Source organism: Lepidochelys kempii, chromosome 2, assembly GCF_965140265.1.
Source record: "Lepidochelys kempii isolate rLepKem1 chromosome 2, rLepKem1.hap2, whole genome shotgun sequence".
Taxonomy (NCBI): domain Eukaryota; kingdom Metazoa; phylum Chordata; order Testudines; family Cheloniidae; genus Lepidochelys; species Lepidochelys kempii.
Genome location: NC_133257.1, coordinates 27,068,456 through 27,356,813, shown reverse-complemented (window position 1 = coordinate 27,356,813; position 288,358 = coordinate 27,068,456). Strand labels below are relative to the sequence as shown.

Here is a 288,358-nt window from a genome sequence, read left to right as displayed (position 1 = left end):
TTGCCCCAGCCCTGGGTGCCTCCCCCACCCCCACCCATCCCAGTTCTGGGTTCTCCCCCTTCCCCCCCACCAGTGCCCTCCCCTCGACAGCACCCCTCTGCCACCCCAGCCCTGGGCTCTCACCCCCCCACACACCGCACCCCCCTGCTGCCCCAGCTCTGGGTCACTGGTAACTCACTCCCAGGGTGGGTCATCAGCATCCCACTCATGACACTAGCGAGGCGGAGGCTGCATCCACCTGACTCCTTCCTGGTGCCCAGGGAGGCCCTGACTCCGCCCGCTCCTCCCTCGCCTCCAGCCAGTCCAGCGCTGGCAGGGTCAGTGTAAGCAGCAGGGCTCCCAGGCCACGCCTCAGCCCAGGGTCCCTCCAGCCGGGGCTCTCGCCTCCAGGACCAGCTGGGAATCAGGAGGGCAGAGCCAGGGGGACCACCCTGGCAGGGCGCTGAGGAGACGGGGGAAAGCAGCCCCAGAGGGAGCGGCTGGCAGGGAGCAGAGCTCCAGAGAGGGGGACGCGGGCCCTGCACGGCAGCACCCCAGGCACCGGTCCCCTCTATGGCCCCGCAACTGCTGCTGCTCCTGGCCGCCCTGCCACAGCCCCTGGGAGGCTCGGGCCACTTCGCCCAGCCCCGGCTGCAGCACTGGGGGGTGGCTGCCCTGAGGCACTTGCAGGCGGCTCCTCCGTGTGCCCCACGGGGTGGCCCCCAGCCTGAGTGTCCCACGCTCCACGTGTCGGAGCCCGCCGGCAGCACGAACCACAGCGGCCCCAGGGCCTCCCCACTCCCCTCCCATGCTGTTGCTGGACCCCAGTCCCAGGGCCAGCTTTGGCCACGCACTGCAGCTCTTCCACCTGGACTTAGGCGGCAGCTTGGGGGCAGGGATAGCATCTACCTGGGTGAGCGCCCGCAGGGCCGGTCCCAAAGCGGGGGGGAAAAAAAAAAGATGGCCCGAATGCCGCCCCTACAAATGTGCCGCCCCAGGCACCTGCTTGCTGTCTCTCATAATGAGCTCTTAACGAGACAGGATGTGAATTCCTCCTGACCGCTTCTGATAGGAAGTTCTAAAGCCAGTGCACTGTATCCCCTGCACCCATGAGTTTCATTCTGGATAATGTCCCTGTTGAACGTAGTATGCTTGGAGTGGTACACAGGGCAATGTCCTAGGATTGTTCAGCGTGAAAGGACCAGGAACAGACTAGGGTCACATGGAATGGCGAGACCAGACCAGAAGTGTGCTAAGAGTAGGTACGTCAGTTTATCCCAGGAAAAGAGCCAGATTTTGAACAGCTCTAAAAGGATAAAGACCAGACAAGTGCTCACCTGAGAGGAACCAGAGAATTGTGCTCAGCCAAGGAATATGAAGCTGGACTACAGCTGAAGCAATCCTGAGTAAAGGGACACTCAAGGTTTCATTAGCAAGCAGAAGGCAGATCAGACCATCGCTCTCCTGGAAGGAGCCCACAAAGATTGGAGTGTTAGTGACTTTAAAGGGAAAATTATCAGGGCCTCACAACACCAAAGAACTGACCAAGTAGAGGCTCTGTTAATATTTAGAGTCTGCTGTTCCTATGTTGTTTTAAAATATGTTGATCTGTTATTAACCATACAGAATGGTGTCAGGACTTTGCTCTGTGACAGGGGTGGGTAGGTACAATAGGCCACTAGTATAAAATCGTCCTTTTCATATGCACTGTACTGAATGTTACAGCCTTAGTAGTATATGCTGAAAGTGAGAGCTCTATGTACAGTGCACATCCAGAAGAGAAGCACTTCTAACAGCTCCACTAAGCCTTTCAGAAATGTTTACTGACAGATTCCATCACAACTTCCATCTCCTACAGGTACTGTGACTGGTCTGTTTGTGTTTGAATTAGATTGTAAACTCCTTGAGACAGAGATTGAGGGTGACATTTTCAGAAGCATCTACATGACTTAGGAGCCTAACTGTTATTTTCAGAAGTGATTTAGGCACTTAGGGGGCCTAAGATCTTGCCTACACAGGGAAATAGCCCAGAACAGCTATTGCAGAATTCAGCTCTAGCTCTTTGTAACAGGGTTGCACTCACCTCTCATGAGCGCCCCCTGCCCAAGCACATGTGCCTGCACTCTCCCTCTCTCTGCGTGGTGGGTCTTCAGTGATTCAGCCATCCGGCCAAGTCATAAGCAATCTGTCTGTGAGATAAAAGCAACGCAAACCCTTCTGGGGTACAAGTCCAACAGGAGCCTCTCTCCGTGCCTTCTGTGATGTCTCTCTCAGTTTGCCCCTGCTCCTCAGTGCTCCAGGGCTCCTTCTCTGGAGGCATTGTCTTTGCTCTCTCAGGGCCTTTCTGGCCCCAGCTCTTCAGCTGGGCCACTACAGTTCAGTTCCCCTTCTGGGGTGCCTCAAAGCCCAAGCCACTTTCCCAGAAGCCGGGGGGAAGGAGACCTGGGCCCACCCTATACTCCGGGTCCCAGCCCAGGGACCCTATTGATAGCAGCCATCCAACATGTCCCTTTAAATAAACTGTTGCTATAATTCCCTGGGCCCCTTCTCCATGGCTCCACCACATTCTTCACCCTGACCTCAGGGCCTGTCCTTGTGGCGTCCCAGCAGCCAGCGTGAAGCACCATCCACTGTCCTCCAGCTCTAGCAAGGAACTGAACTCGCTCTGGCCCTGCAGCTCTTCTTATACTGACGTGCTGGGCCCTGACTGTCTGCTTCCCACACAGCCACTCTAGGCAGCTTGGAGGACCTCTCTACTGCCCTTTGCTGGGGCAGGGTGTGGCAGGTCCACAAGGCCTCCAGTTGGGGGGCCTCAGGGTCTAGCCCAGCCCATCACACTCCCCTTGTGGAGTTTCCAAATTTGATCTAATCCACTTTGAAAGTGGATTAAGCTAAATTTCACGACAGCACCCTTAGTGCAGAGTAAGTGTGTCCACATAGGAAATCAGTGAGCTATAGCTATTGCACTTTAAATTCACACCCTGGTTTATTTTGCAACAGCTTTCCTTTCTAGACAAGACAAGACTTTAGTCCATTGATTTTCATTCCTAAGTGTCTAATTCATTTTTGAAAATAGGACTCAGTGTACTAAGTTACTTAGGTGCTTTTTGAAAACTTTACCCGGTCTCTTCTCATTTCTGTGTGTTCCATTCAGTAACCAGTAGATGAAATATTATGAGAACAGGCTGGGTTCCAACCAGGTAAGTCATGTTGTGAATGGATATTCACTGTTTGACAGATCTTAAAAAAACCCTACTGTTTGGCAAAAACTCATCTTAATCACCTTTATCGACTTTTAGGTACAATCTTGACCACAGAGAGACCACGTGGAATATTGCTAGAAACTTTGGGATACCAGATAAGCTGACCAACATAATAAGGAGTTTATGTGATGGAAGTAGATGCACAGTAAGATTGTAATACAGGATTGTGTGAATGGTTCAATATTGTGACTGGAGTTACACAAGGGTGTGTGTTATCACTGATCCTCTTTGCATTAGCAATAGACTGGATGATGAAACAGGCAACAAAGGCATCCTGGACATTGTAAAATGAATCAGTGCAGAGGAGTTACATGACCTTGATTTTGCCAATGACATTGCTTTACTAAGTATGACATGGAGTGGAATCAGGGGTAGAACAGGAAGCAGCAAAAACTGGATCAAAAGTACTTCAGAGAAAGCCTGGTTACGAAGGTAGGAAACTGGACAACAGATGCAAAGGTGTACGTGGTTGGAAAAGAAGTCAAACAGATAGAAGAGTTCTGCTATCTGGGGCATGTGATGACATTTAAAGGTGGCTGAGATAAAGATATTCATATGAGATTAGGAAAAGCAAACACCACTTTTGGAAGGATGAACACCATCTGCTCAAACTGAGGTTTCCACTTCAAACTAAAGCTCAGATAATATCATGTGACGGTACTGAGCATGTTACTGTGTGAAGCAGAGACTTGGCTTATGACAGTGGCTAACAAAGAGAGACAGATGGCTTAGGGGGATACTACACATTTCATGGAAAAACAAAACAATAAGGGTAAGGAAGCTGACAGAGCAGGACATGTTAGAAAAATATAAAAGAAAGACGGCTCAGGTGGTTGGGACATGTGCACCATATGGAAAATGAAAAACACGTTAAGCAAGCATTGAATTGGGTACCAGAGGGAGGAAAGAGAAAGCAAAGAAATCCAAGGAAGAACTGGCAGAAGACAGTGAGAGAGGACATTGAATGCACTGGCATTACCTGGGAAGAAGTACCACAACTAGTGAGTGACCATAGTCAATGGTGGAACTGGACTGCCCGACTTGTCAGTGGCAAAGGAGGCACTAGGGTCTAACGTAAGCTTTTCTCCTTTGTTTTAAAATTATCAAGAATCCTCCTGGGTTTTGACAAATAAAATAATGAAGAATGATTAATTATTATTGTTCTAATTAACTTTCTATTTTTATTATCGCAGTGCACTGGAGTCCCAACCAAGATTGGGGCTCCATTGTGATAGGCACTTGACATAAATAGTAAGAGACTCTCTGCCCTCCAAAAGTTTACAACATAAATAGATAAGCCAGACAAAGTATTCTCTCCATTTCATAGAGACCAACCTGAGGCACAAAGAGGTAAGAAACTTACCCAAGGTGACACAAGAAGATTGTAGTAGAGTAAAAACTGAACACAGAACTGTCCATCTGCAATATATAATACTCAGACAAAACCTGTGTTAAGATGCAGTTAAGGGTGAGAGTACAGGTCAGTAATTTAGGCGTGTTACAATTATCCCCAAACCAAGCATTATAAACCCAGGAAATTCTGAGTTAAGGTTACACTTAAAAGAAACTGGAGCATGTTAAGGTATAGAAATGCACAGTTCAGGGACCCAAACAACCTTAACTTGCCTCCTAGTGACACCATGCAATGACCATATGATTATGCTTAAGGCATTTTAAGGTTTGTGGTCCCAAATTAGTTTAAACTTATTTTTAAAGACAATTTTTTTCTGTTTCTCCCCCACACCCATATTGTGTCTCTACATAGCAGACTAAACTGAAATTAAACTTTGAACTCTTAGCTACTTAACCCAAAACCATCTAACTGGCTTCTTCATAAAGCTCTGATATACCTCAGTTTCTATCAGTGAGGAAATTCCTTGAACTCAGCTTTTTTGATAAAAGAATTAAAAATAGCTCTCCAGCTTTGTGTCACTTGCAAAGAATGGGTTCATTCCTTCCCAGCTGCTGCAGATCTGGAAATTCTTGCATATGCTTTTGTTGTCCCATCTGTCCCTCATGGATTTCCAAAGTTTAGGGGTTTGTAGGTTATTTGGTTTTGTTTGGGCTTTTTTGCCCCTGAGCCAGGCTCACCTTCTCTCACAAAATTGCTCCTGAATGCAGCAACAATGCTGATTTTTGGCACCCTTAAGAACGATCATATCTCACCCACCACATCTCTGCATTTACATCCTGCTTATTATGGTTCAAAGTGATTTTACTATCAGTCTTTTGACTTACAAGGCTCTCAAGGCTTCTTATTCTTGATGACTTTGACATTCACACTGATTCTGCTGATCAGCCATTTAAGAGCTGTTTGAGTCTCTTGGTAGGAGATACATTCTGAAAATTCTGTCCACTCACAGCACAAACATTCTGTTCACAGCACGTATTCAAAGGCCCCTCATCTCCCTTGCATTTTTTCTGTTTGTTTTGACATAGCCTGTTTAATTGTGTTATGGGAAAATGCTTTCTCTGATCAATACTTCACTTTTTCTTCTTTCCTGATTTCTCCATCCTCTTCTGGCATCTCCATTATTTAATGTTCATGTCTAGAAATGGGCCAGCCAGTTTAGGAAACATCTTCTAATATATGTGAATCAGAAAAAACAGGGGCATATTTTGACAACCATTATTTCTCTGACCTTGAGCTTTCAGTGCGTTGATTGATTGTTCTTTCTGGTGTGCATAAAACACTATTTGGATGGTTTAAATAGTCTTATCACATACAAAGTTTATTGCCTTCAGCCGCTGTCATTATCCATATTGTTTCTGGGATAGGGCCAAGGGGGTCTCCAAAAAAATCTGTACTAGGATTTACTGTGTTTTTCATTACTTTGTCCAATATAACTTGTGCTCACAGCCTTCACATATACAAATCAGACCTTGGGATAGTTCACTGTGTGGCACAGGATTGATTTTTTTGATACCAATGTTGGGATATTAGCTAATTTTCTGAACCTCATTGCTAACAAAACAGAGCAGGCACTTGCCTGCTACATCACAACCGACGTCCCATCTCTCATCCCTGGCTGTTTCCTTTGATAATAGTCTCAGCCTTCTAGCTTCCACAGGTTCCAATCATAGTCATTCCAGGCCCTTAGATTCATATTGTCATATCATCTTGCTCAGCCCACGTTCTTCAATTGTTCCCTTCTCTCTAGCTTCTAAGTCATTGCTGAATGTTCCTCAGGTTCTATCTATCTACCGTGTGCTTGATTGGTTGTTTGAAAAGTGTGAATTGGGAGTGCTTTGTTCCAGGTGAGCCTTGAGTAGGCCTGACTGTTATAAAAAGCCAGTCAGCTGCGAACCAGCTTAGCAGCAAACAGCAGAGAGGCTAACAGAGGGAGTTTGCCTGAGATCTGTCTGAGAGGAGGTACACTAAGGGCTGCATTAGGGAGACTGTGTTGGTGCATATCTGAGTGTCTGTTGTGGGGACAGTTTGACCATGTGCTTGATTGGTTGTTTGAAAAGTGTGAATTGGGAGTGCTTTGTTCCCAGTAAGCCTTGAGTGGGCCTGACTGTTACAAAGAGCCAGTCAGCTGAGAACAGCAGAGAGGCTAACAGAGGGAGTTTGCCTGGGAGTTCGCCCAGGGAGAGCCCACTGAGGCTTACATCTTGCCGGCTTCTTTAAGTAGTTACTACAACTCCTGAGGAAGCTCATAGAAGGAAGGTAATATGGATGGGGAGCGTTCAGCTGTTGTGACCTGCACTGTATGTGCCATGTTTGTCTTTCTTCCACAGGACAGAAGAGACTTTGTCTGTACAAAATGCAAGCTGGTCTCTATATTGGAAGAGAAGGTTCAAGGTCTGGAGAAACAAGTATCGACCCTGCGTTGCATAAGAGAAACTGAAGATGTCCTGGACAGACGTCAGGATATGCTTCGACGGACACAATGTTCTGAAGATTCAGAGCAGGCTGCGCAGCGGGGACAGGAGGATGGTGAAGAAATTTGGCAGCATGTGACCTCCAGAAGAAGAAAGGGGGGCGTCCATGTACCAGCAGCGCAGATACAGGTGAGCAACTGTTTCCATGTTCTCTCCACAGGTACTAATGCAGAGAGTGGACTAGATGATACATCTGAGGGAAGGGAACAGAAGGAGACTCCGCCGATTGGAAGGCATGAGATGCACTGTCCTAGGGATGTGGGTTCCACGACCACCACTCCCAAGAGAAAGAGGTAGGTGGTGGTGGTCGGGGACTCTCTCCTCAGGGGGACTGAGTCACCTATCTGCCGGCCTGACCGGGAAAACCGAGAAGTCTGCTGCTTGCCAGGAGCTAGGATTCACAATGTGACGGAGAGACTGCCGAGACTCATCAAGCCCTCGGATCACTACCCCTTCCTGCTTCTCCACGTGGGCACCAATGATACGGCCAAGAATGACTTTGAGCAGATCACTGTGTACTACATGTCTCTGGGAAGAAGGATAAAGGAGTTTGAGGCGCAAGTGTTGTTCTCGTCCATCCTCCCCGTAGAAGGAAAAAGCGTGGGTAGAGACCATCGAATCGTGGAAGTCAACGAATGGCTACGCAGGTGGTGTCAGAGAGAAGGCTTTGGATTCTTTGACCATGGGATGGTGCTCCAAGAAGGAGGAGTGCTAGGCAGAGACGGGCTCCACCTCACGAAGAGAGGGAAGAGCATCTTCGCAAGCAGGCTGGCTAACCTAGTGAGGAGGACTTTAAACTAGGTTCACCGGGGGAAGGAGACCAAAGCTCTGAGGTAAGTGGGGAAGTGGGATATCGGGAGGAAGCACGAGCGGGAAAGAAATTTAAGAAAACAGGACAAACAGCAAGTTATCTCAAGTGCCTATACACAAATGCAAGAAGCCTGGGAAACAAGCAGGGAGAACTGAAGTCCTGGCACAGTCAAGGAATTATGATGTGATTGGAATAACAGAGACTTTGTGGGATAACTCACATGACTGGATTCAGAGTAACAGCCGTGTTAGTCTGTATTCACAAAAAGAAAAGGAGTACTTCTAAGGAGAGTGATCACTTTAGATAAGCTATTACCAGCAGGAGAGTGTGGTGGGAGGAGGTATTGTTTCATGGTCTCTGTGTATATAATGTCTTCTGCAGTTTCCACAGTATGCATCCGATGAAGTGAGCTGTAGCTCACGAAAGCTTATGCTCAAATAAATTGGTTAGTCTCTAAGGTGCCACAAGTACTCCTTTTCTTTTTTCACATGACTGGAGTGTCTCTGTATTAAGTTTAGAAGTGTGAGCAACAAGGGTGATGTCGTGGTGGGAGTCTGCTATAGACCACCAGACCAGGGGGATGAGGTGGACGAGGCTTTCTTCTGGCAACTAACGGAAGTTACTAGATCGCAGGCCCTAGTTCTTATGGGAGACTTCAATCACCCTGATATCTGCTGGGAGAGCAATACAGCGGTGCACAGACAATCTAGGAAATTTTTGGAAAATGTAGGGGACAATTTCCTGGTGCAAGTGCTGGAGGAACCAACTAGGGGCAGAGCTCTTCTTGACCTGCTGCTCACAAAGTGGGAAGAATTAGTAGGGTAAGCAAAAGTGGATGGGAACCTGGGAGGCAGAGACCATGAGATGGTCAAGTTCAGGATCCTGACTCAAGGAAGAAAGGAAAGCAGCAGAATATGGACCCTGGACTTCAGAAAAGCAGACTTTGACTCCCTCAGAGAACTGATGGGCAGGATCCCCTGGGAGAATAACATGAGGAGGAAAGGAGTCCAGGAGAGCTGGCTGTATTTTAAAGAATCCTTATTGAAGTTACGGGAACAAACCATCCTGATGTGTAGAAAGAATAGTAAATATGGCCGGCGACCAACTTGGTTTCACAGTGAAATCCTTGCTGATCTTAAACACAAAAAAGAAGCTTACAAGAAGTGGAAGATTGAACAAATGACCAGGGAAGAGTATAAAGACGTTGCTCGGGCATGCAGGAGTGAAATCAGAAGGGCCAAATCACACCTGGAGTTGCAGCTAGCAAGAGATGTTAAGAGTAACAAGAAGGGTTTCTTCAGATATGTTAGCAACAAGAAGAAAGTCAAGGAAAGTGTGGGCCCCTTACTGAATGAGGGAGGCAACCTAGTGACAGAGGATGTGGAAAAAGCTAATGTACTCAATGCTTTTTTTGCCTCTGTCTTCACAAACAAGGTCAGCTCCCAGACTGCTGCACTGGGCAGCACAGCATGGGGAGGAGGTGACCAGCCCTCTGTGGAGAAAGAAGTGGCTCGGGACTATTTAGAAAAGCTGGACGAGCACAAGTCCATGGGGCCGGATGCGCTGCATCCGAGAGTGCTAAAGGAGTTGGTGGATGTGATTGCAGAGCCATTGGCCATTATCTTTGAAAACTCATGGCGATCGGGGGACGTCCCGGATGACTGGACAAAGGCGAATGTAGTGCCCATCTTTAAAAAAGGGAAGGAGGAGGATCCGGGGAACTACAGGCCAGCCAGCCTCACCTCACTCCCTGGAAAAATCATGGAGCAGGTCCTCAAGGAATCAATTCTGAAGCACTTAGAGGAGAGGAAAGTGATCAGGAACAGTCAGCATGGATTCACCACAGGCAAGTCATGCCTGACTAATCTAATTGCCTTCTATGATGAGTTAACTGGCTCTGTGGATGAAGGGAAAGCAGTGGACGTGTTGTTCCTTGACTTTAGCAAAGCTTTTGACACGGTCTCCCACAATATTCTTGCCAGTAAGTTAAAGAAGTATGGGCTGGATGAATGGATTATAAGGTGGATAGAAAGTTGGCTAGATTGTCGGGCTCAATGGGTAGTGATCAATGGCTCCATGTCTAGTTGGCAGCCGGTATCAAGTGGAGTGCCCCAAGGGTCGGTCCTGGGGCCGGTTTTGTTCAATGTCTTCATTAATGATCTGGAGGATGGTGTGGATTGTACCCCCAGCAAGTTTGCAGATGACACTAAACTGGGAGGAGAGGTAGATACACTGGAGGGTAGGGATAGGATACAGAGGACCCTAGACAATTGGGCCAAAAGAAATCTGATGAGCTTCAACTAGGACAAGTGCAGAGTCCTGCACTTAGGATGGAAGAATCCCATGCACCACTACAGACTAGGGACTGAATGGCTAGGCAGCAGTTCTGCAGAAAAGGACCTAGAGGTTAGAGTGGACGAGAAGCTGGATATGAGTCAACAGTGTGCCCTTGTTGCCAAGAAGGCCAATGGCATTTTGGGATGTAAAAGTAGATTACATTACATTGCCAGCAGATTGAGGGATGTGATCGTTCCCCTCTATTCGACTTTGGTGAATCCTCAACTGGAGTATTGTGTCCAGTTTTAGGCCCCACACTACAAGAAGGATGTGGAAAAATTCAAAAACGTCCAGTGGAGGGCAACAAAAATGATTAGAGGACTGGAACACATGACTTATGAGGAGAGGCTGAGGGAACTGGGATTGTTTAGTCTGCAGAAGAGAAGAATGAGGGGGGATTTGATAGCTGCTTTCAACTACCTGAAAGGGGGTTCCAAAGAGGATGGATCTAGACTGTTCTCAATGGTAGCAGATGACAGAACGAGGAGTAATGGTCTCAAGTTGCAGTCGGGGAGGTTTAGGTTGGATATTAGGAAAAACTTTTGCACTAGGAGGGTAGTGAAACACTGGAATGCGTTACCTAGGGAGGTGGTGGAATCTCCTTCCTTTGAAGTTTTTAAGGTCAGGCTTGACAAAGCCCTGACTGGGATGATTTAGTTGGGGCTTTGAGCAGGGGGTTGGACAAGATGACCTCCTGAGGTCCCTTCCAACCCTGATATTCTATGATTCTATGATACCTCAGCTACTTAAATGACCCCCCCATTACCATCATAGCAGTAAGTATCCACCTAGTGCAGCTTGATAGTCGCATTTCTGAGAAGAAGACCAAGTCCTGGTGTGGGGTCTTATGGTCAAGAAGTGACCATGTGACCGGCCTTATAGTCAAGAGGTGAGCATGTGACCACAAATACCTTGGAGACAATATGTAGAATTTTTTAAGTCTAGTACTTATTTGGCTCCCATTACTGCTAGCACCTCACATTCTTTTAAATGTACTTCCCTTTGAAGTAAGGAAGTACTATTATCCCCATTTTACAGATAGGGTATCAAAGCAATGAGATGCTAAGCCCCAGATTTTTAAAGGTATTTAGGTGCTGTTCCATTCAGCGTTGCAAAGCCTTAGGCCCGGATTTTTAAAGATATTTAGGCGTTATTGCATTCAGCAGTACACCTAACTGATTTAGGAGCGTAAGTCACTGTGACGGGGTGTACCAACCCTACAGTGGCCAACAGCGGTGGACCAATCACTGTGGGCCCAGGAGGCCATACACTCCTTCACCAGAACCCACTTGGTCGCAATCGCCCGCTTAACAGGGAGTTCCAATGACTGGGTGACAGCGTGTACCAACTCCGTACGGGGCCAACGGGGACGGTCCAGCTCGACACACAGGGCCACTGTCACAATCACATTTTCAAAACCTGCCACTAGGATTTTGGCTCCAAGTGCCTATGTCACTTTTGAAAAGGAGACTTTGGCTCCTAAATAAGTTAGGTGTTCTAATGCTGAGCACAGCAATGCCTAAATACCTTTAAAATCTAACTTAAAGTGATTTAGATGACTTAGTGACTTTCAAAGGTCAGTGGAAGTAAAGCCCCTTAATACCTTTTAAAGCGTGGCTAATAGGAGGCTAAGTCTCATTAAACATCAAACTGGGATTTAGTCAGCTAAATCACTTACGCTTAACACTGCTTTAAAAATCTGAGCCTAAGTGACTTGCCCAAGGTCAAACATGAAGTCTGTGGCAGAGCAGGCTTTTGAACTGGGTCTCCAAAGTCCTAGACTAGTGTCCTAACCACTGGAGTATCTTTCTACTTCGATGCATATAAGAAAATCACTTTTAAATAATGTTTATCCATCTAAACCTATCCAAAAAGAAATCTTTCCAACGCTTGCAGAGACTATGAGCACAGTGGGTGTCTTTTTGGGCTTTGGAAGACTTTCCAGAGCCTCCTCTTTATTCTCTTAAACAGATTAAGTTCAGCTCAGGACTCCAGCTTGTGGACCAGATTCTGGGAGATGAGCATCTGCATCTGAACAGCCCTTTATCAACCTACTCAGATTATCCCAGTTTAACCCTACCTGTCCTTCCAGCAATTCAGTGAGTCAGACTGGCATCTGAACTGAAAGCTGGAGTGCAGTTAGTTCCCAGACACTTGATGCATGGAATGTGTATCTGTGTGTTGCTGTGGAGATGCTGCAGACATTGCTTAAAGTTCTGCAGCGGTTGGCAAGAACTTCCTTTTTTTTTTTTTTTTTTTTTTGCTTCCAGCCCAGAGACCTTTAACAGGTAATATTACTAACCTTCAGTTTTATTACATGAAGTCCCATTGAAATGAACAGTACAAGCATCCCCATTCATTTCAATGCAACTCTGCAGAGTTAAATGAGAGAGAGAGAAAAACAATCCTGCTCACAGAACACAGTAGGATTTCCACACACGCTAAGAGGAAGTTTTAGGGGTTTTTGCTACCTCAATGTAGTTTCATTTTGAATAGAACCATGTAATCGAAAGCATCACAGAACACTTAACTCGTTGATTACAGTCAACTGTATATGGGGCCTGATTCTGCACCTTGTGTAGTCGCCTGAACCCATGTAAAGCGAATGTCAAACACTATTAATTTAATTTGGCAGTGCTTGATACCCCACTTCGCCCAAGTACAAAAGACAGCACAACGGGCAAAGCTGTATAGCTTCAGGCCCAGAGGGCTTTATCCCAAGTCCACTGAAGTCAATGCAAAGGCTCCTACAGATTTCAATTGGCTTTGAATCAGGCCCATACAGCAAAAGTAAACTTGCTTCTACAACAGGGAACATTTAAAAGTTCAATTATTCATGGCCTTGATAGAGCCAGTCTAATTATTTGTTAAGAATAAATTATCGAATTAACTTATCCTTTTCTTCTGCTCAGAAATTGTTTATGAACCCATCCTGTTTTCCACTAATCTATTGGTTAATGGGGATTATTTGCTGAAGAGTTTATGCAACAAATTTCTACCTCTAGCGTGCTTGCAAACTATTCCCTGTGAACATGTTGGGATTCACAATCGTTTTCTGGTTGTGCGTTATCCCTGTGCTGAGGATTAGAACATGTGCCACTTCAAAATAGGGGATTTATATTCTGCTGGAGTCTTGCACTGTCCTTCTGCATCAGGGTGAATTTCACCTCTCCATTAATAAAAGGGTAAATCCAAATACTGGTAAGCAATGATCCTGTGAATAACCACAGAGTGACTTCACCATGTTATTTTCCAATACACTTGGGAATCACTCTTTCTATGGTTCTTCACATTATTTAATTCTAATCCTTGGCTATGATTTGGAAACAGATTTTTCATTGGGGTACAGTGAGTGCACCTAAAAAAATCCCAACCGCTTCTGCCCCAAATAACCACTTGCACCTACTGCATCTGCAGAGATGTGTGAGATTGTGTGGGAACGCTAGGTACCCACCCTTTTTGCCACTCGGAATTAGTGAGTTCAATACAATTAATAATATAGAAATGATCCAACTAAGTAACTAATAGTGTGTTCACATTCACATAGATATTAACACAGGGCTTTACAAAAATCCAAGCCAAACTTCTGTTAACATTGGGATGACAATGCAAGAAATTCAGGCCAGTGTCAGGCGGCAGCTAGATCTAGCTCACAGAAAGGATGCCAATAAAAGGTGCCTCTGGCAATGTCATAGTTGGCATATACAAAAGAGTTAATGAGTTTATTAGAATTAAACATTGGAGCAAGATTAGATATAGCTGTGGGTTTGTTAATGATAATGGTTCAGCTGGAGCTACTACATGGGCCTCTAATGAAGATGCATCACCTTCTTGTTTTACCCAATTTTATTTAGTGAGGTGAAGACATCATTACTTCAAATGAGTTCAGATAAAAGCGCATGGCAAGCAACCTTGACTCCACACTATTTAAAATAATTGCTTCATCCATAGCAAAATCAAAGTAACTGATTTATGTCACTTGTCATTCTCACCGGGTGAACTACCATGACTTCACTGTAAAGTGTGACATTTTGCACAGAGGTGGAAAAAAATAAAATCCTCTCTGTTCTTTCACTGTCATCAAAAAGGTTGGCACACACTCAGCTTTCTGATTATTTTGGTTACAGTATTTTGGTCTTTTCATATAAAGATACTTTAAAGCTGCTCATTCTACCACTACTTCAAGATTACAAGTAATAACAGAAGTGTCTGATATTTATTTTGACCTGGTACCTCAAAAACTTAAGACAAATTGGGTTGACTTGGACTGTCAGTGGCAGATCTGAAGACCTGCAGAAGAGCTCTGTGTGGCTTACAAATTTATTAGAGCATAAGCTTTTGTGAGCTTTTGTTAGTCTCTAAGGTGCCACAAGTACTCCTTTTCTTTTTACGGATACAGACTAACACAACTGCTACTCTGAAATCTGTGTGGCTTGACAGCTTGTCTCTTGCTTACCAACAGAAGTTGGTCCAATAAAAGATATTACCTCACCTACCTTGTCTCTCTAATATCCTAGGACCGACATGGCTACAACTACACTGTATAGTGTCAGATCAGTTATGTAGGATATTTAAATATTAGCAATAATTAAATCTGTCTGGATATTTATGCCACCATCAGCATCACAATATCTGAGCGTATGAAATGAGAGAATCTCAAAGATCTGCTTTATTTAGTTAATTTATTTCCTCTTTATGTTTAATGACACATCCAAGTAATAGCACTTGTCCAAAGTAGAGTATAATATACAGCTAAATATTATGAGATATGAGGCCATAAGCTATGTCATAAACATACAGCTAAGGGTAGCATAAAATCCCTCCTTTACCTGGAAGGGGTTAAGAAGCTCAGATAACCTGGCTGGCACCTGACCAAAAGGACCAATAAGGGAAGAAGATCCTTTCAAATCTGTGGGGGGAGGTTTTTTGTTTGTTGTTCTCTCTGGGAGAGAGAGAGACCAGGGCAGAAAAAAAAGACCTCTCCTAAAACCCTACCTGAAATAAGCATCTAAAGATTACAAAAATTGTAAGTAAAGCAAGGAAATGCATTAGATTATCTTTTGTTTTAGCTTGTGTATTTCCCCTATGCTAACAGGGAGGTTTATTCATGTTTTTTGTAACTTTAAAGTTTTGCCTAGAGGGGAATCCTCTGTGTTTTAAATCTTATTACCCTGTAAAATTATCTTCCATCCTGATTTTACAGAGGTGCTTCTTTTACTTTTTCTTTATAATAAAGTTCTGTTTTTTAAAACCTGATTGGTTTTTAGTGTCCTAAAAACCCACGGGTTTGGTCTGTGCTCAGCTTGTTTACCTATTTGGTTGGTAGATAATTCTCGTCTCCCCAAGAAAGGGGGGGGTGAAATGGCTTGGGGGGATATTTTGGGGGAAACAGGAACTCCAAGTGGTCCTTTTCCTGAACCTTTGTCTAGCTCATTTGGTGGTGGCAGCAATCCCGTCCAAGGACAAGGAAGAAGTTGTGCCTCGGGAAAGTTTTTAACCTAAGCTGGTAGAAATAAGCTTAGGGGGTCTCTCATCTGGATTCCCACATCTGTACCCCAGAGTTCAGAGTGGGGAGGGAACTCTGACATGGTGGCAGAACGGTGGGATAATTTTGAATCAGAAGCACAGACCTTGGGATTTTAAAAAGGACATATTTTTTCTTTTGGCTGCTTGAAAGCCAAAGAGGTGTTTTTTGTTTTTTTTTTAAAGGACACTTTTTTTTTCACTGAGAGCAGCTGGAGGTTTGTTTTTTTTTTTTCCTTTGTCTGGAGGCAGAGTAGTTAAGTCCTGCAGGCGAATTCACAAGCTGATTTTTTTTTTCTTTCTAGCTCTCAGATTAGGCTAGGCTAAGTGCAGGGACGCTAGGATGATGGAAAGTGAGGTCCAAAAGAAACTAGAATTAGCCAGATAGGAAGCTGAAGAGAGACAAAAAGAACATGAAAGACAAATGGCCTTTAAGCGCTTGGAGTTGGAGGCAGAAACAGCCAAGGAGGAGGCTGCCCATAAAAGAGCCCTGGAGTTAAAAGACAGAGAAATACAGGCCCAGACTGATGCACAAGAGGCCAGAGAAAAAGCTGCTAGGGAAGAAAGGCAGCATGAACTGGAGGGGAAGGGAAGAGAGAGGAAGCATGAACTGGCTGTTATGGAGTTGAAAAGACAGAACCCTTCAGCAGCTGACTCCACTTCCCCAAAAATCCAAAAATGGGAGTGACTATGTCCACAGGATGATGAATCCAGTGATATTGCTGAATATTTCATCACCATTGAGAGACTGTGCACCCTCCAAGCAATTCCTGAAGATCACAAGATGACCACATTGGTAGCAAAATTGACTGGCAGAGCTGTGGACATATTCAACAAGATGCCTATTAAGGATGCTTCTGACTATGGTAAATTTAAGGATTTGGTTTTGACACAATTTCAAATTACACCTGAAACTTACAGAGTAAAATTTACAGAGAGGGCCTGGACTAAGTAATGTGGCTTATGTGAACCAGATGGATCTGTTAGATAAATGGGTCACAGGAAGGGGTGTAACTAGCTTTGAAGGGATGTGTGATTTAGTTGTACAGGAACAGTTCCTGACTATGACCAATGATGATGTAAAACAGTGTTTATGGGATAAGAAAATGGACTCAGCAAAAAGTCTTGCTGCTTATGCTGATCAATATGAGCAGTCCCAGACCATCAGAGAGGTGGGGCAAATCAGAAAAAACGGGTGGAGGGAAGAGAGAGGAACAATCCTGGTCGCTCTTTAGGCAGATACCAGAAGGGACACCCCAAGACCACAACCTACCACTGAGGGCAGACCAAGGCCCCAACTACACCCCAAGGAAAACCCCAGACACCTTATCATCATCACACCATTCTCCAGCAACCCACCTCGCTCTAGTGACCATTCAGCTGGACGATGTTTTAAATGTAACAAGCTGGGGCACGTAAAGGCCAACTGCCCCAAGAACCCCAACAGATTACAATTCATTGCACTGGGTTCACACCAAAGGTCCTCAAGCCCAGATGCCTCCCAGATACCCTCGGAGCGAAGGGAAACTGTGAGTGTGGGCGGGAAGAAGGTTATCATGTGGAGGGACACTGGAGCACAGGTGTCAGCTATCCACCAATCCTTAGTGGACCCCAAATTCATCAACCCAGAGGCCCAAGTGACAATTCAACCCTTCAAGTCAAACTCTTTTGACTTACATACAGTCAAGTTTCCTGACCAGTACAAGGACTGGTCAGGAATGTGGACTTTTGCAGTCTATGATGATTATCCCATTCCCATGCTGCTGGGAGAAGACTTGGCCAACCATGTGAAGCTAGCCAAGAGGGTGGGAATGGTCACCCACAGCTAGGCTAAGCAAGCCTTCATACCTAGCTCTGTTTCTGAGCCTTCTACAAGGGCACAGCCTGTGTTACCAAAGACCCAGACCGAGGTGGTAGAACCGGACCCCATGCCAACGTCTGCGGCAGCAGTAGTGGGTCCAGTCGCAGAGACCCAGCCAGAGCCAGTCCCAGAACCGGAACTGGCAGAGCAATCAGCACCAGAACCATTGCCAGCACTGAATCCAGTGCTTGCAATCCCGTCGGCAACTCCAACACCAGAGGGCACCACTGAGCCTGCACTGGCAACAGCAGCTAAACCTGTGCAAGAGGCTCAACCGGAGCCTGAAACACAGCATAGTGCATGAGCAGAGAGCAGTTCAGAGTCAACGGAAACAGCCCCATCATCGCATCGCTTCCAGAGGGACCAAGCCCAAATCCACAATCCAGTGAGGAACTGATGTCCCCAACATCAAGGGAACAGTTCCAGGCTGAGAAGAAAGCAGATGAGAGCCTCCAGAGAGCTTGGACGGCGGCCTGGAGCAACCCAGCACCTCTCAGCTTTTCTAACCGATCCCAGTTTGTTGTAGGAGGAGGATTTTTACACAAGGAAACTCTTTCTGGTGGGCACCAGGAAGACTGGCATCCTCAGAGACAGTTGGTCGTTCCAACTAAGTACTGGGTAAAGCTCTTGAGCTTAGCCCTCAATCATCCTAGTGACCATGCTGGGGTAAACAGGACCAAAGACCATTTGGGAAAGTCCTTTCACTTGGAGGGACTGGGCAAGGACGTTTTTACTTATGTCCGATCTTGTGAGGTGTGCCAAAGAGTGGGAAAACCCCAAAACCAGGTCAAAGCCCCTCTCCAGCCACTCCCTATCATTGAAGTTCCATTTCAGCGAGTAGCTGTGGATATTCTGGGTCCTTTTCCAAAAAAGGCACCCAGAGAAAGCGGTACGTACTGACTTTCATGGATTTTGCCACCCGATGGCTGGAAGTAGTAGCTCTAAGCATCACCAGGGCTAAAAGTTTGTGCCAGGCATTAACAGACATTTTTGCCAGGGTACGTTGGCCCTCCGACATCCTTACAGATTTGGGAACTAATTTCCTGGCAGGGACGATGAAAAGCCTTTGGGAAGCTCATGGGGTGAACCACTTGGTTGCCACCCTTTACCACCATCAAACAAATGGCCTGGTGGAGAAGTTTAATGGAACTTTGGGGGCCAGGATACATAAATTTGTAAATGAGCACTCCAGTGATTGGGACCTAGTGTTGCAGCAGTTGATCTTTGCCTACAAGGGCGTACCACATCCCAGTTTAGGGTTTTCACCATTTGAACTTGTATATGGCTGCGAGGTTAAAAGGCCATTACAGTTGGTGAAGCAGCAAAGGGAGGGGTTTACGCCTTCTCCAGGAACTAACATTCTGGACTTTGTAAACAACCTACAAAACACAAACAAAAAACCTCCCCCCACAGATTTGAAAGGATCTTCTTCCCTTATTGGTTCTTTTGGTCAGGTGCCAACCAGGTTATTTGAGCTTCTTAACCCCTTTGAGGTAAAGGAGGGATTTTATGCTATTTTATGCTATTTTATGTTTATGACAAGCTATATCAAGGGATTCTCTTATAACTTTGAGATCAAAGTTCAATGACTTTGCGGTATCTATAACACTGGTAGTTGTGTAATGGTCTGCTGGCCGGAAGTGGGTAATGCATTAAGTCAACTGAATAAAGGCTGCTACTGAATCTGCACTCTGTCTGCCTCATGGAGACTTGTATTTGTTCTTTGTTTCTTTGCTCTGAAAGAAAAGTCATCCAGACTGACAGTGCCTGTTTTGCACTTTGCATGTGGCTCACTGCACCTTTCCTGTAGTTTTCTCATGTTATCTCATTTATATTTAAAGGATAAGTTTAAACTATTGATCATTGTATTATTATTATCTATATTACAATTACACTTAAAGGTCCCTCTGAGATTAGGGCTCCATTATGCAAGGTGCTGTACAGATACATAACAAGGCCGCTACCCCATGGCACTCTGGTGCAGATCTCAGGGTTGCCCAAGCTCATTGCAGGACCTGGGAAGGAGAGAATGGTGTCCCTAGAACATCCTTTATGCTTTCTCAATCCTGTAACTGCTGGGGACCACTTCATTCCCCCACATAACTTAGAGCAGCCTCAGGGCTGTTCTAAATTAACCCATCAGGAATGGCTCCCTAGTCTCTGTTCCACCAACAGGGGATTGCTGGAGTTCCGGGCATTCAAGCCCTCTAAATCTAGGGAAGTGGGAGCAAGTGACAGAGAGTCAGCTATGTTGGCTTTACACTACTTGGGGATTCCCAGGTGTGAAATCCTGACCCCATTAGAATCTATGGGAGTTTTGCTATTGATTTCAGTGGGCCAAGATTTCAGCTCCTTGGTCAGGGGAACTTTTAGCTGTTTCATGAGGACAATTGTCTACTCCTCTTGTACCACCAGACTGGGGTAAAGGGGATTGAGCCAGGATCTGGCCCCTCTATTCTTTATGGCAACCAAAATATGACAGCTAGAAAAATTCCAATAGCTACGTAAATGCCTTTAAAATTCTGGTTCTTAAATCCCATTTTTAAATGTGATTTAGGAGCCTTGCCACAGGTGTTGCTTGTCCTATAGTGCCCCCTCCTGAACTACTGTGGTACTCCAGACCCTTCCTGCTTCCGTTTTCCTTCTCTCTGGGCCCTTAAGAACTCCACACCATCAAAAGGGTGTAAGAAAAAATTCCCCTGCTGGGCTTCTACTTTATTACATATAAAGAAACTTGAAGTAAAGTCTCTCCCCTTGGTCTCAGGGGGTTGGCAGCCCTCCTCTTTGGGACCTGTGTTCTCCGTCCTAGCCATTCTGGCCTATAGTCTCTCTCCTAAGACTAAGGGATAGCACAGACCTCTTCCCTAGGCCTGAGAGTCTCAGTCCCTGCATCTCTGGCCTGTGTGCTTGATAGTACTTTGTAGCTCGCACTCGGAAGCACCTATCCCTGTCTATTCATTGTATAGGGAGCTGGGCACTTAACTCAGGCTTTGCAGATCTCAGTGTGGTTCCTATGATTTTTCTAGGCACCAAAAGTTAAGTGACCCAATGCTGAGCATTTCAATTCCTAAGTCCTTTTGTGCATCTGGGGTCTAGGTCACTTCTGAAAATGAGACGTAGAAGCCTTAGTCACTTAGATGCTACTGAAAACTTGACCCATAATCTTACTTGTTTGGCCCTCATAAGAACAGCCATACTGGGTCAGACCAAAGGTCCATCTAGCCCAGTATCCTGTCTTCCGACAATGGCCAAGGCCAGGTGCTCCAGAGGGAATGAACAGAACAGGTAATCATCAAGTGATCCATCCCCTGTTGTCCATTCCCAGCTTCTGGCAAACAGAGGCTAGGGACACCATCCCTGCCCAACAGATGAGAAAAAATTCCCTACTCAATAGATGAGAAAAAATTACCAGATTCTTGTAAATAAATGTCGGCAGGGAATAGTTTCAGAAAGCTATTGTTTAGTCACTTGAAGGAGCCCTACCAAGATGTTTGAATTGTAGGGAGTATTCACAGTGAATGAGTTTTAGACAGTTGGCATATTAATCATTTATTGTGTTATTTGTGGATCATATTGTGCTGTGTTGTTATGATGTTATGTTTAATATTGCAGCTTAATGTGTGCTCCCCAGACTCTAGGGGTCCCATAAATGAGATTTAGGTTCTTCTAAAGCTCTCTCAGTGAGATAAGTTGCAGATAAAGAACCATTTCATATTGTTCTATGCGATCATATGCAAAATAACACCAGTTGACTGTGTATTATCTTGACTTCACAAAACCTTATGGGAATCACTTCTGCAAGAATCCCATTCCATTTAATGGCACTTTGAACAGTAAAAGTAATCTGCATTAATAGAAAGAAAAATGGATTTTCTGGTGCCATTTCAATGCATTTCTTCCCAAAAGAAAAAGAAGTCTTAAGCCAGAGCAAAAATTAACTTTCCCCCACCTAGTGTGAGATTTGGGAAGAGGCATCAACATGACATACAGCCAGCAGGGCAGTGTTATAAGCCTGTAACTTATTACTGATGGGTCTGGTCCTTCTCTGGTGAAACATTAGAGGGGGTGTCATCAGCCTATAGAATGCCAGAAGGCGTGCTCAGAAAGTAGGTGCACTTCAATTAGTACACAAAAGGGGGAGACCTAAATCCTGCCACCATTTCTCCTGGGAGTAAAATTTTGGTGCGTATTAGCTATGTGCTTTAAAAAATAGTTACTTCACCACGTTGGCAGCAGGAAGTGCAAATGCACAAATGAGGCAGCTGATGGTAAGTGGGAGAAAGAACAGGCCTGTAACTTGCTGAGGCACATCTCTGTCCCTCTGCCTCCTCCTTCCATTAGGGTTATCAGACGTCTAGGTTTTCCCGGACATTGCCTCTTCTTTAATCCTCTGCCCTTTGTCTGTGCGGATTTTTCAGATAAGAGGCATGTCTGGGATTTTCACGAAGCAGACGTTGCAGCTCAGAAAGAGCCTCAGTTGGTCCCTCCCCTGCATCCGCAACTGATTTGTCCCTCTCCTTCAGCTGCAGTTGATTGGTCCTGCCTGCCCAAGGCCCGGCTCCCAGCCCTGGGGAGGGGGAGAGACCCGCAGCCGCAGCGAGGTGCTGACTGATGGGCAGGTGCTGAGTCCCGGGCCTGCACCAGCAGCCACACCGCCATGACAAGGAGTGACACTGTCCCCCACCTTGAGAGTGAGGACACAGGTACCCTCTCCAGTACCCCCAATACCCCTCCCAATATACACACCACTCTTGCACCACCCCCAAATACCCCCTCCCAGTATACACACTCACCCCTCCAGCACCCCCAAATGCCCCTCCCAGTACATATACCCCTCCTCTAGCACAACCCCAAATGCCCTCTCCTAGTACACACACGCACCCCTTCAGCACCCCACAAATGACCCCTCCAACACTTCCCAACTGTACCCCTCTTTGCCCCCCCCTTCCCATCCAGCAGTGTCCTCTTTTTGGGAACCTGAAATATGGTAACCCTACCTTACACAGATTATAAGGCCAGAAGGGCCCATTGTGATCATCTAATCAGTCCTGCTGCATAACACAGGCCAAAGGACTTCCCTGAATTAATTCCTGTTTGAACTAGAGCATAGTTGTTAGGAAAATGTCCAGTCTTGATTTAAAACTTTACATCATCCCTGCCTTTTAATTTTTGCCCATGACAAGGTCAAGCCCCAGGGTATTAAGGAATTCAAATTGTGGGTGCTGAACACCTCTCACCTTTCATGGTAGGAAACACCCCTGGAATATGTACAATGCCTCATACTTACCAGACCTTGGATGCAACTGGTAATGTTGGAACCTGCAAAATGCTAAATGAAAATCAGCTTCTATACTTAAAAAAATACCCATTAACTTTCCATATTGAGTCTAAAGTTTGGGGGGGGGGAGTGTATGGAACTCTATAAAATATGTAGGATTTGCAGCCCTATAAATCAGAAGGGATTGAAGGATTATAATATTTTTCTTTAAAAACCTAAAATAAAATCCAGCCTTGCAGTTCTGATGCCAAGTTTCCACCCAACATGATCTCAAGAAATCAGGGTTGCAAAGTGCACAATGAACTGTAATTTGATGTAGCAAAATGATATTAAAAATATTATCAGAAATGGCTATTATATACAATAATATCATCATAATGGGCCAAATCCTTGAGCCTTTACTCGGGTAAACTGCCCACTGATTTACTATTGACTTCAGGGGGAGTGTTGCATGAATACAGGATTTTACCCAATGCTTGTAGTTACACAGAATGACAATGACACTGGCTAATTGAAGACTATGGACTGCAAAAGGAGCAGGCCTTATATGGCAGACCAGTAAGTCCATTACACCCATGCAATCTGCCTTTTGGGAAATTCAGCAGGGTTGCATGGCTGTCTTTTAGGACAGAATTTGGCCAGTATACTCTATAGGGCTAGGCTGTCAGTTACCCAAGGTTTTCTAGCTCGTCATAAACATTTTGGCTGAGGCCACAAGGCCATGCCATATGGTCATTCAGAACTGAAGGACAATGCTTTTTGAGATCTCATTGGAAACAAACTCTACACAGCAAACTGCATCATCACACAACAGAGTATACAGTAAAGAAGAGCGCATACAAACACGGCCTGACTCAGTGAGGTCTTGATCCTGACTGTGGCCTTTTGGGACACTAATGCAACAGCGATATTATGCTACATACAAAACGCTACACTGAAAGAATGTTATGTAGGTTGCAAAGTCAAGCAGCCATAAATTAGGAAATGACAGAATTAAGGTTGCCTGTGCATCTGGCCCCTTGTGCATATTCAGTATAATACAGACCCAGAAGAAAGGAAGGGCTGTCAGGGAGCTGGCTATGTCCCCTTGATTCTTAGCTGCCGACGTGGCCTGAGCACAGGCTGCAGCAGCCTGAGGCTGCTCTAACACATGCCAGCCGGCAACTGTCCCTAAGTATCCTCCAACTGCTGAACACAGAGAGCTACGCATTCCAGTCACTCTTCCTTCTGGCCTAGGGTTGCCAACTTTCTACTCACACAATACCAAACACCCTTGCCCTGCCCCCTGCTCTGCCCCTCCCCCGAGGCCCTGCCCCGCCCCACACCTTCTCTGAGGCCCCAACCCCTGCTCACTCCATCTCCCCCCCCTTCTGCCCACCCTCACTCACTCATCTTCACCGGGCTGGCTCAGGGGGTTGGGATGCGGGAGGGGTGAGGGCTCTGGTGTGGGACCAGTGATGAGGGATTGGGGTGCAGGAGGGGGTTTGGAGTGCAAGAGGGCACTCCGGGCTGGGGCAGGGGGTTGGGGCATGGGGGGGGAGAAGCGAGGGCTCTGGCTGGGGGTGCGGGTTCTGGGGTGGAGCTGGAGATGAAGGGTTTGGGGTGTAGGAGGAGGCTCAGTCCTGGGATCGAGGGGTTTGAAGGGTGGGAGGGGGATCAGGGCTGGGGCAGGGAGTTGGAGAGTGGGAGGGGGTCAGGGTTACAGGCTCTGGGTGGTGCTTACCTCAAGCAGCTCCTGGAAGCAGCGGCATGTCACTCTTCCGGCTCCTACGCGGAGGCGCGGCCAAGTGGCTCTGCACGCTGTCCCATCCATAGGCACCGCCCCCGTAGCTCCCATTTGCCATGGTTCCCAGCCAATGGGAGCTGCGGAGACAGTGCTTTGGGCGGGGGCAGAGCGTGGAACCCCCTGGCTGCCCCTACCCAGAGGAGCCAGAGTGGGGACATGCCACTGCTTCCGGGAGCCACGCGGAGCCAGGGAGCCTGCCTTAGCCCAGCTGCACTGCCAACTGGACTTTTAATAGCCCGGTCAGCAGTGCTGACCGGAGCCGCCAGGGTCCCTTTTCGACCAGGTGTTCCAGTAAAAAAACGGACTCCTGGCAACCCTATTCTGGCCCTACACCAGAGGCTGAGTGAGATGTGACACAGAAGCTGGTTGTGCTGGAACTACATCTGCTGGATACTCCCCATGGCAGAGAAGGGAGGGTTGTATTGCATTGCTTTTACACAGCAAAGGTAATGGACCAGGCCAGCGAATCCAGCTCAGAGTCTTTAGTTACATGATCACTTACTATTATTCCTATAGAACCCTTGCCTTGTTGAGTGCACTGGATGGTGATCAAGGAGTGAGGCAGCTATCCAGAAGTTCTTTTTATCCTCATTATTCAGTATATACCCCCAGGCTTTATTTACTGCACACCAGCAAAACCCTGTACTTATTAATTTCCTCATGGGCTTTTCTGTGGAACATATAGTGTCCAAGTGCCTCACAAACATTGATGAGATTATCTGCACAACACCCCTCTAAGGTAAAGGGCAATTATTTTACAGAGGCGAAACTGAGGCATGGAGATTTAAGTGACTTCTTCAAGTTCACACTGGAAATCTGTGACAGAACTGGGACCTGAATCAGATCTCCCAATTCTCAAACTATCACATTAACTACATCCTTCCTCACCTCAGTGACTGGGTGTGTGCCCCTTGAGACATCTAGGACCTGAGTTTTCAGAGCAGCCATGAATCCACAGCTCCCACCGACTTCGACTGAAGTTGTGAATGCTCAGATTTTCTGAAACACAAGCCCTAGAGTCTCAAGTTGGGGACCTAGAAAATACACCAAGTTAGCCACCATCTATAAAAATCTTGGTGTTAGTGATACAAGCCCCAGCTTCAAGTTTCCTTGGGGGTGCTCAACTCCCACTCAGCCCCATGTCCTGCCCCCACTCCACCCCTTCCCCAAGCCCCTACCCCTGCCCCAACTCTTCCCACCTCCACTCTGCCTCTGCCCCACCCCCACCCTGCCTCTTCCTGCACAGGTCCACCCCCTCCCCTAAGTGCACCCCGGCCCTGCTCCTCCCCCTCTCTCCCAGCACCTCCTGCACAACGCTGAACTGATCGTAGTGGGCGGGAGGCGCTGGGAGGGTCAGGGAGGAGTTGATAGGCAGGGCGTCTGGACGGGAGGCACAGGGTAGGAACGGGGGAGCTGGCTGCTGGTGGGTGCTGAGCACCCACTAATTTTTCCATGGGTGTTCCAGCCCTGGCAGAGCCTTGTTTTGCGAAGTGTGTCCCTTACTCATTTAAACACAAACTATAGATCTGTCGCATTAGATACGGTATTATTACTGCCACACCTGTGCATGCTCAGCTGCTTTCTAACAATGCTTGCGTTGATGCCCCTGTGGCTGGAAATGGATATGTCACCGTTACAGTCAATATAAAAGGAAAATCAGTTGCAAAGTAAAGTGACCAGAATTATTGACTTAATTCTGTCCTCAGTTACACTCAGTTCCACTCCTGTGGAAATCCGTAGTAATGCTATGGAAGTTGACTGAACTACAGTGATGGAAAACTGGTGTTAATGACATCAAAATCAGGCCTTATATACCTACAAAGACCATATCTGACCTATTAAGAGATGATTCCATGTCAGAGACAGTCACAATGCACCTGAAATAAAATCTGAGTTGAGGAATTCTATGGTTGAAATTCTATGTCCCATTTATTTCTATATACGATGTTATGTAGATGACCATTACAGTCCCTTCGGGCCTTAAACACTAATCTCAGTAGCATACTCCTGAGCAATAGTACCCCACAGTCTACTATAAACATAGTAGGCCAAATCTTCCGCTGTTGTAAATAAGTTTTGTTGCCTTCCGTGGAGTTATGCTGATTTACACCAACTGTGGATCTGGCTCACTGTTAGGGTGACATCCATATGACAAGCAAGTCTGATACTGCATTAATCTACCAGTATTTTCTGTGGATTCCAATATCTGCCATTCCAATAGCTGAACTGTTACTCTCTGAGTGAATTGGCAAAGGTTAAAATATCCTTGAACAGCTTTACTTTCCTCCCTTGTTTATTCTGCTTTTGGAGAGGATTGAACGCTGGTCATACCCATATTTTCTAAAGCAATGGTTCTCAGCCAGGGGTACACATACCCCTGTGGTTACAAAGAGGTCTTCTGGGGGTACATCAACTCATCTAGATATTTGCCTAGTTTTACAACAGGCTACATAAAAAGCACTAGCGAAGTCAGTACAAACTAAAATTTCATATAGACACAATGACTTGTTTATTCTGCTCTATATACTATACACTGAAATGTAAGTACAATATTTATATTCCAACTGATTTATTTTATAGTTACATGGAAAAAATGAGAAAGGAAGCAATTTTTCAGTAATAGTGTGCTGTGATACTTTTTTTTGTCATGTATGATTTTGTAATCAGGTAGTTTTTAAGTGAGGTGAAACTTGGGAGTACACAGGACAAATCAGACTCCAGAAAGAGGTACAGTAGTCTGGAAAGGTTGAGAGCCACTATTCTAAGTACACATGTTGTGTGCTTCCTTGCTGTCCTAGGATAACATAGCACCTTCCTCTGCTACCTTAATTTCCTTGTTTTCCTTTCTTTGTCAAATGCACTCCATGAACTAGATGGAATAACAATTGGACCCCAGAAGCTCTACACAAAAATGTATGTGACTGCACATCTAATTTTGCATGAGCTACATGAGGAAATGGCCAGCAAGGCCTTGGATACACAGTAGACATCCCCAACCTCAAAATCTCTACACACTGGTATTCTATTTAACCTTGTTCCAACTAATCGCTGCAGAACAACAAAATTTTCCTGTGTTACACTTTTTGTGGCACTACACCTTTGGTTAAGTGTCCCACAAAGCTAGGCCTTTCAGCAAATTTCATGGCCTAAGTACAAAGAACAGCATTTGCTTTTAAGGGCATATTTAGTTTGCTATCATATTTTACATAAACTATTGGAAGAATTTGGAAGACAAGCTGTTTCGGACTGATTTGTCAACCATGCGAAGTTCAAAGCTATAGTTATCTCTTGTATTAAAATGTTCTGTTGTTCCTTAAGGAAGAATTTTTCATTTCTGATAGGGCTCTTGTCGAATAAAAATTGCCTGAGAGAGGAAGCCTTTGAAAAATTATGTTTTATTCATTAATTATTTCTTCTCGTAACATCTCAAAAGAAAATCAAAGGGAGAAAGATCTATGTTGTGAAATTGTGACTATGTTCATTTTAGCAAAAGTAAGACTTTAGTAATACAGTACGTTTTCCTTACTGCACCAAAATAATCCTTATCTTGGAGGAAACTGAACCAGTAGTAGTAGATACTGTCTAAAAAAATTTTTTTTCAAAAGAATTCCCTTTATTTATCTGGTTAAAGGATCATCTGTCCAGTAATATTTTCCCCAAGAATCACATTAAAGCTAGTTTAAAAATAATTTGCCATTTACATATGGTTTCACTAGACTGAAAATTAAGGAAAAAAATCTCATGCAATGCCAGCAATAAACAATAGACAGAGTTACATATATCGCCTGGGTTTAGTTCACCATGCCTGCCCTATATAGCTGTGCCTCAGAAAGTGATATGTTTTCCATGGTGAAGGGTTAAAAGAGGATATCAAACTATCTTCTGGAAATCATTAAGTTACAAAGCCCCAAGAAGATAAAAGTTTCCATTTTCTAAAATGTAAATCTAAAACATATTCATTAGTATTGCAAAACAAACATGCAAATCTTCACCACTTGAAAAGCTCAGCTAAATATGTACAAGGGCAAAACCCAAAAATACATCTGGTACTCGGTTAGAAAACTTGCCTTTTTGGTTTTATCTAAAGAGCTTGTCTGTCTTCCATGGTCGGCCTCTTGGAATATTGCAATTCATAATAAGCCTTTTAGCTAAGGATGAAATAAACAAAGATAATGTCTATGTCCCAATTTAAATGGTCCAGATGGAATGATTTTTCCATATGTTTAGCACACCAAATGTTTATTAATCATTACTAGCAGAGTTTAGAAGATTATAACAGTTTATTGGACAGGGCAGGGGATAAAATTTACAGTTTGTATAATCACTGCCCACCTTTTTAATACTCCATTATTCTAGTATTTCACTTTGTACTCGGGGGGGGAGGGGGGGTTGTGTGTGTGTGTGTGTGTGTGTACAGTTGTTACAGGGCAGGGAATTTCAGCCAACTGATCAAGAGAAGGTTTTGTGCCCAAATTTGGATACAATATCAGTCGTGAGGAATGTGTTACATCATAACAATGACAATGTGGGTAAAGCTGGCAGTACTTAACTCGCTCTCTTTTATAGTGATTTACTTAGTCTCTGGCAATCTGTTTCTCACTTGATGTTTGTTTCCCATAAACAGTTTAAACATGGGAGAGTATGGTGTCAAGATAACAGTCATATCATCAGTCATTGCAGAACATCTATGTGGGCTGCCAAGAAAACGAGACTCTTTTATCTCTGGCTTCTATAAGTGCTTATGTTTTTGGTGATTGTTTCTCATCAACGTGCTTCATTGTTTTCTGAAACCTGACCATCAGCAGCTCTATTATGTTGTCATTTCAACTTAAGTGAATTGAAGGCTGTGGATGTAGCTGTGGGGACAGGAGGGAGGAAGACAAGGAGGTAGTGGAATGGGCTAAGTGAAAAGGCAATAGGAAAATGGTACTTAGAAAGCAGCATGACAATAGAGAGCCTGGAAAATTAAACTGCAAGCGCACATTGAAGAATCTGTGAAAAGTGCTTTGCATCATGTTTCTTTCCTGTGACCTTTTGAATCAAAAGGTTTTCAGTATTAGTCAGATAAAATATGTGATTTTCCATTGCATTAAGTGTTCCTGGCACTTAAAAAATATATTACATTTGTAAAAAGCAGGAAAAAAAATCACCAAAAAAATTCCAGGCTGCATGTATTTTTAAATAGCAAGTAGACAGCTAACAAATGAATCTGAGGCCAGGCTACAATGATTTTATTTTAATGGAATAACTCAATTTTCTGATAGATTATTTACATGAGTTTTGAGATATTTATCTTATCCAGACAGAAGAACTAACTATAGATACCTATAGAAATGTAGCAATACGTGGCTCCAGTTTTGAAGGAAAGCATCCTTACTCCCAAACACAACTGTGAAAATACATGGGCCTGGTCCACACTAGAAAATGAAGTTGGTTTAACTACGTGAAAAATCCATGCTCCCTGAGCGGCGTAGTTAAGGCAACCTAACCACCAGTGTAGACAGCATTAGGCAGGTGTAAAAATTCTTCGGTTAACCTAGCTACTGGCTCTCAGGGCGGTGGATTACCTATGTCAACAGGAGAACTGCCCCTATCGGCATAGGTACTTTATATGCTGAAGCACTCAGTGGTGCAGCTGTGCCACTGTAGCATTTCAAGTGTAGGCAAGCCCACAGAGATGCAAATTCAACACCGAATGCACTGATAACCCGAGTCACTGGATAGTTATGGCTCTGTTCTAGATGAATAACCTGCACTGGTATATTTTACAAGGCACCTCAGTGATTTTGGAGCCTAAGTCCCATTTTCAAAAGTGACAAGCACTTAGGACCCTAAGTCCCAATAATTTCCAATGAGATTTTGGCCCCTACGTGTCACTTTTGAAAATAGGATTTTTTAAAAATTTTACCCTTCACGAATAACTCCTGTATTTCCTGTAAGCCTCTACAGAGCAGGATCGGAGTACACCCTGCAGTCATTTACGAGAAAGAAGGACCCTACAGCCATGTGCTGGCCCCGAAAGAGGACTAACTGAGCAAAAATTTCAGCGTGCATCTTAATCTTGGCAAAGGAAAAAATCTAAAACCTTTGACAATCAGTGCAACTCATACATGGAATCTGGACTCTGCATGTCATAGGAGATGGGAGACGTTCTCGAAATAGCCTATACAAAAGAGTCTGCTAATGCTGCAGGAAACAGCAGCTGTAATTGCCCAAAAGAGAAGCTTTTGGCTTGGTTTCTGACTTGTTCCTGCAGTCTCCGTATCTGGGGCTTGGAAATTTCTTGGCATCCTCTGTCCCCTCAAAGTCCAAGAAGAATAAGACCTAATTTCTTATCCCAAAACATAGAACTACTGGAGCAAAAAGTCAAGAAAAATTACTATCATCTCTGGCTCTGAAGGATGAAAAGTGGATCCTACCAATAAACTAAAGCATGGACCAGACATGACCAAGGACTTCCCTATTTTCTTATATAATTACTTACAAAACACTACCTTAAAAGAATGTTAAGGTTGCAAAGTCAAAACTCAGAAGCACTCACACCGTCATTCATTCCCTGAGCTATATATATCCTGTGGATGGATATCATTAGGGAATTATTAGGAAAGGGATAGATAATAAGACAGAAAATATCATATTGCTTCTATATAAATCCATGGTACACCCACATCTTTACTATGTGCAGATCTGGTCACCACATCTCAAAAAAGATATATTGGAAATGGAAAAGGTACAGAAAAGGGCAACAAAAAATATTAGGGGTATGGAACAGCTTCCATATCAGAAGAGATTAATAAGTCTGGGACTTTTCAGCTTGGAAAAGAGACTAAGGTAGAATATGATAGACTTCTATAAAATCGTGAATGGTGTGGAAAAAGTAAATAAGGAAGCGTTATTTACTCCTTCTCTTAACCCAAGAACTAGGGGTCACTTGATGCATGCAATGAAGTGAGCTGCAGCTCACGAAAGCTTCTGCTCAAATAAATTTGTTAGTCTCTAAGGTGCCACAAGTCCTCCTTTTCTTTTTGCAAATGAAATTAATAGACAGCAGGTTTAAAACAAACAAAATAAAGTATTTTGTCACACAACACACAGTCAAGCTGTGGAACTCCTTGCCAGAGGATGTTGTGAAGGCCAAGACTATAACAGGGTTCAAAAAATCACTAGATAATTTCATGGAAGATAGGTCCATCAATGGTTATTAGCCAGAATGGGCAGGGACGCAAAACCATGCTCTGAAGTATCCCTAGCCTGTTTGCCAGATGCTGTGAATGGGTAACGGGATGGATCACTTGATGATTACCTGTTCTGTTCATTCCCTCTGAAACACTTGGCATTGCCCACTGTCAGAAGACAGGACACTGGGCTAGATGGGCCATTGGTCTGACCCAGTATGGCCGTTCTTATGTTCTATGTATGTATGTATGCATTGAATGAGACTGGGGACCAGTGTAGAAAGGCATGTGATCATGTAATTAAAAACTACATCATAATGTACATGCAATGGGAGCCCAACGAAGGTTGCACAGACATCCTTGATTCTGAAATTTCCAAACTTTTGAGTGCATAACTTTGCAACTTTAAAATTCTTTTAATGTAGGGACTTGGGGAAGGTTGTGTCATTTCCTAGGTTTTCAAAAAAGCAACCTGAAAAAAGAAATTCCATCATGTGGAACTATATTACCAGCCCCATGGATCATAATCAGGGTTGGAACCTTTAGATCCACCGCACAGACCTTTGCCACTTGAGCTAACAGAGGAATTATAGCAGAGGTGGGATGCCATCTTGTGTGTGGGCCAGCCACTAGAGGGAAATAAGCCCCACATTTTGCCAGTGGGATTCAGAGTGATTTGCTCAGAGCAGAGGAATGGTGAGACTCGGGAATCCTGGGCTGTATTCTAGGTTCTGAGAGTAGTGTATCTAGTGGTTACAGACGCCTCTGCCACTGCTTCCCCCACCCCTGCTTTGATGGGTTCATTTGAAGCTGAAACAGTAGGCAAAACTCAGGATGTGAACAAACCCTATCAGCTGAAATTGATGAATGGTTTGCATAATCCTCCCCAGATCCAGCATAGTTCAATGCCCTTGCCCACTTCCTGAAGGAATTCTTGCATTTGAAGGCATAGAAGGTGAAGGCAGAGGAATGGATTCATTTAGATGTATGTTACAATAGGCTCAAACACTGAATGTGGAAGACTGGCCACTGAATAACATATGTGCACACAATTTTCATTAATAAAATCAAAATGTTACAAAGGCACAGAATCCCCAGTCATTTGGGCATTTTGTCATTTCTTCCTGTGAGTCTCTGCAGCAGCATGTCACAATTCTTCGTCAAGACCTCCTAATTGTTCCCAGAGACTAAACATCTGAGCCTCAGGCAGCTCTTGGAGCGCCAGTATATACTGTGATCCACAAGGCCTCAGGAAAAGTCACCTCCCCCATACTCTCACCTGCAGGCCAACTGACAGTCAAATGTTGCTCTTTAGCTATCTAGAGCAAGCAGGCGCATTCAGAGAGCAGTAGGCTCGTCTTCACCCAGCACTGCTGCATCTCAAACTGAAATAGCAATTTTTAGCAAAAGACTGAGCAAAGAGAAAGCAGGGCCCGACTGTTCAGGGCCCAGTCCTGCCCACTGTTTCGCAGGCATCATAGTATGGCCAACCTCAAGTGTTCAAACCCCGTGAGTCATGTGACTGACTTAAAGTCCTGTCAAAATCATGTGACTGACTTAAAAATCATGAGATTAAAAAAAACAAACATTTTGGGTTCTTTTGATTTTGATTTCTAATACTTAAGGTTTGTTACACTCTGGTCACATTTTCAAGCTTTTCTCCATAATCACGAGGGCCAGAAACTTACTTAAAAAAACAAATTGAAGTTGAGATTATCCCCTTATGACAACGTTCCAGAAGAGGAAGGATGACCCAGCAGTTAAAGCACTAGCTTGGGAGTCCTCAATTCAATTCTCTGCACTGCCACAGATTCCTATGTGATCCTGGGCAAGTCAGTTAGGCCTGGTCTATTCCTAAATCTAAGACTGACCTAGCTACATCACTCAAGGGAGAGGAAAAAGTCACACCCCTGAGAGATGCAGTTAAGCCAACCTAAGCCCTGGTATAGACACTGCTAGGTCGAAAGGAGAATTCATGCATCAACCTAGCTACTGCCTCTTGAGGGGGGTGGATTTACTACAGGGCTGGAAAACCCCTTCCATCAGTGCCAAAAGCATAGTAGCCACTTGTAGTGCAGACATACCATTGGTCTCTCAGTTCCCTGTCTGTAAGATGGGGATAAGAACGTCCCCACCTCGGAGGGTTCTGAGGAAAAATACATTAAAGATTGGGAGGTACTCGGATACTATGTAAGTGAGGGCTATATACGTGACTTAGGGCTTGTCTACACTGGCAATTTACAGAGCTGCAACCTGTTCGCTCATGGGGGTGAAAAAACACCCCCCTGAGCGCAGCAAGTTTCAGTGCTGTAAAGCGCCAGTGTAAACAGTGCACCAGCGCTGGGAGCCATGCTTCCAGCACTGGCAGCTACACCCCTCGTGGAGGTGGGTTTTTTAGAGCGCCGGGAGAGCTCTCTCCCACCGCTCCACCGTGACTACGCACGCCACGTTAAAGCGCTGCCACAGCAGCCCTTTAGCATTGCCCGTGTAGGCTAGCCCTTAGATACATCAGAGCTAGGATGCTGAGAACAGCACAAAATGTCGTGAGACTGACAATAAACCAGAGAGCTGGCAACACTAGACTAACTCTCTTGGAATGGAATTGAGAGCAGAATTGGAGCCTCAGAGTCAAATTCTGCACTGACAAACTCTCTGCAATTTGACCTTGAATTACCGCTTACATAGCACGCTGCAACGCACTGTAGAAACTTTAATTAATCTCTTACCACCATTACCATGTATTTGTACAGCACCTAGCACAAGGGGGGCCCAGTGCGGCTGGCCTCCAAGCACCACCATGATTTAAACATCAAATAGTAATTAATCTTTGCAGAAGGCTGCAGGCCACAGGAAGGGAGACAAAAACACTCCACTTACATTTCCACTTCATTTTGTATTTTGAAAGCTTCTCACAGATAATGAGACGTGACTTTTTCAGAGAAGCATAAATACCTCAACTCAGGCTGAATAGACTCTTTTCTGACGTGCTTTGGGGTGATATCTTCTATCAAACATTAACACACATGCCCGCACTAACTATGATTTTGCATAGCCAAATCATACCGCATTTCTGCCACAAATTCAGAATGCATACAAAAAATGTGTCATTAAAATGGAAGAATGACTAATACGGGGCTGTAAGTAATTTGTGTGCAATAGCATGCAACAGAACATGACCGCGGCTGCCATCCTAAGCCAAATGTTTGATCGGTCAGGTCATTCAGGCTAGAACATGATAAACCTGTAACCCATGAGATGGAAGCCCACATTCATTAGCTTGATCTCCTGATGAGTGATACGATGAAGACTTGACATTGAAAAGGTAACTAAAATATCTGTATTTCAAGAGTTGGTATTGTGTGGAGTGTTGCTTGATTGTTCCCCTAAATGCCCTTTTTAAATATTCAAAATATATTTTTAAAAAATACAACCTTTTATTTTAGATCAAATTTGGAAATTAACAGCTCTGGTCTCCTATTCCTGGTGTAAGTCTTCTAGTGATATTTGACACAGATCTCTTCAAAGCCACACCACAAGTGCTAACATTCCCTGGCATTATGACTGACTAAACAGACAACAGTAAACAGATTTTAAGCCAAAGGGACCGTTATGGTCACTTAGTCTGACCACCTGCATAAGGCAGGCTGTTATACCCAATGATACCTGCATCAAGCCCAGAACTTCCGGTTGGACTAGACCACCCTTTTTAGAAAGACATCCAATCTTGATTTAGAGAATCTATCACATCCTTCAGTAACTGTTCCAGCAGTTAATCAATGGAGTTGGGGGTGTCTCTAAGAGTGCCACAAGTCCTCCTTTTCTTTTTGCGGATACAGACTAACATGGCTGCTACTCTGAAACCGGATAGAAGTCAGTACTACTTGCTTCACTTCCAGTGGCCTGAAGAAAAGGCTCAAAGTGGGGGGAGCGGCCTGGAGAGCAATACGATATCATTATAAATTGGTGCAACAACCCTGTGACATACATATTGCAACACAACATCAGGGCATTCTGAATTTCTTTTTTTGTAGCTCTTTGTGACTCATATCAAACAACAAAGTGACTCTTTAGTTAAAGGCTGGGTACTGCTATTCTGTAGGATACAAGCAGCTTGTTCCATTCCCAGCAATGGGGAATTGCAGGAAAAAAACTGCAATCCATATCACCATCTGAAACAAGCTAGAGATCATGCAGGTTCCTTCCCTGCTTATATCACCCTGGACCACACACTAACAATTTCATTTTGATCTGCAGATAGTCTTTAGGACATGTGTCTCATATGTCATCTGGTAGGCTCTGTCTACACTAGACTTCTGCCCTAAGATGTTCCGCCATTGCTAGCACCAGTGATCTGCAGATAGTCTTTAGAGCATATGTTTCCTATTGCAAAATCATCTGTAATATGGGGATAACACTCACCTATGCTACAGGGATATTATGAGGCTTAATTGATTGCTAATATTTATCAAGCACTCTGGAATCCATGCATGGAAAGTGCTACGGAAGTGCAAAGTATTATCAGCTAATGGACGGCATTTGCTGACATATGTGTTCTGTTTTGTACAAATCATTGTAACAGCTCACACCATGCATGGGAAACAGGCTTTTTAAACATTATCCTGATATGAAGAATTTAAGATCTATTTCCATGACTTATCTATATTATTTTAATTGTCAGCAGTAATTAGGCATTATACAATAGACACTGATATAACAGACGAATACAGCTCAGTATGTTAAGGGTGAACTGAAATATTTTATATGTTAAAAAAAGAAACACAAAAGGTTGTTTGGCATCCCAGGTCATTAGAAGAATATATGTGTACTCTTTTTAAAAAGAAAAGGAGGACTTGTGGCACCTTAGAGACTAACCAATTTATTTGAGCATAAGCTTTCGTGAGCTACAGCTCAATGCGTCCGATGAAGTAAGCTGTAGCTCACGAAAGCTTATGCTCAAATAAATTGGTTAGTCTCTAAGGTGCCACAAGTCCTCCTTTTCTTTTTGCGAATACAGACTAACACGGCTGTTACTCTGAAACCACTCTTTTTAAAGTTACAAGTACATCCACAATTGCTAAATCCTGATTTCAGCCTTCTGTGTTCCTTTGGCTACAGTTCTGTCAGCACTGGGAGATGTTGGGTAGTCAGAATGTAACCCTTCTGCTTCTCGGCAGCACCAAGGCTGGGTTCAATAGCTAGGGGTTCCTTTTCAACAATACAACACAAAACCGGCTTGAGCCCCCACCCAGTAACCTGGGAAAATTACACACCACCCCTGGGCGCCTCTGAGAGGCAATACTTCCCAACTCACAATCACAGAGTCTGAGTGTAGAAAAGAAACTTTTAACGAAAGGAGGGAAGTCACCCGACATTAATTAGGGAAAATGCCACAAGCAGGGTTTATAAACCTAAAACTGTGAGCAGGATACTCACCCCAGAGTGCGTGGAGCAGAGTCTTCTGCCTCATGTTCCTGAGTTCTACAATCAAAAGTTCCTTTTCTGTGCCCCTCTCTGCTCTCTCTCCATACCCCACTGACAGTGGTTGTCCTTGTCAGTGAGAAGCCAGGGTTCAGATGTCCATCTGTATGAGTTCACCTCCCATCCCGGGAAGAAGGCACCTTACTTGCTCCATCATGTGAGCACTTGCTCTGGCTGGCTGCCCCACTTCTGGCCGCCCCGCCAGCCACTGTTCCTTGCTGCCTGGCCACCCTGCCAGCCATTGTTCCTCACTGCCTTCCACCAGCTGACTGCTCGCCACTTTCGCTGGCCATTCATCAGTCACCCCTGGCTGCCACCTGCTATGACCTCTGTCAGTCAGTCTCTTAGTGATTTTTGGGTCTCAACAGGCTGAGCAGAAACACTGCCCTCACCACAAGTGATTTCAGCTCTCATAACAAAACAAAAGGCTCCTAATGGAGCCCATTTAGATCTATTTTTAAACAGTGAAGAGGAACAGGTTAAACCGGACCAGGTACCCTTACAGAGAGTCCACACCTCCTGGCTAGGACACCTCTTACTTTCACAGGGGTCTAGCATTCAAGCCCCTGGCTTAACAAGGTCCTTTCAGCTGAGGGTGACCCCCTCATTTGGGACAGGTTAAGCACAGTTCTCTCCCCTTTATTCATACAATAAAGACAACAATGTTGATAACAGCATTTCACTACCCCTGCATTCAGTACTAAAGTGATTTGTAACCCAACACCAGCCAAAGTTGATTACTTTCAGCAACACCACTCTATCTACTGGATATCTAAGCAGAATAGGTGTGTTCATGTAAATACAGTTTGCTCCTGAAGTCTCTCCCACTCCCTGCTAGCTGTCAAGGGAGAGTTCATTCAGATCCTGTATACACGAATATTTTAAAATCAGGGCATTTATTTAGGTATCTAAATATAGACTTTTAGGAGCCTAACTTTAGGGACATATTTTTGAAAATCTTGGCCTAAGTACCAAACAAAATTATCATAATCACGGAACAAAGGGCCACATTTATCCATTTCCTTTCCTACCTATCTTCATACTCTCTCCTTCTCCTCAGGCAACCAAGGAATTATTTTTTACTCCTCGTTTATTTTCTACACTCTTCTCTCTTGTTTTGTTGGTGTTGGGGCTGTTGGAAAGCTAAGAAGTAGACTACAAAGTTTTAGAAACACTCACATACACAATATTCTGTAATCTTCAATCTAGTGCCAGTCTCATGATGCTTTGTACGAATTCCTCTGGGTTTCCTCTATATGCTTATCTTGTCTGTCCTCTATTTCTGCTGGCAAAATCTCTTTTGGTGTGAGCCTGATAGAGGTGGGTTTCAAATTGCTATCTGGGGTTATTGTCGGCTGGAGCACTCAGAGAACAAATACCCTATCAGAATCATGAGGTGGGTGGCCAGTGTAAGATGCTGCTCTCCGTTCAGAGATGGAAGCATCTCCCGCTTCACTATCAGTTAGCTAATGCTACATTAGATGTTACAAGGCTGCTATGGCCTCACCTTCCTGTAATCCACATTCAGACTAACAAGAATAATAATAATGGGAGGAGTGGTAGATACGCTGGAGGGGAGGGATAGGATACAGAAGGACCTAGACAAATTGGAGGATTGGGCCAAAAGAAATCTGATGAGGTTCAATAAGGATAAGTGCAGGGTCCTGCACTTAGGACGGAAGAATCCAATGCACCGCTACAGACTAGGGGCCGAATGGGTAGGCAGCAGTTCTGCGGAAAAGGACCTAGGGGTGACAGTGGATGAGAAGCTGGATATGAGTCAGCAGTGTGCCCTTGTTGCCAAGATGGCCAATGGCATTTTGGGATGTTTAAGTAGGGGCATAGCCAGCAGATCGAGGGTCGTGATCGTTCCCCTCTATTCGACATTGGTGAGGCCTCATCTGGAGTACTGTGTCCAGTTTGGGGGCCCACACTACAAGAAGGATGTGGATAAATTGGAGAGAGTCCAGCGAAGGGCAACAAAAATGATTAGGGGTCTAGAACACATGACTTATGAGGAGAGGCTGAGGGAGCTGGGATTGTTTAGTCTGCAGAAGAGAAGAATGAGGGGGGATTTGATATCTGCTTTCAACTACCTGAAAGGGGGTTCCAAAGAGGATGGCTCTAGACTGTTCTCAATGGTAGCAGATGACAGAACGAGGAGTAATGGTCTCAAGTTGCAGTGGGGGAGGTTTAGATTGGATATTAGGAAAAACTTTTTCACTATGAGGGTGGTGAAACACTGGAATGCGTTACCTAGGGAGGTGGTAGAATCTCCTTCCTTAGAGGTTTTTAAGGTCAGGCTTGACAAAGCCCTGGCTGGGATGATTTAGTTGGGGATTGGTCCTGCTTCGAGCAGGGGGTTGGACTAGATGACCTTCTGGGGTCCCTTCCAACCCTGATATTCTATGATTCTATGATTCTGTGAATAGCTTCCTAATGCAAGGAAGATTCTTCTCCAGCTGATGTGTCTTAAAGGGACAGCAGCCCCCGGCAAGATATTCCTAGCTAAGGGCTCCATTCCAGAGCTCAGAGAAGATGTAAAGAGCGACCAAGTGGTTCTACAGAGAATTGCAGAGCATGGGACCACGCAGCTCATTTACCTCAGTTCCCCTCTTCTCGCCTTGAGCATCTCTGCCACTTCCCCTTCCCACTAAGGAAGTGAAAGTCTTGGGGATTTATTCCAAGGCAGGTTGGTGTTTCTCCTAGACAAGGTAGGCCTGTCAAGGTGCCAGCATCTGCAGTCTTCCAGAATTTATAAGGGCCAGATGTCCAGGAACAATTTCTGCTTAATACTCAGTGAAATGGTGAAGAAGGATTTTAATGCATAGTAAAGCATTCACTGAATTCCTTTTAGGCGTATGGTGCATTTTAATGAATAAAATATTGGATTACCTCATATAAACAAAGGTTAACAGGATCAAGAATCGAGGCCTGCAAGCTTTCTCCTCGTGCATGGAAATTGCCTTTGAGAAGCTGGCAATGTCTGGCATTTCCTGACGGTATATTTTATGGAGTATATTATTCACAAACATAAAATGAACATTTGAAAAAAACTGTAAAATTGATTCTGAACCACTGTGGTCATTAAAAACCCTATGGCACTTTACACTTATTATGGGTGTTAGCTATGGTCTCCTGGCCAAAATCAATTTGGCAATTACATGCTGCTTGCCTAAATTCCCTGGCCATTTCGGTTACATGCGGTGTTCTTCGCTTCCTCTCTAGACTATTAACTTGTAATGGTGTGTGCTGCGTAACAGTTACTGCTCTGTTTCATCTTTTGGGTGCCTCCAAGTGAGCATCAGTGACCTTCCTAGCAAAGAGAAAAGGAGTACTTGTGGCACCTTAGAGACTAACCAATTTATTTGAGCATAAGCTTTCTGTAGCTCATGAAAGCTTATGCTCAAATAAATTGGTTAGTCTCTAAGGTGCCACAAGTACTCCTTTTCTTTTTGCGAATACAGACTAACACGGCTGTTACTCTGAAACCTTCCTAGCAAAGGGTGCTTATTTCAGCTATGGTACACTGCAATCCAAGATATGATTGCAGCTTGGGTAGACATACCCACGCTAGCTTTACCATCCTAGCATTGCTAAAAATAGCAGCTTAGAAGCAGCAGCACAGACTTCAACACTGACTGCACAAACCCGCCAGGGACCTGGGGACCCACTTGCATTGCTTATGCCTGTATTGCCACATTTATGCTGCTATTTTTAGCTATGCCAGCATGAGTATACACATATCTGAGCTACAGTCACAGTACAGTTATTTCAGTACAGTTATACCCTCTGCCATATAGGTTAAAGGACTACTTTAAATGCTTGCTTAAATAACACATTTCAAAAATAAAAGCAAAGGGAATGCAGAACTCACCAAAATAAGGGTCCAGCAGATAAATAATAAATATATGGAAGGTTACAAGATGGTTTTGTATCCATGACACAGTTACAAATCAGCTTCAATTTGTCACCTAGATTATCCATAACTGTAGTATATTTTTAGGGCATGTTATTAGGTTTTCTGTGACAGATGTAGTGGGCCTTGATCAGGATGATATAGCTGCATAATTTCTCTCTCACCCTCATTATGGCTGCTGTCACATTTCAGGGGGGTTGCGTGTTATATTGAGGTACATGCTTTTAAAGAAAGAGTTTATTGTGCACTTTGGTAGAGTTTGGCGGTGAAACACAGAAGCCATACATCAATGGCTAGCTGCTTTTACACAGAACTTTTTCATAGTTACAGCTGTAGGTTATTATTATTTAAAATAATGACTAACATTTGTATAGCAACTTTCATCCAAGAATCCCAAATAACTCAGTAAACCTTACATACCAGTTGCAAACTCTGGGCCAAATTCTGTCCTTATTTACAAATGAGCAACCCCAAGGACTTCACTGAGTTGACAATATATACATACATATGTATGCCCACAAACACATGAACAAAAAGATCACTTTACCCATTGTCTCCAGTTTCTATCCTAAAACCTGGAAGACTTGAAAGATCCAGCAATACTACAAAACAGTTCTAGATTACAGTTTGTTGAAAAAAATTCGACATGACAATTTTCCATTGGAAAATCCAGTTTCATAAAAATCTAAATGTTTCACAGGAATCTGTCAAGTTTGATTAAATTTTAGATGGAAAAAGTACTGAAATAAATCATTTTAATGTCTCATTTGATTTAGAAACTAAACCTTTTTACCTTATCAAAACTAAATGTTTCAACATTAGTCAAACAAAATCATTCAATGGTTCTGAATCATTTTTTTAAAATTTCTGTTCCACATGAAATTGTGACTTTTCTTTCTGGTTTATCAAAAACCTGAAAAAATTATGAGCCAAATCAGCCGGGAGGAAGAATTTCTTCAGAAAAGTGTAAATGATAACTGGGAATCATTTAAGAACACCTTACTAGCTACCCAAAAAGCCACAATCCCACAATTGAGGAAGAAGAGTGTGCTGGTTAAAAAAAACAACAACCTTGTTTAGTGGGGAAGTGAAGACAGCTATAAAAAAATAAACATATTCTATAATTGAATAAAGGAGGAGTTGATGTTAACAAATATAAATCAGAAGTTAGGAATTGCAGAAAATTGATACAGGAAGCAAAAGAACAGAAGGAGACAATCAATGGCCAGCAGAGTTAAGGACAATAAGACAAAGTTTTTTAAATATATTAGGGGGGGAAATCCTGACAATGGTATTAGTCCAGTACTAGATGGAAATAAGAGAATTATCAATAATAATTCAGAAAAAGCAGGCATGTTCAATAAAGATTTCTGTTTTGTATTTGAGAAAAACACAAATGATGAAGTCTCATGATATGGTGATAACACTCTTTCCATTCTACTAGTATGTCTGGAGAATGTTAAACTGAAACCACTAAAATTAGTCATTTTTAAAATCAGCAGGTCCAGATAATTTGCACTGAAGAGTTTTAAAAGAGCTGGCTCAGGAACTTGCTGGACCATTGATGTTGCTTTTCAATAAGACTTGGTGCACTTGGGAAGTTCCAGAAGACTCTAAGAAAGCTAACATTGTACCAATTTTTATAAAGAGTAAATGGGATGACTGAGGTAATTATAGGCCTGTCAGCCTGACATCCATCTTGGACAAAATAGTGGAGCAGCTGACAGAAGGCTTGATTAAGAATTAAAGGAGGGTAATGTAATTAATGGAAATCAACATGGAAATTAGATCCTGTCAAACTAACTTGATTTCTTTTTTTATGAGATTACAAGTTACACTGATAAATGTAATAGTATTGATGTTATATACTTACACTTCTGTAAGGTGTTTGACTTGGTATCACATGACATTTTCATTTAAAAAACTAGCACAATACAAAATTAACATACATTAAACATAGATTAAAAACTAGCTAATTGATAGGTCTCAAAATATAAAAAAGGAATTGTCATTGAGCTGTTGTTTCCAGTGGGGTTCTGCAGGGATCAGTTCTTGGCCTTATGCTATTTAACATTTTTATCAATGACTTAGAAGGAAACATAAAATCAGTCATGACTGATAAAGTTTGCAGATGAGACAAAAATTCGGGGATTTGTAAATAATGAAGAGGAGAAGTCACTGATTCAGAGAGATCTGAATTGCTTGGTAAATTAGGTGCACGCTTACAAAATGTGTTTTAATATGGTCAAATGTAAACATATATATCTAGGAAAAAAGAATGTAGGCCATGTCTACAGAATGGAGGACTCTATCTTGGAAAGCAGTGACTCTGAAAAAGATTGGGGGTCATGGTGGATAATCAGTTGAACATGAGCTCCCAATGTGAGTCTGTGGCCAAAAGAGCTAATATGATCCTGGGATGCATAAACAGGGAATCTTGAGTAGGAATAGAGATGTTATTTTACCTCTACATTTGGCACTGGTGTGACCTCTGTTGAAATACTGTGTCCAGTTCTGGAGCCCACAATTGGACCGAGTTCATGGAAAAGCCAGGAGAATGAGTAAAGAATTAGGAGAACATGCTTTATATTAATAGATTCAAAGAGCTCACTCTATTTATCTTAACAAAGAGAAGGTTAAGGGGTGATTTAATCAAAATCTATAAGTATCTATATGGGGAACAAATGGGGCTCTTTCGTCTAGCAGAGACACGTATAACACGATCTAATGGCTGGAAGCTGAAGCTAGACAAATTCAGACAGGAAATAAGGTCTATATTTTTAAGAGTGAGGGCAATTAGCTATTGGAATAATTTACCAAGGGTCATGGTGGATTCTCCATCATAGACAATTTTTAAATCAAGATAGGATGTTTTTTTAAAGATCTTTCTAGGAATTATTTTGGGACGTTCTATAGCCTGTATTGGTCAGATGAGATGATCACAGTGATCCCTTCTGGCCTTGGAATCTATGAATTGAAACAAAACCAAATTTTGAAATGTCAGCATTTCCCACGAGATTAAAATTACATTTCCCGACCAGCTCTTTTCAGGATAGGTCATAAAAAAACAATGTCACCCAAGTTATGTTTGGTTCAGGATCTGAAAAAGGGTTACAGAGGAGACATCATACCACCATTGAGCTTCCCCAATCCAGGGAGTACCAGGAGCTGGTTTGCCCCAGCACAAGTTAGAGCAGTCTCCAAATTGTTCTAAATTCTACTGGCCAATAACCCACGATCAATAGGCATCCAGGGATCACCAGAGCACAAGGCTCTTCAGCCAAGCCCACTCCAGCCCTGACACTTCTCATGTGTTAAAGCAAGCTTTCCAGCCCCTGTGCACTGCCAGAGTGCCACAAATGGGCCAGAGCGGGAAACCAACAGTATCCAAATTAAACTACCATACAGGGGAATTTTAGGTAGCAGAATAATTACAACTTAGGCAAGAAACTGAAGCGAACAATCCTACTTGTCACAGCAGTACAATGTGAGAGGGAGCCCAAGCTGGTGGGTCAGGGGGCTCAGTGGTACCCCAGTTCCAGTTCCAGGTGGCACCCCAGGGGGAACCCATCACACCCAGTTGAAATCCCTTCTCCCCTTGGGGGTATATGAACCTTTCTTCTATAATTCCCCCCCGCAAACTATTTTGTGTGAGCTCATCTATGGGAGCCCAATCTGAGAGGCAAGCTCTGAGCATGCTTACTTGATTGGGCCATGCAGGCATATAAGGTGTTGGAGGAATGCCTATTTTCCCCCAGTTTGTGCATCACTCTTGGGGCTTAACACACATTCAAACACCTACAGGGAGGCAGAAGCACACATGCACTGAGGCAGAAACATAGGCCCATGCCACCAACATTTAGGGGCCTACCGGGTTCAGGGCAGCTGGGAAACGGTTTTATGAACCCCATGTGGGCCTGATTCTGGCAGTTACGCACCTAAATCCTTTTATGAATCTAATCCAGAGTGTCTCCGAATGCTGTGATGGACCATTGGCTCCATGCTGACTCAGAGGGAAGAGAGCGATTTCTTGAATATCTCCTACATCATCTCCTGCAGTACGTGTTTTTGGAGGTCTCCTGTCCAATTACCCAACAGGCCTGCCTCTGCTTAGAAAATGTAAAGGAAAAGGTCACTGCTTGAGGCAACATGGGCAGTATGTAAACATGGCCCCTTTCGAGATTCCAGACAGCTACAGCCACTAAAACAAACATAGCCAAGCCAATCCTGGGGAGAAAAAGTGCAAAGTGTTTCATTTGAAACAACGATAAGAGCATTTGGAGTCTAAAACCATGGTCACATTTTGCAATATCTATTAAAATGAATGGGGCTAAATTATTTATTTTTGAAATTAAAAATACCCTAGTAAATTATTAATCTCGTTCTGTGAGATGTGCTGGTACAGCACAGCTTGCAGTAATACCCAGAACATTTTGATTTGCGGATTTAAAGAATTTCAGATGTCTTAGAGATATGCGAGGCTCCGTGGTGGTGTGTAACAGAATTTCTCACACAATCTACCCCTTGAAACAACTGTTCCCTTAGAGGAGGTAAAGCGGTAATGCAAAACATGTTGTTTCCTATTGTGAAGTTTTAAAGAAATGCTTTAACCACAAAATACTTAGATTTTTCCCCTCATTAATATTCTAGTTAAATATATGCCAGTGACAGGCAACTCTGGGACAGCTAAAAAAAACCCAACGGACACATATTAAAAACAAGGGCTCTTGGCTGTTCTTCCACACCAGTTTTACGCCACAGATTTCAGTGGAGTTACTCCAGTGGTGCACGTGAAAAAAGAATCAGGCTCCAAGCAATTGTGTTGACAGTGCAAAATATCTCCACAGAGAAACATTAAATGGCAGAGCTTTCCATTTAAACCGTATCTGTTTTGATCAAATACAAAAGAATATGTTTAACAAGCTGCTCCAACATTTTACATCAGCACAAAAGCTCAGATCGCATTTGAGAGAGGTATTGTGAAATATTTTTAATGAAACTTGCACTCGATTCCTCCTGCTGATAAAACCCAATTTACCAGACTAATACATCAACAGAAAAGGAAAATGAGACATGAAAACAAGTGCTGGTTAAACAACAACGGGAACTGTTCGTTAGGCTAGAGGAAAGGAAAGACTTGGAATTTCGGACAGAATTTAACTTTTCTACCTAGACATGTGTATTACTTCAGGGATTAGCCACTGAGCCAGCAGGGCCCGTGCCCAGGAGCCTTGACCAACTGGGGGGGCCCCAGAAAAATGGGAACCCCCATGCCTCAACCCCACTCCCCGACAGCAGTGCTGGGCGAGCGGGCAGAGTCAGACGAGGGAAGCCCCCATGCTCCTACCCTGCTCCCTAGCAGAAGCGCCGGGCGCCGCAATGTGGGGGCAGAAAGAATGGGGGGTGGGGCCACAGGTGGAAGGGGCAGAGCGGGGGTGTGACTGCAGGCCCCCCACTTACTCTCACCCACCACCCTACAAAACCTTAATCAGCCTCTGCTTCAGGGGGAGCTCCTGGGTGCTCAGCAGTTCTGCAAATCAAGGCACGCATTTGAGAGCCTAACTATGGATTCAGGAGCCCAAGTTCTGCCATTCATTTTTTAAACGCTTGCCCCAAAATTTTCTAAGTAAAAATGTTTTTAATCTTATAGGGTCTCAGTGTCCTATTCTGTTCCAGTTGCATAAACCAAAAGCAAAGCGCTTCTCCTGCTTAAGGCTAGATCATGAGCCGTCCATGCAGAGGGAAAGAGTACCAAAGCAGCAGCATCCCCTCTTGCACTGGTCACTCACAATAGCAGTCTCTGTAAGTGGGGCTGGCAGATCAGGGGAGCTATATGTGGTGCTATGGGTTTGGCTACACTTCGAGCTGCGGGGGTGAGTCCCAGCTTGAGGGGACACACCCATGCTAGTCCTCATCAAGCTACTAGCCGTGTGAGTGGGAAGCTGCCCCAGGTACGTGCCCGCCACAGATACTGGGTATGTACTCAGGGTGGCTAGCATAGGCACACCCCTGGGAAAAAAATGGTGGGTGCTGAGCACCCACTGGCAGCCCCCCATCAGCTCTTCCCCCAACCCCCAGCACCTCCCGCCCACCAGCAGGCCCCATGGATTAGCGCCTCTCTCCCCGTGCCTCCCGCCCACCATGATCAGCTGTTTTGCGGCCTGCAGGAGGTTCGGGGGGAGAGGGGAGGAGGAGGAGGATGCGGCATGCTTGGGGGCGGGGGTGGAGCAGGGGCAGGAAGAGGTGGGGCAGGGTGGGACCTTGGGGAAAGGGATGGAGTGGGGGCGGGGCCTGGGGCAGAGCCAGGGCTAGTCGCTTGTGCTGCTGCTAGACTCTGGTTTTAGTGCACTAGCTCAATGAGAGCAAGCACAAGTAGGTCTCCTCGAGCTGGGACCACAGGTGCTGGAACTAGGGATGCTGGGGGTGCTACCGCACCCCCAGGCTTGCGGTGGTTTAATTTGGTTCAATGGCTCTCAGCACCCCCACTATACAAATTGTTCCAGCATCCCTGGCCGGGATGCTCACGCCCAGCTTGAAGCTTAGTCACGCCCTATGATGGATGGTGCATAGCGCTCACACATACCCTGTGCTCTTTGAGCTGCCCCAGGGGACCGCATGTGAGGAACGACTGATGTGTGGTTGAGGCTGTGGACTGGGAATCAGTCTGGAGCTGGGTTTAAATCCTGGGCTTCTCACTACCTCGTGTGACCTTGAGCGAGTCTCTTAAACTCAGTTCCCCAGCTATATAGTGGGGATAAATAACCTTGGCTTCCCACCCACCTTCTTCATCTCTTTTGCCTGTTTAGATTATAAATGCTTTGGAGTAGGGATTATTTCCTGCTCTGTGTCTGCAGTGCTTAGCACAACTAGGCCCCAGTGGAGACTGGGGCCTTACAACACCACTGCAATACAAATAATTAATAATGAGAATATGCCTCCTGGGAAGGAACTTTCCTGGGGCGCTGTGGCTCTGCACTGTCCCCTACAGGTTTTTCTGCAAATTCTACAGCGTAGTCAATTTTCAGAGTAGCAGCCGCGTTAGTCTGTATCCGCAAAAAGAAAAGGAGGACTTGTGGTACCTTAGAGACTAACAAATTTATTTGAGCATGAGCTTTCGTGAGCTACAGCTCACTTCATCAGGTGAAGTCAATGTTCACTGTTAAAAACACATTTTCTAAGCAGGTTTCTATGTTTGTAGTGTTTAACCTTTGGCTAATACTTTCTGTAGGTTGCTTTTTTTTTTTTTTGGAGAGGGGAATCTTTCAGCACCCAGGAAATTGCACATACTAAGAAATTCAGAGGACGGTTAGCTGGAGTCACGAGCCTGGAGAACAGGGATACTAGCAGCTTGCGTGCTGGACAAGTTGAGCCTCTTTCTTTCGATTTTCTCCAGCATCTATCCAGAGAAAGTTCGATGTAGCTGACCTTGCTGCTTGAGCATCTATCTCGGAAAGCTTCCTGATACTAAATACATAATTTTTAAAATATAGCACACCTCATTTAATTATTGGACGGTCTCATAATAAAAGCAACAAACTCATCAAGGCTCTCAGCTCTCAGTCCACTAACCCACCTCTGGCACACAGATGCCCACGCAAAAGGTTGGGCTTCAGTCCTATTGTAACACTCACTGAGTAGTGGATATCTCCATACACATCCCTCTCCAGTGGGTGATCCACAGAGGATGGGAGTCTCCTATAGCTGCCAACTCTGGGAGTAACTGCTTTATCTCATCGGGTAGAGGATTGTGTTGCTGTCACTGGTGGGCTCTGTTTCAATCCCCCACAAGAGCTCGTGCTGGGGGTCATTACAATACTCCACTGCTAAGACCTTCTCTTCCCAGCCGTACCCTTCAATCTAGTCAGACAGCCAGCTGGTTATTTCCTCTCTACATGTCTGTGATGTGGTGGTCTCTTCCAGGAGAAACACAACAGATGGAACTTGGGTCCTAGAAGGTAAGTAAAGGAAGAAATTATCCTGAAATATTAGTTTGGTTTGAAATATTACCTTATATCTTTCCATGTATTCGGCTCCTGATTTAGGAGCATAAACATTTTTGTGTGTTTGTTCATTTAAAGGTTATTTATTCGCCTTTCAGGAATAGATATAGCTATTCTAGGGAATTATTCAGTTTGATCTCTATAGGCTTTGGATCACAGGCTTTGGCTTCCCTCCCCTCAGTCAGTCCTTCCTTTTCTCTCATCTAAACTTTCAATCCTCTCACTCCTTCCTCGTCTCATCTTCCACTCACACTCACTGCTCCGTACACATATATTGCCTCCACCAGCCAACGTCCATTCAGGGTTCTCCACATACACACACACACACAAACACCCACCCTCACAGTCAAGCCCACCCTTGGTGCCCTCCATACATATGCAAAGCCCCATTCCTAGAGTGACCCTTTATCTCCTACTAATTATGCAATGAGCATCTGAACATGAACCACTTTGCCTTCCCATCCCAACCTCCACCGAAACTGGGGCAGGGATACAGCCAGGTTTCTAGGGGCAGAAAACTACAGTAGAGAGACTTCACTCAAATGCCACCATGATCTTCACGTCTGAGTAACATTAGTGGGCAGGCTGGCATAACAGGTTTGGAAACATAAGAATTCCCCACACGTTTCATCCATTTATGGGTTTAAAACCACACTGATCAATTTTTTGAAGATGTTTGGGTCATTTGTTTTCATTGTTTTTTGTTTTCACTCACCTTTGAATTTCCAGGTTCTGGATGAACCAGCAGCAGAGTTGCTGAAATACCATGAAAAAGGCCTTGATTTTTCCAGAGTAATCTGAAGTACCAGCAAATTCACACGGCCTGACTGTGAAATGTGCATTCTCACTTGTAACCCAGAGAAACCCCTTTGACTTGAATGGAGTTACTCTGCCTTTGCATCAGTATAGGTCAGAGATTAATTTGGCCCGTAGATTTCAGGGGATAAGCTTGCCACAAGCATTCAGACTTTCACGTGCTTCTCCAAATTGAACCCAAATTCCAGCTCTTTGGAGGATCACAAACAGGTACTTTTATTTTGAATATCATTGTTGCACATACATCTCAGCAACCTGAAAGCGACTGAACTAGTGTTTCAGCTAATCCCCTCCACTCAGACAGTACCTCTTGCTCAAGCAGCAGGCTCAGCTATAGTTTTGATTGCAAATAAATATCTGACTTTGCCTTAAACTCATTCATGCTGACTGTTTCCAGTAGCCATCTGCAGCACAATGCGATGTGAAATTGTCCACAGGAATCGAAAATCTCAACTCTTAGTCTTGTCAGACTCAGAAAGCACCATAGGACCTTCACTCACTGGAAAATGACACCTGTAATGTACAATAAAATGAACCATTGCTGTAGTTCTAACACACTGATAGAGCAAAAAGCCCCAGAATGCTCTTTTTAATGCGTCTACCCAGATGAAAATAAACAGGAATTATTTGGATGATTCAGCTTAAGTGCTGCAGAGAACCTGGAGATTATTTACATTGTGAAGAAAAGCTTTCACTCATACACTGCCTTCCAGCCATTTTCCTCATTCCTCACACGCAATTGTCACAAGCTGCAAAAGACCAATAATTATTCTGATCTTTAATACAAACTTTTAGCACCCCCCTTTCTCCCCCCCAGAGAAAAAAATAAATTATAGGTAGCAATTTTCCCTCATTGGCCATGGCTGTATATGAAGAATGCTATGAATATCCAGCACGACGTAGCCTTTGATGGATGGAAATAAAAGATCATTCTCTGCAAGCTGGAACTGAAATGTTAGCCTTTGGGAGCAAAGGTTATTTTATCAGGAAATCAATCTGAGCCCTCTTTCATTACCGTTTTTTTCCAAGCGCATGTCGGTGATGACTAGGGTGTGTGTTCATACCACAGGAATCTAAAGAACCACCCAGTCTCTTCATCAGTCCTAGAGGGCTCATGATTGAAGCAGCACCATCCTGGAATTTTTTTTTTAATTTGGTCTCATTTTTGTTTGTTTGTTTGTTTGGATGTTCTCATTTATAGACTGTTGCTTACAGTTCACTTTGTGAACTCAGAGCCAAGAATTTACTCCCAGCACTCCCTGCTGCCGCAGAGCCAAGAGATGAGTGCCTAAATCTCCTTCTAGCCAGTCTCAAGGGACTAGGGTGCATGAAAGTGGCAGTGTTTTGGCAGGTAATGTAGCAGCCAAGGTCCTGTCTGCTTTATGGGAACATTAAAGAACCCATTGCACCATTCTTCAGCTAAGGAGTTTTTGCCCCAGGGCCTGACCAAACTTCTCTTCTTCCTCTCCACCTCCCAATGGTGGGATAGAGTATTATGCATGGCTTGTCTGCCTGGTGGCAGCCCATCACCTCAGAAGTGGCTGCATGCAAGTGAAGCTCTTTGTATATCATTTGTAATTTTATATATATAATTTAATTTAATAATTTACTATAATTTAGGATCCTTCAAAAGGAAAGGGAAGATAGCCTATTACTAGTTAGTATTACTAATGGACATGGGAGAGAATACAGGGGTGGAGGGAGGGAGAGGGAAAGTGACCTTGGAAGAATTGGAGGGAATATCTTTTTCTGTCTGAGTAGCAGCATTTCTAAAGCCGGGGTAAAGGGAGGGGGAGGAGAGCAATGGAAGAAATAAGTGGGGAGAAAAGAGGAGCCAGAGAAGAGGTGAGAGAGAGTTGAAAGTAAACAGTAGTGGTGGAATAGTCAGGGGCACATTAACAGGAAGGAACACACGCATAGAGGAAGGGCTGTGTGGACAAAAATACTGAAAACAAAGGGGGACAAAAGAGAGGACCAGGGAGGAAGCAGGATTTGGGGACACAACTAGGAAATGGAAAAGGAAATCCACATGTTCAGTGGAGAGGTCTGAGAGGCAGCCAGGCCCATGCAGCTTCCACAGTGCTGTGGCCTGGAGCGTTGTCCTACCTCAAAACCTGAAATAAACTTGGACACCACACCTTCAAGAAAAGATACAGCTATTTATAAACATTCCAGCTTTCCCTTTGATGCTATTTCAAAACCCTAAGATATAATTTAGCTTTAAAAAAAAATGAAAGAGAGAGAGAAGTGAATAAAAAAGTTTAAAGACAGAAATAAAGTCCTACTATTAAACTTCACAGCTGAACTATAGGTCTGCTCCAGTCACTGCAAACAGGCAAATCAATGGGAGTTCGGTTTCTAGATACCTTTGAGGATCTGGGCCATTGTCAGTATGTTATTTTTGAATTGTGTATTTTCATCATTAAGATTTGAAAGAATATTTTAAAATAAAAAACTTAAAATTTACCATGCATTAAAATTCATCCTTCCAATAGCCCTATGAGACAGGGAAGAATTATCACCATTTTACACATGGGGAAACTGAGGCACAGAAAGGTTAAGTGACTTGCACATGGTTATCAAGGCAAATCAATGTCAGAGATAGGACAGGAGCCCAAGAGTCCCTCACTCCTAATCCTGGCCCTAGATATCAATTCTGTCTAAAAGACTTTGAAAACAAAAAAAATCTACTTTACCTGGCACATCCTTAGATTATTTTAGGAGGTTGCATGTCTGGAAGAACGGTATCTTGAAATCATCAAGCCCTCGGGTGGCTTTTCCCTTGTCTGCGTTGCATGCATTAATTTTATGTCTCTCTATAGTCTGCTAGAGCTAAGGCTTTGTCAGTGCCTGCAAAGAATGTGGCATAGATAATCACGTAATTACCATGGATAATCAGACCTTCATCTTAGGGGAATTCCCCTGTCATTGCATAGAAATCGTGCACTGGATGTGGAATGCCAGTATCTGTGCCAACCTTGTCTTCCATGGATACAGTTTGTAGGGCTATGATTTGCCTTAGACTAGGGGCCACTCAGACTAGCACCCGGATGTGCTTCTATTTCATCCTAAGCCTCTTGGGAACCTTGGTGGTGAACAAGGCTCCTTGATACCGTGTCAGCCACCACTGGAGGCATCCCTGGTTACATTGTGCAACAGGGTTTAAATCTCATCAATTGCATGAGCAATCTCTGGAGTCGAAGGGACATCTTGTCTGTATCTCTTCTGTTTATTAATAGTCTGAATGTCTTGTGGTCTGCCACTAGCTTGCTGTTAGCAAGGCCCTGCAAATATCTTGTCAATCTTTCACATGCACAAGTGCTCAAACAGTCTCTCTCACTGTTTGATGAGACTTGGTTCAGCATCTAAAAACTATCTGAACCAATAGGAGCAGCACCCCACTGAGACCAGAGTGGCTTGGAAAGATCCCAATATGGTAGCATGTGGATGCGGTCCATAGATTTCTTCAGTCCTTAAAAGTGTGCTCTTGTGTTTTATCCCAGATTGTGAAATGCTTAAAGCAGACTCTTAGCCAATGAGCTTGGTCTTCTGGGGGTGGGTTAGAATTTGCTTCACTATTCATCAGACTGAGGAAGTGCATCAGTTCTGATCTGGTTTAGGAGGTGGTATTTTAACCTAAGGCTTTGACTTTTTCTGGCTCTGGCCTCACACTCTCTTTATCAGGCAGATCCCCTAAGAACAGAGCTGTGTTTGTCACATCAGACTTTTTTCTCTGTTTCATTATGGCCCTGCAGCCTAAATTATCTCCAGAACTTGTTTTACGCTTATATTTTTCTTTGGACTTCCCACAAACTCACTTTACTTTGGGAGATTTCTGGATCACCTAGGATGCTGAACTGGAGGCAAAGAAAACATTCTCTTCCAAACAGCAATATAGGGTGGAGTGAGACTTGCCAGAATCTACTAGCTGCATCCAAGTGAGTTATATTTGCACCAGGTCACTGGAAATGTATGGTCTCAATTCCCCTTTTGAGCCAAGACCCCTTTACACTGCTCAAAAGACACAAAGGGGTTTTAAATGCAGCAGAACTCCTGCAGGGAACTGTCTTGTTGCTGGTGGAATGGCTTTATACTGGCCCTCTCAGACTTTCCAGCACAGCACATGTTCCAGGGGAGTGGGCTAGGTGTGGAGAGGGTAGGGCCAGAGTGCCACTGCATTATAGCTCAGTTGCCCACAATACCCCGAGGCCATGAGCAGCCCTGAGACTGCTCTAACTTACACCAAGAACTGGTATGGCCTCAGCCATGCCAGGATAACAAGAGGCACAAAAGCAGCTTCCTATCAGAGATGATCTCCTCCAGTCTATGCTTAATGCAGCTTAACACTCACAATAGCCTCTAAGCCTGACATGATACATCTCCAAAGAAGCCATGAGAGTCAACTGGGAGAAGATTAAAGATACTAAAATATACAATGAATAGATTTTTTAAAAATACCATTTTAAAAATGCCTAAAGAACTATTTTGCTCATCCTTAAATACATACTGTATTTTAGACCTGCTTAAATATATGTTTATACCTCAGATTGGATATGTTCCAATGGAGTCATCCATGTAGTTCAGGTAAATGATAGGCAATTTATAACCAGATGTGATTTTATTTTTAAAAAACCCACCATTGCCAAAGGAAAAAGCAAGTCTCTTTCCAGAAGAAAACACAGATTTACTTAATATTGTGGCTGTGATGCAAACTAAGAAAAGCCAGGAGAGGAGAGTCAAAGTCAAAGGCATTTTTAATGCCTTTCTCCTGTCAGCTGTATGAGTTAAGAACTGAGTGCCAGCCTTCACTTGAATTTCTTGTCCAGTGCTGGTTTATACACCAATTTGTATGATATGAAAACATTGGTGTTCTCTGTTCGTTCAAATCCCTCATTACTTTTGCAATGCCCACAAAAGGGGCCCCCACTGGTATCCACTTTCTTATTCCTTTATCTTTCTTCTAGCTCATGTTTAAGAGAAGAAAATAGAAGAAAGAAAGAAGAAGAAGGCTAACAAGCCCTGAGACCCGCAGTGAACCTAGCCCTGTGCTTTCTGTGACACAGCTAGTACAGCTCAGTGTTATAAAATAACAATTCCCATTTATGTACATTATCAGGACATGAAGTGCATTTCTTCTTGCAGCCTCAGCCAATTCTGGACTCTGACTCCCAACAATAACACCCCTGACTTCAATTGAGTTACACCAGGGATGAGTTTGGCCCATTCCTTGCACTCATTCCTGGTCTTTTGCTTGCCTCCTGACTTGTGACAGACAAGTCACACTACTAATACCCTGCATTTATTGAGTGCCTTTCATCTAAGGATCTTACAGCACTAGACACATTTTAATCCATTTAATTCCCCAACACCCCTGCTAGGTAGATAAGCAAGTAGTTATGCACCTGTGACATTATGCTTGTAATATAATATCTCATTGAAAGGTGACAGGGCCAGAAAGAGTTAATTAACACACAGACTGACCTGACCCCTGGCCAAACTTTAAGGACTGGTTAGGAAGATATGTAAATGAATAGAGCTTTGAAATGCAAGCCTGCATTGTTAGAGATAGAAGGGTAGATGTTTGCTCAGGTCTTGTGATGTAAGCAAACAAGTCTTGTCTATTGCTATAGTTTTGATTCAAAGATCAAAAAAGAAATATTAACATTTAGGAGAGACGCTTGAATGAAATAGTATCATTGTCTATGTGTCTCTTTGAAGGTTGTGGTAACCTGTGTCTGAACTGTTTAATGGATAAGTTTCCCTGTACTAATTGCCATGATGTTTAGGAGAAGGAAAGTTAAGCCTATTGTTTTCTCAGGCCAAAAGGCTGCTGGAAATGTATAAAAACCTTGGGACATGATCCTTCTTCATCTCAGATCTGCTTTGGTTTTCAAGAGGGGGAAACCTTAAGCCATAAGGATTGAGATGCCCAGTCACTGACTGGAGTCACCCTGAATATGGACATTGGACTATAACCTATGGACTATTTCTAAAAGGACTTTTGGCAACTACAAACTCATCTCTGCTATGTATCTGAACCTCAAGAATTTAACTCAAGTCTATCTGTATATTGATCTTTTAACCAACTCTCTCTCTTTTCTTTTTTAATAAATTTTAGTTTAGTTAATAAGAATTGACTGTAAGCGTGTATTTGGGGTAAGATCTAAGTTATTATTTGACCTGGGTCTGGGGCTTGGTCCTTTGTGGTCAGGAGCACCTTTTCTTCCATATGATGAAATAAGATTTTCAGAATTTATCATCGTATGTTTGACATGGGTACCTGGATGGAGGCCTCAGGCTGGGTACTTTAAGGGAACTGCATTATTTGGACTTCTGAGGGAAGGTGCTATAGAAGCTGTTTTGTGCTGGCTTGGTAAATCTAAGTATTGGAATATCCACCAGCCTTTGGGGTTTGTTTGCCCCGCTCTGTTTGCAATTCACCCTGATTGAGTGACCTCAGCTGGCTCCCACGGGCAGCATCGTCACAGCACCACACTGCAGACGAGTAGTAGCACAGAGAGGTAACTTGCCCAAGGTCAGAGGGAGTCGGTGGTAAAGCCAGAGTGTAGTAAAATCTTGACTCTCAGTCCCCTTTTCCATTACCCTCGTTACTCATGGACTATGTGACTCACTATATTTGTTTCTCAGTAGCTTTGCCACTGACTTGCTGGAACATTATTGACTATGATTTTTATTTTCTAATCATTACGCTCTGACTGAGGGTTCACTGCTGTACCAGATGCAAATATAAAGACTGTCCCTGCCACAAAGAAAATACAATCTGATTGGCTTGGCCTTTAATGTTAATTTTTATTTAGGGCTTCCTACTGAAATCAGTGATAAAAACGCCCATCGGTGCCTACCAAGATAATATTATTTCTCGTCTGAGTGTTTCTATAGGGCACAGATTTATCTTCTCCCCATCTAATCTAACAGGACTCAGTCCAGATCAATGGAAAGACTCCTACTGACTCCAATGAAAAATGAATCGGGAAGGTCCAAGGTGGAGGGTCATGATGGAAGGGGTGGCTAGGCCGAACTTGACTAGCGCTATGGCCCTGTGCACCAGATTGCAATGCCACTCACTCAGATTTGTCCCAGTCACCCTTATGTCTTGGGCTGGGACTGTGCTTAGTGCCAGCACAAAGTGAGTTGACAGAAGGCAGGAAGGAGGAGGAAGCTGCTGCAGAAGAGGAGGAGGATGCTGGCCTATGATTTTGGGGCCCCCATGAATTTGGATCCTGGATGGGTCACAAAACAGGACAAAATCCAGTTGGTGGGTATTCCTACTAAAAAGCTTGGGAACCACCAGTGTAGGTCATCTCCCCACATTGAGGCAGGACCAAGTGGAAGGTGCAAGCGTGCTCAGCACTTTTCAACAGCAGGTCCACAAATCATAGTTTTATCATCCCTAACATTGTGGTACCACTTAGAAGCCCCAGTCAAGGACCAAGACCCCATTGCGTTAGGTGCTGTACAAACACAGAACAAAAAGCCAGTCCCTGCCCCTAAAGAGTTTACATAAAAGAACAGCTGATTGCACTATGACAAATGATTGTTGCTCCCTTGCTGTGAACCAATATTCACATCTCCCTAGTAAATACTAATTTGCTGATGTATTTTCCAAGGCCCCACCTATAGAATTTAGTCTCACAGCATCACGAGAGAAGGTATATGCGTGTGTCCAGAATTATTGATATGTGGTATGGACGCTCTGTGCTAGAGCTTAATGCATGCTGGCTCGAGAGCAAGAGGATTAAAATGCTACATACTGTGTGGAATTAAGAAGTGCTGGTTTTCCTAGCTCCTATAATTTGTAAAGAATGGGGAGTGGGAAAGAGGGAAAAATCCTAGTGGAATTAATCTATTTCTTATGCTTGTTCCAGCTGGGTTTAATTTACCCTTCACTATTTCTCCTCTCTGATCGAGGAATGCTGTATCCTTCCTTATATTCATATTTCCCCTCAAAATCCCTCAGTTGAGCAAAGCTTTTCTTAATTGCTTTAATATGCTGCGTTCCGAGATGTGAGGAACTGATCCATAGTGACAGCTACGTTTAGCTTCCCCCTTTTCCTGGCGGCTTGGAGGCCCAGTTGGCACCATGGTGTCAGCACTTCCCAAGTCATCTGCAATGAGCAGGAGCTTTTCACCCACACAGCGCTCCTCCTGTCACTCTCACTCCACTAGTCCAAGGCAAGTGAGGAAGCTAGGAGGTTAAAGCCAAAGGTTTAAGCAGGCTCTGGCTGAGGTCCATACTAGGCCATTGGAACTGACTATACATGTGTGAAAGAGATTGTACTTGTGTGAAAGACCACCAGGTAATAATGACAGAATAGTCTCACTGCTCTGGCTCATTTTCACTAATGGATTAAAAGGCGAGCGAGCGGTCTAAAGCAATCAGTTCCAGGGAAGTTCCCTGGCAGGCATGCCCGTCAGTGATACAGCAACCTACGAGTCTGATGGGCCAAGGATGGACCCACAGTACCAGGCATTATTTTGACCACAGTTAGTCAAAAGTCTGGGGTGCTAGAGAGAGAGGTAGGGGAGAGAGGGGAGACACCAAGGATTTTTAATTCCATTTCTCCATGTACATTTGCTGGTTTGCTTTGATACAGCTGTGAGCATCTCTCTCTGGGCCACTGGAGTCCCTCTGATCGCTCGGGCTCTGTATCCAGCGCATTCTTGCATGCATTTGACATGCTGCACTGTTTACCAGATTCAATGCCCTTGCTCGAGGCAGCCTGCAATAGCATTAGCAGATACCATTATTATTACAGGGAGTTTGTGTTTATTCATTATTATTATCATTATTTTACTTCCTGCCCTTGGTTAGAGTGAGCTAGGGAAGCAGCATTTTAATCTCACCTAGGACAAGGGAAAGGGTTAATCAGTCCTTACTGCCCACCTCTAATCATCCCCCACTGATACCTACTGCAACCTCTTCCCTTAGAGAGAGAGATGTGTGTGCCGCACGTCAGAGACAGAACCCGGACCTCCCCGGCACAAACCACCAGCCTCTACCCTCTGTGTTAAAGGCACACCTCCAGTAGTTGTCACCAACGTTTTAATTTTCTTGCGGGCTGAACACAAAAGCGTGGCAGGATCACACACATCAGCAAATCTGACATCCCACACAGCAGAGGACAGTGGGCCATCCGGGAGCAGTGTAAGCAGTCCTGCACTTCGAGCCTCTCCATCTTTACTATGCTAATCATAAAGCTGACCTCTACCAGAATAAACATTGCCCTTTTACCCAAGGCACCATGCAGTTTATTACACCTAAATTAAGTAGCAGAACGTCACTGAAGTATGTGGCAAAAATGGAAATTATATAACAATTTATGGGAGCATGGCTGGGAAACTCTGTATTGCAACTGTGTGTTCCTGTAAGCCTCCCCACAGATATTTTGCCCCCTCCTGCCAATTGCTACCCCAGCTCTCTCACTCCAGTCAGCTGCAGTCTTGCCCTCATCTAGGGTGATCAGATGTCCCGTTTTTTGGGACTTTTTCTTATATAGGAGTCTATTACCCCCTACCCCCTGTCCCTTTTTTTCCACAGTTACTATCTGGTTACTCTACCCTCATCTCCCTTCCTATCTAGCACTCCATTGTAGGGGAGTGGTTTAGAAGTTTCTGTGCCCTTCCTTCACCCTGGCATGAAGAGTAAAACTCAGCAGTTACTCCCCACACACACACACCCCAAAAGCTGAGAGATGGGGCAGGGAGTGCTTGGGGCCACTTTTGTCCTTGGTCTGGCAGGTTTCTCCTTTTAAGGGTTGTGGGACAAAGCTACTGAACTCCCTCTAGAGAAGAGACAGATAAGCAGGAGAAAGGCAGGAGTGTAGGACAATAAGGCATTATACAGCATAGCTGGGAAGTTGAGAAAAGTAAATTATGCAGCCATTTGCATAGCTGGTTGACTGCACTATACACAGGGCCCTGCCTTCAGCTTTGCCTGACCAACAAGGAGGCCCCCATGTAATGAGCCAGAATGATTCTTCTACATCCCTGGGCACACTGACACCACCAACATAGTTTCTCCGTGAGCCACAGGTATGTTTTTCCACCGCCTGACTGGCTGCTGCTATTTATTCGAAGAATTTCTAAAAAGGTTCCTGAACCTAGGGGCCAAAATCATTGCCAGCATCATTCTTTATTAAAAGTAACAACAGAAAGGTATTGAAAATCATGAGCGTTTGGAAACATACTGAATCCTTTATGGGAGAAATAATCTAATAGACAAGCTGTTGTTAATTTACAGCCTTAATTTTCAGACACACTTCTTGAGTCAAAAGTACTTCCTGTTTTATAATTCCTATAGGGACACAGGTGGCCCAGATCACAGTATACCTATACTGTACATTAAAATCTATGTCGGACTTTGCTTAAACATTTCTGAAATCTCAAGTTTATGTCTAGACTATTTTAATCAGCTAAATGTCATAATAAGCCATATGCTGGTCTTGATAGGTTACATACACCAGCCCTGCTCATAAAGCATCAAAAGGTGTTTTTAAAAAGGAGTCTGTGTTTGCTTTACCAGGAAAATGGTGCTTTTAGTCTGTCATATCAAACATGTTGGCAAAGTGAAAAGGACCTGACGTAACTACTGGGAAAATGACTGTTGTGAAGCTGGGAGATTGTTCGCTCTGAGCCACTGTTAAATGTCAGGTGTACGGAGCAAGTAGCTGGTTTCTGCCTGTGACTCCTCCTGCTGACTGAACTATGGAGGTAGAAGCTTGCCCTATTGCAGAACGATTTTCAGGGGAGGTTTCCTGCCCTCTCTGTTACTTATTTTCACTATTGCAGAATGCCAGTCTTAAGCAGATGGTTCTTTTCCCCTGGAAGCCAATGTATAAGGCCCAAGGGTCTGATCTTTTGGAATAAGGCACACGTGTCTTTGGATGCTTCTCACCTCTAAGGCTTCTTAAGTTACTGAGGGTTTTCCTACACAGTGAGTTGGTGCGCGGCAAGCCAGGGTGTAAATCTACAGTGCCCTAGCTTACTGCGCACAAATATACCACGTAGAACCTGCTACAGCACAATAAAAGTTCTGGATTACCATATGTTCTGTGGCCTCTCTGATCACTGGCAGCAAAGCTTGTTCCCTTGCCATGCTGCCATTGGCTTCTCAATGACAGACCCTCATGTGTGGGACTGTGTGTTTAGAGACCAAGTAGCTCTGATTGTGGTGGTAACGCAGAGGGATTGAACCTCAAGGGCCAGAATATGCTCCCTTCCCGGGTACCCCAGAGTACCCATCCTTGCTCCTAACAAATCTCCAAGTCAGAGGACAAAAAAAACCCTTGTTGATGAAGGCATCCGATGAAGTGAGCTGTAGCTCACAAAAGCTTACGCTCAAATAAATTTGTTAGTCTCTAAGGTGCCACAAGTACTCCTTTCCTTGTTGTATCCTCATTCTGCAGAGAATCTACTGCACACTGCAAAATGTGGCATGCAGTGCAGAGACAAAACCTATCTCTGACTTCAGGGAAGAAAACAGGTTTTTTAATATATAGCGTTGTCAATGTCTTCGCTACAGAACACAAATCACTGGTGATACTTGTGAAATCGTTACCTGATCTCCTTCCAGGAGCCCCTTTTTGCCAGCAGTAAATACATCAGAGTTGTTTTTATTTCCACAGGAGTCTACTGCAGAGCAAGTATAGTAATTGTCAAGCCATGCAAACACACAGAGCCATCAAAAAAACCCCAAACCCACCCCTTTAATATCCTTGCTGAGTAGAGAGAGGAAGTAAAAGTCACGACTCTCTTTGGATGCTCAGAATGAAACTCCAGATTTTAACGGTTTCCCTAGCTGTGCATAGTAATGTAATTGTGTCTGTGTTCTGCCTAAACCCTCCAGCTCATCTGAACATAGAAATCTAGTTTGAAATGCCAGCTAGTTTTTTCCCCTTTTTCCCTGATCATCTGCGGTCAGATACTTTAGAGAAGAACAGTCATTTTCAATTACTGTGAGCCAGATACACAGCTGATGTAAATCAATGTAGCTTCATTGAAGCTGCTGTGCTGATTTACACCACCTGAGGATATGACCCCCTGTATTTTCAGCTTTGGTCCCAAAATATAATTAATAATTCTCCTGGCTCACATTCATGTTTCCTCAAATAGCCACAAATGGTCACTTGTCTGTTAAGAAACCTCTCTCCCCTCTAGTTTCCTTTTCACATCCCTGGAGCTTCAAATTCACACAGACCAATGGGCCATATATCACTGCAGCATCCGTTAATCCAATGTCTTCCATTCCAGCTGCATTACGTGTTATTGCCTGAATCAGCCATCACAGCTCTCCCTGCTACCAACCAATTCTTGCCCTCAGATTTGCTACTGAGAGAAAGCAGGAAGGATTGGTCCCTTGACAGGTTCATGGAAGATAGGTTCGTCAATGGCTATCAGCCAGGATGGACAGGGATGGTGTCCCTAGCCTCTGTTTGCCAGAAGCTGGGAATGGGCGACAGGGGATGGATCACTTGGTGATTACCTGTTCTGTTCTTTCCCTCTGGGGCACCTGACGTTGGCCATTGTTGGTAGACAGGATACTGGGCTAGATGGACCTTTGGTCTGACCCAGTACTGCCGTTCTTATGTTAAGCAACTGGGTAGTAGCGTCGGCTGGAAAGGGCTTGCTCCAGCACAGCCACCCCTTTCAGCTGACTCCTACAGGGTGAGATGCAGAGAGGATTAGTGGGTGGCAAATCTTGGGGTCCAACTCGTTAGACGCGTGAGAGTAAGGGGCAAAGGACTGTAACTTGCACCATGCAGTAGAGGCCAAATGTAGCTGTTACACCAATGCAAATGTAGATTCTCACACCATTGGAGTTGGCAGAATTACTGGCTATTTATACTGAAATGAGGGAAGAAAAAAATTGATTCAGTAACTCCTGAGTTTTAATCCCAGCTCTAACACTGATGTCCCTTCTGGCCCTAGACCTCATCTTTGCCATTGGTGAAGCAGGGATTGTACTACTTGCATAGTGGCATTGTTGTGAAGATTAGTAAATTAACATGAGGAAAAGCCACTTTGAAAACGAAAGGCTACCATCTTCCATGAGAGGAGAGACTAAAAAGATGAGGGTTGTTCGGCTTAGAAAAGAGACCACTAAGGGGGGATGTGAGAGATATGATAGGATAGAGGTCTATAAAATCATGAATGCTGTGGAAAAAGTGAATAGACTAGGGTTATTTAATCTTTCCCACAATACAAAAACCAGAGGTCACCCAATGAAATTAACAGGCAGCAGGTTTAATACAAAGGGAGGTATTTTTTCCACACAATGCACAGTTGACTTGTGGAACTCATTGCCATGGGATGTTGTGATGGTGAAAAGTATAATGGGTTCAGAAAAGAACTAGATAAGTTCATGGTGATAGGTCCATCAATGGCTATTAGCCATTGCTCAGGGCACATTAAACCTCTTACTGCCAGAAGCCAGGAGGGGAAAATGGGGGGTGTATCACTCCAACTGTCCTGTTCTGTACAATTTCCCTGAAGCTGTGATACTGGCCACTGCCTGAGACAGGATACTGGGCTAGATGGATGATTGCTCTGAGCCACTATGGCCATTCTTATTTCCTCTGTCATCTAGGCTCACTACACTGGTCTGATCTCAGGTCAGCGGGAGTTGAGCATGCACAGGATTTTTGAGGCTCAAACCCCAATTTTTGCCATTCACATCAATGAGAGAAGGATCAAGCCCAAAGGCCATAACTTGGTAGGTACTCAGCACCTCTCAGCACTCAATCTAAAGGTTATGAACAGAGCAGGTCAGAATTTTCATCAACACTATTTTTAACCCCCCCAAAATTGTAAATATTGTCATTTTTGATTACAAAAATTGGTTATGCTTTTTGAAATCTGAATTATTACTTTTAAACATCTGAGTTTCCTTAATGAAAATGTTTAACACTTTTTTTCCTGTTTCAGGTTTGAACTGAACAAAAATTCATTGGATTTTTTTAAATTTTCCAGAAAATAATTGCCATTTTTGACCAGCTCTAGTTATAAAAATATGGTACCTTCCAGCAAAGATGGACAGCAGGTGGTGTGCAGGTAATAGTACCCCTATGATTCATAGATACAGCTATAGGGAGAAGATTTCTGATACTAGCAGGCTCTTAAATTTAGCAGACAGGGCTCTGACAAGATCCAATGGGTGGAAGTTGAGTCAGCAAAGTTCAAACTGGAATAAGGTGCATATTTTTTAGCAGTGAGGAAAATCAACCCTTGGAACAGCCTGCCAATGGATGTGGTGGATTGTACATCATCTGGAGCCTGGATCTCTTTCGAAAAGCCGTGCTCACGTTCAAACATCAGTTGTTGCATTGGGTGCACTTTTTACTGGGTAAAACTTCAGTGAACACTCCCAAGGCCTCGCTTGCTTTTGAAAATAAGATTCTGGTTCCTGAGTAATTTAGCAGTTTTTGAAAATGTTACCGTAGATGATCAGAGTGGTCTTTCTTCTCTGGCCTTAACATCTACGAGTTTATGAATTATTATTTGCTCACTTCAGAAGTGAGTTGCTACTTATCAGCAAAATCTGAGTTTCAGTGTCCATTACTCCAAGCTAAGTACTGGCAAAACTCTGAAATAAAACAGTGTGTGTGTGTGTGTGTGTGGGGAGGGGGGGTGCTGATGTCCATTGATATGAGGATGCTAGGAAGAGTAAACAAACATTAATAGATGGGTTAGAGGTACCAAATCCTTGCAAGTACAGCCACAATGTTTCCAATTCCCAACACAGTATGGAGTTCTCTTATAAGTGAAGAGTTAAAGATGAGATGTGAAATGAGGGAGCAAAGCCAAGAAGGCAGCAGAGAAGCCATGCTGGGAGGTCTGAGGGCCATCAGCTTTGATAGTGGTGGAGGACAATAAGATCACTGTAAGAAACATTTGTAAAGTGTCCTGACCAACTAGAGTAGCTTGTTAGTATCTGGCACATTTCCACGTATCTAACAACCAATGACCCAGAACAGAAACTATCAGGAATGCATGCAGTACAGCCTCTACCCAATACAGCAATTTCATAGAAATGTATAAAAAACAACCTGGTCTTACCTGGATCAGAAGACTCCCTGCACCAACAGCAAACATTTTAAATAACCAACTAATTTACAAAAAATATCATTTACAAAGTCTGAAGACAAAAGAGGGGGGAAATACATTGATGAACTGGGCATAAGAGACATATTTCAGAGTAACAGCCGTGTTAGTCTGTATTCGCAAAAAGAAAAGGAGTACTTGTGGCACCTTAGAGACTAACCAATTTATTAGATGCTCTAATAAATTGGTTAGTCTCTAAGGTGCCACAAGTACTCCTTTTCTTTTTATAAGAGACATAGATATTAGAGCTTCGTGAAAACTTTTGCACAGCTGGTTCACCCAAAAATGCCAGTTGGGCCAATCCAGAACTATTCACGAATTTCACGTGAATTCACCAAATAGTTTTGGCCAAATAATGTTTTTTCCAGGAGTTAGATGCCCCTCACAAAAGAGGAGGAGGATGTTGCAGGGGAGTGGTGGTGGTGGTTCTTCGTATAGTTAATTTTAAAATGCGCCAAGGAGCAGCTAGAGCAGATGTGCGACTCCTTTGCCATTGAAGTGTGGCTTGCAAGGTCCCCCTCCCCATTTTCCACCTACCAGACTGAGGGGGGGAGCTGAGGACTTCTGCCTTGCAGTGGGATGGTGGGGTAGGGGCTTCTGTCCAGCGGGGAGGGGGGTCTCGGGGCTTCAGCAGGAGTGGGGCTGAAACCCCAAGCTCCGGTTCCCGGGGGTGTGTGTCCCAACTCTCAAACTTCTGAAGATTGCCATATGCGGCTCAGAGGGCCAGTAAATTTGGCCACCCCGATCTAGAGCAAAGGGAATGCATGTATAAACTGAAAGTAAACCAACCCACCAACCATGAAATTCAAAAAATGCAGATTAAAAAAGAGCAGTAAGGAATGCTACATATTCTCAAAAAATCACTTTAAGGTTTGTAACACACAAAACGCAACCAGTGATCACAGTACAATCATCTTGCCTCGTCTCTTTCCATCTTTTGAAACAGCAGCAGCAATGTTTAAAATGCACTACACGCCCTGAACGTTTTCACAGGTAGGGTTGTGCTCAGTGGCAGGGTAGCCAGTTTATCACGTTAGTCAATTACTAACAAAACAAAACATATTTACTCAAAAGATCAGGTATTACAGACTATTGACCATCTTTGAAAATTGCCTTGATTGAGCAGAATGAGCCTAAAGGCCCAATTCTGCATTCCTTGCACCGCTAGATTTCTCTTTGAAGTCAATGGGAGTTTGCATATCAGGCCTTAAATCAGTCAAACTTATTTTTATACCTAACAAGAGGTGGTGGATGGGTGGGAGGGAGTGTGCTTTAATTACTCCATGGTGAGTTTATTTATTTATTTATCAAACAGAAATGCACTGTAAACTCTTTAAAGCAGAGAATGGTTTTTACTCTATATTTGTACATTGCCTAGCACACCTGTTGGCCCCAATCTGATTGTAGTGATATAATTAACAACAACAGTGCTGCAAAGTCAAGAGGAGAATGAACAATGGAGATTGAGCTACCTTACTTTATAGCTTTCCTGGGGATGCTCCTGTCATACACATACAACTAAGGGTAGCATAAAATCCCTCCTTTACCTGTAAGGGGTAAAGAACCTCAAATAACCTGGTTGGCACCTGACCAAAAGGACCAATAAGGGAAGATGATCCTTTCAAATCTGTGGGGAGAGGTTTTTGTTTATGCTCTCTGTGTGTTCCCTCTTCAGACAAAGAGAGAGACAAAGCAGGTGATCCAGCTCCTACTGAAATGATACATCTGCAATTATAGAAATTGTACGTAATAGCAAGGAAATGCATTAGATTATCTTTTGTTTTAGCTTGTGAATTTTCCCTATGCTAAGAGGGAGGTTTATTCCTGGGTTTTTGTTTTTTTTTTGTAACTTTGAAGTTTTGCCTAGAGGGGAATCCTCTGTGTTTTAAATCTTATTACCCTATAAAATTACCTTCCATCCTGATTTTACAGAGGTGCTTCTTTTACTTTTTTCTTTATAATAAAGTTCTGCTTTTAAGAACCTGATTTGTCCTAAAAACCCAATGTTCTGGTCTGTGCTCACCTTGTTTACCTATTTGGTTGGTAGATTATTCTCAAGTCTCCCCAGGAAAGGGGGTGAAGGGGCTTGGGGGGATATTTTGGGGGAAACAGGAACTCCAAGTGGTCCTTTTCCTGAATCTTTGTCTAGCTTACTTGGTGGTGGCAGCAATACAGTCCAAGGACAAGGAAGGATTTATGCCTTGCGGAAGTTTTTAACCTAAATTGGTAGAAATAAGCTTAGGAGGTCTTTCGTGGGGGTCCCCATATCTGTACCCCAGAGTTCGGAGTGGGGAGGGAACCTTGACAGCTCCCCAGTGAGGACTGCTGTGTATTGGAGGGACAGCATGCAGGAAACTTACTGGTGCTGTATCTGTCTGATAGCAAACTAGACAATTTCAGCATCCAGTGATGTCAATCTGGTACCTTTCACTTTAAAAAACACATTTTAAAAAGAAAATAATATTGGAACAAATCTTTAGTGATTTAGCAACATCCTGGGTGTCACTATGCTGCATGATATGGCCACAGAGAACTTCAAGGAGAGAGAAGGGATAGAACTGAGACCAACCTGCTCCAGAAAAGCACAAATCCCTACTGCTTGAAATAAAGGAGGATCTCCATTAATTCTTAAAAAGAAAAGGAGTACTAGTGGCACCTTAGAGACTAACCAAATAAATTGGTTAGTCTCTAAGGTGCCACTAGTACTCCTTTTCTTTTTGCGAATACAGACTAACACAGCTGCTCCTCTGAAACCTGTCATTAATTCTTAGTAGCAGGAGGATATAAAGAAGAGTAGTTCTGATGCTATCCATTAGAGGGCAATAATACATACATACATTTGTCAGTTCATTGCAATATTTAAATCATTCCACACTAAAGGCCTGCAGCTTATGTCCAAAGCTCAATAAATCAAGGTTAAGGGTGTTACCTTGTCCTTTAACTCAAGATGCTGTGCAGTTTTATTTCTGCAATCTGATTAAGAAGGGAGTGTCACACTTGTAATTTCCTGGTTTCAGTTACTTTAAACCAGATTCATCATTATTTAAATGTATTTTTTTAATCTAAATTAAAAACTTAGTTTAATGCAGAGCAACTGTAAGTAACGGGTGCTGGAAAGCTTCAAATTTTTCACACAAAATGGTAAATGCACACAGATTAAAACCTTGGGTACAATGTCTGAACTCATTTAGGGCACTACAAATAAATTTAAACCTATATAGAGGTTTAAATTTATCATCCATATAGATATATGTGGCTGGAGACTATTTAATAATAAACTTGGGTAACTGCAAAATAAATCATATAGGACTGTATAGAAAGAATTTCCACTTTGGTTGCCTATCTTAATCAAAATGCTTGGAACAGATTGTATGGTTTAAGGGACTGGTTATGGCACATGGGTCCTTCAGCTTCTATAGTTCAAAGCAGTTGAGGTCTATAAGTAACAAATCATCGAGTTTGTGTGAAATGGGTCACTGGTATCTCTCCAGCTCCCACTGAAGTCAATGATAAGATCCCCAATAATCTCAAAAGAGCAGGATCTGTAGGAGAAGTATATCTACTTTACAAAAACTAGTAGCATAATTTGTCACTGCTTAGCAGCAGACATGGGCAGAATTTGGGTCCTAATCCAAATTTCTCCAAAAAGTCTGAAGAGGTTTGGATCTGATAGTCTGCTTCAGCCCCATCTAGTCAGCAATCTTAGCAAGGAAGCCAGAGACTAAACACTACTCTTCCAAGCACCTGCTAGGCATGGGTTGTGACACATTGGCAGGGATGTCTGAGGAAGCTTGCACTGATACAGATTCTATTCTGTGAGCAGAGAAAAGGTTCCACTTTCTAGTCTCGTCAATCCAATGCCTTTTACAAGCACCAAACCATTCACACACAGAGAGAAATGTCTCTGTGCAATGCTGGGGAATGCTGGAGCATTTCCAGTAGAATAGAATGTTGTTTAATAATAGCTAAAAAACTGGAACCAGAGACTACTAATTACTAATCTAGTAATAAAATAAAAGGTGAAAGGACCACATTATTTATATCTTCTGCATCCTAACACTGCCTAAAAAAAAGTATTACAAAAAACAATTTTTCACACGAACAGTTATTTTTGCAGAAACATCTAATTCACTACAAGCGTTTAGAAATATTGCCATTCACTGCTGTAAATTATTAGGCATGCACATTTGGTTGATTGATATGCTTTATTTGTAAATCAGTCTTCTCTCTTTTAAAGGTAGTGCCAATCTGTGATTAGGAAGGTAACAACGTTGCTTTTCATAAAGGAAGAAGCCAGCATAGCACCATCATTCAGATGGAGAAACTTGGAATCCAGAGTTTTTAATACCCCCTTTGTATAAAGAAAATCTATGCTCACTTTTTGGACATCAAATTACTAGTGGGCTACCCGTTCCTCCCTATTTGGAGGTACCATCCAGAAGCGTCAGACAAGTTTTCTCAGAACCAAGAAAGTCAGCTAGTAATGATGTGGGGTTATGGGGAGAAAGGTATATAAACTTGCTTCAGCCTGGGACCTACAGTAGATCATATTGCACTGGGAGGAATGAAATAAAAATCCCAGCAGCCGAGTTTATTTGGAAATGTACCAAACTGTCTCACTATACCAACCAGGCACATCATATGGAACAATATGACTGTTTCCTACTGCAGTATATGGGGTGTTTTATAGATGCTAGAAAATCAGAGTGCTCTTAGTTTGACATTGTAAACACAATATACTGTAATATCATTGGAAGACTACCTGTTAACTTACTTGTCCTGAAATTAAGTGCAGAAATTAAAGTGTACAGAACTACCCCCAGTTTCCCCTGAACACAGACGCTTAGGAAAATATCACTTGCATACAATTTAGAAAGAAACAAAAATGGTTTTGTAATGGCAGAAGCGTGTTTTGACTAATTTATTGGTACTGTTTACATCTTTCCAGAAACCTTATAGTGCTGAAAAGAGAATATAGAAAAATGGCACCTTCTTACTCTGCAGATCTGCTCCCTGCATGTAAATCTAGAGTGGCTTCTGCCTACTTCAGAGATTAAAGTACATTTTTAACTGCATTTTACTCTTCTTGGTTCTGCAAAGCCAGAAGAACTAATGCTGAATAACCTGGATGCTAGACCATCTTGTGTAGAACTGTTTACCAACTTCAGATGAGTTAAACCTGAATAAACTCATTGACAGCGATGGAGATGCACCAGGGGGTGGGTGTCTAGAATCCAAAAAGTATGTGTTAAAAGCTGTCTATGCGAGGCAATACTGTAGCCGAAATCGGGTTAACACTGCCCACAATGTCAACAATGACCTTTTGTCCTTGTGAAGACAAGGCTAGTAAGGGCAAGTTTCCAGATAAGAGGCTTGCACAGATATAAGTAGTGCCCTGAGCGTGTCATCAGGCAGATTCTTAAAATGTATGGTCTTGAGTTACAGTCCGCACACACAGCTACCACCACCAGACACTTGAATGGCACCTAAAGCAAGGTTGACCTGAGTGGCTGCCAGATTATGCCCTTATTTGGCCTACACAAGATTTATTACTGGTAATTATGCACAAAATGGAAATAATCGACTTTGGCCAGGGTGAATACAGAAGCTTGGCAAAATCGGGGTGGGGGCAGGAGGGGAGGAATCTTTCCCCTTGTAAACTGAGTACACTTGCTATAGAATCACTGAAAAATAATTAACATAGAGGCCCCAACTTGCAGTTCTTAGGGAATCAAAGGAGAACTGCACTTTAATATATTTCCCTTGCTTAGATCACACATGGATGTTGCCATGCCTGTCTATTATGAATTGTATCTGCTGAGTCATTCCTGCCATTGATATTTTACCATGTAGCACATCTGATAGCCAGGAGGCAGGGATTATTTCAATCCAGTGATAATGAAGGGCAATCATTAAAAGGTGTTGAAAACAAATTAATGAGATTTTACATAAAACACTTCCTGCTTACATTTCCTTAGCTCAGTTTCTTTTATTTTGGAGCATGAACCCCCTGGGTCACCACAGAGGAGGCTGAACCAAAACCAAATGAAGGAGAAGGTTGCTAAAATGTTCAATACAATTTACAATGCTTTAAAAAATGGGTACACAGTAGAAGCAATGATGTGTCCCTTTAAATCCACAGTATTATTGTAATCTGAGAATCCCAGATACTGGGTCCAGAGTGCTGGAGGAATGTAATGGAGCATCCCTTTAAGGCAGGGTTTCCTAAACGTTTGGAGCGGAAAAGCTAAGGAGTGACGGAGCAGCCAGAACTGGATAAGATTGCAATAGCATCACATACCTTATTGCCCAGAAAATGGGGAAAGGGATGGGCTGGCATAGTGACAAAAATGCATTTCAGAGGACAGTTCTAATGAAACACTGATAAAGTGTGATCTTGGACAAGTCACTTCACCTCTCTTTGCCTCAGTTTCTCCATCTGTAAAACAGAGGTGATAACACTGACCATCTCCCAGGGGTGCCATGACGTTCAATTGTTTGTGAAGCACTTTGCAGTTATATTGCACTCGTGTCTTCCTGTTATCAACTATGTAGCTAATATGAACAAGAACTGACCTTTCAATGGCTTCTCAGTCCATCGTGGTCTGAGTGCACAGATGCTTGCTTTCCTAAGTTATCAGCTTCTATATTCTGCTTTGATCTCTGTCTTTTTGATTATAAACGCCTCAGACTGGAAAGCATGGGTAACATTTTCACGTTTCAGAGATTTTAGAGCCAGAACAGCCCTTTATGATCATCTAGTCTGACTCCTGCATAACACAGACCATAAAACCTCAACCAATGGTCTCTGCATGAGTCCTTAATTTCTGTTTAAGCAATAGCATCTCTTTTAGAAAGACATCAAGTCCTGATTGAAAGGTTCCAAGACCCTATCTAAATTACCCCGATGGTTCATGGTTAAAATTGCCTAAGTGACTTAGAAGCCTAAGTCCCATTTTCAATAGCGTCTTAGGCACTTAGGAGCAAGTCTCATTGAAACATTGTAGGCCCTAATTGCCCAAGACACTTCCGAAAATGGCAGTTAGGTACTTATGAGGCTTTTCCTTTTGGTCTTTCTTTTCTGGTACAGGTGAGTACACCGTTAGCATGTAATAAATAATAAACAATCAGGACAAACTCTCATTGGCTTAGATCATTCAGTGAGGCACTGTTTTTAACAACTTCTGAAACCTGCTTTTTCCAGATTGATCCTTTCAGGTGTGCTGCACGAACTGCAGCTATACACTTCAAAGCTTGAGTGACTGCTGGACTGCAGACACGAGCAGTGGCAGGTAATGTGTGTAGCGAAGGGTCAATCTCCCAAAGTTTGCATTTGTACCTGTTTATCCATCCCCAGAATGTACCACTCGTCAGCTGCTGTTTTACTTCAGATGAGTTGAAAGCTGATGCTGTTAGAGACAACGTCCATAGCACAATTGTTATTACTTCCCTTTAATTTCATCATCCCCATTTGGGGATTTTTTTCTGCTACATGCTATGGTAGAAGGGCATAGTATTGATGAGAAGATTGGTGGTCTAAATCCAGGCATTCATTTTTCCAGTTACCAGATTATACAGGTTAGCCACTTCCCACTATGTATTTAGAGGCACCCATGATTAACACTGCATTTTAAAATTCCAGCTTCCCTCTCTTCTACAAGCAGGTGTTTTGCAAAATTCCCATGGTGCTTTAATGGGAGTCAGATTGCCAGCTTCAAAAACAAATTTCTGTATTCGCCATCTGCACTGCAGCCTGTTTGTGAAGTGTTACTGAGCAGAGCTGGGGTAAGTAGATACACATCAAATAGTAGTAAACTAGAGGAACTGACCACATGGTCACAGCTGGAAGAGGTATGTGGTCTCACTTAATAAAAACAGAGAAAATACTTGTAGCTATATTGGCCTTAAGAATATGGACAAGGTAGGTAGTGTGATATCATTTATGTGACCAACTAGGGTTTCTTTACTAGGATGGGTATATGCTATACTTGGAGCCTTATTTTCCAAAGGTCTGACACACACATGCATGTGGACTGTCTAGCAGATGTAGATAATAAGCATTTTCATATGCAAAGCTGATCTGTCCACATTTGCAGGTGTAAATTGTATCATTGGCAGACGTATGTGATGAAGTGATGAGACTCTCACCCACACATGTAGACGATGAGACAAAGAGCAGACAGGGTTCAGGGCCTCATTTAAAACAATGCTTTGCTGTCTTCTTTGAGAAACTGGGTGTTCTCATTGGGATAAGCAACGTATTGTAAATGTGCTTGCATATTTCTGTGCATGGGCAAGTTTATTGGAAATCCATGAGTATGGGCATCACTGCACTGTCTAGGGTTACAGGCAGGCAAGAAGGTATTTATGCAATATAAAATCAGAGAATCGTGGGCCTGGAAGGGACCTCGAGAGGTCTTCTAGTCCAGTCCTTGCACCAACGGCAGGATTAAGTATTGTCTAGACCATCCGTGACAGGTTTGTCTAACCTGCCCTTTAAAATCTCCAGTGATGGTGATTCCACAACCTCCCTAGACAATTTATTCCAGTACTTAACCACCCTGACAGTTAGGAAGTTTTTCCTAATGTCCAGCCTAAACCTCCCTTGTTGCAATTTAAGCCCATTGCTTCTTGTCCTATCCTCAGAAGTTGAAAACAATTTTTCTCCCTCCTCCCTGCAACAACATTTAATGTACTTGAAAACTCTCATTGCCCCCCTCAGTCTTCTCTTCTCCAGACAAAACAAACCCATTTTTTTCAAATCTTCTCTCATAGGTCAGGTTTTCTAAGCCTTAAATAATTTTTTGTTGCTCGTCATGGAATCATAGAATATCAGGGTTGGAAGAGACCTCAGGAGGCCATCCAGTCCAACCCCTGCTCAAAGCAGGACCAATCCCCAACTAAATCATCCCAGCCAGGGCTTTGTCAAGCCTGACCTTAAAAACCTCCAAGGAAGGAGATTCCACCACCTCCCTAGGTAATGTATTCCAGTGTTTCACCACTCTCCTAGTGAAAACGTTTTTCCTAATATCCAACCTAAACCTCCCCCACTGCAACTTGAGACCATTACTCCTTGTTCTGTCATCTGCTACCACTGAAAACAGTCTAGATCCATCCTCTTTGGAACCCCCTTTCAGGTAGTTGAAGCAGCTATCAAATTCCCCCTCATTCTTCTCTTCCGCAGACTAAACAATCCCAGTTCCCTCAGCCTCTCCTCATAAGTCATGTTTTCCAGTCCCCTAATCATTTTTGTTGCCCTCTGTTGGACTTTTTCCAATTTTTTCATGTCCTTCTTGTAGCGTGGGGCCCAAAACTGGACACAGATGACTCCAGTTGAGGCCTCATCAATGTCGAATAGAGGGGAAGGATCACATCCCTCAATCTGCTGGTGATGCCCCTACTTATACATCCCAAAATGCCATTGGCCTTCTTGATAACAAGGGCACACTGTTGACTCATATCCAGCTTCTCGTCCATTGTAACCCCTAGGTCCTTTTCTGCAGAACTGCTGCCGAGCCATTCGGTCCCTAGTCTGTAGCGGTGCAAGGGATTCTTCCATCCTAAGTGCAGGACTCTGCACTTATCCTTGTTGAACCTCATCAGATTTCTTTTGGCCCAATCCTCCAATTTGTCTAGGTCCTCTGTATCCTATCCCTACCCTCAAGCATATCTACCTCTCCTCCCAGTTTAGTGTCATCTGAAAACTTGCTGAGGGTGCAATCCATGCCATCTTCCAGATCATTAATGAAGATATTGAACAAAACTGGTCCCAGGACTGACCCTTGGGGCACTCCACTTGATACCAGCTGCCAACTAGACATGGAGCCATTGATCACTATCCGTTGAGCCTGACAATCTAGCCAGCTTTCTATCCACCTTATAGTCCATTCATCCAGCCCATAGTTCTTTAAATTGCTGGCAAGAATACTGTGGGAGACCATGTCAAAAGTTTTGCTAAAGCAAGGAATAACACATCCACTGCTTTCCCCTCATCCACAGAGACAGTTATCTCATCATAGAAGGCAATTAGATTAGTCAGGCATGACTTTCCCTTGGTGAATCCATGCTGACTGTTCCTGATCACTTTCCTCTCCTCTAAGTGCTTCAGAATTGATTCCTTGAGGACCTGCTCCATGATTTTTCTAGGGACTGAGGTGTGGCTGACTGGCCTGTAGTTCCCCGGATCCTCCTCCTTCCCTTTTTTAAAGATGGTCACTACATTAGCCTTTTTCCAGTCGTGCGGGACTTCCCCTGATTGCCATGAGTTTTCAAAGATAATGGCCAATGGCTCTGCAATCACATCCGCCAACTCCTTTAGCACTCTCGGTTGCAGTGCATCCGGCCCTATGGACTTGTGCATGTCCAGCTTTTCTAAATAGTCCCGAACCACTTCTTTTTCCACAGAGGGCTGGTCACCTCCTCCCCATGCTGTGCTGCCCAGTGCAGCAGTCTGGGAGCTGACCTTGTTCGTGAAGACAGAGGCAAAAAAAGCATTGAGTACGTTAGCTTTTTCCACATCCTCTGTCACTAGGTTGCCTCCCTCATTCAGTAAGGGGCCCACACTTTCCTTGACTTTTTTCTTGTTGCTAACATACCTGAAGAAACCCTTCTTGTTACTCTTAACATCTCTTGCTAGCTGCACCTCCAGGTATGATTTGGCCTTCCTGATTTCACTCTCGCATACCAGAGGAATATTTTTATAGTCTTCCCTGGTCATTTGTCCAATCTTCCACTTCTTGTAAGCTTCTTTTTTTTGTTTAAGATCAGCAAGGATTTCATTGTGAAGCCAAGCTGGTCGCCTGCCATATTTACTATTCTTTCTACACATCAGGATGGTTTGTCCCTGTAACCTCAACAAGGATTCTTTAAAATACAGCCAGCTCTCTTGGACTCCTTTCCCCCTCATGTCATTCTCCCAGGGGATCCTGCTCATCAGTTCCCTGAGGGAGTCAAAGTCTGCTTTTCTGAAGTCCAGGGTCCGTATTCTGCTGCTCTCCTTTCTTCCGTGTCAGGATCCTGAACTCGACCATCTCATGGTCATGCCTCCCAGGTTCCCATCCACTTTTGCTTCCCCTACTAATTCTTCCCGGTTTGTGAGCAGCAGTCAAGAAGAACTCTGCCCCTAGTTGGTTCCTCCAGCACTTGCACCAGGAAATTGTCCCCGACACTTTCCAAAAACTTCCTGGATTGTCTGTGCACCGCTGTATTGTTCTCCCTGCAGATATCAGAGTGATTGAAGTCTCCCATGAGAACCAGGGCCTGGGAACTAGTAACTTCCATGAGTTGCCGGAAGAAAGCCTCATCCACCTCATCCCCCTGGTCCGGTGGTCTATAGCAGACTCCCACCACGACATCACCCTTTTTGATTACACTTCTAAACTTAATCCAGAGACTCTCAGGTTTTTCTGCAGTTTCATACTTGAGCTCTGAGCAGTCATACTGCACCCTTGCATACAATGCAACTTCCCCATCTTTTCTGCCCTGCCTGTCCTTCTTGAACAGTTTACATCCATCCATGACAGTACTCCAGTCATGTGAGTTATCCCACCAAGTCTCTGTTATTCCAATCACATCACAATTCCTTGACTGTGCCAGGACTTCCAGTTCTCCCTGCTTGTTTTCCAGGCTTCTTGCATTTTTGTTTACAGGCACTTAAGTTAACTCGCTGATCATCCCTCTTTCTCAGTGTGAGGCAGGAGCCCTCCCCTCTTGTGCGCTCCTGCTTGTGCTTTCCTCCCAGTATCCCACTTCCCCACTTACCTCAGGGTTTTGGTCTCCTTCCCCAGTGAACCTAGTTTAAAGCCCTCCTCACTAGGTTAGCCAGCCTGCTTGCGAAGATGCTCTTCCCTCTCTTCGTTAGGTGGAGCCTGTCTCTGCCTAGCACTCCTCCTTCTTGGAACAACATCCCATGGTCAAAGAATCCAAAGCCTTCTCTCCGACACCTCCTGCATAGCCATTCGTTGACTTCCATGATTCGACGGTCTCTACCCAGGCCTTTTCCTTCCACGGGGAGGATGGACGAGAACACCACTTGCACCTCAAATTCCTTTATCCTTCTTCCCAGAGCCACGTAGTCTACAGTGATGCACTGAAGGTCATTCTTGGCAGTATCATCGGTGCCCACATGGAGAAGCAGGAAGGGGTAGCGATCCAAGGGCTTGATGAGTCTTGGCAATCTCTCCGTCACATTGTGAATCCTAGCTCCTGGCAAGCAGCAGACTTCTTGGTTTTCCCGGTCGGGGCAGCAGACAGATGACTCAGTCCCCCCAGGTGGGAGTCCTCGACCACCACCACCTGCCTCCTCCTCTTGGGAGTGGTGGTCGTGGAACCCCCAACCCTAGGACAGGGCATCTCGTGCCTTCCAATCGGCGGAGTCTCTTTCTGTTCCCTTCCCTCAGATGTATCATCTAGTTCACTCTCCGAATTAGTACCTGTGGAGAGAACATGAAAACAGTTGCTTACCTGTATCTTCCCTGCTGGTACATGGATGCTCCCCTTTCTTCTTCTGGAGGTCACATGCTGCCAAATTTCTTCATCGTCCTCCTGTCCCCGCTGTGCAGCCTGCTCTGAATCTTCAGAACGTTGTGTCCATAGAAGCATATCCTGACGTCTGTCCAGAAAATCTTCAGTTTCTCTTATGCAACGCAGGGTCGATACCTGTTGCTCCAGACCTTGAACCTTCTCTTCCAATATAGAGACCAGCTTGCACTTTGTACAGACAAAGTCGCTTCTGTCCTGTGGAAGAAAGGCAAACATGGCACATCCAGTGCAGGTCACAACAGCTGAATGCTCCCCATCCATATTACCTTCCTTCTACGAACTTCCTCAGGAGTTGTAGTAACTACTTAGAAGAAGCCGGTGAGATGTAAGCCTCAGTGGGCTCTCCCTGGGCGAACTCCCAGGCAAACTCCCTCTGTTAGCCTCTCTGCTGTTCGTGGCTCAGCTGGTTTGCAGCTGCACTCCCAATTCACACTTTTCAAACCACCAATCAAGCACATGGTCAAACTGTCCCCACAACAGACACTCAGATAGTCACCCACACAGCCTCCTTCATGCAGCCCTTAACGTACCTCCTCTCAGGAAGATCCCAGGCAAACTCCCTCTGTTAGCCTCTCTGCTGTTCGCTGCTTAGCTGGTTCTTCTCTGGACTTTCTTCAGTTTGTCCAAATCTTTCCTGAAATGTGGCACCCAGAACTAGACACAATACTCCAGTTGAGGCCTAATCAGCACAGAGTAGAACGAAAGAATTACTTCTTGTGTCTTGCTTACAAAACACTCCTGCTAATACATCCCAGAAAGTTTGCTTTTTTTGAAATATTACACTGTTCACTCACATTTAGCTTGTGATCCATTAGGATCCCTAGCTCCCTTTCTGCAGTACTCCTTTGTAGGCAGTCATTTCCCTTTCTTGTATGCGTGCAGCTGATAGTTCTTCCTTAAGTGGAGTACTTTGCATTTGTCCTTATTGAATTTCATCCTTTTTACTTCACACCATTTCTCCAGTTTGTCCAGATCATTTTGAATTTAATCCTCCAAAGCACTTGCAACTCCTCCCAGCTTGGTATCGTCCGCAAACTTTATAAATGTAGTGGCACATGACACATCTATGTATCCAATAATTACTGGTTCTATAGGGAAGCAAAAAAGACTGCCCTATTTACTCCTCTGCTACGTCCAACATCACACAGAGTAGGACTCTCTCAGTCACTGAAGTTAGGCATCTAAATCAAAAGTCACCTGATTTTCACTTCTACTGTCCACTGATTTTAAAGCAACCCCCATTGGTTTGCAGAAACAACGCTGGGTCTAATAATTGACCAGTATGCAAGCACTGACCATGGTTATGAAATACACCTAAAGCCACATCTGTATATTGTCAAACATTTGTTTCCTTTAAGATAAAGACAGCAACTACAACAGGGGCAGCTGAAAACCAACTGAAGGACTGGAGCTAACAGTCCTCTGGATAAATTTTTAATGATTATTATGAAAGGGATGGAGCCATCATTTTCATTGAGAGGTTCCCTTGCCTGTATAATTTGATTTCTCACTGGTTTGCCAGAATTTTGACTCTCAAGTCATTCTGCAAGGCCCACCTGTTACTCCCCCACCCCCCTGGCCCTGCTTTTCCTGAGGGCTGTTGGAATGTAAATGGGAAAGCATGGTCTGCAGAGAGGGTAGGTTTGGGAATGAATTGGGAGCATTTTATGCTTTGGACACTGGCTGCCTCTGTTATTCTGTAGCTTGTCCATGTGCCCAAAGCACAAGATGGACATGTGTCTATTAAGCTGAAATAAACAAAACATTTTGCATGATGTTTGAAGGCTGCGAGTTTCCTTAAGTGGGTGAATCCTTAAATTCAGTCTCTATTTAAGATGCAGTGAATGCCTCATGTTAGTTGCCTATGGTACTGAGTGCCCTCAATTCCCATTAATTAAAAACAGCAGTAGAGGGTGTTCAGCACCTTAATGGTCCATTTTAATGCATAATGCGTAAAAATAAGGGTGGTTATGGCTATGTAAATGACAAGGGCACAAGTTAAAGATGCCCTGGATAGGTCATTATTTCAATCCCAACTCTTAGCTGCAACAGTGAGAATTCACAACTGCTATAGTCTCATTAGGAGCGCTCTCTGAATGCATTAATAGTCCTTAATAGCAGTTCATACACATTAGCTCAGATAATTACATATTAATACTCAACCACACATGCTAACAAAATAGAGTGAATTTTAAATATTTCTGCTGATCTAGTGCAGTGTTCATTTACCATGAGGCCTAAACACTGCCCTCATCCAAAGTGGGACTGTTGTAAGGTGGTGTTAAGATATAGCAAACCTTCAGACTCTCATACAGGACACGGTAAGTGGGCTTATTTGTTTTTGTCAACAGTCTGACCAGCAAGGGCATTCTGAAATCTCTGTTTACAGCTCTCCAGCAGGGGAGAACGTGGGTGATCATTAATGGGGCTGCTTTAACCCTGGATCAAGTCTTGTCTTCCTTCAACCTTATGTTCAGTAAACACTGCTCCTTCTCTACTCTGTTTCCACACCCCCTCTTTCTGAGCACCACCACATCTCCCGCAACATTATCCAGCTAACCTTCATCATCAAACCGTTCCGTGACTTCGAATCCATTGATGTCCATGATGTTTCTGCCCACTCTCAGCTCACTCCATGCCGCTGTCTACTCTGCTGATTGATATAAAATCCACATCCATTCTGGCCAAACCCAAGGGCCTTGACTCCATCTCCATCCTCTTTCAACACTCTGTTGACCCCATCCCCACTTCTTTGAATCTAGTTTGCACAGAGCTTTCACCACTCCATCCTCTCCTGCTACTTTTCCCACAACTTATTCAGTCCCTCATTTGGTGGGCTCTGCTCCTCTCATTTTCTGTTCTGTCTCTTCTCCCTTTCCACACTCTCTCTAAGAATCTCTGCCCACAGTTTCAAATATCAGCTTCATGCCGAGGATTCAGATCTCCCCTCTTTCCACTTCTGACTGGTGGTCTTCCCTTTAATCCTTTATCTCAGCATGTCTCTCTAACATCTCCTCAGCTTAAACATGGTCAAAATGGAACTGTCTCACTCTCCTTCAAATGCTCCTTATGCCCTCTGTTCCTGTCATTGTTGACAACATAATCTTCCTTGCCATGAAAAATCATACCTAGGAGTAGCCTTCGACTCCTCCCCTTTCTTGTCCCACACATGAAGGCCAAGATTTTCAAGTGACGACGCTTTTGGGTGTCTTCATTTTGTGGAGGGTGCTCAGCATTTTTTGAAAACCGGGTATCTTTAAGGTATCTTGAGTTGGGTCCTGTGACGCTCGCAGTGTCTGTGCTGTGCAGCTTTGGTTCAGAGCCCTGACACCAGCAGTAAGCTCACAGCACAACAGCCTCACCTCCAGCAGGCTGGTGACTCCTTGCAGCAGGACATCAACCCCTCATATTCTCCCCTCAAAAAATCTCTCTCTGCAGTGCTCAGCCCCTCTAACTGTAGTACTCCCCAGACCGTATCAAGTTCCCTGCTCCTTGAAAGAGAGTACACAGCAACTTATTTAACTGGGGTTGACAAATTCTCCACTTCAATCAAAGCACTGAGTGGATTTATGGCAAAAGTAAAACAGGCTTATTAACAAAACAATGTATTAACAAAAGGATGTATTAACAACAAGCAATACCAACTGCTAGGAATAAGGATAGAAATGGTTACAAACAAAAGTAAAAACATGCTTCTGAGGCTAAAATTCATCTTAAACTAGAGTCTTTTGTTCAAAGAAGTTTTTCCCCACCACAATCATTCTTCCAGCATGGCTGGGACATTCTTCACCCACGATCCGACACAAGGAGCAAAAATCCTTGGTATTTCTGTGTAAGGGAAAGGTTGCAGAAGATTGGCGAGGAGCTAAGTGGTGGACTGAGTACGTGACTGGATGTAAGCGGAGGATGCAGACAGTTTCAATGAACTTTGTCCAACAGACCCTGCCAAAAGATATTGTAGCATAGCTCAGCATATTTTTGCCTGTAAACAAGTTAGTTTATGTAATGAGCATAAATCATACATATAAGAATGTAACCAGCTGTTGACCCCATGTAACTCCGAGATAAGCGCGGAGAATATAGCACCGCAGAGGACTCCCCCCCAGCGGAGTCCTGCCTGGTCATCTGTCCCGAGCGGCCAGAGTCCCCTGCAGCCCCTCCGTGCATCCTAGGGGCTCCCCGCGCAGATTGGAGTGTAAATTCTTCCTTCCTTCCTTCAATAAAGCGTAGTTTACTATTCTTAGGCCTGAGTGTCCTCCTTTCGCTGGTATCTTCCCCCCGGCCCTTGTGGGCACACTTTGACTCCTCAGGTAAAGGATAAATATAGGGTTCTCTCTCCTTTTTATAGTCCAATAAACCTTTGAAATGTAGTCTTTGAAAAGTAAGCTCAGATAAAGTCTCTCTCCCCTGTTGGGATGTAGACACCATACTGCCTCTTCCCAGCTTATTAGGTTGATAGCTTTGTTTGCCTTCTAAGTACATGTACCTTCATTGTCACTATCTGAGGACCAGGTTGGTCAGACAACCAAATATACATTTCTTTGTCTAGGGCAGACATGGCATATGCCAGAGGTAGTCAATTTTTTTTTTGTCAAGGTCCAAATTTCTTGGTCAAGGTATAGTCCCAGACCCCAGAGAAAATAATAAAAAATTAATAATAATGATAAGAAATAAATAAAAAGATGTCAAGGTCCATTCAGAAGCATCTGGTGGTCCAGATTTGGCCTGCGCCCCCTGCCCATCATTTCTCCTTTTCACATTGGCCCCTCTCTTGTCCTCTCTTGATTTAGAGGTTCTCTCTCCTTTCCAAACACATCTGCCAGTCCTCCTGCCTAAGTCCATTTACAACTCACTCTCTCTAGCACAGGCCTGATTCCTTTGAACACTCCACTTCTCTAGGCTTCTACATTCAGCAATGAAATGTTGACTATTACTGGATTTTCCAAAGTGATGGCTAACTGAACAGAAGAAAGGGGTGACCTAGCAGCAGTTTCAAGCATTTGTAATAGTAAACAAGAAATCAGCTGGTGAGGCCAAAAAATCTTCCTGCAAACGCCCCTGAAAATTCCCTGCTGACCTGACCTTAGCTAGCCAATGCACACCTTGTGGAGCTCGGATGGGGAAAGGTGAGAGCAGTCACCTTATAGACATGTGTAAGAGGTATTTATTATCTGGAGACCCGCAGAATTCTTTCAAAGGGACAAATAAGGCCATCAATTATCATATCATGGCGGCAAAAGGACCATTACACATGAAATAAGCAACTCTGTCTTTAATGAGTTTGTAACCCTAGATTTATTGTCTCATCACCGCACACAGGACTTCAGGTGTGTAGCTCCCATTAGTACTAATAGGATGTGCACAGTTAAAGCCCCACACACTGAGATGAGAACGGAGTCACTAGAATCAGTGATGGGCAAGCTTCAAAAAAGTTCAGATGTTCAGCTCAGCTTCCTAAAATGGGGATGCTCATTTGAAGCTAAGCTGAACCTACTCCATCCTGCAGCTTCATCCTCTCTCCCTCTTCTCCCAACTTGCAAACGAATTCTCATGAGGATTGGTATGTGTGTGTGTGGCCTCTCATGTAGTGTCTTTTCAGTTCAGATGCCACCCACCCTGCCGTCCCAACCCTTCCTGGGGTGTCAGGTATATTCTTCAGAGGGTAGGCATGTCTCTGAAGATGGATTCAGAAAATTCCTTCATTTGACCCACTGCTTTCAAACTTAACGGTAGTCAGACTTCCCCACAACAACCCCAGAGTGCACTGCCAGAAGATGCAATAATATCCCACCTTTCTTCTGGCATGTTGCGTGGATGGAAAGCATAGAGGCAGAGGACCAACCTCTGCTCTCAGCTACACCATCAAAAGTCCACAGTGAGTTACTCTGGAATGACACCAGTATGACAAAGTAGAATGAGACTGTTGTTCTTATCACCTGTAAAACTCCACAGAGCTGATGAAAAAGGTAAAGCAGCACTGAGTTATTCTGAATCACCAAGAGGTGAAAATGTGGCCTGATGCATACAAAAAGCAGAACAAGCAACATCAGCCTTTCGAATTGGAGATGTGTCACTGGCAGACAAGAGCACAGAACACTGGATGAGTAAGTGATACACTGTATGCTTCTTGTTTAGCTCCTATTCAAACAGCAGCACCCAGGTTATCATCACTTTTAAAGGGCAGCAGTTTGTATGATGCTGTCCTGTTTTTCGGCAAACAGCTGCAAGTCAATATTTTTTGAAAAGCTTTTCTGTCAGCCAATGACATCTACTCAGACCTCAATAATGCAACAGCAAATGTAGGGGGCAAAGAAATAAATTGCAGAGTTTGCAAGTGGGAGTACAATGATAAAACATTAACTATTAATATAACTTAACATAATATCGAATGCTCTCCCAAGAATTATAATTTTTCAGATATATGTCACATTCAGAAACATGAAATTGAGCTCTCCATCACACAAAATTTCTTTCCATAGTATTAGAAATATAATTCTCATGAAACAGGAAGCCATGGGGACTTGTGTATTCTTAATATATTTAAAGGTTTTTAAAAGTTACAGTGAGATTAACTGGAACCAGCAAATGTGTGGTGTTTCAGAGTTAAGACTAACACTCCATCCTTCAAGCTGATCACTTTGCCTAGTCCTTTGGCATTGCCATGCTGGTGTTAACGTAGATCACGTAGATTTCAGTTGTGTAAAGTCCAATAACATAGGTGTGAAATCATGTTCAGTTGGAATTCGGTAGAAGTTTTGCCTAGGACTTCAATGGCAGCAGTTTTAGATCCTAGAACCTGAATTTTCATAGAAATGAAAGAGGAGGAAGACCTATTAGGAAATCTAATCAATCTAATCCAACCTCTGACAGCACAGGAATATTTTCTACAAGATCAAGGTTATTAAAGGCAGAGCAGGTAGCACTACTTATTTTTATGGTTGCCTTTTGCAAGATTCTTACAGCTGCTTGTCACTTCACTGCTCTAACCATTCAGGCTGAAATTTCCCATGCCAGGCGCCCGCCTAAGGCTGATATTTATTTATGGGAAGTTTCAACTCATATGATTCAGCCATTTCCAAGTGTGAGATTAAAGATAAATACATTGCTTTGCCTATGATACAAATTCTTTCAGTGGTTTCACTGGGAAACTTTAGCGCTTCCATGTTTTGGAGCGAAGGCTTGAAATTTGGCAGGGAGATCACCCAGGTCTCAGGAATGTTCCTTTTGCTGTCACTGTGAAAAGCTGCCTGCCTTTGACTAATTTATGAGCCTCTGAATAATCTCAAGAAGAAAGAGGAGTACTTGTGGCACCTTAGATTGAGCATAAGCTTTTGTGGGCTAAAACCCACTTCATCGTATGCATATAGTGTAAAATACAGTAGGAAGATAGATACACACACACACAACACATGAAAAAATGGGTGTTGCCCTACTCACCTTAATTGATCACTCTCGTTAGTGTGAGTAGGGCAACACCCATTTTTTCATGTTCTCTGTGTATTTTCCACTGCATGCATCCGATGAAGTGGGTTTTAGCCCACGAAAGCTTATGCTCAAATAAATTTGTTCGTCTCTAAGGTGCCACAAGTCCTCCTCGTTCTTTTTGCTTTTACAGACTAACACGGCTACCACTCTGAAACCTGAATAATCTCAGTTTGCGCATGTCAGCAGAGTATTGTTAGAGTTTGGCAGCTAAATTCTCTGAAGATTCTGGCTGTGCTGATTGGACAGATCAGTGAACAAGTGATGGTTTTTCACTTCTAGGTCACTGTTCTATTCCAGTCTGTTATTTTTTCAATTGTCTTAATATATGCAGATATACAAACTTCTGTGATGTGGGCCTTGAGTCTTTCAAAAAGCCTTCAAAGTACTAACTTGATTTACAGCTTGCTGGAAATGAAATTCTCTCCATCACTTTTATTGAGGTATTGAAGATGAAATCACTCCCACAGAATGTTGAAAGTAATGTGCACTGTGGTAGAACACTAAATCACATTGCTCAAATATAGAAGAAATATTTAGTCAAAGGCCTAGTGTGTCACACTGTATTTAAGGGATACCACTGTAGATGAGTTTGGGATGGATTAGTAAATTGAAGAACTTGGTGCAAGGGACATAATTTAAAACAGTGAAAATTCTTATTGCAGACATTCTTTTCAAGTTATGAATTATGGGCTTTTGTACTCTTCAACTGTATTTTTGAGGGATAAATACCATTCAGATCGTCAGTGTTTATTTTACTGATGCCCTGATGCTATTTAGTATCACTGTAAAAATGATTCGATCATTTTTCCAGGTTTAAATATTTTCTTTAATAGGCTTTACTAGATATAAGGCATTAACTTTTCTATCACTAAGGAGCCCAATGCCAAATCTGTGTTTTTAGAAGACATCCTTTCAAGCTCTGTAGAATTTGCCACTGCTTAGTATATGATGAGTTGTCTCAACAGCAATCTATGCAGTCAATTAAAAGATCAAAAAATAAAACAGACCCAGCTTTGTGTAAACCTCCTTCCAATTGTAAAGTTGGTATGAAATGCTATCGAATCACATGCTTTGGACTGGTACCAACCCTCTACTGACTTCTAGGCAATTGCAGAACACTCAGTCTCCTAACAAGGGAGGATTAGAGATGTGAAAGAGCCAACCCTAGTTGCATATCTAACTCCTGAATTATGGAGACTTTCATCACATTAAATGCCCTATTTACAAAATGTAAGCCTACTGCCCAGATACAGACTTGGTGTAGTCTACACTTTGAGCTGGAGGTGTAATTTCCATCTTGAGGAGACATAGCCACACTAGCTCTGAATAGGCTAGCATGCTAAAAATAGAAGAGTAGTTGTAGCATTGCAAGCAGCAGGAGGGTCTAGCCACCCTGAGTACATACCTAGGGTCTCGGACAAGATCGTACCTGGGACAGCTAGGCCTTCATGTCACCATGGCTAGACATCTATTTTTAGTGTGTTAGCTTTGGTATGTCTCTTCAAGCTGGAAATGACACCTCCAGGCCCAGCGTAAACATACCCCGACTGTCCAAAAGAATTCAGGGTAAAGTAAGGCATACAATCTTTAAGAGAAATAATTGTTTTGAAGTAAAAGGGAAAAATTGACATGGGCAAAATCTGAAACCAAATTAAAAGTGAACATGGAAGTTTGGAGAAGAAGGTGAACAAGGCGTGAAAGACTGTGGGGGAACATATCTTCCTCCCCATTGGTAGTACCCTTGAAAGAAGAACAGCTATACAGACTACGTCCATTTCTCTAACTGCATACATTCAGGCTGGAGATGTGATTTGCATCATCAACTTCTAATGACTTTTCGGCAAAGCCTCAAGAATTCAGTAGCAAATCATAACTATTAAATAGAAAGATAGTCATCTGTGATTTGTCACATCAGGGGTTCATCAAAATGCAAAATGAACAGACATAGGCCAGTAAGATGAATGAATAAATTTCTGTGCACTCAAACTCACAAAGCACAAACAGGAATGCTTTGAATAGCACAAGTGCAAATCCACAGATTCCAAGCCCAGAAGGGACTATTTTGATCATCTAGTTAGTTTGACCTCCTGTACAACACAGGCCATAGAACTTCCCCCAAATAATTCTTAGAGCATATCTTTTAGAAAAAATCCAGTCAAATAGATCAGTTGTTCTTTACCGATTGCTTTAGCTGCCTCTACCTGCATAATCTGATTAATTTGTCTTCAGAAACAAAGCAGGACCATCTACAACAGGGGTGGGCAAACTTTTTAGCCTGAGGGCCACATCTGGGTGGGGGAATTGTATGCAGGGCTGGGGCAGGGGTGCTGGAGAGAGTGGCAGTGTGGGAGGGGGTGCGGCATGCAGGAAGCGGCTCAGGGCAAGGGATTGGGGCAGAGGAGGGGTGCAGGGTGTATGATGGGGCTCAGGGAAGGGGATTGGGGTGCAGGAAGGGTGTGGATGCAGGAAGGGGCTCAGGACAGGGGTACAGGAGGGGTGCAGACTGCAGGAGGGGGCTCAGGGCAGGTGGTTGGGGTGCAGGAGGGGTGCGAGGTACAGGCAAGGATTTGGGGGGCGGGGTGCAGGAGGGGTTTGTGCTCTGGCCTGGCACCGCTTACCTAAAGTGGCTCCGGGGTGGCAGCGGCGTGCACCGGGGCCAGGGCAGGCTCCCTGCATGCCTGCCCTGGCCCCACGCCGTGCCAATCCGGGAAGTGGCCAGCAACACGTCCCTGTTCAGCCCCGGTGTCGCTTGCCACGCCTCCAGGTACCACCCCCGAAGCTCTCACTGGCCTGTTTCCCATTCCCAGCCAATGGGAGCTGCAGGGGGCTGTGCCTGGAGGCAAGGGCAACGCATGGAGCCCTCTGTTCTCTCCCCTACCCCCACCCCAGGGCTCCAGGGACATGGTGCCAGCCGCTTCTGAGAGCGACGTGGGGCCTGCGGCGCCTAGGGGGCTAATCCTGCGGGCCGGATCCAAAGCCCTGAGGGGCTGGATCTGGCCCGTAGTTTGCCCACCCCAATCTACAACTTAGATGGCCTAATTTTCCACTACTATGCATTTTATGTGATCATTTGCATCTAGGAAATGCCAGCACACTTATTTGGCAGCATTTTGCACCCACTCTGCATTCAACTTTGCTCAGGGGTGCAGAGGACTACACAGGTTGCAGGGCAGTGGAGAGTCAAGCTCTGAGAGTGAGAAAGAGACGGGTGATGTACAATGATAATTATGAAGCACCCCAACAAGCACCTAATCCTCTCCTGGATTTCCATCTGATGAGTGGGCTGCACAATGAACATTTGCACAAAATTTCATCTGGAGTGTAGCTCTGAAAATGCCAAGAACTGCATCAAGTACTGGTTTATACCTTGGATGAGACACGGACATGTCAAATGAGAGCTTATTTGATTGTAGAAAAAATTTCCCATTTGGTCTTGTTTCTTTTAAATGTTCCTTTTAATTATAGAGACTGACGACAACCAAGCCAAGTTCAACCATGATTGGCAATTGCAAAGCCATTCTTTTGCCAAGCTCATGCAATTAGCAGGCCTAACACTCAGCATGACACCATCTTCTATTGCTTCTTTCAAGGAGCTTTGCTGTGTCAACCCCAGGGAATAGAAAGGCAGTTCCATGCCAAGGACAAAGGTGAGGAGAATACAACTAGTGTGTTTGTGTGGAGACGGAGTTGGTGGAAGAGGAGATGGAAGTTTCCTCTTAAACAGAAGGTCATGGGGGAAGGAACTGGTGATGTGAGCAAGTTAAGGCTGTAATTAAGGGGAGGGAAGACATTCTGATTCCTGAGGGATCTCAAATTAATCAGCACAAAGTAGCTTTTATACTACACCACCTGGCAGTGGAGCAAGAGTAGTGAACATCACACTAGAATTGAAACTGTACTTCGTGACGTCAGGCACATCAGTGAAGGTGGTTGCAACTCTAGCTGTACGGTCTGAACCAAACAGCGGAAATTTAATTTATGATTTACCAGAACCTATTTACAACAGTTCTTTCCTCAGCAACCAATCCTTTGCCCCCCTCCCACAAACCAAACTTCACAAGATCTGCTCTGAATAACTTCACAATAGGAGTTGAGTGCACGAAGCAGGGCTGAGTTCCAAAGAAGTATTTTCTTTGCTGCAGTGCTTCTAAATAAAGGGGTCTCCTGCAGTGAAACTATACACTAGCACCATTTGTTTTTAAATACACACAAACATGCAGATGCGGAACACACTTTGTAAGTCTCAACATTTAGTTATGAGACCTTCTGTTAACATAGTTTCCAGTTTTGTGTAATGCATAGCAAACAATTCTTTTTCCCTGGACCGTTGTACAACTCATTTCAGTCATACTACAGTTTGCAGTCTGGAAGTCAAAATTGTCAGTTGCAATCGCTCTGTTTCTCATTAGGAGCCTGTTCTTCCTGTGATGCACACACACAGAACTCATTAAAAATGATGGGAGCTGCACAATTCAAAGGGGGAAAAAAACCCAGATCTCAAGCTCACTAGTGATGCTAGTAGGATATATCATCTTCGCACTGCCAGACTGGAGAATTCTGGAACACTGAGAAGCATGATTAGTTACTTCAGCAAGTCGATGTAATCTTCAAAGTCTTAGCCCAAACCCTGACCACTGCTTACATGATAATTCACAAGCCAATTGAAACACATTCGGACTTCTTTCCAGGTAGAATTTAAAGACTCCTCTAACGTCCCAAGCATGCTGGAAGGGCTTTGTCATTTGAGAAATGACAAAAAAATAAGTAAATATTAAATCTTCTGATTAAAGAGTGACTGAGATCATCATCTTATGGAGAATGAGATGCCAGCTCACTGACCTGAGTAGCCTGACTTACGGCAACAAGGAACAGAACACCAAACAAAGGCAGCCATGGGAACATGGAGCACAAGTGGAGGCTGGGCGCAAGCTCTAAGTGGGCATGGTGTGCAGACACTGCCTGATTTCTCCGGGGGTGGAAATAAACTACCATGCATATGCTGCTACTCATTTGTAGATCAATGGCGTTAGTGACTCCTCCCTGACCATTCACTCTCTCATGCTTCAATAAATTTCCTGACTTAGAAGACCAGAGAGCTTTCCTTTTGACTGAGGCAGAACTCTCAGCTTTTATCTTGCCTCTCAGCTCAGCTCAGGACTCATTTATCTCCGTTGTCTAACCTTGGCCCTCAGCTATCTTCTCTTCTGAAATTTCCCAAGCATGCCTTATCCAGGGCTGGTGTTATGCCACCTCTGTTGAAATCTTCCATCTATCTTCATATTATCACCTTGCTGCAAATCCCTTTTATCCACATAAAATTCATTAAACTCAAACTTTAAGTCCATAGGAGTATGTTACTGCCCATCTCTCACATTTACATCCCCCGTCCACGAAGAACTCAGCTGCTTCATTTTAGATTCATGTTCAAAATTGACGTCTTGTTCTTAAAACCCTCCAATGTAGCTTTTGATACGACCTACCTTGTAGGCCTTCTTTATTCATTCCCTTCTATGCTACATCTGCTTGTTCAGCATTAGCATGCCAGTCAGTCACACAGTTGAGTCACTGTAAGGTATAAGCCGCCTTCTCTATTTCCAGGCATCTAGAAGATACTACTTTCCACCTCAAGTCTCCATCTTATTCCAGTTCTTTATTCCCTTCACTCTTGCTCCTTAGTTTTTCCTCCCATGCTGTTTTCGGTCCTTTTAAAAAAGTGTGTAACTATTTACCTCGAGGTCTTTGTATATGAAAAGGTACTCAGAATAATGTGGTACTGTAACAGGACACTTCATTAGATCTTTGAATTTAGATTAGTTTATACAACAAACAGTTAATGCAAAGGTGCCCAAACTTTGCAACAAGGCAGGCTGCATAGGCAGTTTGCCAGGTGCCTGAGAACTGTACATAATTTGCATATAAATCTATATATTATATCAATTACTACAGTTAAGGCTAAAAAAAGATTTCCATTCTAAAAACTGAATTTTCACATGCTCTTAACTTTCCAAAACATTCTCCTTTTGTGCTGAAATTTTTCATGTTTGATCTCTATCTGAAGGTGAATTGTTCTGAAAAGTTTCAGCTAAATCTGTTCAGCCTTTTAAGTTTTCTGAGTATAAGCCCCACCTACTGTTCCTGTTGTATGAACAAGTACTGAGCACACATTGTGTTCTTGTAAGGATAACAGATGAACTCAAACTTCAGACTTGCTTGTTAAAGCACAGACATCCCAAATACATGCTTAGCTAAATCTGAAGAAAAAATGGTTTAAGAGTAACCATGTTTGAAAATGTAGGGCTGATTAAATAGAAGCTTCTGCTAAGCTGCTGGCTGTGAACACTCGTGCTCACAGGTAGTTATTTCGTTCCAGGATTTTAAAAGATCAGCTGCTGAAGCAGGATAATGTCAGGTTGATTAACTGAAATGATTTGGACCACAGGATGGAGGAGCTTTTAAGAGCAGCCAGTTTGCTTAGGTCTGGAATAAGTTGCTTACTTACAGCACCTCCGAAAGCACGTGAGCTCCAGTAACACTGCATCAGACAAGGAGCCATTGTAAGTTGTTATCTGGACAACCCAGTGAGTTCAATGAGCAGGTGTTCACTGTGTAGTGAGTCAGGATAGGGTATAAAACGTGCCAGATGATTAGCTCTGCTCTGAAGTTGTGTATTTGTTCAATGCATACACCATCAAAAACTTCCCCACGGCACATGGCACTGTTACAGGACTAGTTGCATTTGTCCCTTTTGTGGTCCTGTTTGAATGCACCCCCTCAGATGTCAGGACTTGTGCTTGTATCTATCCTGGGGTGGAATTCCACAGTTCTCCCACTCTTAGACTGAGCCCTGAGCTACAGCATTGAGAAAATGGATTTTAAAACAGTCTATACACATCTGTCTTAACAAAAGGCTGATGGTAAACTAAGCATGTCTAACTTCTTCAGACACCGTTAGAGGAGCATTCTGTATCTCAGCCTAGTTCTTTCAAACAACTCCTGCCTTTGCTGAGAAAGAGAGCATGCCTTTTTTAAACTCTCATGGCTTTTTTTAGTCTTCTGCATTCCGGGCCTTTAGCCATTCTAGACAAAATTAGTTTTGCAGTTTGGCTGGGGAGAAGATTTTCAAAGCTAACAGTTTGGGTATTATCCCTTAACAAGTGTGAAGTGTTTGCTATGGGGTGGTTTATCTTGAGCCATTTCTTCCTTTCCTGCTTGTCTTTCTAGACAGCTCAATATTAAACTAAAACAATACAGTCATAATGCAAACATCCCAATAACCAGGTCAACATGCAGCATTTTTGAATTATTACCAACCAGCTCCAAATCCATCAACATGTATGACGAACTCCACAGAACTGAAATCCTCTATGGTTCTTTTTCTGCACAGTTTAAATCCAGCCAAACTGCAGGGAGTGCATCAGACCTCTGTGTAACAATTTGAATTAATCAGGGTTCAAATAATTGAGGTTTAACTATGATGCATTACAAGATATTTGTATATTCTGCTGGTGAAGCCTATGACATTTTTGTGTTATGCAAGCTAAATGTGGTACTAGAAAGTCCAGAGAAGGTAAATGCAAAGAAACTATTACCAATGCAACATTATGATTGTAAACTCAAGCACTCAAATCAGGAAACTCAAAAGGCTAAGATTTCTCTTGCAAAGTTAACTCAGCCATGTTGCTCATAGGAGGTATTTTTTATTCCTAGTTTCCAAGTTAAATACATGTATTATTGTTTGGTACAAATGAATGTAGTAGGACATGCAACATGAGTTAATTAACACTGAGTGTTAAGCAAACCTTGAGGGAACACCATGGAAAATTCCAGTCTAATCTGGCCAACAAATAAGGAAATGCCAAACAAAAGTGTTAAAATTTGCTTTTATTTTTCTTTAGACGAGAATTCTAGGCAAACCGGTGTGCCTTGGTTTCACAAAATATTTTTCCAATACACAAACAATGGTTTTAAAAGTGTTGTCAGAAGTATAAACTGAGAGTCAGGCCATCTCCTTTTGATGGAGATTATATCAAATACCAGATTTTTCTCTTTAGTTATTGTACTCTTGAAGAGCCTGCGCCATGAAGAGTTTGCCCAGGTTCTGTGCAGTAAACTCCTTGATATTCTGGCAATAGTTATTAATTTGACCTGTCAACAGGAAAAAACAAAAAACTCTGATTATAATTTAAAATTTAAACAGCATTTGTTATTAAAACATACCATTTCTAGAAGGTAGAACAGCATCCTGCACAATTTGACTGCTCCTATGCTTAGAGATTTGAAGGAGTCTTTAAATACGCAAATAGAGTTTGAAAGAACAGGAAATAAATAAGCAGAATGGATAAGTTAGTATGCATTAAAATGAATCATCACTTCTGTAAGCAGAATCCAATTTTAATTCCAAAAAAGTTGCATCACATGCAACTTCTGAAAAGGCAGCTGAACGATATAAAGGATAAACAATTCATGGTGCTGTGTGGGATGCTTAACCACATCAATTAACTGTTTGAATTTAGAAGCCCCAAAAACACCGCAAGGCTAAACTTCAGTTTAATTCTTACTCATTCGCTGTCCCAGTTAAAAAAGAATCATCATACGTATTCCACTATTAGTTTGAAAACTTTCCCATCTGACGTTTAATTGGCCACGTTTTCACCAAATATTTCACTTGATTAGCAATTTCAAAAATCCTTAGGCTACGAAGACTTGTCAGTGCTATACAGATCAAACATCTCCATAAAACCATTTTTATACAAGTGCTTCTACAAGTTATTTATCCCGTTTGTCAGGAATAGCAAACCAAAGCCAGTTTAATCAAAATTAAGACTGTTTAGCAGACCAATAAACTTTCAATTTAATGCTCTATTTAGAAGTTTTTAAATGACTCAGACGCAAAACAGTTACGTTTTATTCTTTATCTCCAAACTTAACTCCATATGAATTGAAGAAGTGGATGCTTTCAGTTCTTCCCCAACTATGCTAAAGAGAACAAATGGAGAAAGTGTTTTGGCTGAAGGCTATTTTTGCTTTGGAGTATAATTGTTTTCACTTTCCCTTCTCGTAGAAGACTGAGCCATAACCCACCATCATAAAAGCAAGCACACTCACTTTCTCTATCACATTGCATAAAACGTTAGCATGGATTTTTCAAGTAGCATTGTGCTGCTAAGATTCATTATCCAAGACAAATTGTACCAAAACAACACTCAGAATTCTGAGACCTCAGAAGGATTAATAAACCAGGACACTTATTGTTTTAAAGCTATACTATAAAAGTGACTCACCAAAGCTTGTTTTTTCCCTCATTTGAATTGTTTCAAGCAACAAGGCTAAGGCCAATTCTTTTAATTTTGTATTTGTGTGATTGGTTAGTTGCTCATTCCTTCCACTGCACCAGACTACACAGGGCTTTATTTTAATTCTCTCTCTCGCTCTCTGTATATGGTGTGTGTAAAAATCTTCCAAATTACTTCAAATGGCATGAGAATTCAAAATATTAGGGAGCTAATATATCTGAGTGCCTTTCAAGTGAATGTTATCCAATTAGTGGCAACAGTCAACTGGCTCAACAAGCAGAAGAAACTCAAATATAATCCTCATCCTAATATTAAGCAATTCTCTTTCTTGTCACGTCTCCCATCCTAGGATTCTTTGGGGGTTGGGGCACCGGGGGGAGGGGGGGGCCTTGGGTTCTATGTTTCTGCTCCTGGCTGCATCTCTGGTATCTGTCTTGTACGTCCTACCAAGGACAGGAAACGGGAGACGAGCTGGAGTCAGGTGCGGCAATCAGTGGCTGCACAAGAGGAGAGGCTGAACATGTAGGAGAAGCCCATGCTCTGTTTCCACTCACCACTTCTTTCACTGGGAGAGAAAATGAAACTGTTCTTCACCTAGAGCTCCACTGGCCAGATTTAATTCTCCCAGCCGTGAGAGAACTAGATCTGAAGAGGAGATGAAACTGCACGATCCCCACATCCACAAAAATTTAAAGCTCTCCCCTACAAACTAGCTTTAGATCTCTATTTCAGTTTAATACTGTGGTTACCTTTAAACTTAGGCTACACAATTTTTCATCAGCATTTGTTATATTCCTTAGGTATTTCCCTAGAGAGACTAAGCAAAGGGAAACAGAGCAAACATGGAGATATCACATGACATCATATGTAAAGTAAAAGCAGGATATTAAAGGTTTCCGAGTAGCAGTCGTGTTAGTCTGTATCCGCAAAAAGAACAGGAGGACTTGTGGCACCTTAGAGACTAACCAATTTATTAGAGCATAAGCTTTCGTGAGCTACAGCCCACTTCATTGGATGCACAGAATGGAACATATAGTAAGATATATATATATTATCTAGTATCAGCAGGAGAAAAAAACTTTTGTAGTGATAATCAAGATGGCCCACTTAGACAGTTGACAAGAAGGCGTGAGGATACTTAACTTAAGGAAATAGATTAAATATGCGTAATGACTCAGCCACCACCCAATCTCTATTCAAACCCAAGTTAATGGTATCTAGTTTGCATATTAATTCAAACTCAGCAGTTTCTCATTGGAGTCTGTTTTTGAAACTTTTCTGTTGCAAAATTGCCACCCTTAGATCTTTTACTGAGTGGCCAGAGAGGTTGAAGTGTTCTCCTACCAGTTTTTGAATGTTATGATTCCTCATGTCAGATTTGTGTCCATTTATTCTTTGCGTAGAGACTGTCCGGTTTGGCCAATGTACAAAGCAGAGGGGCATTGCTGGCACATATCACATTGGTAGATGTGCAGGTGAACGAGCCTCTGATATTGTGGCTGATGTGATTAGGCCCTATGATGGTGTCCCCTGAATGGATATGTGGACAGAGTTGGCACTGGGCTTTGTTGCAAAGGATAGGTTCCTGGGTTAGTGTTTTTGTTGTGTGGTTGCTAGTAAGTATTTGCTTTCGGTTGGCGGGCTCTCTATAAGCGAGGACTGGTCTGTCTCCCAAGATCTGAGAGAGGATATTTTTCAGGATATTAAAGGGTAACAACTGTATTTTCCTGTGGCTATGAAGTGAGAAAGATCTCCAGAACCATTACCTGCAATAAGCAGTGAATCCATTCTGGCAGGGGGTTGTGGAGGTTTGAACAGTTTGCTCATGTCCTCTTCAGGAAGCGGAGGCTCTCCTCGACTCTGTCGCTGTAAGTTTTCTTGCTGACGTCTCTGCTGGTACTGGAAACAATGCAACAAACAAAGATTGTGGTAGGATTCTTAACACAAGTATAGCTGACTAAAGGGAAGCTTCTCAAGTGAAGCCAAAAAAGGAATTAAAGGAGTTACTTCACCCATATGTGGATTTTATTTAATAAAACCTACCCAATCCCCCAAAAGTACAAACCAAAATTAACTACACTCAGAATGCCTCTATATATAAATAGGGGTTTTATTAAAAAATATGTTTAACTTTACTTTTGAGTTGGGACTTTTGTAAGCAGAAAGATGTACTGTAACATTCTGTATTGGAAGGAGGTTAAAATCCATTTTTACTGAAGCTAAGTCAGCAGTATATTTGATAGAAAGATCAGCAGGGTGCAAAAGACCCAATTTTCTCAAACAGTCAAATGAGTGGCTAGAATTTAAGTGTGTACAAGAAGCCAATTACCTTAAGTAATTTTGCAGCAGATAAAAATAAATACATACAAATTTAGAAATTCCTAAGTCCTACATCAACACAATGTTGTTGCTGTATGGCAGGAGGAAAAAGACCCCTTAATAACATTCTCTTCAGCTGAAGAGTGAAAACCACAAATTAATGATACAGAGTTGGTTAAAACAAGTTATTGTCCATCAGTACATCTCAAGCTTTATTAGTTCTTTTATGCATTACAAGTGCTTGGGTATGTTGCCACTTAGAAGTCATTACTGTATGGGCCACTAGAAGGAAGAATTAAAGTAATTTGACTGGTTTATCAAAGAAGGTGTTTACAGTTTGTTCTTATAGTTCTTCCCTTTTCAATTCTATTTTTACAATATTTTTAAATTAAGTGAAGCAAGACCACTTTTCAGCCATTAGCTGAATATTTATGTTTTTACAAAATGTTACATTTATGTTTAAAGAGATATAAATATTTTAGAAGCCATTTAACATATTTTGTGTGGTACCATACATATAAAAATGAATGTTGGGATTAGCTAGATATATGCAGATAGTAAAGGCATAAACTTTAATCTGCATCTTGCTCACTTAAACTCATAGCAAATGTATTTAAATATGAAGGCCAAAAGTCACACATGATATCTTAATCATCAGTTTGATACATCAGCGCAGAGGTAGCTGAATGCATTTCAGTATGCTATCAGGTACGAAATGTTGTCAATCAACAATTTTTCAGCAGCAATGACAAATGTGGTCTTCAGGCCACAGTAATAAAGAAAAGGTTAAACATTCATATATCTGCATGTGAGGGAGTTACATTACATTGCACCATCCACTTCTCAGCAGCTGGGTTCTTGTTTCTTATCAAAATTGCTTTCTCTTAATCACAATTGCTCCGTTTTATAAATGAAGTACAGACTGCTAACTACACTGCAGTGATCCACTACTAAAGCAATTAAAGTCAGTAAAGAAATGAGGTGCAACACCCTGGAACCTACTTCACTTGGATTTTCCAAATAAATGCTTCTTTGCATTATTCACATAACCTTGGCAATACAAAGTGAAAACAGAGTTTGTCATCTGATGTTACCATCTCTCTGTTCTAAGTAGGCAGATGTTTGTGGCAAAGCGTTTCAAATAATGCACAGAAAGTTAGCTTTCTGAACAAACCTCTATATGTAGCAGCTGACATGCAGTGAGCTTCTAATCTGTAGTTTGAATGGTATTAAATGTAGCCTTATACGATGCTTCACCCTCATTTTGTGGGGAAAAAAGCTTTGATTCAGCTTCTCTCAGCTACCAACCTGGTGTTTCTGCTGCTGCTGCTTGCTTGTGTTCCTCAGGTAAGTGTTGTATTTAACTATATCCTGGCTCATTTCATCCACTCTGTCCATCAGTAATTGCAGGCTCTTTCCCAAGTGATTACTGAAATACAAGCATAATTTCTTACTGGTAAACCATAAAAATATTTTGAAATTCAAATGCATTACAAAAGTCACTTGACCACTGTTCTTGCCCAATAGTACAGCTAGTTAGTTTCCTTCTATAACTTCAAAGTAACATGGTACGCAATTATTGAAAACCATTTATTGTTTAAGGACAATTCTACTAGAATGTCTGCCACTTACCACCCAATGTATTTCAATGTTTTTCTTTAAAAAAAGAAAACTGGAGAGAGGAAGTTACTGCTAGTGAAAGTCCAGGCCCAGTATTACCACGTATCTATCTAGGTATTTATTTGGCTTCCATCATCATAATATCTAAGCATCCATGGTCATAGCTTTCTGTACATCTATACTTAGCAGCTAACAGGGAGCTTCAGGGGTAGTAGTGGTTTCAGTCAGGTAGAGTGTGCAACCAGAAAGAAGATGTGGGAAGACTCCCTCACTTAGCTCCGTAAAGCCACTTCCTAACCTCAATCACCTGCAATCCAGGCCAAATGTATCCAAAAACAGAGTGACAGATTTGTGATGTGCACCCCTAAACAGTTTCAATACAAGGGCTATGTTCCAAATGTTTAGTTTAAAGTCACTGTTAGCCCTATGCAATCTTCTTGGGTCTCTTGATGGATCAGTTAAATATTCTTCAAGGCTTCATAAAATTAACTAGGCTACCACGCCACACTTGGAAGTTTTGAAGACATCACTTGCCCTTTAGTCATTGACAGACGGAGTTGCTTCCAGTCAGGCCAATTCAACATTCCCATCCTGCAGGCCATATAGAAGCAGCAAGGCTGGGTGGGTCCAATTTACGTTGTATGATCAGCAAGCTTGTCCAGACAAATGCAGTCTGTTTAACAATTTTTATTACCACTTTTTTTTTTTTTTTTTAGCAATTTATGTTCAGTATTTTACAGGACAAGATGGTTTTCACCCAAGAGCTCAGAAGGAACTCAAATATGAAATTGCAGAACTGTAATTTGAAACCTATTGCTGAAACAAAACTCTGTACCAGATAACTGGAAGGCAGCTCATGTAACAATAGTTTTTAAAAAGGGCTCCAGAGGTGATCCTGGCAATTACAGGACAGTATGCCTAACTTCATTGCTGGGCAAACTGGTAGAAACTATGGTAAAGAACAGAATGATCAGACGCATAGATGAATATAACATATTGGGGGAAGAGTCAACATGGCTTTTGTAAAGGGAAATCATGCCTCACCCATGTATTAGAATTCTTTGAAGGTGTCAACAAGCATGTGGATAAGCATGACCCAGTTGACAGAGTACTTGGATTTCCAGAAAGCCTAGACACAGGTCTCTCACCAACTCTTAAGGAAACTAAGTAGTCATGGGATAACAGGGAAGATTCTCTCATGGATCAGTAACTAGCTAAAAAGACAGAAAAACCAAAGCATAAGTGGTCAGTTTTTCACAATGGAGAGAGGTAAACAGCAGGATCCCCCAAGGATATGTACTTGGACCTGTGCTGTTCAACATACTCAAATGATCTGGATAATTTCAAGATAGTTAAGTCCAAAGCAGACTACAAAGATTTACAGGAAGATCTCACAAAACTGGGTCACTGGGCAACAAAGTGACAGATGAAATTCAACCTTGACAGGTCAAAGTAATGCACATTGGAAAAAATAAGCTCAATTACACATATATTATGCGTAGTTCTCAATTAGGTGTTACTATTCAAGAAAGACTGAGGAGTCATTGTGGACAGTTCTCTGAAAAGTTCAACTCAATGTACAGCAGTGGTCAACAAGGTTAATAGAATGTTAGGAACTATTAGGAAAGGGATAAAAAAATGTAGAAAATATAATACCACTGTGTAAATACATGGTGCATCCACACCATGTATTTAATATCGTGTCCATTTCTGTTCACCCCATCTCAAAAAGCAGAATTGGAAAGGTTCAGAAAAGGGCAATGAAGGTGATCAAGGGTATGCAACGGCTTCCATATGAGGAGATACTAAAAATATTAAGGCTGTTCAGATGAGGAAAAGGGCGATATGACAGATGTCTTTAAAATCATGAATGTTGTGGAAAAAGTGAATACAGAAGTGATATTTAATTTTCCCCACAATACAAAAAACAGAGGTCACCGGATTAAATTAATAGGCAGCAGGTTTAATACCAACAAGAGGAAGCACTTTTTCACACAACACAAAGTTAACTTATAGAACTCATTGCCATGGGATGTTGTGATGGCCAAACATATACCTGGATTCAAAGGACTAGATAAGTTCATGGAGGATAGGTCCATCAATGGCTATTAGCCAAGATGGTCAGCGATGCAACCCCATGCTCTGGGTGTCCCTGAACCTCTGACTGCCAGAAGCCAGGAGGGGAAGACTAGGGTAGATCTCTCCAAAACTGCTGTGTTCTGTGTACTCCCTGTGAAGCTCTGGCACTGGCCATTGTTGGAGACAAGATACTAGCTAGATGGACCAGTATAGTTATACTTATGTTCTTGAGCAAATTAACTTTTTTCACAATACTATACCAGTATAGTATTTATGGTAACAGAATTCATACCAAATAGGAGTGTGGGGGAAGCGATATTGTTGCTCTGTATTTTACCTCTTTGACTGATTGGAAGCAGGGCTTGCTGGCTTCAGAGTTCAGAGTAACAGCCGTGTTAGTCTGTATTCGCAAAAAGAAAAGGAGTACTTGTGGCACCTTAGAGACTAACCAATTTATCTGAGCATAAGCTTTTGTGAGCTACAGCTCACTTCATCAGATGCATACTGTGGAAACTGCAGAAGACATTATATACACAGAGACCATGAAACAATACCTCTTCCCACCCCACTCTCCTGCTGGTAATAGCTTATCTAAGGTAATCACTCTCCTTACAATGTGTATGATAATCAAGTTGGGCCATTTCCAGCACAAATCCAGGTTTTCTCACCCTCCACGCCCCCAGGCACAAACTCACTCTCCTGCTGGTAATAGCCCATCCAAAGTGACCACTCTCTTTACAATGTGTATGATAATCAAGGTGGGCCATTTCCAGCACAAATCCAGGTTTTCTCACCCCCCCCCCAAAAAAAACACACACAAACTCACTCTCCTGCTGGTAATAGCTTATCCAAAGTGACCACTCTCCCTATAATGTGCATGATAATCACGATGGGCCATTTCCAGCACAAATCCAGGTTTTCCCACCCCCCCACCCCCATACACACACAAACTCACTCTCCTGCTGGTAATAGCTCATCCAAAGTGACCACTCTCCCTACAATGTGCATGATAATCAAGGTGGGCCATTTCCAGCACAAATCCAGGTTTTCTCACCACCCCACCCCACCACACACACACAAACTCACTCTCCTGCTGGTAATAGCTCATCCAAAGTGACCACTCTCCCTACAATGTGCATGATAATCAAGGTGGGCCATTTCCAGCACAAATCCAGGTTTTCTCACCACCCCACCCCACCCCGCCACACACACACAAACTCACTCTCCTGCTGGTAATAGCTCATCCAAACTGACCACTCTCCTTACAATGTGTATGATAATCAAGGTGGGCCATTTCCGCATAAATCCAAGTTTAACCAGAACGTCTGAAGGGGGGAAGGGGGGGCGGAGGAAAAAACAAGGGGAAATAGGCTACCTTGCAAAATGACTTAGTCACTCCCAGTCTCTATTTAAGCCTAAATTAATTATGTTTATGTGACCATTGTTTATTAGCACTGTAGTGTCCAGGAAGTGGATCTCTTGTGTGGACTGGACCAGGCTGAGGTGGATGGTGGGATGGAAATTATTGAAATCATGGTGGAATTCCTCAAGGGCTTCTTTTCCATGGGTCCAGATGATAAAGATGTCATCAATATAGCGCAAGTAGAGTAGGGGCGTTAGGGGACGAGAGCTGAGGAAGCGTTGTTCTAAATCAGCCATAAAAATGTTGGCATACTGTGGGGCCATGCGGGTACCCATAGCAGTGCCGCTGATCTGAAGGTATACATTGTCCCCAAATGGTCACATAAACACCACCCTATACCGGAAACCTACTGACCGCTATTCCTACCTACATGCCTCCAGCTTTCACCCTGACCACACCACACGATCCATCGTCTACAGCCAAGCTCTGCGATACTACCGCATTTGCTCCAACCCCTCAGACAGAGACAAACACCTACAAGATCTCTATCAAGCATTCTTACAACAACACCACCACCACCCACCTGCGGAAGTGAAGAAAACAGATTGATAGAGCCAGAAGAGTTCCCAGAAGTCACCTACTACAGGACAGGCCTAACAAAGGCCACTAGCAGTCACCTTCAGCCCCCAACTAAAACCACTCCAACGCATTATTAAGGATCTACAACCTATCTTAAAGGATGACCCAACACTCTCACAAATCTTGGGAGACAGGCCAGTCCTTGCCTACAGACAGCCCCCCAACCTGAAGCAAATGCTCACCAGCAACCACATATCAGACAACAGAACCACTAACCCAGGAACCTATCCTTGCAACAAAGCCCGTTGCCAACTGTGCCCACATATCTATTCAGGGGACACCATCACAGGGCCTAATCACATCAGCCACACTATCAGAGGCTCGTTCACCTGCACATCCACCAATGTGATATATGCCATCATGTGCCAGCAATGCCCCTCTGCCATGTACATTGGTCAAACTGGACAGTCTCTACGCAAAAGAATAAATGGACACAAATCAGATGTCAAGAATTATAACATTCATAAACCAGTCGGAGAACACTTCAATCTCTCTGGTCACGCAATCACAGACATGAAGGTCGCTATCTTACAACAAAAAAACTTCAAATCCAGACTCCAGCGAGAAACTGCTGAATTGGAATTCATTTGCAAATTGGATACTATTAATTTAGGCTTAAATAGAGACTGGGAGAGGCTAAGTCATTATGCAAGGTAGCCTATTTCCCCTTGTTTTTTCCTACCCCCCCCTCCCCCCTTCAGACGTTCTGGTTAAACTTGGATTTATGCTGGAAATGGCCCACCTTGATTATCATACACATTGTAAGGAGAGCGGTCAGTTTGGATGAGCTATTACCAGCAGGAGAGTGAGTTTTTGTGTGTATGGGGGTGGGGGGGTGGGAAAACCTGGATTTGTGCTGGAAATGGCCCACCGTGATTATCATGCACATTGTAGGGAGAGTGGTCACTTTGGATAAGCTATTACCAGCAGGAGAGTGAGTTTGTGTGTGTGGTTTTTGGAAAAAAAAAAAGGGGGGGGGTGAGAAAACCTGGATTTGTGCTGGAAATGGCCCAACGTGATTATCATACACATTGTAAAGAGAGTGGTCACTTTGGATGGGCTATTACCAGCAGGAGAGTGGGGTGGGAGGAGGTATTGTTTCATGCTCTCTGTGTATATAATGTCTTCTGCAGTTTCCACAGTATGCATCCGATGAAGTGAGCTGTAGCTCACAAAAGCTTATGCTCAGATAAATTGGTTAGTCTCTAAGGTGCCACAAGTACTCCTTTTCTTTTGGCTTCAGAGTGAGCAGCGCTCATCCATACTTGGCTTCAGGCCAGTTAGTCACACAGACTCAGTTCTTCTTTTCTCTACTGAAACACATTACCAGCAGTTTTTAGTTAGCCACCCTGTTTTGTGTACTTATACATTAGAATCATATAACCACTACTCCTCTAGACTGTCCATATGATTATTTCCCTCCATCTTTTACAATGCATTCTCTCCATACCCTTCACCTGTCTAAAGGTTCTTTATGTGCTGTATTCCAACTGGAAACAACTAGCAGATACGATAGTGGCATAAATCTAAGGGAATAGTATATAGTTTAACCCCGCACCCCTCCCCACATACAAACGTAGCCTTCAAAAGTGAAAATTGCTCCTGCAAAAGCTAGGAAATAGAGTTACAGCTTAAAGCAGCTTGTGCACCAAGCACAGCATGGTATATGCTGAGAAAGTAGCTAAGGGAGCTCATCATTGTCTTTAAGTATTGGACCTGCTATTTGACAATTCACTCTAAGCAGAGTCTCCTGTTCATTCAGCTGAGAACCTCATCATTAGTTTTACCCCACTATTTATTTTCTACTCAAGTTTTAAAACCTCTTGGGGGGAGGGGGAGGAGGGGGAAGAGGGAATAAAAGCTTCAACTACACAGCAGCAAGAAAGGTGTCCCTATAATTATTTTTGAACTTCCTGCTTTGTTTTTTGTTTTGGGGCTTGTTTTTTTAGCATTTTAACTGTATGATATTAGAACTGTGGAATACTGCCATGACCATGGGTGTGTGTATTTTCCGTTTTTTACAGAGTTTATATTACCCAGAGTGTTTGCACTGGGTATTATCAGAAGCAAGTGCCTATGTGTACATGCACACTAATGGCCTTGTAGGGCATGTGGGTATCACAAATACATAATTATTTTACAGATAGTGTCCACATGAAATATAGCTAGTTACAGAGAATGATTTTATGTGAATCTCTCTGGGGCCAGTTCAGTTTAGCAGAATACTGAAACAGGGAGTTATTGTTAGAAGTTGTAGTAATATGGTGTTTGCTTTCACTGCCGGGGAAACTAAAAGCTGAAAACCGATAACTTAAACAGATGTGAACGGAGACATGAAGTGATAAGTATGCTCCAACTACAGGACCAACTTTTCCAGTTCTCTCACACATCTTATGCCAATTCTTGCTCCTACCGCCTTTAAAAAAATAAAGGGCCAACAGAAACTATTTCGGAGAGTGTAAATGGACACAGACCTGCTTCATAGATGTGTGTGTATGAAACAAATGAAATAAAAGCTTGTTGTACAAAGCCTGACAGGAATCCATATTTAATAAAATACGAACATAATACTTGGTAAAACAAAATTAGTGAAATTGTTTTAGTCACCCTCTACAACAAAAGAATGTATGGCCCCATGTCACTCAGCTGGTATGGTGCAGTAAATCCATACAGGTAAAGGGGAGTTTATTAAACACCTAAAACTTATTTGTCAGGTCCAAATGCCAGGCAAAGGAGACATATCATCTAAGGAAAGACATCTGTGGAAGAGGCTCACTTTTGCATAAAAATTTAGGCTTCTGCAGAGTTTCAATCTCTGCAGAGAAAATTTAGTAATAAAGACACTTATTTAGAAGATGCTATTCCCTTCCATAGGAGCTATAACAATACATTGCATTCAGGTCTACATATAAGATGATATCTCACTGAATGGATTGCCCAATTCATTTTTTCCCCTTCAAATAAAGATCAGGGACAAAGTAGCAAGAGTGTGTATAAGAAAAATTGTGTGGCAGCTGCACTGTTTGGGAAGGGCCAACCAGCCTCTCTGCAGCCACTCTTCCTCCTTCTCCCCGTAAGAAACTATGTCCCCTTCTGCCACAACGTGCCCCTCTTCCTGTGGTGGGATAGCTCTGTGTGACCAAGATGGTGATAGAAAACCCTGTTACTTTGATTTAGGAGTTGGAGGTGCTGAGAGAGCACTTTTACATGCCGATGTGGGAACAGGCTTTAAAAAGGGCATAGGACTAGGAGTCAGGAGACTTGAGTTGTATATTCTCAGTTCTGTGCCTCTCAACAACAAACTTACACACTCTCTGCCTTAGTTTCCCCATCTGTAAAATGGGGATTGTCATAATTACCTTGATCTATACAGCACACTGAGATCTATTAATGAGAAATACTACATGGAAAGGCTAATATTGTTTTTGAGAACCAAGTAACTCATGTCATTTATACAAAAATATTGAGACTGATACTTGAAAACTATGTCTGCCAAGTAGATGTTACTACAGTAAGTATTCAGCGCATTATGAAAAAATTAGTTTAAGACAAACTGAAAAAAAATGATCCACTGTGAGTTTAGACCTCAAAATGGCTTTTTGAATTTATACTTGGTCATCAAGTGACTGTACAAGAGATGGTAAGAAGAAAGGGAAAACTGCTTGTAATTATTTCTCTCAAGATGTGAAATACCACTGACAGGATTTTAACCCCAAGTCTCAGCCCTCTATCACAAGCCTGGAAGAACTCCCCATGCTTGTGTCTCTCACCAACAGAAGTTGGTCCAATAAAAGATATTACCTCACCCACCTTGTCTCTCTACACTCTTTAAGGCATTTTGGCTCTTAGGATATCAGGAGACTGACAGAGTGCGAGCCAAATCTCCCTACTTGCTGTTGTGTGCCATCCTGAGCTTAACTGCTGCTCCTATAATGTTCTAGCCGGTTCATATTTCACGCCAGGCAAAGCTTTCAAGAAATAATCCAGTCAATATGTGCCTCAAAAGTAAAGGCGGTATCAAGATGTGAAGTCAAAACCACCTCAAAAAGATATACCTCCGAACTCAGAGACAGTGGGTGGATGAGCAAGACATAATCCTGATGAAATAAGGTCTCCAAAGAAGCAGAATGACAAGTAAGCAAGTTTTCCTGATCTGAAGATGCCAACTACCAAGATCATCAATCCAGAAGAGTAAGCAAGCTTGAGGGATCCCTCAAAAAGTGAGTAAAGCTGTAACAGGCAGCAACTTTAAGGTTAATACCATAACGGCAGCAACGTGAACAGGGATGGCTTTTAGATATACATATAAAATTAGAAGAAGATATATATATATTTTTTATAAAGGATGTCAATGTGTTTTGCATTTGTCAGGAACAGGAGTTACAGCGAGCCAGTAAGTAATCCTAACAGGCACACAGTGAGACACAATCATGCCAAATGCCTGCCTGCCATTGTCATGTGTTTTCTGCCTCAAACTAAAGTCATTACAGATGACAAAAATATTCGGCAGGTAACAGCAAAAGCCTCTAAAAGCCTCGAGGGTGACTCGGCCACTGAGGCCTTCAGGGGTACGAGGGACTGGTGGCTTGGCCCGGCACTGGAGCCTGCCCAGCTTGGCCAGGGCAGCAGAGGAGAGAGGATTTCAGGGGCCAGTGGCTCAGCCTGGCGCTGGCCCGGCTCAGCCAGGGAGGCCTACAGGGGTGGGGGGGCCAGCCCAGCACTGGGGCCAGGCTGGCGGCTCAGCCCAGTGTTGGTGCTTGAGTGACCAGCGGTTCGGCCGGATTCTTGGCTCAGCCTGGACCAGCAACCCGTTGCTCAGAGAGGCCGGTGGCTTGGCCCACTCATGTGAAGGGGGGTGGGGTTTCGGCCCAGTGCTGGGGCCAGGCCACCAGCTTGGCCCAGTGCGACTCCGGTGGGCAGGCCAGGGCTCCTCTGGTCAGGGTGTGGGGGTGGAGAGAAGGCCTTCAGGGCTCCTCCTGTTAAAGGGGGTGGGTCGGGGCTCCGGCACGTGGGGCCTCAGGCAAAAGGGGTGGGGCTGGCAGGCTAGCCTCCCCAAAACAGGGGTTCACCTGCTGCCCATTACTGAGGGGGGACATGATAAACAAACAGTCTTCAACTATGTAAAAGGTGGTTATAAAGAGGAGAGTGATAAATTGTTCTCCTGAACCATTGAGGACAGGACAAGAAGTAATGGGAAGTAATTGCAGCAAGGGAGATTTAGGTTGGACATTAGGAAAAACTTCCTAACTGTCAGGGTAGTTATGGACTGGAACAAATTACATAGGGAGGTTCTGGACTCTCCATCATTGGGGGTTTTTAAGAACAGGTTGGACAAACACCTGCCAGGAAAGGTCTAGATAATACTTAGGACTATCTCAGGGCAGGGGATTGGACTAGATGACCTACTGAGGTCTCTTCCAGTCCTATATTTCTGTGATTCTGTAAGGAAGATCTGATCCACCACTTACCTAATAGACACTATTTGTGAATATCAGTCACAGACTGATTGTGTGTCCAACTGTGTTTTTACCCTACTAAGTACACGGAAACCAGAAGCATATTGTGGGACACACCCCCAACCCCTACAGCTGCAAGGCATCCTGACATTGGAGGTAATGCCTAGCACTTCCCTGTGTGTTTATACCAAATATGGTGGCCTGATTGTCTGTTACAATTTGGGTCACCTTTGGAAAATGCCTCTTAAGATCCTTAATGTTTTCAGAACCACACTCCTCCAGAATACAAATATGCGAGGAAAGGTTTTGCGAGGAAAGGTTTTACGAGGAAAGACCAAGTTGCAAAGGAACGGCAACCTTATTGGATGAGGTTACTTGGCTCAGGTATCTATCATGCAACCTGTAGATTCCTGGACATGTTTCAACACAAAACCTGCTGCGTGGACAGTTTCTGGAGAAATGTTAGATCCTCCCATGAGAAGTCATAATCTCGTTCCGCTGCAGTGAACGTATCTTATCTGAAAAGTAGTTTTCCAGCTCCTCCAAATCCAAACAACTCTTCATCCCCTTTACCTTCAGCTTGACCCTCCCGCAAATTATCTAGGCAATGGCATCTACCCTGGACTGAAAGTATCTCTCAAAAAATCCCTCCATTCCAAATGTGCTGAGAGTGCCAATTACTCCCACCAGAGAGTGAGAGGATGGCCTGTGTCAGGGCAACCTTGAATGAAATTGGAAAAATGAGTGCCATGACAGGCAGAAGCACAGCTCCTACAGGCCTTTGCTGATCATGGTCAAGAGGGAACTCACTGGAAGGTTCCAGAGGCACTGCTTCAGCTCAGATGGCAACTAAACAACTAATAGTGGGTCTGGCTTGCACACTGCCCTTATAGGTCAAAAGAAACCTTTAAGAACTTGGAGCCAATTTGGTACTGGTAAGCCTAGACCAAGGAGTGAGAATTCTGGCATCTCATTGTGATGGAATGCAATTCTGTCACGCTGGTCTCTTCAGAAAAAGAAGGATTACATATTGAAACCATCACACAATAGTCAACACATCCCATCTTCTACACCACAAAATAATTCATCTTCTTCATCAGCCCAGTAATTGAAACCTGTGATAAAATTATAATCAACATTTCTTATACTATTGTCCAGGGGTATTTTGCCAAAAAATAATATTTACGATAGCTAAATGCTAGAAATCGTTCTCATTTCTAATCTACAACAAAAATTACTAAAATAAAAAAAAATTATTTTTAGACTCTATTGTATACTCTGTTAAAAAGCCATAGAGACTTTATTATAAGAACTTACACATTCATTTTTAAATTTTAAACCAAATAAAATCAGAATTTTAAGACTTTTTAAAAAAGAAAAGGAGTACTTGTGGCACCTTAGAGACTAACCGATTTATTTGAGCATGAGCTTTCGTGAGCTACAGCTCACTTCATCGGATGCATACCGTGGAAACTGCAGTAGACATTATATACACACAGAGACCATGAAACAATACCCCTCCCACCCAGCAGGACAGTGGGGTGGGAGGGGGTATTGTTTCATGGTCTCTGTGTGTATATAATGTCTACTGCAGTTTCCACGGTATGCATCCGATGAAGTGAGCTGTAGCTCACGAAAGCTCATGCTCAAATAAATCGGTTAGTCTCTAAGGTGCCACAAGTACTCCTTTTCTTTTTGCAAAGACAGACTAACACGGCTGTTACTCTAAAGACTTTTTAAACAATTATACTGGAATCAGAAGGCAATTATAATGGAAGATGAAAACAAATACGTAACAGAGATCAAGAGAGAAGTGAAGTTGTATAAGGTCACACTTTATTCAACATTTATAGTGACTAATGAAATTAATCAAAAAAACACAAGAAGGTATTAAGAGAAATGGAAAATGAATGACTAACACTCACTATGAAGATGACAAAGCTGTTGGATGATTCAGAAGGAGGTCTGAAAAAGTTGGTGGAGATTATATATGAATACAGCAAAGAAGATGGTCTAGAATAGAATGTGGACGAGACAAAAACTACAGTGGTTTGCAAGGATCACAGGAAAACAGGCAAGGTTTCAGTAAATGACAGTCATATAGTGAGAAAGACATTATTGCTACTTAGGAAGCATCATTACAGAAAATAGAAGACTGGACATTGAAATAAGCACCTGAATAGCAGAACAAAAGATATTCTGGAAGATTAAACATCTGATGAGAAGGGACATAAATCTGAAAACTAAATTCCAACTCTGAAAAACCGACTTACAGGTGTGAAACACAGACATTCAAACAAATAGATAAGAAACTGCAATTCTTTGAATTATGGGGTTATAAAAGAATTCAGAAAAAATATGAACAGATTGTATAACCAACAAAAAAAAGTGTTGGAGAGTATGGGAACTCAGTAAACACTCAGAGACCTTCTGAAAGAAAGATTCAATTTGCAGGGCACATTAGAGGTTCAGCAGGCAATGCATGTTTACAGACACTGTAATGGACAGTTGATGGCAGAAGATGACGAAGCAGAAAAAGATCATGGATGGACAATATGGTAACTTGGGTGGATGAAAAGGACTATTCATTCACAAGGAGATTAGCAGAGGATCATATGGAATGGGCTGCCATGGTTGCAAACTTTCAGTAATAGAGATGCCATGTAAGAGGAGACAACCCGACTCTGGGCTCTCAAACTCTCAGCAAACCTAATGTGACTTTTTAGCAAAATGGATACCATCAACACACCAGGCTTAGTAAAGTCAATCATTATTGAAATCTCTTTTCAAGTACTATATTCTTGTTTAGGAGGGTTGATCATTTTTAACTGCGTATTATTGGCTCAGGAGAACAGATGTGATTTTTTTTAATAAAATCATTCATATATTGTATTTGACAAAAACAATCGAACTAAAGATATTGTTCTATTTTGAGATCTGTTTGGCAATTTTTGTAGGTGCTGAGCATTAGCTGGACCTACAAAATGATTTCTTTAAAGTGAAGAAACACACACTAACTATTAAGGTTACTGGGTACACGTTGAGTATGTAAATTATGTATTCTCTGAATTTAAACACTCTGTTTTTACCATGTAGTTTTTGCTTCCCTCAAAGCAGGACAGGAGGGATGACATCTTGGCTCCATTAAAGTCAATGGCAAAACTCCCACTGATTGCAACAAGGCTGGGATTTCACCATGGCGTTAAAGTATAGCTTGGGAACATGAATAAAGGTACGACCATTATTTTAACAAGTACTTACCTTCCAGCCAGACTGAGCAATTCGTGTTTATCTGCTACTGCCGATTTCTTTTCCAGCTCCCAAAGCATAACATTGATCAGGTACGAATTCTTAATTATAATGGGCACCTCTTCAAACATGTGCTCAAATGAAACATTTGCTTTTTTCAATCTGTGAAGCAAGTTTAAATAGTTTTTATACAACCTGCAATTTTGCTCCTTGGGGTCTCTATTCTTGTTCTAGCAACAGCCAGCTTGTGATTCCGTAGAGCCCTAGATTTCCAGACCTCCACTGCCAAGCAACACTCAAGCCTCTTTGGTACGAGGCATTTGCATGGAAAAACTTTACATTTATAAAGCCTTGTAAAAACTACCCAAGTGAAAAAGCCCTCAAAAGTAAAGCAGATACTTTAATCGCTAATGTGTTATTTACAAGAATAAACCTCCAGCAAAAGACTACAATGGCAAGGTTAACTCTGCCCCACCAGAATATTTTACTGTTTTCCTTACCATCAGTTTTTCTTAATTGGAAGTGACTAGTCACCACACAGCTCTGGAATAAGTTCTAAGTTCACAACCACTATGTTACAATGAAACACACTAATGTTTCTATGGAAAGCTGCAGTCTCGAGTAAGTGAACATATAACTTTAAATGATTTACACAATTAAAAAGAGGATGATGAAATATATTTAAATTCTAGTCAGAACAACAGAATAGAATTTTCTTATTTTTATAACAACATTTTACCTTACATTTATTACCCCTTACTTTTTTAATTTTTAAACAGAAAAAATAGACACGGATACCTTTCATCAGACCAACAAATAAAGGTACAATACACAAGTTTGGGGGCACATGTATTATGTGTACTGAGGCTGGAAACTAAAACATTCACTTCCATTTTTTAGACTAAGCAGCAAACTAGTGGAAATGTTATCTTTAGACACTGAGCAATGAAATGGTTCAGGTTTTCTGAATGAAAGCTTTGCGTGGGTTTATTTTTTGCTGCTGAGCACTGAGATGATTAGGGGGAAAGATATCATGTTAGCAGCTGCTTCCATTATAAGTGGTTACTCAATGGCAGGGTAAAACAAGCAACATTGTTGTAACCAATCAATCAAACAACACAATTCACAACATTTTCTCGCCACAAAAATAGTAAAACTTGTTATTTGATTAGCCAGTCTCAAGAACAGCTGTATTTTTAGAGGTCTCTATTTTTGGCCAAGAGATCATTTATTATTATTGATAATGTGATAGTGCTAATAGGCCTCATTGTGCTAGGCACCCTAGACTGACAGGTCTGCTTTGGAAGCACAGCAAATATTCTGAAATAAAAGTAATTTTATTCCAGAAGACAGTGCCCAAGGAATAGCTATAGCAAATAGTTATTCCAGAATCCCTATGCTCGTCAATTTCCCCCAAGTAGACAAGGCCTTAAGAGATTGATCTGTTCCCTTTCTCTATCTCCTTGTGTATTTCTGCCCTTTTGCCATCACCTCAATGTATCTCTGCCTCTGTTCCCAGTTGCAGCTGTCTTCACAACACTTAACAACCCCATAGCTGGAGTGATAGAATGCAGCACATCCTTTCAAAACATATGTTAATGTTGCTCCCCCAAGCCAACAGTAGGAGTGCTTGGAGCAACATCATCATGTCTTAGTCATTGCATTTGAGTACACATGCATCACTGGCATTACATACCTGGTTTCCACAGAAATTGACATATCACAAGAATTTTTTGTTAAAAATCTCCTTTTACCCTCCTCCTCCTCCTCCTCCCATCTCTTCACCCCCCCACCTCCACCCCTCAAAAAAAGAAGGATCAATGCATAAAGAGAGCGTCTTTTAAAATACTGACAGGTTTCAGAGGAACAGCCGTGTTAGTCTGTATTCGCAAAAAGAAAAGGAGTACTTGTGGCACCTTAGAGACTAACCAATTTATTTGAGCATGAGCTTTCGTGAGATACAGCTCACTTCATCAGATGTTTACCGTGGAAACTGCAGCAGACTTTATATACACACAGAAATCATGAAACAATACCTCCTCCCACCCCACTGTCCTGCTGGTAATAGCTTATCTAAAGTGATCAACAGGTGGCCTGCTGCAGTTTCCACGGTAAACATCTGATGAAGTGAGCTGTAGCTCACGAAAGCTCATGCTCAAATAAATTGGTTAGTCTCTAAGGTGCCACAAGTACTCCTTTTCTTTTTAAAATACTTACGCTTCTGGAGAGAAATCTTTCTCTTTGCAAACTTCCATCAGTTTGGGAGTCAGTCTGTAAGCCTTTAGCGACAGAGACCCTTGGGCAGTCTTAATGGGATCTAAGACAAAGTATGGAGGAAGGACACAATCACAAAGATGATTTAAAAATAGTTTTCCTCTACTTGAATATTTCTTTGGATGGTTTACATTTTAGGAAAAATATTATATTGCATATTTATATTTAAAAACCTAAAAAAAAAATCAGCACAACAGGGACTGTGGTCCCTTGACTAGAAGTGTAGTGATGAGATATAAAATAGAACTGAACTACATGTAATGCATCTATTTACTCATCTAATACAAATGAGGGACTTAAAGTTATTTGTACTTAAAAGTATTTAAGAAAAGTGAAAAGTACTAATTCCTGATTTCTTTTCCTTAGCACAAACTACCCGAACAACTCACATATGATGGCTACCTCACTGAAATACAAAGGTTTCCCCCTCACAAAAAGGCAGCTCTACCTACTATGTAGTAAAATAAAAATATTTACTAAACCATATTCACTTAATACCAACGTGAGATTTAGGATTAGTGATTGCCTAATATGAATTAGCTTAACTGTCTAATTGCTTGGGACAAAAATATATTGATGCATAAAAAGATTAGCTTCCTCTTGACATACTGTTTTGAGTTCAGTGGAATGTTTTCTAAACAAACCGTTAAATTCCTAGGACAGGGACGCTTAACACTTGCAGCACAATAGTGGCTAAGGTATGCCAATATTAGAATAAAAACTGTTAACATTCATGATGTCTGAAATTTAACACAGTCAAACTTTTAGCAATCAGTGATAAAATGAAAACCAAAATAGACTTGAACAAGTGGAAAATTCATCAAGGTCTGATGATGCAATGTTTCCAGCCAATATAAGTATACTTTAACAACTTGTTCTTTACTGTAATCCAATTGTTAACATACTGAAACAATTTTGGGGCAGCTCATAAGATTGATCGTATTCATTAGTATTTTTTCTGACAGATACTCAGGACGTTACATTTACTTCTCAGCTGGAAACTATACGCAAGTCTGCCAGATATGGCAAACTGTGAGTGTTCGGGGAGGGGGAGGCTATAAAGCTGTTAAATTGCCTACGGTTCTGATACAGCACAGAACATCTGGTCTGGAGAGCTTGAGGAAACACCATTAAATAGGCAGAAAATAAAAAAATCTTTGTGCTAAGAAACAGTCCAGGTTTTGTATGCTTCTGTCAGAGGTATAAAAAAATTTGGCAATTTGTATTATGATTGGTCAGTCACGTACAGAGCCAGACACTCTAGCAATCGGGGGTTTTAGACATCTGGTCTAGTTCCACCAGTCCCTTCAACGAGGGAGGGGAGATGGAGGAATAAAAATGAAGCAGCTACTCCAGCATTCCAAAACGTACACATCAGGGCTCTGATAGCAAGAAAAATAAACAGAAAGAAGGAAACCCTGTCTAGACTTAGCTGCTGCTGAGGCTGCTGTAGACACAGGGTTGGTATTTACTTGAAAAGGCCTGCCAGGCTACTCTTACAGGCAAAAGACAGAATACAAAAATAGTAGTAATAATATTAAGAGGGGAAAAGAATAATAAAGGAAACCTCATACTAACCGTAAATGAGAACTACAGACTCCTCAATTGCATGTTGGTAACTGAACTGGGAGTCCAGGAGGGCACGAGTGACAAAAGAGCCATAGTAAGTAGACTGGTACCAGCCAACATGAAGATGATCAATATTTACGTGGCGAAGGCTTCGCATCATTTCCATCTGGTATTGAACTAGATGAAATAAAGAGAATGCTAAAGCATAAACTTCTAAAAATTATTTCTCGAGAACACCTACAATTAAACCTGAGCAAGTTACATTTTTTACAACTATAAAATCAGATTGGTTTATTTCAGTCACTACTCAACACAGATAATATTAAAAATTGGAACTTGTCGTATAAAGTCAGAATAAAACTATTTTGGTTAATCAGAATACTTCTCATTTGGAGTTCACTGCTAAGCTTATCAATGAACTGTTACACAGTTTATTGCATTCACTATCTCGTTCATTTATGTAAAACAATTCTGATATTATGTGTCTCACAGCAAAAATAAATTTCTGTTCAACAGGAACATTCTGTTCAAGAGTAAAATTAGTGTAACTGAGTTCTTTAATAGTATCAAACATCATAAGTTTGAAGATAATTTTGAAAACTATGACATGAGAAAGCAGATTTATGGGAACCAAAAGTAAAAACAGTTTATTTTGAATGTAAATACGAGATAATACTGAAACTGTTGTACATTTTCAGGAATACACACAGTAATTGTGTCCCTCCCATTTGGAGCCACCTATTGCAACTGTCAGGCAGTTGTATGCATTAATCTTTAATATTTACACTTCTTTTTTAATATGTGGTACATTACTTTAGAAGGTAGAGAAAAAACAGCCATTTTGTCAGGATTATTATACTAAGAATTGCGTTGTATTGTAGCCAACGAGTAAATTATTTCCACTAAGTGTCTCATTTAAGCAGACTGCCTTTATGTAATACAATCTTATTAAGCAATGTTTAATGTGGTGCAATCTATCTTTCTAATTACAAAAAAATGTATAATGGATTATCATTTTATCACAGTTCAGGCATTTTGAATAGATAACTGAGGGCTTGTCTACATTTAAACTGTTACAGCTGCACCACTATATCCCTTCAGTGTAAACTCTACCTACACTGACAGAAGGGGTTTCTCCCATTGGTAGAGATAAGCCACTTCCCCGAGAAATGAAAGCATTCTCCTGTCAACCTACCATTGTCTACACTGGGAGTTAGGTTGTCATACATCTCTCAGGCGGTGTGGATTTTTCACACCACTGAGACACATAGCTATACCAATGTAAGCTCCCAATGCAGACCAGCCCTGAGGCACAGCAGCCATTTAAAAAATCAACAATTTTAGATTTCAGTGAGATAATCAAATGAATTGACACTAATAGTCAATCAATAGGCAAATTCTTAAAAATTACGTTTGCAGCTGTAAAACTTGCAAAGTTCAGTTTACACCAGTTTCTTTTTTTTTTTTTAACCAAACTCTCATGCACATACAGAAATATAACAGCCATAACATAAGGTAGCTACATAATTAGCAAGAGTAGAGGATAACTTTCAAAATGTACCCCCTACATCTTCAGACATAAATTTGTGTTCTTTACAGGAGGGAAATAAACCCATCCATATTTGCTGAAGATATTAGCGCACATTTCTCAGGAGTGAACAAATATTCTTCCAACTTACTAGACAGCAAGCAAACTGTAAATTCCAAAGCCTGCTTATAGTTGCCCTGTGGCCAAAAGATCTGCCACACTTCCCACTCTTTGTAATTATTTAAAATATATGTTAACATCTCAGTATTCTCTCTCTCACATCCCAAAAAGATGCAAGTATTGTATCTGTGATTACATGGGCACCTTACTTCTAGAGCATCAAGAGCATGTTTGGCACTTTACCTTCCACTCTGTAATGTCTATCCTCCAAACAGCTCACAATTTAAGGCTATGTCTAGACTGCAAAAGAACAACCCCGTGGCACTGAATCTCAGAGCTTGGGTCAACTGACTCAGGCTTGCAGGACTAAAAATGTAAGTATAGATGCCCGAGCCCAGGCTCTGAATCCTGACAGCGGGGTTGAGTCTCAGACCTTGGGCTTCAATCTGAGCCTGAACATCTACACTGCTATTTTTAACCCTGTAGCATGAGCCCAAGTCAGTTCACCCAGGCCGAGACTCGCTGCTGCAGGTTTGCACAATACACATACCCCATGCGTCACCTGTACACACCCCCAGAGGATGTCAACTTTCTCAATATCATTTGTGAATCCCCAGAACTGGTCAGGAGTGCATGTAAAGGTTTGTATCAATGCAAAACAGAGTCTACAATGCCACCATAGATGACATGATGACTGCTGAGCAGCAAGCACACATTCACCGAAACGACAGAGTAAATTAAGAGCCAGTAACTGCTCAAAAAATATAGGCTGAACAAATAGTTGATTATTTTTAAAGGAATGCTGAAAATGCCACCTCTTTCCAGGTCATGGTACACAACTCAATTTAGACCTACTGCTTTGGAGATAAACCGTTAGTAGTTTTTCCTGCAAACTTACAGGCATGGGCTAATCAGATAACCAGTTTTAAAGTACAACCCACTAGCTAAGACATTCAGAAACACCAATCAAATTCTAGGAAGTTGCTGTTCCTGTCACCTCATCCTTTAAGAGGTATCTCCATAGGAAGCACTCCATATATTAGGAAAAGGAGATGCAAGCAAAAATCCATCCATCCCTTGATTCAGGCTGGTCAGAGAAGCTTTGCATCCTTCTTTATGTCTCCAAAACAGTATGAAGAGGTTGTTCAAGAGTCTAAATTCTACTGGTAGACTAGTATAAAAACGCACAGACTTCTGACATAAAAATCTTTTTGTTTAAAGCAGGACTTAGACGGAACACACACATAATAAATGTATGCATATGGAAACAAAAGGCTGCTTTGGTTAAAGGAAGGGAACTGTTATCAGATCTGAATGGAAAGTGAGAAAGTTTTGAATGAAAGTATTATTTGTTCCCCCACTTTCTGGGCAAATGAAATCAACATGAGAAAAAAATGACTTTTCACAAAAGTAACTTAAGGACTTAAAGGGAGAGGGAACAATTTTCTTTGAACAAAGAGGTCAAATCTGGGATTTTAAAAAGCACACCTTTTTGAAGAGCTGTGTATAATGAGGCTCTTTCGGGGTACTCAGAAAATGATGGTGCATGCATGACCTAGTCTGAAAATCTAACTTTTGATAGGTCCAGCATTAAAGAGAGACAAGACAATAGGAAAGCATTTCAGGCCCTTCACAAGCATGAGTAAAGATGTCTCATACTCTTCAGTGCAAACCTGGAAGGTAATTGGTGAATATGTGGCGAGAACAATACTTCCAAGAGAAGTTCTCAAACTCTGCCTTTCTAGAAACAGAGTCAGCAATGTGTACTTTGTAAATAATGGCTTCTAGCAGAAGGTAGATGTGACAGATATCGCAATTTCCTGCAATATCCTTGTGAGACTTTATTGAATTAAGTTTAGGTATCTTTGGGGTCCACTATATTGAATACAAAGTATATTAATTATTGTGTGCCAGGATTCTGTGTAACCTCTCTAGGGGAGCGATGGGATGTGAGCTAGGGAGTTCAAAAGACTATAATGAAAATGTGCCAGACAAGAATGGACTTTTGGGACAATAAAAGTCTGAAATGGTTTTCCTGGGGAGTACCTAGGAAGAGATCATGCAAATTCCCCATCTCCTGTTATGCAAAAGCCCCATCTTTTGAAGCTATGTCCTGAGGAATAGGTAATTTTCTGTTGATTATCTGGTCCCAAAGACTGAAGATCAAAGGCCTGAGCTATATAAAGAAACAGCTGAACTGCCCAATCAGGGTTCTGGTTCTGAGACAGTTATGAATTTGTAAACACAGGGAAAATCCAGTTCTGGGTTTTGAAAGACTGACACCTACCACAGAACCCAAATTAGGAGTTGGGGGTGACCTCTGGTAGGCTTTTTAGCATGCATGCAGCTTCTTTTATTGTGTTTAATATGTTTTCTCTAATGTTTTCACCATAAGAATAAATGTGCTTTCTCAGAAAGAGTTGTGTGGTAACTTATAACTGCGGGTAATACACTGGTCATAGCCTCCAATGAGAAAGCAAAGTGCCGATGCTGGCCTTTTAGTCTATCACAATGCAGGCAGGGAACAGTGCAGCTTTAGAGAACCCCCAATCAGAAGGGAATGATATGCGAGTCTTCGCCCAAGAGTGGTGACAGCTAAGAGCTGGAAGCCTGTAGTGGGTGCCCTTGGTGGATCAGGGAGGGGAAAAACAGGTGCAGTTATCCTAAAACTGTGACAGTAGGAAAAGTAAAAGCATCCACATCTGCAAATCACCACTTCCTGATTTCACTATTTTTAGCAGATAAATAATAACGGAGGAAACATGTATGCTGAGTAGAAAAGTCTCAAAGGATCGATAAAGTATCCATAGCTAGCAACTCTGTCTCTGAAAAATGACTACAAAAGAATCAATTATGATGAAAATCCCTATCAGAAAGAAAAAGTAACTTTTTACCAAGCACAGATAAAAGCATGTTTGAATCTTTAGCAACAGCTATGGTTCCAACAAAACTGTGCGTTTGCACAACTTCATAATAAATAACCCCCAAATTGTCTGTGCTGATATAATCAGCATTATTTCTTCACATTGTTTCCATCGTTCTGTAAAGCATCACTTCCTTAACTGAAAGAACAAGGAGTACTTGTGGCAACTTAGACTAACAAATTTATTTGAGCATAAGCTTTCGTGGGCTAAAATCCACTTCATCTGATGCACGCAGTGATTTTCAGTTCTTTCAGTTAAGGAAGTGATGCTTTACAGAATGATGGAAACAATGTGAAGAAATAGTGCTGATTATATCAGCACAAACAATTTGGGGGTTATTTATTATGAAGTTGTGGATCAGGGAGGGGATCCATATACACACACACAGAAGTTGTGGATACATATATACAAACACACACACACACACACAGAGAACATGAAAAAATAGGTGTTGCCATACACACTATAATGAGAGTGATCAAATCAGGTGACAAGTATCAGAGGGGTAGCTGTGTTAGTTTGGGTCTGTAAAAGTGGCAGAGTGTCCTTTGGCACCTTATAGACTAACTGATATATTGGAGCATCAGCTTTTGTGGGTGAATACCCACTTCGTTGGATGCATGTAGTGGAAATTTCCAGAGGCAGCTATAAATATGCAAGCAAGGATCAGGCTTGGGATTAAGAGGTTAGTTCAGTCGGGAGGATGAGGCCCTCTTCTAGCAGTTGATGTGTGAACACCAAGGGAGGAGAAACTGCTTTTGTAGTTGGCTAGCCATTCACAGTCTCAGATATAAGGAATGGCAATATACAAAAACAAACACCTGCAGGAGAACACTTCAACCTCCCTGGACACACAAAAGCAGATTTAAAGGTAGCCATCCTACAGCAAAAATACTTCAGGACCAGACTTCAAAGAGAAACTGCTGAGCTTCAGTTCATTTGCAAATTTGATACCATCAGCTCAGGATTAAACAAAGCCTGTCTATGGCTAGCCGATTACAAAAGCAGTTTCTCCTCCCTTGATGTTCACACCTCAACTGCTAGAAGAGGGCCTCATCCTCCCTGATTGCACTAACCTTGTTATCCCTAGCCTGATTCTTGTTTGCATAGTTATACCTACCTCTGGAAATTTCACTACATGCATTTGACGAAGTGGGTATTAACTCACGAAAGCTCATACAGTGACTCAATGGTAAATCTGAGAATAGAATCCTGATCTCCTGACTCCCAGTCTCATGCTGTAACAGTTAAACCACATTCCCTCCTACATATCACAAAATATCTTCAAGTCATTTATGACTCAACTTAAAAATAGGGTACAAATGGGTCTGGTAGTCTTTCCTCTCCCCGCCCCCCTCTTTCTTTCTTCTTCCTCATTTTAAAAGAGTCCAAATGGCTATTTTAAAATACAAAGATCTTTATCCTGACCGATCTACAGCACTCCATCAGGGTTGGCATATTCTTGTTCAATTCACATTTTTTTTTTTTTTTTTTTTGGAAAAGCAGCATATTATCACCACCGTAATATCTGAGCACCCAGAAAACAAGATGAACAATTCATCTGATAGCAACTAAAATTACAGGCCTCAATTTTCAGAAGTGACTAGCAAGTCTGGATGTGTCTGCTTCTGAGTGTTCATTCTGACAGGTTTTACAAACCTGAGGACTTCTCCACAAAAAAATCAGACTCTTAAAATGTCTCAAGTTGGGCACACAGAATCTTTGGACATTTTTGAAAATGTAGGTCTACTTTTATTTACAATCATGTTCATTCAAATCACCAGTGAAAGGGTATGTTAAAAACACCCACACTACACCTGGAGAAAACTTAAATTAAAGACTTATTTTGCACTAAACCCATTAATGCCTTTATAACCTTTATTCCAAATTTTACAATTATTCCATCCTTAAAAAGGCAAACAATTGTTCAATTTAAATTAACTCTTGCTTTTAAAAAATAATAATTTTATTACCCATCTTGAGAGAGAGAAAGAGAGATCGCTAAGGAATGGTTTTTACACTACAGAGTTAGGTCAACGCAAGGCAGCTTATGTTGACCTGACTATGTAAGTTATATAACTACACTAAAATTTCGCTCCTGCCCATGCATCTGCCCCGCTACGTTGACTTAACTACACCTCAATGAGAGGCAGAGCATCAATGTTGATGTAGTTAGGTCAACGCAGTGTCAGTATAGACACTGCACTGCTTACATCGACTGCTACTGGCTTTCAGAAGCAATCCCACAATTACCCACACTGACAGTACACTTGATACAAGCCCTGTGCTGGTGAGGACACACACTGCTGACAGTAGCAGAGAGATGCACTGAAAAGGGAAGTTAGCTACCCTTTGTTCTTCAAGATATGTGATCCCTATCTGTGTTCCATTGTGGGTACGCATGGACTCCATACAACTAAGACCAGAGAATTCTTGCAAGTAGTGTCCATGCCTGCACCCCAGAGGGGATAAGGGGTGGTTAGACCAACTGCCTCTCCAGTTCCTTCTCTTCCAGTGAATCAGAAAGATCCAAAGCACAAGAAAAGAAGGGCAGGTAGTGGAATACAGATAAGGACCACACATCTCGAAGAATGTTGTAATTTCTTGTGAATTGTGTGGATGGAACTCCACATTGCTGCCTTGCAAATATCAAGCAACAGTACCTGTTGAAATAATGCTACTGACACTGCTAGCTTTCACACAAGAGTGAGCCCTTAACCCTTGAGAAGAAGGAAGGTGTGACAACTAAAAGCAGGGTACAGAGAGCCACTTACAGAGTCCCTGGGAAGAAACAGTTTGTCCTCTACCTCGTTCAGCTATGGCAACAAACAGTCTAGGTGACTTTCTGATCTGTTTTGTTCTCTGCAGTTAAAACACCAATGCTTGCATTGAGGGAATAAAGTCTCCTCTCTTTGCTGAAAGCATCATGCTTCAGGAATAATATAGGTAAGTGGATAGTCTGATTGAAGTGAAATTCCAAAACTATCTTAGAATCTGGGTGCAGTTACAGAGAGACTGTCTTTATGGAATATTGTCTATGGCGGGTCTGCCGTTAGGGCTTCAGGTTCACCCACTCATCTAGATTAAATGACGACGATGAAGAAGGTGACTTTTATTGACAGGTGAAAAAATGAACATATAGCTAGGTTGAGAAGAGTGACTAAGTGAATGCCCAAAGTACTAACTTATGGTCCAAAGGACAGACTGGCTTCATTACCAGTGGAAAGGTTTTTAGTAAACTTCTAAAGAACCTAGCTAGACATGGCTAGGTAAGTAGAGAGAGTAGCTGTCCATTGGTGCATGACACACACTGGACTGCTGCCAGGTGAAGCCACAGCAAACTACAGGAAAGACCCACCATCTTAAGGTACGGAGATAATTCAATATAGTAGGAATATCTATGGTCTCTGGAGACATGCAAGGCTAGGCAAAAACACTTTGACTTGGCTAGATAACATTTTTTGGTGGAGACCTTCCTTCTATTATTGAGAACAGCTTGCACAATTTTGGAGTAGGAATATTCTAGGTCAAACACCCATCCAAATACCAAACTGTGAAGTGAAGGGCATCTGGGTTGGGATGCCTGACCCTGCCAGTCTCTTAAGTAAAGAGATCTGGGAAGGGTTGAATGCTGAGAATTGAATAGGTTGACATTTGTAGAAGATTTGGGAAGCAGAACTATCATGATGAAGATGACCTGTGCTCTGTCCTGTTGAATTTTATGTAGATTCGTGGGTAGCAAGGGACAGGAAGAAAAGTGTTCTGTCCAAGACCGTAGGAGAGCATCACTTCTGGAGTACTGACCTTGTGCTCCCATGGAGCATCAGATCTTGTACTTCCTGTTCACCTTCGAGGTGAACAGGCCCAGATGAGGGTCCCCCAGAGCAAAGGTGCTATTCACCACTAAATTGTATAACTCTGACTCATGATACACCATGAAGTGCCTGCTGATGTTGTCCATCACACCTCTCACACCTAACATAAGGAGCGACAGATACTGCACTCAGCAGAGATACGAAAGTTCTCCAAGGCAGTACAGATAGCACTGGTGGTCATCACTGAAGAAGCAGCAGGGACAAGGGACAGTGCTGGATCATATTAAAGAAGTTCTGTATTAAAAATCACAAATGAGTTTGATTCCCCATAGTTTAAATTCCAGGGTATTACTAATTAAGAGGTCTCTTGGTTTTTGGTACTGTTTCTCTCCCTCTATGTGTGAAACTTGCAAGCTGCTAATTGTGTTAGCACATTCTAAGACAGAGTCTGTTCTCAAAGCAATTCTTTGTAACAACAACTACTCACACAGAGAGAGACTCAAAGCAATACTCTGTAAAAACAGAAACAGCACCCAGAGACTCCCCGCCCTTTTGTTGTATTCATCTCGCTTTGTTAACAATTGTGATTAAAATAAAGATAGAGGATGTATGTGGATGGATGCTTGGTGTGGATAATAACTGAATGATCAGGGAGGTGCCAGCCTAAGAATCCAGTGTCCATCCGCTGAAGAAGGCGTCAAGTGGAAATAACCAAAGGGCCCCTGGAGGGCAGACTGGAATCCACCCAACAGCCTCAAGATTGGGAGAACCAAAGAACAAGATAACATCAGGCAGCACGGAGCCGTCAGGAATGTGCTATCTGCTGATTGATTCAGCAACAGCATGATGAAGCAATTCCCAGAGACTGGCATAGGAAGAAATTCCTATAAAAATGGACTCTAGAAAGTGAGTTCTTTGGTGTCTGATTCTGCAAACCAATTTCCAGGAGCATCAGATGTGCATCTGACAAGGCCCTGCTCCCTCCTCATGTCCAGGCCACCTGGCCAGCGGCTTGGCATGAGCAACTCTAAGGCTGGTAACTATGATGATAACCTTGCAGAACCTGTGTGTGTGTGTGTATATGAATGAATGTGTGAATAAATATGAAATTGAATGGAATGTTATAGCTATAACTAACTGCTTACTATGATTTTTTCTGTATTCACAATAAATGTGGCATTTTGCCTTTTTCCCCTTTAATAAGATCCTGCTGGTTTTTATTGTATTGGTATAACAACAGTTTTTAAAGCCCCATACATCTGCATAATCAAAGTCCCGTACTGGAGACGCTAAGGGGCATGTGGGGGGTGGGGATCCTACCTATTACTAAGTATACACAATGCCATCCAGAACCGCCTAGTGAAAGCCATCGCACCGCGCCTGGTGGAGGTCGCCGTGAACTGCGCCATCCCCGGTACTGACAGTCAGTTGCGACCTGACGTGGTAGTCACTGACGGTGCCCAGAAAAAGATCATCCTCGTCGACATCACGGTCTCCTTTGAGAACAGGACCCCGGCCTTCCAAGAAGCCTGAGCTTGGAACCTGGAAAAATACGCCCCTCTGGCCGACACCCTGAGAGCAAAGGGCTACGAGGTGCAGATGGATGCCCTGATCGTTGTAGCCCTGGGCGCTTGGGACCCCTGTAACAAGCGTGTGCTGCGGACCTGTGGGATCGGTCGACGCTACGCACGGCTCCTGTGGCGCCTCATGGTCTCGGACACCATCTGATGGTCCAGGGACATCTATATCGAACACATCACCGGCCACCGACAGTACCAGGAGGTGTGAGCCGGTACGACATCATGCATACACTATGGGAAAGAGACTGAGAGGCTTTTTCCATTGGACCATATGAACTGGAACCATAAACTCACTGAGCATTAAATCCCACCAAATGAAGGTAGATCCATCCCCATCATCGTATCCACTCATACTCCACACCTGAACATAGCCATTATATGGACAACATACTCCCATATCTCAATGTCTGTACTTTGATCGGTTAAACTTTTACCCCCAATCGGGGAGATTGCAGATTATGTATCCCTTATGCCACCCGTTCCTAAACCGAATTTCACACCCCTTGATAATCTGTACCTTATTTCCTGATAACCAGAAACTTCTATGCCTAAACTCTGTACCGTTTTCTTTTTACTTCAACATTATCTTAATAAAATTATTAAATCTGTTAAAATTGCTAACACTGACTACACTGAAGAAAGAATAGCTGTATAAAACTTAGAAATATTTACAGATTTGAAGACAAAGAGGGTAGAAGGAAAGGTTGACACTGGAGATTCCAACTCAGGCCATGCAGTGGTAAGAACAAACTGGAGAGGCAGCAGGTCCACACTGCCCCATATACCCTCAGCGAGAAGCATGAGGAGAGGGTGGGTGCAGCTGCAGGCCAACAGACACTACTTGCAAGAATTCTCCAGTCAGCTGCAAGGAGCGCATGCACCCACAGCGGAATACATATACCTTGAAGAAGGTTCATGTTAACAAAAACAACTTGAACTATAGTATTCTTTACAAGAAGGACAAATGTTTATTATATCAGGAGTTGCAGGTGATGACAATTTTTATGATGATGTCTCACAAATTTTAACAAATTCTCACAACTTGAATATGTCTACTTTGGTCATCCTAGTGAAGCTACACTGAAAAAAAAGCTACAATATTTTAAGGTAATAGTTTAACCTCTTTTGAATTACTACCATGTGACAAGTGTATTTAAAAAATGCTATGAACTATAGAGGATTTGCCCCATCATTTAGCAGCACAAAACTGTTTCCTCTATTTATCTATTAAATATTGACCAAAACTATATTACATGTTTCAGACAATGTTCACTCTTAGAATTTAACAAATGCTTGTTCAAGGAAACGTCAAATGCATATGCTAAGAATTAAACGGATTTTTATTTAATAATGTGCAGACAATTACAAAGACTACAGATTACCTGAAAACTGTTCTCCACACAGTCTCCCATGTATTTAATATAAAGCTGGACCTCATCAATTCTCTTCTCCCACCTCACCCCACGCAAATTAAGTCTGAAAGAAGCAATTGCCATGATTCCAGTTCTGATACCAGTTCACCGCTTCTCACTGATACCCCCAATACAAATATAGAAACTTAGTAACTTGACAATTAGTCCATTCGAAGGCTAGTAAATATTGCCCTATCCAATATTATTAACATGCTAACTCAGCACTTGCAAAACATGTTTATGAACATGTACTACATTTTGTCCAAAATGGACAAATCGGGTAGGGATAGCTCAGTGGTTTGAGCATTGACCTGCTAAACCCAGGGTTGTGAGTTCAATCCTTGACGGAGCCGTTTAGGGATCTGGGGCAAAAAAATCGAGGATTGGTCCTGCTTTAAGCAGGGGGTTGGATGAGATGACTTCCTGAGGTCCCTTCCAACCCTGATATTCTATGATTCTATGACTGAATTCCTTTTTGAAGTGTACAAAATTACTAACCTTCCATAACTGATAATATTTAAGATGTATTGCACATGTACAGTCCATTCCACTCTTTGTATGTATTTGTCAGATGCAGTCGTTGGAAATTTTTCCCCCAGTGGTACCCATCAGAGCGGCTTCAGAGCCCTCCATTATCATGCACCACATAAAGGGCCCTGCTTCCCATGAAGCTTCCCAGTTCCTTCTTGGTGGACAACTCCAATGCAGAGGGTCAGGACGGTGGGCCAAGGAACAGACATGTGTAACATCTTAAAGAACATGGTTACGAAAAGTTAGTAACCACTTTTTCTTCGAGTGATTGCACATCTGCATTCCACTCTTGGTGTTTGTAGCTGTAAAGGAGGAGGAGAAGGGATAGGAGTTCATGTACACACAGACCGGAGTACAATTTGTCCAAATTTAGCATTGTCTCTGGAATATTGAGTAATGGACATGAATGTGTGAACTTAAGAACCAGGCTGCTGCTCTACAAATCTCCTAGATAGGAACTTGCACAAAGAATCCCACAAGGCTGCTTGCAATCTTGTGGAACATGCCGTCGCTTTGCTAGGCCGGGAAATGCCTACCGGATCATAAACACAAATGCAGGAAGTTCCCGAGACCAAATCTGAGAAGAGACCAGGAGACCCTTCATTCTGTCAGCTATGGCCATAAATAGTTAGAGTGACAAATGAAACTCTATGTTTTGTCCTGTCTATGTAGAAAAGAAATGCCCTTCTAACATCAATGGTGTGCAGATGTCATCCCTCTCTATTAGCATGTGGCCCTGCTCCCAGCCCGGCTCCCGACAGCAGCTTCTGGGTGGAGGGGAGGGGATGGGGGGCACGGACAACTTAAATAGTTTGGGGACCACTGGACTCGATGACCATGATGGTGCCTTCTGGCCTTAACGTCTCTGAGTCTGTAAATACAAACCGACAGATGTGCAGCATTTTGGACCCCTTTTTACGGTTTTAAGACACTGAAAATCCAGACATCCATTTTAAAGTCACATTTGGAAGTTAGAATTATCAGCAGGTGCATTAAAATATCACTATTTCTTGACTGTCAACCATCTTCAAGTTATTGTGAATAGATGTTAGCAACAATTTTCAATATTTTCTGCTTTGATTTTCTGGCAAGTATTTTTAAAAATAATTTGACTTGCCATTTACATAGATCTTTACATCTTCAGTGCACCTTACAAACATTAACCAATTAATCCTCAACTCTTAGGGAGCAGGTAAGTACTATCCATATCTAGTGTTATTTAATATTTGTTTAGCTTGCTACATTTTTTTTAGTTTGGTTATAGATGGTTTGACACAATGTTAAGATCTTCACCAATAAAAATGGCTTCAGTCACCATAACTTGTTCATGGTATCAGTAAATGACTATACTAATAACTGCCATGTGGGCAACTTACTCATTTCAGCCTCTCCTTGTAAAAGAAGTAGAAGATGACATCCCATTTCCCAATAAAACGGAGTGGCCCAATGAAAAATCAAGGAAATGTCAGACATGTTTTCTATTAAGCATGCATTCCTGCCAACTCCAAAACAGGGTGGATTGATTTAAATCAACGCTATTTACATCATGTGGAAAACCTCAATGTAAAAAATTACCCATTTTAATTGTTTCTATTTGCACTTCAACTATTTTCTAAAGAAAGGTACATTCTCATTGGTTGATATAACCATTAAAACATGTTGATTTACAACTCAAGAGAGCTTTTACACTAGATTTTGTATATCTTTTTGCTACCTTGGAAGGTACATTAGCTATCTACATTTATTTAAGCAACTATATAGCTTGCAGTGTTGGTCTCAGGATGAGAGAGAGAGACAGGGTAGGTGAGGTAATATATTTTATTGAACCAGCTTCTATTGGTGAAAGACACAAGCTTTTGAGCTTATACGAATGGAGCTCTTCTTCATGTCTGGGAAAGGTAATCAGAGTCACAACTAAATACATGGTGGAACTGACTGTTAAGCATAAGGAGTTGACACATGTTGCAAGACACTATTCAAAACGAAGTGGGTAATTGACACCTCTGCAGCCATAGGATGAAGGACAGTTTGGCTATGTTTACACTACAACTTATGTTGGCAGAATTCGTGTCACTCGGGGTGTAAATAAACCACTCCCCCGATTGGACAGCGCTATGTTGGTGGAAGAGCTTCTCCACCCAACATAGTTACTGCTGCTTGGGGAGGTGGTTTTAAAATGCTTGTCGCCATAGAGCATCTTCACCAGATGTACTGCACGGGCATACAGGCCCTTAGATGCATGCAGTGCTGTATGTGTAGACATGGTCTCAGTGGGTTACAGACTGTTGTAATCAGACAAAATCAGTATCTCTATTGAGTCCACGATTTTTCGTGTCTAGCTGACTTATGAATTTATGCTCCCAGGTGCGTCTTTTGAAAGTGTAGTGCAGAGTTCCTTTAAGGACAAGGACTCAGAGGCCAGATATGGAGTGGAGTGATCTTTTTGTGAAAAGTGTTTGTCCATGGGCGATACACTGTTTGTCTTATTTTTCTGAGAGTTCATTCAGGAGCATAGTGATTGTCTAATTTCACCCTTGTAGTAGATGTTGGGGCAGCTGATGCATTGAATGAGGTACACTGCATGCTGTGATAGGCAAGCATAGGACCCACGGATTTTGAAAGGTGTGTGTGGGGAGGGGGTGTGGGGAAATGATCATTGTAGCAGTGGCAATAAGGGTGAAGGTTCTGTTATGACAGGGTCTGGTACTGCTTTAACATTTTCAGATTCTTATTAAGTGCACATTTTTAGTATTTTAGAAAATGGTAAATGATATATTATGTCACTTTTTGCTCATGATTTGTGCAAGTTGCTGCATTAGGATGGTAATGGGATTAAACAAAACAGCATACAAGGTTTTCTTTAATAAAGATAATTTTAAAGTGTTTTGGACACAAACTTATCAAAACATGTTTCACATTTACAACTAAATAATTTATTAAAACAGAGGGATTAACTGTAAACAGGAATTTAAACAAACTGTTTCAGGTGAGCATGGAAAAGTTTCAAGTATGCCTAAGGCTATGTCTACACTACAGCTTATGTTGACAAAACTTATGTCGCTCTGGGGTGTGAATAGTCCACCCTTCTGAGCGACATAAATTACATCGACATAAGCACTCGTGCACAGTGCTATGTTGGCAGGCGAGCTTCTCCCACAGACAGAGCTTCTCCCACTTATGGAGATGGTTTTATTATGCCAACGGGAGAACTCTCCCATCAGCATAAAGCGTCTTCACCAGATGTACAGCTGCACCACTGCAGCGCTATCCGTGTAGACATGGCCTAAGTGAAACTGACTGGAGCTTAAGTTCTTTCTTACTTAAGGGTACATCTTCACTGGCAGCGCTTCCACCTCCACGAGGGGCATGGCTCCCAGCACTGGTGCACAGTCTACACTGGCACTTTACAGCGCTGAAGCTTGCAGGGCTCAGGGGTATGTTTTTTCATACCCATGAGCAAGAAAGTTGCAGCGTGTAAAGTGCCAGTGTAAACAAGCCCTAAGTCTATTGAAAATGAGGTAGTCTCCTAAGTTATTTAGGCTGACAGTGTGCAATATTTATAAAGCTTGATCTCAATAGTTAGATGTCTTTCCCCTGATTATTTCTTCATATAGAAAAGCAGCCTTTAATTCAAATCTGTTAAAGTCTCATGGATTCAGCGTATTTATTTTTATTTACATGTTTAAGAAATTATAAGTAGCTTAGGCCTTAACATATTTTATATTCAATTCAGATTTAATTTTAAACAGGTTTATGTTTAAAAAGAAAATCTTATCATTTGTATTTTTATTTTATTTGGTTTAAATTTTAAAAAGTCCAATTTTTATCCCTCCTACCCCCAAACCAGGAGAGCCCTCATTTACACAATGAACAAAACACCATGCACCACTACTTGTTTTGTAATGTATATAGCCACATTCATTGGGATATAACGTGGTATCAGCATGAAAGGAACCAACTTAACCAAGAACTGCCTGCCTGCTACAATAGCCTCATATCCGATTCAGTTGCCTGCCTCCTTTTAAATTCCCACGTTGGGCAAATTTTGTCATTTCAGCATGACTACTGAGCACTTATTTTAGTTTTGCTTGTTCAAATTTGGCAATATTTTTATAAAAACAGGATGCTATATTTGTTACTTAAGTTCCATGTTAATAACGCCAGTAATTTCTCTACTCTCCACAAAACATGTCTTTCTATATGCTGTATATTTCAAAACATTTCAATTAAGTGTACAATAAAATGAGAATGTGTGGTAAAAGCCTTAATTCTTTTCCCCCATGAATATCAATCAGTCTAGGAATGGATATAATTAAATGCATTTTATATAAGCTTATAATATACAAATGTGCAATATGCTTATTAAATTATCTGGAAAATATTTTTCTGGAAATATTTAAAAACATTCATGTACTAAGCTGTAATTTTCTCATAGTTCAGAGGGTTTAATTTTTATTTAATACAGATTTTCACATTTTTTACAATTTGGAAGCACAACACAGAGCACAGACATATTGAAATGGAAAAGATCTAGCAATCTGCATGTTAAAAGCTCTGTGCCACACATCACAGTCAATATCACAAATGAAGCAATCTCAGATTATTAATCACTTTGTAGAAAGTAGAGAAAACTAACAATTCTTTCACAACAGATTACATTTTGTAGATTTTGATGTTTAATAAAGACACCAAGTGCAGAGTTCTTTTTCTTAAAAGGAAAAATCTTGTGTCATTCTCAAAGTTTTGTACTATGAAAATCTGTGTGCCTTTCTAATGGATTTTTTTTAAACAGCCAAAACATACATCTTATCTTACCATAATGTACCTGATATATTGATATTGATATATTTTCTGATGCTTTTCCACACACATCTGTTCTGAAGACTCTCTCACATTGGCCTTATGTTTCAAGTTTGCAAATGTGGTCCAAAAGCATTGAAACACATAAAACAGTATTGTATGAAGGGGGGTTAACGGTAGACTTTTCAGGGGTTTTCTTTATTATAAATGAAGATGCATTAAATGAGAGTCATCAGTATAAACTCTTTCTTGGGCTAAAAATCAGGAGGCAGCCTGTTCTCTGCTTTTCAGAAAATGAATTTGGTGGCATACCTTAACCCACACTCACTTTTGAACCAAAATTGCTCAGGTATCTCACTCTCAAGTGTGTTAAATGCACTAGGAGGAGCAGAGGCATGCCTTCAGCCTTACACCTAGAACCTTCTTCCATCACAGAAGAGGCACTATTCCCACACAACAAGATACAAATTCCTTCCTATTGGTTGCCAAGGAAAACAGGAGCACTGGTGTGCAAAGCTAGCTGTCCTTTGTTTTTAAAAAAGGAATGCATTTAATCTACAAAACCTACCAGTGTTGTTTTATACAAGTGCTGTTACACACCAATTAAAGAATTCTAAGGTTCCATACTAACCCACTTCTTCCACCAAATCTGGGGCAATGCATAATAAAAGCAATAACTGAGAGAATTATAAAACACCGAGATTAAAACTATATCACAAGGACATCAATTTTTATAACGCAGATCTGGTCAATGGCGTTCATTTCACAAGTCTGTCATACACTCCTACATAGCTGGTAAAATGCTATGCATTGTGTGGGGACAGAGACAGAAAGCCACAGAACCACAGAAATGTAGGGCTGGAAGGAACTTCAAGAGGTCAACAAATCCAACCATGTGAGCTGAGGCAGGACCAACTAAACCTAGAATATCAGTTGTTTGCAAAACATATTTAGAGGTGAAATTGGATGTTGTGTTAGTATTTTATTTTTGTATTTTTAGTGTTTGCATTTTGGTAACCGGGAGCTCTTCTTTATTGGTAGACGACATGAGAGGGTTTGACAGAGCGGTATGTGGGATATGATGCTTGGGGATGCAAGGAGTTGAAGGCTTGACTGACAAGCTCCAACAAGATCAAAATCTAATTTATTTAATAAACTTATCTTTCTCAAACACAAGTTTCACTCCTGAAGGTATAACATTACCACTTACAAATGGACAGGATGCCTCAGGACTTTGCTATTGAGCTTTTGCTTGTAGGTCACCAGTTTGAATCCAGTCTCATTCGGTAGGAACTAAAAGCTGTTCCCATCTAATGGATGTTTGATGGGTCTCAATTCCAGCCCCCATATCACCAACTCACCACCATGATTTGCAGAATCAGAAGAGATGCCAAGAACTTGATGGACAGGAGACTGAACTACCCAGGACCTGTAGACCAAGTCCTTTTTCCTCTCCCTCCCCACCAGAGAAAGGTTGAAGCCATCTTCATATGGCAACATTTGGGGGGAAACTAGCCTTGATGCTGCTCTGTAGATAAATAAAGGGTTTCATTCAACAGGGCTGCACCAGGACTAAAACTATGCAACTTTTTTGAAGCTGAAGTTTATGGTTACAGGCAAATTAGTTGCAAATATACAAATACTGTCACTAAATAATCTGCACAAAATAGTACAGACAGCTGCACAAAATTTGGCAGCTATGCTACAGGAAAGTGTCTATCTGAATTGCTCAGCCTTCACATGTGTCAATGAAACAGGTAAAAGAGAAACAGTTTACAGTTTGACCTTGCAAAAAGTCTTTGACAAACCCCTGAACAAGAGACTAGTATGGAAACTAAGTAGTCATGAGATGACAGTCTCAGATTAAGACCTGCCCCCCCTCCTCAAAAACCAGTAGGAATAAGTGGCCAAATGTCAGAATTGCAAAAGGTTAGTAAGTAGAGTACACCAAGGTTCTGTAACAGAACTGATGTCCAATAAACTTTTATTACGGTAGCCACAGTAATACTACATACTTTCCAAACACAAGAGAATCCCTACCCAAAAAAAGTTTCCTTTGTAAAGCACTGAGGTCTACAAATGAAAAGTGCTATGAGAGCTGAATATATAAAGGAGATAGTAAAAAGGAGGTGGTGAACACACATGTGCTGGAAGTAGGAGTACTGGGGATGCTGCCCTATCCCCTGGCTTGAAGTGGTTTCCATCATATATGGGGTTCACAGTTTGGGTCAGTGGCTCTCAGCACCCCACTATACAAATTGTTCCACCAGCCCTGGCTGAACAGTGAAATGGCAAAATTTGCAGACAACACAGAATATATGTAAGAACTTGAAATGACTAATGAAATTCAGAGGGACATAAATTTGTTGACAAATTTAAAGTTACAAGAGTAATTTGAATTACTTTCACACATTGCTAGGCTCTAAATTGATTGTGACCACTTAGGAGATAGATTTGGTCATCACTGAGGATGTCAACAGAAACATTGGCTCAATCTGCAGTGGCAGTCACAAAAAGCAAACATGTTAGGATGTTTAAAAAGGTGATTTCATAAATTGAGATTATTATGACTATATAAGGAAGGTGTGTGTGTGTGTGTGTGTGTGTGTGTGTGTGTGTGTGTGTGTGTGTGTGTGTGTGTGTGTGTGTGTGTGTGTGAGAGAGAGAGAGAGAGAGAGAGAGAGAGAGAGAGAGAGAGAGAGAGAGAGAGAGAGAGAGAGAGAGAGAGAGAGAGAGAGAGAGAGAGAGAGAGAGACAGACAGACAGACAGACAGACAGACAGACAGACAGACAGACACACACTGACTTTCTCACACTGGGATCAAATTCCAATCCCACTATCTATAAAGATATGACGAAGAAGTCCAGAGCTAGAAGACAAACAGATGAAAAAATATCCATTTGAAAAGGCAGTTTAAAAGATTGCATTTCTTTAGTTTAGAATGAAACCAAATCAGAAGGGGCATGACAAACAAACAAAACTGTGAAAGAAGATAAATCAGGCACTTCCATTTACCCTCTCTCAATACAAGGGAAAATTAAACAACAAATTAACAACTGACAAAAGGATTTTTTTTTAATATAATTAATCTGTGGAACTCATAGCACAAGACATTATTGAAACCTAATTGCTTAGTGAGAACCATAATCCATTTACATGGATAAGGAGAATATTGACTGTTGCAGTATATAAGATTTAAAAAATGATGAAATATATATGCTTATGCTTCAGAGAGCATAAACCAACAAACAACTAACTGAGTTAGGAAGAACCTTTCCCTATGGTCAGCTTATTGCTTAACTGTCTGCGCCTTGCCTCTTTCTCTGAAGCATCTGGCACTGGCCACTGTCAGAGCTAAGGGTCCTGGACTAAATGGTCTATTCACCTGATCTGGTATGGCAATTATGAAGCTATGTTTCTATGTCTGTATTGTTGGTTCATGGAAGCAGGAATCCCTTCTCCCACTGTGTTTTGTACAACACTGATCACATTATCAGTGCTCAATAAAAACAAAAGGCATATTTCTTCGCTAATTATGACTGCTTTCTTAAAAGGACTGTTTAGGAATATTCCTGAACAGACATAGACATCAACAAAACGATCAGAGATAGGAACAAAGAATTGAGAAAAGCAGGAGCTACCAAAGGTTCCTGTTCTCTCTTCATCCCCATTTTCTCCGAGGTCTGTTTGGGAATAAATGCTCTAAGCATCCTCACACCAAAAGCAAACATCTAATGTAAATGAACTTAAAATCACTAACTACTGCTTAAATTGGTGTAGCTTCATTCACATAAACTAAACTGATTCAATCAAGGGTTAATATGGTTTAAGTGCATCTACATTAGGAATCTGCATGAGTTTAAATAGGTTGATCTGATGCCATTTTAAACCACTGCCGCTTTTCTAACATAGGCAGTATTATGGGGTTAGTAACATTAGGGTAGGTGATATGATCAAAAGTATTTCAATATACAAAAATGCTAAGTCAGTAAAAAAAATACTTCAGCCTTGTAAAAATATGATATACAGAAAAACAGCCATGTCTGGGAAGGGTTAGCCATTTGAGAAATCAAGCTATGTCAGATAGGATCAGGGTAAATTTCTCACTCTTCTAGGAATTGTAAACACCCATACAGCAGCTCTCGGTAAACCAAGGCTAATTGTTTAGCAACATAATAGTTACTGATATTATAGTTAGATATGGCTCTGCCTTTTAAAGTACCCAAGAACTAAATTCATACCTTGTTTATATAAGCAGAAAGTGCCCTGTGCCAGGGTGGAGAGTGTATACTTGGTTAAGTTCAGTACATGGGAATCTAAAATCTGCATAGCAGCAGGCAGACATGTTAAATTACAGCAGACTGAAGCAAAAACCTCTATCACCCAATTCTCTGTAAACAGAGAACCAGCATGGTTTAATGGATATGACACTAGACTATGAGTCAGGGTACCTGGGTTCTATTTCCAGCTCAACCAATAACCTGCCTTCTGACCCTGGGCAAGACACTTCCCCTTTCTACTTGTTTCTAGTCTCCTCCTTTGCCTTCTCTCTCAAAATTATAAGCTCTTTGGAGCAGAGTACAACTCTTCCTACCATTTATACAGTACCTTGCACAACAGGGCTCTTGATCTTGCCTGAGACTTCTACTCATGAAGCTGCTACTGTAATACAGATATTTAATAAGTCAGCCACTCCTTTGGGTATTTCCAGATAAGCCTTTCCCTGAACTCTCTCAATGTTGTAAGGAACTTACTTTCTATTGATATGAGCGAGTGCTAAAACCAGAAAACATGCTGAAGTAGGCTAAGTTAACTTGACTATTTCAACAGCTACCTCATTTATAGCATGGATATTTTTACAGAGATCATTATATGTCTGAAATTAGTCTATACATTTGTGAAATGTTATCATACATTTAATTTTTCCTTTAGAAAAGTGGTAAACACAAGATAATATTAATAGAAAAAAGTTGGTAGCAACCGTAATGAGAATTACTAAAGGTATTGGCAACTGCAGGGCTAACATCAGCTACCAGAAAATGGCCATTCACATTTATGACCGCAATAGATGCAACCTTGCTTTTTCTAAAAAGCCTTTGGAGACAGCTGGAATCTTTGGATAATCAGGGAGTTGAATTTTTTTTGGAGGAGGAAAAGCAAGGAGGAGAAGAACAAGCTCAGTAGGCTACGTCTGCACTCAAATCCAGCTTCCCCAGTTACAAAGAGCTGGCCACACTCCATACACAAGTCTTTATCATCTGCTGAGAAGGTTTCAGCAAAAAGAGACTTAAAAGGCCCTAAAGTCCCATGATCAGGCATGCTTGAGGAAGATGGCTAAGTAGCTGGAAAATTATCTAAAACCCTGATCTGAAATCCCCAGATATTTGAGATTCCAAGTGTGTTGCAGACAAGGTTCAATGAGGTTCTACTGTATGCCAGCAAAGAAAAATTAAGATTGCCTATAATTCAAGTTTGGGTTTTACTCATCTATATCTAACTTAACTTTTCATTTAAATAGACACTATTTAAGCAGCAATTTCTCATTCCGCGTTTAAATATTTTTGTTAAAGTATTGCAAGCATGATAAGAGATTTCACAATTAAAACATTACATAATCCCAAAAGAATACAGTCTAAATAATGTAAACACTCACCATATTAGATTACAAAGTCTTTGATTAATACACATGGGTTAAAATTATTTTGGCCACTGAGTAGGGGCCATTTCAGCATGCAATAGAAATGGTTTTAAATAAACTGTAACACAAGGACTAGCAACTTCAAAGCCCATTTGGTTACCCAAACTGTACCAAGATCTGTGAACACAAACATGGTACGTAAGCTTAGACAGGTAAAACCACCAAAAGGAATAGAAAGAAAAGGGCAGAAGGTGAAGGACTGAACCATACCAGACCTCAGTGTGAGGGTCCTGGAACAAAGAAAGTATACAGAAATTTTGTTCAGCAGATGAGCAAAGCAGAAAGGAAACAGATGATCACACAGCTATGAAAGTAACTGAGAAGAATGACAGGATCTTCTGTGCTAAAGACTGTACTGAGATTGAGAAGAATGACTAAAAAGGTTTCAGCCATCAGTAGCAAAGAAAACAAATACACTCTCTAGAGCAGCTATACCATGGGCTTGTCTACACTGGCACTTTACAGCACTGCAGCTTTCTCGCTCAGGGGTGTGAAAAAACACACCCCTGAGCACAGCAAGTTTCAGCGCTGTGAAGTGCCAGTGTAGATCGTGCACCAGCACTGGGAGCTACTCTCCCAGCACCAGTAGCTATTCCCCACATGGAGGTGGGGTTTGTTTGGTTTTTTAATAGCACTGGGAGAGCTCTCAATAGTGTAGTCAGTTATTTTTTTGTCAAGGTCCAAATTTCATGGTCAAGGTATAGTCAAGGCTCCTGCCTTCTCTCAAGTTATGTGTCAGCCCTGGGTGGCCGCAGCTCCCACTGTCAACACCATGGGGCTGGCGGGGCTCCATTTAGGGAAGGTGGGGGGAAATACACCTACCCAATGGTCCCCCGCCCCCCTCCTGAGTTATGTGTCAGCCCCAGGTGGCCAGGACTCCCGCTGTCGGCCCCACGCTCCTGCTGAGGTTTGCAGCCCCCTCCCCTCCCCCCCAGCTCTCCCTAAATGGCTCCTCTGCTGTGACCCTCTTTGACCAGGGGCACACAAAGCACAGTTACCACAGTTGGCTAAACTGCGAGTGGGACTGAGCTGTAGTGGTGCCTTCTGACCATTTGAGCTCACTCTGGTATGGGGAGCATGCAGTCTGGCACCTCTGCTCCTGTTGCTCCTCAGTCGCAGGCTGGTGGTGGCTGGAGGAGGTAGCAGCAGCAGAGTGAGTGTTGGTGCAAAGCTCCAGCTCCACAAGCCCAAGCATGCGGCCGCTTAGTCCTCTAACCACACTAGCCACCCCCCTGCACTAATTGCCCCTGGCCTCCCCAGAGTTTTGTAGTCTAGTTAAAAGCCTCTGGCCTTCCGAATTTGGCTCACGGTCTACCCCTGGAGCTAGGAAAGGTGGTAGCATAATAAAACAGTAATAATATGCTTATTTTTTGCTTGAGTCATTACTGTAAGACAGAGCACCTAACTCAAGGTGAACAGACTATTTGTGTGGATTATGATAATTGAAATAAAGCACTAAACAGAGAATCCTGCAAACTTTGAAAAATGTTTTTCCCCACCTCACAGCTAGATGTTTATATGGTTCTCATCAACATAACCTTGAGCAATTAGAAGCAAAATGCAGTTTAAGTCCCATATTTTAGTTAGCAGAGGAAAAAGTTTACCTTTAAGGAAATACAAAATAAGTCTTTAGCCCAAGAGGGAGGAGGAAAAAATTAAACCACAACTTTATTTAAGGGCAGAAATACATGTGTACACACACCAAAAAAAGAAAAGTTCCATACCACAGATCACTGATTATGTTGCAGTATTTAGCATGAAAATGAATGAAGATAAAACTTAAGAGGTTTTTCCTTCTACATTGTAACTAAAATGATTTGCCGTTTGGTAAAGGCACCTCAAAGACCCAATATTCTACAGGAAAGTTTCACAAACTTTTAATTCACAAGTCAAAAGAAATTGGAAGTGCCTTAAAGCCAGTGTGTTCAAGATACATCGAGAGACTGGGGAGAAGGCTCCACAGAGGTGGCATTAGCAGAATCCTGTGAGCAGCAGGATGGGCTAACTGACAAACATGAAAATACAGCACACAGGGAAACAGGCCTTCGTAAACTCCATATGTGACCAGTTTTCAGAGTTACAGCCGTGTTAGTCTGTATTCGCAAAAAGAAAAGGAGTACTTGTGGCACCTTAGAGACTAACCAATTTATCTGAGCATAAGCTTTCCATATGTGACCAGCAGAGCAAAGAAAGGAACCATAGGAAGTACAGTATAGGAGAAATGCAAGGCTACAATTCATGTCTTCCTCTCAAACTGAACTTTAGTTTCAGCTACAGCTATTCAGTTTAAATACATTAAAACTAACTCTTTAGCAGACCCTCCTGACTTATCTTCATAAAGCTGTTTGCCTACTACTGATTGGTACTGGGGAAGAGAATGGGAACCAGAATCAGGAATATTATAGAACATCTCCTGAAGCTCAGAATTATAGCAGTTGCTAAAAATGCAAAGACTGACGCAAACAGATAAAAAAAAACTTTAATTGCAAGCTAGCATGAAAACAACACAGCATTTTACTACTTGCTTATAATCTAGTATCCCGTACCTGCTATAACTATCAATCTTTTGTTCAATTCAAAAGCTTTTAAAATAGTCACACTACTACAAATGCAAAACAGTAACGAAGGATCTGTTCAGCTGTTTTAATTTTACACATCCCTTTAGTTCTTAACTTAATTTTCTTTACAAGTAATTTATTTTTAGTATGCAACAGATATTGCTGGAGTACAACTGGTTCTCCTTATAGAATTCTACAGTGTTGTGTGAGATTTTAAATTCAGTATCAGTTATAAAATAGAAATAAAATGTCTCATCACAAACAGTTTAAAACAAAAAGTATTAGACACACACAGTGGGTGAGGTAGTATCTTGTATTGGACCAACTTCTGTTGGTGAGGTTTGGATCCAATGAAAGATATTATCTCACCTACCTTGTCTCTCTCATATCCTGGGACCAACACGGCTATAATACTACAAAAACAAACAAACAAAAAACCCCAAGAGGCCACAAAGTTTATTCAGGTTATGAAAGGGTTTGTTTTTTTCCCTTTATCTGTAAGCATTCATAACATGCTTAAAATATAGTCTAAATTCTGATTGCTCAGTGTTTGATATAAGAAACAAACCAGAAGGTTGCCCTAAAGATAAATGAAACATCTGGTGAAACATGTAATAAGCTTCAGGCTCACATCTGCTACTGAAGTCAGTATTCCTGGACCAGAGCTGAAAGCTTGCAAACCTCTGGAAGGATAACTGAGAACAAGGAGGATTATAAGGAACACATTCCATAAGCTGCACTGATGTTTCCTTTTCCATCAGAATTGACATTGTGCATTCGTGCGAGACATACATTTACTAATGTCCACTACTAATATAAATTTATATTTAGAACTTCTCATGTAAACTCATGTAATCTGACAAGAATTTAGATAGGGGCTGGTGTGCACAAAGCTATCTAGATACTTAAATGGCCATCACTGTAGTTTAAGCCTTTTAGATAATAAGTTTAGATATAAATTTTGAGCATTAGCTCCATCCACACGGTTCCAAATTTAACAGACAAAACAAAATTGTAAAATGCAAGATTAGACAGTACAAAGCATACTTGCTATGATTATTTAAAAATGAAGCCATAAATACTTTTGAACATTGCAAACTAATACTGTAATCAAAATATAGACTGAAAAAAACATGCAAACTTGACAGTGCTGCTTTTATAAAAGAAGGGTGTTCAATAGTCTCTCACCTTTCACTCCTAAACTTTTAATTTTCTACCATAAACTACAGAACAATGCTTATGCTTAATACCTACACACATTACTTTGCATTTATGACATTTTTAAAAGGCCCTATTGTGCCATCAAGAGTTTAGAAATAGGCAGATATCTGCACAGCAGGGGAAAAAAACCAGTTGCATTTTGCAACAGCTGTGAAAGATCAGTTTCCTCTGGAGTAACTGAAATCAACGGCAAACAAAAGTGTTTAGGAAATAAAATGTTTCCATCACCTCATACTCTCATCCACTTCCATTAGCACTGATGAAAGAAACACTGGATTTTACACAGTGTTATAAATGGTAGGAACATTACTGACAGTAGAAACAGAGCACAATCACTAAACAATTGTAACATCAAACCCAGCACAAAAACAAAAGTAGGGAATAAATACTCTGCTGGGCAATTGGTGAGTCAGACTTAAGATCAAGACATTATACTTACACACAAGTCTGTTATTCAGAGTACCAGTTGTTTAGTACTATTGGATACGATTAAAATGTTTAACATTTAATACAGGAATTCTTGAAATTTTCCACAGTGTAGAAGACCACATATTAATAGAGACTGTGTTATGGATCACCACCCCTCCCACTCTTAAAACTGCAGATCACCTCTTCTGGAAAGTAATATGATTTTACCTGTATTTAATTATAGGTGGAAACAAGAAGAGCCAGCGCCATGTGACCAGCAACATAAAACCAGTTTGGGACTCTATGATTCAATACATGTTTTAATCATCTCCAGTAGAAGATAAAAATCTGATTCTTTTAAAAAAAATCAAAAGCGTAATTTTCTTATTTAAATCAGATTTTTGTTATTTAAATTATGAGTTATTTTTTAAAATAAAACTGTTTAAAATGAAATCTGAATTTAACACAAAACATGTTAAGTCCTAAACTACTTATAACATCTTAAAACATTTAAATAAAAAATAAATGTGCTAAATCCCTGATTGAGCATCTGTCAAAAAGTTTGAGTTCAAGGTTGTTATTCTATATAGAGAAAGAATCGGGGGGGGAAATCTAAAATTTGAGGTCAAGCTTTATAAATATGGCACAAAAGGTCAAGTACTCTATTAAGGGCTTGTTCCTGTGATGGACCTGGGGGCTGTGCTACTTGGTGCAAGAGATTGGCAAAGTCATCACAAACGTTAGGACCTAGCCTCTGACTCCAGGAGACACTATCATGTATCTCATCAAGATCATCCACTGAGCACACCTGGATGTGTGCTCTTATTTTATACCATCTCTCTACCTGAGCTCTGTTTGGCTCAGTTCTCAAATTATGAATATTTATGACTCCACCCACCATGAAAACTTAACACTCCAGCTAATGGGAAAAAACTGTCTGCCCAGTAACCACCAGCCCTTCTTCTGGATGGTTCTGAGCACTTCAGGTAAATAGCCTTGCTCTGTCTCCTTGCATATGTACACAACCAGAGATGCAAACAAACAGAAACCCATTTCTCAACTGCCTCCCTCTCTCTTATTTATTAAACATATAAAATACTGCAGTGCAAAAAGGGATGTGGGTTACATGAGCAGAAGTCTTGAATGTTTTTAGTTCTTTTGTTTTTCTGGGGGAGTGAGTGGGGTGGGTGAATTATGTAACTAGGAGGAGGAGCAGAGTCTGCACCCAGAAAAGAACAACACTTATGTTAAAGCACAACACTATGGGAAGAAGGGACAATCTTCTTCAGAGTGCTGCCTCTATTGTGGATTTCAACACCTGGAAAGTGGAGAAAAAAATTGTCCAGGCTGCAGGTTGTAAACAAGACCCTATTTTGGAATATTTTAAGAAATTCCTGTACCTCTGGAATCAAATGTAAACAGTGGAATGAACAGATGCAAGGCCTGTTGTCAGAATGAAACAACATTATGAAAATTGCTCTTCAAAAGGCAGTGACTTTGAAGATGATGATGGGGACATGCATGAACAATCTGGATCAGCTGGCTAGTAAACTTATTTTTGCACCTTTCTATGGACTGCCTATCAGGCCTTACTATGCTGCTAAATTATAACTTGGATTACTGTCATACATCTGTGTTTTGGATAGATTACTTATGAATTTCAAAATGTGTGCATTCAAAATATAGTTGTTATGTTAGTTTGTTGTGGGAGTATTTATCAATTATATTTGAACTGTTACTGCTGGACTTTTATTATTCAGTATAATTAAATATTCTAGGAGAACATTTCCTGTTTAAAAGTAAAGTTTTATTAGGCATTTATGAATTTTAACATTTAAAAAAAATTAAGCAGTTTGGTATATTGCTAGAGATAAAGGTTTTAATTGATTTAGATAATCCTTAAGATGTATTGTTTTCCCTGTAAAATTGGATTTAGAACAATTTATATCATTTAAACAGTGGTTCAAACAGCTGCAGTAGGAGACATCCCATTAACAATCTTTCTTTTTTCTTTTTTTTTTTAAAGCAGTGCACTCATGCCTGGTGAGTAACTTTTTTTTTTTTTTTTTTTTTTGGAACAACTCACATTTTGTTTCAGGGTCCCACTTAGACATAAGAGGTTATGGAGTGTCCACCATCTGAAATGTCTACAATTTTGGAGTCATCTGCTGACACCAAACCGCAGTGCTGCAACAAAACATGTAAATTACCTGTATTTAAGACTCTTTATCATCCAGTGTGGATGAGTTCATAATCAGGACCAGCCAATTCCAGCAAGACTCTACAGATGAAAAGATTGCTTGGCTCATGTATGCAACAAATTCTCCCTTTTTGTCTTGTTCAAAACAAACTTTTCATTGACATGGTTCAATCATTACAACTAGGCTATACTCCATGTGGTGGAGCAGACATTGCTGGAAGGTTGCTGAATACAGTATATGAGAAGGACATGGAACAGCGTGCAAAAAACATAGATGGGAAAGTTGTTGTTGAGAATCTTGATGGATGGAGTAACGTACACAATAATCCAATAATATGTTCTTGTTTGAGAACAGAGATGGAGTTGTCTATCTTACAGAAACAACTGATACATCAGGAAATGCCCATGCAGCAGAATTCTTAAAAGCAGCAGCAGTAAAAGCATTAACAAACTATGAACAAATTCAGGTGTATAGCTTTGCACAGACAGTGCTGAAAATCTAGCAAAGATGAGAAGAAATTTAGAAGAGACAATGAAGGGAACCTGAAACTTGTATGAGTGAGGTGTTGATCTGATGCACCTTTCAGAGAAACACTTTACATAAAACTACAGGAATAAAAGAAAATATTGTCATTGCAAAATACTTCTGTAACAACCCACTTTGTTCAGCTTCACTGAAGAGAGCACAGGGATCCAAAACTAATTCTCCCCCAAGATGTATGATGGAATTCAATGTTTCACTGTTTTGAGCTATTTATTAAGAACTGTCCTAATCTGATAACCCTTTGTGAAGAACTTAATGACAAAACAGATAGAGCTACCCCAACCAAAGTCAACATCAGACTAACGAGAATTGTAGAAGATATGCTCTGTATAGAGAAACCTATTTCCATAGCCTTGGACAAACTGCAGAAAGATCACTGCTGTATTGCTGATGCTGGAGAAATTTGGAAAGTACTTAAAAAAAACACTGAAGAATGAAATACCCAACAACAAAGTTGAATTTCATACAGTAAAGAACTGGATGGATCAATCACTTACTCTACGTCATTTTCTTGCTAATATTGTCAACCCAAAGTATCAGGGTAGATACCTAACTGCTGAAGAAGATGCTGCTGTTATGACATGTGCATCTAATAATTACTCCTCAATCATACTGAAAATACGTTTCAGGACTGGAGAAGAACCATTCAGGCAGTACAAGTTTGCTGATACTTTAAAAAAATCAGACCACTGAACTGATGTAAATCACTAGCTAAGCAGCTGGAATCAGAGTTTGTGGAAAGGCTAAACCAGCTTTTGAAAGCAGTAGTCTTTTCTACAGGCACAGAAAGAATATTTTCTTCATTTGGACTAATTCATTCGAAGTTCAGAAATCAATTGGGAGTTAAAAACTTGCCTCTCTCCAAGTCTATGACTAAAAACGAGACGGGGGAACGAGATGTATTAGTTTTAAAAGTCTGAAGGACAGTCTACATAACTTAGATTGTGGTCTCATTTTCAAGAGACTTCGGCAAGTAGGAACTTAAGCTCAAGTTACTATCACTTAGGCATATTTGAACATTTTCCCAGGTTAACCTGAAATAATCAGTTTAATTCACTGACTACAGTTAATGCCTCTGTTCCTTGAATAAATAATTTAGTTGTAAATGTGAAACATGTTTTGACAAGAGAAGTTCATGTATCCAAAACATTTAAGGTTGCTTGTTTAATAAAAATAAATGTTATATGCTGTTTTGGGTGTTTAAATTTTAGTTATCCTAATGCAGCTTGACACAAATCATGAACAAAAAGTTATTATCTAGTAAATATGAAATAGATCACTCACTATTTTCTAACATACTAAAAATGTACAGTTAATAAGAATATGAAAACATTAAGCAATGTAACTGCTTAAATAAATGTACATAGTTATAAATGTACGCTCCCAGGTAGGACAAAGATGTACCAAATCTAATGTAAAGTCTTTATTTCATGTTTTATTGGTTATATCAACCAAAAAGAATGCTACTTTCTTTAGAAAATAACTGAAGTAGTTTATTCTGTTTTGGTACAAGTCCACTCTCTGAACTTGGCCCTAACAAACATTAGAGAGGATGGCACCCACATTATATTTAATTTTATAAACTACAATTTATTCTTATTGAAAATACCCATATCAATCTACACACAATTCTTTCCACCCCATGATATAAACCCTTCTATTGCCTTCTTAATACTTGCCTTGAGTGAGGTGTGAATGAGAGATCTTTTACAACAATCAAGAGACTGTTGCAAGAGCATATTAAATTTAAACACTACATACCACAAGATGTCCCCATAACAACCTTCCCTTGCTTCAAAAACTGCTGTGGTATTAAGTCTAAACAGAAGATAGTCTGTCTGATCTTTTGGCAATCTGCACTCTAACAAGAGTTGTAATTCGCTCATTAGAAGGATCCTCAAGACTACCAGGACTTTTATCAGTGATAGTGCTCACAAGAAATTGACTTAAACCTGACAAATCTTTTTCAACCATCCCATCATTAAACATTTCTTTTACCAAATAAAACTACGCACACACACAAAAAATGTATCTACTAGAAAGAGAAGCACTTGATAATGAACTCTCAAACAAAGTTATAGTTAAAAAGAAATTATATTTACTAAAATTTATAAAATGGAAAGGAAAACGGGGGAAAACCTTAATGAACCTCACTTATTCACTAAACTAACCTTAACTAAACCAAACCTTAACTAACCTTAATGAACCTAACTAAATAACCAGGATTTATTTAACAAACTTATTGAAAAGGAACTTCTGAATTTCCAAAGAGGATAAGTTTTTAAAACATGGATGCCTTTAGATGTCTAAAAAGTTAGCATGAGTTAGCATTTGTTTATCAACTAAAACACTTGGTTACTTGAATAAGTATAGATGAATAGTGTACTCCTACACAGAATGAGTCTCCACACCAGAATTTGAGAACTGTTAGATTAGGGTAAACTGAGACTCCAACTGCCCTTCTTTATACCACACATTATATCACATATTGTATCTCATCTTATTTTCTCCCTTCCAAACTCCAACTAGGCCTCAAATATTTTCATCGCTCTCCTCCTAACTTTTTCTCTGTTGGACAAAATGATTGCACTATTCAACATATGTACTATCAATTTCAATAACAGTATTATATAATGTATCCATATTATTCTTTATCCTATGAAGCATAACATTCAATTCACATTTTTCACCTGTTTTAGTATGTTGAGCAGCTGTCTTTAATCTCCTCCCACCCCCTTTCACAGGTTACAGCCAATTCAGAACCCAGTATGGACAAGTAGTTTGTATTATTACTTCCTATGGGAATTAACCTTAAAATGAAATTTCATCTGCCATATGTTACCCATTTTCCTCATTTTGTGAGGTCCCTCAGCATTTCCTTGCAATCTGACCTAGTCCTAAAGTATTTGTATCAATAATGTCACAACAGTTGCTTTTAGCTCATTTCTCTAGGCACTCAGGGCCAGATTTCCAAAGGTGTTTAGGCACCCAAAGGTGCAGATAGGCATCTGGTAGTATTTTCAAACGCTCCATGGCGCCTAACTCCCACTGATTGTTATTTCAACCAGGGTGGATTGATTTAAATTAAGGCAATTTAAATCAGCCATTTGAACAGTGATTTAAATCACCAAATGGAAAGCCTTGATTTAAATGATCCATTTTATTCAACTTTTCCATTTGTACTTTATTTTCTAAAGAAAAGTGCATTCTCATTGGTTATATAAGCATTAAAGCATGTGGATTTACAATGAAATAGAGCCTTTACATTAGATTTGGTACATCTGTTTACTACCTAGGATGGTACACTATAACTATATACATTTAAGCAATTATAGAGTTTAATATTTTCAGATGCTTATTAATTGAACATTTTAGTGTATTAGAAAACAGTAAATGATATATTTATTGACTAGATAAATGAACATTTTGCTTACGATTTGTGCAAGCTGTTGCATTATGATAGTAACTGGAATTTAATTAAACACACAAAACAGCATATAAATATTTTTATTAAACAAGCAAGCCCTTAATATATTCATGAAGCTCGACCTAAAAGAGATGATTTTCCCCTGATTCTTTCTCTATATAGAAACACAGTCTTAGACTCTAAGTTTTTGATAGAGGATCATGGATTCAGCATATTTATTTTTTATTTAAATGTTGTAAGAGAAAATGAATTTGGGCCTTAACATATTTTCTATTAAACTCAGATTTCATTTTAAACATGGCTTATTTTTAAAAAGAAAAATATGTCTTATAATTTAAATAAAATAAAAAAAATCAGGTTTTTTATTTATTTTAAATCATTTATGTTTATCCACATTGATCTCAACCAGTTTTTAAAATTCTTGAAGGTTTGCTACAGGGAACCAAGGGAGTACTAATTTTCATATATAGTCTTTTGTGAAGGACTTTTGATATAATCTTTGAAAATCTAAAATTATACCCACATTTAGGCATTTTTTTTGTAATTTTTTCCAGAGATTTTAACAGGTTGGAGACATAACCTTCCCTTAAAAGTGCAGTTATGGTGTATCCCCATTCAACACATTCCGATTTATGTGTTATCATAGTCTCTAATTATTTTCTCTCTGATCTGTCCTTGTACTGAAGGATCATTGGTTTATTTTTCCTGGAATCACCTTTAACACACTTTCTCAAGGAGGTTACAATACTGGCAATCATCTTCCAGCGCTCTGGCATAGTAGCTGTTTTCAGTAATAAATACAAATTTTGTTAGCAGATTAGCTACTTTTTCTTGTGTTCCTTTTTAACTTTTGATGAATGCCGTCTAGTCCTAGTATTGCAATTTAATTGGTCTTCACCTGTAAACTGTTTTGTCCTTACTATATCAGATCAAAGAGTCAGAATAGATGCTTCCATGGACTCAGCAGCTCAAGCCTAAGTCCCCAGTTATTTTTGCTTTTACAGGACAATGATAACACAAGAAAATTAAACATCCCCATCAAAACCTAAAAGGGTTACATACATGAAAATTATTCAAATGGTCTGAAGTATCTATGTCCTAAGACCAGATATCATCAAACATGCTAAAACTTTAGAATTGTACTAAGCACTCTGCACTCAAAAGCCACATGAATCATCACTCCATGCCACCTCAGACACATTCATCGGACTGTCATTAAAGGGATGTCTGTTGAAGAGTGACAGTATTTTGTGGAAACAATTGCTTTTTATGTAAGATACTATACTCTTGTTGAGCAGAAACAAAGATGTCTTCCACTGTATATGACATGTCAGAGGTGATCCATCTAGCTATAATGGATCCAATTCTTGTACCAATTTTAAGTTCTGCAAACAATACAAAACCAGGTGTCACTATTCCTGAAATACTTTATCCTGCTTAGGGAAAATTTAAAAGAACAGTAGGGAAAACTGGGAAGGATCAAAACAAAAATCAGAAGATAATTGATTTTTGAAGATACCTCAATACTGCATGGTAATAACTACTGAGTTAAGTAGTTAAGGAGTACTAGTGGCACCTTAGAGACTAACCAATTTATTTGAGCATAAGCTTTCGTGAGCTACAGCTCACTTCATCGGATGCATATGTTTGTAGCAGTTTGTAAGTAGACGAAGCACGGGGTGGGCATAGAGTAGAGAGTGGTGCTTTGAGGAGCACAGGGAGAGACAACATATATAAAGTATGAGGGAGCATTATTATGGTGTTCCTACAAGGTGAAGAGGCAAAACTTGTACTGCGGGGTAATATGGGGAAGCTAGAATAGAGAATCAATCCAGGTTGAGAGGTCAGAGTAGCCACAGGTGGGGAACACGAGGAATGGCCTCAGTACTACACTTGTGTGCTGAGAGAATGCGTTTACTTGGGTGAGAGTCTTAACTGGGGTCATCAGAAGGGAGCTAATAATGGAAATGGAGGTGGAAAAGCAAACTATTAGTCTCTTACTGCTTGAGGGTCCTTTCTAATTTCATAACTTTTCCTGGTTTTCCTTTAATCTTGTCATTATTTTTTTCAATATTGAAAAAATCTGAACCTTTATAATTCTTGAAAATGGAAACGTTTGACCAGAACAAAAATAATGGTATTTAGAGTGAATCGATAGGCCACGTATTAAGTAACTATTTCAACTCTAACTCAGGCCCAATAGACCTGCAAGGTGTTGACATGTGAAACATGAGAAACGAGTGCAATTCTTTAGAATAAACTGCTTTAGTCAGACAGTGTGTTTAGGAGGGACATTGTCGTAAGACTTTTCTATAAGCAAATTTAGAATTGCATGTGTTGCATTTTTATGTAGGTTTTCCTATGACACTCAGTGTAGTAGCTGAGCACCTCACAAAAATAAATTCATTTACATTTAGGTTGGACATTTGTGTGTAACTCATCGGAAATGGGCATATTTTATTGTTCTGTCACGTCCAACATAAATGTCAATTTTTCATTAATTTAAAACAACCTCAGAATTCAGATGGCTGCTATAGAACATCTTATAGGTTCAAGTAGGCTCCCCTTTAGATGTTCAGGATGAGCGTTCCATGTAAACGGTTTTCTGTGATTATGCTTTCCTCTATTCAGTCCAGTCCCCATACTTTAACCCATTGGCTATGGTTCCCATTAATCTACCACTTCAAGAAAGATACAGGAAATTGTTACTATCATGCAAGATTTTTTTTGCTCAAATAAATTGGTTAGTCTCTAAGGTGCCACTAGTACTCCTTTTCTTTTTACAAACATACACTGTAAATTAATACTTACAAAGCTTTCTCCAAAAACACACCTTAAAAATAACCTTTTCCAGGACACAGTTCAGATAAACAAAACTCACCAGTACATTTTCATATTTAAATTCAATCCTACAGTTGGCCCTATAGTGTAAGCCCCATGGCGCAGTAAAGCTGTTTGGCAAAATTCTGCCATATATCAGCTTGTACACTTGTGCTCTTTCTGTTGTCAAGTAACTGCTTAACATCACTGCCATTTACTTCAAGCCCTCCCATTGTTCCAAACCCTGAGAATTTGTATTCATTTTTATATTCCAGTACAAAAATTGGTCCTATTAGTAAAATTATGAATGGTTGATTTCCACTGTGTACTAGTGAATATTCCTAATAAACCCTAAAGGTTTTATTATTAAAAATTTAGATTAACAAATTTGATCTTCACATAAATTTTAGAATCACTGTGTGTCTGTTGCCTTACTCTGCTTGGGAATAAAATTTAATTAATTAGCATCAAAACTAGCTAATTCGGTAAAGAAAATTCTTCCAGGGCTGAGCCATTAATACTCAAAGTTCATTTTCCAGCCCAATGTGAAGTGAAACAACAAAAATGCCTTTCACATTCAGTCAATTGGGTATTAAAGTTTTCTGTGAAGACAGTATAACTACATACTAGGGATTCTTTTTTCTGGGCTCGGTCCTGGTGTACATCTTCTGAAATTTGGAGCACAGCAAATAAATTTGACCTTCAAATCATTCCATAAAACAGGAATGCTATTATGAAAGTTGTATTTTTTTAAAATCAGTCTTTAGCTTTAATACACATTTTTAAAATATGCAGAAATGCACTTGGGCGCTATAAATCTAACCCTTGCTATCTAGCCATGATACTGCATCTAGGCATGATCCTAACTTTAAAAAACACCACAATGATATGTATTTGCCAGGTTCCCAAAAATGCTTGACATTCAGGCCAGGGACAAAAAACAACCACTACCCTGCTCTCAGATAACAGTTGAATAACTATATGGTATCCAAAGCAGCAGCATAGTATTCACACACATCAAATTTAATAAAATGACCCCAATAAAAGTTAATCAGAAGTGTTTGAATGTATTGGCAGTAAAGCATATTTTATGGCCAGTAGAGTCAATCATCTTGTATGTATGTGACAAATTAACTGAGCACTGAAAATAGGAGATCAGTACCATTTCAACAACGAAAAATGAATGAGTCAACCAGCAGAGAGAACCCAAGTGTTACTTCCCAAATGGAAAGCATATAAGCGAAAACAAAAATCCTTGAGTCCTTTTGTACTAGTTCAGGGTCAAAATGCTTAATTCATTTTTTCCTTGTGACAGTGATGTTAGTATGCCATGATCTAGAAATGAAACAACACTACAACATCGCTTGAAGATGCAAGCAATAGATACTCCACACTTTGAGACCCCTGACAATCAACTATACCCTGAACACAGGCAATCTGACACTGCAGAGTATGTCCTTGTAAGCACTGAGCAAAACAAAGAAACCAGAGTCAACAGGTTGTAAGAATGAATAGGCGATAGGGGCCAAAATTCTGCAGTTACACTGATGTAGACTGGGAACATCACCAGTGAAACCAACTGTGCTACGCTAGTGTAACAGAGCAGAATTTGGCCCAATTATAATTCAGAAATTTAGTTGGTCAACTAAAACAATCCCTATACCATCTATAAAGCTTTTCATACTTTGGCCCCATTAACAATGGCAAGCTTTATACGTCTTTTAAAAGCTTTCCCTTTAAGAATCAGTTGGGTTAGGCTATTTACATTAAGATAAACAAGCTCTAGCTACTCTTATTTTAGAGAACAATTGTATAATGGCATGCTAAACGAGATGCAGAATAGAGAAGCAGAACAATTAAACAGTAGGTCTGGGTTGAAAGTATGTGTAAATTACAACTTTCGCTATCTTGAATACTTGACCTGATGATTTTGCTTTGCAGTATGATCTGCATCACTGCCTATTAACAAGCACAAGGAGAACTCTCTCCTGCAAGGCAGAGGCAGCTAAAATGAAAGATTAAAACCAATTATCAGTCTTGTCAAGTCTGCAGGATACTAAGGGAAGTCCTGTTTACTTTTTTCTTTTGCTTAGCAGATGCCACAGGTCAAAAACGTTTCACTTATTGTTTGGGGGTATGGCTAATAACTTTCTTTCGTCACCTCTCTCTCAGTTCTTAAAATTAGTAGAAAGCCACCACTGACAAGGGATGGTATGTATAATAAGGAAACCACATTTAGAGAGTTTGGGGGTTCACAGCGTTCATTTATATTCAGGTTGCATAGTTCAAACTAAATATAAACTGTGATGTTTTCAGACATCTTTGACACACTTCTATCTTATGAATGACTACTCTCAAATAGTCACCTTTCTACATACTTTAAATGGTATAGTATGTTGCAAAGAGCACTCTTCCTGAAAGATAAATTTAATTTTTATATTCCGGAATATATCTGACTGCCTAGTTCTGTACTTTTTGAACATATTAAATTCTGCTTGCCAACAGGAGCACTCAGCAGGATTTACACCCAGTATACATGGCAGATTTTAGATAAAGATGGTGACAGTAATGAACAGGGTAATTTTTCTGATGAATTTATTCTTATAGCCTTTCTCTAGTGAATTTTTTGTTCAATGAACAAAATTACACCTCACAAGTATGAATTAACTGATTAAGAGTAGCCCATCTACCTCCAACAGAAAAGATTTTCTTTAAAGCTATGTCTTGATTGCTAAGTAGTATATATTTACATTGAGACAGTAATTGTGTAAAATCCCAATGGAGACAAGGTAGAGATGTTTTTACCTCAATGCAGCTACACTATACCCTCCCACAAATCTGGCTGTCCACTAGGATATGCCTGGTACATCAAGGAAACCAGAAGGTATAACAGGGCCTTGGATGGAAACAATAAGGGACACCTAAACAGAAGCCGCTGACTGGCTAAGAGTATCAAAGGAGAGAAAGTAGAGAGCACTAGAATGTACAATCCTTGCACTATTCCAGAGAGGTGAAGCCAACATTTAAGAGGTAGCAACGAAAGGGCATCAGGACCCTGCCATGCTCTGGATTCTCATTCAAAATTACACTGAAGTGGGATTATCCAGACCTTCCCAAAAATCTCTCCCTTGTAGAGCTATACCCCAATGGACCACAGGGAAAACTCTTAAATGACCAAAGACAAGAACAGATATGTAGGCAGGAGTGGAGTTGTGAAATGGTCAGAACTGTATGTAGAGGCCAATGAAGGAATAAAAACTGGGGCAGGACTAGAAAGGGACATGGTTAGAGTGGTATATGATTATCTCTATGTCAGCATTTTGGATAAATTAGATAACAGTGATGCTAAAAAGTAGGTGGTGGTGGTGGACATGAGAAATTACCAAAGCGTGTAGTAGTGTGGTAAGGGGAAAAGAGGAAAAGGCAAAATTTTGGAAACGTTATTGAGGAAAATACACTATTTAGCGAGTGTCCAGATAGAATGGAAGAAAAAAACAAATAAGTAATCTATAAGCATGGGTGACACCATGATGACAAAGTCAACCCAGATGTGGTGGTGGGACATTCAAGAAAGAGATGCAAGACTACAAAGTTCTCAACATTGGGCTTAAGAGAAATGCTGAACACATGCCGAGTACCCTGAAGCCTATTTCTGTAGCCTTGAACAAAATGCAGGGAAATAGCTGTTTCATTGATGATGATGCTGAAATTTGGAAGGAACTGAGTGAGATCTTAAAAAGAGAAATATGTAATGACAGAGTTAAATTACAAGCATTAAAAAAACAAATGGGACAAGCACTATCTCCAGCTCATTTTCTTGCAAATATTCTCAGTACTCCATACCAGGGTCAAACCTTAACTGCTGAAGAAGAGGAGTTGGCTAGGACATGGACATTCAGCAATCATCCGTCCATAATCCCAATGATAATAAACTTCAGAGCTATAGGTGAATCATTCAAGAAATATATGTTTGATGATGATGTTTTAAAGGAAGTTACACCAGTGAACTGCTGGGAACTCACTTAAGCACTTGGATTCAGAGACTGTTGAAGTGATAATCTCACTTAACAGTAGTAGTTTCTTCTGCTGGTATAGAAAGAATATTTGCAGAGATTCAGAGATATTAAGGTCAGAAGGGACCATTATGATCATCTTGTCTGACCTCCTGCACAATGCAGGCCACAGAATCTCACCCACCCACTCCTGCGATAAACCTCTCACCTATGTCTGAGCTACTGAAGTCCTCAAATCATGGTTTAATTCATTCCAAACTGAGAAATCTGAAAAAAATCTGGGAACTGAAAAAGCAGGAAAGCTTGTTTTTCTTTTCCAGGTTATGAACAAACAAGAAAATGAAGGTGAAGATGACTGAGTTAGCTGCAGAAGCCAATATTTTAAGTTTCTCATGTTGACCTGGCTGACACAGTCCATTTAATTTTTGTTTTTTAAAATATTTCATTTAACTATTTTGTAAACAATTTTAACAAAAACAAACTTGATTTTAAAAAACTTCAATGTTTAACTAAATTCAAAAATTCAGATGCTTGTTTTGTTAAAATATTACATGTTTGCTGTTGAAGAAAAAAATCCGGAATACATAACACTGTTGTTTCAGTTAAATAAAACAACTGAAATGTCTGTCTGGTGATGTTCTCCTCCTAATACAACACAGCAAGAAAATCCTCCAAATATTAATGATTAACCTGTTGAATTAGAGATAGTTCACCTCCCAACGACTTCATAACTATCTGCTTCAATTACCTTTGGTAAATGAAATAACCAAACAATCATTTATTTTCTGATATAGCTGTAAAACTAATCTGAAAAGTTTTCAAAATAAATCACTGTTTAAAAATGTATAGTGTGTACCTTCTAAAAATGAAACCTACATCTATCTCTGAGTTGTGAAGAATATGTATTAAGGTTATAACAACCAACAAGAATCCACTTTTATGTAGAAATCCATGATGAAATCGCATCTTCCTGACTAATGATTTAAATCATATACACCCTGCTTGTCATAACAGTGAAAGTTGTTTTTATGCCTGCGCACAATGTTTCTGGTAATTCTGCAAGTACACAGAAAACCCTCATCCAAATCTAAGGGCTAAAAGATGTATTTGAAAATGAAAAACTGATGGATATAATTACATTCTTGGGCTGACTGCCCCAAAAATTCAGCAGACTGGCACTTCTCTAGTGGTAGGCTGTTTGAAGTGTTCCTAAGAATAAATAATACTAGTTGCATACAGTTCACAACCAACTACAAGTCACTTTGTTAATTAATGTACCTGGCTTCCATATTTAAACACATACACACTCAACTCGGTTAAAGTACTATAAGAGTAGGTGTATAAAGCTTCCACAATATTAAAACTCCTGGAAGATACAGAACACAGGAAGTCCATATAAAAGTGTATTAGTGTTCCCCTTTTGGTGACTGAAAATGAAAAAAATAGATCACTACTATTACTTTATTTGTTTAGTAATATTTAAAAAAGGAAAGCCATAATACTTTGATGTTGAGCTGCTTGAAAAAAAGATTCATAGAGAAACTTAACCAATCTATATAAGATTCTTGTAAATCCCTCTTACACACACAGGCTTACAACAGGTTTTCAAAGATAGCTACAGTCAGTAAAAGATCTACTACATTTACGTTCATACTGAACAGTTCATCACTAAGAAAGAATGGTACACATTTGCTAGTATTCCACAGTGAAGTTTCTGCTCAGTTGGTTAGTTTAAGAATCCATGAAAATAGTACATTGAGACAGTGCTAGCTACAAGCATGTTGGGAAAAGTTATTAATCATGGTTTTACAAGAAGTGCAGCTGACAAAAGTTCAAAGATGCAGCTGCACATATGCTACTTCCACATCTCCTCCGGACAATGCCTTAAAGAGGATTAACTTGAACCATGAAGCCTAGTTGACATGAAGCAAAAGCATGAGAAAGATTTTCAGGGTGTGGTGAATTTTCAGTTATAAGATTTCCAAAAACAGAATGCAAGGGCAACACAATCTATTCTACATAATACACACTTCATAAAGTGTACATATAACTTAATAACTTCTATAACTATAATATTTCATATCAAATTAAATTTGTCTAACTTGTACTCAACTGAAAAAATGAAGGCCAAAAATTTACTAAGGGCATGTCTACATGGGGACACTTAGGAAAATTAATCTGAATGACTGAAAGGTGTGAATGTAAAGTGGATTCCTTGAACTGAGTTAAACTCTGGTGTAGACACACCCATTCAGAATTAACATGGCCTTAATTAAGCCAAATTAAGACCACTTTAATTCTTAATGAGTTTGTCCACACAGGAGTTTAATGGAGTTTAACGAATCCACTTTAAATTCACACCTTTCAGTCATTCAGATTAAGTTTCCTAAGTGTCCCCAAGTAGACAAACCCTTAGTCTCTGGTTTATGGGTTAACTAGTTTGTCCTGGAAGAAAAAAGTGCACTAATTCAACATGTATTTCTACACACTTATCATATTTATACCAATTAAATAAATTTTCCTTCTTGATTTTGCCTTTAGTAATTTAAAGTAAGTTTTAAAAGAAAAATGATAAATGCATAACTGAGCTATTCTTTTATATATATATAAAACAAATGGAAAGAATGAAAGTCATAAGTGGAGTAGAGAGCCATCAGTTTCATTCGTCAGTTTGAGGATTATGAAAACTCAAGATCTGCTTTTTTTAGAAAAAGCTCAAGTTTTCTTCCAGTTAGCAAGCTTCCACTTTCTTAAATGACATTATCAGTGATGGCACTCTTTTTCACCCATATAACTTTAGGCCTACCCTCTCTATTAATCAGTTTCATTAATGGAGCTTCCTCTATGTAATAAATGCAGTGCCCAAAACAGATGATATTCATTACGTATTACAAAACTAAGCAAAATGCCAAAAAATTAGCAATGAAATGTTTAATCTGTGCATTATTCCAGTATTCTGGAACTATATTGTTTGAGACAATTTCATACCAATGTTTTTTTCAGTGCCATAGGAGACAATATTTTCATAGACTCACAGACTTCAAGGTCAAACGGGACCATCATGATAATTTAGCCTGACCTCCTGCACATTGCAGGCCACAGAATTTCACCCACCCACTCCTGTAATAGACCCCTTACCTCTGGTTGAGTTACTGAAGTCCTCAAATCATGATTTAAAGACTTCAAGTTACAGAGAATCCACCATTTACATTAGTTCAAACCTGTAAGTGACCCGTATCCCATGCTGCAGAAGGCAGCAAAACTTCCCCAGGGTCTTCGCCAATCAAACATGGGGGGAAATTCTTTCCCGACCCCTAATATGGAACTCAGTTAGACCCTGAGCATGTATGCAAGACCCACCAGCCAGATAGAAAGAATTCTCTGTAGAAACTCAGAGCCCTCCCTCACCTAGTGTCCCATTATCAGTCACTGGAAATATTTCTGCTAGCAGTTGCAGATCAGCTACGTGCCATTGTTGGCAGTCTCAACTTTATGAAGAGGATGACAAGATATCATGCTCAGTCTTGAAACCAATTATGTTTTTTCCCTCCAGTTCTCAGGTAGGAATGCTGTTCCAGAAATTCACCCATCTGATGGTTAGAAACCTTCATCTAATTTGAAGCCTAAACTTGAAGGCCAGTTTATATCCATTTGTTCTTGTGTCCAGATTAGCACTAAACTTAAATAATTCGTCTCCCTGCCTTGTATTTATCCCTCTCATGTCTTTAGACAGAGCAATCATATCTCCCCTCAGCCTTCCTTTGGTTAGGCTAAACAAGCCAAGCTCTCTGAGTCACCTTTCATAAGGCAGGTTTTCCATTCCTCAGATCATCCTAGTAGCCCTTCTCTGCTCCTGTTCCAGTTTGAATTCATCTTTCTTAAACACAGGAAGCCAGAATTGCACATAGTATACCAAATGAGGTCTCACCAGTGCCTGGTATAATGGTACTAACACATCCCTATCTCTACTGGAAATACCTCACCTGATGCATCCTAGGAGCGCACTAGCCTTCTTCATAGCCACATCACATTGGCGGCTCATAGTCATCCTGTGATCAACCAATATACCCAGGTCTTTCTTCTTGTCTGTTGCTTCCAACTGATACATCCCCACCAGCACAGAGCACAAATTCTTGCTGTTAGTCCCTAAATGCATGACCTAGCACTTTGCTCTATTACATTTCATCCCACTTCTATTACTCCAGTTTACAGGGTTGTCCAGATCATCTTGTATGATATTCTGGTCCTGCTCCATACTGGCAATACCTCCCAACTTTGTGTCATCTGCAAATGTTTTTAGCACACTCCCACTTTTTTTTTGCCACAGTCACTAATCAAAATTTTAAATAAGACTGGTCCCAAGACTGATCCCTGAGGAGCTCCACTAGTAACCTCCATCCAGCCTGACAGTTCATCTTTCAGTATGACCCGTTGTGGTCTCCCCTTTAACCAATACCTGGTCCACCTTTCAATTCTCATATTAATCCCAGTCTTCTCCAATTTAACTAATAATTTTCCATGTGGAACTGTGTCAAATGCCTTACTGAAATCCAGGTATATTAGATCTATTGCATTTCCTTGGTCTAAAAAAATCCATTATCTTCTCAAAGACAGGTATCAGGTTGGTCTGGCATAATCTACCTTTTGTAAAACCATGTTGTATTTTGTCCCAATTACCGTTCACCTCTATGTCCTTAACTACTTTGTCTTTCAAAATTTGTTCCAAGACCTTGCATACACTTGAGGTAAAATTTACACGCCTGTAGTTTCCTAGATCACTTTTTTCCCCTTTCTTAACAATAGGAGCTGTATTAGAAATTCTCCATTCATATGGTATGACACCCAAGTTTACAAATTCATTAAAAATCCTTGCTATTGGGCTTGCAATTTCATGTGCCAGTTCCTTTAACATTCTTAGATAGAAATTACCACATCTGAGGTGGAAGTCAAATTCCAAACAGTTTAATGGGACTAAATCAGGGGGCCCAAATAATCTCTCTCTATATATCCTCATTCCCATTAGCTACCCTGCCCCTACCTCTAAGATCTTCCTTAGCCTTATTAAAAACTGAGGCAAAGTATTTGTTTAGGTGTTGGGCCATGCCTAGATTATCTTTATCTTTATCAGTGCTTAGTGGTCCCACTTCATTCCTTGTTTTCTTTTTATTTATATGGCCATAGAACCTTTTTTCTATTGGTTTTAATTCTCTTCAAAAGGTCCAACTCTGCTTGGCTTTTGGCAGTTCTCACATTATTCCTACACTTTCTGACCTCCAAGAGGTAGCTTTCCTTACTGATCCATCCCATCTTCCATTCCTTGTAGGCTTTCTGCTTTCTCTTAATCACCTACTTGAGATGCTTGCTCATCCAGGTTGGTCTGCAACCCTTCCCTATGAATTTTTCCCCTTGCTTGGGATGCAGGCTTCAGATAAGTTTCTGCAGCTTTGACAAAGCAATTCCAAGCCTTCTCCACATTCAGATCCTTGAGTTGAGTTCTTCAGGACAGTCCACTTCCCTAACTAATTCCCTTAATTTTTTCAAGTTAACCTTTGGAAATCAAGGACCCTATTTGCAGATCTATTTTTGTTTATCCTTCTGTTTAGTTTGAACTGAACTAGCTCATGATCACTCGAACCAAGGTTGTCCCCTACAACCAGTTCTTCTATGAGGTCCTCACTACTCAACAATACCAAATCTAAAATGGCATCAACAAAAGGTGATTCAACAGACGTCACACTGCCCTCACTGTAATTGCTGTATACGAAGAACTATAGACTTGACATATATGCGTAGAATATTTATGAAGATATTTTTATAAATGCGTAGAATTTTCGACAAAATATATTTTTATACACAAGTGATCAATGTAAGGATGAAATAAAATAGGGAATATTATAGAGGCCTAACAGTATAAAATTTTAGTGACTATAGCAAAAAGAAATTTATATATAAAAATATCAGAACTGAGGTTAGCCTAGCTAACAAACAGTAGCTACTATTTTAATATCGAATCAAATTGTTTTCTAAAGTGTAGTGCTTAAGTAATAGACCAACTCCGTTTAAGAAAGCTAGTACTGCTAAAAGGCTAAGCAGTTAAAAGGCTAAGCATCTAGCTTAAATGCTACCACCAGCGTAAACGCAAAGCCACTATCAGGTAAAACAGTTCCCTCAGTCATACCAACCAACCAAAGGTACAGACCTTGTAAATGATTATCGAGCCATTATGGATAGGGTGGCAAAACTTTCCTTTGTATAGAAGGCTGTGTCAAAACAATTTTCATGAAGGCAAGAGATAAACTGTATTCAAAAGTAACCCCTAACTTCGCTGATCTGTTAGCAGGCACATTCTCATTCACAGAAGGATCCAAGTGTTCTGACTTTTGTATTGGTGCTTCCAAAATGCTTGACTAGAATAGGAGCCAAAACACGGAAGGCTGAAAAGAAACACCAAGTCAGTTGAACTTGACTACAGCAGTTAATGGTCACAAGCTAAAAGCTGTGTTTAACAGGTTTTCTTGTTTCAAGGTTAGCCTAGCTGTTGAACTTGCACCTCTTCAGAATTTACTTTTGGCTAGAACAGGGTCTTCCTTTTTGTAATCCCTCTTTGAATTATATTGAATTAAAGTCTAAATCACAGAGATGACAAGGAACCTTAGCAATTTAAACAGACATGTCTTGAAATAATATTGTGATCAAAGCATCAAGCAGCCTAATAAAACCCAGGTGGCTCTGGCTTATCATATATGGTACTCATTACTTCAACTGCTCCATTTAATAGATTTCCTGGTGTCAACAAAAGAAGGTTTTGTTATTAAATCCTCCAGTTATGGCTCTACTTATGTTTTTGGAGCTTTCTGGTAAGACAACTTTGCCCAAAGAAAGTTTGAAGGAAAAAACCTATTTTAGAAGTCAAGCCTTTTGCCACTGTTAGCAAAACCATAGAAACCACTGTGGCTTTGTATTATTCATTATCTACATAAGGCTGCACTAATTACTAGGGAGGTACCAGATGACTCATGTTTGCCATAGTTTTGTGTGGGCTAATGTGTTTGTCCCAACAAGCTACATAAGTTAAAACACAAAAACATGTAATGGCAACTTCGTTAGGAAACCTATGTCTGCAAGTTTTTGACATTTTAAGTAAAAGGTACCTTTATCAATATTTTCTACTGCTTTCCTTTTTCTAGGCTTTGAGTTTTGAATAAAGTTGAAGGTATGAAGGCAGACATGCAAAACGAGCATGATGACTTGACATTTGTAATTATAATTATTTTTAAACAGAACACATCTCTTTCAGATCCATTAATGTTCCACTTGAACCCTCATAAAGAGGAAAGTGTTTGGAGGCTTCAGTTAGATATTGGATAAGTTACCTGTTCTCAGAAATACCATTGTAAGAGTAAATGCAAATATTAGGATTGCTACATTTGTTTCTTACCTCTCCTCTGTTCATACCAAAGTAGCATTTTGTCAAACATTCTTCTGCCCTCACTCTAGCCATGTTACCCTGCAGCCAGAACCCCTTCAATTAGCATCCTGTCTTTTCCCCTCTTAAAAAGTTAACATCCTGGGCCCCAACCTCAAGGCTCTGCGAGGAAGGGACTGTGGGTAAAGTTTTCAAAAGTGATAATAAGGCTTTAATTTAAGAGCCTAGGTTCCATTTTTAAGAGATTAAAGCATTTAGACTCTTAAATCCCATTGGCTTTCAATGAGACAAAAGCAAAATGTCAAATGTCCTATATCCCATTTTCAAAATGTCTTAGGGTCTTAAGTTCCTAAGTAATTTTGAAAATAGGATGCTGGACACTTGAAATTGTGTCTTTATGTCTCATTGAAAGTCAATTGCATTTAGGTCCCTAAATTCCTAAGTCACTTTTAAAAATTTTACCCTGTGTCTATGTATGTGTTTGTACAGTACCTACCTCAATGAGGCCCTGATTGGTGCCTCTAAGCACTACCATAATAATATATATTGGTCTCTGCCTCTTTGTTTGAAAACTATGTCGCTTTTAGGACAAATATATTAGCCAACAGAAAACAACTTTTTCCTACCTATATCTCAGCTCATCACTCCTACTCCCCATTTTTGTTAGCTACCCCTTTCTCCATTCTTCTCCCATTGATGTTCTTTTTGTCTTCTCACAGTCAGAACTTGGTGCCTCTTTTCATCATACCACACTTCCATCTGGAGCTCGCTATCCTGTGAGTAAACTGACCTCCGTCTGTTCAATTTTAGCTTCCTTCTTTAAGCTATTATTCCAACAATGCTTTCTATTTCTGTCCTGGCACCCAATTATAAATATGTATTGTAATAAAAGTATTGTAATAAAAAAGCATAACGCACAGACCATTTATACACCTTATATGACACTCTTCCAAAAGCAGCATATTCTTCTTGTTATTCACTTCCACTTTCCATTCCCCAAGATCATCAATCTTTTATTGAGTGTTATAGAACCTTTGGGACAGTCATCTTTTCTTATCTGTCTGTATAGCACCATACACGTGAATGGTAGTAACAGAACAATTGTTTAGAGACTTAGCCTTATATTAGAAGTGAAGAAAGAGCTTTCTTCATGTTCAGTGTAACAGTGTTGCAGCTGCACTGTTGTAGCACATTAGTGAAGACACTACTAAGCCAACAGGAGAGCTTCTCCCATCAGCATAGCTAATCCACCCCTCTAAGAGGCGGTAGCTATATTGACAGCACAAGCTCTCCCGCTGACAAAGCATAGTCTATACAGGAGGTTCGGTTGATATATATATGTCGCTCCAGGGTACAGATTTTTCACACCCTTGAGCAACCAAGTTATACCGATATAGGTCCATAGCGCAGACCTGGCTGAAACCAGAAAACACTAAAAAATGCCAGTCCTGAGGACTTATTCACTCCTGAGGTTTAGTGGTCTATGTTTTAACCATATGAACCATTACATCCAAAGGGCACACACTTCCAAAATTTTACAAGTAACAAAGACCTCCATTTTTAAGAGAGCTTGTTGTTTTGGATGTAAAAGAAATGTTCTCTAGCTACTCAAAATGTTCCAGGAGTGGCACCCAGTGTCCAAATAGATTCCTTACAACTTATTCATTTCCCGTCTCAGGCTGTCTTCTTTCATTCTGTGCTGCCAGATCACAGTCACAGACGACTAGAAACATTATACAATACACTGTTTAACCATACCATGTACTCTACGGAGGACGCGTAGTGGTAAGCTTCACATGCTGTGCTTTATCAACAGGAGTACAGTTAAGTCATATTTTCAACTATTTAGCATGGAAAACTACCACTGATTCTGGTAAAGCTTTGCATTTAAGTCACTCAGCTATAGATTTTTTTAATTCTGAATTAAACCAGTATCTGCGTAAACTACATTTTTGCAATTGTGTTCAATAACTTTGACAAACTACAATTTGATTCATTTCTGAGCTACTGTGTCAATGCTGTACTAGTCCAACCCAGTTTTAATCTACTTTATCAAACAAAAACATCTAGAGAATTAGTAAGAAATATTTTGACATTGCAGCTAACTGAGGTTTTTAAATCATCTAATATGGTTGACCAGGACAGATGGTTAACACTCTCAGTGACAAGTCTAGTAAACAAACAGTTTTTTCCTCTGAAACTGACTGGAGGGCTGGGATTTGTTTTTAAGTAGAATTCAGCAGCTGGAATGAGCTAAGAAAGGAAAAGCTTTATTTTTAAATTTCTACAGTTCTGTCTTTTACTACCTCATCTATCTTTGATGGGCACAAATTGGATTAAGATAAAAAAATCAATAATTATGGGAACTTTCTACAGCTTCAGTGTTAAACAGCAATTACTCTATCAGTAAATAAGATTATGGTATGGAGCAGTAGGAAGTTACTGCTTTTAGTAAATCATCACTGGTAATGGATGAACATTTTGAAAACTCTATTCCTTTTCACAGATGGAGATAATTCACAATTCAAGTGTAAGTATCTCTTGCAATAATTTTAAAATATTTAGATAAACCTGTTTTCCTGTTTACTAAAGCATAACAAAACAAAATTAGTTTCAATTATTCTGACATTTCTGAACAAGTTTTTATAAAAACAGATTTAAAAGCAAAAAGTTAATAATGCAACAGTAAGTTTGAACTATCAAGCAATAAGAAGTCAGGAAGTTCCAAATATCAGGGATATGTCTGCAACCTTCACTCATCCATGTTATTAGTGTATACTATAAAAGCTGCAAGACGTACAATGTGGCTGAGTTTATACATAATAAACAGCGTGTTAACAGGCAAAAGCAACCAGAACCTGAATTCTCGCTATTGCATTTATTTTTTTCCCATTTAATGTACTTTTTTTTTTTTTAACAGAAAAAAAATTAAATCCAGACTTACTGAATTTGCAGAAATTACAACACATTTCATAGCAAACTCACGTGGCTGACACGGCCACAAAAAAAGTTTGGTTTATTTTGTTCCTATTTAGGCATTGTTTTAGAAGACAAAGATAGAACTGAAAAACTGGCAATCAAGAGTGATTGAATTCACATCGGGAAATTACCATGACCCACAGTGACAAAGTCAGAAACAACACAAGTGATGAATTAACCATATTATGGTAAGAACTATGCCAGCAAGGTTAAATTATACTTAGCAGATATCCTTTGAGGTTCATATTTAGGTCCTAAAGAGCATGTTCTGTCTTTTGTTTGTCTTTAAAACATCTTTCAGCTTCCAATACTACAAGAAAACAATGTAACGTTATGGTCTACTTTTTCAAGTTTATGCACCGAGAATTTAATCTTCCTTTCAAAAATAAAACCTGATATCCCTAAGAGTTAAAAGCATATCTGTTTTAAGATCAGAAAAAAAAAGCCTTACACCAAAGAGTAAATAGTTGATCTCAATCTATGGATTTTCCAAATATATTAATTCAGCATGAATTCAAATAGTTTAATCTAGTAGAACAAAAGAAGCTAGACTGATATGTGTATTCTGTGTTATTCCTCAGTAAGCAGTAAATTGTCAGACAAGTATTCTGCATACTGTAGTGACAGCTTCGCATGACAAACTTCTCCACAATATTAAAAGCCTTTGACATTTTGTAAACTAATTTGTTCTCTTCGAAATTATTTCCCACCCATCCAATCTTGTCCATTATACATCTTAAATAAATTTAGTACTTCATTCACTTCTATACATACATATACCTGATCTCCTCTTTATATATTATCATGAGTACTTTCCAATATAGCTTTAAAATAGTTCATACTTCTTTAAACTCTGCGAACTTTTTTGCTATGACATGTATCACCTTAATAGTCCACAGCAATGACCATGCCTGTAGTCTTTGATCGGAAAGATATATCAGGACAATGTCTCAATATAGTCTTCACTACCATTAGACTTAGCAATACCTATTTAGCTATTTCAGACATAAAGCCATCCATCATAGAATAAGGAGAGATTATGCGGAAAGTGGCAATCTTACAAATACACATTCTATATTCCTTCTGCCCTTATGGCTGTGTTAGTGTGTTCTCTTGGTAACAGCAAGGACTGGAGTCAGTACTCCTGAATTCTATTCCTAGCACCACAACCAATTTTATTTGCAATCTTGGACATGAAGGAACGCCTGCGTCTCAGTCTCTCCAGCTATAAAATGGGTATAAACACTACACAAAGCACAGGTGTGGTTTGAGATTTAATATTTGTTATTATACCTTGATTACTTTAGATAGAAGTTGCTATACAAGTCAAAATGTTACTGTAGTTTTTTCTACATTATTCATTTGTATAGAGGCCTGGTACAGCTTGTGGAATGTTTCAAACTGCATACATTTAAGGACAGTATGTCTAGTAGCACATCTTCCACTATTTAACTACTGAAATATCCAGCCAATCCTAATTTTAAAGGAGAAAAACAAAGATATACTGATAAGTACATTTAAATTATAGGAAAGACTTAGTAAATGTTTAATTCCTGAAGGTATTAACAATCCACTGAAATTTCCAAATACTCCCCAGTTTCTTTTTTATTCTCGTATGTAGGCTTCTTAGTTATAGATTTCCGGATAAAGCCTAGGTAATTTAATTTTGTTAGTAAAGCATCTAATAATGCTTGTACTAGGTACGAGTTTTTCACTCAGATTTTATTTATGCATCTAAAACCTTTCCTTTTTAACCTTGCTATTTTCAAACTTTACAGCACAATTTGTTATAACCACAAAATTTTAAACTCTAACCCCCCCCCCCCCCCAAAAAAAAATCAAATAAAGTAATGGAAATAATTCTTGTCTGGCATAGTGTTAGGAGTTTCTCGAGCCTCTTATTCTTGGGAACTTTCAGAGTAACAGCCGTGTTAGTCTGTATTCGCAAAAAGAAAAGGAGTACTTGTGGCACCTTAGAGACTAACCAATTTATTTGAGCATTGAGCATGCATCCGATGAAGTGAGCCGTAGCTCACGAAAGCTCAATGCTCAAATAAATTGGTTAGTCTCTAAGGTGCCACAAGTACTCCTTTTATTCTTGGGAACCTCATCAATATGAACAGTAACTAACTAGCCAGCATTGGTTAACCAAAGGCCACCCCAAAAAGTCAAAGAAACACCACCAATGTTCCAATGTCCACCAGTCCTAGACAAAAAGTCTGAGGAAAACTTTCAAACATTCAATCTAGATTTTCCCTCTTCATTTCATCCTAGCATTCAAAATTATACTTCCTTCTTGAAGCCTAAATAATGTCTCTTTCATTTTTATTTTACACCTAGAACATTTATAGACCATAAGAGTTGTTTAGCGAAGCTGAATGCATTTACTGGACCATGTTCATTCTACTGTGCTTCTCTATGCGTCTTTTAATTTATCAACATTCTTCAGGGAAGGATATGGCTAAATATTTAAACTAGCTGGGGGAGGGGGATAAAACGCTCACTCTAAACCTCGTACTCCAAACATATCTGGACAAGGTTTACCAAAAGAACAAGTGACCCAAGAGCCCCAAGATAACTGAACAAAGCTACAAGGAACCATAGAGGCTGCAAGCAATCAGCCTCTAGAAATAGGACACGGCAACCCCACCATTGATATGGACAAAAAAATTTGCAGACTGAATGATCCAGGGCAATTAACTGTATAATGGAAGTAACTTCCAGAGCTGTGAAGAATTTACTTAAGAGACTGAGGGAGTACAAAGCTAGCATGGAGAAACTTTACTGCAATTGACAATATCATCAACCGTTTTATAAGACAGCGAAGGAAGACAGAGTATGTTAAGGAAGAAGGAAGACTGTTCATAAAAATACAGTTAGCATGAAAAATATTGAGCCTAATAAAGCTGCCATCATTTTGAGAAAATAAAAGAGTAAAAAGAACAGTTACAAGCAGATACAGACAGTAAATAATGGATAAAGCCAGGACCCTTTACAGATAAGGAAACAAAGCTTGTTGGCTAATTTATTCCTTTAGGTGTTAAGGATTTTTAGTGCCAAATTGGTTCAATATTTAGCTTGATAATAGCCTAAAAATAAATAAAACATATCTGTTAGATATCAGATAAGATAAGGATGCTACTGTTCAAAAGCAAAAGCCTAAGCCTAACACTTGAACTATTAAAGACATATGATTTCAGAATTACATCTTTAGATTTTGGAAAGTAAAAAAGTTAAATGTGTGCCCATAATTGCCAAATCTCAGAGTATTCTATTAAAAGCAGAATAAACTGTATCCAAGCTTTTTCCCCTGAACTGCAGATTTCAGGGTGCAAAGAAAGAACCAGGAAAAACCCCTGTGAAAAAAAAGCTCACAATAAATTTCACCTTTTCCACATATTCACAGTAATGTTGTGAATTTCACAAAATATACATGGTATAACATACAAAATAAGAAAACACTCCTTTATGTCCCTACTTTTTAAATAGAAACAAGCATATCAGACTTACATTCTTTGCTATATTACCAGAGCTTACATACGACAGGATGCAAGAGTGAAGTCATTAAAATATCAGATTGATATTTCATACTTCTGAGTTTTAACCTGACCTATTTCAATTTTAAGTTCTTTCAGTTAACCAAAACTAAACATGAACTATGTTTGATTTTAAAGTTTCGTTTCATCAACCTCAGACTATTCATAACTGATGAGACTAACTTAAGTGCGGAATAATCTACAAATTCATAACCCTGAACGTTCAGCAGTAAATCAATACGTGGTAAATGTTTAACATTTTCAAAATACAGCCATGAATAACAATGCAGATACAATATCCAGAGGATTTATGCCATAATTCAAGACACTCTCTAGTTATATGCCTTCATGTATCTAAAAATTGTTAAGTTCTCCGGTATATGCTTTAATTTCTCGAAACAGGGTTTTGTGTATCAATTTTGGCAAAAAAAAATTTATAAATTAAATATATAACAGCATATTTGGACAGTGACAGGTGATGAAGTTTTAGGTTAATATTGTTGGCCACCTAGAATTGGAAGATTTTTAACAAGTTTATTTGTCTTAATATAAGAGTTATAAAATGCGGAAAGTATCCACAGAGTAAACTAAATGATCATATGTCATACTTATGACTACTAGAAAAGAATTCATTCGAGCTAAAACAAGCAGACTAAAAAATGAGGCCCCGCTGGCTTAAAAAAAAAATAAAAACTTGCATATATTGCAACGGTTCAAACGACAGAAGCACATTGAAGATGGAAAAGTTGTACTAGCTCGTCTAGCACATCTCCTGGCCAGCAAGGAATGCGTACGTACATTTCTTACAGTTTTGTTCATTTAAAGTTTCTCAAGGAATGAGACTTCTATACCTTTCCTTTGAGGACTAGTCTACAATTAGTCAAAACACCAACAATGTGCTCAGCAACTGATAACTGGAGTGCTACTAGCAATGCATTAAGCTGAAGTGGCACACCTTCATAAAAATTCTGTGAAGTAAAAACAAATGAAAGCCCAGACCGATATCTTAGTGTCTGTCATGGTGTGAGAGAGGGGAGAGTGGAAGGGTTTCCATGCTTTTTAAGAAATTCCTTGGTGGCACATTTTGGCTTGTTCTTTAAAAAATGAACAAAAGACAGGAAAAATAGAGAAGTGTTTTTAAAAATCATTTTACAAGTAGGTGCTACAACAAAATCTTAATGCAACTCAGATCAGGTAACTTAATGCTCAGATTACGTAACAGATCTGCGTGGTGCTTCAAACAGCAAAACATGCTCCATTTTTGTACCATTGAATTAAATACTGAGCATCAAGATTTCTCCACCACTTTAAGTATCGTCCCTACAGCCTTGAAAGTCCAGAAATGCAATAACAAAGGAATGTGTGCATATATTTCATGTAACACTAGTTACCCAGAAAAATAGTTGTTTGCATACAATTTTTAAAATTACATAAGCAGACTTTGCTGGGATAAAAGCCATTTAAATGAGCTATTCTGAGAAGATCTATGTTAAGGATTATGTTTCCCTCTCTACCTCAGTCACTGATAGAGTCAAATCTGCTGAAAACAAAAAGTCTTGCTAAACAGAGAGGAAAGCTGTTGTTTTGCTTCTAACACAAATCTTTGAAGCAAAAAATCCTGATCTAAAGAGTTCAGCACCTACAATATTAAACTGATTTAGTCTGCTGAAAAAAAGAGACAGTGAGTTATTGGATCTGTATTTAATTCAATGCACTTTATAACATATTTTAGGAATTCAGTTGTATAAAACTATATCTGAACCTTATCAGATGAAAATAGTTTCCCCCCCCCCTTTTTTTTTTTTTTTTTTGCAAGCCCTGGGTTTCATGGCTGAGAAAATAAATTAGTCTGATTCTTGTAAGCTGGGTAACAGTGCCCCCTAATGGGGATTTTAATGTAAGACTGTTTCCATGGCTGCTATTATGATTATTTTCATTAAATTGTATGCCACCCAATGTTCTAATAAACTGGATGAATTTTTTTAAAAAAAGTTTTGATAATAGGTAAGTAAAAGTTAAAATATAAAACAAAAACTAAAGTATTTGAAAGAAAAGCAGTCTAACAATATTTCTGGTTACTAAGAAAACGTTTGGGTAAGTCTTCAGGGACAAGTGAGCTCTGTATCTTTCGGGGTGCAGTCCAAGGCTAACGGTAATTTATCTAACCCTTTTTAAGGAATGTTACCATTGACTGATATGGGATAATAAAGGACACGTTCCTTGGAACCACTGGCCAGAAAAGCTGTCATGCAGTACACATGCAACTCTGGTGAACAAATGTATGCCAGCAGTTGTGTGACCATTATAGTATCAATGTTACTTTCCTCTCAGGAACCAGAATCAGAATTCACAGATTATTGTGCAAAGTACTGGGCAACAGGGGTGGGATCAGAAGCACGCAAAAGGTCTTTACTCAAATGTGTAACAACTCATTATGGACAGATGGAGCAAATTTTGATACCAACAGTTCTATACATTCTAGGGCATAAAAACCATCCTTAAAAAACATTTCTGATAGTCAACAAACAAACAAGTATGCAAAGGACTTAGAGGTTCACTGTCAAAAGAAGCAGACCTCTTTTAAGCAAACCATTAGAACAGTTTGTGAAGGAGTCCTGAACAAGCCTATGAAAGATTTGATGATAAACAGTCTACTTCTCAGAATTTTCTTTGGCAACTGCATCCTATCTACAATTTAGAATTCTCTGGGTGTGCAATTCAGAATGTATTAAAAGTAGCATAAACATGGCTACATCACTACCTGGTGCACTCTTGCCAACTACCTGTAACTGGGAAATTGGTGTGTCAACACAGAAATTTGCGTACATGAGCCAAAACAGCCTTGTTCACCAAAATATTGTGGACACATTTAAAAAGTGTGGATATTCAGATTAGTGATTTGCAGCAGGAGACAGAACTTTGGTTCAGATCAGAGGGAGTTCTGGTTAATTGGGGGCAAGTGGAATGGAGACTGTAGAAAAAAATATTTTACTGTAATTGGATTTTTGCTTCTCAATTGCAGATGTTCCTTCCTCTTTGAATGACAGGAAGCATTGAGCAATTAAAGACAGCTATTTTGATTAACTGTTGTACGTAAATGCAGAAATTCAGTCAGGTTAAAGTTATTTCTGCACCCTCAGCGCACAGATTGATGACTGATGAGATATAAACTAGAAATTCCCACACAGAACAAGTATGTTTCCAATGGTCTTGTGGGTAAAACATTGGACTGGGAGTCAGGAGATGTGGGTTTATTTCCTGGTTCAGCCACAGACCTCCTGTGCAAGATACTTAAATCCACCCTGTAACTCAGTTGCAATGTTTAAAATGGATAAATACTTCCTTACCTCTCAGGCATGCTGAGAGAATAAAATCCATTAATAACTGAGGCAGTCAACTACTATGGTAATAAGCAGACTAATGAAATAGAAAGATGAGTAGGTGGGGGCATGGAAAAAAGCTGGATGTGACTACTAAATGGCTCCAGCCTGGTAATTTTGGAACATGTAAGTGGCTCTTAGGCATCTTGCCCTTTGGGGGCAAGTTGGGGTGGGGACTGTGTTTAACCTCAGAGAGCAGGGAGTCTAGTGAAACACACAGTCCCTCCCCCAGCTCGCGTCTCAAAAAGCAAGATCCCTAGGAGCCATTTACATGCTCCCAAATTACCAGGCTGGACTGATTTAAATAAAGGAGAAAAATGGAAAGCCTTGATTTATATCATGAATTTTAATCAACTTTTTAAATTGGTACTTCAGTTATTTTCTAAATAAAGATGCATTCTCACTGGTTATATAACATTAAAATATGTTGATTTACAGTTAAACAGAGCTCTCTGGTACATCTTTTTGCTGCCTAGGTTGGTACACTAAAACTATATATATGTAAGCAATTATACAGTTTAATATTTTCAGATTCTTATTAATTGTACATTTTGGTACATTAGAAAATGGTGAATGATATATTAGATAAATTGGTTTACTTTGAAAAAGAAAAACAATTTAAATAAAATTAAAACATCCGATTTAAATTAAAAAAATCCATTTTTTAAAAAATTTTCCACAAAAAAAAAAAAAAAACCTCAGATATTTTGTTCACCCTTCAGATTACCAATTTTCAACTAGTGAATAGCCACAGGCCTACAAAGGTGTCCTACAGCTTCCTGAACCAAAAACAGAACAGAAGAGAATGTTACACCCCTCACCATCTTGTGATAGAGGAAAAGATGAGAAACTGATTTCAGATAATTAGTTCAAATATAATCAAAGACCCTGTTTGGGGCGAGATCTGGTAGTTAAAAGGATGCTAAGTTGCATAACCATAACTGGTCCTGGGCAAGCAACCCCCTATTGCCAACCACCAATGGATTCATTAAGAAATTGAAGTCTCCAGCACTCCTTACATAGGAAGCAAATTATGGAGACACATTTGGGGAAGTAAGAAATATTGAAGAGAAGTGGGAAATCCAGAGTAACTTCTTTCCTGTGAAAACTTTAAAAATGGTTGTGCCTATTTAAGTTCACTTAAGGCCACCCCCGCCCCAGAAAAACATATGGGCAGGGAAAAATTTAAGTGAGACCCAAAAACTGCAAGCCCTAATTACAAAAAAAAAAAAAAAAAAAAAAGTCAGGAATTTGTTTAAAAAAATTCCTAAGAGGACTGAATCCCACACCAACTTGATCATGGATAGGGAAAAAAGACAAAATTGACTGATAGACTTAATCAGTCCACCATTACCAAGGTCCCAAATACCTAGCCCTGGACAGAACCTGAACAGTGACAGTGCTTAGAACTCTGGCACCATATGGAACTCTGTCTACAACAGGGCTCTCCCAGCATTAACACCAGTGGAACAGAAATGGCATTAACAATAGGAAGTTGTTGCAAATTTTCCTTTTTGAAAACAAGTGCTGACTTTTAGCACCCCCAAGAGAAGTGGCAGCTAGCTTGTCAGTTGTTGGAATGGGCAGGCCTCTGCCCTATTAAAACCTTTCCCCCCGTTTTATACAGTACAGACAATCCAACACAGTTACACTTTGGGAATTCTTACACAGCCCCAGAGCACCAAATAGTACACTGCCAGCAGCCCTGGAGTGGTGGGCAGCGTGCAGTCTTCCCCTCCCACCCCAGCCCTGGAGGGGCTCCCCCCCAGCCCTGGGCAGTCCCAGCTACCCCAAGTCCCAGCCACCTTAGCCTCAGCAGGCTTCCCTTCCTGGAAAAGGAGCAGCCTACTGGGCTGGGGCCAACTAGCAACAAGAGGGAAAGGTGCCTCTGGACAGAGCATGGGCGGAGCCACACGGGGCTGTTTGCGCAGGCTCAGCCTTCCCCTGCCTATTAGACATGACACCTATGTCCTTGCAGCTCACTGCTCATTGAGGCCTTTTGCTTCCATGAGGATCAGCTCTCAGGGAGCATTGTATCAATAAGCTTCAAGCCAGGAAAGAATAGCCCTGAGGCTGGATGACAACCAGCTAAGAAAAAATAAGTACAGTCAGACCTTTGTAAAATTTGCCGTGGAGCGAATGCTCTGATTAAAACTTCCTTCTGCTTTATCCATCCTCAGAAGAAAGGAAACTAGGAACGCACAACTGAAGGCAACAGAAAGACTGGTTAAGGGTATTATAACAAGAAGAAGCCTATACTGCCAAACAAATGTTGCCTTAGACACTGTTGACAGAGGCATACCCAGTTACACACTGGTATACTGATGATACAAAATAAGTATTTTTAATGTTAATACTTAACAGTTCTCTAGATCATCATACAGTATTCCAAGTACTTTATAATATAACTCATCTTCACAACCTGTGCGAAGAAGATAAGCATCATCAAAAATGTTACAGATGGAAAAACAAAAGGATCATCTTTTACCATCTTTTAATGGTATTTTTTGGATAAACAAGGTCAATCTAGTGAAAACTCATGTAGTTAAACAGGGATGAGGACCTAAATCCCAGCATTTTTGACCATCCTATCATTCTGTCTCAAGCACACAGCTTCCACAGGCATGATTACTATAGCACTTAACAACAGCACGTATCTTCAAAGCCAGGAGAAGCAGCAAGGCACACCTGGTTGAAATAAATGCTTCAGAAAGGCCTTTCATGAAAACTTAAAGCGCATAACATACCCAAAAATTGTATACTCCGCTAGTAGCTGTGGTAGTCCATAAAAGGGAGATCTATTTTATTCAATACAGTGCAAAAAAGCTCCACTAAGTGAAAAGCAGAACTATTAAGTGCAAGGAACTAGACTTCACTTATCCCTCAGAAATACCATTACAATTAAGAAAAACAGTGTTCTCCCAGGGGAACAGGTATGTCTAAAGTGTGATCTCCACAAAAGATGAAGAAAACACCTTTTCTGTAGCCTCTAATTGCGAAGGGAAGTAGACTTGAGCCCAGATAGGGCTTTAAAGATGTCTTCTAGCACCTCAAAACTGAAAGTTTCCCTTGGAAAGGCACACAAAGATTTGGCAACTTCATCTATTGAGTTCTGTCTGAGCCAACAATCAGTTGAACTGTCTCTCAAAGAGGTCTGATAGCATCAGATGAATGAGTTGAATCTATCTTTCCAAAGTGAAAGATCTGTGTTGTGAGCAGCAACTTCAGTAGTTTGGAAAAGTGTTGTGCACAGTTGATAAAAAGAGATTTTTGGAAAAAAGGTAAAAATGAATCTATTTAAAATTGTGTGTGAAATTATGCCAGTGTATGTTAAGGCCTAATCTATTAAAATCATTTAAACCAAATTATCAAAAATATTAAGCAATACATGTTTTTAAAAATTCCTTTATTGCACTGATGGAAAACATTAGTTAAGAAGATGGGACCACAGTTTGTTGAAGTGCTAAACACTCTTGACAACAGAAGCCTCCTTGCAGGTGCACGGAGAATATCTTCATTTCAGCTTGTTCAGTTAGTTCGGTTCAATGATTAGATCATTCAAGTTAAGAAACCGATTGAGAGTTGAGAAAGCAGGAAAGCTTGTTTTCTTCTTTCAAAACATGAACAACAATTAGGTGTGAGGATGGAATCTACTAGTTCTAAAATCTTGAGGCACTTGGTGACCAGAAACAGTCAGTTCAATTAACTACAGATATTTCATTTATTTTATCTAATTTAAATGCAAGCCACCTTTTGATAAATCTACTGTTTTTTCTTACGTACCCAGCACATCAAGGATAGTTTTAATTAAAACAAACATTTTAAAATGCTATTTTTTGTGCATTTTAATGGCATTCCAATTTTCAAATAACTTGAAAGAAAATTAAAGTAAAAGAAAATACATAATTCATTATGTTCTAACAAAAAATATAGATCTAAATAAATTTATTTAAGCAATTATAGAAGCTTAACATACATGTGTCTATTGTATCCTCTTGGTTAGCAAAACATGTCAAGTTTAGTTGCCGCAGCTGTATTTAGTTGCAAATTAATATGTTGTATGGGTTACCAAACAATGAGAGACAACCTTTCTTTAGGAAAATAAAGAATACAAATGCAAAACAAGGTAAAATAGATTTAAATCAAGGTTTCCTGCTTGCTGATTTAAATCTATCCATTCAGGTGTCATATAATACCAAAGAACAGGGGTTCTCAACCTTTTTCTTTCTGTGGCCCCCCTTCAACATGCTATAAAAGCTCCACGGCCCACCTGTGCCACAACAACTGGGTTTCTGCATATAAAAGCCAGGGCCGGGGTTAAGGGGTAGAAAGCAGGGCAATTGTCTGAGGCCCCATGCCACAGGGCTCCCACAAAGCTAAGTTGCTCAGGCTTTGGCTGAGAACCCCAGGTGGCAGGGCTCAGGGCCCTGGGCTTCAATCCCATGTGGTGGGACTTCGACTTTCTGCCCTGGGCCCCAGCAAGTCTAACGCTGGCCCTGCTTGGAGGACCCCCAGAAACCTCCTCACAACACCCCAGGGGGCCCCGGGCCACTGGTTGAGAACCACTGCCAAACAGCAAATGAACTAAATTCACTGTTACTGTACTTGATGGCCAACAGTATGGCTCCAGAACTTTCAAAACGTCTTCTTCCAAGCATCTACAGTCTGGAGTTCTCAACATTACACCCCATTCAGTGGATTTTCCTTCATCTAAATCACATGCCATCAACTAAGCCTCACCTTTAACTTTCTAGAACCCACAGTTTGTTAGATAGTTCTCTCCAAAATAGTCATGTGATGGAGCAAGTCCACAAACTCCTGAGTGGGTGACTTTAGGAAAACTCCCCAATTTTTTTTTTTTTTTAGAATCTTTTAGTGTTTTCTCCCCAAACAAAAGCCACTTTTTCTGTTCTAAACTTACAATCTTCTGTTTTTTCCAATACATAGCCACTAAAGAGCTCCACCCTATTTGGATATGGTGAATACTTCACATCAGGGCTCCCAGACATTTTATCAGGGTGAGGATGTTTACTTCCTTGGACTTCACAAGTCTGAGCAAACTGAATCCGTAGAGAACCATTTCAGAATTATAGTAGCATCAACTAGAAAGTAACACTAATTTTCTTTTACATCTTTTAGGAAACAGAATATTCAAATACACATTTCCTTGCACTCTTGAAAAAACTTTAAATGACCTTTAGCAATAATTTCACTTTCTAGTGATTCCCACTGAGGTTGAGAATAAACTCCTACCTCAAGGTAAATTTTAACAGCTGAACTAGCACAACAAAGATAAAGTATATTTGCAAAATGGCTATTAACTCAATTGAGACCCCAAATTAAGCTTTACAAAAAACAGGTTTAAAACTCCCCATCTGAATAGAAATATTTTCAACATTAGAAAAAATTCCAGTTAAACTTTAATCTTCAATGTTTTCTGCAGCATTATAAATAAGAACAGCACCGTGCTAGTACAAAAGAACCAGAAAAGGGAACTGATTATAAATTAAAGTAACACTAGCTGGTCCAGTTTTATTACTTTTTATATTTCATTCTGCTTAAGTAAACAGAAAAATGCACAAGGCAATTACATGTTTTATTAATTTTTTATTAATACAAGATGTTATTGGCAACCAAGGAAGAAACTTATATATGACCTCAACATCTTTCAACATTTCTAGATTTCAAACCTACCTATTCAGAAACTGACAAGAGTAAGTTAAGACTCCTGGGTCAAGACAGCTCTCTATCAATTTCTTGCCCACATGATTTTGCACACAAAGAAGTATTCTTTGCATTACTTTAGAATGGGATCCCCAGGTCCTAGCTCCACCAGTCTCCTATTTCAGCCTCAAAAATCTGTGCAATTTTAAGATATCAGGGGAGTTCTGGATCTTTAAAAGGTAGGCATTGTACCACTTTCTCCTGTAGATCAAGCAAAGCTTCCTCTACTTGTATTTCACCTTCCTCTATGTAAACTTCATCCTACAAAAGTAATGATCCCATGTATCCACCATCATAAGTTGCAATCAGTTTAGAGAAATGTTTTTTGGTTTTTTGTACATGGTACTCAATGATCAATGACGAATGACATCAATTTCTGGAGCTTTTCCCTCTTTCACTGCTGGTCCCGGTAAACCTGAAAACTACACTCTAAGAACTCCACCAGCTCATGGTCATAAGAAGAACACAAGAATGGACATACTGGCCCATCTAGCGCAGTACCCTGTCTTCTGACAGTGGCTAATGTTTCAGAGGAAATAAACAGAACAGATAATCATCAAATGGTTCATCCCCTGTCGCCCATTCCCAGCTTCTGGCAAACAGGGACACCATCCCTGCCTATAATGTATCTAATGCTTTTTTGAACCGTTATTATCTTGGCCTTCACAACATCCTCTGGCAAAGAGTTCCACAGGTTGTCTGTGAGTTGTGTGAAGAAATACTTCCTTTTATTTGTTTTAAACCTGCTGCCTATTAATTTTATTTGGTGACCCCTAGTTCTTGTGTTATGAGGAGTAAATACTTCCTTATTTACTATCTCCACACCAATTATGATTTTATAGACCTCTATCATATCCTCCTCGTAGTCAAGTTAGGCTTACCGGCCTGTAATTGCTGTGATCCCTCGGGAGCCGGGTTTTTTTTAAATGGCATTAATTTAGCTATGTGTGTAATGCATGGAGTACTAGCAGACTGCCCATGCCTGGTTATACTATGAAGTGATAGAGGAGGAATCCGGTCTCTGTGAGCTGCCAACTCAGACTTCTCCCCACAGACTATAGCTTTCATACCTTCCTACAAGTCTATAGGGAAATTGTCATCTGACTGGCTGCCCTTCTCCACTTCCGCACATTTTGGGGAAGGGCTGCTGAGGTACAGCCTAGTGCCTCAGCCCATCCATTAGGCAGAGATCTTATCCCTCCAAGTAACCAAAGGGTAAGGTCCTGAGAGAGTCCTTCAACCCTGTGTGCATCTGAGAGCTAACGGGGGAACTGCTCCATGCTGGCTCTGCAACTTTCACCCTTTTAGCACTGTCCCGATCCCAAAAGAAAGAAAGGGAAGGGTTGAAGACCCTCTGGGTGAGAGGAAGAGAAAGAATGATATCCTTTTGTTTGTGGGAAGGAAGAAGAATTAAATGTCTTGTTTGGGGGAAGAAAAGAATTGAAATGCTGGGATCTGTCCTCCTTTCGGTTGGTCTCTTTTTTCCTGAATTTACGCAAATATACGGAAGATATAGAAAATTAATGCAAGATTACATAAATTTTCAGTTTACTGGATTTTACATTGAAGCTGTTGGCAGGTATGCAAGAGAGACTTCTCTTCTGGGATACCTATGCCTGTACAGGAAAGGACAGGAATCCTTCTGAATAGCTGACAACATGGGAAAGGAGAAAGGGAGGTAGTCTGGTGCTCTTGCTCCTGGTCACTCTCCTGTTCAGCATACCCCTATCAGAAGGGAAACAAATGGGCCGGACCTGTACCTTGGTTTTTTGGTGCCTTTTCACATTGGCAAGAGAAGGGGTGCACTCTGGGCAGCTGAAAGGGCACTTGCACCAGGCTGGCTACTTTTATAGCAGTTTTTCTGAATTCTTGCTATCCTCCATTATAAGAGCTAGTTTCATCCTTCATCCTGCCTCAGCATGTCTGTGCACAAAAGAGCTGTTTCTCTCTTAATGGCTCGTCAGATTTTCTCACCTTGAGCTGTGCTACATGAAGGAGGCATGGCATCTGCCTAAAGACTGCTTGGGAAGAGTGAGGCATGCTGAGTTGACCTAGCTACAGTGTTCCTCCAAATGCTGGGGGCTGCTTAATAGCAGTAGCAACACTGTTTCAGTTTGACTCCTTCTACCTACTCACCTGACTAGAGTTTGCTCCTTTACAATGTCTGTGTTGCAAGAGAGAGGGTTGCCAAGTTAGGGACCTGACATTTAGGTGAGGGAAATTCCTCTTAGCTTGCATCTCCCTTGGAGGTGGGGTGAGAGAGGGTCCTGGCTTACTAATGATTTCACTGTATTGAAGTGGGTGAAGCTAGCTTGCAGATGCTGAGCGTAAGAGGGAAGCGAGACCTGGCAACATGGGCACTTTCTTGCTATGGACAGCTGTTCTGTACCCCTGGCAAGAGTTGAATGCTGCACATGGGATTAAAGGCCTATACGGGGGCTGGCACATCACATACTCCCATGCAGACAACTAGTTCATTCCTAAACACTAGCCATATATCTACGCTGCTATTAAACACCCACGTTTGGCCCATGTCAGCAGACTCAGCTCGCAAGGCTTTGGCTATAGGGCTCTAAAACTGCTGTACAGACAGTTGATCTTGGGCTGGAGCCCAGGCCCTGAGCCCTCCCCTTTCATGGGGTCCCAGAGTCCAGGCTCCAACCTGAGCCCAAGCATCTACAGTGCAATTTTACAGCCTGACAGCCCAAGCCTCACAAACCCAAGTCAGCTGATACAGTCCAGATGTGGGGGTTTAATCGCAGTGTAGACACACACACTGAATGCATCCAATGAAGTGAGCTGTAGCTCACGAAAGCTTATGCTCAAATAAATTGGTTAGTCTCTAAGGTGCCACAAGTACTCCTTTTCTTTTTGAGGATACAGACTGACGTGGCTGCTGCTCTGAACCCTATAGATAGTAAGAAATTACTGACCAGCAGCGGAACATCGGTGCAGGTGTGAACGCCTGAAGCTTTTTTTTTTTTTTAATTCATTTTAAATTGTCAAGATTTCAAATTGACAATGCCCCTTAACCTACAAACCCTAGCACTTCAGACTTCCAATAAGTATTTAATAAGAGCTTCTCTACACTTACAGGCGGTAACTCTCCATGTGGACATTTTCTCCAGAATTTTCTAGAATATAAGTGTCCATACAGGTGAGTTATTCCAGTGTAACTATAGCAGTCTAATTGTATTGGGGTAGTTATGCCTGTGTATTACCTATGTAGATAAGCTCTAAATCAGATATACAGGATGGGAGCTTTATGTGTAAGTTCTGGAAATGCATTATAGGTTCTTATTTCAGGCAAAAAGAGACCTTGTAACAATGTGAGTGAAGTTTCCAGCCATAGTTGTGTGTGTGTGTGTGTGTGTGTGTGTGTGTGTGTGTGTGTGTGTGTGTGTGTGTGTGTGTGTGTGTGTGTGTGTGTGTGTGTGTCTTTTATTTTGGTTAGGTGGGTGTTGTGTGTGGAGGGGTTTTTTGGAGGGGCGAGGTTGTTTGTTTTTTAAAGAAATCAGTATACTTTGGCTTTTTCTGGGTGACAAAGACTGTAAATCCAATGCCCTAGTTTGGACAAACTGCACGTCTTACCTTCATCAAAGTCTGCATCATCTTCCGTGTGCTGAGGGAATGGAAAGCAGTTGGTGATTTCAAGCCTGTCATCCACCACAAGTCCCAGCAGCACTCCCTGGACCACCTCATTCCCCAGTCCTTCTTCTTGATAATGCTTAATAATCTTTAACACAACCTAAAAATCAAGAACAAAAAGCAGAATATGAAAGCCTATTCTGTATTGTGTCTTTAAATTCGTGTAACAAATTGTTTAAGTAAGTTATCTGAAATGGTAGCTGAAGACCAAATGAACTACAGGCTTAAAATGCCAGCAGAAAGTCCTGCACAAGAAGCTATACAAAATATTTCTCAAATTTTCAGAGGTAGGGCTTTTAAGGGTTACTTTTAACAATATCAGTTACAAAACTGAAATGGAAATATGACACACTGAAGGTGTTCCTTGAAAACATTTAGTCTTAAGACCAACAACAGAGAAGCTAATTGGCATAAACAAGGGAGAAAATACCCTTAAGAGCAGATATGAAAGCATGTAAACGACTAAATAAAAAAGGATTATCATTACAATTCTCACACCCCTCCCAACTCTGAACACTACAATAAAGTATCCCCATGTGATGAAGAGCTGATATTGTAGATTATAATATTATGTTTTCAATGGCTGATTTGAGACTAGCTCAGACACACAAACTATGGGGTCAATTCATGCTGTTAATTACACTTAAACAAGAGAAAGTAAGTGTAGAGTAACAGTAGCTACAGGCACAGATGCGTACATGTACAGACAATAAGGATGATGCTAAGTCAAGCTCAAGTGGACTTTATTTCACCAAGGTCTAAGGTCTAATCCATCCAAGCAAAAGCAAGCTAGAAATGCTTGATGGCCCTGTTAACAAAGCTCTATTGATCTTTGTGTCTGTAGGCAAACCAACTACCATAATGAATTTCTGCTCTACCATTGTGAGAGAACAGATTTTGCATAACTACTGCCCTTACAGATTCAATGAACATTCTACATGAATACAAGTCCACATTTACGTGGCAGGAACATATATTTCATTGCACACTAAATAATGAAGCAAAAGGTTATGTTCGTGACAACCATTTTAAAACATCTGTAATGATTTACACTACCTACAGCATGGTGGTAATGAAAAACATTCACAGAACAAGAAAACCAAATGTAAATACACAGTATATATTCCCTTCTTGAGGGGAAGAGGGGGAATCCTTAAAGTTTTATGGGAAGTTTTTTGTTTGGGGTTAGGGAGGAAATAAGGGCTGAAGTGAAAGAAGAAAAGTGGGAAATGCTTCTTCAAACAAATGTGCTGCAAATATTAAATAAGGTGAACCAAGCCACACAATGCAGTGTGGGAGACTGCATAGCTCAGGGGATTAGTAATGGGATACAAAGCTTTTAATCTCTGGTGCTTCTCTTCCATGTCTAGGTAGCCACTTTGGGCAAAGGTGCAGGTACATATTTAAATGCCAAAAATGAGGCTACTTTGAAAGCTTGAAAGAAAAAAAAATTACCATATAGAGAAGTGGAATTTAATACCTTTGCTGAAATGGTTAACATCAAATGGTTAACATCAAATGGTTTTAAACCAATATAAATGTTTTTTTGTTTTTCCATGAACCATCACTATTCCGTGAGAAAAATTCCACCTCCATTAATTGTAAGGATGCTGCAGTACTTCACAATAGGCTTGCTGGGACAGAGATCAAGTTTCCAGTGGACAGCTATCTATCTTGTGACAGAACCTGTAACTAATAGGACTCAATTGGGCACAACATAAGATGCTATTTACTGCATGAATACAGATATGCAGAGTATTTTAAGTGTCATATTTCCAACATTTCTCTATTTTTGGTCTTCAATTTTTTATGTTCTCTTATGCGCTGGTGGCCTTCCCACTAACCTTTGATAAGATTTTTCACTACAATATTTCATTGCGGCATTGCTGATAAAGATGCCAACTGTTCCCATTTTATCTTCTAGTAGCCTATAAAAACATCATTACAATACACAGAACACTTGCTATAACAATGAGATCCCTGGAATCTTCTGACTGAGCAGAAATACAGAAAGTTAGAGACTATCAGAACTCCAAATGGTAACCACGTATTCTAATGCATGCTGAACTCACACATTAACATGCTGTTCTAGTAAGAGACCTGCATGAGGCAATGTTCTAAACTCAACTCCATGAGCACACTCCACACAGCAACTTGTTTTCCGGCGTTAGCTACCGACTGAGAGACAAGGTGGTTGAAGTAATATGCGTTTGAAAGATCAAAAGCATCTCTCTCTCCCTCCCCCAATAGAAGCTGATCCAATAAAAGATATCACCTTCTCCAACCCTGTCTCTAATATCCTGTGACCAAAACTGCTACAATATTGCATATTAGCTACTGATTGTCTGTTTTGAAATAAAGATCCAAAAAACGTAAGAAACAAAAAATGTGCCCCATGAAAATGCAGACATCTCATTCTTGTAACACTTTTGTTTTTATAAGACTCCAACTGTTTTAAGTGATACCTAATGTATAATACTTGGTGAACAGTTGAAGTTTAAAGAGGCCCTGCAAGACATGCTGCTATCCAAACACTGCTACACACTGATGAGGAGACAGCTTGACATCCAGTATTTTCATGTCCCGCCTTGAAAAACAAAAAAAAAATCTTTAAATGTAAAGGTATACCCAAATTTCTTTGATAATCATAGCAAGACTGAGGGTCAGCTTTGAACATTTAACCGGTCATCTCATTTGTTTTCAAGTTATGTATTTGCAATTATGAGTAGCTTTCTTCAGTTCGTCTTAAACCCCTTCCTAAGTGCCAAATTACAGTGAAAAAAGCCACTTTTGTATTAAAATAGGGGAGCAAAGGAGTTACACTAGTATCATTATTAGTTTAAATTCACACCTCAAGAGTATACTGATATGACTTTTCCATACAGACAAGTTTTCAGGTAATAAAGTCTCAGATATTTCTATCTTTACAACTTGTGCTACAAATCTTGTGTTCACACCACTGAAATCAGCTTATTGATCTGTTCAAACTGTCACAGGTAAAAAGCCAACTGCTGTTATTAGAAATAAGTATGTATATCATTAACACCTATTAGCACTATGTATACTGTCATGGGTGACCTGGCAGAACAGTATGCCAGTAACTATTAAGGCTCTACTCCCATCAGAACTAGTAAAGGTTTAGACTTTAAATCTAGTCTCTTTTTTAAAGACTGGTTAATGGTAAGGCAGGCATTGGAAGCTTTGTACTGTACTTGAGGTCTAAGGAAATTTTCTGAAATTCTCACTGTTGCTAACACCAAATTAGCTCCATCAGCATTAGAAATGGCAAGAGGCCTAGTAGACATGTTGCCAGTAGTTAGCTGGGGTTTGTGTGTATGCACACACACCTTGTCTCACAGCCCTACTCAAAGCTAATTTAATTGATGTTTCATACACCAGCTGCTCATCTACACAAGTGCTCCCAACATTGCCAATACTTAGCACTACGCTTTACACATAGACCAGGCCTCTGAAGAAGCTGCTGTGGAATACTTTCAAGTTTTATAACATTTTAATATCTTAGTTTATTTCATTGCTGTCAAATAGCAAGAAGATGTAATAAGCCTTCAGACTGCACGTAAGTGCAAGCTGCCAAGTTCTGGACCATCAACAGTCTAGATGGTCCATGAACTAGAGTATTGCATGACAGTTGGGAGGAACCAGGAGGCAGATGCCATCTTGGATGAAATGCGGGGAGGGGGAGGTTCTGTGATAGGAAGGAGGACTGTCAGGAGTTTCTGGGCCCCCATAAGCAAAGGAGGCAAACGCCCAACCCAGAAAGGAACAGGTGCAGTCTCAATACCTGAGGACATCAAGCAGCATCTGTGTCCAGCTCAGAGGGGTTTGGCCACATTTTAATATCCTACTCTCAAATATCAAGCAGATAAACTAAACCTATCTAGGCCTGTGTGTGGAATTTTAGTAGTTAGAGCAGATCCTTCCTGTAGAGGAGGCATAGCTGAGTGGTGGTTGCCACCTCAGCTGGATATAAGAACCAGGACTTCCTTGGCCAGTGAAGGACTCTCTTTCTCACTTCTGTTTGTTTTTTTGTTTGCTTTAAAAAAAAAAAAAAAATTGTCCTGGAGAACAATGAACAGAAAAAGAAAGTCATGCTTTTGGCCACGGGAGAACATGCATGATTGTAGTGATGGCCTATTAATAAGGCTAAGATTTTGTCACAGATATTTTTAGTAAAGTCATGGGCAAAAGAGAAAAATAAACGGAAGCCATGACCTGTCCAAGACATTTACTGAAAATAACTGGGACAAAATAGGGATCTATGGATCCCCACACTGCCCGACGGTGAACAGCTGCACAGGGGCTAGGAAACTCCTTCAGCAGCTGGGGACTAGGGGGTACCTCTGATGCCTGCAGCTCCAGGAACAGTGAGGATTAGAAGCACATAGCACAGTTCTGATACCTGCTACCTCCTTTAGTGATAAAAACCACTGCCAACGTGTTGTAATACATCACCGGCACATCAGGACTGGAGTTTTTACAGTTCTTAGGACATCTTTGACTGCTCTGAGCTTTGGCCAATTGAAGAAGAGCCCTCCCACATAGTATTCATTAACTTTGGATGTCAGCTTCCCTCTCCAATTCTCACATACTCTGGCCCTCTGAGTATCCCTTGACAAGGGGGCAAAGAGAAGACACATGTGGAACCTCACTCAACAGTATGTTGGGGACAACAGACCATAATTCTGATCAGAGACAGATCCCTGATGTGACTGGAGAACAAATGGCATCATGTCTTCAGGCCACCAGCTTCTGAATCCTGTCCTTTGAAAGAAGTAAACTTCTGTGAAGGATATATTGCATGGAATCATTCAGCATCTGGTGGTGTTGACAAATTCATATTATTCCAGAATAGAACTTGGGTCTGCAAAAGCTGCTCTGGGGGCCTTTTCCAAGAAAGGTGCTAGGATGAGGAAGTCATTTTAGAATGGGTATGACACTTGACCCCTTTTCTGCTCAAAGAAAAATAGACAAACTAATACTTTGGAAGACACCCTTACAGAGGCAGGAGGACCAAAGACACAGCATGAAGAACACCTGATGATATAGAAATTAAAAAATCCTTTTGGGAATCCTGTTCTTGGTTTAATTCAGGGTCTCCATCCTGAACTTTGGCTTCTGAAGGAATCTGTTCAAGAACTTCAAGTTGAGCACTCCTCCTTTTTTGGGACTCTTGGGTGCCAGGACAAGGTCCTAAGCCTTCTTGTTTTCTGGGAGATCCATTCTCCAAATTTGAAGAAGATAACCCACTGCAGTCCTTATACTCTGTGTTTCAATTGGTTGGAGGAATAGTCTTGGTTTTGGTGTTGCATTTAATTTGAATAGTGCAACCCTGGCTGCCTAAATGGGGGGAGGGGTGCTTTTTTCAAATATAGTATTGATCTAATGCTTTGATAATTCCTGCCACTTGGTCCCCAATTGGTTCAACCTATAATCACCCTTTCTTGAAGGACACAGAGTTTTCCTGTAGTATCTCCTCCATACCTCATGCCACTTGGATCACTCTCTTGCAACTCTTGGATGAATCAAAAGCATGCCAAGACCTATAATAGCATCTGTATTTCTTTGGGCTACAAGGCTCTCAGGTTTTTATTTTATTTTTATTTAAAGGAGGTTTCCATGGCAGTACTGTCTATAGTCACTGAAGAACCTGCCAGCTGGGACATTCAGTAGTAAACAGCACTTACTTTCCCTGGGGATTGGCCTTCCATGGAGTTAGGCAGAACTGGTGTTGTGAGAGTTACATAACTCATTGCTTGTACTGAGCATCTCAAGATGTCTTTTGTGGGGGGGGGGGGGTATTTCTTTTTTCAGAGTTGGGGAGAAGGGCAATCTGCCATGACTGATAAGGAGATGTTTTTCACTGAAGCCTCCCAGTCCAGAGGACTTCTGAACTTGAATGGCACAGTGTGCAAAAGAGAGACCACACACATGGCTACAGCCAAGACATGGAAGCATTAGATGCATGAAAGGCTGCTAAGGTGGCTTTGCTTTTACTAATTATTTTAAATAAAGACTTGCAATTTCTTTAACCAAACATGAGGACTGCGTGAACTTTTGGGGAGTATAAAACATAACATACTTCAGAATGGATTCAACTCAACTTCTCTCCAATGTTTCTTTTCTCAGGGCCTTATCTGGAAGGATACAGAGTCTGCATAATACTCCTGAGGATGGTTTAAAAACATTATTAAAAATCCTGAGTGAGGTTGTTCTTCTGTGGGCTCCAGCCCCAAGGCCAAAAAAATCTGGCCTTTCTCCCACAAAAATAAATATGAGGACCTCTCTGTACTCTGTGACCTTTTTTCTTCCTTTTAGAGCCTTTACCCTGGGAAACTTTGTGTTGTGGTCAAATGGAAGAGGAAGACCAGAAGGAAGAGGATCCCTGCCCCTCCTGTTCCTTGTTTTACTGGGAAAACAGAGCCTTAAAAATTTCCACTGTTGAGGAGTGACTTCAGGGGTCAAAATCTTAAGTGTCCTTCCCATAAATCTTTTACCTTTCCTTCTCAATTTCTAAGTTTTACATATGGGAGCGATCAACCTCTCGGGTCTCAGAGTATACCCTGATTTTATGGAGTTTTTCCTCCTTATCTGTAGGCCAGAGGTAGAGTGGCCTCCATCTTGAGACAACAAGATAGCACAGAAGAGTGAATCTGAAGGAAGAACGGCACCTGCTGCTGTAGTACAGAAATAAGTGGAACCCTAATAAGGCTCACTTTTGAGATAATCTGAGTGAGCTCCTTGAATTTTACAGATGTTCCCTTCTTGAGGGAGGGACAGAGGAAGCCCTGTTGTCTCACAGTGACCGTGGTTCCTGGAGGGGCTACACTGAGAATGCTTACTCAGGGCAAACTGCAAGGAATAGGGCAGACAATCCCCAAAACTACTGATTTATTTCAATATTTATATTCACCAAGCCAATAACAAAACAGCTACCACACTGATTACCAAGAAGCCAAAATACAGTTCCCTTTAAGCAGTCCAGCCCTTTGGCTCCCACTCAGAGAGCCAAGTCTAATACAGAGAGGGGTTACTAAAAAAAGCCTTATTCCTATAAAGTACTATCAATCCCAAGAGATCAGATACATTGCCCACCAGGTCAGTGAATATTTTAGATCTCACCCAAATATATGCTTACAGCCAATCCTTATTAACTAAATCTAAGATTTAGGTTTGGTCACTCTAAGCCTGCAGTAACTGAAAGGTCTGGTATCCGTCTCCAAGGTCCTGCAAACAACAGTCAGACCCCTTGTAACAGATATGTGGACTTATCCTGTGACGAATCCAATCTGTGCGCAACTTCATATATCTGCAGAGCCTGCCAATAAGGATATTTATATGATGCAGAATACCTGTCCACGATGAGATGAGATAACTGATGTTCATATAGACGTATCTAGATGTCAACATATATTCAGAACTCTCCCAAACACACAGCTTCCTACTTGCCCTATTATCAAAATAGATTAAAAATTACAGCAATTCAAGCTACAAATCTTGAGCAACAGTAAATCTTGAAAGTTATTTTGATATTTTGAGTAATAAAAAAAAACAGGGACCTTGGCTAAAAAGGTTATTTAGCACATTGCAACTCCATTTCCCATCTAAGTTTTAGAATCTATTCCGGGCACTGTTCCCTGTAAGCTGTGCGCGTGCACACAGATATTAAACCCCACGCACACGGTGAAACACCATGCGCACTCCGGCTTCGGCCTTTTTTTTTTTTTGGCTTCAGCGGCGGTACAGAAGAAATTTTTTGTGCACATGGCCTGTTAAAAATTAGAGGGAACACTGATTCTAGGACTGGCAAATGATTTAAAAAATAATCACAATTAATCATGAAATTAAAAAACAGTATGATTAATCACAGTTTGAATTGCGCTGTTAAACAATAACAGAATAACATTTTAAATTATATTTTTGGATTTTTTCTACATTTTCAAATATATTCATTTCAGTTACAACACAGAAAATACAAAGTGTACAGTGCTCATTTTACATTATTTTTGATTGCTCTATAGTACTTGTGCAAATATTTGTAATCTCTTTATTGTGAAAGTGCAATTTACAAATGCAGATCTTTTTATTTTAACATAACTACACTCAAAAACCTAACAATGTAAAATTTTAGAGCCTTTAAGTCAAAGCATGAAGGGGCATATGAATGTTTAGCCTAACATTCATATGCCTGACACCTAAATACCTTGCAACACCAGCTACAACAGTGCCATGAGAACATCTGTTCTCACTTTCAGGTGACATTGTAAATAAGCAGTGGGTAGCATTATCTCCTGTAAATGTACACAAACTTGTTTGTCTTAGCAATCGGCTGAACAAGAAGTAGGACTGAGTGGACTTGTATGAGGTGAATTGAAAAATACTATTTCTTTTGTTTACCCTTTTTACAGTGCAAATAGTTGTAATAAAAATTAAGTGAACACTGTATACTTTGTATTGTGTTGTAATTGAAATCAATATATTTGAAAATGTAGAAAAACATCCAAAAATATTTATAATAAATTATAATTGGTATTCTATTAACAGTGCAATTAAAATTGTGACTTTTTAATCTTGTTAATTCTTTTTGCATTAATCGCATGCATTAACTGTGATTGACAGCCCTAATCTAATCCTTTTAAAAATGACCTCCAGAGAAAAAAATTGTCATTTTTACTGTTTTGATATATAAAAGGTGTCTGATTTTTTTTAAAATGGTACTTGGGATTTGGCTTGGGTTTAATCTTTCAAACAAAAAAAACATATTGTCTTCCCTGTTTTTGTTAGAGAAATACTGACTTGGATTGGGAGCCCTGAGTTTTTGGTTGAGGGAGCCAGGGATGCTAATCTTTCATACAGTGCTTTTCCTCCTCTCTGTCCAGAGTTTGAAGTTAGTGCCCTCCAGGTATCTTGAAACTTGTTTAAATCATCTACTTATTTATTTTTTCTCTGTAAGTGGACTGCTCACTGATGCAGAGGAAAGGAACTGAATATGAATTGCTTTGTATTGGATAACGATAAGGTCATCAAATGATGGAGAGAAGTGAAAGGTACTGAAATCAAACATAAAAATCAAATTAAGATATATGCTAATCACCCCCATGATTGATTTGTTTGGATGTTGCATCTCTTCTAATCTTCACCTATCCTTTTAGATAGACTCTCTGAAGAATGAGCTCTCTCTTCTGTGTGAAAAGAAGGTACTGTAGTACATTTTGGGTGCTACCTCAGTACAAACAATAATACACCACCATTATGTTTGTATATTTTAAGTTACCCATTTGCTATAGAAAGTATCATACTATAAATTTCACAGTACATGGCTTCATGTTGATTACCATGGAAACCATCAAGACCACCGGCACTGCAGAATGACTGCCTTGTCGGTATGTTTCTACAATACAGCCCCAGGATTCCAACTGTTTGAGCAGCAGGGCATTAGATATCATTACCATACCATCAGGAAGCAACGATGGGGCTGTAACAAGAGTAAGGCCCTACAGTCGTCCTAGTTACAATGGAGACAGAATGTTACCGACAGAGCATTACCAAGTATTTTTCGGTGGGTTATTTTTGCTACTTCCACAAATAGGTTAGAAAATCTGAATCTTTTGAAAACATTTAATATTTTTAAAAAAGTATTTTTATTACATGTTTTTAGAACAAAAGTCAATACATTACCATTGTTTTGGGGGTGAGACCTGATGAACATGCTCCCTTACTGTACAATGTATCTGCATTTTAGGAAGATTAGACACAAGCTATAGTTTCAACTTAATATTTTCCAGTTGGTATAAAAGGAGTCTTATGCTTTTAGCTGTCAGCTGTCTGATGAAATGTGTTCTGCTATATTAGTGAACTACCAGCATTCCAATATTTGCAGTACTTACTGAGCTAGCAGTGCCATCTGTGAATAAAAGGATTACTTTTCAGGCTTCAGCTTCTAGCAGTTGCATATGAAAAGGTTTAGAAGTGACAGCCAAAAGCAGCAGCAGTAAAGTTCATAATTCAACCATCCATTTTTCACACGGATTGTGCTAAATTTTTACCCTCATTCTGAAGTAGAGGAAAGCCTGCAGAGACAGTTATCCACGCTTATTTGGCCTTAAGAAATGAACAGAACACGACAGAGACAAAATAAAAATAAACTTGCTTTGTCTATTTGCAGCTCTATAAAATGCTCCCAGATTTAAAGGCACCTCATGCTATTTCAGGATCCTAGCCTCCAAGATCAGGATTGAAAATAACGTGCTGAAGTAAAATATTGAATTTAAGCATATAAATTATGGGATCCCTCCTTTGACATGCATTCAATATATATCCCAAACAGTCATGAAAGTGATACACTGGCACGATGACGAAGTCATTTTCCATTTTTATTATTTTAAGTTTTCCACATGTCCAGGGCACTTGACTTCACTAAAATTATGTGAACAAGTTTTGTTTTAACAGGTTTAGAGATACAGAAAAATCTTCCCTAAAGGGAGGCAGTGTGCACCAGTGGAAGGGAGACAAGACTGCGACCCAGAAGACCTTGGTTCTATTCCCAGCTCTGCCACTGACCTGCTGTGCAACCATGGAAAAAGAATGTTATTTCATTTCCCTTTTCCTCAGTTTCCTCAGCATCTTTAAAATGGGATTAATGATACTTGCCTCCTTTGTAAAGCACTTTGATATGTACAAAGTGAAGTGCTATATAAGAGCTAAGCATTATTTATCATCTCTATAGGAGTACTGGATGATTAAGAGCATTCTAATTTTACCACCACTGATAAGGGGAAATATGGATGGATAAGGTCATATGATTTTCTGAGGACATCATTTTGGGGGCATCATTATGGTAGCCTGGGTACATTAAACCACGAATTGATAAATATTGGAGTCTTTTGAAAGTGTAATCTCAATTCTGAATTTCCTACCTTTTAACGGTTATTTTTTGGTAACTACAAAATTTCTATAAGGATTGTTATCTTTAAATTACTAATATGCACTCAAAACCTTAATCTACCTAAACTAATTATTGCTGAGAATTTGCTTAGTTGTTTTTAAACACTCACAGCACGAGATGGAGGAGCAAGAAGGTTTGGGGGAAAGGGTCATTCAACCTTCCTTCTGAAATCGTAAGGGCCACCTGGCTAATGCCTGTTAAAGAAATGGAGGTGTACACCAGCACACACAAGAGAGGTTTCATGCTGCTGAATGCACCAACACCCTTGCAAAACTTAGGAGGCTCTAGGGGGCCTCCAAAGCAACACCGTCACATTTCCGACCAGGTGAGGAGTCCAGTTTACTTCAGCTTCACAACTACTCTACCAATTTTGATCCCAATATTTCTTTGTGGATTTTAGAAGGGGGCGAAAATCTGGCTTAGAATGGAAAATTAGTCACAACCTTAATTACTAAGTGGCTGCCTCTGCACAAGAGAGATATGAAAGAATGGGAAATCCTTGGTAGTATCATACTCATAGCACAATGCTAATACTCGTCAGGCTGTAGTCAGAGCATTTTAATATGCTTCAATATCTCTAATATTTCAATTTAAATAGCATTTTGATTTCACTACACATCAAGGCACAATGATTTTATGAGTGTGTACAAGTATGTACGGTTAAACACACGGGCAATTTAAAGGAGCATTTTTAACTATGGACATATTGTTGCAGGCAATGGGCCAAAGTGACGGACATCACTGAATTCAAATGAAATAGTAAAACCAGGCTTACCTAAACACAAAAGGGAACCTCTGGCAGTTACTAAGCATATCTAAAAAAATAATTTCCCAAAGCTTCCCCACATTATTGATTCTACAACAGTAAGCTGAGCTGCCCATTTTACTAATTCAGAATTCAAGAAATTTAGTTTTATATGCTAAATACTGGAAGTACTCTTATAGAATTGCTAAGCATTAGTGCAATATAAAAAGCATATACATCTATAATCTTAACACTACATGAAATAAAAGATGTGGCAGAGTTATACTTGATAATCACACCTTTGTCTAGAGGGCAATTTTTAGGGAGCGGGGGGTGGGGCGGGAGAGTAGAGAAGAGATAAAACACTGAAACTGGATCCGAAATATTATTTGTGGCAGAGCAAGACGGGGAGTTACTTTAGAAAAAAGCTTTGGGCCTAAGCAACAACAAAAAATTGAAAATAAGCTGCCTTTAATAAAACAGTTTGAAAAAAAATTGTAACAAGTTTCAGTGTTCTTGCCCAATTTAATTAACAGAAAACATTTTTCTTGGGCATATAACTGCATTTGTTTTGTACCACAGACCTAAATACATCAGATTTTTCAGGTTAGGCACTATACTATTTTGCCAGCTGTCTGCTATATTTTGTCTTTTTCCCTGCATTGTGCCACTCTGCTCACAAACACTGTAGACACTCAATTTTGTAACAATGCCTGGAGAACACCAAATGTACATCCATAACAATGTTCTAGTGTGTAAGGCAATACACATTAGATGTCCAGATTCCCAATCGTTACTGGTGCAAACTCCCTCTGCTGTTCTAGGCAAATTACTCAAAAGCTCTCTCTGCCTGTTTCCCATCCATAAAATGGAGATAATACTCACAGTAGTGATGAGAGGATTAATATAAAATACTTTGAAGATTAAAAGCATTATATAACTGCAAAACAGTGACTAAAAAAAAAAATCAAGTGAAAATGCACAGTCTTCATCTTGGTAGCAAAGTAACAGCCAGCAAATAAGCACCAATATATCAGACCATAATCAGCCTGTTCAGCAGCTATGCATACATAATTACAATGCAGGACACCAGTCTGACGTACACCTCACAAGTGCAGAAAGGAATGAAGCCCAACTGTTGACTACAGCAGCATACAGAAGGGGAGAGTGCCAATTTTCTTTCCAAGCAGGAAAAACTATTGTCAAATGATATTTTGCCTTTGAGCCTTGAAGTGCAACACTGTTCATTGCCCTTAGGCCAAACACTAATTCCTTTTGTCAGGGCATTAGTTTCATAGTGCCAAATGATACCAGATGCTTTTGTTTTATTGAACTCCTCAATACTGTATACATAGCAATGATATAACCTTTCAGTATGTATCCCCTCACTGCTCTCCTGCAGCTTGTTTACCAGCTCCAACTTTGTTCTGCTAATAGCAACTCTTAGCATTTATACTGTTTTTCCAACTACAAGACACTTTTTTAAGCTTTAATCCTCAGAAGCAGGATGTAGATATTTCCCACATTTTACAGATACAAAAATGGAAGCAGAGAGGCTGTCTTTATGCAGTCAGAGTCAACCAATATCAAAGCTGGTTTTAGACGCTACATAAATTCAGATACCTATGGGGCGGGCACATGAGTGCATCCATGCCCCAGTACTATATTCCAACCATGCCTGATGTTAGAAAATTAAGATAATATATTTTATAAGTTGAAAGGTAAAGCATATGAAATTCTGCAATTCCCAAGGACCAATTTCAGCAACAAGAGTAGGATTCCATAGCTGATTCTAATAGTGCATAAAAAACAATCTGCAGCCTCATATCTGCAGATCATATGAAATCATGTCACTCACCAACGATGCAACTGAATCTTTTACAGCATACCTGAATATATACAAATATGGAATAAATGTCACTAAAAACTGGGTCTCCTCCAAAGTGAATACTCTGTTTGTGTACACCTAAAATAAAGTGACAAGTGACTTGGAGTGCTGGAGTAGCAGCTGATTTGGCCTTGGCAGCAACTTCTATCTCAGAAGCAGGAGACTGACTCAGAGGTACTGTTTATGTCCTCATGTCAAAAACCTTAGCTATTGGAGAGGCTAGAAAGTAGTGGTGGTAACGCAAGTTCCACGGTAACACTTAGGACTTGTCCACACAGGAAATATTTACCAGTTACCCAATATAGTTAAACTGATATAATTTCCTGTGCGGATACTCTTGAGAGTGTCTTTTTTTAGGTTTAGCTTAAACCTCCTTCAAAGCAACAGTTAAATCGAAAAAAGCCACTTTCATACCAGAAAAAGTGTGTCCACTTGGGGAGTTATACTGGTGTAACTACATCTATTTAAATTCACATCTTCTAGACTAGATCTACATACTAAAAAGTTAAGTTGATCCAGCTGTGTCACTCAGGGGTATGAAGTACATATCCACACATATATACATACATACATACACACACACACAGAGAACAGAAAAGCCAGCCTAACCCTCAGTGTGGACAGCACTAGGTTGACAGAAGAATTCTTCAATTTACCTAGGGTATGTCTACACTACAAAATTAGGTCGAATTTATAGAAGTCGGTTTCTTAGAAAGCGGTTATATATATTCGAGTGTGTGTGTCCCCACAGAAAATGTTCTAAGTGCATTAAGTGAATTAACTCGGAGGAGCGTTTCCACAGTACCGAGGCTAGAGTCGACTTCCGGAGTGTTGCACTGTGGCTAGCTATCCCACAGTTCCCGCAGTCTCCGTTGTGCATTGGAATTGTAGGTTGAGATCCCAATGCCTGATGGGGCTAACACATTGCCACGGGTGGTTCTGGGTGCATATCGCCAGGCCCTGTTCCCTCCCTCCCTCCGTGAAAGCAAGGGCAGACAATCGTTTAGCGCCTTTTTTCCTGAGTTACCTGTGCAGACGCCATACCACGGCAAGTATGGAGCCCGCTCAGGTAACCATCACCGTATGTCTCCTGGGTGCTGGCAGACACGGTACTGCATTGCTACACAGTAGCAGCAACCCCTTGCTTTGTGGCAGCAGACGGTACAGTATGACTGGTAGCTGTCATTGTCATGTCCGAGGTGCTCCTGGCCACGTCGGCCAGGAGCGCCTGGACAGACATGGGCGCAGGGACTAAATTTGGAGTGACTTGACCAGGTCATTCTCTTTAGTCCTGCAGTCAGTCCTATTGAACCATCTTATGGTGAGCAGGCAGGCGATACGGATTGCTAGCAGTCCTTTTGCATCATCTTCTGCCAGGCAACCATGAGATGTGGATGGCATGCAGTCCTTCTGCACCATCTGCTGCCAGCCAAAGATGTAAAAGATAGGTGGAGTGGATCAAAACAAGAAATAGACCAGATTTGTTTTGTACTCATTTGCTTCCCCCCCTTCCCCGTCTAGGCGACTCATTCCTCTAGGTCACACTGCAGTCACTCACAGGGAAGGCGCAGCGAGGTAAATCTAGCCATGTATCAATCAGAGGCCAGACTAACCTCCTTGTTCCAATAAGAACAATAACTTAGGTGCACCATTTCTTACTGGAACCCTCTGTGAAGTCCTGCCTGAAATACTCCTTGATGTAAAGCTACCCCCTTTGTTGATTTTAGCTCCCTGAAGCCAAGCCTGTAAGCCGTGTCGTCAGTCGCCCCTCCCTCCGTCAGAGCAACGGCAAACAATCGTTCCGCGCCTTTTTACTGAGCGGATGCCATACCAAGGCAAGCATGGAGGCCGCTCAGCTCACTTTGGCAATTAGGAGCACATTAAACACCACACACATTATCCATCAGTATATGCAGCACCAGAACCTGGCAAAGCGATACCGGGCGAGGAGGCGACGTCAGCGCAGTCGCATGAGTGATCAGGACATGGACACAGATTTCTCTGAAAGCATGGGCCCTGACAATGCATGCATCATGGTGCTAATGGGGCAGGCTCATGCTGTGGAACGCCGATTCTGGGCTCGGGAAACAAGCACAGACTGGTGGGACTACATAGTGTTGCAGGTCTGGGACAATTCCTAGTGGCTGCGAAACTTTCATGGAAATTTGTGACTTGCTTTCCCCTGCCCTGAAGCACATGAATACCAAGATGAGAGCAGCCCTCACAGTTGAGAAGCGAGTGGCGATAGCCCTGTGGAAGCTTGCAATGCCAGACAGCTACCGGTCAGTTGGGAATCAATTTGGAGTGGGCAAATCTACTGTGGGGGCTGCTGTGATGCAAGTAGCCCACGCAATCAAAGATCTGCTGATATCAAGGGTAGTGACCCTGGGAAATGTGCAGGTCATAGTGGATGGCTTTGCTGCAATGGGATTCCCTAACTGTGGTGGGGCTATAGACGGAACCCATATCCCTATCTTGCCACCGGAGCACCAAGCCGGCGAGTACATAAACCGCAAGGGGTACTTTTCAATAGTGCTGCAAGCTCTGGTGGATCACAAGGGACGTTTCACCAACATCAACGTGAAATGGCCGGGAAAGGTGCATGACGCTCGCATCTTCAGGAACTCCGGTCTGTTTCAAAAGCTGCAAGAAGGGACTTTATTCCCAGACCAGAAAATAACCACTGGGGATGTTGAAATGCCTATAGTTATCTTTGGGGACCCAGCCTACCCCTTAATGCCATGGCTCATGAAGCCATACACAGGCAGCCTGGACAGTAGTCAGGAGCTGTTCAACTACAGGCTGAGCAAGTGCAGAACGGTGGTAGAATGTGCATTTGGACGTTTACAGGCGCGCTGGCGCAGTTTACTGACTCGCTTAGACCTCAGCGAAACCAATATTCCCACTGTTATTACTGCTTGCTGTGTGCTCCACAATATCTGTGAGAGTAAGGGGGAGACGTTTATGGCGGGGTGGGAGGCTGAGGCAAATCGCCTAGCTGCTGGTTACGCGCAGCCAGACACCAGGGCGGTTAGAAGAGCACAGGAGGGCGCGGTACGCATCAGAGAAGCTTTGAAAACCAGTTTCATGACTGGCCAGGCTATGGTGTGAAAGTTCTGTTTGTTTCTCCTTGATGAAACCCCCCGCCCCTTGGTTCACTCTACTTCCCTGTAAGCTAACCACCCTCCCCTCCTCCCTTTAATCATTGCTTGCAGAGGCAATAAAGTCATTGCTGCTTCACAGTCATGCATTCTTTATTCATTCATCACACAAATAGGGAGATGACTACCAAGGTATCCCAGGAGGGGTGGTGGAGGAGGGAAGGAAAATGCCACACAGCACTTTAAAAGTTTACAACTTTAAAATTTATTGAATGACAGCCTTCTTTTTTTTGGGCAATCCTCTGTGGTGGAGTGGCTGGTTGGCCGGAGGCCCCCCCACCGCATACTTGGGCCTCTGGGTGTGGAGGCTATGGAACTTGGGGAGGAGGGCGGTTGGTTACAGAGGGGCAGCAGTGGCAGTCTGTGCTCCAGCTGCCTTTGCTGCAGCTCAACCATACACTGGAGCATACTGGTTTGGTCCTGCAGCAGCCTCAGCATTGAATCCTGCCTCCTCTCATCACTCTGCCGCCACATTTGAGCTTCAGCCCTGTCTTCAGCCCGCCACTTACTCTCTTCAGCCCGCCACCTCTCCTCCTGGTCATTTTGTGCTTTCCTGCACTCTGACATTATTTGCCTCCACGCATTCGTCTGTGCTCTGTCAGTGTGGGAGGACAGCATGAGCTCGGAGAACATTTCATCGCGAGTATGTTTTTTTTTCTTTCTAAGCTTCACTAGCCTCTGGGAAGGAGAAGATCCTGTGATCATTGAAACACATGCAGCTGGTGGAGAAAAAAAAAGGGACAGCGGTATTTAAAAAGACACATTTTATAAAACAGTGGCTACAGTCTTTCAGGGTAAACCTTGCTGTTAACATTACATACATAGCACATGTGCTTTCGTTACAAGGTCGCATTTTGTCTCCCCCCACCGCGTGGCTACCCCCTCAACCCTCCCCCCTCCCTGTGGCTAACAGCGGGGAACGTTTCTGTTCAGCCACAGGCAAACAGCCCAGCAGGAACGGGCTCCTTTGAGTGTCCCCTGAAAAAAAGCACCCTATTTCAACCAGGTGACCATGGATGATATCTCACTCTCCTGAGGATAACACAGAAAGATAAAGAACGGATGTTGTTTGAATGCCAGCAAACATACACTGCAATGCTTTGTTGTACAATGATCCCCGAGTACGTGTTACTGGCCTGCAGTGGTAGTGTCCTACCATGAAGGACGCAATAAGGCTGCCCTCCCCAGAAACCTTTTGCAAAGGCTTTGGGAGTACATCCAGGAGAGCCGCGAATGCCAGGGCAAATTAATCCTTTCACATGCTTGCTTTTAAACCATGTATAGTATTTTAAAAGGTACACTCACCAGAGGTTCCTTCTCCGCCTGCCAGGTCCAGGAGGCAGCCTTGGGTGGGTTCGGGGGGTACTGGCTCCATGTCCAGGGTGAGAAACAGTTCCTGGCTGTCGGGAAAACTGGTTTCTCCACTTGCTCGCTGTGAGCTATCATCTTCTTCTTCGTCCCCAAAACCTGCTTTCATGTTGCCTCCATCTCCATTGAAGGAGTCAAACAACACGGCTGGGGTAGTGGTGGCTGAACCCCCTAAAATGGCATGCAGCTCATCATAGAAGCGGCATGTTTGGGGCTCTGACCTGGAGCGGCCGTTCGCCTCTCTGGTTTTCTGGTAGGCTTGCCTCAGCTCCTTAAGTTTCACGCGGCACTGCTTCGGGTCCCTGTTATGGCCTGTGTCCTGCATGCCCTGGGAGATTTTGACAAAGGTTTTGGCATTTCGAAAACTGGAACGGAGTTCTGATAGCACGGATTCCTCTCCCCAGACAGCAATCAGATCCCATACCTCCCGTTCGGTCCATGCTGGAGCTCTTTTGCAATTCTGGGACTCCATCATGGTCACCTCTGCTGATGAGCTCTGCATGGTCACCTGCAGCTTGCCACGCTGGCCAAACAGGAAATGAGATTCAAAAGTTCGCGGTTCTTTTCCTGTCTACCTGGCCAGTGCATCTGAGTTGAGAGTGCTGTCCAGAGCGGTCACAATGGAGCACTCTGGGATAGCTCCCGGAGGCCAATACCATCGAATTGTGTCCACAGTACCCCAAATTCGACCCGGCAAGGCCGATTTAAGTGCTAATCCACTTGTCAGGGGTGGAGTACGGAAATCGATTTTAAGAGCCCTTTAAGTCAAAATAAAGGGCTTCATCGTGTGGACGGGTGCAGGGTTAAATCGATTTAACGCTGCTAAATTCGACCTAAAGTCCTAGTGTAGACCAGGGCCTAGTTACTACTTCTCCAGGAGGTGGATTAACTACAGAAGGGGTCTCAAACACATGCCCCACGGAGTTATTTGCTGCAGCCTGCCAAGCTCCCCACCCCCGCCCCCGGAGTTATTTCCTGTGGCCGCCAAGCTCCCCTCACCCACCGCCCAGCACGCTGCGTCCCCACTCCTCTGCCTACCTCCAGGCGCGTCCTGCCACCAAACAGCTGTTTGGCAGCACTTAGCGCTTTCCAGGGTGGTGGGGGGAGAAGGAGCGGGGAGCCGCATGCTCAGGGGAGGAGGTGGAGAAGAGGCGGGAATTTGGGGAAGGGATTGGAATGAGGGCAGGGAAGGGGTGGGGCAGGGGCAGGACCTCATGGAAGGGGTAGAGTGGGGGCAGGCCGGCTTTTGTATCTTTATATGAAAAGGTGTCAGTGGTGTGGCCCTTGGGCCAATGTCCTCATGTGGCCCTCAAAGTGATTTGAGTTTGAGATCCCTGAACTACAGCCATGGGACAACTCCTCCCATCTCTGTAGTGAGTGGCTACACTCAAGTGCTGCAACTGTGCTGCTGTAGCATTTGAAGCATGGTCATTGCTCTGGTTTATACTGGTATAACTTTCCTGTTTAGACAAGCCCTTAGAATAGTAGGAACAGAATTTCTTTCCCCCACTACAGGCTCTTTGTACTACTAAGGCTAGTTCATTAGAGGACCTACTAATGGACCATGAACTGGAAGAATCCCAAGTAACCAGCCATCTCTATTGTCTCATTCAAGGACTGGAAAAAAAAAATTGACCCCATACGTGTGGCCAGAAGTGGGTTTGCACATGTAAGACTTCCTGCTCTTTTTCATTGGCTTTTGTTTTCTGAACTATTCTTACAGTCAAGAAGCAGGACTGTGCAAGACAAAAAGAGAAGTAGGGACACAGGAGACAGGCAGTACTATTGGTCCTGTGCACCACAGTCTTTAGCATACTCTGATTGGTTCTACTACCTGTCATTTATACAGCTCAAAGACACAATGCATGAGTACAGACAGGCATATTATATATTGCAGAACACTATGAAATGCCAAAAAATACTCAGCTAGCATCACTCTAAAATAGCACTGTGAATCAACATCCTCAGCTTCAAAAACACATTTCTTTCTTCAAAGGAAACAGTTATAACATGTACACTCCTAGGGCCTAAGTCCTTTCAGTGAAGAAAAATTTCTATTTTTTCCAGTATGTTTACTTTGTGCATTTGACAGCACTCTATAAAGCCTGCTTCACTGCTGTATTGATGGTACACATGCTTTGCTGGACTAGGGAAGATGATGCTTACTAGTAACAATGAAAGGTGAAGAGGGAGTAGGCAGAAGTGTGTATAAAGAGAAAGGGAAGAGAAGGAAGACAGAGAGGCCCAAGGATGTTTGGTTTCACTGTTCTTGGGGCTATCCTTCTAAACAAAAGAGGACCCTATCGTAGCACACACAGGTACTCGGCGCATCACAAGCCAAGAGACTCCAGAACACAGCAGAAAAGAGAAGAGAGGTAGATAACAACCCTGTTCCCCCCCAGACTCAGATGCAGAAAACATTCTATCACAGAAACAAAAACCACATTTTAGTGCACCCGAATCTGAGAGGCAAAGAACAATAATAACTGAGGACATCTAGTAGCGTACAGACTTCCAGATGAAAACCATGTCAACTCCTGGAAGGATTCACGAAGCTGCTGCCCACCATGGTACTAGAATCCTCCAGATTCCTTGTACTCTGTGACATCAGCCTTCACACTGAAATGATCTATGGTACAGTCGTTCTTGATCTCATGGCCCACATGTAAACCTTAGGATGCTTCCAGGCACACTCTGGACCTACACATGCAGCTGCTTCAGCCCAGGAATGGGTATTGGAGATCGCACCAGCATACCACTCTCCTGGTCTGATCAGCACCTCATAAGTCCTGTCTTACACAAGCACAGTACATCTAAACTAGGGGTTGCAAACAAAGATCGCTTAGTATAGGTAAGGCCTACAACAGCAGCCAAAGTTCTCACAAAAAAAATATACCCATTGGCCAAAATTGAAATATTTTGGTGCCTAAAGTTTTTACTTAAAGAAACAACAATATAAAAAAAGTTCTAGGTGTCTTAACAATTGAAATTACAACATGCTGGCCACCTAGTAGCACTGAAAACTCATATACAGGTAATTTGTTAACTCAGCCAGCAGCCTAGTCATAAACAGATTAACTCAACCAGCAAATCAAAGCAACAGAAAAGCCCTTGCAGCTACTCACCTAAATTCATAGGCTGGCCCCAAATAAATGAGTACCCACAGTGTCAACTGACTTTAATAGGAGTTTCAGGTGCTTGGCAAACCAAGCCACATATATATTTAAGGTTTCAGAGTAACAGCCGTGTTAGTCTGTATGTTAGTCATGCATCCGATGAAGAGAGCTGTAGCTCACGAAAGCTTATGCTCAAATAAATTGGTTCGTCTCTAAGGTGCCATATATATCTAACTTAGGCATGCAAGTTTTAAAACTTTAGTCATTGTTTATGTGACAGTTAACTACTTCATTTCAGCTATTTATCTGGGATCACATGATTAGTGTGTTCCAATATCATCTCTGGCATTATTCTCAATGTCTGATTAAAAAAGATCCCAGCTTGTTACTGCCGGTTCCTGATCCGGTGAGGATTTTATAGGTATTGCCAATGAATAGGATCATAGAAAGAAAACCCCAGTTGTGGTTTACCATAGAGCAGAAAATGATATCTAAGCAAACATGTTCTTTGCATTATGTAGACACTTGTATTCTTCTATCTATGTATATGATCCCCAGTTTCATCTGATCACGCTACTGTATTTTGGGATATTTGTGCAACTTCTATTTTGTACTACATTGGGTCAAAAGACCCTTTGAAAAGAATAATGAATGTTTGCCACCATCATGCCTTTGCTCAGTGCAAATAGTCTCATGGAATTGATCCTTCAAACACTTCATTATCAAGTAATCTGGTATGCTGATGCTTCAGTTTCCTAATCACATTTCATTTCCTACCAATAAAAAAAATCAGGAAACAGAGTGGGCTTAACAGAGCCTTCTTAATTTACTTCAAAGTATGGAGATATTTCTAGAATATGTTTCTCTTCTTCAGGGATATGACCTCTTGCATCTACATGTTTTACAGTGTTGGGTTTTAAATTGGTTATTGGAAATGGCATTAGTGCTGAGCATCAACGAATGACACACAGGAGGCTCTTTATTGTTTAATTAAGATTTTTATTTTACTAATTGTATGAAAGCAAGTGAACATCGTAGAACATTGGAGTTTGCACTAAGTCTCTCAGCTGGGGCAACTAACATTTTCACAAACCAATAAAATTACTCAAGTGTGTAACTGTTTACAGGATCAGGCCCCATATGAATTGCAAAACAGCATGCACACAAAACAAGCCTACAAACACCAGACTGCCAATCTGATAGAGGTATCCTTATGCTGATTAATATTTCACCTGGAGTCTGACTGATACCACCATCCTATTATATTCCTATTTTGCTAAACAAAAGTTAAGTGTGTCAAGTCAAACATTCAAAAAAATTTATCAAATGTTAGAATTAAGATTACACAATAAAACACATTCTATCAAATGCCAAAGGCTACAAAACTGACTAAAAATAGGATGTGGGACATAAAGGTAAAAAAAAAGTATTCAAATCCACAAGTGTAGGTGGTGTGGGGGTGGGGAAACACACCTCCAACTCCTGGTTTTAAGAGGTGGAAATACCCAGACAGAGTGTTGAAAGTGACGCTTTGAAGAGAATTGCACAGTCATTTAAAGATTGGTCATATTGAAAGTAATATTCACAACTAAGGTAGATCAATACCTAGTAGTAGCAGCATCTATACTGATTTAAAAATAATTTTAGTTTCTCAGCTCTAAGGACCAAGATCTCCTTTAATTATATTCATGCATTTCAAGGGAGTGGGGGCATTTGGAAATACTGCAGGCAAACAGGAAATTAAGAGAGTACTACTAAAGAAAATTATATTGCAGTATTCCAGAAGTAAATGCCCAGTTTTTGCTATTAGAGAGGCAAAGTGGTGAGATTAATATCTTGCATTGAACCAACTCCAGCTGGTGAGAAAGACATGCTTTTAAGTCACACAGAGCTCTTCTTCAGGTCTGGGAAAGGTACCCCAAGCATCACAATTAAATGCAAGGTGAAATAGATTGTTTATCATAAGTAGTCAGCACACATTTTAAGGGACCAAAGTATCTTTTTTTCTCAGGCTACCAAAAGGAACATGATTATGTAAAACTACTTAAAAAGTCACCTCTGTTTTGGAAGAAAAGGGAGACAGCACTGATAACTGTAAGTGGACTGGTCATCTCCTGAGCACTCCTCAAGGCCTGAGGTCGATCTGCAGGCGCACTGCCTCAGTTTCCCTATTCTTCAGCTTAGGGTCCCTTAAATCAAACAACTCTTCATTGATTCAGCCAAACCCCTGCTTGGCACTGGATTAAAATAACAAAATCATACCAAAGACATTATACAAAATGAAGGTGCATCGTGTATCCAAAAGTCATCTGCTTGGTGTGAAGAACAGAACTAAAGCCCAAATGCCTTTGACCACTTGAAAAGCACAATTATTAAAACTGCTTTAGTCAAATGGATGATTTGTTTTTATGAAACAATTAAATCAAGTACTTATACAAGTTACCAAGAGTACAAGTCAATGTAGTTATAATGCACCCCAGTAGCTGGAACTTTGATACTCTCTCAGAATGCCCAATTTACAAATCAATTCAACACAATGAGAAGGGAATACTGTTTGCATCAAAACCTGTGGATTACCAGATAAATAATGCCAAATATGTAAACAGAACTTGTATTTTTAAATTTAAAAAGGGTGGGAGGGACACCTTTTTGCACGTATACAATCATTTGTTCAAGATTTCCAACTTTTATATGCCGTTAATCAAAAGTGTGATTTATATTTGGCCTTCCAAATTCAATCAGTGATAATAGCTCAGTCTAACAACTTTAAAATGCCAGTTTATTTATAATTTGCAGTGTTTTTAATCTTACTATGGCTCTCTAGTTTTCAAATTGAACAGCCTAAAGAATAATGAATGATTTTTTCTTCTACTGCCTCAATAGGAGAAAGTGAAACTTGATGGTGCTACCCAGTAGCATGGTACACCTCTGAAGACAAAAAAGGGAATTATACCTATTTCATTAAAATATAGGTAGTCAGGTAACCTTGGTTCTATATCTAAATTACTTTCTACCTCTGTAAACATGGGCAAAGCTGTCTTTGCACTTCAGGTCTCCCATTTGTAACAGGGAAATTACTATTTAATAGTCATTTATATTACAGTAGTACATAGAGGTCAGTGCCCCATGGCACTAGGCACCATATAAACCAAAAAAAAAAAAAAAAAAAGGAATGGTGCTTGTCCCAATGAGCTTGCAACTTAAGCTAAAAATACCTACCTACCTTTCATTGAAGTCCTGAAGATTTATTCATAAATGCCTACAAAGGACTTAAAGATCCTTGAATGAAAGTCACTATAAAATCTAAAGTACAACACAATTTAAAATAAACCACTGAAATTCAAGTAAAATAAAAAAAATATTTGAAACAGTATTGAGGTAGCAACTCTGGAGCTGCTCTACTGTAATTTATGAATATTGTATGTTGGCCCGGTTATTGGGATGTTTACCATATGGGTAAGTTTAATAGAGGGCTATAAGAAACAACCAACCAAGAAGGAATGAAATGCCTCAAGATCAATCACTCTGCAACAGACACTTGACAGTTAAGGGACAAATGCCAAACTATTAGCTTTGAAGATTTTCCCTCCTCCCCAACCAACCTGCACAATTAATTTTGTCCAGAAGGACCAAAGTCCAGGAACACACAGTGTCACAGGAATGCTGGTTGTTGAAGAAAGCAAATATAGAATCTCTCATAGAAGAGGCAATCTCTCATAGAAGAGGAAGGTAGTTGTTCAGAGGAGTTATTTCAGGGACCAACGCTGAGACACAAGCACCTGTTCCAATGTCTGGAGAAATTAGGTTGCCAAAAGGCTTACCATCCCTGATAGCAAGATAGACATGCTGTTTTTAAATCCTCTCTAAAATCTTTGTTCCTACTGCAAAATAAACAATACTTTGTTTTTAAAATGCTGTTTGGTCATTATATGAACCACAGGTCGCAGATTCCTGAAGGGAAGAACAACAGATACCAAACCTAGTCAGACCTGCTAAGTAAGCACAGATCATACACATGCTATTGTAGCCCAGTGCCCATTCTAAGAGTGGGTGAACTGCAGAATTCTGCCCTGTGATAAGCAAAGACATAAGGCCTGAGGGGGTGCACTCAGAGACCAGAAAAGGGATACAGGTGCAGCTAACCATGTAACCACAACAAGCAAATATTAACAGAGGGGGAAATTAATGTTGCCCTTATTAATGTATGAATGTTTGTTACACAAACAGTATGCACACTTTCCAAAGGTTACTCTTCCTTAATATTTATTAAAAGGTTACTCTTCCTTAATATTTATTAAATTGTAAACTCTTAGGGCAGGAATATATCCTAAAGAAGCAATAGGGCTGCACTTGGACTAGGGAAGCTGCAGTTTGAGAAAGAGGAAGTTCTGACTCCCTGATGCTCTCTCCCCCAGTATCAAATAAATCTCAGCACTACAAAGAACCAGTCTTCTGATCTCCAAGTTACTTTGCACAAGTGAAATATTCTAGCAAGCTTCATTCTGTTATTACCATAATCAGAAATGTCATAAAAGGAGAAAGATAAAATACAACAAATGCTTAGGAGAGAGTAACAAGGACTATTTACTCAAACAGAATGAAAGAATATAATGGAAGGCTTTTGTAACATTGCACAAAGTGATTCTAGAAGACATATTTCATTTTTTGTTAGTAACTTTCATTCTTGTGTTCTGCCTTCATTGAGGCCAAGAATTTAGGGCTGGATATTTCTCTGAATGTTTTTGATATCCGATTCTGTCATAATTAAAACAAAACTTCCTGAGGGGTATTTCTGGAGGCATTTGACCTCTTGCTTCAGAGCTCAACCTATCTGAGTTCAAGATGTGACCTAACCAGGACTGAGACTCAGAAATGTTACAATAATACAAACAACAAACATCATCCTAAGGGGCAGATTATTTGACATTTTCCTACTGCAAGGTTCTTACACCTTCCTCTTAAGCATCTGATCCAGTAGGGGGAATTCTCATGTTACTATAGACATGGGGTTCTCCAACTGGGGGTCAGGATCCCTAAGGGGATTGTGAGGTTATTACATGAGGGGTTGCGAGCGATCAGGCTCCACCCCAAACCATGATTTGTCTCCAGTATTTATAACGTTAAATATATTAAAAAAGTGTTTTTAATTTATAAGGGGGGGTTGCACTAAGAGGCTTGCTATGTGAAAGGGGTCACCAGTATAAACCTTTGAGAACCACTGCTATAGAGAGATGCCATGGATCTTTCCAGGATCTCGGGATCTAGTGGGAATTCCAGGACCTTTCTTTCCTAGAAACAGCTCAAGTATTTGCCTCTGCTGTTGCTCTCAGCTTTCACAAGCAGTGGCAGCACAAAATTTACCTGACTCTCGTCAGTTTTCACACTTCTGCAGTTTAAGAAAGCTATTACTAGCCCCTCCAACACTGCAAGATGTCTGCAGACAGGAAGAGAACACTGGTTTACCCTCATTTCACATTTGGAAGCGTCTCTTCTCGAGCACAAGAGCCAAAAACACTATTTTAATTGGCAGATTTACCTCCCTTCACCCAGTCACTCATTACACTTTTCAGAGTAGCAGCCGTGTTAGTCTGTATCCGCAAAAAGAACAGGAGTACTTGTGGCACCTTAGAGACTAAAAAATTTGAGCATAAGCTTTCGTGGGCTACAGCCCACTTCATCGGATGCATGCCTTTGTGATTCTGGAACAGTAATGGGAAGTTATAATTAAGGCTCCCTTTTTGTCACGGATTCCGTGACTTTCCGTGGACCTCTATGACTTCTGCAGCGGACAGTACACCTGACCTGGAGGCAGCCTGATCAGCTCAGGCAGCTCCCGAGCCAGGCGCACCGACCACTGCTGAGGCAGTCGCGGGTCCCCTCCTGCCCCTCAGCAGCAGGAGTTTGATTGTGGAAGGGGCTTAGGGCTGGGGTGCAAGACAGTGCTTACCTGAGGGGGGGGCGTAACAGGATCTCAGCTCCTAGGTCTACATGCATCCCCGCCCGCAGGCACCACCCCTGCATCTCCCATTGGCCACGGTTCCCAGCCAATGGGAGCTGCAGAACCAGGGCGAGCGGAGGCAGCATGTGGAGCTAGGGTTGCCGCTTCCCAGGAGCTGGGTAGGGAACCTGCCCCAACCCCATGCTGTGACCCCAGCCTCCCCCCAGCATCTGTAGCTCCCCTAGCACCCTCCAGGGCCACCCTATCAAGCTGCCTTCCCCACCCCACCCTCAAGTTTTAGTCAAGGATATATAGTAAAAGTCATGGACAGGTCACAGGTTGTGAATTGTTGTTTACTGCTTGTGATCTGGCCATGACTTTTACTAAAAATACCCATGACTAAAACTAACCTTAGTTATAATCAAATGCTAGGATGGGAGTTCTAGGTTGTTGGGGTTTTTTAAGCTTACTATGATCTTACCTGTCACTACTTGGCCAGAGCTGCCCCTTTCCACTTGAACAGAGCATAGAGTACTTCAGTGATGAACTGACCAGAGTAAAAGCACACAAGCAAGCAATAAGCAATGCCAGATTACTTAATACTAAGAAGAAAACTATACTTTTTATCCTTAGAAAGTTTAATTTATCCTTGACATCCCAGTGATGCAAGTATCAGCTGTATCTTACAGGTGGTGAAATGGAGAAAGGTCAACTCACATACCTAAAGACACAGAGCCAGCAGCAGAATCGGGATTAGAGCTTCACAGACCCTCACTTGTAGACCTATGCTCAGGCTCCTTTGTCAGAGGCTGGCCTCTGCATGAGACTCACATTTACCCATTATTTCACACTAATTTTACTCCTGGGGGAATTCTGTGCCAAAAAAAAAAATTCTGCACATATTTTAAAATTTTGCTAATTTTATTTGTCAAAATTACACTATATAATCATGCCAGTTTCAATTATTTTGGTAATTCAATTATTTTGCCAGTTTCAATTATTTCAGGTATATTATTTCAAAATGCCAGTCAGTCAGTATGTCTGTAACAATACAGGTTTCAGAGTAGCAGCCGTGTTCATCTGTATTCGCAAAAAGAAAAGGAGTACTTGTAGCACCTTAGAGACTAACAAATTTATCTGAGCATAAGCTTTCGTGAGCATCCGATGAAGTGAGCTGTAGCTCACGAAAGCTTATGCTCAAATAAATTTGTTAGTCTCTAAGGTGCCACAAGTACTCCTTTCCTTTTGGTAACAGTACAGACACACACAAAAATTCACCCAGGAGTTAAAGAAACCCCTATGACAACCCCAGCCCAGACACTCACACCCTCTCCCTCCCAGAGCCCAGCCATGCACCCCGTCAGACCAGACACTCACATCCCCCACTCCCCAGAGGCCAGCTGCAGGGCTTTCCAGCCCAGAAACTCACATCCCCTTGCCACCAGAGTCCAGCTGCACCCTCCCCCAACCCAGACACTAACACCCTCTAACCCCCAGAGCCTAGGGATCCAGAGGGAGAAACAGCGTGATGTTGAGTCCCAGGCTTGCACAGAGTTTCCTGCGCACCACCGCTTCCTTCCTTCAGAGCGTGCTGGGAACTGCAGCTGCTGGGAACCCTGCAGTTCTCTCCTCCTCCCCTGGCCTTGTCTTCTATTTGCGAGCTGGGCTCTGCCAGGTCCAGCAGCTCTTAGTGGCGGCCAACAGCTCTGAACCCATTTCTTTGGGGAAAAAAGGAAATTCTCCACGCACAATTTCTGAAAATTTCTGCATTGCGCAGTGGCGCAGAATTCCCCCAGGAATAACTAATTACCCACAGTTACATTTATATTGATTTAACATTAATACTATGGTAGATACAAACATCTATAACTAAAATGCCACAAAACATTATTGATGAAAGAAATTTAACCCATTCAATTTCCTACATGCTAGTTAAAGGTTAGTAGCAATTGGACATCTAACATAGTGAATGCCAGTGAAAATGAGGTAGGATCAGAGACTACAAGGAAAGAACAAATTAAAAATTACTTAGACAAGTTAGATGTCTTCAAGTTACCAGGGCCTGTTGAAATTCATCCTAGAATACTCAAGAAGCTGACTGAGGAGATATCTGAGCCACAGCGATCATCTTCAAAAAGTCATGGAAGATGGGAGAAATTCCAGAGGACTGGAAAAGAGCAAATATAGTGCCAGCCTATAAAAGGTGAAATAAAGACTAGCAGGGGAATTACAGACCAGACAGCTTAACTACAGTACCCAGAAAGATAATGGAGCAAATAATTAAGCAATCAATTTGTGAACACCTAGAAGATAAGATAAGTAACAGTCAGCATGAATTTGTCAAGAACAAATAGTGTCAAACCAACCTAATAGCTTTCTTTGACAGGGTAACAAACCTTATGAATAGGGAGGAAGGGGGAGATGTGGTATACTTTTACTTTAGTAAGGCTTTTGATACTGTCTCCCATGACCTTCTCATAAACAAACTAAGAAAATACAACCTAGATGGAGCTACTAAAAGGTGGATGCATAAAGGATTGGAAAACCGTTCCCAGAGAGTAGTTACCAGTGGTTCACAGTCAACCTGAAAGGGCATATCAAGTGAAGTCCCCCAAGAATCAGTTGTGGATCTGGTTCTGTTCTTCATCAATGATTTAGATAATGGCATAGAGAGTACACTTGAAAAATTTGTGAACAATACCAAGCTTGGAGATGTTGCAAGTGCTTTGGAGGATAGGATTAAAATTCAAAATGATTTGGACAAACTGGAGAAATGGTCTGAAGTAAAAAGGATGAAATTCAATAAAGAAAAATGCGAAGAACTCCATTTAGGAAGGAACAATCAGTTGCACACATGCAAAATGGGGAATGACTGCCTGGTAAGGAATACCAGAGAAAGATCTGGGGGCCATAGTAGATTACAAGCTAAATAAGAAAGCACAATGTAACACTGTCGCAAAAAAAGCAAACATCATTCTGGGATGTACTAGCAAGAGTGTTGTAATCAAGACACAAGAAGCAATTCTTCTGCTCAACTCCACGTTGATTAGGCCTCAACTAGAGTATTGTGTCCAGTTCCGGTCACCACATTTCACAAAAGATGTGGACAAATTGGAGAAAGTTCGCAAAAGAGCAACAAAAATTATTTAAGGTCTAAACAACATGACCTATAAGGGAAAATTGAAAAAATTGGATTTGCTTAGAGTGGAGAAGAGAAGACTGAAAAGGACATGATAACAGTTTTCAACTGTTACGGGGGGGGGCGGGGGGGAATGTTCTCATTAACCTCTGAGGATAGGACAAGAAGCAATGGGCTTAAATTGTAGCAAGGGTGGTTCACGTAGAACATTAGGAAAAACGTCTTAGCTCTCAGGGTAGTGAAGCACTGGAAAAACCTGCCTATGGAAGTTGTGGAATTTCCATCATGGGAGATTTTTAAAAGCATATTACACAATCACCTATCAGGGACAGTCTAGATAATACTTAGTTCTGCCATGAGTGCAGGGAACTAGACTAGAAGATCTCTGGAGGTTCCCTCCAATCCTGTGTTTCCATGTTTTATTTATACCTTTAGTATGCTAGGGCATTGGAAGGTGGAGGCAATAAACGTGGGTGAGACCATGGTAGCAGGTCGCATCAGATTCCATTCCCAGTACCTAGGACCCTACCAAATTCATGGCCATGAAAAATGGGTCATGGACTATGAAATCTGGTCTCCCTCCATGAAATCTGTTTTTTTGTGTGCTTTTATCCTATACTATATAGATTTCATTGGGAAGAACAGCATTTCTCAAATGACCCAAAAGGGAGTTGCGGGGGACAGGTCACAAGGTTATTTTAGGGGGGTTGTGGCACTGCTACCCTTCCTTCTGTGCTGCCTTCAGAGCTGGGCAGCTAAAGGGCAGCAGATGCTGGCCAGGATCCCAGCTCCAAAGGCAGTGCCCCACCAGCAGCAGTGCAGAAGTAAGGGCAGCAGTACCATGCCACCCTTACTGTTGCCTTCAGAGCTGGGGGACCAGAGTGTGGCAGCTGCTGACTGAGGGCCCAGCTCTGCAGGCAGCAGCACAGAAGTAAGGGTGGCAATACCATACCATGACACCCTTACTTCTATGCTGCTACTGGCAGCGGCGCGGCCTTCAGAGCTGGGCTCCCAGCCAGCAATTGCTGCTCTGCAACTGCCCAGCTCTGAAGGCAGCGCCGCTGGCAGCAGCGCGGAAGTAAGGGTAGTAGTACCGCAACCCCGCACCACAAAAAACCTCCTGTTCGGGTCAGAAACCCGACAATCACAACACCGTGAAATACAGATTTAAATAGCTGGGATTTACGATTTTTAAAACCCTATGACCGAGTAACTGACCAAAATGGCAAGTCCCCCTCTGCGGTGCCACTCCCGCCGTCCCCCGGGGGACACCCGAAAACGCGTCTCCCCGCGAGGCGGGAGTGATGAAAACCGACTCTCCCCGCAGAGGGGATGCTTCAAACCGCGCTGCTGCTGCCGCCGCCGCCACCGGCCCCCACACGGCCCTGGCCAGGCGGCCGCACAGACCCGACCCTCCGCGCCGGCTCCGCTTACTCACCAGCCCGTCGATCTGCACCTGCTTGACGGCCGAGTCCGCCGGGGCCCCCTTGCCCCTGGCTTTGCTGGCGGCAGCGGAGGAGCCGGTGCTGGCGGCCACCGTGGTTTCCTTGCGAGACGCCATGTTGAGAGACGCTGCCCCACGCCGGCCGGAAAGAGAAAAATGAAACACCGGAAGCGTGACTAAGGGCCCGGAGGTGGTTGTGAATGACTTCCGGACGGAAACTAAGGGTAAGGTCAAAAAGGGCCGAAGTTGAGTGGATGGTTCCCGGTTGACGCACGCGCAGATAATACTTTGAGTGGGGAGACACACTGCGCGTGCGTAGAATAAAATCGGGCCGCAGAGAGCCGCGCCTGCGCATCAGTGGTGATTCGGCAAGTGTGTCTCCCCGCCTCGCACAGAGACACACGCACGTGGAGGGCGCGGGGCAGATCTGGGCGCGTGCGGGCCGCCGTGTTGGTGTGAGTGCGGCCGCTAGGCTGCGCCTACATGAGCGGGTTGTACCACGTCAGCCGCGCAGGTATAGCGGGGTGGCTACGCTGTGCTGGAGCAGCACGAGCGCCTGTGTACTGCTCTCGCTGCGTCCACACTAGGGGCTGTGTCGGGATAGAAGAACGTCACTCCCCAGCAGACATAGGTCGGCCTGTACAAAACCAGCCCGTGTCCCAGCGCTAACACCTGTTGGATCGCATTTCTCTAGGACGGGTGATGGCATCAGAGCGGGGCTGCATCCGAGGTCTACGGGTTTGCACTGGGATCCACCAACAGGCAGGACTGGAGGAAAATGAGGGTTTGGTGCGGAGGATTTCCTAACAGGAGATGTTCTAGGGGCAAGGGAGGGGGGACAAGCATAGGCAACTAGTAACTGCAGATGGGGGGGAGCACAATGGCAGACTCCCTCTGCACCGCCATGGTCAACTTCCTGGTGAGTGACTGCCAGGGCACCCTCCAGCAACACCCTCTTGACCACAGCGCCCCACTGACCATGGAACCCTGGGCAGTCACCCACCCTTAAGGCCAGCCTAGCCAGGGTCGGTCTTAGGGAAAATTGCACCATGGGCAAATTTGTATTTTGGTGCCCTGGCCCCCCTGCTTCTCCCAGCCCCCCACCCATTGCCTCTGCCTCCCCCGGCCACCCACTCATAACTCTCGCTGCCTCTCTGGGCTCCCTACCCATCACCCTTGCCCCCTCACTGTCTGCCCAGGCTCCCCACCCCTGCCTACCCTCCCCATTGCCCCAACTGACTCCCCAAGCTCCAGGCAAGCTAATCCAGACACATACTCAAGCAGGTAACTGTGGCTACTGGCCACAAGGAAGGGATGCAACTCAGCAGGCTTCCCTGCACCCCATCCAGCAATGCTATGCTGTCAGCCTAGCTTTGCTGCCCTGCTCTGGGCTCCACCTAACAGGGCTCAGCAGGAGTGCTTGCTGCTGCTGCCTTTCCCAGGCATGTCCCTTCAGCTGCGCTCAGCCCATCTCCCGCCGTTGCAGAAATTGGGGTCTTTGGGAACGAGAGTGGGCATATGACCTCACGTGCCCCCACGCATCATCTATGGGGACAAGGGTTGGCATTGAGGATTTTCCAACGGGAAGGGCTAGAGCAGAGGGACTGAAGGGTTGTACTGGGGATTTCCCAGGGGACCACGTACAGAGAAAGGGTTTTCACTGGAACTGTCTACACAGCAGATAAACACCCTTTGCTGGCCTGTGGCAGCTGACTGGGGCTCATGAGGCTATAAAATTGCGGTGTACACATTGTGACTGGACCCCAAGTTCTAGGACCCTGCAAGAGGGGAGGGTCCCAGAGCCCAGGCTCCAGCCCACGCATCTACACAGCAGTTTTTAGCCCCACATCCTGAGCCCTGCATGCCTAAGTTAGCTGACCCTGCAGGCATGCTACAAGTCTTTTATTCCAGTGTAGACATACCCTAACAGGCCAGATTTGTGTGAAGCAGTGATATCAGCTCTGAGCCTACATGAAGAAGGACAGTGATAAATTGTGAGCTATGAGATTGTAGCAAGTGATACAAATGTGAGCGGGACAGGGGGGTTGGATAGGCGTGGGAGTCCCGGGGGGCCTGTCAGGGAGTGGGGGTGTGAATAAGGGTCAGGGCAGTCAGGGAGCAGGTGGGTTGGATAGAGGGGCGGGGTCCTGGAGGGCCGTTAGAGGTGGGGTGTTTCAGGAGGGGGTGGTCAGGGGACAAGAGCGGGGGGATTGGATGGGTCAGGGATTCTGAGGGGAGCAGTGAGTGGGCGGGGAGGGGGCAGGGGCCAGGCTGTTTGGGGAGGCACAGCCTTTCCTACCCCGCCCTCCATACAGTTTCAGAACCCCGATGTGGCCCTCAGGCCAAAAAGTTTGCCTACCCCTGCTATAAGCTGTCATTCAGAAAACAATTATTTGAATGGTTCTCTTTTTCCTCCGGAATGTCATTAATAAAAATCTATACATTTACCTTAGTTCCTGTGATTATATTTGGCCAGCATTGCAGCATAGTTGGCAACTCTGATTAATGTGGAGGAATAGACTTTGCGGCCAAACAGAGCTAACCTTTTACACTCCTTGTCAGAGGGGGTGGACCTATACTGTTGTCTCCTTCTCTGGTTGGCCGCCTAGATTACAAGTGAATTTGGTGTGGGGTGAGTAAATAAGAACTCTGTGCCTTTTGAGGGGACATAGTATTTGTTACCAGTCTTCTTACATGTGGGTGGTATGGTGGCTGGAGTCTGCCAGACTGTCTTAGCAGATTCCATCAACGTTTTGTTAATTGGTATTCAGAGTAACAGCCGTGTTAGTCTGTATTCACAAAAAGAAAAGGAGTACTTGTGGCACCTTAGAGACTAACCAATTTATTTGAGCATGAGCTTTTGTGAGCTACAGCTCACTTCATCGGATGCATACTGTGGAAACTGCAGAAGACATTATATACACAGAGACCATGAAACAATACCCCCTCCCACCCCACTCTCCTGCTGGTAATAGCTTATCTAAAGTGATCATCAAGTTGGGCCATTTCCAGCACAAATCCAGGTTTTCTCACCTCCGCCCCCCCCCCCACACACACACACACAAACTCACTCTCCTGCTGGTAATAGCCCATCCAAAGTGACCACTCTCTTTAAAATGTGTATGATAATCAAGGTGGGCCATTTCCAGCATAAATCCAAGTTTAACCAGAATGTCGGGGGGGGGTAGAAAAAAACAAGGGGAAATAGTTTGTGGGGGGGGGGGGCGGAGGGTGAGAAAACCTGGATTTGTGCTGGAAATGGCCCAACTTGATGATCACTTTAGATAAGCTATTACCAGCAGGAGAGTGGGGTGGGAGGGGGTATTGTTTCATGGTCTCTGTGTATATAATGTCTTCTGCAGTTTCCACAGTATGCATCCGATGAAGTGAGCTGTAGCTCACAAAAGCTCATGCTCAAATAAATTGGTTAGTCTCTAAGGTCCCACAAGTACTCCTTTTCTTAATTGGTATTGTTATCTTAGATGTTGAGGATGTCTCTAAAATGTCAAGCAACTCATGTGCTTCCAGTACCTCCTCAAGAGCTATTTTCAGGTCATCTGCCATCCTTTTGAACAACTCCTGAAACCATTTAAAGTTATCAGCAGTCGTTGGTGGGGAAGGCATAATTGCCTCATGTGGAGAGGAGGAGGAGTTGTTGATACTGGGGGAGATGTCTTGTTCTTTTCTCTCCTCCTCTGTTGGCCCTTCTAGGGGTTTGGATGTCCCAATAGCCGAAGGTGGAAGTGGGAATCTGATGCCTTCCCAGTGTGGGCTAGGACATCTTCTATATGGTCCCCAAGGATCCCAGTACTGCCAGTGTGTGGGGAACGGCATGGAGGGGACTTATCCAGGGGTGTCTGTACCATGTGGTATATCATGTCTATATGTTGGTCTTGAGCATAGAGATCCAGATGTTATTGATGGTCTGGCAGGAGAGAAATGGTGTGGGAAGAACACCCCTTCTTCTTCCTCGCTCAAAAATGCACGGCACTAAGGATAGCGATCTGGTTGGAGAGCATTTTCTCTTGGATTGCTCTCTGTGTGGCAGTGAAGAAGCTCATTTCTTCACCTTTTAAGGAATGAGCTTTTGCCGAGGTCGCTGGAGAGGTCTTCCTTGATCTGGCTCTGGTAGGAGTCTGTTGACCCGATTCAGAAGCAGGCTGCAGGGACTTTTCCATCAGGATCATTTTAAGCCTCAGGTCTCTGTGAGCCCAGGCTTTGAGGTTGCTACAGTGAGCGCACTTTTGATGTGCGACTCATCTAAGCACCTCATGCAATGTGTGTCTGCCCGACACTGACATTGCTTCCCTGCATGTCTGGCAGCGTTTAAAGCTGGGTGAAAACAAAATGTTTAGGTGAGTGAAGGGGAAGTAAACCATCTAAAAACTAAAGCTTATACTATCCAAACAATCTAACATCCTAAACTATTTAAAACAGGTTGTCTTTGAGCAACTGCTGGGAGCTCTGTCTCAGGCCAGGGACGGTTGAGAAGGAACTGAGGGGTACGGGTCATGCGCGTGCTAGATGAGGCACCAACAGCGCCGCAAGACAGGCAGCACACATGTGCAGCCCGAATGGGCACTGCTGCTGAAAGTCTGAGCTAAAGTGCAGGGATACACGAACACCTGAAATGGAGCACCCACAGGAACATCACTCAAAGAAGAAAATTCCATGCTGCTTTCTTCCCCTGCTGGTGTTCACATGAAACAGAACAATTTGCAATCTCCTCGCCTTGTTAGGCTTGTTTTCTGCTATATGTATATTGCAGTAAACCCATATTTCTCTGTTTAGTATAGACCTGTTTAATACCTTTACCTAGGCAAGGCTGTCTGGTCTTGAACATGTGCTAGTAACATAATACAGGAGAAATTCATAACTTTACATATAATGTTACTAAATACATTTCACCACAATATTATTGACTAGCAAGTTGTTTTCAAATGATACCTCACAAAGCAAATTTTGTATAAAGATTACAATAGAGTGTAGGGTGTGAATACAGGGATTCTTTGAGACAGAGGGGTTGCAAGCGCTTTGGGGGACAGGATTAGAATTCAAAATAATCCTGACAAATTGGTCTGAAATAAATAGAATGAAATTCAATATGGACAAATGCAAAGTACTGTACTACAATTAGGAAGGACTAATCAATTGCACAAATACAAAATAAAAAATAACTGCCTAGGAAGGAGTACTGCGGAAAAGAATCTGGGGGTTATAGCAGATTGCAAACTAAATATGAGTCAACCATGTAACACTGTTGCAAAAAACAACAAAAACAAAACACAATCATCATTCCGGGATGCTGTGACAGAGACAGTCACCTCTTGAGAGCCTCCTATTGGCTAGGTGTGGTGCTGCAATCTCTCCCTCCTCCGACTTCCTTGTAGATTGCTGATCTCATTAGGCAGGTCCTCAGTGGCTCAGTCTAAAAAGGACAAACCTTCCAAGTTGGCAAGTGTCCAACAAAACTATCTCCCCTCAGGCTCTTCAACCCCATCTCTGGGTCCTTTAATGCCCAACCTTTGCTCAGGCTTCTAAATGAGCATTATGCCCTTCTCAGGGTTTAGGCCATTTCAGCAGTAGCCAGTGGAGGAACCCAGGCCCACCCACTATTCTGGGTCCCAACCAGGGATCCTATAAACAGCAGCCACATACTGCAGTGTTCAGTTCACTGCTGTTGTTCCTGATACTTTTCCCACATGCCCCCTTCTCTCCACACTTACCTCAGGGTTACGGTTCTCCGGTCTTCTCATTCCCACGGCCAGTAAATGCCACCCATCAACCTCTAGCCAGATCAGAGGACCCTTCCTCACCTCTCTGGTCCCAGCCAGCAACTGACCTGCTTAGCCCCTGCAACTCCTTTTATCTGAGCCTGCTGGACTCTGATTGGCTGCTTCTATGCACCCTCTCTAGGCAGGCCTGGAAGACACACCTTCACTGCTGCTTTCCTGGGGTGGGGTGGGGTGGGGTAGGACCTCCAGCAGTGGTAGGTACATCCTGTCATAGATATATTAGCAGGAGTATTGTAAGCAAGACATGAGAGGTAATTCTTCCACTCTACTCAGCACTGGTAAGTCCTCAAATGTGTCCAGTTCTGGGCACTGTACTTCAAGAAAGATGTGGACAAATTAGAGTAAATCCAGAGGAGAACAACAACAATTAAAGGTCTAGAAAACATGACCTTCAAGGAAAGATTGAAAAAATTGGGTTTGTTTAGTCTAGAAAAGAGAAGACCGAGCGGGGACCTGATAACAGTCTTCAAGTACGTAAAAGATTGTTATAAAGAGGAAAGTGATAAATTGTTCTCCTTATCTACTAAGGACAGGACAAGACATATGGGCTTAAATTGCAGCAGGGGAGATTTAGGTTAGACATTAGTAAAAACTTCCTAACTGTAAGGGTAGTTAAGCACTGGAACAAATTGCTTGGGGGGTTGGGTAATCTCCATCATTGGAAGTTTTTAAGAACAGGTTTTAAGACAAAGACCTGTCAGGGATGGTCCAGATAATACTTAGTCTTGCCTCAGTGCAGTGGATTGAACTAGATGACCTATTGAGGTCTCTTCCAAGCCTATATTTCTATGATTGAGTGAAAAACTACAAGATCGATTTCAATATCTTATAAAATTCCACTAACTTTAGGCTTTCGTGGCCAAAGCAGTACCAAGTACTGGAGATGGTACATAAAATTTGGATATTAGAAGCCATTGGTACCTATGTTGAAAAGTAAACTTGGAGTCAGTTCCTCCCATAGCTGCTTCCACTTTCCTTGAAGAGAATACAAACAAAGATTTTTATTGGATTTTTTTTTTTTAAATGAGAAGGGAAAAGTAATAAGGTGCAATGATAAAACAGTAGCCAAGGTGGGATCTGCAACAACATAAGAAAGCCCTGGAGAGAAACATCAAATGCAATAAAGAAAATACAGGCCAGAATGTAAGCTTTAAAAACATGATTTATTTTTTGAAATGGTATGTGAGCTTCAGAGGCTGTCTGCTTTCAGTTGTGCTTTCAGCCAGACAGCCTTTTAGTATTTGACTAAATGTGAAAGCAGCACTGTGAAAAATAATAGAGTATTTAATGGACAATAGCATAATATGGTATTTCTAAACATGAAGGAAATACCTTAATAGTATGGGCTGTTTTATCACTCGAGAAAACAAATTGTTTTCACTGCTCAGCTCTATTCTCTCTCTCTCTTTCAGAAACTGATTTCAATTAGCATTTATCTTTGTCTACCCTCTTTAAATGCAAGGTGTTTATGTCTAATTTTTTCACGTTAATGGATTATTTTCTGTGGCAACTCAAACTGTCCAGCATAAAAATTCCAAAAGATGAAACTAAGGTGAATATTAGCAGTAAAAAAAAATCACTTGATCCAGAATGTAGCTGATGGAAAAGACGAACTTTTTAAAGAGTTAGTTTTGGCCTGTAAAACAAACAAGATAACTGTACAAATTCACTGGGGATTTCTGAACAGTTCCTGAATCCTTCTGCATTGTCAGGCGAGTTCTGGAATTATTCCAGAAGCTGCACCATGATAGAGAATGGACTGAAGACAAAATTCACCACTCTGCTATGTACATCAGAATAGACTCCATTATTCTGCTCCCACTAAATATTCAGATTTCTCACAGAAATTAATGGAAGCATAAAAGGAGAGCAGAATATCAGAGTTGAGGTCTGCTGCATGACTCAGAAATATTTTGCCCATAACATTCAGTTCTGATCTTAGATACAATCACCAGCCAAATTCACCACTAGTGTAAATATATTCATCTTCTATAATCAGGTACTACATCTTCTGATTTTTCAAGGCACATATGCTATCATGTGTCTGAGATCACAGCTGAGATGGAAGAGGATAGTGAAGGGAAACAGAAAGAAAACACATATTCCAGAAAATATTTTTTCATGCTTTCCTACTTCTTAAATTTATTATCTGAATGAATATATATATAAAAATTATTCATGTTACCAGAAAACATATGAAGTTGGATTTATCACTGAGCACCTTCGTAGGGCTGTGACAGTTTTCAGGGTACCCAGGACTGAGAGTGTTGCGTGTGTCTATTCATAGATAGGGCAAACCGCTGTCTTACTGTAATGTTCCTTTTTCATCTCCAAGTGGTTTAGATTGTTTGCAGTTGTCTCTGATGGTTTTCCATTGATTGCTTTTGGATGAATAACTGACCCTTGCAATACACCACCACCTAACCAGAGGTGACAACTGCCTCCTGCTTGAATGGGTCATCACTGAGACAACAAATAACCAAACTGCAAAAAAGAGAAAAATATTTATTTTCTCCCATCTGTTACAGTATTAAAAGTGTTATGACTTTTAACAAGAGTGGGTAAAAAATTTTCAGACAGAAGACTGGTTTCAAAAGTGACACCATTCTTTAAATTGAACCTTACTAAATAACTTATGGTGTTACTCTTCTCAGAAGTGAAGATGAAAGGCTCTGGTAATCTATGCCTTTGTAACTTGCAGACCAGAACTCTGGACATGCTCAACCTACTGACCAGAAGGGTTATGCAAAAACTGCAAATGGTCCATGATGATGCATTTCCCACCTATATAGGATAAACTGGAGAAAGCAGATCATCATAACAGCATACCTTACTCTGCAATGGCTCCAATCCAATTGCAGATGATGTTTCTGATCTTCAGAGTCCTTAACTGTCTGGATCTCATTTATCTGCATCACTTGACTACAATTGCGGATTCATTGTGGATTCTGCTGAGTAGCTGATGGTTCCCAGGATCGAATGTGCAGTTGCAAAGAGCTCTCTATTTCTATCAAAGAGATCACCATCACAAGCACACCACTGCTAAAATGACCTAAGAGCAACGTGTTGTAGCTGTGTCGGTCCCAGGATATTACAGAAGGGTGGGTGTGGTGATATCCTTCACACGATCAACCTCTCTTGATGAAAGAGCAAACAGTACTGCCAAATTAAATGTAAAAATGTAGTAAGAAAAGCGAAAAAGGCGTTGGAAGAACAGCGAGCCAAAAACTCAAAAGGTAATAACAAAGTGTTTTTTAAGTACATCAGAAGCAGGAAGCCTACTAAACAACCAGTGGGGCCCCTGGACGATCGAGATACAAAAGGAGCACTTAAAGATGATAAAGTCATCACAGAGAAATTAAATTAATTCTTTGCTTCAGACTTCACAGCCGAGGATGTTAGGGAGATTCCCAAACCTGAGCCGTCTTTTGTGGGTGACAAATCTGAGGAATTGTCACAGATTGAAGTGACACTAGAGGAGGTTTTGGAATTAATTAAGAAACTTAACAGTAACAAGTCACCGGGACCAGATGGCATTCACCCAAGAGTTCTGAAAGAACTCAAATGTGAAATTGCAGAACTATTAACTATGGTTTCTAATCTGTCCTTTAAATCAGCTACAGTACCCAATGACTGGAAGATAACTAATGTAACACCAATATTTAAGAAGGGCTCTGAAGGTGATCCTGGCAATTACAGACCAGTAAGTCTAACGTCAGTACCGGGCAAATTAGTTGAAACAATAGTGTGGAAGTATAACATTGTATAAGTATAAGGTTTTATAAGGGGACATGCTGGATACATTGTATATGAGAGGGCATGCCAAAACATGTTACAAAGTATCTGAGGGAGCACACGTAGGGACAGTTAGCTTTTGAATGGAGAAGCAATTAAGATAGAGCCAGCACGTCTAAGAAGCAGGCATCAGAATGGAAGGTGTGAAGGGCAATTAGTTAAGTTAACTGGAAGCTGTTAAAGGAGATTGTTAAGAGTGGCAGGTAATTGAAGATACGTGACTAGTCTCAGGGATCTGGAAGGGTGGTGACTAACATCTTTTTCTTCTTTTGTCTGTAACTTCTCTGTAACTTGTTCTCCAAAAACTGTATAATTTAAGAGACACAAGCCCCACTCAGGGGGCTCACTTCTAAATGTATTAGCAGAGCAGCTTTGCTAATAAAAGAGTGGTCTGATAAATTGTGAGTCTGAGTCAAACTTTGACAATAGTAAAGAATAAAATTGTCAGATACCTAGAAGAACATAAATTGTTGGGCAAAAGTCAACATGGTTTCTGTATAGGGAAATCAGTCTTACTAATCTATTAGAGTTCTTTGAGGGGGTCAACAAACATGTGGACAAAGGGGATCCAGTGGACATAGTGTACTTAGACTTCCAGAAAGCCTTTGACAAGGTCCCTCACCAAAGGCTCTTATGTAAATTAAGTTGCCATGGGATAAGAGGGAAGATCCTTTCATGGATTGAGAACTGGTTAAAAGACAGGGAACAAAGGGTAGGAATAAATGGTAAATTTTCAGAATGGAGAGGGGTTACTGGTGGTGTTCCCCAAGGGTCAGTCCTAGGACCAATCCTATTCAACCTATTCATAAATGATCTGGAGAAAGGGGTAAACAGCGAGGTGGCAAAGTTTGCAGATAATTCTAAACTGCTTAAGATAGTTAAGACTAAAGCAGACTGTGAAGAACTTCAAAAAGATCTCACAAAACTAAGTGATTGGGCAACAAAATGGCAAATGAAATTTAATGTGGCTAATGTAAAGTAATGCACGTTGGAAAAAATAACCCCAGCTATACATACAATATGATGGGGGCTAATTTAGCTACAACTAATAAGGAAAGAAATCTTGGAGTCATCGTGGATAGTTCTCTGAAGACATCAACGCAGTGTGTAGCGGCAGTCAAAAAAGCAAACAGGATGTTAGGAATCATTAAAAAAGGGACAGAGAATAAAACGGAGAATATCTTATTGCCCTTATATAAATCCATGCTATGCCCACATCTTGAATACTGCGTACAGATGTGGTCACGTCATCTCAAAAAAGATATACTGACATTAGAAAAGGTTCAGAAAAGTGCAACTAAAATGATTAGGGGTATGAAACAGGTCCCATATGAGGAGAGATTAAAGAGGCTAGGACTTTTCATCTTGGAAAAGAGGAGACTAAGGGGGGATATGATAGAGATATATAAAATCATGAATGGTGTGGAGAAAGTGAATAAGGAAAAGCTATTTACTTGTTCCCATAATATAAGAACTAGGGGCCACCAAATGAAATTAATGGGCAGCAGGTTTAAAACAAATAAAAGGAAGTTCTTCTTCACACAGCACACAATCAACCTGTGGAACTCCTTGCCTGAGGAGGTTGTGAAGGCTAGGACTATAACAGGGTTTAAAAGAGAACTGGATAAATTCATGGAGGTTAAGTCCACTAATGGCTATTAGCCAGGATGGATAAGGAATGATGTCCCTAGCCTTTGTGTGTCAGAGGGTGGAGATGGATGGCAGGAGAGAGTTCACGTGATCATTACCTGTTAGGTTCACTCCCTTTCGGGCACCTGACATTGGCCATTGTGGGTAGACAGGATACTGGGCTGGACGGACCTTTGGTCTGACCCAGTATGGCCATTCTTATGTTCTAAAGGCAAAAGGGTAGCCAGACCAATGAATGAGACCATTAAAACTAGAAAGTGAGGGGAAAACTCACCCCTTGCCAAGCACAGAAAACATTAGCAATGCATGTGGTTGGACAGTTCCTCATCAAATACGTGTAGTGTGAGCTCAGGTCTTGCTGAGCTCCTGAGATCATACCTCAGCCTTTGCTGGGGTTAAGATAGCATGTGACAGGTGCTTGGTCCCTGCACGGATGATTGAAAATTTGCACGGATGTGAGAGAAATTTTCAATTTTGCATCAGAAAAACTGAAATGATTGTCCCCAGGCCAGCTGCCTGCACAGCTTTTATCAATTTTCTTGCAGGCAGAAAACTTCCATTTCAGTTCTTCCCAAATATCAGACGGGTAGCCTTGTTAGTCTGTACCCAGAAAAACTATGAGAATTCCGGTGGCACCTTGAAGACTAACAGATTTATGTGAGCATAAGCTTTCGTGGGTAAATAAACACTTCTTCAGATGCCTGTCCATCAGCATGTGCATCTGAAGAAGTGGGTTTTTACCCACGAAAGCTTATGCCCAAATAAATCTGTTAGTCTTTAAGGTGCCACCGGCCTCCTCATAGTTCTTCCCAAAGACACCTATTTGGAATTTCTCTCCAGCCAAAAATTTTGAGGTTTTTATTTTTTGTCCCGATTTGGGATGAAATTTTTTCTCAAGCTTTGAATCGTTCAGTAGACCGAAAATTGTGTTTTCCTGCCAGCTCGCAGGCGCTGCCCTTGCTGGATGGTGTCAGGGCTGGGGTGGCCTGGGCTCAGGCTGGCCTCTCTCCCTGGGGACCAGGCCCCGGGCTGGTGAAGGAGCAGGTGGAAGGGAGGGGTGACGAGGGCGGGCCCCTCACTGGCCCGGGACGGGGGAGGGGGCTGGGCTCTCGCGGAGGATTCAGGGTCCCGATCGGCTCTCGCGCGGGTGGGGGTGACGCCCGCCCGAATCCCACTGGCGGGAGGCGCTCGGCTCGAGGGCAGCAGCGCAGGCGCAGCCGCCGGCACGAGCCCAGACATTAGCCGCGCACGCGAGCGCGCGCTGCGTGCCGGTGATGGGGTAGACGGGTCACGCGCGCCCGAGCGGCCGTGACTTGGCTTCGCACAGTCTTGTTCCGGCTCTCAAAGACACGTGTCGTTAGCCACGCCCCTCGCAAGGCGCTCCGCTCTCTGTCCCGCCTCCTGCGGCCGCTTGCCGCGCAGGTGCCTGGGGGTTTCCGGATCCGGGGCAGCCAAACAGCCGCCGTTTAGTTCCGGAGGCGCGAGCGCTGTGGCCGTTGGCCGGGCGGCTCCGCTCCCGCCATGAAGATCACGCGGCAGAAACATGCCAAGAAATATATGAGCTTCTACAAGTACAACTTCGGCTTCCGGGAGCCCTTCCAGGTGCTGCTGGACGGGACTTTCTGCCAGGCCGCGCTGCGCAACAAGATCCAGATCCGCGATCAGCTGCCCGGCTACCTGGCTGGGGCCACCCAGCTCTGCACTACCCGGTCAGTGGCTGCGGCGGGGGAGGGGCCCCGCCATGCTGTCACGTGACCAGGCGGACGCCTGTGCGCGCGCTTGGTGGAGGCCGTTACCGTGGCCCGGGCGGGCGCGCGCGCGCCTGACATCTGGCTCGCTTGCCCGTCCCGGAGGTGGCGCGAGGTGAACCGATATCCACGCACCGGGGAGGGGTCCCCGTGGGATTCACCCCCGCGTCCCCGTGTGACCCTGCTGGTGCGGGCGGGGCTGTGCACGGGAGCCCCGGCTGGCGCGGGCGGGGGACAGCGGCCAGGGCCTGGGAGACGGCGGTGGGCTCTGCGGCGGAGAGCGACGTGAGCCTGAGGGAAGCGGTTCGTTCCCCTCCCGTGCGGGGCCCCGCAAAGCCAGAGTATCCCTCCCCCACTGCGGGCAGGGCTCGGGCAGCCCCGAGAGCTGGTGGGCCCCGGGCTGCGCACAGCCTCCGACCCCTGTCCATGGGTCTGAGGCGCTGTGCCAGGCTGAGGTGTCCCGAGAGAAGGTTTTGGAACAAATCGATAAACCGGAATAAGTCCCCAGGGTCAGACGCGACTCTCGGAAGGGTTCTGAAGGAGCGGAGCCATCCTGTCCTGTGTAACTTGTCGCATAAACCAGCCTCTGCGCTTTTGGACTGGAGGGTTGGTAATGTAGCACTGGCTTTTAAAATAGCCTTCAAAGGCGATCCTGGCTGTTAGAGGCCTCTGAATCTAACTTCAGTACCAGGCAAATTGGCTGAAATGATAATGAAGATCGGAATTATCAAACACATAGATGGATGTGATTTGTAGGGGAAGAGTCAACATGGCTTTTGTAAAAGGAAATAAAATCCCACCAATCTATTAGAATTAATTGGGTGGGGTGAGGATCAGCAAAAGTGGACAAGGGTTATCCATTTGCTCTAGTGATTGTGGGCTATCAGAAAGCCTTTGAGTGCCCTCACCAAAGGATCTTGAGCAAAGTAAAGAGTCATGGGATAAGCCAAGGTCATCTTATGGATCAGTAACTGGTTAAAAGATGATTTATATGATGGCATAGAGAGTACACTTATAAAGTTTGCAGACAGTACCAAGCTAGGAGGGGTTGCAGGTGCTTTGGAGGATAGTATTATAATTCAAAATAATCTGGACAAACTGGAGACATGGGCAGAAGTAAATCTGACAAAATTCCATAAGGACAAACGTAAAGTACTCCACTTAGGAAAGAACAATCAATTTTACACATACAAAATGGGAAATGACTGCCTGGGAAGGAGTACTGCGGAAAGGGATCTGGGGTCATAGTGGATCACAACCTAAATATAAGTCAACAGTGTAACGCTGTTGCAAAAATGCAAACATCATTCTGGGATGTATTAGCAAGAGTATTGTAAGCAAAACACAAGAAGTAATGCATCCGCTCTACTCCATGCTGATTAGGCCTCAACTGGAGTATTGTGTCCAGTTCTAGATGCCACATTTCAGGAAAGATGTGGACAAATTGGAGAAAGTCTAGAGAAGAGCAACAAAAATGATAAAAGGTCTAGAAAACACGACCTATGAGGGAAGACTGAAAAAATTGGGTTTGTTTTGTCTGGAAAAGAGAAGATTGAGGGGGGCCATAACAGTTTTCAAGTACATAAAAGGTTGTTACAAGGAGGAGGGAGAAAAATTATTCTTCTTAGTCTCTGAGGATAGGACAAGAAGCAATGAGCTTAAATTGCAGCAAGGGAGGTTTAGGTTGGATGTTAGGAAAAACTTCCTATCATGATGGTTAAGCACTGGAATAAATTGCATAGGGAGGTGGTGGAATCTCCATCATTTGGGGATTTTTAAGAGCAGGTTGGACAAACGCCTGTCAGGGATTATCTAGATAATACTTAGTCCTGCCTTGAGTGCAGGGGACTGGACTAGATGACCTCTTGAGGTTCCTTCCAGTTCTGTGATTCTAAGATAGGAAACAAAGGGTTGGAATAAATTATCAGTTTTCTCCATGGAGAGAAGTAAGTAGTGGTGTCCCCCAGGGGTCTGTACTGGGACCAGTGCTGTTGAACATATTGATAAATTATCTTGAAAAGGGGGTCAACAGTGAGGTGGCAAAGTTTGTAGATAGTACAGAATTACTGAAGATAAGAGTTAAGTCCAAAGCAGATTGTGAAGGGTTACAAATGGATCTCATAAAACTGGGTGATTGGGCAAGAAACTGTCAGGTGAAATTCAATGTAGGTAAATGCAAAATCATTCACATTGACAAACAATTCTAATTATATATACAAAATGATGGGGTCTAAATTAGCTGTTACCACTCAAGAAATAAACCTTGGAGTCACTGTGGATAGTTCTCTGAAAACATCTGCTCAATGTGCAGCAGGAGTCAAAAACTGACAGAAAGTTAGGAACCATTTCGAAAGGGATAAATAAGACAGAAAATATCATAATGCCGCTGTATAAATCCATTTTATGCCTGCACCTAGAATATTGTGTGAAGTTCTTGTTGCCCCATTTCAGAAGAGAGATGTTAGAATTGGAAAAATTATAGAGAAATGAAACAAAAATGATTCGGGGTACAGAACAGCTTGCAGATGAGGACAGATTAAAAAGACTGGGACTGTTTAACTTCGAAAAGAGACAAGTAAAGGGAATCTGATAGCGATATATAAAATAATGAATGGTGTGAAGAAAGTGAATGGGAAGTGTTTATATAACACACAAACCAGGGGTCACCCAATTAAATCAATAGGCAGCAAATTTAAAACAAACATAAGTATTTCAGACAATGCCTAGTTAACTGTGGAACTCATTGCCAGGGAATGTTATGAAGGCCAAATATATAACTGGGTTCAAAAGAGAGTTAGTAAGTTCATGGGTGGGTTGAGGGGCAGAGATGGGCCTACGGCGCAAACTACAGTGCACGGGCCACATCTGACTTCTGAGCTCCTGGCCCAGGAGACAAGCCCCTGGTCCCTCCCTGGTTGTTACCCTTCTCCCGCAGCCTCAGCTCACTGCGCCACCAGCGCAATGTTGTGAGCTCCTGGGGCAGCATAGCTGCAGAGCCCGGCCTGACCCAGTGCTCTGTGCTGTGCGGTGGCGTGGCGTGGCTGGCTCCAGCCAGGCACCGCGGTAAGGGGGTGGGGTGGGGGGTTTGGATAGAGGGCAGGGGGGTTTGGGGGGGGTGGTCAGGGGGCAGGCGTGTGGATAGGGGTAGACTGGTAGAATTGTGGGTAGTGGGTAGGTAGTAGGACTCGTAGAATTGTGTCTGTAAGATTATTTACCAGCAGTGAATTCAGCCACCTGTGGTGCTAGTTAAATACTGTTCAATGAATATATTAGGCAACAAATACTGGTGAAATTCATTGAATAAGATATTTTTAAATGTTTCTTCCTCTTTAATCAGCCCTAATAATAAGTTACATAATAAGTTACATAGTCCTGTAGAAAGTTGATTGCAATTATGTTAAAATTAAATCCAGTACTCACCTACTGCACAGCTTGTTTTATTTCTTTAGACTGGGATTTTCAAAGAACTTAACTTGAAATTCAGTGATGTTTGGGGAACTACCTCAGTACCCTTTGAAAATCCTATCCTTAGACTTCAGAGAGCATAGCTTTGGAGATATGGCCTCAAGGGCATGATAACACATGTTTTTCACACTGCTTACTTTCAAAGATGGAATCATGTTTTAGCCATGTTGAGGAACTACTGTTGTAACCAGGTCCCCTGACATGGTTGGTCTTGTAGCATACGTGTAACCTTTTTCATATTCCAGTAGTTACTGCAACAGTTATTTCAACAGCAGAACTTCCTGAGCTTCATCAGGCAGACCTTTCCCAAGCCCTGTCAAGCCACCTGTACTTTACAGAGACCCTGATTTTCATCCACCCACATGCCCCCGACTTATTGTGATATTGCCAGCTTTCAATGCAAGATATGATGTACAATGGTAGTTGCGTGGGTGACTTTAAAAAAAAAAAAAAAAGCACCATAGTTGCTTTGAAAAGGACGTAAGTATAATGAACAAAAAGGGGTTGTGTTTTGATCCCCAGGTGGTGGGTTTTTTTGGTTTGTCTCAACCCCTCTTTGCTTTCAACCTAGAGCACCGGTCCCAAAAAGAATCTTTACTTTGCAAGCTGGTGGAACTGCAGACAGACAACGTCCTCTTACATTGATACCTGTCTGTCCTAACTTCCTTTCCTTCCACTTTATTTCAAATAAATCAGCAGTGACAGTCATGTAGCACAGAGCAGGCCAACCTAGATTTTAGCATTGTGCTTAGTAGAAGTTTGACACATTCCATCTCTTCACTTCCAGAATAGTTTCTGCTATCCCTGGAAAAACACTTCCTGTTGAAAGCAGTGATTCAGTTTACATTTGTTCGATAGATCCTTTCGTGTTCCCCATGTCAACAGAGTTGAAATCTACCACCTCTTCACCATCAGTATCTGCTTTCTTCAGTTTCCCTTCATTTTTTAACCATGTGCAGTGGGAAAATGTTGATCTTTTTAAAAAAATATATATGTTTGTTTAGTATATTGTACATAACAATGGAAGCACAGAAACCAAAGACCAGGCTAACCGGCAGCATTAATTGGTTTTGGTCCATCATGCTGCTTTGCTTCAGGATTGCTTTGTTAGATGAAATAGATGCACTCTTAAAATGTTCTGAAAGAGTATGCAGTGAACTTTTGGGGTATGAGAGAGAACAAAAAGGACTTCCATTTTCTTAATGGTATAACTGAGTGGATCAGAGCATTGCCCTAGCAATGGTGTAATTATGGTTGAAATGGCATTATGGTTTTAAGAAGTGAATATGGCTATCCACATATGCCCATCTCAATACACATCTCTGAAGAAACCCCAGATAGCCTTGCACAGCTCTAGACCCTTCCCAAGCCCTGTCAAACCATCTGTATTTTACAGAGACCCTGATTTTCATCCACCCACGTGCCCCTTTAATATGTAAATCCCAGAGAATGTTTCCACTGAGTAGATGTATTTGCAAACCTGCAAAATAGTAATCAAACTGATTGCACATCAGACATCCCAGTGCCTGTTTTTCTCTGTCTTGCCATTCAGAGTTGAGGTCTCATAGCAACTCAGTGGTCATACACATTAAGGCATAAATTAACACCACATACAGTAAATAAAGCAATTGATGCAATTGCATATTGTTTTGTTTTAGTTGTGTTATGGTAGTGCTCTGTGTGGTAGGTGATGTCTAAATATATTGGAAGTGGCAGTCCTCTACCCAAAGGGCTCACAGTCTTAAGAAATTTGAATGTCTTTGTAGTGGCCATAATTATATTGACATATGTTTTTGAATGTGGTAATATATTTGTATAGCAATTGAAGCAGTTGTATAAACATAAATAAGAGTATAAGGATTTGACACTACCATTGAATTGTCCCTATTAATATTTCAAATGTTACTGATCAGTCTTGTTTAGAACTATTGAACATCTGCTGAAGTAAGATAAACTGTTGTTTCGTTTAGATTATTGGGCACTGTGTGACAAGCATAGAGCCTGATCAGATAATGTTCAGCTGTAATCAAACATGTTTGAGAATTCAAAATTTAAAATCTTTGCACTTGTGTTGCGGTTCAAATACAAGACAGCACAAAGCTTTAAGCAAGCAAACAGGCTGGTCTGCCAACGGACTTCTCCCTGTCAGCTTTCCACTTCTCCTTTATTCTTTCTCTCCCCCCGCTCATTACATTCTCCAACAGATAAAAGGAATACACTAGCTTTGTTTAACATTCTTATTTACCAATTTCTATCTACTGCATTCCTTGCTCTTGGGCCTTGAGCCCAGTCCTGGGAAGCTTCCCACGGTTCGTGTCATCTGGGCGAGATTCCAAGGTTCATGCCCTTGAGAGGAGCTGTGTGTGTACAGCTCCTGCACAACACTCCGGGTGTGCCCTGAATGTTGCCGAGTGCCTGAACCTTGTATGAATTCTACACACTTGTATACAACAGTTGTGCAAGTAGTCAAGTATCGGGGGTTGCCATGTTCGTCTGTATCCACAAAAACAACAAGGAGTCCGGTGACACCTTAAAGACTAACAGATTTGTTTAGGCATAAGCTTTTGGTTAAAAAAACACTTATTTTCCTCTAATAAATCACTCTTCTTTTTGCTCTTTAGATGTGTTCTAAAAGAATTGGAGTCATTGGGGAAGGAACTTTATGGAGCAAAGCTAATTGCCCAAAGATTTCAAGTTAGAAACTGTTCCCACTTCAAAGATCCAGTGAGTGGCTCAGCATGTCTATTGTCAATGATTGAGATGGGTAATCCTCATCACTATTTCATTGCTACACAGGTAATACATTTTAAAATAAAGTTAAGCCATATTTCCTAAATCTGTTCTCAGATTCGTACATATCAGGAATTCTACCAACTATGAACGTGAGATTTTATATGGTTTATTGGGACTAAATTTTTAAGACTTGCATGCCCAAGACAAGTAACTTTACATGCAAATTACAAAATGGGAAAATTGTAGGTTGCATGCAAAGTTACCAGTTTCGTGAGCACCAGTGAATGATTAGCTGTTACTGTAGTCAGTACCCTAAAACAGAATGACAGTTTTAAGGAAACAAGCAGCGGATGTGATTTTTTGCATGATGAATGGGAACAAAAAGATTGTATGTGCCGTGATTGCCTGTCCACCAGTTTGTGTTAGCATTGGTTTAACATACTGTAATTTTAATTAAAATGCTAAACTGGAAATTTGGAATAGCTTTTGGTTCATCTTTTTAAATAGAAAATGATAATTAAACTGGCAAGTGCTGTTGAAACTTGTCTTATCTGCACACACTAATTTTTAGGTCTGTTGTGACTTTGTGCATTCACTAGCACTTCTATGTATTTGAATCTGTTTTATATTCTGCACTACATGAAAATAAGATGGTTTGCTAGAATCTTATAGCATCTTCTAATAGAACATTTACCTCTTTTGCAAATTACTTGGGCAGTTACCTGATTACCTGTTCTAAACACATTTTTTTCTGTCCACAAAGGTAGGAGGTAAATTTCACTGTCAGGGATATGGATTATGGTAAGGGAGGTAATTGGGGTTTATCTGCTAGATTAATACTCTGACTTTTTTTATAGACTGTATCTGTCTAAACTTTTAAAACCAGTTGCATTTGAATTGAAGGTTTGATCATCCCAAAATATTGACTGATATGTTTGATTTTGACAGGACCAGGATTTGGCAACAAAAGTGAAGAAAAAGGCTGGAGTTCCTCTTCTGTTTATTATTCAGAACACTATGGTGCTGGACAAACCTTCTCCGAAATCACTGGCATTTGTTCAAGCCATGCAAGCAAATCAGCTTGTTCCAGAGCACCAGAAACAAAGTATTGAGCATCTTAAAGAAGAACAGGGACTAGTAAAAGAGTCTGAAAACAGAAGAAAACGTAAGAGGGCAGGTGGCCCCAATCCTCTCAGCTGCCTGAAGAAAAAGAAAAAAGTGCAGGAGACCCAACAGCCTTCCACTGCTAAGAAGAAACGAAAAAGAAAACGAAACCGGGCTAAATCAGAAGAAAAGGCAGTGTAAGTGCAGCTGAGTGTGAAAGCATAAAGCTGCCCATATAAACCGTACAGGACTTAAATACAGCTTGAACTTTGTGCAAAGAAAAAAAATTCTTACAATTCTAATATGAAAATAAAAGTGTTTATTTTTATGAAATATATATTCTTCATTATAACTTTCACCACCTTTGTATATTTATATCATCCCAATAATATAACTTTCTCTTTATTAATCAAATAATTACAAAACTTTTTTTCCCACTATAACCACATCTGCCCACAATGAGCAACTGGAGAGCTGTTATGTTGCAAAATCTGGTATCTGGAGTGCCCCAAGTAGTGTGGTTTTGATTTTTATTATTATTATTACTATTTTTATATTATTATTTATTATTTCTCTGTGCACCGTTCTGCCCTCACATGAACAAATAGTGTGTATTGTTCCTGGCCCTGCCTTAGTTGGGATCCTAAGGAGGAAGTGTAAATGAGTTTTATAAATTTTCCTGTAAGGTGTTGTAACAGGATCTCCTCAAACTCTGCATCAAACCTTGTCTGTATTTCCCACTCTCATGTAAGCCAGTGTCCAATTTCCAGACCTGTGCGTCAGTAAAGCTTCCTCTACTGTCAGTATTCATTGCTTTTTCTGTGGGATACATTTATTGAAACTCAAACACAGTTCAAATTAAATCAAGATGGACAAACCACCTGGATCCTTCTGAGGCCTCTGCCTCAGCAGGCTGCTACCTATGCAGAATGTATACCCCCTGCTAGGTCTTCCACCTGGCTAGTGTGGCTAGTTCCCTTCCAGGTCTTTTCCCTGACCCAGCATCTCCTGCAGGAGACTTCCCTACTCCCTGCACCTCTCCCTTCAGTTGAGCTGCTTGTTGGTCTCTTTATTTCACCACTTGGGAGGCAGGTAGTTAGTCACAGGTTAACTCCTTTCAAGGGATCAGCCCACCTTTTGACAGTTTTCCTTTACAGCACTAGTGCCTGAATAGGTCACTTAGGCACGGAAGAAATGGTAGGAAAAAGTGTGCAAATTGGTCATGCTGAAACAGTGCCACACAACAAAAGAAGTGAGGTGGTTCATAGTATGGCACATCCAAGCTGGAGCTGTGAAACACTTGGCTAGCTGGCAGTGGTGCGCACTGTATTTTTTTTGCAGCCTGCCTCGGTCATCTTGTAAGATTGAAAACAGAATAAAAACAGGCTGCCAAGAGAGCTTGAAAAAATATAGCAGGGCACTTCTGCATCTTATTCTGTTTCCTGCATAAGGTTGCCTGTGCAAGGAGACATGGAGACAGTAAAGTGAAACTGACAAAAAGTCTATTCTATAGAAACTGACAAGAGTCTATTGAAGAAGGATGCAGTATAATATGTAGATGGAAATTGTGTGATTTATAATCTGTTCAGACTGCGTCTGCCCAACCACAGTGTAATTCCTATAAAGAGGGAAAACGTAAAACCAGTTAAGGGTGCTAAGGGCAACACCCTCTTCCTCCACGCCACAATCCCTTAAAAGCAGCTAAGCTATCCATTTTAAATGGATCTTAGGCCCCACACAACACATTCACTATTTTACTGGCAGAGTCTCATCTGTAGATAAAAATGTACCTTCCTATACAATAACACCATTTCTCACAGTTGCAAAGCTTCTTCAATATTAAGATGGCTATTAGAAAGTTGTACAGGTGTAGTATATAAATGTGGTGGTTTCCCGCAAGGGAGTATGAGGGCAGAATTAAGTTTTTATGTTATAAGTGCACTTGTTGCCTGTTACCACTTTTGAGGCACTTTCTCAAGTAATAGCTCTCAGGGCTTTATGGGACTTTGACCCCTTCCTTCTCTAGGTCCCTAAGGATCTCGGAAGGTTTGTAGAAATTTCCCACAACCCACTGCTCATGAGAGGAATGCCAGGAAATGTGGAATAAATAGTTAATATACAACTACAGTGGTGGACTGGAGTACTATGGTAGATGTGGCCCAAAACTGCCTATAACACCATAGCTTCACCACACCATCCAATTCTACAGCATAAATATGGCTGAGGACATAACCACCCTGTGCAATGAGTGCTGGAGACTGGAGCAGCAAAGGTAGCGTTGATACTTATGGTGAAAAAGCCCTGCCTGCAGAAAGTAGTGTAGTTACAAATGGGGGTGTAGTAGTTAAGTCACACCAATCATGATGCCACTCTGCTGAGCAGTAGTTAGTGTCCTTTCACTGATGAGGAGTCTGGGTATCTTCTCATAGATACTAAGGTCAGAAGGGACCATTATGATCATCTAGTCTGACCTCCTGCACAACGCAGGCTACAGAATCTCACCCACCCACTCCTGTGAAAAACCTCACCTATGTCTGAGCTATTGAAGTCCTCAAATCGTGGTTTAAAGACTTCAAGGAGCTCCAGCAAGTGACCTGTGCCCCATGCTACAGAGGAAGGCAAAAAACCTCCAGGGCCTCTTCCAATCTGCCCTGGAGGAAAATTCCTTCCTGACCCCAAATATGGCGATCAGCTAAACCCTGAGCATATGGGCCAGCCAGATACTACAGAAAATTCTTTCCTGGGTAACTCAGATCCCACCCCACCTAACATTCCATCACAGGCCATTAGGCCTATTTACCATGAATATTTAAAGATCAATTAATTACCAAAATCGTGTTATACCATCTCCTCCATAAACTTATTGAGTTTAATCTTAAAGTCAGATAGATCTTTTGCCCCCACTGCTTCCCTTGGAAGGCTATTCCAAAACTTCACTCCTCTGATGGTTAGAAACCTTTGTCTAATTTCAAGTCTAAACTTCCTGGTGGCCAGTTTATATCCATTTGTTCTTGTGTCCACATTGGTACTGAGCTTAAATAATTCCTCTCCCTCTCCGGTATTTATCCCTCTGATATATTTATAGAGAGCAATTATACCTCCCCTCAACCTTCTTTTTGTTAGGCTTGTGACTTGTGTGTTCATACTCTTTATACCAGTCCTTTTACAGAGGCAGTCCCAAGGCAATCATCTCTCTGTGCCAGCAATGCCCCTCTGCCATGTACATTGGCCAAACCAGACAGTCTCTACGCAAAAGAATAAATGGACACAAATCTGACATCAGGAATCATAACATTCAAAAACCAGTAGGAGAAGACTTCAACCTCTCTGGCCACTCAGTAAAAGATCTTAAGGGTTGCAATTTTGCAACAGAAAAGTTTCAAAAACAGACTCGAACAAGAAACTGATGAGCTTGAATTAATGAGCAAACTAGATACCATTAACTTGGGTTTGAATAGAGACTGGGAGTGGCTGGGTCATTACACATATTGAATCTATTTCCTTAAGTTAAGTATCCTCACACCTTCTTGTCAACTGTCTAAATGGGCCATCTTGATTATCACTACAAAAGTTTTTTTCTCCAGCTGATAATAGCTCATCTTAACTAATTAGCCTCTCACAGTTTGTATGGTAATTTCCAACTTATCTGTATGTATGTGTGTGAGTGTATATATATAAATAATCTTACCATATGTTCCATTCTATGCATCCAATGAAGTGAGCTGTAGCTCACGAAAGCTTATGCTCTAATAAATTTGTTAGTCTCTAAGGTGCCACAAGTACTCCTTTTTGCGGATACAGACTAACACTACTCTGAAACCTCTCTCTAAATGATTAATCCAGAGCCAAAGCCTGATCTCTAGGAAGTAACTCTGCCCAGAGAATTGACTCTAGTTAGATTAAAGCAGAGAGCAAGCTTGGTGTGTGCAACAGCTTCCCCTCAAAGAGTCTGCACCACTAACCTAACAGCACTAAGCCATTTCTTCAAAGACTGAAATTCTGAGACTAAGAAAAAATTGGTACGGCTGTGTAACAATGCCATCTCTTGACTCCCACCATAACAATATTAAAGCTAATTATTTTCATCATGTTTCCTTAGTATCTTTTTTCATATAACTCAGCACTGTTGCTGCCGTCAGGAAGTTGTAGATTGGGGTTGAAAATGGATGTGCAGCATTAGAGAGCCTGGGCTAGCTCCACAAAGGGAGCTTTAGGCACTTTGCCACCCAGTGAAATCCACAGCCTGAGTTAGGTGCCCAGGCTTGTTGTACCAATAAAATAAAAACCAGCAGGATCTTATTAAAGGGAAAAAGGCAAAATACCACATTTATTGTGAATACAGAAAGAATCATAGTAAGCAGTTAGTTATAGTTATAACATTCCATTCAGTCTCAAATTTATTCTCACATTCATTCATACAAACATACACACACACACACACACAGGTTCTGCAAGGTTGTTATCATAGTTACCAGCCTTAGAGTTGCTCATGCCAAGCCACTGGCCAGGTGGCCTGGACATGAGGAGGGAGCAGGGCCTTGTCAGATGCTCATCTGATGCTCCTGGAAGTTGGTTTGCAGAATCAGACCCCAAAGTTCTCACTTTTTAGAGTCTATTTTTATAGGAATTTCTTCCTATGCCAGTCTATGGGAATTGCTTCATCATGCTGTTGCTGAATCAATCAGCAGATAGCACATTCCTGACGGCTCCAAGATGTTATCTTGTTCTTTCAGAGGAACAGCCGTGTTAGTCTGTATTCGCAAAAAGAAAAGGAGTACTAAGTACTCCTTTTCATCTTGTTCTTTGGTTCTCCCATTCTTGAGGCTGTTGGGTGGATTCCAGTCTGCCCTCCGGGGGGTCCTCTGGTTATTTCCACTTGACGCCTTCTTCAGCCGATGGACACTGGATTCTTAGGCTGGCACCTCGCTGCACCTCCCTGATCATTCAGTTATTATCCACACCAAGCATCCATCCACATACATCCTCTATCTCTATTTTAATCACAATTGTTAATACAACAAAAGGGCGGGGAGTCTCTGGGTGTTGTTTCTGTTGTTAGAGTATTGTTTTGAGTCTCTCTCTCTGTGAACTGCTTTGAGAACAGACTCTGTCTTAGAATGTACTAACACAGTTAGCAGCTTGCAAGTTTCACACATAGAGGGAGAGAAACAGTACCAAAAACCAAGAGACCTCTTAATTAGTAATACCCTGGAATTTAAACTCTGGGGAATCAAACTCATTTGTGATTTTAATACAGAACTTCTTTAATATGATCCAACATAATCCCCCTTTTGACACTAAGATTTATAATCGTCAGTGTCACTTTCTATGTAGCCTATTCAAGAGAAAGTACTGTGAGGCAATTTGAGTTTGTGATTCCAATTCATGCCACATACATGATCCTAGTGATGTATCTTTACTACAAGGTTCTGGGGCAACAGGCAAGGTGAGGCACACCCACTTTTGAGGAGTCCATTCGGTACAACCTCTAGTGTCCAATAGCTTCCCTCCCTCCCCAGCCCACTGGCTCAAGGTCCAGGGTAGCCAAAAGGATCCCATGTGTAATATGGGGAGTGGGTTAACCTTCAATACCTTTGCCTCCAGGGACTGTTGGTGTGCAATTTTGACAACAATTTCTCCCATTAACAAGTCTGGTTTACAATAGTGGAAACATATTGCATCCATTCATATTGATAAGTGTCAAACAATGATCTCTTTCTTTTTTAACAAATGCATCAAACCCTTAATATTTCCCAATATGACCCAGAACATTTTGTGTTCCAAAGTAGCTAGGGCAAGTATCTGCATTTCAGTGCATCCCATAGCTATGGCTGTGTAGATTCCTATTTCTAATTTTTTTTTTCTTATGGATAAGCCATGTGGTAGTATTAAGCCATTACTAAAGATTCCATCGGCCTTTTAGGTTACCCAGACCAATTTGGACCAAGTCTACATTGGCATGTACTTGTTTTTGTATCAGGCTGTCCTGTAGCTGGGACAGAAAGCTTAATTTATTTTTAAGTTCCTGCAGGTCTTCAGTATTTTTTTTTTTAAACACACAACAGTGCTAGCAACAAGACAAAACACAAGACAAAACATAGAACACAAAACACAATTTCTATTGCGACAGTAGATTCATAGTATTGGGTTGCTTTTCAGCTGGCATCAGCTTTTCCTGATTTTCTGAAAGACAAAAAGAACATGTTTCTACCCCTTTTGGGGTGGCAGATTATTGCTTAAAATATTTCTTTTACAAATACCCTTGCTGATTGCAGGCAAAACAGAGAAATTGCCCCCATATTTTCCTGTTTTTGTTCTATAGGCAGGCCAGGTTTCAATGGCTTTTATCTTTTAAGGGTTATGGGGAAATTATCCCACTGTTTAGTCATTAAATCCCTGAGTTTTCCTTCTTATACAGCAGACCAAGTTTATAATGTTTTTCCTGCTGTGTTAAGCTTTAAGTTTTATTTACAGGTAATAACTGAGAAGCATCATTACCATACGACCTTAAAGGATTTTTCCAAAAATCATACACACTATACGTTGTTACAGGGATACTTATTATCATTAAATTTATTAAAATTATCTTGTTATCCCATGCCTTTTATTTAGACAATTTGTTTGCTGACCAGGTATGTCCTTTATCTGCAGCTCCTTTGTGCTGCTAGTTCTTTCCTTCATCATTTAGGTAATTTGCATTTTCACAGAAACTTCCTGCTTTTGGATTTAAAGCCATCAGCAGCTCAGAGAGTCTATCTTAAAAGGGACACAATCAACTTTCACCAGAGTTTTGATTACTTTTAACTTCTGCTTCCAAAACACACAGCAATCTGAAAAAGAAAACCCAACCTATTGTGGCTCCCTTTGGAGCCCTAATAGCATTTTAATTAAGTAGCATGGTATGTTTGCATTTCTTTTGCCCCTTCTACAATATACCCTGCACATGTTCTGGGGCAAATGCACATTCCTTCCATAGCTTAACTTCTATAACATTATCCAGATCCATTTTTACATAAGGTGTCACTATTTCTTTTTTTGCTTACAGAGTTTTCATGTACCTTTATCAAAGTGACAGTCTGATTACTCAGAGCCATTTTAAGACTCAGTGTTTCTAACATTGCTTCTTTTTGTTTTGTGCACCTCACCCCTGCTGTTGCTTCAGAGAGGCACTGTCTTTTTTTAATTTTTTTTTTACTACAACTCTCATCTGCTATTTTGTTACAAAAACAAACAAACAAAAAACAAACAAAAAGAATCCAAATATATTTTTTTTTATATTCTCCTGATTTTGACTGCCCTGCTGCAGCCACAACTTAAAAACATTTTAAATTTTGTAAAGCATTGAGTTACCTTTTAAGGGTTAAATGCCAAATCCCAAAGCCAAACAACACTAATTACCTGTGTCTAGCAAAAAGGTCTGTCAGTTTTGCAACTTTGAATTAAAGAGTCAAATGGATTTTGAGTGGCATTATTTAAAACAAAAACAAAACTAACTGGTCCTTAGAACTTTACATATTTACACACACACAGACAGATACATACACATTTTCTTTTTCTTAACATCCCTTCCACACTGCTCTGTTTTTTACATCTTTACATTCCCTTTATACATTTGAGGCAGTTAAGTTCCAATAGAACCCTCTTATGTTCTTTTAGCAAATTTGACTAAATTGTCCAGTCAAATGATTTTAATCAGATAGTTTATTTTTGCCTGGCTAATTTACAGACATTCCTTTGGAAAAGGGCCCATTTTTCTTTCAGAATGGCTGCAAAGAAACCAAGAATGCTCTAACACTTTTCCTTTTTAACATTTTCGGTTAAAAGTTGTTTGGGTGAAATACAAAGTTTAACTGCTTAATTCCCTCCAGCCTCTGCAGAGTTAACTTTTTTTTTTTTTACTCTCTTTTCTCTTTGTAATTATGCCTGGGGGTGCCGTACATAGGACCTTCTCCCCCTTTACCTGCCTCCCTCCAGCCTCTGCAGAGTTAACTTTTTCACTCTTTTTGTATTCCTGGAGTGCCTCTTTCACTATTTTCAGCTGGCTTTGGATATTTGTAGCCAGCACCTTCCAATTGTCTGCTCCCTTTTCCATTTGTGCCTTTTCCTCTTTACATGAAGACAAGCGGAGGGAAGAATCCTTACATGCCTCCCACAACAACCAAATTGCTGCTGCATCTCTTTTGGCAGCACTAGAAGGTTCGTATATGAGGATATACTGAGCCAATCTATCCTCTAGGTCCGAAATAGTGCAGACATCAGCTAGGCCTTGTTTAGTCCAAGGACTGTGCCCAAATTTTTGAAGGATTTGTTTAAAAGGTGTAATTTCTTTAACAAAAGGTGAGGTTAGAGTTCCTTCTGACTCCATTCCTCCCTCTAGTACTGGCTTACCCTGTTTTCTTTTAAACATCTTAACATGGATATTTCAATCTCTTTGTCACTGCTGGTATTACTTAGCAAGTGACACAGCCTAGATTCTGAAATCATAGCTTAATCTATGCGTTTTTCCCCTGCTACCTTCCCGGAGGCCAGCAGGTCCCCTGCTACCTTCCCAGAGGCCAGCAGGTCCAGTTAATCAATTTCTCCCTGCTACCTTCTCGGAGGCCAGCAGGTCTGGTTAACCTGTTTCTCCCTGCTACCTTCTCGGAGGCCAGCAGGTCCGGTTAATCTGTTTTCCCTACTACCTTCTCGGAGGCCAGCAGGTCTCCTGCTACCTTCTCGGAGGCCAGCAGGTCTGGTTTAATCTGTTTTTCCTGCTACCTTCTCGGAGGCCAGCAGGTCCCCTGCTACCTTCTCGGAGGCCAGCAGGTCTGGTTTAATCTGTTTTTCCTGCTACCTTCTCGGAGGCCAGCAGGTCTGGTTAACCTAATAGAAATGCCTAGCTCACTAGAGCTGGCGGTGTGCACACCAATATTTACAATAACTGAGGTTTTTTACCAATATTCCCCCTTTCGCAATTCTCCACCAAAATGTTGTACCAATAAAATAAAAACCAGCAGGATCTTATTAAAGGGAAAAAGGCAAAATACCACATTTATTGTGAATACAGAAAGAATCATAGTAAGCAGTTAGTTATAGTTATAACATTCCATTCAGTCTCAAATTTATTCTCACATTCATTCATACAAACATACACACACACACACACACAGGTTCTGCAAGGTTGTTATCATAGTTACCAGCCTTAGAGTTGCTCATGCCAAGCCACTGGCCAGGTGGCCTGGACATGAGGAGGGAGCAGGGCCTTGTCAGATGCTCATCTGATGCTCCTGGAAGTTGGTTTGCAGAATCAGACCCCAAAGTTCTCACTTTTTAGAGTCTATTTTTATAGGAATTTCTTCCTATGCCAGTCTATGGGAATTGCTTCATCATGCTGTTGCTGAATCAATCAGCAGATAGCACATTCCTGACGGCTCCAAGATGTTATCTTGTTCTTTGGTTCTCCCATTCTTGAGGCTGTTGGGTGGATTCCAGTCTGCCCTCCGGGGGGTCCTCTGGTTATTTCCACTTGACGCCTTCTTCAGCCGATGGACACTGGATTCTTAGGCTGGCACCTCGCTGCACCTCCCTGATCATTCAGTTATTATCCACACCAAGCATCCATCCACATACATCCTCTATCTCTATTTTAATGACAATTGTTAATACAACAAAAGGGCGGGGAGTCTCTGGGTGTTGTTTCTGTTGTTAGAGTATTGTTTTGAGTCTCTCTCTCTGTGAACTGCTTTGAGAACAGACTCTGTCTTAGAATGTACTAACACAGTTAGCAGCTTGCAAGTTTCACACATAGAGGGAGAGAAACAGTACCAAAAACCAAGAGACCTCTTAATTAGTAATACCCTGGAATTTAAACTCTGGGGAATCAAACTCATTTGTGATTTTAATACAGAACTTCTTTAATATGATCAAAAAAGGCTCCCTATACAATGCCTGGGGAGAGTTGAGTGTCTCACAAATGCCAGCAGGCTGAGCAGGGAGCTGTGTAAGCTAGCCAGTAGGAAAAGCTGAGGAGAGTTAGCCCTGGTCTACACTAGGACTTTAGGTCGAATTTAGCAGCGTTAAATCGATTTAAACCTGCACCCGTCCACACAGTAAAGCCCTTTATTTCGACTTAAAGGGCTCTTAAAATCGATTTCCTTACTCCACCCCTGACAAGTGGATTAGCGCTTAAATCGACGTTCCCGGCTCAAATTTGGGGTACTGTGGACACAATTCGATGGTATTGGCCTCCGGAAGCTATCCCAGAGTGCTCCATTCTGACCGCTCTGGACAGCACTCTCAACTCAGATGCACTGGCCAGGTAGACAGGAAAAGAACTGCAAACTTTTGAATCTCATTTCCTGTTTGGCCAGCGTGGCAAGCTGCAGGTGACCATGCAGGGCTCATCAGCACAGGTGACCATGATGGAGTCCCAGAATCGCAAAAGAGCTCCAGCATGGACCGAACGGGAGGTACGGGATCTGATCGCTGTTCGGGGAGAGGAATCCGTGCTATCAGAACTCCGTTCCAGTTTTCGAAATGCCAAAACCTTTGTGAAAATCTCCCAGGGCATGAAGGACAGAGGCCATAACAGGGACCCGAAGCAGTGCCGCGTGAAACTGAAGGAGCTGAGGCAAGCCTACCAGAAAACCAGAGAGGCGAACAGCCGCTCTGGGTCAGAGCCCCAAACATGCCGCTTCTATGATGAGCTGCATGCCATTTTAGGGGGTTCAGCCACCACTACCCCAGCCGTGTTGTTTGACTCCTTCAATGGAGATGGAGGCAATACGGAAGCAGGTTTTGGGGACGAAGAAGATGATGAGGAGGAGGAGGTTGTAGATAGCTCACAGCAAGCAAGCGGAGAAACCGGTTTTCCCGACAGCCAGGAACTGTTTCTCACCCTAGACCTGGAGCCAGTACCCCCCGAACCCACCCAAGGCTGCCTCCTGGACCCAGCAGGCGGAGAAGGGACCTCTGGTGAGTGTACCTTTTAAAATGCTATACATGGTTTAAAAGCAAGCATGTGAAAGGATTACTTTGCCCTGGCATTTGCGGTTCTCCTAGATGTAGTCCTAAAGCCTTTGCAAAAGGTTTCTGGGGAGGGCAGCCTTATTGCGTCCTTCATGGTAGGACACTTTACCACTCCAGGCCAGTAACACGTACTCGGGAATCACTGTAGAACAAAGCATTGCAGTGTATGTTTGCTGGCATTCAACCAAAATCCGTTCTTTATCTCTCTGTGTTATCCTCAGGAGAGTGAGATATAATTCATGGTCACCTGGTTGAAATAGAGTGCTTTTCTTCAGGGGACACTCAGAGGAGCCCATTCCTGCTGGGCTGTTTGCCTGTGGCTAAACAGAAATGTTCCCCGCTGTTAGCCACAGGGAGGGGGGAAGGTTGAGGGATAGTCACGCGGTGGGAGGAGGCAAAATGCGACCTTGTAACGAAAGCACATGTGCTATGTATGTAATGTTAACAGCAAGGTTTACCCTGAAAGAGTGTAGCGACTGTTTTATAAAATGTGTCTTTTTAAATACCGCTGTCCCTTTTTTTTTCTCCACCAGCTGCATGTGTTTCAATGATCACAGGATCTTCTCCTTCCCAGAGGCTAGTGAAGCTTAGAAAGAAAAAAAAAACGCACTCGCGATGAAATGTTCTCCGAGCTCATGCTGTCCTCCCACACTGACAGAGCACAGACGAATGCGTGGAGGCAAATAATGTCAGAGTGCAGGAAAGCACAAAATGACCGGGAGGAGAGGTGGAGGGCTGAAGAGAGTAAGTGGCGGGCTGAAGAGAGTAAGTGGCGGGCTGAAGAGAGTAAGTGGCGGGCTGAAGACAGGGCTGAAGCTCAAATGTGGCGGCAGCGTGATGAGAGGAGGCAGGATTCAATGCTGAGGCTGCTGCAGGACCAAACCAGTATGCTCCAGTGTATGGTTGAGCTGCAGCAAAGGCAGCTGGAGCACAGACTGCCACTGCTGCCCCTCTGTAACCAACCGCCCTCCTCCCCAAGTTCCATAGCCTCCACACCCAGACGCCCAAGAACGCGGTGGGGGGGCCTCCGGCCAACCAGCCACTCCACCACAGAGGATTGCCCAAAAAAAAGAAGGCTGTCATTCAATAAATTTTAAAGTTGTAAACTTTTAAAGTGCTGTGCTTAAAGTGCTGTGTGGCATTTTCCTTCCCTCCTCCACCACCCCTCCTGGGATACTTTGGTAGTCATCTCCCTATTTGTGTGATGAATGAATAACGAATGAATGACTGTGAAGCAGTAATGACTTTATTGCCTCTGCAAGCAATGATTAAAGGGAGGAGGGGAGGGTGGTTAGCTTACAGGGAAGTAGAGTGAACCAAGGGACGGGGGGTTTCATCAAGGAGAAACAAACAGAACTTTCACACCATAGCCTGGCCAGTCATGAAACTGGTTTTCAAAGCTTCTCTGATGCGTACCGCGCCCTCCTGTGCTCTTCTAACCGCCCTGGTGTCTGGCTGCGCGTAACCAGCAGCTAGGCGATTTGCCTCAGCCTCCCATCCCGCCATAAACGTCTCCCCCTTACTCTCACAGATATTGTGGAGCACACAGCAAGCAGTAATAACAGTGGGAATATTGGTTTCGCTGAGGTCTAAGCGAGTCAGTAAACTGCGCCAGCGCGCCTTTAAACGTCCAAATGCACATTCTACCACCATTCTGCACTTGCTCAGCCTGTAGTTGAACAGCTCCTGACTACTGTCCAGGCTGCCTGTGTACGGCTTCATGAGCCATGGCATTAAGGGGTAGGCTGGGTCCCCAAGGATACATATAGGCATTTCAACATCCCCAACAGTTATTTTCTGGTCTGGGAATAAAGTCCCTTCCTGCAGCTTTTGAAACAGACCAGAGTTCCTGAAGATGCGAGCATCATGGACCTTTCCCAGCCATCCCACGTTGATGTTGGTGAAACGTCCCTTGTGATCCACCAGAGCTTGCAGCACTATCGAAAAGTACCCCTTGCGGTTTATGTACTCGGCGGCTTGGTGCTCCGGTGGCAAGATAGGGATATGGGTTCCGTCTATAGCCCCACCACAGTTAGGGAATCCCATTGCAGCAAAGCCATCCACTATGACCTGCACATTTCCCAGGGTCACTACCCTTGATATCAGCAGATCTTTGATTGCGTGAGCTACTTGCATAACAGCAGCCCCCACAGTAGATTTGCCCACTCCAAATTGATTCCCAACTGACCGGTAGCTGTCTGGTGTTGCAAGCTTCCACAGGGCTATCGCCACTCGCTTCTCAACTGTGAGGGCTGCTCTCATCTTGGTATTCATGCTCTTCAGGGTAGGGGAAAGCAAGTCACAAAGTTCCATGAAAGTGCCCTTACGCATGCGAAAGTTTCGCAGCCACTGGGAATCGTCCCAGACCTGCAACACTATGCGGTCCCACCAGTCTGTGCTTGTTTCCCGAGCCCAGAATCAGCGTTCCACAGCATGAACCTGCCCCATTAGCACCATGATGCATGCATTGTCAGGGCCCATGTTTTCAGAGAAATCTGTGTCCATGTCCTGATCACTCACGGGACCGCGCTGACGTCGCCTCCTCGCCCGGTATCGCGTTGCCATGTTCTGGTGCTGCATATACTGCTGGATAATGCGTGTGGTGTTTAATGTGCTCCTAATTGCCAAAATGAGCTCAGCGGCCTCCATGCTTGCCTTGGTATGGCGTCCGCACAGAAAAAAGGCGCGGAACGATTGTCTGCCGTTGCTCTGACGGAGGGAGGGGCGACTGACGACACGGCTTACAGGGTTGGCTTCAGGGAGCTAAAATCAACAAAGGGTGTGCCTGTACATCAAGGAGTATTTCAGGCAGGACTGCACGGAGGGTTCCAATAAGAAATGGTGCACCTAAGTTGTTGTTGTTGGAACAAGGAGGTTAGCCTGGCCTCTGATTGATACATGGCTAGATTTACCTCGCTGCACCTTCTCTGTGAGTGACTGCAGTGTGATCTAGACAGGGGAGGAGGCAAATGAGTACAAAACAAATCTGGTCTATTTCTTGTTCTGACCCACTCCATCTATCTTTTACATCTTTGGCTGGCAGCAGACGGTGCAGAAGGACTGCATGCCATCCACATCTCATGGCTGCTTGGCAGAAGATGGTACAGTACGACTGCTAGCCATCTTCATCTCTTGCCTGCCTGGCATAAGATGGTACAATATGACTGCTAGCAATCCTCATCTCTTGCCTGCCTGGCAGAAGATGGTACAGTACAACTGCTAGCAGTCCGTATCGCCGGCCCGCTCACCATAAGACGGTTCAATAGGACTGCAGGACTAAAGAGAATGACCTGGTCAAGTCACTCCAAATTTAGTCCCTGCGCCCATGTCTGCCCAGGCGCTCCCAGCCGATGTGGCCAGGAGCACCTCGGACACGACGAGGACGACTACCAGTCGTATTGCACCATCTGCTGCCAGAAGGCAATGGGTTGCTGCTACTGTGCAGCAAAGCCGTACCGCGTCTGCCAGCACCCAGGAGACATAGGGTGACGGTTACCTGAGCGGGCTCCATGCTTGCCGTGGTATGGCGTCTGCACAGGTAACTCAGGAAAAAAGGCGCGAAATGATTGTCTGCCCTTGCTTTCACGGGGGGAGGGAGGGAACGGGGGCCTGACGATATGTACCCAGAACCACCCGCGACAATGTTTTAGCCCCATCAGGCATTGGGATCTCAACCCAGAATTCCAATGGGCAGCGGAGACTGCGGGAACTGTGGGATAGCTACCCACAGTGCAACGCTCCGGAAGTCGACGCTTGCCTCGGTACTGTGGAAGCGCTCCGCCGAGTTAATGCATTTAATGCACTTAGAGCATTTTCTGTGGGGACACAGACACTCGAATATATAAAACCGATTTCTAAAAAACCGACTTCTATAAATTCGACCTAATTTCGTAGTGTAGACATACCCTTATGGCCTAAGCCCCATCCCTGAAAGGGAGGTACTCAGCTACTGCCACATCTGTGACCCTTCTCCTGGAGTTCGAGGAAGTGCCTTGTTTATAACTTTTAGCCTGGTGGTTAAAACGCTCCCCCAGTATGTGGGGAGACCAGGGTTTGATTTCACACTCTGCCTGATGCAAATAAGTGATTTGAAGTTGGCTCGCCTGCCTCCTAGGAAAGTACACTAATCACTGGGCTATTGGGGTTTTCTGGAGCAGATCACTTTCAGGGCAGGTCTACACTACCACTTAAGTTGATCTAACTTACATTGCTCAGGAGTGTGACTCAGGGCATGGCTGCACTTGCAGATGTAGGGTGCTTTGAGTTAAACCAGCCTTAGTAGAGAGCTGTAGGGAAAGCGCTACAATCTGTCCACACTGACAGCTACAAGCGCACTGGTGTGGCCACATTAGCAGTTCTTGCAACGGCCACAGAGAGCAGTGCATTGTGGTAGCTATCCCAGCATGCAAGTGGCTGCAATGTGCTTTTCAAATGGGGGTGGAGGGGGTGGAGTGTGACAGGGACTGTGTTGTGTGTATGTGGGGAGAAAGAGAGTGAGTTTTGGGGGGGGGGCTGAGAGCATGTCAGCATGCTGTCTTGTAAGTTCAGATAGCAGACCCCCCCCTCCTCCCCACCTCTCTCTCTCACACAGCATTCCACAGTAATGGTTGCTTTGTCTCGGAGCAGATAAGCAGCCGGCTGTCAGCAACGGAGCTTTCAAAGGGTATATCTGCATTCCTGCAGTGGAGTTCAAAACAATGAGAAGAGTGGCCACTTGACTTAAGGGGATTATGGGACGTTTCCAGAGGCTGATCAGAGCACAGTAATGCAACACCTCGTTCACACTGATGCCCAGGCCCTTCAGCCAAGGCGCAACAAGCGTTAATCTTCTCGCCGAGGTGGAGTACCAGGAGCGCTCTAGCTGTGGAGTCAGAGCGCTCTATGTGCCTTGCCAGTGTGGATGGGGAGCGAGCTCAGGCATCTGGGGCTGCTTAAATGCACTCTAACTCACAAGTGTAGCCAAGCCCAAAGCTTTCCCTCTCCCCCAGCAACACAAGTTTTGCACTGTCCACACTGGCGCTATGTCAGTGGCAGAAGCTCTCCCGCCAACATAGCTTATGCTTCTAACCGAGGTTGAATAATTATGCCTACAGACGAGCGCTCTCCTGTCGGCATAGTGCGTCTTCACCAGACATGCTACAAGGGCGCAGCTGCATTAGCACCGTAGTGTAGACTTGCCCCCAGTCTCTCCTGTTGACGTTGTTCCACTGTGTATAAATATGTAAATAGGCTTGGGTCAGACAAAGTGAGAATTCCTCTATAGCCCAGTGACTCTATAGACCACTCACGTGGAACGTCCAGATTCCAGTCCCCTTACTCCAGTGAATGCTTAGGCTTAACCTCTCTTGAGCATTTCCTACTGGCTAGCTTAGGTGGCTCCTGCTCAGTGTGCTGGTTTTTGTGGATTCCATTCTTGGGTACCTAACTCTCCTTATGCATTGTATAAGGATCCTGGGTGTCTGACTCAGGGCTGTGGATTTCACTGGGCAGCATGGCACCTAAGAATTGGGCACTGCATTGAAACACCTAAGTCCTTATGTGGATCTAGCCCTCGCCTATAGAAAGTGTCCACAATAGAAAAAGAAAAATTGCAGCTGTGAAGCTGCTGACCTACCCTGTTTCTGAATGGAACTCCCGGGTTAGCTGGCTTGGGGGATCCTGCTCACCCAGGAAGTGCTACAGTTGATCAGATCATGTGGTGTTATCATTTTCATGCAAACTCAGACAGAATTTTAAAAGAGATTTACACCCCCATCTACAAGTAAAGCAGTTACATTATGGTTAAAATTCACAGTGCCTCAGTGTACAGCTGTTACAGGATTGAAGCCTTTGACTGTCCAAGGTGGTGATCTTAAAGTATATCCCATCAGCACTGAGTTTGATCAGTTTTATGTGGCTTAGTGGACTTGCTTATGTCTGTAATGTAGATAGGTCCCAACTGTATCTTATAATAAGGATTTGGTCTTAGGATTGTTCTGTCACAGCATGTCTCAGGCAGCGTGTCATTGTTCTCAAAGCTATAGCCACCACAAACAGGACTGAAGGATTTCTTCTTGTCTCAAAAGTAATGTTTAAATCCCTTTCTTGAGCAGGTACTGTAATTAAATCTGAAGGAGTGGAAATGAGGAACCGAAGTTTTAGGACATCATGTATTACATCTAGAACAGATTAATAGGGGAATAAAACAGCACTATTTCAGCTGTAGCCGGCAGGGCATTAATACTGAATTTTGAACAAAGCATTCTCATCTCCAGGCAGCAGAACATATTTACCAGGACAGCCTGCCAATTCAATTGGCTGGATTTATACGTTGGTGTGATCTGGTATTCTACGATAAATCATTCCCTAGCATCAGCTGACAACACTGAATAGATGAGTTAATCAGGAGCTACTGGAAACTGAAATGTTTATGAATCATTAAAATAAATCTGAATGTGGTATGACTAGAAGAATAAATACATTCTGGTTGGGTGCGATAATTCGTTCCCCAGCAATGTATTTCTTTGGGTCCATGAAAATAAATAGAAAGTCCAGAGCTCCTGCTCATTTGTTTTCTCTTGTCCTGGTGTTCTGCAAATTATTTCTTGATCAACTGTAGTGTCTTTGAGTAGATTCCTGAACACGTCTTGTTGGATGCTAAAGATGAAGTGCAAAAAAAAATGCAATTTGTATTTGTCTAGCAACTTTCCTATCACAGTTTCACAAGCTACTGTATTGTATATCTCTGTGCAAGCATATCGTACAGGAAGCAGCCATACATATGGGGAAATGAGCATATAAGAGCCAAGAGCAAGGCTATACTTTACAAGGAGGAAGACTGCATTGCACATACTGAAACTGACAGAAAGTAAGGCTTCAGTATCAAGTGTGTTAGAAGTGATAGAGAGAAGATATACTTCTAGAATTGGGGCTAAAACCACCTATTTCTGTGGGGGAAGAATGTGTGATGTATTTTGGTAACTATTATGTCTTTATGTAATGTGTACTATATATTTATATCCCTATGAACTCTGCTAACTGCAGAGACAGTCAGTCTTTTTGAAAGGCAGAGTTGCTGCAGTATGCTACACAGGAGACAAATTGTGCTCTCTCCTAGTGACTTTCCTTTTACTTGATTGTTTTGTTATTTGCCTTAATCGAAAATTTTAAAAAAGCATACAATTGAACTGTGTGCAGGGAAAAAAACATAGCAATAATGCTGGCAAAAAGGCTTAGATCTAAAACAACCAAGAGCTCAGAGAAAGACAAACAACAGAAAAGAGATGATCTGGATTAAAAACAAAAGAAGGGTGTAATAGTCTGTACCTCAAAGTATCACCCTGGAATCCCCATATTCATCATGGTGATATGATTATGAGATGTTTTGTACAAAGTAAGCCTTGTGAGGTAGCATTTAAAAAGTCTTCATCTGTTCATTAATATCCTGTTGGATTGTATGTACTATCATTGTATGTGACGTTATGAAGCAGTGCCATGTGTGTTACTGAAATATGTTGGCAGATGCCAACAGCCAGCCTTTCAATTGCAGCTAGGGTGACCAGATAGCAATGTGAAAAATCGGGACAGGATTTTTAGGCACCTATATAAGAAAAAGCTCTGAATATCGGGACTGTCCCTATAAAATCAGGACATCTGGTCACCCTAATTGCAACAAAGGTGGCTGTGCTGATGGACATGTGCTGACAGCCCATTGAAGGGAATCCACCCTCCAAAAGAATTCTCAGTGAGAGCATGTAGCCGGTGGAGACTGCCTGACCAATGGGGGCTGCCTAACCCCCATGTCACAGCAAGGATCTTTGTAGTAAGCTGGAAGAAAATATAAAAGCAAGACAGTGACATTATCACCTGGCCTCTTTTCCCCCTCTCCCATCTTGACACCTCGAAGAAGGTCTGGAAGACAAAGACTTTGAACTGGGGAAGGGTGGTCCCAGGCTGGAAGGAAGTCCCAGCCTGTGTATGGAGGAACTGTAGCCTGCTTGTACCATCGGTCAGGCTTAGACATTGTTTGACTCAACACTTGCTTAGACTAAAAGTTTAGGATTTAGAATGCATGTTTACTTTTCATTTTCTTAAGGTAACTATGTCTGATCTTTATGCCTAGCATGTATAATTAAGGCTATGTTTTAGTCATGGGTATTTTTAGTAAAAGTCACAGACAGGTCACAGGCAGTAAACAAATATTCATGGCCTGTTATCTGTCCATGCTTTTTTCTAAAAATACCTGTGACTAAAACTTGGGGGGCTGCCTGGTGGCTCCACTGTACCCGGCCAATGGGAGCTGAGAAGCCTGCGCTCTGGGCGGAGGCAGTGTGCGGAGCTGCCTGGCCATGCCTCTGCCTAGGAGCTGAGCAAGGGGGATGTCACCACTTCTGCGGAGACCCCCAGGTAAGCGCCATCCAGAGCCCGCCTCACCCCGTCCCATACCCCAACCCTCTACCCCCTCCCACACCCAAGCTCTGCTTCTGGTGGGGGAAAGGATGCGGTGGCCCAAGACTGCCTCAGCAGTGGCCAGTGAGAATGGCACAGGGGCTGCCTGAGCTGTCCCTGAGCCTGGCACACCAGCTGCTGCAGAAGTCACGGAGATCACGGAAAGTCATGGAATGTGAGACTTCCGTGACCTCTGTGACAAACTCATACCTTACTTATAATCACTTAAAATCTACCTTTCTGTAGTTAATAAATCTGTTTTATATTTTACCTAAAACTGTGTTTTTTGGTTGAAGTGCTTGGGAAAATCTCAGCTCAGGTTAACAAGAGAAGTTGCACATCCACTACCCTTTTGTCAGAGTGGCGAATTAGGTAATCAGCTTACACTGGCTAAGATTCTGACCAGTGCAAGACAGTACAGTTCTGGGGTGCAAGGCTGGGGAGAATTGGCTGGAGCCTCTTTATTGATGACTAGAGGATAGCTAATATGAAACCAATTTTTGAAAAGGGCTCCAGAGGTGATCCCAGCAATTACAGGCCAGTATGCTTGATTTAAGTACCAGGCAAACTGGTTGAAACTATAGTAAAGAACAGAATTGTCAGACACATAGATGAACATAATTTGTTAGGAAAATGTCAACATATTTTTTGTAAAGGGAATTTATGCCTCATCAATCTACTAGAATTCTGTGCGGGGATCAGCAAACATGTGGACAAATGGGATCCAGTGGATATAGTGTACTTAGATTTTCAGAAAGCCTTTGACAAGGTCCCTCACCAAAGGCTCTTAAGCAAAGTAAGCTATTATGTGATAACAGGGAAGGTCCTTTCATGGATCAGTAACTGGTTAAAAGATAGGAAACAAAGGGCAGGAATAAATAGTCAGTTTTCAGAATGGAGACAGGTAAACACTGGTGTCCCCCAGTGGTCTGTACTGGGACCAGTACTATTCAACATATTCATAAATGATCTGGAAAAAGGGGTAGAAAAGGTGGCAAAATTTCCAGCTGATACAAAACTAGTCAAGATAGTTAAGTCCAAAGCAGACTGCAAAGAGCTACAAAGGGATCTTACAAAACTGGGTAACTGGGCAACAAAATGGCAGATGAAATTCAAATTTGATCAATGTAAAGTAATGCACACTGGAAAACATAATCCCTATACATAGGAAATGATGCAGTCTAAATTAGCTGTTACTACTCAAGATCTTGAAGTCATTGTGGATAGTTCTCTGAAAAAATCCACTCAATGTGCAGTGGCAGTCAAAACTAACAGAATGTTGGGAATCATTAAGAAAGGGATAGATAATAAGACAGAAAATATCATATTGCCTCTATATAAATCCATAGTATGCCCACATCTTGAATACTGTGTGCAGATGTGGTCGCCCCATCTCAAAAAAGATGTATTGGAATAGAAAAAGGTTCAGAAAAGGGCAACAAAATGATTATGAGTATGGAACAGCTTCCATATGAGGAGAGATTAATGAGATTGGGACTTTTCTGCTTGGAAAAGAGATGACTAAAGGTGGGGATATGATAGAGGTCTATAAAATCATGACTGGTGTGGAGAAAGTAAATAGGGAAGAGTTATTTACTCCTCCTAACACAACAACTAGGGGTCATCAAATGAAATGTTTAAAACAAACAAAAGGAAGTATTTCTTCACACAACGCACAGTCAACCTGTGGAACTGTTTGCCAGAAGATGTTGTGAAGGTCAAGATTATAACAGGGTTAAAAAAAGAACTAGATAAATTCATGGAGGATGGGTCCATCACATCAATGACTATTAGCCAGGGCGGGCAGGGATGGTGTCCCTAGCCTCTGTTTGCCAGAAGCTGGTAATGGGCGACAGGGGATGGATCACTTGATCATTACCTGTTCTGTTCATTCCCTCTGGGGCCCCTGGCATTGGCCACTGGTGGAAGACAGGATACTGGGCTAGATGGACCTTTGGTCTGACCCAGTATTCTTATGTTCTTTCGTTCTTATGGTTCATAAGTGACTGGGAAATCATTCACGTAACTCAGTTGGGTGTGTCCATGCCTGTGGATGGCTGTGTAAGTTCAATGCCTATCAGAGGCTTGTAGCTTGACATCAGCATCACAGAGTGAGAGGCAGCCCAGGTTGGTGGGTTTGGGAGTGCTCAGTGGTCCCACTGTCTATGCTGCACTCTCGGGTCCCCGGCACAAAGGGAAAAGGTAAAATCTGTGTAGTAGCACAGAAAAGTGACTAGATGGCTAGTGAGGTGAGAAATGGCTGAGCTTCCAGGGAGCATAAGGAATGGAGTGGAGAAATGCACATTTCTCATACTGTCTTCTTCAGCAGACTTGAGAAAGTCACATTAACCTCTCAGTTTCCACATGAGAACTAGTGCATAGTGAAACCCTGTAGCAGGCATGTAACAAGTCACTGGGACGAGATGACATTCACCCAAGAGTTCTGAAAGAACTAAAATGTGAAATTGCAGAACTCTTAACTATGGTTTGTAACCAGTCCTTTAAATCAGCTTCTGTACCCAATGACTGGAAGATAGCTAATGTAACACCAATATTTAAAAAGGGCTCTAGAGGTGATCCCAGCAATTGCGGACCGGTAGGTCTAACGTCAGTACCGGGCAAATTAGTTGAAACAAAAGTAAAGAATAAAATTGTCAGACACATAGAAGAACATAAATTGTTGGGCAAAAGTCAACATGGTTTCTGTAAAGGGAGATCATGTCTTACTAATCTATTAGAGTTGTTTGAATGGTTCAACAAACATGTGGACAAGGGGGATCCAGTGGACATAGTGTACTTAGACTTCCAGAAAGCCTTTGACAAGGTCCCTCACCAAAGGCTCTTACGTAAATTAAGTTGTCATGGGATAAGAGGGAAGATCTTTTCATGGATTGAGAACTGGTTAAAAGACAGGGAACAAAGGGTAGGAATAAATGGTAAATTTTCAGAATTGAGAGGGGTAACTAGTGGTATTCCCCAAGGGTCAGTCCTAGGACCAATCCTATTCAACCTATTCATAAATGATCTGGAGAAAGGGGTAAACAATAAGGTGGCGAAGTTTGCAGATAATACTAAACTGCTCAAGATAGTTAAGACTAAAGCAGACTGTGAAGAACTTCAAAAAGATCTCACAAAACTAAGTGATTGGGCAACAAAATGGCAAATGAAATTTAATGTGGCTAAATGTAAAGTAATGCACATTGGAAAAAATAACCCCAGCTATACAAACAATATGATGGGGGCTAATTTAGCTACAACTAATAAGGAAAGAGATCTTGGAGTCATCGTGGATAGTTCTCTGAAGACATCCACGCAGTGTGCAGCGGCAGTCAAAAAAGCAAACAGGATGTTAGGAATCATTAAAAAAGGGACAGAGAATAAAACGGAGAATATCTTATTGCCCTTATATAAATCCATTCTATGCCCACATCTTGAATACTGCGTACAGATGTGGTCACGTCATCTCAAAAAAGATATACTGACATTAGAAAAGGTTCAGAAAAGTGCAACTAAAATGACTAGGGGTATGAAACAGGTCCCATATGAGGAGAGATTAAAGAGCCTAGGACTTTTCATCTTGGAAAAGAGGAGACTAAGGGGGGATATGATAGAGATATATAAAATCATGAATGGTGTGGAGAAAGTGAATAAGGAAAAGCTATTTACTTGGTCCCATAATATAAGAACTAGGGGCCACCAAATGAAATTAATGGGCAGCAGGTTTAAAACAAATAAAAGGAAGTTCTTCTTCACACAGCACACAATCAACCTGTGGAACTCCTTGCCTGAGGAGGTTGTGAAGGCTAGGACTATAACAGGGTTTAAAAGAGAACTGGATAAATACATGGAGGTTAAGTCCACTAATGGCTATTAGCCAGGATGGATAAGGAATGGTGTCCCTAGCCTCTGTGTGTCAGAGGGTGGAGATGGATGGCAGGAGAGAGTTCACGTGATCATTACCTGTTAGGTTCACTCCCTTTCGGGCACTTGGCATTGGCCATTGTGGGTAGACAGGATACCTTTGGTCTGACCCAGTATGGCCATTCTTACGTTATGTTGTTCTCTGGTGGCCCACCAGCTCCAACAGAATGTAAGTTTTGTTCATACAAAAACATTTCTAGTCCTTTTGGCTTTCCAATACAACATAATTTGCCACATTAGCAGATTCTCAGCTAAATCCCTCCTCTGCAGAACTAGTGTGACACAGCATGTGGTTCAGTGCCCTTCATGCACTACCTCCAGGTGCGCTATTATTCATGTTACCTTAGTGTAAATCAAATCTATGTGGTGAATAGCTCCAGCGAGTGCTCATGACAGAAGCATAGAACAACATGAACATAATGGTCCCTTCTGACATTAAAATCTATGACTCTGTCATTATTTATGCCTAATCCTCTTCCAGGAATTCATGAGGGAATTTCAAATGTTTTTCTTACAATCTTAACTTCTAATTGTTGCTGAATCATCCATCTTTTTGTCCCTTTCATTCCTCTGCGGTCAGAAAATCTTTTACCTTTCACTCCTCAATGTGGTTTCTCTTCCAAACAATGGAGTTCTGTTGGACAGGAGCCTGTCATGGAGGAAGATGGGGCCAAGTACCACTTCAAACAGATGGGGTCTTCAAGGAATCCAGAAGGGTTTCTCGTCACAGAATTCATAGCTCCCACCCTGACATCCCTGTCACTGGATCTCAAGAAGCAACAGGCAACAGTGTAGCATATCTCATCTTAAGGGTCAGTTCCAGAAGATGAGAGAATCTCTGGTTTCTATTGACAATTCTCCATGGTGGACAAAATCATAGGAAGGATAGTATTGGGCTCAGAAGCACAGGACTCAGGAGATCTAGGTACAGTTTCTGGCATTGCCACAGACATCCTGTGTGACCTTGGATTGCGTCACTTGATTTCTCTTTGCCTCAGTTCCCCATCTGTGAAATAGTGATGATACTTACCTAACCTCATAGACTATAAGGCCAAAAGGGACCATCATGATCACCTACTCTGATCTCGTACACATTGCAGACCACAGAACCTTACCCACCCACTCCTGTAACAGACCCCTAACCTCTGGCTGAGTTACTAAAGTCCTCAAATCATGATTTAAAGACTTCAGGTTACAGAGAATCATCCATTTACACTAATTTAAACCTGCTGCAGAGGAAGGCAAAAGGGTATTCTGAGGATAAGGCCATTAATACATAGGAAACACTCAGATAATGCACTGATATATCATATAAAAGGCTGTGCCCAGTACAGGACTTGTCCCAGCTGAACCTGGCAGTGTGCAAGGCCCATTTCTGCATGGAGGCTCTGATCTGACACAAGAGGTCTCACAGGACCAATTATGGTTCATTGATGTCAGGGTTGAACTGATAATTAAATATCTCACCACAAAGTTTGTAATTACATTTTTAATCCCACTTTTAAACCTTTCCCAGATGTATTTTTAGCCACCGTGGGTTTCTTTGCTTGCTTTTTAAAGTCATTTCAAAATTAACTAGTGTGTAAATAGGGAAGACAGTTTAAAAATTATTACAGTACAGGATAATAATGTTTGTGCAGTCCCACTATATCAGTAGACTGTTTAGTGTCATAGCTTTTTTGCCTTTGAATTATATAGACAAGGAGCAAAACTCACTGCTGTCCTAAACTTGCACAATTCCATTAACGTCAGTGCTTCTGCCAGTAATAAATTTGGCACAAGGACTACAAATCATAACTGACCAGGTTAATTCAAAGCCCAGTCAGAATCCTTACCAAACAACTGATCTAGACATGAAAATTAAAATGGGGATTATGAGCAGTAAATCACAACACTGCTCTCTGCTGAATGGTGGGATCATTTACATCTGATTCTTGCCAGCAATTGAAAGATTTCATTTTAATATATTTATTTATTAAGTGCCACAACAAGCTAGAACAATGCTTTGCACTTGATTGGCCATATCAAAATGTAAATAATTAGCTACAGTAATAAATAGTACCTGAAGGAAGTCTGATATATTAGGTATTTTTATTGGTTTCTTGGCATATTTCTTTTTTATGGAATGAAATTAGACTAGAGATTTAATTTTACAATTTATCTGAAAAAATCTCTCTCCCCGCCTCTTCCTTTGCAGCTAATTATATTTTTTTCTGCTGTTTATAACTTATTTCATTATCTGCTATGGAATAATTTTAGTGGCTACCTGCCAGTTTACTAATATCCACTGCCCACTGCCTGATGGTGTCAAAATCACAGCATCTGTTCATTTTGGTCTTCAAAAAGCTTCCAAAATATCTAGGAGATTCAAACTGAAGCTGGTGGGGCTGGCCAATATATAGCTATGTATATTTTATCTCAAACATTTTTAGACGCTTAAACTTTTTTTGTTTATGTTTTTTAAATTATGTGTATCGTTTGATCACGTCTTTCTCAACTGCCTACCATGTTACACATAAATTTACCTCAAGTCATAAAGAAACTTGGTATTATCTTGATGAATATAATAATGGTGCTATACTTGTACTGTAGTGTTTTTTAGTGAAGATTCTGCTAGTTGGATCATCAGTTTCTCCAGACAGCAGACAAACTTCAGCAGGATACGTACTGGGTACTTACAAGGAACGTGTTGAGGCCATCTTACAAAGACAGCAGTTAAGGTGAAAACGCACAATAACCTGCTCAGAAAACTGGCCAGAACAACATGGAGCGCCAATGTCCAAATGTTACGCACTTCAGCCGTGGCACTTTGTTATTCAGCAATGGAGTATTGCCCTCCACTTTGGGCTCACTTGTCTCATACAAAGATGACTGGTGTACAACTAAATTCCACCATGCGTATTATTTCAGGCACACTTAAATCTTCTCCTCTACCATGGTTACCGGTTCTCTGCAATATTGCTCTGCCAGTGTTCACAGAGAGGAAAGCATAGCAAAGCTCATGACAAAATTGTGTGATATGCCACCTGCATTGTTAATTAAAGACTTGTTTAATCCACCACATGGTCGTCTGTCCTCACATCACCTGTTGTGGATAAGTTTACTGGGTAAGGGACTTATGGTAGAGGACTCGTGACGAGATTCATGGTCCACAGAAAAAGTGACAAATAATTATCTTGCCTCAGACCCCACTCAGCAACAACCCAGGTTTGATTTACCACAAAGGCAGAGGAGGCTCTGAACCCCAGTTTTGTACCTGACATGGAATTTGTGCTGCCACGGAATTTTGGTGGCATTTTAGAGACAGTCCATTATGTCCATGTGGGCAGCCACAAATGATGACACGGATTGTCGAGGACTGCAAAATGACTCAGCTTCCTGGAGGTCTTCATGCTTTGAATATCGGTGATAAAAAAACTGTGGCTTGACTTGACTGGATTGCATACACCAAATATAAATATAAGTGAAGATTCTCATAGCATTTCACAGTCAGTGGGCCAAATTAATCACTAATGGAACACCACTGAAGTTTTTCCCAATTGCACCCTTAGAGGAGATGCATTATCCCCATTTTAAAGATGAATAAAAGGAGAGGTTAAATGATTTGCTTGTGTCACTTATGAATCAGTGATAGAACTGGGGCTAGACCACCGGATTTTTTGTGGAAAAATCTTATATAATTTAATGGAAAATGATAACCTCTCTCTGGCTCCTTTTGAATCATTCTGTGGAATTTAATAGAAAATGATAGCCCTGCAACAGAATTCTGTAGCCTTCAGAAAGGGTGTTATTCGCTATTAAATTCTAGAGCTTTTCTAGAATAATTTCTAAAGACCCTTATTACATGCCTATTGCCTATGGCAGCGGTTGGCTCCCCCTCACTACGTTTTGCATAACGGCTGACTCCCTGTTCTAACCACTGTATTCTTCTTCTACATTATGAATACTATACTGAAAGGAACGAATGGCTTTCCCATAATGGGTTGTCGGTGTGTAAGCACCCAGAGTCTCATGAAAGAGTCTGGGAATGCCTACACTAGAAGCGTTACAGTAGCAGAGTTGCAGTACTGCAGATATGCCGTGGCAACGTAGACATTTGCTATAATTCCATGATTGTGACTCTACCACCTCAAGAGGTGGTCTCTAGGTTGACTAGCCTGTCATTGTTTGTAGCTGCTCTATTTAACTTCATTAGCTAAAGAGGCACATGCAGCAGCCAGACAAGACTGCAAAAATTGCCTCAGGCATTCCAGCCCTTGCTTCACCACCCAGACACTGGACTGCAGGATGAGTAGTTACTGAAAACCAGTTTCATCACATATAGGATCCTCTAATCCCAGGACATCAGACATATAGCCAGGTCAATAAATAACTCAGATCTTACCCCATAAGCATGCTAAAAGAAAAGGATGCATCCTTCCACAGTATGCATCCGATGAAGTGAGCTGTAGCTCACGAAAGCTTATGCTCAAATAAATTGGTTAGTCTCTAAGGTGCCACAAGTACTCCTTTTCTTTTTGCGAATACAGACTAACACGGCTGTTACTCTGAAACCTGTCATAAGCATGCTGTTGCCAGTCCTTTACTATCTAATATCTAAAGGTTTATTTAAGAGAGAAAAGAAAGAGGAGAGTTAAAATGGTCAGAGAAATCATATACATACAATCATTGCAAAGTTCTTGGGTCAGGTTTGTAGCAGTGATGTTACAGACTGCTGGCTTTTAAAGTCTCTGGAAATTTCCAAAAGATTGGAAGGTCCTTGGTGCATAGTCAATATGCTCCTTTTAGTGTAAGTCCATAGCCCAGAGATCAGAGAAGGAAAGAGGCAAAATGGAGATGCTTCCAGGGTCCTTTATACCTTGTCCCATGTGGAAAGGATGCTCTCAATCTTAGGCTACGTCTACACCACGGACCTTACAGCATCACAGCTGTGTCACTGTAAGTTCTCTTGTGTAGCTGCTCTATGCCGGTGGGAGAAGGCTCTCCCACCACTATAATTAAACCACCCCCAATGAGTGGCAGTAGCTATGTAGGCAGAGAAGCTCTCCTGCCAACATAGTGCTGTCCACACCGGTGATTTTGTCAGTCGGAGTTGTGGGGTTTTTTGAGAGTTAAATGTTCTTTAGTGGGCCATCAACTTGAATGGTTCATTCACAATGTGCTGGCTATACTGGATGTAAATTACCTGGTGAGTATTACTCCAAGGCAGACACATTTGAAATAATGGCACACAGTCAACATTCATAACTTTAGATACAAAGATAATACATGCATACAAACAGTATAACCATACTCAGCAAATCATAACTTTTTCATGTGACACACCTTGTACAAGTTTTGTTGCAATTGTCTAACAGGGGCAATATCAGTGATAAAATTGGTCATGTTTCAATCATACAGCATCACAGACCCTCACCAAAGAATTGCATACCTTTTCCCAGAGAGAAACAGTGGCACCAGGCAGCTACTTTGTGAGACAGGGCAATGGTGCCTGACCTGACGTTCTGCAAAAGGGAGTTGCTTGTGGGCTGTCAGTTGCCCACTGTGTTTGAGGAAAACAGGACTGGTGTACATTTTTTTAAATAAACAAAGTACAGTAAGAAAATACCTGACTTCATGTCACTGATTTCCACTCCGAGTAGGAAATTGACCTACTAGCCATGGACATCTGTTGCCAAGCAAACAGACAACAATAATTTATCAGTGAGAGGCTGAATTAATAAATTAGAGGTTACAAGAAACAATAAATGACTCCTTTGCTATTTTCCTCCTTTGTTAGTTATTTGGGAAATATTTAAAGTGCTGTGTGGACCAAAGAATGAAAACCAAAATCCATTAGAGAAAGTTGCAGCAGCTCTTTGCTTTACACAGTACGCTAAAATGACCCTTCCCTGCTACTGTTGACTACTGTCCATCTATAGAATACATACATATTTAGATCTCTTTTAAAGGCTGGCTCCTGTGCCATGTAAGTCAATGGGATATTTGCCATTTACTTCAATGGGAACAGGTTCAGGGCCTACAAATATACAGCCCCCTCCTAAACTCCTTTACTCATGTGTGTTAGAGAGCTTATTCCTTCACTCTCCCTCTTCCCTGGTCCTTCTCGCATGAACTGAGAGCAACAATACACAAAGTCCGAAGGTGCAAACAATTTGATGTTTAGTGGGGTGAACTTCCAGCAAGCTTAAATCAAAGTTCCTTTTTCCTTATTTTCGAATCCCAACTTACTTCCTGTTTGCCCCTAATTTATATAGTAAAAAGAAAAGGAGTACTTGTGGCACCTTAGAGACTAACAAATTTCAGTAGAAGGATTGGTTAAGGTATAGCTAAGAATATTACTACATAAATTGGTTTCAGAGTAGCAGCCACGTTAGTCTGTATTCACAAAAAGAAAAGGAGTACTTGGATGAAGTGAGCTGTAGCTCCCGAAAACTTATGCTCAAATAAATTTGTTAGTCTCTAAGGTGCCACAAGTACTCCTTTTCTTTTTGCAAATACAAACTAACACAGCTGCTACTCTGAAACCAATTTATATAGTAATATTCTTAGCTATACCTTAACCAATCATTCTACTGAAATTTACCCAACCAATCCTAACATATTGTAATATGATTAGCTAACCAATTATATCCCACCACCTTAATTAGTTTACACCCAGCAAAATTAATTATACAGCAGACAGGAACAATCACAGAACCAGACAGAGACCATGCAAATAAACAATAGCAAAGTGGGAACTATAATGACAAAACAATACAGAAGTGAGGATTTCACAACTACATCTATAAAGATATAAGGGTTTTCCAGCTGTGTCTATTGATAAGTGAGTTCTTACCAGACAGAAAACTATCAAACTAAATTTCCTTTTACATCTTCTAGGCTCTTCCCTTTCTCTGGAAGTGATAGAGCTGATCACCTTGCTAACAGCCCCATATTGACTAGTTTGGAATGTGAGGATGTGACCGTACGCTTCCCAGTTTATGGCTGCCTCTGGCTGCTTAGCCAAAGGCATTCGCCTAAGAACAGGGCTTCAGACTGTCACAGTGAGAGAAGGCCCTTACACAGATTCTTTCTTGTATACCTCTATTACTAGCTAAATGATAAACATACACCTAAATTCTTAAAGTAGAGGCCTTTACAGGCAGGCCTGAATATCTATATCCTAACATTGTGTTTGGTCCTTACTTATGTGAATAATTGTATTGCCTCAGTGGGACTATTTGTGTAAGGACTACTCATGCAAGTCAAGGTTTGCAGGAACAGATTTATATTCAGTATCTTTACACAGAATCACAGAAATGATAGATAGGAAAAGACCTGATAAGTTCCTAGTCAGGGACTCTGCCAATGCATGATTGTTTCTTATAGTCTATTTTCTTCCAGAGCTTTTGTCTGGCCTAAAAATTGAGGGGGTAGCTTAATGCAGTCCATGTTATGAAAACAGTGGGATTTCAGCCTCAAGAGCTATCAGGCCAGCACACTAAATTCACACAAAAAGGTTAAAAAAAAGTGTTGTTGATAACTGGCACTTCTATAGCACCTCTCCTTTAAAGAGATCAAATGCATTAAAGTTTGGCTTCAGAAGACGCTGTGAGATAAGCCCATTTCCCAGATTGGTAGGCTGAGGGAATGTCTACACCCAGTGCTTAATTTGTGTAAAAAAATGGTGCTGGGGCTGTAAGTGCTAGGACATGCCTTGCATACCACTAAGCCCCAGAAAGCACTGGCAGAAATTAAGTTCTGTCTACACTACAGCAGCACAGCTGTGCTACTGTAGCACCATAGTGTAGACACTTTCTACCTCAACGGAAGGGGTTTCTCCATCAACCTAAGTAGGTGAGAAATTCTTCCATTGACCCAACCGCATCTACAGAGGGGGTTAGGTTAACATAACTATGTCACACAGGGCACAACATTTTGCATAGCCCTGATCAATGTTGCTGGGTCAATCTAAGTTTTAGGTGTAGACCAGGCCTCAGACCCCAAAGCCCAATCCTGTGAAGTGCTCAGGACCATAGTTGGCTAATGAAATGAAGGTCATGTGGCCAGACAGAGTTGGCACAGAACCCAGCAGTCCTGACTACCTGTCAGCTGTTCAGAAAACCAGGTCTTCATAGGCTAACTGGCAGGTACTGTATGCTATCTTTTAGTTACTAATGAATCCATCACTGTAGCAAGGTTTTCCAGCAAGAAATCTCAGTTCCTGACCTTCCTGACTGGGTTAAAAAAGGAATAATTTAAATTCTGTTGAAAGATGGAAGAAATAAGGTTTGGGTTGGTTTTTTTGTTTTGTTTTGTTAATGGATACTTGGACAGGTTTTTGCATTAAAAAAATGAATAACATGAAGCAGGCAGTTATTTCTGCCACTGAAGATTAATTTATATGGCATTATCAAATGTAATCCTTGAGGAATTAATTGCATTTTTATTCCATATCTAAAAAACAATTTATATAATCATGCAATCTGGAACAGATAAGCCCATTCGTGGGAAACCGCTATCTCTCACCGTTATCTGACTCAGACTCAGACAGGTTACAGCCCCCTGGGAATAGAGGAGCTCATTGAAATGCCATTTGTAATGCAGAATGACAAATCCTGGAGCCAGAATGATAATCTCAGAAAATTCTATATGAATATTTGGTCTGTCTCAGCAGAAATGATGAATGGCCCTGTAGAATCAGGACACGGTCCATTGTATTAATTACTGCAGAGCATTGTTACATACAAACACCAAAAGCACTGCAAAGGCCCTGGGTAGAGGCTGTGGGACTGAAGGACAGGGCAGGGTTTGGAATGCTGTGTACTAAGTACACAAGCAAAAGGGACAGCTAAGACAGGGCTGGATTTCTAATCAGGCACAGTGGGCACATGCCTAGGGGCGCTGGCATGGGTGGTGGGTGGAGCCACCCTTTGGGGAGGCTAGCCCCTGGCTCCACGCCTTCCGCCCACGCACTCCCCACAGCTGGAGCCCCACTTTTGTATGCCCCATGCATGTTCCGGGGCGGCTGAAGAGCCAGTATGTGCCTCCTCAGCTGACCCGGAATCTGCATGTGGCATAATAAAACAAAAACTTCACCACCAAATCCCGCAGCCAGGGGTCTGGCAGTGGCTGCGGCTACACCGGGGAGGCAGAGCCTCCCCTCGCCTATTATACCAGCCGCCCATGGGCGCTGGCATTCTAGGGGCGCCTCAAAGTTAAAAGTGGGTTAAAAGTTAAAAAGTTAATACATACAGCTCCCCTGCAGGCGGGCGGGCTCCTGGCATGGGTTGGTGGCCACCCGGCATGTGGGGCTGGAGCAGGGTGAGCATCCGAGTCAGCCCTCCTGGGGGCGCTGTGAGCGGTGGCCGGATGAGTCAGCCCCTTCCCAATATTGGCTGCCCCACTGCCTCCGCCCCATGCCAGGAAGAGAAATGGAGGGGTGTGGCCGGTGCCTCATTCACTTGCATGGCAGAGCCGGAGCATGGCTGCCGCGTCAGGGTATGGGAGGGACAGAAGCCATCTGGGGACCACTTGCTGTGGGGAGAGGTACAGTCCTCCCCTTGCCCCTCATCTGGGATGGGTGGGCTGCACCCCAGCAAGGGCTGGGAGCACCGTGCATGGCGGATGGTCTCATGCCTTCCCGGGGACTTGACTGTATTTATATTTCTTTTCATTTCATTTTTTACAGAAAACACGAAGGCAGCTGTAGGTGGGTGGGGAGGGGGCACTGCAGAGGCTGTGCCTAGGGGTGCATAAGGTGTAAATCCGGCCCTGGCTGTGGGTGGGACAGAGGCACCAGAACCAGGGGCAGGGAGGCAGGGGGCCAATGCCCTCCCACTTTTTGAAAGTGTGGGAGGGGGCCTGGGCCGTCCACTTTTTGCCAGAGTGGACCCTGCCCCTTTTCTCTCCGAAGTCCCCCACCCCAAGCCAGTGTGGAGCCCAGCTGGGGAGCCCTGGCAGGTGTGGGGAGCCGTGGCAGACCCTCCACCTGCCCGGGGGGCTGTGGGGCAGGGATACAGACCGGGGGCTGCTCTGGCCTCCACACCGTGGACAGGTGGAGGGTCTGCCATGGCACTCTACAGCTGCCCACTTGGCTCTTACCATGGCTGGGCTGCAGCTCCATGGACCCTCCTCCCAAGGCTGGAGTCGGGTCTGGGAGAGCCGCATGGGCAGCTGTGGGGAGCGGGACTCTCCACCTGCCCTGAGCGGGGGTCTGGGGAGCAGTCTGGGGGCTGCTTTTGGGCCCCCCCACCCTGGAGGGGTGGGCTCCCAGGCCTCGCTCTGACTTCCAGCTTGGCCAGGGGGGGCAGCACCTCGGGTGCGGGGGTGGGACTGACTCCGGCACCTTTGGGGTGGGACACAAGAGGCAAGTGTGACAAGAAAGCCATAGCGTAGGCTGTGTATGGGTCCCTGTGGCATAGCTTTCAAGAAGGCCTTTATATTTGTTTTCACCAGCCCTGTAGGAAATTAGCTGCCTATCAGTGATCACCCTTATAGTAAACTCATGCAGATTTTAATAGGAATCCAGGGCCAGATTTTTAAAGGTATTTAGGCACCTAAAGATGCAGAAAAGTGCCTGGGGTTGGCTTCTCAAGCAAGACTTCGGTGCCTAATGGCACATTTAGCCACTTAAATCCAAAGTGTAGAGGCTCAAAAATCCTCCTCAGCTGCTTCATAACCCCTGTAGAGACCTCAACTTATTAGGCACCTAAGTTTCTACTAATAACATGGCACCTGTGTTTGTGCGTCTGGGCACATGCACAGCACCTCAGTCCTGATACCACTCAGCAGGTCGCCACCTAAGCCCCAGAGGGACCCACAAAATAGGCATTCCCCTGCCTCTCTTGCCTGCAGGGTGTGATTCAGCAGACATGCTCAGAGGCCATCTTACTGCACTTCTACCACATCGGGCTGCACAGCTGGAGGATGTGGTGGTTCCGTTCCCCCTTTTATTGCCTAGCCCAGAGCAAAATTATGCAGCGAGGAAAAGATGTATTGCTAAATGCTTTGCAAAGAGGGATTCAGGGCCAGATTTTCAAAGCTATCGAGGCTCCTAAAGATGCAGATCGGTGGCTAATAGGATTTTCAAAAGTGCCCAGGCGCCTTCAGTGATTTTGAAAACCTCACTAGCACAGGCATCGATTTTGTCCTTTTCTGGGGGGTGCTCGACCCCCCACTCCGCCCAAGGCGCTGCCCCTATTCCACCCTTTCCCTCAAGCTCCCACCCCTGCCCCGCCTCTTCCTGCCCTGTCCCTCCTCTTCCCGTTCCTGCCCCACCTCCACTCTGTCTCTTCCCACCCTATTCCACCTCCTCCCCCAAGCGCATCCTGCCCTCGCTCCTTCCCTTCCCCCCCAAGTGCTTCCTGCATGCTGCTAAACAGCTAATCCACGGTGGGCAGGAGGTGCTGGGGAGAGGAGGAGGAGCTGGTAGGGGGGCTGCCAGTGGGTGTTGAGCACCCACCATTTTTTTCCTGTGGGTGCAAGCTGGACCACCCACGGAGTCAGTGCCTATGCTCACTAGACACCTATTTACACCTAAATACCTTTAAACATCTGGCCCTTAGCCCTTCATCAATAAAGTCTGAACTTTTTCCACACACAGAAACAAAACCTCTTGATTTTCCTTGCATTGTCTCATCTCGATAAGAGCACACATTAAACTGGCTGCAATTGCCATGCCATTTCTTTTTACATGTTATGTTCCATCAACACTGCTCACGTGAAGTCAGTGCAACAACAGAGCTGTATTCCCCAGTCCACACCTAGCCCAGCTCTGTAAAGGGCAAACCTCAAAGCCCCCAGTCTCTTCTTCAGGGAATAGAGGGAAACAACACTGTAAAAAGGGGGAATGTGGGAGAAGTCATTTAAAATTATTCTGAAGTCTGGAAGCTTTCTATTGAATGAGTTGATTTATTTATTTATGGCCAGCATTGCGTTTAGTCTGTACAACACCCAGAATTGAAAACAGTCTCTGTGCCAAAGACCTTAGAATCTGCAAGACAATTAGGTAAAAGGAATACACTGTGAAATCCAGAGGTGGAGATAATTCATTACAGAACAGCTATTCTGGTATAAACTATTCCAGAATAATTACCCTGTGTGAACACTATTCTGGAATAGAAGTGACTTTATTTCAGAATACTCTGCTTCCAAAGTGGAAGAATAGTTATTCCAGTCAATTTTCCATATGGATGATCCCTTACTGATGGAGATAAATAATAAATAAATAAAATAAATACAATAATAATAATAATTAATAATTAATAACAACGTAAGAACGGCCACGCTGGGTCAGACTAACGGTCCATGTAACCCAGTATCCTGTTTTCTGACAGCGGCAACTGCCAGGTGCCCCAGAGGGAATGAATAGAACAGGCAATCACCAAGTGATCCATCCCCTGCCGCCAACTCCAGGCTCTGGTAAACAAAGACGAGGAACACCATCCCTGCCAATCTTGGCTTATAGCCACTGATGGACCTATCCTCAATGAATTTATCTAGTTCTTTTTTTAATCCTGTTATCGTCTTGGCTTTCACAACATCCTCTGGCAAAGAGTTTTACAGGTTGACTGTGGGTTATGTGAAGAAATACTTCCTTTTGTTTGTTTTAAACCTGTTGCCTATTAATTGCATTTGGTGACCCCTAAGTTCTTATGTTATAAGAAGGAGTAAATAACACTTTGTTATCTACTGTCTCCACACCAGTCATGATTTAATAGATCTCAGTTGTGTCCCCCCCTTAGCTGTCTCTTTTCCAAGCTGAACAGTCCCAGCCTTATTAATCTCTCCTCGCATGGAAGCTGTTCCATAGCCCTAATCATTTTTGTTGCTCTTTTCTGAAACTTTTCCAATTCCAATATATCTTTTTTGAGATGGGACGACCACATCTGCACACAATATTCAAGATGTGGGCATACCATGGATTTATATAGAGCCGATATGATATTTTCTGTCTTAGTATCTATCCCTTTCTTAATGATTCTTAACATTCTCTTAGCTTTTTTGACTGCCGCTGCACATTGAGTGGATGCTTTCAGAGAACTATCTACAAATGACTCCAAGACCTCTTTCTTGAATGGTAACAGGTAATATAGACCCCATTGTTTTATATGTATAGTTGGGATTGTGTTTGCCAATGTGCATTACTTTGCATTTATCGATATTGAATTTCATCTGCCATTTTGTTGCCCAGTCACCCAGTTTTGTGAGATCCCTTTGTAACTCTTCACAGTCTGCTTTAGCCTTAACTAGCTTGAGTAACTAAGATCACTTGTTGTGAGCCTCATGGAAAGAGTGGCTTTCTTTCCCAGTGGGTTCTTTCCCGGTGATAGTGACCTGGATTGGGGGAGATATTCTATTCTTGGAATGAGGGCAGCATGGAAGAAAAGGCATGGAGACCAGAGCCAAACGGAGCAAAAAGGACCTTTTTGTCTTACAGTATGAAGTTTCTGCCAACTTCCTGTAGCATCCTGTCAAGTATGCTTGATGAATTAAGGTGGTTCAGAAATGTCACTTAGGCATAGATGAAATAGTCATACTGAACAATAAATATATCCACACATGTGTGGGACTCATCTTTAGGATGGGTTTAAATTATGTGAATATTTTATATTTATCCAGTAACTAAAGAATGGCAAAGCCCTCCACAAACTACATTATGTAGCACCACCAAAATGCAGCTGCTTCTAGTCTGGGCAAAAGCAGCAGCCAGGTGATAGCATGCTATATGGTAGTTGGATAGACACTGAAGAAAACCCTGCTTAATGTGATGTTCAGTGGGATCTTTCATGTCCGCGGTAGGCAAAACCGTGATTTTTAAGGTCTGATCTGAAGAAGCTCTCTCTCCCCCTCACCCAGTAAATTGGATGGAATTTAATTTCCTGTATCTCCAGCAGAAGAATAGAAGCCTGAGGCAGCCTAGACAGCAGTCAGAAATGTGGTTCCAGGGAGTCTATACATTTTAAACCCAATGCTTAGATCAATAAACCATTTCCCCTGGTTTAAAATAAAGGCTCATAAATATGTGTTCTCCACCCAACTTGGGGGAAAATATGATTTTCTTTGTAACGTAACCAGGGGAAGTTTGTACATCTCAACAAGGGATAATTGGAAAACAACCACCTATGAGAAATCTCTTCTCTTCTAAGATGACACAGCCAAAAATGGCAATAAACAGATCACAGCCTACGGTCCTCAGGGGTCTTTCCACTTGTGTGAAGGAGAGTAGAAACGAAATGGCAAAATCAGAGCTGACAATCGCCAAGCTACATGCTAGAGATGACCTGCAAATGGATTTTAACACATTCCCAACAACCACAGCAATTGTGCTGCATGCCCCAGATAAACAAGTGAGAAAGGCAGTCAGCACTGATGGATTAAATGCTACTTTTTCTATGACAGGTTTCAGAGTAACGGCCTTGTTAGTCTGTATTCGCAAAAAGAAAAGGAGGACTTGTGGCACCTTAGAGACTAACCAATTTATTTGAGCATAAGCTTTCGTGAGCTACAGCTCACTTCATCGGATGCATACTGTGGAAACTGCAGAAGACATTATATACACAGAGACCATGAAACAATACCTCCTCCCACCCCACTCTCTGGCTGGTAGTAGCTTATCTAAAGTGATCACTCTCCTTACAATGTGTATGATAATCACGTTGGGCCATTTCCAGCACAAATCCAGGTTTTCTCATCCTCCGCCCCCTCCCCCCCCCCCACAAACTCACTCTCCTGCTGGTAATAGCCCATCCAAAGTGACCACTCTCTTTACAATGTGTATGATAATCAAGGTGGGCCATTTCCAGCACAAATCCAGGTTTTTTCAACCCCCCCCCCTTTTTTTTTCCCAAAAACCACACACACAAACTCACTCTCCTGCTGGTAATAGCTTATCCAAAGTGACCACTCTCCTTACAATGTGTATGAAAATCAAGGTGGGCCATTTCCAGCACAAATCCAGGTTTTCTCAGGGGGTTAGTCTCTAAGGTGCCACAAGTACTCCTTTTCTTTTTACTTTTTCTATCTGTACCTCTTAATAAGCTGTAGATATCTTGAGACTCTCTGTATGCTTGTTGATTTTGGAGTCCTAGGTCCTGTGTCTGCGATATCTGGCTATATGGCTAACTGGTACTTTCCATGGTAGGCACTACTGTCTTGAGTCCAGCATGAACTCTCACGAAAACAACTAGGTAGATGTGATTCCAGTGCTACATGAACACAATGTGTGTGCCCTTGTTGCCAAGAAGGCTAACAGCATATTGGGCTGCATTAGTAGGAGCATTGCCAGCAGATCGAGGGAAGTGATTATTCCCCTCTATTCAGCATTGATGAGGCCACATCTGGAGTATTGCATCGGTTTTAGGCCCCCCACTACAGAAAGGATGTGAACAAATTGGAGAGAGTTCAGCAGAGGGAAAGGAAAATGATTAGGGGGCTGGGGCACATGGCTTATGAGGAGAGGCTGAGGGAACTGGGCTTATTTAGTCTGCAGAAAAGAGCAGTGAGGGGGGATTTGATAGCAGCCTTCAACTACCTGAAGGGATGGAGCTCATCTGTTCTCAGTGGTGGCAGATGACAGAACAAGGAGCAATGGTCTCAAGTTGCAGTGGGGGAGGTCTAGATTGGATATTAGGAAACACTATTTCACTAGGAGGGTGGTGAAGCACTGGAATGGGTTACCTAGGGAGGTGGTGGAATCTCCATCCTTAGAGGTTTTTAAGGCCCAGCTTGACAAAGCCCTGGCTGGGATGATTTAGTTGGGGTTAGTCCTGCTTTGAGCAGGGGGTTGGACTAGAGGACCCCCTGAGGTCTCTTCCAACTCTAATCTATGATTCTATGATTCTAATATCAGCCAGAGCATTACATGAGAAAGTGATGCTGCATTGTTTTACAACATTGTTGCTTGAATTGGGGATGTAGGTGGGAATGCTATCTATCCATCTAGCTTCATAGGTTTTAAGCACAGCTGGGACCATTATGATAATCAGGGATCCTAGAAATCCGTTTGCCATAGAAAAATGCGGAAAAACATAGCATTTGCATTTTTACAGAGAATCTGTATTAGCAGGAGTGTTGTAAGCAAGACATGAGAAGTAATTCTTCCACTCTACTCCATGCTGATTAGGCCTCAGCTGGAGTGTTGTGTGCAGTTCTGGGCGCCACATTTCAGGAAAGATGTGGACAAATTGGAGATAGTCCAGAGAAGAGCAATAAAAATGATTAAAGGTCTAGAAAACATGAGGGAATACATGACCTGTGAGGGAAGACTGAAAAAAAGAGAAGACTGAGAGGGGACATGATAACAGTTTGCAAGTACATAAAAGGTAGTTACAAGAAGGAGGGAGAAAAAATGTTCTTCTTAACCTCTGAGGATAGGACAAGAAGCAATGGACTTAAATTGCAGCAAGGGAGGTTTAGGTTGGCTATTAGGAAAACCTTCCTAACTGTCAGGGTGGTTAAGCACTGGAATAAATTGCATAGGGAGGTGGGGGAATTCCATCATTGGGGATTTTTAAGAGCAGGTTAAACAAACACCTGTCAGGGATGGTCTAGATAATACTTAGTCCTGCCATGAGTGCAAGGGACTGGACTAGATGACCTCTTGAGGTCCTTTCCAGTCCTATGATTCTATGATCTTTAGTTTTTACATTTTGTGAAAAAATAAAAACATATAATTAACTAAATTGTACTAAAAGTACTGGTATCGTTTATTCCAGAGGTTCTCAAACTGGGGGGCTGCAGAATGTATTCAGGGGGGACGGTCATGAGACACTGCTGGCGGCGGCGCTGCCTTCACAGAGGGGCACCTGGCCAGCAGCCACCACTCTCCAGCTGTCCAGCTCTGCAGGCAGAGCGGAGAGCGGCGGCTGCTGGCCGAGCACCCAGCTCTGAAGGCAGCGCCGCCGCCAGCAGCAGAGAAGAAGTAAGGGTGGCCTGGTATGATATTTGCACCCTTATTTCTCCGCTGCTGGTGGTGGTGGTGCTGCCTTCAGAGGTGGATAGCCGGAGAGCAATTTTATTAATTTTACTTTATCCTAATGATTCATGGCACTGGAAGGTTTCAAACTTGCTTAAAAATTTAAATATATCAATAAAACCTTGTGTTTAACTGATACCTATATATATTGTGTCTCGGGAAACTAAAGTTCAGCATTTCATTTTAATCACAGAACTTTTTTGGGTTTTTTTATCACGGAAAATTAGGCTCTCTGATGATCATCTAGCCTGACCTCCTGCCGAGCAATGGCCATGTGTTCTTATACCAAGGTATCTTATCTCACCCTTGGAGCTCTTCACTGTTGTCAGTGGGAGAGCGGGGGTGGGTAGGGGAGGGAAGGATGGGATGACATGGTACTGGTTAAAGTTTGGGACCCTGTGGGTTTTCCAGTTGGGAGTAGAAATTAGGAGTAATCAGGTGTTATTTTGATGCAATTTTGTTTATTTACAAAGAACGCACAAAGTCCTACGTCTCTGAACACAAAGGGAATCAAATAGCAGGAATCAGCTTCTTTTGCTCACAGCACCAAAGGCCCTCTCTTAGCCTGCACCCCTGACCCAAAAACCTCTGCCCAGGTTTCTTCCAGGGCCAGCCACTGTGCTTTCAACTTCTCCTTCAGGATGTGTCTCTCAGTCTTTTTTGTCTCTCCTCAAACTCTAGTGATCTCTCTTCCCCCTTTCCCCACTCAAACAATATTCAGCCAAAAGCTCATGGGCACATTCACACACCCCTTTTGTCTTAGGTGGGGGCTTAAGCTTACAGTTATGTTCATTGAAGGGTAAGTTCACACCTACCAGTTTCAATGGGGTTTTAACTGAATCCACATGTGATGCGGTTTACAGACCCCACACTAAACCAACATATCTCAAATGCGACCACCGTGGCCACCAGGGACTTTTTGTGTGGCCACAACAGCTACTAGATGGTGATGGGGGCAGGGGGGAGAACAAAGCATCGCCTCTCCCCTTCACTCCTTGTTGCTCCTGGATGCGCCGCCCTGCACTGGCTCTGGAGAGAGGTGGGGCACAACGCTGCAGGCACAAGGTGAGTTCTTCACCCACTAGGGTTGCCAACCCTCCAGGATTGGCTGGGAGTCTCCTGAAATTGGCACCAATCTCCTGGTGACTATTGAAAGCAATCCTAGAGATTTTAATAGGATCTTTTAAGAAAATGACATTACGTCATGTTGAAAAAAAAATCTCCTGGAGTAGCTTCAGTCAGAGTTGGCAACCCTGTCACCCACATTGGGGAGAGCAGGTTTGGTCAGCAGGATCCAGCGGCAGGATTTCAGGAACCTGGCTGTGCATCCCCGGGTCCGACTGCGGAGCAGTGGGTACCGACTCCTTCGGCTCTGGCCATGCAGCCCTGGCCTCCAGCTACGGGTCTTCAGCCTCTGGCCCCTGGTTCCAGCTGCGTGGCATCAGGCCTGGCTCCCAGCTCCAGTTCCGGGTTCTGGCCACGCAGTGACTGGTGCTGGCTACAGGCACTGACCCTCCAGTCCTGTGCACATGGCAGCAGGCTCCAAGCATGGGGCTTTGGGCTCCAAGCACAAGGCTTTGGGTGCCAACCTCTGGCTCTGGCCACAGGGCAGCAGGTGCTGACCCCTGACTCCGGTTGCAGACCTTCAGTCAGCCTCTGGACCCCAGTTCCGGCCACACGGTGGCAGGCGCTGGTCCCAGGCTCCGGCTGTGTGGCCCTAGCCCCTGGTGCTGATCTCCTGCCCCAGCTGCAAGGCAGCAGGTGCCGACCCACAGCTCTGTTCCTGGGCTCCGGCCATGTGGTGGTGGGAACTAGCCCTGGGTGCCGACCCCTGTCCCTGGCCATGCAGCAGCGAGCACTGGCTTCAGCCATGCAGCAGCGGGTGCTGACTCCTGGCTCCAGCCACGCACTCCTGGGCTCCGGCACCCAGCTCTGGGCTCTGGCCATGCAGCGGCAGGCACTAGTCCTGGGCGCTGACCCACAACTCTGGCTGCATGGCAGCGGGCTCCGATCCCTGGCTCCAGCCACGCAATTCCTGTCCCCAGCTCCGGGTTCTGGCTGTGTACACTGAGCCCCGGCCCTGGCCACATGGCAGCAGACACCAGGACCTGGCTCTGGCCATGCAACAGTGAGACTCCTCACCCATCCCCATTGCCTCTGGCCCCTGCTACCTTCCACAGCCCTGTATCCATCCCCACTCCCCCACCCAGGACTCTGCTGCCTTCCTGGTCTCGCATCCATCCCTCTCATTGCCCCGGGCCCCCACTGCCTCCCCTGGCCCCGAATCTATCCCACCATCACCTCTGGCCCCTGCTGCCTCCCTCTTCAGAACCCCCATCCAGGGTTTAATGGGTCCTGGGATTTGCTGAGAAAAGTGATATTAACAAACATGCAAGTATCACTTTTCACAGCAGACTTACTAGCTATCTGTGAAAAGTGATACTTGTATGTTTGTTAATATCACTTATCACTTTTAATAGCCTCCAAGGTAGCTATTAAGTGTGCTTTGGATGGTGGGGAGAGGGCTGAAGGGGGAGAAAGCATTATTTTTGTTACTGAGTCTACCAAAACACCCTACAAACATACATTACAATGATTTGGATGTGAATCTATACATATTTAATTGTTTTTCCTAAAGTTAATTAAGTATTTTAGGAAAAAGTGTCCGTGTGGCCACCAGTGAGAGTTGGTGGCCGCACTCTGAGGCCACCAAAAAATTTGTTGCAAGAACCCCGGCACTAAACCAGGGCAAGGCGTAAAGCAATATCAAGCAGCAGCTTATCGGGGAACTTGCTACACAACGAAGTAGTAGCAGCAACAGCCGTTGCAACAGCTGGTGACACAGCTGCGCTGCCCAACGTGCCATCTAACCTGCCAATGGGAGTGGCTAACCCCAGTCCAGATACAAACCTCCCCCTGAAATTGACTAAAATGGAACTACACTAGAACCTCAGAGTTATGAACACCTCGGGAATGAAGGCTGTTCGTAACTCTGAAATGTTTGTAACACTCCACAAAACATTATGGTTGTTCTTTCAAAAGTTTACAACTGAACATTGACTTAATGCAGAAGAAAAATGCTGTTTTAACCATCTTAATTTAAATGAAACAAGCACAGAACAAGTTTCCTCACTTTTTCATATCTTTTTTTAAAACTTTCCCTTAATTTTTTTAGCAGTCTACCTAGGCACCGACTTCCTCTCTACCTGAGGACCTCCCCTCCATCCCAAACCTGCCCCCACTCCACCCCTTCCTCCAAGCTCTCACTGCCCCTGCTTCCATCCCAACCCCTGCCCCATGCCACTCTACCCATACCTCCAAGTCTGCATCCCATCTCTTCCTGCCCCCGGCCCCACAGCTAAGTCCCGTCATACTTGTGCCCAAGTCAGATGTCTCAACTGATTCTGCACTGACTTTTGAATAGTGAATGCGGTACCCAAGTTCAATGGCTATCTCATTCCTCTGGTCAATGAATTTCTGGAGAGGCTGGGGGGTTACCAGGTATCTCCACCCTTAACCTGACCCCTGAATCCCGGGAAAAGTTCATAGAATCATAGAATATCAGGGTTGGAAGGGACCTCAGGAAGTCATCTAGTCCAACCCCCTGCTCAAAGCAGGACCAATCCCCAACTAAATCATCTCAGCCAGGGCTTTGTCAAGCCTGACCTTCAAAACTTCAAAGGAAGGAGATTCCACCACCTCCCTAGGTAACGCATTCCAGTGCTTCACCACTCTCCTAGTGAAAAAGTTTTTCCTAATATCCAACTTAAACCTCCCCGACTGCAACTTGAGACCATTACTCCTTGTTCTGTCATCTGCTACCACTGAGAACAGTCTAGAGCCATCCTCTTTGGAACCCCCTTTCAGGGAGTTGAAAGCAACTATCAAATCCCCCCTCATTCTTCTCTTCTGCAGACTAAACAATCCCAGTTCCCTCAGCCTCTCCTCATAAGTCATGTGCTCCAGCCCCCTAATCATTCTTGTTACCGTCTGCTGGACTCTCTCCAATTTTTCCACATCCTTCTTGTAGTGTGGGGCCAAAACTGGACACAGTACTCCAGATGAGGCCCCACCAATGCCGAATTGAGGGGAACGATCACGTCCCTCAATCTGCTGGCAATGCTTCTACTTACACAGCCCAAAATGCCATTAGCCTTCTTGGCAACAGGGGCACATTGTTGACTCATATCCCGCTTCTCGTCCACTGTAACTCCTAGGTCCTTTTCTGCAGAACTGCTGCTGAGCGACTCGGTCCCTAGTCTGTAGCAGTGCATGGGATTCTTCCGTCCTCAGTGCAGGACTCTGCACTTGTCCTTGTTGAACCTCATCAGATTTCTTTTGGCCCAATCCTCTAATTTGTCTAGGTCCCTCTGCATCCTATCTCTATCCTCCAGCATATCTACCACTCCTCCCAGTTTAGTGTCATCTGAAAACTTGCTGAGGGTGCAATCCACACCATCCTCCAGATCATTAATGAAGATATTGAACAAATCCAGCCCCAGGACCAACCCCTGGGGCACTCCGCTTGATACTAACTGCTAACTAGACATGGAGCCATTGATCACTACCCGTTTTGCCCAATGATCTAGCCAGCTTTCTATCCTATCTTATAGTCCATTCATCCAGTCCATACTTCTTTAACTTGCAGGCAAGAATACTGTGGGAGACCATGTCAAAAGCTTTGCTAAAGTCAAGGAATAACAAGTCCACTGCTTTCCCCTCATCCACAGAGACAGTTATCTCATCATAGAAGGCAATTAGGTTAGTCAGGCATGACTTGCCCTTGGTGAATCCATGCTGACTGTTCCTGATCACTTTATTCTCCTTGAAGTGCTTCAAAATTGATTCCTTGAGGACCTGTTCATGATATTTCCAGGGACTGAGGTGAGGCTGACTGGCCTGTAGTTCCCCGGATCCTCCTTCTTCTCTTTTTTAAAGATGCACACTACATTAGCCTTTTTCCAGTCGTCCGGAACTTCCCCCAGTCGCCATGAGTTTTCAAAGATAATGGCCAATGGCTCTGCAATCACATCCAACAACTCCTTTAGCACTCTCGGATGCAGTGCATCCGGCCCCATGGACTTGTGCTCATCCAGCTTTTCTAAATAGTCCTGAACTACTTCTTTCTCCACAGAGGGCTGGTCACCTCCTCCCCATGCTGTGCTGCCCAGTGCAGCAGTCTGGGAGCTGACCTTGTTTGTGAAGACAGAGGCAAAAAAAGCATTGAGTACATTTGCTTGTTCCACATCCTCTGTCACTAGGTTGCCTCCCCCATTCAGTAAGGGTTCCACACTTTCCCTGACCTTCTTCTTGTTGCTAACATACCTGTAGAAACCCTTCTTGTTACTCTTAACATCCCCTGCTAGCAGCAACTCCAAGTGTGATTTGGCCTTCCTGATTTCACTCCTGCATGCCTGAGCAATATTTTTATACTCCTCCCTGGTCATTTGTCCAATCTTCCACTTCTTGTAAACTCTTTTTTGTGTTTAAGATCAGCAAGTTGGCCTTCTACACACCCCTAGGCTTATTCCAGTTTAGAACCAGGCCCTTTGGTCTGCATAGTGCTGCCCCTACATTTCAGAGATTGACAGACAAGATATTACATTCACATGAGAATATGTGGCCTCCTATATCGATTATATTGTCATCTATAGCAAGACCTGGGAAGTCCACACAAAACTCCTCACAACAGTCCTACAGGCACTCCAGGAAGCAGGCTGAGAGCCAATCCTCCTAAATGTTAGCTAACCCTGAAGTGACTAATGGGATATACCATGGGTGGGAGACACTCATTGATGGGAAAGGTGAAGGCCTTTTCAGAATGCCCAGTCCCCTGTACAAAGAAACAGTGCTTCACTTCCTGGAGGTGGCAGGATATTGTAGGTGGTTCATCCTCGACTTTGCCATGATTGCTGCCCTCTTAACAGACCTGGGGAAAGACGCCTACCAAGAAAGATCTGATGGACTGAAGGTTGTGACAAAACCTGTAACAAAGTCTTCCAGACAAAAAAAGTCTGGTCAGGAACTCCGTTCTGTTCCACCCCAACTTCTCGGAGATTTTCATTTTGCAAATGGATGCATTGGACGTGGAACTTGGAGCTGTTCTGTCACAAGAGGTGGTGGGAGAAGAACACTCTGATCTCTATCTTAGCAGAAAGCTGTTTCCCTCAGAAACTGCCTATTCAGTGATCAAGAAGGATGTCATAGCTGAAAAATGGGCTGTGGACACACATTGCCTCATATGGGGCCATCCATTCTGACAGGTGATTGAACACGCACTCTACATTGGCTATAATCCATGAAGGACTACCAATCCCTGAGTCATGCGGTGGTATTTGTCTCTGCAGCTGTGCTGCTTCGAAGTGCTATATCAGACGTCAAGGATTATAAAAATGCAGACTTTTTTTCATGAGATGTAGAGGGGACTGTCAGCACTAGTCCACCTGGTGACTCTGGAATGGAGCGGGAGGGTGTGTGGTGGAGTTTACAGACCCCACACTACACCAGGGCAAAGCACAGAGCAGCACTGAGCTAAGGAGGCCCTGGCCCTCAGCAGTTGCCTACAGGCTGCAACAGGAAGTGAGGCTGACACCTGGAGTTGTGAGAGGAGTGGCTTCAGCATTATTCAGGCTACTCTGGAAGCAGTGGTCCAGATTCTCCCCTCCCCTGACTTCGGGAGTTGGAAACTCACAAGAGACTATGAAGAATGGGACATTGTTCTGTCCAACTGGCAGACTCAGTGGAAACTCTTAAGCATGTGACTACTCCCCAGATGGAGAAGCCTCAGCCCAGTACAAGGTGACTTGGGGTTGGGGTATAACTTGTCATAGACCTATGAGAGGTCCAGACACTGTAAGGCCCCTCCACATGCTGCCTGGGCCTGGACCCGACCCCCTCCCTTGCTCCTCTGCACCTCTTGTGACAGAACCCTAAAGGGAGTAGGAGGTACTGAGGCCTGCCACATATGACCTGGCTGGGGCCCTCTCTAGATCGACCAGGCCAGAAAGAAGTGTGGAGTCACTGCCTGACCACTAGACCAGCTGGCTATCAGACTGACCCACTATACCATAACAAGGCTGAACCGTAACAACAGTAAGAGCACCGGCTGCCAGTTGAGAGCTCCCACTGCTGCTCGCTGCACTGCTGCTTTAGGGTGGGAGATTTTCAGAAAAAGCTCAAGGTAGACCGCAGTTTTGTGTATGAATGAGTGATATTTTATAGGCATGCTCGGGGGTCCACACAGGGGTTAACATCCCAAAAGTCTCACCTTTAGACAAGGCCAAAGTAGAGTTGCCATCCCTCCAGGATTGTCCCGGAGTCTCCAGGAATTAAAGATTAAACTGTAATTCAAGATTATGTCACATGATGAAACCTCCAGGAATACGTCTAACCAAAATTCCCAACCCTAGGCCAAAGTGGCTGGGCCCATTTCCTCCAGATGTTTTTTGAAGACACCAGTTCTAGGAATGAAACAAATTCTTTGGCTGTAAATCAAAGCAGGCAGAGGCAGAATCACAGACAAGCTTCTTTTGCCTTCCTCTGTTCCTTCATCAGCCAAATCACACACTTGGTAGCAGATTGACCTTGAAGATGATATCTGAAAATGGAAACAATTAGGAGAGAATAGCTGAAATAGACAGGAAAAAACCTAACAAGCCCAAAAGAACAGATATGTGATTGCTAAATAATTGAAATAGTAGCCCAACCAACACTTCAGTACCTAATTCCCTTTCCTCATGCAAGTTGGTATCTGAGATTTACAGACAATTCACCCATGAATCTTTTAAACACTGCAGGACACGAGCATTCTATTCCAACTCGTTCAACTAACAAAAGCTGAGCAAGAGACCCCCTCCCACCCTTCCTTCCATTACATTCTTTAACCACACCAGCTGTTTGTAGGGGTTTGGTAGCCCAGCATTTTAGAGGCAGCAAGTACTTAGTACTGTTATTTGTTTCCGGTATTGAAAATAGTGTTAAAATTATAAGCCATCACTTAAAGATATAAAGATTTCCTGCTCCTACTTGTGGGCTAAGGGGCTCTGTAGGAAAGTGTGTGATCTGGGCCTTAAGCAGTCAGTCTGCATGCAAAAGAGCCAATCTGGAGCTGTGCTTCTCTGCTTTAAGGGGCAGCCTGCTTTGTCTCTCTCTGGTTTGGATTCTTGTGTGTTAGGTTTTTGAATTCTCAGGAGTAAAGTAGTATCCCATTTCAACCTTTCTGGAAGAGTATTTATGTTGCAAGTTCAGTGTAATGTTGGAATTTCAGTTAAATTCTGCTTTCATCACAGCTAGAAGGAAGGATAAGAAACAAAATGGTTCATCAGAGGACTGCAAAGGGGGAGTTGTATTATGCCACTGAAGCTGGTTCTGTGTTGCTTATCTGAGCTGAGAATCGTTGCTGGAAGCAGGACAGTGTCAGAGATCTCCTGGCATGGGCATCCAAATGGTCAGTGAAAAAAAGGAGAAGAAAACATGCCTCCAAGAACTTTCCTGAAAAGAACATTCCTTGCAGGACCATTTCCTGACAGGACAATCTTTCCTAGGATTTTTTTATTCCCTGCACAAGATACATACTCCTAAACGTTGTTTTGCTTATGTGACAAAGTTCCTCCTCTACCTTGGTGGGTCTTGTGCTTATTGGAGGATTTGCTCACCTTGGAGCTTCATGGCAGCCCTCAGCTTGGCCGTTTTTCTGAACCCACAGTCCAGGTCGACTCCTCCTGTGTCTGACCAGGAGTTGGGAGATTTGGGAGGAACCTGGGCCCGCCCTCTACTCCAGGTTCCAGCCCAGGGCCTTGTGGAATGCAGCTGTCTAGAGCGCCTCCTGGAACAGCTGTGCAACAGCTACAACTCCCTGGCTACTTCCCCATGGCCTCCTCCCAACACCTTCTTTATTCTCACCATAGGACCTTCCTCCTGGTGTCTGATAATGCTTGTACTCCTCAGTCTTCCAACAGTCCGCATTCTCACTCTCAGCTCCTAGTGCCTCTTGCTCCCCACTCCTCACACATGCACCACAAACTGAAGTGAGCTCCTTTTTAAACCCAGGTGCCCTGATTAGCCTGTCTTAATTGATTCTAACAGCTTCTTGATTGGCTCAGGTGTTCTAATGTCTGTCTTAATTGTCTCCAGAAGATTTCTGATTGTTCTGGAACCTTCCCTGTTACCTTACCCAGGGAAAAGGGACCTACTTAACCTGGGGCTAATATATCTGCCTTCTATCACTCTCCTGTAGCCATCTGGCCTGATGCTGTCACACTTAGCTCAGTAGTTTGGTTCTGCTCTTGGCTGGCTATGGCCATCTCCTGGGCAGCTGGCCTGGATGCTGCCCTCTTTTGGGAGGTCTGTGCCCTATTCTCTTCTTTCTCCTAGCTGCTTGGTTCCTTCCAAAAACCTTGAAAACTCCCATTGGGTTTTGTTCCATCTTGCCCATAGCCCCTTTCTGCTAATTGACAGGCCTTCTACTCTGCTGCTCCAGCACTTTCTGCCAGCCTTCTTCACTCCACTGACTCCACTCAGGGGTTTAACTGCTTCATGACAGCCTGGATGCTTCTAGTAAAGTAGCTGCCACTACTTAAAAAAAAAAGTACAGATGATCTTGGACAGTGGGAGACTAGATAATAAGGACATGTAACCTGGCTCAAAATCAGGCAGGAGGTAACCCTACCTTCATTTTCCTCTGATGACCACATTGGAATAGCATCTCTAAATGCTAACTTCTTCCATTGTATTTAGCTGGAGTATAAAAGCCACTGAGACTAGGCTATATTATAAGCATATGCAGACTTCATATTACGTACAGAGCCTCACAAAGCACTGCCAGTAAAAAACAGAGTGATGATCTTAGGATTGACCTCTTTCATTGAGGATTGGCCCGTTTCATTCTGGATTCTACGCTAGCAAAAGGATGGACTGGAACACTCAACAGGTCTTTTCTGCCTCTGGCTCTCTAGGCACACATCTTCAGCGAGCATGTGGGAATAGAAAGACATCTGAATTCTGTCGATCTTCTATCAGTGACTAAACTTCTATATGCCAGTGAAAGCAGACTGACTAAATGTGGCAGCTCATTAATTCAGACCTTTGGGAGACCCTACAATTAAGCAAAACAGGTGGACATTTGATTTAAAAAAACCCCAAAAAATTGCTAATGCTGGGAAAAAATAAGAGCAGAGAGACAAGATAGTGCAGTGGCAGGGAAACTCATGAAAAATACATTCAGAGATGTAATTCCCTGAAAACAGTACTTCAGAGAGAGGTGTCTGGCTCAGTGATATCATTCCAGGCATGAAGTTACCATGTGTCAGCTGGATGTATCTGCAGCAGGGATTTGAATAGACAGACAGAGCACCAGCAGATAGCTGAGGATATTTCTTTGAACTGCCTCCAGCTCACATGGCTTAAAATATTTCAAGGACTTTTAAGAATCACTAAAATCCACAGTTCTGTCATTCATTCTGGTATTCTCGAAAATTAAAACATTAACACAAAAGCATCAGGAAGATTGGGCATTTCTCCCCTCCCCGCAAAGGAAATATGACATCATAATGGAAAAATAAATAAATGTGACGTACCAAATTTCCTTCAGCAGCTAGAAACTACACTCCTTTAAATCTTTGTTTCTTGGCATTTTGCCCATTATAAGATGGTCTTCATCAGGGATTCCTGTCCAGCTGACTTATTGTGCATTGGAAACAACAACCTGAAACAGAAGATCTAATGTAGCTGATTGGAAAGGGAAAATGTGGCAGTTATGATTCATAAGAGATTATTTTGAATGCTAGTTTCTCTAGTTAAACACAATGGAAGTCTAGAAGCCACTGAGATGAAGGTCTGTTTTAAGCATGTGCAGACTACATAAATGGTGATTTACCAAATGTAGCGGTGTGGCCATTTATTGCCCCTTGAGCACCTTCTTGTGGACAGAGGTCACTCTACAGCACCCAACCTCTGTGGCCATCCCTTCACTTCAGGGACCCTTTAAAAAGTCACTGTTCACAGAGTACTTCAAAAAAAATCACCAGAAGGGATCACATATATTGAGCCCCCCCGGTGCACACTGGCTCTCTAGGCCCCAAGCCCCGTTCAGTGCACTTCTCCCAGTAGTTCAACATAAAGTCTTTCAAAACAAAACAAAGACTAATACTTTCTTCTCACCCATTTTAGCTGGGCACAGCCCCCTTCTCCCTGAGGGTCTATAGTCAGTCTCTCCCCAGCTTCTTGGGCAGGGCCCATTCCAGGCCTTGCTACCTGGACAGCTCTTGCCTGTCCTGGACAGCTTTCGCCTGCTTCTTGAAGTCTCAATTACTTTCTCCCCGCAGCCACTTAGGAACATAAGAACATAAGAATAGCCATATTGGATCAGACCAAAGGTTCATCTAGCCCAGTATCCTGTCCTCCAACAGTGGCCAATGCCAGGTGCCCCAGAGGGAATGAACAGAATAGGTAATCATCAAGTGATCCATCCCGTCACCCACTCCCAGCTTCTGGCAAACAGATGCTAGGGACACCAGCCCTGCCCATCCTGACTAAAAGCCATTGATGGACCCATGCTCTATGGATTTATCTAGTTCTTTTTTGAACCCTGTTATAGTCTTGGCCTTCACAAAATCCTGTCAAAGAGTTTATTTTCTCCACACCAGTCATGATTTTTATAGACCTCTATCATATCTCCCGCTTAGTCATCTCTTTTCCAAGCTAAGAAGGCCCAGTCTTATTAATCTCTCCTCATATGGAAGCTGTTACATACACCTAATAATTTTTGTTGCCTTTTTCTGAACCTTTTCCAATTCCAATATATTTTTTGAGAGCTGGGGCAACCACATCTGCACACAGTATTCAAGAAGTGGGCATACCATGAATTTATATAGAGGCAATGTGATATTTTCTGTCCTAGTATCTATCCCTTTCTTAATGATTCCCAACATTCTCTTCGCTTTTTTGACTGCCGCTGCACATTGAGTGGATGTTTTCAGAGAACTATCTACAATGACTCCAAGATCTCTTTTTTGACTCGTAACAGCTAATTTAGACCCCATCATTTTATATGTATAGTTGGGATTATGTTTTCCAGTGTGCATCACTTTGCATTTATCAACATGGAATTTCATCTGCCGTTTTGTTGCCCAGCCACCTAGCTTCCTGCTGCCTTTTAGTCTAGGGGCACTTGCTTACCCTCAGGTGAGTTCACCATATAAGCTGGGGTGGCTTAGCACCAGGCTCTCCAGCACAAGGTCAAGCCACCATTACTCCAAATCACAAACCAATTATTTGTGCGTAACTCAAATTTGGTACTATCTTTCAGTTAGGCATTTGTAAATAATTACTTTGTGTTTTTAATGGATTGATCTTGAATGGCATTAATTAGAACCCTGGGGTTTCATTTAATATTCTGTTTTGTTGCAGGCTGTTACAATGATCTTAAATGCTATCATTCTCCCCTTGGCTATGTGCTGCTCTTGGTTTTCACTACATGTTTAATCTTTTCTGTCTTAAAATCTGCTGCTAACTTATCACCTGTTCTCGGCTGGAACACGGAGCCAGAGGAGCAGCCATTATTCTTGTTAATGTGTTCGTACAACTGACAAGCAGATGAAGCTGGGTTTATTTTTATTTCCTAGGTTCACCATTTTCATATCCCCATTAGAAACGAAACACGTTTTGTTTCTCCCAGGGGGCCCAACCCTAGAGTTCTGAGCAAGTAAGGAGTGTATCATGTCATCCACCTCTGCGGGTGGAAGGGACAATATTCCAGCACATCTCTGGGCCCAGAATGAGTGCCTCCCCCACTTCATTGTTCCTCTCTGCCTCATGAAATACCACTGTGGTTGTTTCATAGGGCTTTGGCTTTGCACTGAGGGTGGGGGGGTGCTGTGGTGGGGGAGGGCAGGGAAATGGCCACATTCTGCAGCTTTCCCTCCTCCCACCCCAGTCCTATAGGACCTTTATCATTAAATAAAAATACTTGGCATTTCATGAGTAAGTTAATGCTGGCCCCTGTTGGACGCAACTTACCAGCTGTCCCCCTCAGAGCTTCAAAACCTCCCTTGATGGAGAGTAAAGTGGGAGGCAAAGGCAGCAAGGTTCCTGCAGGGAATGGGAGGAGCCAGGGAACAGCTAGATGAAGTGGGTGGTAGAGAGGGGGACACAAGGCACTGTGAAGATGGCCCTGTACCAGTGGATCCTCCAAAATTTGCATGGATCTTGACGGATCTACAGGTTTGGGAGACCAAGCCCTTTGGCCATTCTGCTGGAAGACAAACCACATGCTTCCCACAGAATGATCTTTCTGAAATTCTTCAAAGAGACCCTCCCAGAGTTTCACATCCCGTATATGGTAGTAGTGTGTATAGAGGGTGACAGGGCCCTGTCTCAGGAGTTCAGGATTGGGCCCAGCTAGATTTGGTCATTTAGTGGTGCACTGGACAGGAGTAGAAGCTCATTGACATGAGTTGCACAACAACGGCTACATATTACAATGCAAATTAGTTCTGTAGTACCTCAATAAGCTGGTAAATTAGCTATTCCAGATACCTGCTGAGTAACATACACACTCGGGACCAAATTTTGCCCCTACTCGTTCTCTGTGCAGCTCTACTGAGGTTAATGGCAGCCGTTGTGGTGGGTTATTGAGATATGTCAGGCTCAGCCCACCGAAGGCTTTACAGATAAAGACTGGGACTTTGCATTGAATCTGACATTTAATGAGGATCCAGTGTCTCCCATGCTTGACTGGAATCTGAGAAGAGCTAGAAGGCTGAAGAAGCGATGAGACATTATATGGTTCATTCAGTTATTCATGTATTAAATCCCTGGGGGAAGCTTGTGGATTTGTCTCAGTCATTTAAAAAGTTCTTGCTTTATGAAACTACAAGTAAAGAAGCTTTTTAATCAGTTGCGTTATAGCAATTTCCTTTTTTTGCTTGTCTTCCTTTTTAAATCAGCAGGTCCGGATAACTTGTATGCAAGAGTTTTAAAGGAGCTGGATGAGCAGCTCACTGGACCATTATTGTTGAACTGACTGTTCAATAAGTCTTGGAACACTGCAAACATTCTAGAAGATTGGAAAAAAGTTAATGTGCCAATATTTATAAAGGGGTAAATGGGATGAACTGGGAAATTATAGGCCTGTTGGTCTGATGTCAATCCTGCACCCGGGGGTGGGCAAGATAAATGAGTGCCTGATTTAGGACTCAATTAATAAAGAATTAAAGAAGGATAATAAAATCAATGCCAGTCAACATGGGTTTACAGAAATAGATCCTGCAAACTAATTTGATGGGCTCTGTGTGTGTGTGAGAGAGATTACAAGTTTTTTTATACATTAATGGTGTTTATATAATATACTTAGAGTTCTGTAAAGGATTTGACTTGGTATCACATATTTTAATTAAAAGACTAGAATGATGCAAAATATGGAACATATTAAATGGATTAAAAACTGGCTATCTGATAGGTCTTAAAATGTGATTGTAAACAGAGAATCATCACTGAATGACTGTGTTTCTAGTGGAGTCTCACAGGGGCCAACGCTATTTAACATTTTTATCAATTACCTGGAAAAAAACATAAAATCCCCAAT

General features: G+C 42.1%; 4 protein-coding genes across 6 annotated transcripts; 2 read left to right on the top strand and 2 right to left on the bottom strand.

Moving 5' to 3' along the window:
- Positions 1 to 93,122: 93,122 nt before the first annotated feature.
- EIF3H (eukaryotic translation initiation factor 3 subunit H) lies at positions 93,123 to 213,342 on the bottom strand. 2 transcript variants are annotated; one of them, XM_073330286.1, is made up of 8 exons: positions 213,167 to 213,342; positions 181,354 to 181,510; positions 115,127 to 115,294; positions 113,492 to 113,591; positions 111,287 to 111,436; positions 98,177 to 98,297; positions 96,316 to 96,448; positions 93,123 to 93,401 (listed from the first exon to the last, which is right to left on the bottom strand). In XM_073330286.1, the coding sequence occupies exons 1-8, from the start codon at positions 213,287 to 213,289 to the stop codon at positions 93,304 to 93,306; spliced, it is 1,050 nt and encodes a 349-aa protein (XP_073186387.1). In that variant the 5' UTR covers positions 213,290 to 213,342; the 3' UTR covers positions 93,123 to 93,303. The 2 variants fall into 2 exon arrangements, with proteins under 2 accessions (XP_073186387.1, XP_073186388.1); XM_073330287.1 differs by lacking the exon at positions 111,287 to 111,436.
- Positions 198,178 to 200,114, bottom strand: LOC140905853 (uncharacterized). Its single transcript, XM_073329346.1, has 2 exons — positions 199,473 to 200,114; positions 198,178 to 198,886 (listed from the first exon to the last, which is right to left on the bottom strand). The coding sequence occupies exons 1-2, from the start codon at positions 200,035 to 200,037 to the stop codon at positions 198,366 to 198,368; spliced, it is 1,086 nt and encodes a 361-aa protein (XP_073185447.1). The 5' UTR covers positions 200,038 to 200,114; the 3' UTR covers positions 198,178 to 198,365.
- A 12,481-nt stretch (positions 213,343 to 225,823) lies between the features above and the next one.
- On the top strand, positions 225,824 to 234,265 carry UTP23 (UTP23 small subunit processome component). Of its 2 annotated transcripts, none has more exons than XM_073330284.1 (3): positions 225,824 to 226,121; positions 232,247 to 232,421; positions 233,307 to 234,265. In XM_073330284.1, the coding sequence occupies exons 1-3, from the start codon at positions 225,934 to 225,936 to the stop codon at positions 233,661 to 233,663; spliced, it is 720 nt and encodes a 239-aa protein (XP_073186385.1). In that variant the 5' UTR covers positions 225,824 to 225,933; the 3' UTR covers positions 233,664 to 234,265. The 2 variants fall into 2 exon arrangements, with proteins under 2 accessions (XP_073186385.1, XP_073186386.1); XM_073330285.1 differs by lacking the exon at positions 225,824 to 226,121 and adding an exon at positions 226,134 to 226,275.
- A 9,592-nt stretch (positions 234,266 to 243,857) lies between these two features.
- On the top strand, positions 243,858 to 245,621 carry LOC140905851 (myb/SANT-like DNA-binding domain-containing protein 7). Its single transcript, XM_073329345.1, has 2 exons — positions 243,858 to 244,415; positions 245,003 to 245,621. The coding sequence occupies exons 1-2, from the start codon at positions 243,860 to 243,862 to the stop codon at positions 245,086 to 245,088; spliced, it is 642 nt and encodes a 213-aa protein (XP_073185446.1). The 5' UTR covers positions 243,858 to 243,859; the 3' UTR covers positions 245,089 to 245,621.
- Positions 245,622 to 288,358: the final 42,737 nt, after the last annotated feature.

Excerpts from the sequence above, each read along its gene's own strand:
- LOC140905853 (XM_073329346.1), bottom strand. The coding sequence starts at position 200,037 with ATGCAGAGCTCATCAGCAGAGGTGACCATGATGGAGTCCCAGAATTGC. Across the intron at positions 198,887-199,472 it reads AGGCGGAGAAGGAACCTCTG|CTGCATGTGTTTCAATGATC; the intron begins GTGAGTGTACCT and ends TTTCTCCACCAG.
- EIF3H (XM_073330286.1), bottom strand. The coding sequence starts at position 213,289 with ATGGCGTCTCGCAAGGAAACCACGGTGGCCGCCAGCACCGGCTCCTCC. Across the intron at positions 115,295-181,353 it reads TGATGCAGACTTTGATGAAG|TTCAATACCAGATGGAAATG; the intron begins GTAAGACGTGCA and ends TATTTCATCTAG. Across the intron at positions 93,402-96,315 it reads GGATTCACTGCTTATTGCAG|GTCAAATTAATAACTATTGC; the intron begins GTAATGGTTCTG and ends TCCTGTTGACAG.
- UTP23 (XM_073330284.1), top strand. The coding sequence starts at position 225,934 with ATGAAGATCACGCGGCAGAAACATGCCAAGAAATATATGAGCTTCTAC. Across the intron at positions 226,122-232,246 it reads ACCCAGCTCTGCACTACCCG|ATGTGTTCTAAAAGAATTGG; the intron begins GTCAGTGGCTGC and ends TTTGCTCTTTAG. Across the intron at positions 232,422-233,306 it reads ACTATTTCATTGCTACACAG|GACCAGGATTTGGCAACAAA; the intron begins GTAATACATTTT and ends TGATTTTGACAG.
- LOC140905851 (XM_073329345.1), top strand. The coding sequence starts at position 243,860 with ATGATGGAGTCCCAGAATCGCAAAAGAGCTCCAGCATGGACCGAACGG. Across the intron at positions 244,416-245,002 it reads AGGCGGAGAAGGGACCTCTG|CTGCATGTGTTTCAATGATC; the intron begins GTGAGTGTACCT and ends TTTCTCCACCAG.